General features: G+C 30.5%; 29 protein-coding genes, 1 non-coding gene and 1 pseudogene across 32 annotated transcripts in view; 16 read left to right on the top strand and 15 right to left on the bottom strand.

The window, feature by feature from the left end:
- The first annotated feature begins 32102 nt into the window (after positions 1-32102).
- Positions 32103-34036, top strand: LOC124936066 (signal peptidase complex subunit 1-like). The gene is made up of 2 exons (XM_047476522.1): positions 32103-32235; positions 33554-34036. The coding sequence occupies exon 2, from the start codon at positions 33560-33562 to the stop codon at positions 33839-33841; it is 282 nt and encodes a 93-aa protein (XP_047332478.1). The 5' UTR covers positions 32103-32235; positions 33554-33559; the 3' UTR covers positions 33842-34036.
- Positions 34037-35181: 1145 nt separating this feature from the next.
- Positions 35182-41678, top strand: LOC124933977. 2 transcript variants are annotated; one of them, XM_047474431.1, is made up of 11 exons: positions 35182-35385; positions 35578-35879; positions 36052-36129; positions 36207-36751; positions 37258-37890; positions 38577-38731; positions 39028-39230; positions 39734-39867; positions 39950-40221; positions 40305-40408; positions 41174-41678. In XM_047474431.1, exons 2-11 carry the CDS (start codon positions 35600-35602, stop codon positions 41242-41244), a joined length of 2475 nt encoding a protein of 824 aa, XP_047330387.1. In that variant the 5' UTR covers positions 35182-35385; positions 35578-35599; the 3' UTR covers positions 41245-41678. The 2 variants fall into 2 exon arrangements, with proteins under 2 accessions (XP_047330387.1, XP_047330388.1); XM_047474432.1 differs by lacking the exon at positions 35182-35385 and having other exon boundaries at positions 35488-35879.
- Positions 41679-47143: 5465 nt separating this feature from the next.
- On the top strand, positions 47144-49133 carry LOC124933978 (serine/threonine-protein kinase PBL35-like). Of its 2 annotated transcripts, none has more exons than XM_047474434.1 (5): positions 47144-47516; positions 47603-48052; positions 48142-48278; positions 48356-48479; positions 48555-49133. In XM_047474434.1, the coding sequence occupies exons 1-5, from the start codon at positions 47351-47353 to the stop codon at positions 49016-49018; spliced, it is 1341 nt and encodes a 446-aa protein (XP_047330390.1). In that variant the 5' UTR covers positions 47144-47350; the 3' UTR covers positions 49019-49133. The 2 variants fall into 2 exon arrangements, with proteins under 2 accessions (XP_047330390.1, XP_047330389.1); XM_047474433.1 differs by having other exon boundaries at positions 47600-48052.
- LOC124933979 lies at positions 49035-50823 on the bottom strand. Its single transcript, XM_047474435.1, has 7 exons — positions 50521-50823; positions 50288-50437; positions 50003-50224; positions 49793-49914; positions 49551-49714; positions 49329-49483; positions 49035-49251 (listed from the first exon to the last, which is right to left on the bottom strand). Exons 1-7 carry the CDS (start codon positions 50752-50754, stop codon positions 49156-49158), a joined length of 1143 nt encoding a protein of 380 aa, XP_047330391.1. The 5' UTR covers positions 50755-50823; the 3' UTR covers positions 49035-49155.
- Positions 50824-56062: 5239 nt separating this feature from the next.
- On the top strand, positions 56063-56633 carry LOC124934693 (G patch domain-containing protein 11-like). Its single transcript, XM_047475211.1, has 3 exons — positions 56063-56073; positions 56194-56327; positions 56506-56633. Coding segments are annotated over exons 1-3 (264 nt in total). The 5' UTR covers positions 56063-56071.
- Positions 56634-64556: 7923 nt separating this feature from the next.
- On the bottom strand, positions 64557-65099 carry LOC124934692 (pectinesterase inhibitor-like). Its single transcript, XM_047475210.1, has one exon. It carries the CDS (start codon positions 65097-65099, stop codon positions 64557-64559), a length of 543 nt encoding a protein of 180 aa, XP_047331166.1.
- Positions 65100-77388: 12289 nt separating this feature from the next.
- LOC124934690 (uncharacterized mitochondrial protein AtMg00810-like) lies at positions 77389-78252 on the top strand. The gene is made up of 2 exons (XM_047475208.1): positions 77389-77848; positions 78065-78252. Exons 1-2 carry the CDS (start codon positions 77389-77391, stop codon positions 78250-78252), a joined length of 648 nt encoding a protein of 215 aa, XP_047331164.1.
- Positions 78253-96253: 18001 nt separating this feature from the next.
- Positions 96254-96333, top strand: TRNAL-UAG. Its single transcript has one exon. It is a non-coding gene; the product is annotated as a tRNA-Leu (tRNA).
- A 1906-nt stretch (positions 96334-98239) lies between these two features.
- Positions 98240-100333, top strand: LOC124936418 (SNF1-related protein kinase regulatory subunit gamma-1-like). Its single transcript, XM_047476917.1, has 6 exons — positions 98240-98357; positions 98647-98804; positions 98884-99326; positions 99399-99665; positions 99746-99918; positions 100002-100333. The coding sequence occupies exons 2-6, from the start codon at positions 98651-98653 to the stop codon at positions 100285-100287; spliced, it is 1323 nt and encodes a 440-aa protein (XP_047332873.1). The 5' UTR covers positions 98240-98357; positions 98647-98650; the 3' UTR covers positions 100288-100333.
- On the bottom strand, positions 100267-103137 carry LOC124936417 (probable LRR receptor-like serine/threonine-protein kinase At1g14390). Its single transcript, XM_047476916.1, has 6 exons — positions 101671-103137; positions 101321-101593; positions 101035-101237; positions 100900-100958; positions 100699-100810; positions 100267-100627 (listed from the first exon to the last, which is right to left on the bottom strand). Exons 1-6 carry the CDS (start codon positions 102947-102949, stop codon positions 100394-100396), a joined length of 2160 nt encoding a protein of 719 aa, XP_047332872.1. The 5' UTR covers positions 102950-103137; the 3' UTR covers positions 100267-100393.
- Positions 103138-108384: 5247 nt separating this feature from the next.
- Positions 108385-110398, top strand: LOC124934689 (polyvinylalcohol dehydrogenase-like). Its single transcript, XM_047475207.1, has 4 exons — positions 108385-108462; positions 108557-108999; positions 109087-109693; positions 109900-110398. Exons 1-4 carry the CDS (start codon positions 108385-108387, stop codon positions 110359-110361), a joined length of 1590 nt encoding a protein of 529 aa, XP_047331163.1. The 3' UTR covers positions 110362-110398.
- A 2115-nt stretch (positions 110399-112513) lies between these two features.
- LOC124934741 (protein GAMETE CELL DEFECTIVE 1, mitochondrial) lies at positions 112514-113803 on the top strand. The gene is made up of 3 exons (XM_047475252.1): positions 112514-113132; positions 113218-113407; positions 113477-113803. Exons 1-3 carry the CDS (start codon positions 112564-112566, stop codon positions 113684-113686), a joined length of 969 nt encoding a protein of 322 aa, XP_047331208.1. The 5' UTR covers positions 112514-112563; the 3' UTR covers positions 113687-113803.
- Positions 113804-114736: 933 nt separating this feature from the next.
- Positions 114737-117718, top strand: LOC124934688 (cullin-3A-like). Its single transcript, XM_047475206.1, has 2 exons — positions 114737-114900; positions 115395-117718. The coding sequence occupies exons 1-2, from the start codon at positions 114737-114739 to the stop codon at positions 117457-117459; spliced, it is 2229 nt and encodes a 742-aa protein (XP_047331162.1). The 3' UTR covers positions 117460-117718.
- An 84-nt stretch (positions 117719-117802) lies between these two features.
- Positions 117803-119419, bottom strand: LOC124934219 (haloacid dehalogenase-like hydrolase domain-containing protein 3). The gene is made up of 9 exons (XM_047474717.1): positions 119239-119419; positions 119032-119160; positions 118873-118955; positions 118727-118810; positions 118567-118642; positions 118433-118505; positions 118281-118354; positions 118118-118211; positions 117803-118045 (listed from the first exon to the last, which is right to left on the bottom strand). The coding sequence occupies exons 1-9, from the start codon at positions 119351-119353 to the stop codon at positions 117979-117981; spliced, it is 795 nt and encodes a 264-aa protein (XP_047330673.1). The 5' UTR covers positions 119354-119419; the 3' UTR covers positions 117803-117978.
- Positions 119420-119559: 140 nt separating this feature from the next.
- On the top strand, positions 119560-121332 carry LOC124934217 (origin of replication complex subunit 6). Its single transcript, XM_047474716.1, has 10 exons — positions 119560-119727; positions 119800-119846; positions 119922-120026; positions 120106-120186; positions 120260-120371; positions 120454-120516; positions 120589-120676; positions 120758-120831; positions 120899-120998; positions 121086-121332. The coding sequence occupies exons 1-10, from the start codon at positions 119608-119610 to the stop codon at positions 121139-121141; spliced, it is 846 nt and encodes a 281-aa protein (XP_047330672.1). The 5' UTR covers positions 119560-119607; the 3' UTR covers positions 121142-121332.
- Positions 121333-122267: 935 nt separating this feature from the next.
- LOC124934839 lies at positions 122268-124363 on the top strand. Its single transcript, XM_047475338.1, has 10 exons — positions 122268-122559; positions 122632-122723; positions 122795-122902; positions 122990-123072; positions 123154-123287; positions 123429-123478; positions 123615-123707; positions 123777-123868; positions 123948-124054; positions 124149-124363. Exons 1-10 carry the CDS (start codon positions 122353-122355, stop codon positions 124188-124190), a joined length of 1008 nt encoding a protein of 335 aa, XP_047331294.1. The 5' UTR covers positions 122268-122352; the 3' UTR covers positions 124191-124363.
- Positions 124364-124588: 225 nt separating this feature from the next.
- LOC124936809 lies at positions 124589-125957 on the bottom strand (annotated as a pseudogene).
- A 1091-nt stretch (positions 125958-127048) lies between these two features.
- LOC124936811 (60S ribosomal protein L34) lies at positions 127049-128450 on the bottom strand. Its single transcript, XM_047477335.1, has 4 exons — positions 128300-128450; positions 128123-128202; positions 127428-127537; positions 127049-127281 (listed from the first exon to the last, which is right to left on the bottom strand). Exons 1-4 carry the CDS (start codon positions 128376-128378, stop codon positions 127188-127190), a joined length of 363 nt encoding a protein of 120 aa, XP_047333291.1. The 5' UTR covers positions 128379-128450; the 3' UTR covers positions 127049-127187.
- A 608-nt stretch (positions 128451-129058) lies between these two features.
- LOC124936808 (protein DMP8-like) lies at positions 129059-129883 on the bottom strand. The gene has a single exon (XM_047477333.1). It carries the CDS (start codon positions 129881-129883, stop codon positions 129176-129178), a length of 708 nt encoding a protein of 235 aa, XP_047333289.1. The 3' UTR covers positions 129059-129175.
- On the bottom strand, positions 129863-131014 carry LOC124936807 (transcription termination factor MTEF1, chloroplastic). The gene is made up of 2 exons (XM_047477332.1): positions 130031-131014; positions 129863-129920 (listed from the first exon to the last, which is right to left on the bottom strand). The coding sequence occupies exon 1, from the start codon at positions 130957-130959 to the stop codon at positions 130036-130038; it is 924 nt and encodes a 307-aa protein (XP_047333288.1). The 5' UTR covers positions 130960-131014; the 3' UTR covers positions 129863-129920; positions 130031-130035.
- A 2271-nt stretch (positions 131015-133285) lies between these two features.
- LOC124936810 (50S ribosomal protein L18) lies at positions 133286-134386 on the top strand. Its single transcript, XM_047477334.1, has 3 exons — positions 133286-133622; positions 133702-133790; positions 133861-134386. Exons 1-3 carry the CDS (start codon positions 133517-133519, stop codon positions 134056-134058), a joined length of 393 nt encoding a protein of 130 aa, XP_047333290.1. The 5' UTR covers positions 133286-133516; the 3' UTR covers positions 134059-134386.
- A 46-nt stretch (positions 134387-134432) lies between these two features.
- LOC124936812 (60S ribosomal protein L34) lies at positions 134433-136061 on the bottom strand. Its single transcript, XM_047477336.1, has 4 exons — positions 135922-136061; positions 135750-135829; positions 134760-134869; positions 134433-134675 (listed from the first exon to the last, which is right to left on the bottom strand). Exons 1-4 carry the CDS (start codon positions 135998-136000, stop codon positions 134582-134584), a joined length of 363 nt encoding a protein of 120 aa, XP_047333292.1. The 5' UTR covers positions 136001-136061; the 3' UTR covers positions 134433-134581.
- An 8680-nt stretch (positions 136062-144741) lies between these two features.
- LOC124936203 (expansin-A15-like) lies at positions 144742-145979 on the bottom strand. Its single transcript, XM_047476683.1, has 3 exons — positions 145799-145979; positions 145411-145723; positions 144742-145291 (listed from the first exon to the last, which is right to left on the bottom strand). Exons 1-3 carry the CDS (start codon positions 145926-145928, stop codon positions 144985-144987), a joined length of 750 nt encoding a protein of 249 aa, XP_047332639.1. The 5' UTR covers positions 145929-145979; the 3' UTR covers positions 144742-144984.
- Positions 145980-160614: 14635 nt separating this feature from the next.
- On the bottom strand, positions 160615-162740 carry LOC124935888 (cytochrome P450 704B1). The gene is made up of 5 exons (XM_047476321.1): positions 162450-162740; positions 162148-162363; positions 161768-162073; positions 161161-161532; positions 160615-161092 (listed from the first exon to the last, which is right to left on the bottom strand). The coding sequence occupies exons 1-5, from the start codon at positions 162738-162740 to the stop codon at positions 160712-160714; spliced, it is 1566 nt and encodes a 521-aa protein (XP_047332277.1). The 3' UTR covers positions 160615-160711.
- A 457-nt stretch (positions 162741-163197) lies between these two features.
- LOC124935887 (galactoside 2-alpha-L-fucosyltransferase-like) lies at positions 163198-165487 on the bottom strand. Its single transcript, XM_047476320.1, has 2 exons — positions 165091-165487; positions 163198-164999 (listed from the first exon to the last, which is right to left on the bottom strand). Exons 1-2 carry the CDS (start codon positions 165251-165253, stop codon positions 163498-163500), a joined length of 1665 nt encoding a protein of 554 aa, XP_047332276.1. The 5' UTR covers positions 165254-165487; the 3' UTR covers positions 163198-163497.
- A 4951-nt stretch (positions 165488-170438) lies between these two features.
- On the bottom strand, positions 170439-170726 carry LOC124934687 (keratin-associated protein 6-2-like). The gene has a single exon (XM_047475205.1). It carries the CDS (start codon positions 170724-170726, stop codon positions 170439-170441), a length of 288 nt encoding a protein of 95 aa, XP_047331161.1.
- Positions 170727-177405: 6679 nt separating this feature from the next.
- LOC124937049 lies at positions 177406-178482 on the top strand. Its single transcript, XM_047477561.1, has 2 exons — positions 177406-177754; positions 178050-178482. Exons 1-2 carry the CDS (start codon positions 177449-177451, stop codon positions 178074-178076), a joined length of 333 nt encoding a protein of 110 aa, XP_047333517.1. The 5' UTR covers positions 177406-177448; the 3' UTR covers positions 178077-178482.
- Positions 178483-178562: 80 nt separating this feature from the next.
- Positions 178563-179420, top strand: LOC124934686. The gene has a single exon (XM_047475204.1). It carries the CDS (start codon positions 178563-178565, stop codon positions 179418-179420), a length of 858 nt encoding a protein of 285 aa, XP_047331160.1.
- Positions 179421-215718: 36298 nt separating this feature from the next.
- On the top strand, positions 215719-217012 carry LOC124936500. Its single transcript, XM_047477003.1, has 3 exons — positions 215719-216022; positions 216612-216685; positions 216764-217012. The coding sequence occupies exons 1-3, from the start codon at positions 215768-215770 to the stop codon at positions 216837-216839; spliced, it is 405 nt and encodes a 134-aa protein (XP_047332959.1). The 5' UTR covers positions 215719-215767; the 3' UTR covers positions 216840-217012.
- A 412-nt stretch (positions 217013-217424) lies between these two features.
- On the bottom strand, positions 217425-218890 carry LOC124934404. Its single transcript, XM_047474931.1, has 5 exons — positions 218400-218890; positions 218175-218274; positions 217979-218105; positions 217817-217909; positions 217425-217714 (listed from the first exon to the last, which is right to left on the bottom strand). The coding sequence occupies exons 1-5, from the start codon at positions 218749-218751 to the stop codon at positions 217583-217585; spliced, it is 804 nt and encodes a 267-aa protein (XP_047330887.1). The 5' UTR covers positions 218752-218890; the 3' UTR covers positions 217425-217582.
- A 43227-nt stretch (positions 218891-262117) lies between these two features.
- Positions 262118-263341, bottom strand: part of LOC124933574 — a 5363-nt gene continuing 4139 nt past the window's right edge. Inside the window, exons 3-4 of the mRNA XM_047473995.1 lie at positions 263053-263262; positions 262118-262375 (exon numbers count right to left, since the gene is read on the bottom strand). Coding sequence (XP_047329951.1) covers positions 262157-262375; positions 263053-263262 — 429 coding nt within the window. The 3' untranslated portion in view covers positions 262118-262156. The remainder of the gene's footprint in view (positions 262376-263052; positions 263263-263341) is intronic.

Below are 263341 nucleotides of genomic sequence, written 5' to 3'. Positions count from 1 at the left end.
ATATATGTGAGAGTAAATGGATACTTTGATCGGATTATGGGTTGACCCGCCCATAAACTTAAAACGGTTAAAAATTAAATTAAAAATTAAATTAAAAATGTTATAGGTATGGTTTGAACTTGTAACCTAACAAAACAAGTACAACCTTTTAACCAACTAGGCTAATAACAATTTATATCTTAAATTCAATCCAGAATTTGATAAACGCGTGACATTTTAACAATATAAGTTCAACTTTTTAACTAACTAACAATATAAGTTCAACTTTTTAACTAACTAATCTATATATATAATGATGCTTAATTTTTAAAGTGCCCGGATTGCCAGGTTGAGAGCTGTGGTTAATTTGGATATATGTGAGAGTAAATGAATACTTGGGTCGGATTGTGGGTTGACCCGCCCATAAACTTAAAACGGTTAAAAATAAAATTAAAAATGCTATAGGTATAGTTCTAACTTGCAACCTAACAAAACAAGTACAACCTTTTAACCAACTAGGCTAATAACACTTTATATTTTAAATTCAACCCAAAATTTGATAAACGCGTGACATTTTAACAATATAAGTTCAACTTTTTAACTAACTAATCTATATATATATAATGATGCTTAATTTTTAAAGTGTCCGGATTGCCGGGTCGAGAACTGTGGTTAATTTGGATATATGTGAGAGTAAATGGATTCTTTGATCGGATTGTGGGTTGATCCGCCCATAATTTAAAACGGTTAAAAATTAAATTAAAAATGTTATAAGTATGGTTTAAACTTGCAACCTAACAAAACAAATACAACTTTTAACCAACTAGGCTAATAACACTTTATATTTTAAATTCAACCCAAAATTTGATAAACGCGTGACATTTTAACAATATAAGTTCAACTTTTTAACTAACTAATATATATATATATAATGATGCTTAATTTTTAAAGTGTTCGGATTGCCGGGTCGAGAAATGTGGTTAATTTGAATATATGTGAGAGTAAATGGATACTTTGGTTGGATTGTAGGTTAACCCGCCCATAAAATTTTACCGTAATATTTTTTCATGATTTTTATATTATTATTCGTGCAAATGCATGAGATACATACTAGTTATAATAATATGGTAAATAAAAACTTTTTCACATAACACATCTCATCTAAAATTGGTTTAAAGATTATTATGATTTCAATTTTACTAAAAAAAAGTAAAAAAAAAAATAAAATAATAAACTTAAACAAGTTAGTTTGATTGTGAGAGAATAATGTGAGATTTATTTACACAATTGAATTTATATAGGCTATAATAGTTTAAACAATTTAAAATTTTATTTATCAATTCAACCTATCCCTTTATTATCTGAATCTACAGCAGCGAATGACCCGGTCCGAGCCCAACGATCTTTCCGGCGATAACCACCATTTCAGAACATCTATATCTATAACTATTTTTAAATTTATTATCATATAACTATTATTTAAATAATTCCAATATAATTAAATATAATTTAATTCCCTTAATATATATATATATATATATATATTTAAAAATGACTTACGCCATTAATTAAAAAGACCCGATAAAGGTAAAAGAAGTACAAGAGTTAAAATTGAGTCATTAAATCATAGTACAAAAGTGAATAAGAAATGAAACTAACAATCAATCAACTAAAACAAGACGATAGAGGTTGATTTCCTCATCGTCTCTCTTGTTTTTGCAATTGTTCTTTCTTTCTTTCTTGTCACTCTTATGTCTTTTGGGAATATATTTCCGGATAGAGTTCCAACTTCTTCGTCTTTGTTAGCTTCTCTTGTCACTTTTTTTTCTTTTGGGCTTGAGTTTGGAGTTCAGCGTATGAGTTGTTTCCCTTAAGGTGGTTTCTTTAACAACGTTGCGACTTTCTTTGGTTTCGAAGCTCATGTTTTTTGAGATGTTTTGGCTTTCGCTATCATCCACGTCGACGTCGGGCTTTTCGAACCTAATTAGTGGGAAAAGGGCCTCGATTTCAGGCTCAGTGGGATCGTGACCAGTTTGGTTCTCGTTCACGTGTTCGTTGTGGTTTTCATTTTCTTTGAGGATTTCGATATAAGATTTCTTAACCACCTTGAGATTCTCTTGTTCGGGGGTGGCCACGAGTTTCTTTTGTTTTTCTCCGTCCTCTTTTTCCGGCTGCTCGTACATGATCTTAATGACAACCATGTTTTCATTTCGGCATCTTAACTCGAATTTTTCCGATTTTGTACTCGTTGAATCGATCTCAATGCAAACACGAGCAAACGTGACTCGTTCAAACGAGTCAAAATTGGGATCGACCTTAAGCGACTTTCCAACAAATACTAAAAAAAACATTATTTTAAATTATTATTTTGTATTTGAGTTTTCTACGGATAATCAATACTTAATTACTTCAATTTATTCACTAAATATATATATATATATATATATATATATATATATATTTAATTTATTTATTTTCAATAATTTAGTTACTAAAATAAGATTAGTGTAAAAACTTAATCAATAAAACATAAGTTTGGAATAAATGTGGATTGGGTGCTAAAAAAAGATGATTAACTACCAACTAGATTTTACCTTGTATTAAAGATGATATTTATCAAGAAAGAAAATTGCCTTAGTTTGATTTGAATTATTTTAGAGTGAAATTTGGTAGCGGTTGAAGTGAACATAACTTATTTGAGTGAACAACTATAAATATGTGTTATTCGTTTTTACATATCGTTTCAAGTAGTTCAGATTTAAGAAATCTAAATCATAACACTAGTTTTATTACTACATGATTGATTGCAGATATGGAGTTCAAACATTTAATCATTTCTTACATATACCCGCAAATCTTTCATAACTCAGTCGATCCCAAGTGCGAGATTTGCACTTAGAAACTGCAATCAGATATTTCGCCCATCAAAATGAAGGACCATAAAAGAGGAGAAGTCTTGTAAGAATATCAATAATAAATACTAAAATAGACTAGGAAAGAGACCATGGATGCTAAATTATTTAGATAAAAAAGTAATATAAATATATAATAAAAAAAGTTAAATATATATATATATATATATATATATATAAATATTTGATTATTTTAAATTAATAATTAAACTTGAAAATTAATAATATTTGTTAAGTTAAAATAGAAAGTTGGATAAAACAATAGTTGGACAATCACAAAGATCACCATAAATATAATTTTAACTTTCAATAATATCATTACCAATCCACATCAATAACTTAAATTAATTTTAATACCATCTAATTCAAATAAGAAACAACTGAACAATCTAAGATTTTGAAATAATAATAAAAAATTGATATATTATATATTATGGTCTATTCAAATAACCAAATCAATATCATTCAAAATATATTAATTAAAATAAAATTTTCAGATATTTACTTGATTTTTTCTTTGTTCTTTATTTAATTTAAATTTTACAAATAAAATTTTCAGATATATACTTGATTTTGTTCTTGTTCTTTATTTAATTTAAATAATTATTATATTGTTTTTATAATTATAACAATATAGTAAAATACAAACTTTCTAACATAACAAATTTCTTTCCTGCTTGGGTAAAATTGGTTAAAATTAATATGGATTTAAATTTTATCAAAAGCAATCACCTTAAACAACTAGTTTAATTGTGTGAGACAATAATGAGAGGTTTATTTATACATATGTGAAGGCATTTAGATTCAATATACTATATTAGTTTAAAATTATTTAAATAAGTAGTTTTATATATTAAGTTTAATCAGCCGTGTAGATGAATAATTAATATACAATAAGAGAGTGTGATAATATATCAATAAAGGAATAAGAAGATAATATAATTTAAGAAAAATTATTATACTTTTTTTTAATTATTATAACTTGAGTTAGTACATTGTGTCAAGACAGAATAAAAAATTTCAAAACAATCACTCAATCACTCATAAGATTTATTCTCGTCTATCTACATGTGCCACAAGCCACATTGCATGTGCAGACGTGAGTGTTTCCACCACTAGGTTGACATGGCTTACAACCTTGTGTCATCGCCCTAGCTCCGCATGCACCATTCATGTCAAAAAAGCAACCCGAAAAAGAACCAGCAGTTCCGCTCCCACACGGACCATTAAATTTCTTGGTCACCGAACATAGTTTTTGGCTGAAAAATCACTTTTAATTAGATATTAAAAAAAAATATAACATCTATTTTAAAGATTAATTGATTAAATATATTATATACCTATCGCCAAATGAACTGGATAAAAGAACCAAGCAAAACAAAGAAATGAGAAGTTGTAACTTTGCCATGATAATGTTAAGGATAATAATATAAGGTTTTTTTAAGTTTGATGAAATCAATAAGTGATAGGTAAGGATGATTTAACATGTATTTATACACTTTTAACAAAGAAAAAAAAATGTAAAATCAATAATATACAATGTATTTACTAAAAAGTAAGATTTTAAAATCAATTAATGATAACTTTTTAAAATTGTGAAACTACATTTATTAATGAAATTTATTTAGTATGTAAATGAATAAAATTACATGAATATATTATATTAAACTAATAAGAAAAAAAATGAATAAATTTTTATATTGATAATAGTTTGACAAATCTAAATACAACTATCCATCAACAATATTTCAAAACAAAATACTATTCCCTATTTGTTACCCACATAAAAATTGTTAAATTAATTTCAATATTATAATTACATGAACACCAATATTTAATATATTTTTAGTCAAATTTTAAAAAAAAATCTTCATAATTTAGTTGAAATTAACAGATTTTTATTTGTGATTCTAAGAATATACATAAAATACTTAAGTTGTATTTTACTCAAAAAGATGATTATATGCATTCAACAAATAATTATATATATTATATTTTATCTATAATAATGTCATTACTTTGTTATTTATCATACAAAGTATATATTATATTATATTTTATATAGTGAAATAAATTACTAAAATCTGTGAATGATAAGAATATGTCAAAAATATAATTTATTTTGGATTACAAAAATTTGTAATGATTATTAAACTTAAATTTTTTAATATCTTAACTATCATAATAATTATAATATATATTTTTATATGATATTAACATAATTTTATTTAAGATTGTAAAAATAAATATACATAGTTGAGGTTTCTTTGCACTAATCCTTGATTTTTTAATTGAATAAATAATCCATATTGTTTTAGTTAATATCTATAATTATATTATTTTAAAAAAAAAATTATCACACAGTAAATATATGAGAAACAAGTGAAGAAAATAAAAATACTAAAATATTTCTATATATAGTATTAAAATTAATTGTTGAACTTGTCACGATAAATTAGGTTTAGACACAAACATGAAAAAATATATTAGAAAGAAATGGGAAAAGAGAGTTTGATAATGAGAATGGATGATTACTAATAAGCTTGTTTTGATAAAAAAAAAAATTATTAATTTATTTTTTATAAATTATTTCTATTATATTACTATTATTTTAATCATAAAATATTTATTTTATTAATTAAAATATTTTTATTTTTGTTAGTTTTAAATAATGAAACATTAAGGTATATTTTTATTAGTGAAATTGAAATTGTGGAATTGATTTTAAAATATATATATATTTAAGTATAATTAATTATTATGTTTGGAAAAATTATAAAATTATAATTTGATGATAATTTTTATGTTTGTAAACAGAATAAGATAAAAATAATTTGAATATATATTATATTTAAGATATTATTTTATAGAGAATTAGTTAAATAAATTTAATAAAGAACCAAGCATTCCTAATAGTGGCTTAATAATGTCTCTCTTCACACCATTATTGATTTCATAAACGTTTTAAGTAATAATCTTATTAATCATTATGAAATTTAATCGGAATAACTCTTTCTTAGCTTCAAGACACGTTTTCACTCTTATAATATATAACCTTGCGATAAATTATTTAGTTTCTTCCGTTGACAATGTTGGTACTTGTTCTATGAAGAATAGTTTGGGTGAGAAGTTTACGGAAGTGGTGAGATCTTGCGCAAATTGTGCCACACTTTAGTCTCTAAATGAAAGAAGAAAAGGGGTTACATAAACATGATTCATTGAGACGAAAAAAAATGTTAGATTGAATTTTTTTTAAAGAATTAAAACTAAAGTTATTAGATTGAAAATTGATAACTTATAAAGGAAAGAGCTCTATATAGAGCTTTAAAATTTTAAGAAAGTAAACATATCTTAAAAACTCTATTTACTAACCAAAACATTTATGTCCAGAATCAATACATAATTTGATTTTTTTTTTCCTAATAATATACATTTATGTCCAGAATCAAAAAGTTTTTGGCGCTTGATTTTATTTATTTAATTTATAATTGAGATGTGAATTAAATTTATTTTTTTTTCTTCAAATATAAATAACAATATATATATATTTTACTTTTACACTGATGTAATAAATATAATGTTTGTTATGTATGAATAATTTAATATTTCATATAATGTTAATTATATTAAATGTAATTTTTTGATTTATGAGCGGAAGATTGAGCGTTTATTTCTATAAATTTTTGGTTTCGATAATAAAACACACCAAGATCAAACAACACCTAATTTTTGTTTCTACTTTTTCATTAACAATATATAAATTATGAATGATGTTTCCTGTCAAAAATACTGAAGACTGGTCCGATTCGATATTTAATGATTACTTTAAGATATGATATACCGTACAAAAACATTTCAGTAATGAATTATAAATAAAAATGAAATGTGATTTAAGGGATAAAAATTTAAAAATAGTTTTTAGCGAAGATTTATTCGCTGCGTGTCTTTTCCTCCAACATTCCTTAATAATTTTGGTCTTCACATACATGCGTTGGTGTACTTATATCAAGGGTAAAAGGTCTTCTCATGTAAGGGTTGAGGGTTTCACATGTACGTCAGCTTAGAATTCATTGAAGCGAAGATTTATTCGCTTCATATAAGCCTCTCATAAATTACAATTTTCATTGAACACGGATATATGTTCGCTGTTTTTCATCTATAATTAGATGAATTCATGTGTAAAAAAAGTGAAGAAAAAATTACTGTTAATTTTGGCATTTACATACAAGGGTTAGTGTGTTTCCATGAAAATAATGAAGCGAACATTTATTCGCATTCCGACCCACACACCGTACAGAAAGCATGTTTGAAAAAATCAAAATGTTAATATGTTTACGAAGATTTATTCGCTGCATGTCATTTCCAAGTCTTTTATTAAATTGTTCTGACGCTATAATTGAATTATATGAATTTCTTTAATTAATAATATTTTAAATCTAAATTATATTCGATATTATTTTGTTCATATAGAAATAATAGTATATATAATAAAAATTTATACTTATTTCCTAACATAATTTTATCTATATAGAAGTAATATATTATTTAATATAATGTTAATTACACTATTGTAACAATACTTTATCAATAATGAAATATAATTTATGTGATGTGACAAAAAGACTGCACACTGTTCCGATTTGACATATGATCACGGGCTTATTACTTTTTCTGAATCCATAGATATGAAATGATTTCTTTATAGGGTTTTATACAAAAACACACTACTTTTTCAATGATGAAATATAATTTATTAATGATGTGACAAAACAAAGGACTGCCTACTGTTTCGCCAAGTCATTTGAGCAAATATTTGTTCGCTGCATGTCAATTTTAATAATTTACTATAATATTTAATAAACGGAAATTTAAAATACATTTAATTTTGGTCTTCACATACACGGGTTAGTGTATTTCCATGACAGACAAGCGGGCTTCTCATGGTTGTGTTGGGGGGTGTACACGGGGGACAGGTGAAAAACAAATGAGACGAAGAAATCTTCGCTTATGAACGACTCCCCGTAAATAATGATTTTTGAAAAAATTAAAACATAACCATGAAGTTATTTTAGCTAAGATCTCTTCGCTGTTCGAAATAATTTTTTTAGCAGATACACGGAACTTCAAAATTCATGTTAATTTTGGTAATTTGTGGGATATTAAAATGTTTTCACGCTTCAATTGAATGTTTTCAATAAAATATATTTTAATTCTTATTTATATTCAATATAATTTTCTTCATATAGCAATAATATTATATTGAATATAATTTTATAATTATTTATGAAAATATTTTTATTAATATAGAAATAATTTATTAATTAATATAATGTTAATGACAATATTGAATTATTTGTTTTATTTAATATAAGTGTTATTACTTTTTCGTTAATGAAATTACATTTTCATGATGTGACCAAAGGACTGCAAACTGTTCCGATTTGATATTTGATCACGGGAAAATTACTTTTTTTGAATCAATAGATATAAAGATTTTATTAAGAAAACAGATTTTCTGTTTGCTATAAATGTAGGGATTACATAAACAATCTTCGTCGGCAACATGAAATATTTCGTGAGCGTTGTTGTTGAGAGTGTGTGTTTTTTTCAGATAGTTTGTTGGGATGTATCATTTGGGAGATTTTATGTGATGGAAAACTTCTACAATGAAGATCAACTGGTGGAAAACATCTTCAGTTACCACGAATGCTTGATACCTCAAGTAGAAACTACCGATCAAATGAAGATCATTCGTGTCCACCGCTAGTGGGAAGAGCCAATTGTAAGAGATTCTCTGGGATGGAAAACATCTAAAGAGATATCTCAACAGGTGTATGACCACAGTTATGCGTGAGAGATCCGCTGTGGTCGCTTCAATGGAGATGCATTGAAGCTGGAGATGCAGATGATTATTGTTAAAATGTACAAATGTTTATGAAACGTAGAAATGTTTATGAAACTTGTAATGAAATTTTGTACATCGAATTATAATAATTATTTGTTATTTATATTTTCATGCACATGTCATTAAACATTTATAAAATAACGAATTTATTATAAATAATAAAGTATTATAATATCTACTCTTCTGACTAAGTATACGTTTCCCATAAGTGAAATCATTGCCATAATTGTAATCTGACGTGACATGTAATGTAAAATGTTTTGGCGCTTCTTCAATCATTTAACCCTTGATTGGATTAAATATACAAGCGAATCCATATTCGTTCAATGTTCTCGAACTCAAATATCACTATCAAGCGAATTGATTTTCGTTTCGTAACACTGGTGGGTTTAATATAGAAACTAACAAGCGAATGATTCTTCGTTTTCAGATCCATTAGAGTATTACATGAAAGTGGCACAAATACAAAATTATGTAAATGCGACATCATCTTCGTTTTCATTCACATGGTTAAAAGTAATACACTAACAAACAAACGAAGAAATGTCCGTTCGATTTACTGATTAGATACTGTGTTATGAAGCGAACAACCAATCGATGGATCAATGTAAGGGGTTTACATGAACACATCAGTTGTTTTACATTATACGTTGAATTGATAATGACATCGAACTTGCAATCAAACAATCAAACATAACGAAAATGATCAGATTTATGTAACTCCAGAATACACAAACTACATCATGTAAAATGTAACTTCAGAATATAATCAAAAATAACTTCAGAATATTATTGAATACACAAAAACAATTCATAATCCGTTTACATAAGTACTGCAAAGATTAACCAACAAAATAGCGGTTCAAAAAGACAAATGAAGCTTAGTCTGATTGATCAGAGGATGACTCGTCAATCGGTCTTGTCATCGACACGATCTCATGTTCGATGACGGGTGGAATGTACAGCTGAATGGCTTCGTTCACAGCAGTGATCCATCGATTGGGGAATGAAACTGTAAATGAATTTTCTATTATTGATGCGTACTCTAGGTAAAGATGGTGAGGAGTAAGCATCAAGTCCTCCGGAGGATTGAGTCCATTCGAAGGTAGGGGATTCCGTAGGCCAAATTGTCTATATATGACACTTGTGCAGTACGAGATAGTTCCCTCAAGACCCAACACAATGATGAATGGAGAACCCCTCATCTCGTACATCATTACCCTAAAGAGATACCACGGAACAATGAACTGAATTGGGTGAATATCCGAAATAGTAGTCTGAGGCACGATTCCAGCGACCCTTTGCACTTGCAGATTGGCAAAGGAAGGGTAGGGAATTGAAGGACGGGGAAACCAATGCAACTTGTCTAACAACCAGAGGTAGAGAACCAAAGGTGATCCACGGCGGGAATAGTTATTTTCCTCTGGAACAAATTCGTTAAGACCAAGTAGTGTCTCAGCAAGTACAAGGCTAGCCATGTTTGGGGCGTTTCCCATCAGTGCAGGAATTACCTGCAGGATCCTATCCGAAGGCCGTCGTCCTGCAGCCGGACATAAAAAAATGAGCCAGAACCACAAGCATGATCAGTTTGCTTTGTGTGTGGTTGATGGTCCTCTCAGCTCCCTGGACACGCCAAATGTACTCGTCTATGTTTGTCATATTGAGAAATCCATGTTGGAGGGTAAACAAAAGAGCATCAAACATTGTACATCCATAGAAGCTGTTGCAAATGTCGAAGGCTCTATGAGGATCTTGATTGACAGGCAAAATCATGAGTGCAAGACTACCACACCTAAGGATTGAAGCAAAGTCCTCTATCGTCGGGCATATGTGCATTTCCCCAATAACAAAAGAACGAGAGTCCGTATTCCATCTGCTTTGCATGTGGGCCATCAGTCCGTCGTGAACGTTTATTCGTAAAAGAGGTAGAATCTCATCTACATGATAGACACTAAAAGGGACAGGGTCATCGTTGATCAGACTTAAGTATCGCTCCAGCTGTTGCTGCGATAAAACCAGCATGTCTGGGTCCATCTCTACATCCATCTTATGAGTTTTACACTAAATGACTGAAGGAAAGACACCGGTAGATAGAGATTTGGGAAGGAAAGAGTTAAAACAGAGAGAGAGAGGTGAGAGTGAGAGTGGAGTGTGAGAGTGAGAGTGAGGGTATGAGAGTGATGATGTTGATACAGCAGTAGTTGAAGTAATAAATGAGTTTTCATTCTTGAATTGACATCAATACATAACTCCGGTAGGGGCATTACATGTTGCGAAGATATTTTCGTATTATAATTTTTAGTTCATGTAGTTACGAATATATATTCGTCTAGGAATTTAAAAACATATATTGAAGAAGATATCTTCGTCTCTTATTTTCAAAATATGGATTACACCAAAAAAGAACATAAGAAGATATCTTAATTCGTTTAGGAATTTGAAAATTTATAGTTAAGAGGATATCTTCGTTTAGGAATTTGCAAACATATATTGAAGAAGATATCTTCGTCTCTTATTTTCAAAATATGGATTACACCAAAAAAGAACATAAGAAGATATCTTCGTTTAGGAATTTGAAAATTTATAGTTAAGAGGATATCTTCGTTTAGGAATTTGCAAACATATAGTGAAGAAGATATAGTCGTCTCTTATTTTCAAAATATGGATTGCACCAAAAACAAACATAAGAAGATATCTTCGTTTAGGAATTTGAAAATATATAGTTAAGAATAGGGGCACAAGAAGGCATAAGAATATATCTTCGTTTATGGTTTTAGAAATATTGGCACAAGAAGACATAAGAATATATCTTCGTTTATAAACTTGAAAACATGTAGTTAAGAATATATCTTCGTTTAAGAATTTTAAAACATACACTTACAAAATTAACCTCGTTTATGATTTTAAAAGTATGGGTACAAGAAGACATATCAAACATCAATACATTATAAGTTATAATTACATATCAAACATCCATACATTAAAAATATCTCAATTGACCTGTGTAAATATAAGAATTACTGTACAAGTATAATTCCGTATAACACATACAAATCTCTAATATCTTGATCTAATTGCAGTCTTTAACTTAAACCTATTGACATTGTGCTCCGATATAAGAATTCTGTATAAATATTTTATTCTCAATGTACTCAAAGCTTCTTCGGCCTTCAAAAGAACAAGAGAAAGTATAAGAACATTTCAAATTGTTAAATGTCATAGAATAACATATGGTATAACACTTACATTATTATCGTTGATGTCAATAGCCCAACCCTTCATCACTCCTCTATATGTTTCCATATGTCTCATTAAATATACCCCACAGTCTGTCTTGTTTGTTTGGTCTTGCCAAGGCAGTTTTGGGGCCGTTATCATGTATTTCTTAACCTTTTCCGCAATTCTTTGTATGCCTTGCATTTCCAAGAAAGTCGAAAAACTATCTAGTTGTTTCCTCAAATGTACATACTTGTCCAAAATTTTCATTCGATGCGGACGATCGGAGTTGTCTAGTACATTGATTTGGGAGTCTTTGATATTCACACACACAAGAAAGAAATGTCGGGAAATGACGACAGGTAGGAATATCTGCAAAAAGAACATAAATATTTATTATTTTATGGCATTCTCGTTACTTGGAATTAAGGGATATGTACATACCAGGTCAGCGAAGATGAGGTCTTCTTTTATGACATGGTAGTTTCTCATGTCTTCTTCAAGGGATTAACAAAATAAGGTGCAATCATACTGCAGATTAACCTGCAAAATAAGGGTGGAGACTCAAAGTCATGAACATTGAAGGATACATAGCACAAAACAAGAGAAGCACTTACATGTGAAATTGATGAGAAACAAATTATTCGTGGTTCATGCCTTGGCAACCTACGGAATTTGAAGTGCACAATTATGGACCAAGCGTCCACCACTTCGCTCGCAATTTCTTGACCCATTTTCATTGATTGAAATAGACGACGGGTGATATTACCCGGTGCACCTTCGTACAGAACGTCACTGCAAAATACATTCATTTAGAAGACCATAACTAACTAATTTCATATTTCAAATTTCTAAAAGCATGCGAAGTAACTTACAATGGAGGCAGGTCTTCATCAAACACAAAATCGGCGAATCTCTGTTCCTTGTTGGTTATTTTGTGGTCCAACATATCCGCAACCTCTTGCATGTAAGGGAATCGAAGGTGCACGAGAATTTTCGTGATCTTCCTCTTAGGATAGTCTCTAATGTTGATGCGTCCCCCCCTCATCTTGATCTTCATCTTCAGAAGATTCAACGGCCTTAGAAGCCTCAACCTGTTCCTTGCCTTCACCCTGATCATTTGGTGCAATAGACTGAGCTTGGGGTTCCGCAACATGTTCCTTCCCTTCACCCTGATCATTTGGTTCAACATGGTGAGCTTTGGGTTCCTCAACCTGTTCCTTCCCTTCACCCTGATCATCGTCTTCAACAGTGGGTGTCTGCACTTTGTCTACCTCATCTGGTTCCTTCCCTTCACCATGATGATCAGTTGGTTCAACAATGGGTGAGTCATCTTTGTTGGGCAGAACTGCATCCTCAGGTTCGTCTTGTTGAGCAGGGGGTGACTTGGCTTCAATGTGCTGAAATGCAGCGTCTACATCTTCCTGTTCAACAAGGAGTGATTCATCTTCAATGTCCTGACCTACATCCTCAAGATCTTTCGGTTGAACAGGGAGTGACTGAGCTTCATTGGGCAGAACGGCATCATCGAGATCATTCGGTTCAACCAGTGCTGGTGGATTGTCTGCATTGTCCTCCACTGCAGTCTCACAGGTGTATTCAACCGGGGGACTATTGATTTTCAAGCCCGCACACTATAAAGTGTCCCCAAGTGCCTCACTTGGAGGATCTTCCACACCTACACGAACCTCACCATCGTTCACCACCTTCAAGTGTTTCATGAACCCTTCAGACTCTCTTAGGTTCAGGAAACCGGCCTCAAAAAAAGGCTTCGGATCGATGTTGCGTTTCTCCAACTCCCCTGATAGGTAATTCAGCTGTTGGGCTGTATCTTTAAAAGTTTGCAGGATTTTGGATGTCAACATCTATACATTATGAAAAACAGATTTCATTAATCTTGAAAACAGGATAATAAAGAACAATGGGAGTCAATTTCTTGTTTCCACATACCTCATTATCGTCTTCTTTTACTTCAACCGAGTCAACTGGATTCTCGGGTTGTTTACCTGCTAGGCGCGCCCTTGCCCTGCCCAGCCCAAAATCACCGGCACGAACTTGTAAGTTGGTGAACTCTAACACTGTGACGTCATCCCAACAAGAGATTATTGGAAATTTTCTTTCGTAGGGCAGACGTTCACCTTCCACAAAAACACCATCTAAGTAGCAAATCTGGAGTAAAGGAATGGGAAACATGTTTGAAAATATTTGATATCTATAAATCATATACAAGAGAGGCAACATTACTTACCAATAAAAGGGTTATAGGTCCATCGAAATATAGATTTTTATCTTTACTTGCTTTTTCTTTCCAACTTCTTACACTGTCAAGCAATCGTTGAAGTGTGAAGTGGCACCAGTTCAGTTCCTTTATGTTATCAACATCCATTAAGGATTTGAGAATTTTGAACCTGAAATGAAAAAAATACATGTGTCAGTATTCACAAATACAATTAGATATATAATAGGTTTGAATACATGTTTACCTGGCTCGTGAATTTTGAACTGGACATAAAAAACTTGAGACAACAAAGACAACGAAGTCGATTTTGAAATCGTTGTCTGCACTTGTGTTACTTAATATCTTGGGGATCATAGAAAGTGTTTCAGGAGCTTTTGAGTCTTCCCCGGTCCATCTGGTCTTCCAATCCCTCAAGAAATTAAAAAAATCAGGGTCCTTAGTCTTGTCCCCCCCCAACGGACTCGACTACGTTCATTGCCCCTCTAGGGAGGTTCATCACGAGTTGTACGAGATCTTCATCGATAAGGATCTCCTCACCATTGGCCAATACCAGAGAACTCTTATCCGGGTCAAAACATTGAATTACGTGTCTGGAAAAATGCGTCGGGCACTTGGAGACCCCCATTGTAAGAAGAGAACCAAAGCCGATTTGCTTCACGGCTTCCCTCTGTTCTACGCTCAATTTAGGAATCAGTTGAGCGAGGCCATGAGGTGATGATCTTGTTAGAAATGTCAGTTTACGTTTCTTGATGCTTTTGGTTTTTTGGGGAGATGGTGGTAACTCTTCATCGAATGGTGTAGTACACGGAGAAATATTAGTGGTTTCTGGGGGTGGTTCTGGTAACTCTTCATCGACTGTTGGAGTGGAGGTAGGAATAACATTGGGTTTTTTTTAGGGGGAAAAGGTGGTGGTAAAATGTCATCAAAATGGGTAGTACCTTCAGCAACATCAGTAGCTTCGACAACAACTGTGGAAACTGATTCAGCAGTCGATGACGACTTCATATTCATCTTCGTATTTCTCTTCCTCTTCCTTTCATATGTAACCAAGTTATTAAACCTCGAAGTCATTATTTTTGGTGGGATAGCATAAATCAGTATTCAACTAAATAAATGGAATAAACATGTGTAAAATTAGTATAAAATATATAAACACAATAAGATTAACCTACCTCTCTGGTTTATTGCGGGGATTGACGTTGGATGCAGGAGTGGGGGCAGTTTCGTTTTCGTTTATGCTCCTACAGACTTGCAAGACGACCTCTCGGGAGTCGATGATATCCACTTCCATGTTGTTGTCTTGGTTCTCTGACATCTTCAGAAGAAATCCTTGTAGAATAAAAGAAATATCTAGGGTTTCGACGTTGATTGTTTGGATGATCGCCGGGAGATAGAGAGAGAAGAATATGAACAGTTGCTTATGAAAATGAAAATGTTGGAGAGTGGGATTGTAGCGGGAATTGGAAATTATATCAACAAGTAATTGAAGCGAATAAATATTCGTTCTATATCGTAACTTCTTAAAACAAATTCATAAAATAAATTGAAAATAAAAACTCTTATTCGAAGCGAAGATTTATTCGCGGGATGTAAATGCACGGGTAAGTGAATTTACATGACAGGCAAGTGGTCTTCTCATGGGAGGGGAGGGGGTTTTACATGAACGTCAGGCTAAAAATAATTGAAACGAAGAAATCTTCGCTTTCAATCTTCTCCTCGAAAAAAAAATGTAGAGGAGTGAAGTAATTAAAGCGAATATTTGGTCGTTTCCTGCATGTCATTTTAAATTAATTGAATTGACATTTATTAATAAACGGAAATATAAAATTAATAAAAAAAAATTGAATGAATTAATAGAAGCGAAAATTATATCGCTGCATGTGATCTTCAATAAATTAAATTAATATTTAATAAACGGAAATATAAAATCCATGTAATTTTGGTCTTTACATGCACGGGTAAGTGTATTCACATGGCAGGCAAACGGTCTTCTCATGGGTGGGTTGGGGGGTTTACATGATGTTTTTATTAAAATTAATTGAAGCAAATATATCTTCGCTCCTGAGGGTCTCAAGGCCAAAAAAATTAAATAAAAAAAACAACAAAAATCTGAATGAATTAATTGAAGCGAATATTATATCGCTGCATTCGATTCTCAATAAATTAAATTAATATTTAATAAACGAAAATATAAAATCCATGTCATTTTGGTCTTTACATAGACGGGTAAGTGTATTTTCATGAAAAGCAAGCGGTCTTCTCATGGTTGGGTATGGGGTGTTTACATGAGGGTCAGGGAAACGGGCGTGGAAATCTTCGCTCCCATCGCATCTGACCCTTCCCTCTGACACGGTGCCTTGAGCGAAGATATCTTATTTGGGTATCATATGATTATTATATTATTTCCTGGCGTTAACAGGCGCTGCCGTTAACGGCGTCTTGTGTGAACCCGGGATGAAACCCGGATTCCGGATTCTCCCTCCCTCCGTCTCCTACCCAGATTGATTTATTATTAAAATAATAATGCTGCAATCTGATTGGTCCGCCACAGGGGAAAACGGCAATCGGTAGCAGAAGATTTGAATTCCTCCCCGACAAAGTTTCAAAAAATCCATATCTATAGTTATTTTTAAATTTATTATATTAATCATTATATTTCTTAATCATATATCAATTATTTAAATTATTCTAATATCATTTAATTCTCTTAATATATTATCCAAATACTAAAATATTTTTTATTATAAATTATTTAGTTTATTCACTAAATATATATATATATATACTTAATTTATTTATTTATAGGAATATGGAAATCTAATTTTACACTCTAAATAAATAAACTCTAGAGAAGTTGAAATGGTAAAAAAAATTCCACTCAAATAGTTTTTTTTTTTAATATTGGAGGGTGTTTTGTTTTTCTTTTCGTCACTTAAATTTGAGTTGATGTTACATTTAATTCGGTTTAACATTATGTTAATTGGGTTAAGCTTTTTCGTCTCGGTCGGGTCACAAGTGTAGGGGAGAGTTCGATTTTCTCGATCGGAAATCGAATCCAAGTTGAGCCCTTTGTCGGACGTCAAGAATATCAAACTGCAGGTTTGATGTTTTTTATTGAGGTCATCGTCATTTAATCCAAAGGCATGGAAAATTTCGTCTGGTCCCTAGGATCATTTATATTAACATCATCCCGATATAACATCGTCTAGTCCCTAGGCATTTGAATGATGTTCCATCTAAATCAAACAATTTTGAAAAACAAAAATATTTTCAATTTTTAAGGTTTATTAAGTTTTTAGATTTGTTACAACAGAAAACTTATAAATAATCTTAGAATCGTTTTAAATCAAGAAATTGAACGATTAAGAAATATATAAAATTGGTCGAACTGAAATATAAAAATTTGAATTTATAAATTGAATTACAATATGATTGGAAGTTTACTATAAGTTAGAAAACACTCCTGAACTCTTTTAGAAACTTCGTAAATGTTCAGATCCGAGCTTTACAAGACTTATACAAAGTTTTAAGAATTTCAAGAAAAATTTGAAAATTTTAATGTCGGATTTCTCTTGAAATGGATTGAGGGCTTGAGATTGTGTTCTTTACTTTCAATTTTCCTAGAGGGAGCTATTTATAGCCTAACAAGGTCGGTTGATCGACCAAGTGAACCGAATTTCAAACAAAACATCATTAATGACTTTTGTCTGTTCTTCATCAAGTTGATCAATATAAGCGATGATGAAGCCTATGATCTTAGGTTAAATGATCACCATGTTATGGTGATCATTTCAATTTTTGAATCAGCCGTTTTGGTTGAGTATCAGCCGAGTTTCACTTTTGAAAAACCAAAAGTTTCGGTCGATGATGATGGTTGTTCGTCGTGAGGAAGAAGACAAACAAGAGGGGAAATGACGTTGTTTGCTTTTCCGCGTTTGGGCACTGAGGGAGTCTTAAACAGCGTGGTTTCTGGTCAAAGCGCGGACGCTTGGGCATTCTGTCTACATTAAACGTTTCGTTCATGTCTGGGCTAACGACATTGACGGATGCTCGTACATGATCTCAATGACAACCATGTTTCCATTCCGGCATCTTAACTCGATTTTTTCCGATTTTATACTCGTTGAATCGATCTCAATGCAAACACGAGCAAACGTGACTCGTTCAAATAAGTCAAAATTGGGAACGACCTTAAGGGGTTTTCCAACCAATACTAAAAAAACATTATTTTAAATTATTATTTTGTATTTGAGTTTTCTACTTATAATCAATACTTAATTACTTCAATTTATTATAAATTATTCAATTTATTCATTAAATATATATATATTTAATTTATTTATTTATTTTCAATAATTTATTTACTAAAATAATATTAGTGTAAAAACTTAATGAATAAAACATAAGTTCGGAATAAATGGGGATTGGGTGCTAAAAAAAAGATGATTAACTACCGACTAGATTCTACATGGTATTAAAGATGATATTTGTCAGGAAAGAAAATTGTCTTAGTTTTGATTTAAATTATTTTATAGTGCAGCGGTTGAAGTGAACATAACTTATATGGTATTATTCGTTTTTATATATCGTTTCAAGTAGTCAGATTTGAGAAATCTAAATCCTAACCCTAGTTTTATTACTACGTGATTGATTGCATGCAGATATGGAGTTCAAACATTTAATCATGTCTTACATATACCAGCAAATCTTTCATAACTGCAATCAGATATTTCGCCCATCAGAATGAAGGACCAAAAAAGAGGAGAAGCCTTGTAAGAATATCAATAATAAATACTAAAAGAGACTAGAAAAGAGACAATGGATGCTAAATTATTTAGATAAAAAAGTAATATAAATATATAATAAAAAAAAAGTTAAAAAACTATATATATATATATATATATATATATATATATATATATATTTGATTATTTTAAATTAATAATTAAACCTGAAAATTAATAATATTTGTTAAGTTAAAATAGAAAGTTGGATAAAACAATAGTTGGACAATCACAAGAGATCACCATAAATATTATTTTAACTTTCAATAATATCATTACCAATCCACATCAATAATTTAAATTAATTTTAATACCATCTAATTCAAATAAGAAACAACTGAACAATCTAAGATTTTGAAATAATAATAAAAAATTGATATATTATATATTATGGTCTATTCAAATAACCAAATCAATATCATTCAAAATATATTAATTAAAATAAAATTTTCAGATATTTACTTGATTTTTTCTTTGTTCTTTATTTAATTTAAATTTTACAAATAAAATTTTCAGATATATACTTGATTTTGTTCTTGTTCTTTATTTAATTTAAATAATTATTATATTGTTTTTATAATTATAACAATATAGTAAAATACAAACTTTCTAACATAACAAATTTCTTTCCTGCTTGGGTAAAATTGGTTAAAATTAATATGGATTTAAATTTTATCAAAAGCAATCACCTTAAACAACTAGTTTAATTGTGTGAGACAATAATGAGAGGTTTATTTATACATATGTGAAGGCATTTAGATTCAATATACTATATTAGTTTAAAATTATTTAAATAAGTAGTTTTATATATTAAGTTTAATCAGCCGTGTAGATGAATAATTAATATACAATAAGAGAGTGTGATAATATATCAATAAAGGAATAAGAAGATAATATAATTTAAGAAAAATTATTATACTTTTTTTTAATTATTATAACTTGAGTTAGTACATTGTGTCAAGACAGAATAAAAAATTTCAAAACAATCACTCAATCACTCATAAGATTTATTCTCGTCTATCTACATGTGCCACAAGCCACATTGCATGTGCAGACGTGAGTGTTTCCACCACTAGGTTGACATGGCTTACAACCCTGTGTCATCGCCCTAGCTCCGCATGCAGCATTCATGTCAGAAAAGCAACCCGAAAAAGAACCAGCAGTTCCGCTCCCACAGGGACCATTAAATTTCTTGGTCACCGAACATAGTTTTTGGCTGAAAAATCACTTTTAATTAGATATTAAAAAAAAATATAACATCTATTTTAAAAATTAATTGATTAAATATATTATATACCTATCGCCAAATGAACTGGATAGAAGAACCAAGCAAAACAAAGAAATGAGAAGTTGTAACTTTGCCATGATAATGTTAAGGATAATAATATAAGGTTTTTTTTAAGTTTGATGAAATCAATAAGTGATAGGTAAGGATGATTTAACATGTATTTATACACTTTTAACAAAGAAAAAAAAAATGTAAAATCAATAATATACAATGTATTTACTAAAAAGTAAGATTTTAAAATCAATTAATGATAACTTTTTTAAATTGTGAAACTAATAAGTATGTAAATGAATAAAATTACATGAATATATTATATTAAATGAATAAAATTACATGAATATATTATATTAAACTAATAAGAAAAAAAAATGAATAAATTTTTATATTGATAATAGTTTGACAAATCTAAATACAACTATCCATCAACAATATTTCAAAACAAAATACTATTCCCTATTTGTTACCCACATAAAAATTGTTAAATTAATTTCAATATTATAATTACATGAACACAAATATTTAATATATTTTTAGTAAAATTAACAAAATTCTTCATAATTTAGTTGAAATTAACATAATTTTATCTGTGATTCTAAGAATATACATAAAATACTTTAAAGTTGAATTTAGTCAAAAATATTATTATATGCATTCAACAAATAATTTATATATATATATATATATATATTATATTTTATCTATAATAATGTCATTACTTTGTTATTTATCATACAAAGTATATATTATATTATATTTTATATAGTGAAATAAATTACTAAAATCTGTGAATGATAAGAATATGTCAAAAATATAATTTATTTTGGATTACAAAAATTTGTAATGATTATTAAACTTAAATTTTTTAATATCTTAACTATCATAATAATTATAATATATATTTTTATATGATTAACATAATTTTATTTAAGATTGTAAAAATAAATATACATAGTTGAGGTTTCTTTGCACTAATCCTTGATTTTTTAATTGAATAAATAATCCATATTGTTTTAGTTAATATCTATAATTATATTATTTTTAAAAAAAAATTTATCACACATTAAATATATGAAAAACACGTGAAGAAAATAAAAATACTAAAACATTTCTATATATAGTATTAAAATTAATTGTTGAACTTGTCACGATAAATTAGGTTTTGACACAAACATGAAAAAATATATTAGAAAGAAATGGGAAAAGAGAGTTTGATAATAAGAATGGATGATTACTAATAAGCTTGTTTTGATAAATTTATTTTTTATAAATTATTTCTATTATATTACTATTATTTTAATCATAAAATATTTATTTTATTAATTAAAATATTTTTATTTTTGTTAGTTTTAAATAATAAAACATTAAGGTATATTTTTATTAGTGAAATTGAAATTATGGAATTGATTGTAAAATATATATATATTTAAGTATAATTAATTATTATGTTTGGAAAAATTATAAAATTATAATTTTTATGTTTGAAAACAGAATAAGATAAAAATAATTTGAATATATATTATATTTAAGATATTATTTTATAAAGAATTAGTTAAATAAATTTAATAAAGAAATGTCAAACTTTATGAATTAGAGATTTTTTTAACGAGTACAAAGATATAGTTTTAAAACTTTTCCAGAATGTAATTAATCGAACTTAATAAAATATCTAAACATAAAACTCGTACATGAATATTTTATTTATTTAAATTTAAAATAATTGAGGAATCTATAATCATATAATCAAGTTTATTTTTAAAATTCAACTAAAAGAGAAAGACTTTCTTTAACAAAAAAAATTCAAATACATTTTAACTTAACTTTTAAATAAATTTTTTAACTTTCCACACAGGTGCGATTAAATATTCATTTAACTTATTTGTTTTTCAAAATAATTTTGAACAAAATCCTTTAAATAACCAACATTAAACAAGCTCTAAACCAGAAAATTTATTTTTGAAGAAAAAATGGAACTTCCATTATCAAAAGTGTTGAGGAAACAAATATATTTTACTAATTATATAACTCCATTAATATTTGAGGTTGAGGTCGAACTGTATTGTTACATATGAGCTCCAAATTATCATAATTTGGCTATGTAATGTTTTTTTAAGAAGGAAAGAATGCTTCATCTTTTTACTTCAACATAGTATTTTTCTTTTTTTAATTAATTTATTAAAATTATAAAAACAAAATAATAATTTTTTATTTTTTCAATAATTTTCACACATTACACATTTTTTAAATTATTCAAATCATATTTGACAATTTTAAATGCATATATTACGAAAAATATTCAATTTAAAATATGAATACGTCCAATTTGATAGATCGTACACAATGTTATATCATTATAATTTTTTTTGAAAAATAAAAAGATTATTTTTATTCAAATTTTCTCAAATATTTCTTAAATTACACAACTTTGACAAATTAAAATGCATAAATTTCAAATATAAAACTTATTTTTTAAATGATACTTATAAAACGTATAAAAATATCATTTCATTTAAAAATATGACAAATTAATTAGAAAAACGAAAATAATATGTTAAAATAATATGACGAAACGTTTTGTCGATTTAAAAAAAACTTCAAATAACTAAAATTTTGATAATTTCGAGCATCATTTGGTGAAAACGATCTTAGTTGGAACTTTAAATAACAATTGAGTCATTTATATAATTATATATATAACATTATTTTCCTTTATTTAAGTGCGAGTAAATTAAAATTAGGCAGACAAATATATTTTATTTTTGAATTATTATTTTATTTTTGTTTTTAAAAAATATTCCATTTATATTAAAAAAGAATAATATTATAAACCCAACGAAAAAATATGAAATGATAAAATAAATTAAATAAAAGAAGTCAAAAAATTGAAATAAGAAAAGAATACAAACATGTTACCCATTATCGAGCTCATAAATCCTTAAAAAGAACGAATAATTTTTCCGACCTACAATACCGACTTTTTTCAGAATGAATGTCAGAAATTGTTATAATAATATTATTGCAAAAGAATTGAACGACTACGATCATTAAAGTTTCGATCATTAAAGTTTCGACGATTTCTCTAAACTATATAGTCCATCAAAAAATAATTAGGATGGTAATCCAAATATGTATTCATGTCATATCAGCCGCTTTAATCCAAACTTTACATCAACTACCTAAAGTCAATTTCAATCATACTCCACAAAAACTCTAGATAATAGCCACCATCGATAATATAAAAATAAGTGAGTCGCCGGTTTCAATTCATTATTACGTACACATACGACAACGACTTAGACTTAGCATAATGCAATTTTTTTCATAATACCATAAATATCTCACGAGACGTCCCTATATAATCAAAAGGCTCTCAAGCCACACACAGTCAATTATATAGATTTCTTACAATCCACTAATCAATCTTTCGAATTTTAGTCTTACTAAAACAATATATGTCACAACCAAGCATTCCTAATAGTGACTTAATATTGTCTCTCTTCACACCATTATTGATTTCATAAACGTTTTAACTTTAAGTAATAATCTTATTAATCATTGATGAAATTTAATCAGAATAACTCTTTCTTTACTTCAAGACACGTTTTCACTCTTATAATATATATAACATTGCGCTAAATTATTTAGTTTCTTTCGTTGACAATGTTGGTACTTGTTCTATGAAGAATAGTTTGGGTGAGAAGTTTACGGAAGTGGTGAGATCTTGCGCAAATTGTGTCACACTTTTAGTCTCTAAATGAAAGAAGAAAAAGGGTTACATGAACATGATTCATTGAGACGGAAAAAAAAATGTTAGATTGAATTTTTTTTTAAAGAACTAAAACTAAAGTTATTAGATTGAAATTTGATAACTTATAAAGGAAAGAGCTTTATATAGAGTGGTTGTTGTCTACACTTATTATTAATAAGAAGAAAACTGATCATTTAAGTGTTCTTTTTACAACTCAAGAATGTATAAGGTTTAAAATTTTAAGAAAGTAAACATATCTTAAAAACTCTATTTACTAAACAAAACATTTATGTCCAGAATCAATACATATTTTGAATTTTTTTTGGGTCCTAAATCAATACATAAAAACAAGAAGAATATACATTTTGATGTCTCTAGATCTCAATCCAAACTACCATTCAACAACCTAACCTAACATGTAGTTTAGGATTCAAATTGTACATAGTCTAGCTTCTTAGCAAAATATGTATATTCCCCACATAAAAATCTACAGGTTCTTCTAAAAACTTGGTGTCTATCATATCTTATATTCATAATAGTATAGAATTAATTGTCTTCTTCTTCCTCTTCTCCAAATTGCCTGCTTCATAGGAACCATCATCGTCCATCTTCATTTCTGCGAGTCAAGATTAAAACTAAATAACAAAGTAATTACAAGCCTAACATGTTAGTCAAGTCCCACCACTTTTAATTATTTTAAATTAATAATTAAACCTGCAAATTAATAATATTAGTTAAGTTAAAATAGAAAGATAGATATAACAATAAGTTGGACAATCCACACTATCAACAAGAGAGATCACCACAAATATTATTTTACCTTTAAATAATATCATTACCAATCCACGTGAATAATTTAAATTAATTTTAATACCATCTAATTCAAATAATAAACAACTGAACCATCTAAGATTTTTGAAAAAAAATAAAATTGATCTATTATATATGATGGTTTATTAATAACCATCCATATCATTCAAAATATATGAATTAAAATTAAATTTTACAAATTAAATTTTCAGATATATACTTGATTTTTCTTGTTCCTTATTTAATTTAAATGATTATTATATTGTTTTTATAATTAACTAGTTTATTATAACAATATAGTAAATACAAACTTTCTAACATAACATACCCCTTATTCATGTTTGGGTAAAATTGGTTAAGATTAATATGGATTTAAATTTTACCAAAAACAATCATCTTAAACAACTATTTTAATTGTGTGAGACAATAATGTGACGTTTATTTATACATATGTGAAGGCATTTAGATTCAATATGCTATATTAGTTTTAAATTAATTAAATAAGTAGTTTACTACATTAATTTAATCAGCAGTGTAAATTAATTATACATTTTAAAAATTATTTATCAAAAATATAGTGTATGTTGGATCTTTGAAACAGTTCAGATCATTTTTATAATAAAAATTTTGATATGTTTTACCGATATCGTTCGAATCCAATTATAGTCTTGTAATAGGAAAAAAAAATTAAAATTTTTTTATTCTATTGATTGATTGGAACTCAGTTCATAAAAAGAAAATGTATATAAGAAATACATTCTAAAAAATACATATTTTATAATATTTATATTTTTTTAATAAATATTATAGATTCTTCAATTTTCAATTCTTCCCTTTAAAAAAAAATTGTAGACACATAAATAAATGAAGGGTAATTAATAAATAACATGGATTCCGTGTAAATACATTAATGATATAAATATTATTTATATATAAATATTTTCATTAATAATATTATTCAAATCTTTGAATTGATTTAATTGATAAAAAATAAGTTTAATCCAAATTTAATATTTACTTGTATACTTTTAAATTTATCGAGTATATAATGTTTGAAAAACATTAAAAAGAAATATATAATGTAGGCAGACCAATCATATAAATTGACAACATTAATTAGATTAGAAAAAAAATACTTTAAAAAAAAATTACAAATATTAAATTTTAAATCAAATTATTAATCAAATTATATAAAATTTAAATAGGGTCTAATATTTTATATTATTATATACTTATTTGAAAAATAAAAATATTAAAAAATATCAAACCAATTCATTTACGTTTTATATATTTTGTATATGTATAATAATTTTAATTATTTAATAATCAAACATAATAAGAATTAAAAAAATAATATAATTAATTATTTAATTATTTAAAAATAATAAATTAATAGAATAGATAACTAGACAAATATAAAAATATATTTAAAATTAATATATATACATATTGTAACGCCAAAAATCGATCATTCTCGAGAAAGGGTTTTCGTTACTCGATGGTCGAGCCCCATAACGCACCTTTCTCTCGAGTTTCGAGTGAGTCGAGGAACCAAAATGGTAAATTCACTAGAGTACATTTAAAAACATTGATTTAGACTAGATTTGACATTTTTATAGTCGTCACCTAATTTATTACTCGATAAATTATGAAAGCAAAATATTTTTGCGTATTTAAATGCGATTTAGAGATTATGTTCTTGGTTTTGTGCATTGTTACACGTGAGAAATGGCTCCCGTGCTATGTCTCGTGTGCCTATCATATTACAGTCTCTACTTTAAACTTTTAGGCATTTAAAATATTATTATTTTACACCTTATTTATTTATCCAATCTTATGGTATTGATATCTACTAAATGTAAATGCAAATAATTAGCCGCTGGTAAAGTTAATATTAACCTAATTGTGACAGTCTTTGCAACTGGTATAAAATTGTCGGTATAATCAATATCTTCCCTCTAGTTATATCATTACGCTACAAATCTAACTTTTAGTTTATCAATTGAACCACGTGTTTTCTTGGTTTATATTTATCTATTCTTTATCTTGATTAGTCTCATATTCATATCTTATTTTTTTAATAATTAGTATCAGAGTCTTGAGTTTTTTTTATTCTGAGACTACAGTCAAACCTCAATAAATTAATAATCTCGATTAATTAATTAATTTTTATAGTCCCAACTCGGGACCATTAAGATAAATTAATAATTCGCTAAATTTATAAGATAATATATTTTTATTAATGCATATAAGTCTCATATAATATATAAATTAATATTCCATATTACATCAAAATTATAGATATTTATTCTAAAATGTACTTTTATAATAAGACTTTAATGTAATTTTCTTTCTTTTGAAGTTGATGTCTTCTTGTACTTAATCTTGAATCCTTCTTAATGTATTATGGAGCTGTGGTGTACTATGTTCATATTGCAAGAGAAAATTACGCAATGTAATTGTTGCTTGAAGGACATTCTTTCGCGAGACCGGCTCCAACTATGTACTGTCATCTTCTGCTTCATCTTCTTTCTCATTTTCCATAACACTGCTAATGATTTGTTCATCATTCAAAAATTCTGCAACGACTTCAATTTCACCAGGATAGTCAATAATCTTTTCAGCATCCATTGCATCACGATAATTCAATTCTTTAATGAGAAGACTTAAATGTTGGACATATTTAGACAACTAGTCTACATCTTCTAAATTGTAGTTGTATTCACGTGCCTTAGCTTACAGTGTTGAAAACAATTTGCAATTGTCTTTGGTTGAACATCTATCGACCACGCTGCAATTGCAAAATTCATTGCATCTAAAATGTTTATCTTCTCTGAATTTGGAGTCCCAGTTTCAAATCCCTCCAAAATATTATGAAAAAATCTCCGACGATAATGAAACTTGAAATTTCTTATGATACCAGCATCACAAGGTTGAATCTTTGATACAGTGTTGGGTGGTAAGAAAAATAATTCAATATTTGTGAGTCCTTTAATAACTTCTGAATCATACTCATTACAACAAATAATAACTATAATTTTTTCTTTGTCTTGTTTTTTACCTTCAAGTTGTTTTGTTGCAAGAGAATGATCAGGTTGTAGCCTATAAAATAATCATGTTTCATTCATGTTGAACACATCTTTCATAAAAAATTGATCAAGTTTCTCTTTTATAGTTTGTAGATTGCTTTCCAAATTTTCCATATTAACTGATCCACTTTCTCCAAAATGACGATATGACTTGATGTCATGCCTTGATTTGAATCTCTCGAGCCAACCTTGAGAAAAACTTATTTATGGGTATCTGTGGGAAACATCTTTTTCAATAACACTTTTGCTTTTTCAATGATTAGTTCGTCAGACATATTTATACGATCTTAATATTGAATGAATCACTCATAAAGAACTACTCATAACTCTGGAAATTTTGCACATTTGTGTCTTTTTGTATCACCTCTTTCCATATTAGTCGATAGATAATATGTTGACTTCTTAATTGTGTTTGATATTGTTGTTTGACTTACTTGTAGATTAAAATTTTCAGCCACCCATTGTTATAGTTGTTTTTGAGTGCAAGATGGATTATCTCTAGAATGCTCACATAATGTCTTCCGCATCTCATCTGTCATGGTTGATATTTTAACACTTTTGAGATGAGACGCCATAATATTACAGTATACAACACAGGTGGATATTGCTATATTTTTTGGCTTCTACTTATTCAATATTATATACAGTATACAGTACTACAACTATGTACATGTACATGAATGTGTTTATTTAATTATTATTTATATTAATGAACTTAGTTTATATTCATGAATGAATTAGGTTTAGTAATATTCATGAATATATTTAATTTATTTAAATTCATACATCTATAATTTATTTAAATTCATGCATCTATGATTTAATTACATTCAAGAATTTATTTAATTTACTAAAATTCATGAATATATCTCGATAAATTAATAAATTATTCATTTATCGATTAATTATTAAATTATTAATTTATCGATTAATTAATATTTCGATTGATTAATAATTTTTCCCGATCCCAAGGGTATTAATTTATCGATGTTTTACTGTATATCTATTTTTGGAGATGTTAAGTATGAAGTACGACATTTCATTATTGGATCACAACACTGAATTTTCTTTATGACAGATAAAGATGTGAGGTTTGCTCAATCATATGGATTTGGACGAAACTCTACTAGAGTTTTATAAGATGCATAGTTCGTGGACAACATAAGAGAAAAAGAGAAAGGGTCATAAGGCATTGTCTCATACACATCTACATCTATCAAACAGTATTCTACAAGATATTATGAAGGAGATGAGTGTTAATGGGTATGGCTGAAGCTAGAACAACTATGTATGACAAAAAGTCTTACTAGTAAGCTACATCTGAAGTAGAGAATATATTTTCATCGCATGTTAGAAGGTACGCCTCTACAAGAGCATATATCAGCATTTAAAGAAATTGTTGTTGATTTGGAAGCCTTGGAAGTCAAGTATGACGATGAAGATTTAGTCTTGATTCTTCTGTGTTCGTTTCCCCCACCATATATCACTTTTAGGATACTATTTTATTTAGTCGTGATGTAGTCACTACTACTGATGTTTATGATGCATTATTCTCTAATGAGAAGAATAAACATCTTGTTAGTCATTTCGATGGTCTGGTAGAAGGTCTTACTGCTCGAGGAAGAACCCAAGAAAATGTTCAAAAAGTAATTAGAGAGATAGATCGAAGTCAAGAAAACCTTGAAAGACTTGCAATTACTGCAAAAAAAAAGACCACATAAAATCTGAGTGTTGGAAGCTACAAAATAAAGGTAAGAGTTAGAGGTTAGTAATTCGACTGAAAAGTAGGTTGAAAATTTTGGTGAATCTAGTATTGCCAAAGCGATGACAGTGAACTCCTCATCGCTTATGTTTGTGACGCGAGATCACAAGATGAATGAATACATGATTCTGGTTGTACGTATCATATGTGTCCCAATCGGGACTAGTTTTCAACATATGATATAGTTTTTAAAGGTGTTGTATTAATGGGAAACAATTTATCATGTAAGGTCGTGGGTATATATGAACAATCAAAATCAAGATGTTTAATGGAGCTACATGGACACTTGGTGATGTAAGACATGTTCCTAATTTGAAGAGAAATATAATTTCTCTTAGTACTCTTAATTTAAAAGGGTACCAGTACACTTCTGAAGATGGAGTGATGAAGATTGGTAAAGGTGTCTTGTTGTGATGAAGGGTGAAAGAAAATCTAATTTGTTATATGTTTTGAAATGCTATACTATTTTAGGTGATGTTGTTGTCGTCACATCTTCCTTATCTGATGATGATGTCACAAAGGTTTGACATATGCTATTTAGTCATATGAGTGAAAATGGCATGTAGAAAAGAGTCAAATTCTCTATAGGCATCCACAATACTGAAGGAACACTTGATTATATCCACAATACTGAAGGAACACTTGATTATATCCACTTTGATCTATGAGGACCGTCTAGGGTGCCTTTTATAGGAGGTTCTTATTATATGATGACGATTATCGATGATTTCTCTAGAAAAAAGTTTGGATTTTCTTCTTGAAGCAAGAGAGTAGTGTGTTCTCTAAGTTTAAGGAGTGAAAGACTATGATTGAGAAACAGACAGGGAAACCAATAAAACATTTACGCACTGATAATGGTTTAGAGTTTTGTTCTGAAGAATTTAATGCTCTAGCAGAACTGAAGGACTCGTAAGGCACCACACAGTGCCTAAGAATCCACAACAAAATGATCTAAACAAAAATATATTTTTTAATCTTCTTTTTTTTAATTTCAATTTAATATAATATATTTTTGAATTATTTTCGCATCATTTAGTCAACAATTTTTTTTTATATATATATTTTTTTAGATTCCATTTTTTTAATTATAATGTTAAATTTTAATAAAAATAATAAAAGTAATCAAAATTAAGTAATTAAATAAGAAAATATTAAATGAGATTATCTTTAGGTGAGCATTGGCGGATTAATCCGAACCAAATCCGAATTACAAAATTTAATTTACTATTTTGGTTTGATTTAAATTCGGATTGAATTAAATTTAAATTTAGTTTAATTATGATTAAATTTGAATAATCTAATTAATCCAAAATAATTTGAATTAAAATATATAATATACTTAATTCATTTTTTCATTTTTTTAATTAAATACAAATATAATAAATGAATTAGTTATAAAAAAATATTATTATTAAATAATTTCAAGTTTACATTTAAAAAAAACAATAAAAATAATATATATATATATATATATATATTAGTTTGGATTGTCCAAACCTTTTCAATTAAATCCATATCCAAAATCCGTATTAATTAGTAAAATAGTTTGAATTACGGATTGAACTAATTTAGTTTGGATTTAATTTGGATCGGACAAAATAGATCGATTTTACCCGTTTACTTACCCCTAGTGGAAAGTATACGGAAGTTGTGAGATTACGCGCACATTATGCCACATTTTAGTCTCTAAAAAAGGAACTCCTTTAAGTGATTTGTTTTAATTCAATGTCATGTTGAGAATTCCATTAAGATGTTCTCGTTCACATCATAATCTATTAATTTTATTAACTGTTTTACTTTTGAATTATTGTTGTGTAATTTTTATTTTTTAGTTTTTTTTAGAATTTGTTTTTCTACAAATTCCAAGTATCAGGATAAGGAAATAAAATATATAAAAATATTAGTATTTTTTAGTATAAAAGAGAAAAATAAATTAAGATAATATATATATATATATATATATATATATATAATATTAATATTAAGATTAAGAGATTAAAAGTATTTATAAAATCTAGAAATAAAACATTTATATAAAGATTAAAGAGAAATAAAGAAAAAGAAAAGAAATTTTTACTTTTTAATATATATTTATACTGATAAAGAAATAATTGAAAATAAACAAAGATTATAAATATTTGTAGTCTATTTCCTCACCGTAATAATACCTGAGTTCAGGGCGTTACGTGTGGTATCATAGTCGATCCGATGGTAGAAACAAAGTGTCTCGAGGAATAACTCTTGAATTCCGCATAAAAAAATATCATGTAATCACTTCAATAGTCTTAAAAATAAATATTTTTTAGAAAATTTACAACTTTTTCTATTACCAGATTAGCACAATTATTACATAAATCTGATAGGGCTAATTGATCTTTAAGCCCAACCCACATCTTATTTGAAAAAGACAAGAGTCAAGAATACATTCACCATTCTCTCTCTCCGCCGAATTCGACGGCGATCGCATTCCGTCAGTCTTGAGATCCTACCAGGTTGAAGCCACAAGGTTTGTCATCTCCTATTCTCCTTATCGGATTCAAATCTCATCTATTTCAATTAAGATCCAAGATTTTGTCTGTTGATCGTCACTTTCCTAGTGTTTTTGCACCTTTCGAATTTCTATGGATGCCGTTATCTCCATTCTCCACTCCAGTTGCTGAAATTGACTGTATTCTTTTTGTCATTTACTAATTTCTCTCTTGTTTCTCTTATAATTTTGCTCATCTCTATCGATTTTGTACCGTACATTTGGTAGATCTAATATAATCCGTATCATTTCTCTCAATGTAAACATCTTTTGTGTCTTAATTCTGTTTTTTCAGTTCTACTGTAGTTTGTTTATGCTGTCATATTGATTGCTACATCGTAAATTTATTGTTTCTTCATATCTATAATTCTGCATAGCCGAGATGGAGCACATGATTCAAACTAGTGGCTAATTTGCTAGGATAGATATTTTGCAAGTTTTTTTGTTGTGTCTCGGTTGGTTAACTGATCAATTGAGGGGGTAGGGGGCCTAGGGTTAGGGGTACTTATATACATAAGTGGTATATTGTGGTGTCCTGATCTGAAAGGAAGGTACCAACTGGACTAGATCTTGATATTGACTAGGGGAGAATTGAAGAAGCAGAGAAGGAAGAGATAGTTTTTTTTTTTTGTTTTGTTTAAAGGAAGAGATATGATTCAGACTAAGGGGGGAGGAAGAAGAATGAGGGCTAAAGCCATGTATTCAATTGGATGAAACAGAATTTGATTACACCAATATAGCCTACTTTCTAATAGGACTTGGGTGAGTAATATAGCCTCAAGCCCTCAACCCATCCTCTTTGTAACTGCCTTATTTTAGAATCATCTCTTAGTTAAGATCACTGCCCAAAAGATATGTTAACCTATACTCTATTTTTTGTTCGAGAAAAGGATGATCCTTCTAACATTTCTCAAATAAAGCGAAAAACACACTAAACCCTAAACTCATGCAACATTTTTTAACAGCTTTGTTCCATATTCCACTTTGAGTAATTGCGCATTCTTGTCTAGGTTTGAAACTTAAAACTCTTGCATTTTTCTCATTCCAGATTTCATTTTGATTATGTTTACCTTATACTTGTGCACTACCATGTCATCATATACCCCATATAAGGGTAACTAAATACCTAGCTAGCTGATGATTACAATTATTCATGATATAGATTCCCACACCAGGTTGTGAAGACACTTGGCTAATATGCTTCCAGTTTAGCTTGAATGCCATTACTATGTTCTTAGAAATAGCTAAAATAGTCCATGGAACTCCTTTAACATGTTTTCTTGGTCTACTTGAATAGAACTAGATGGATTGGCAAGGACAGAAGTTAGCAGAGCTGCTGATGCAGGTTCTGTTGGTGGGTTTTGCAGTGGTGGCATTTGCAGTTGGTTACTTTCAGGGTTCGTTTAAGACAATGTTGGTGACATATGCTTATGGTGTGGGATTTACCACTTTATTGACTGTTCCTAGCTGGCCTTTCTATAATCGTCATCCTTTAAAATGGTTGGATCCTAGTGAAGCCGAGAAGCATCCGAAACCAGTCATTGGTAATTCTGTTCCTAAGAAGAAAGCTTCAGCCAAGAAGTAAGGTAAGGCAGGTGGCTAACTTAAGTTTTAGAGTTAAAAACAGTCAGTTTTGAGTTTCCCAAATGTAAGGACTTATTGTTTAGCAGAAATTTGGATTCATTTTGATTGGTTTCTGGGAAAATCAAAGCATGGAGGATATTTTTGTGTCGATTTATCAAAACAATTATGATAATCATATATAGTTATTATTTTGTTAGTTTTTAATTTTTATTATCAAAACTATACATATATTTCAATTTATATTTTGTTTTTGTGTTTCAACAAAATTGTGATTTAACTAAATTTGTAGCTTCTTTGTTTTGTTTATTAGATAAATTGTGATTTAACTCTATTTAGTTGTACATGAGTAACATGACCCTATTTGGTTTGCCTAGCGATTTATTTTTTAATTTACTTAAAAATTATGTTTTTCTACAATTTCTAATAATGATAATTTAAATGAAATAATGTTGTGAAATATTTTAATAATGTTTATTTATTCAGTTCCAAACGTTTTTAAAATGGGTCATTTTAGTTTTTTTATTAATTAATTTATTATTTCAATTATTAGATAAATTTTGTTTTTTAACATTTTGTTTTGTTTTATACTACTCTCAAAGTACGTGGAGTAAAAATTAACCCATCACACGGTATTAAAAAGAAATTATCTCTCTTCAGACCTAGCACAAACAAAGAGAAGAATAATTCAAGATTTTTGAAATCTTAAGTTTTAGCCCATCGACAAATTTTGCTTATCTAGTTAAGTGTGTTTGCGGACTACATATTTAACTTTCGAAGATTAGTCGCAATTTGCAAACTACGTGTTTAACTTGCGAAAATTAGTCGCAATTTGCAGACTACGTGTTTAACTTGCGAAGATTAGTCGCAATTAGGAGAAAAAAAAATCCAAATTAGCTAAATATCGTTTCCTCTATTCTTATCCCTTATCAATTGCATTAATTAAATATAAAAATATTTTAAATTATTATTTTATATTTTATTATATATTAATATTTTTTTTAGTCTTTTTAAAGTAAAAATAAAAATACAAATAATAATAATAATTTATCAACTTCTCAACATAAAAAAAAAAAAAAAATTATTTCTATTTTTTTTAAATCACAATGGTCGGTGATTAAAAGTGTAATTTTTTTTTATATCAAGTGAATCTAAATAATACACCTTAATTTGAGAAAAAAATAATATTTTTAAATCTAAACTTCAATATTTTTTCAATAAGTTTGAAATGTATGATTGTGACAAGACAATCAATAGTTTTCAAATGAGTTCCTTTAATTAATGTCTTGATCATATAACAGAGTTGTTAAAATAAAAATCATTAACATAGTGAACTTGTTTTTCATCATAAACAAAAACAAATAGATTTTTATTTTTGGGAAATCGAAGAAAAGAATATTACAGGTACCAGATGTTGATCTGCGTCTGAACTCTGAATCAAGACGCAGAAGCAGATCTAATCGTCAGTTTAGGGCTATTTTCTACCCAATTTCCGATCATTTCCGGCCATGATTCTTTGAATTTCTGCAGTTCTCTTTTCCAAATTCGGTAATGCATCCATTTCTCACTCCCTTTTAGCATGATTTACTATTTTTGGTTATACATTATTGTTTGTTTGAATCAATTTATGTTCTTTTCTGCTTCCCGCAAAAGGAAGAAGAAGAAGAACAGTGTGGCCGATCCGTGTGAATTGAGATTTCAATTATAGGTTGTGCCATTTGTTTCATGATGATTTCGCAGAATTATTACCTTTGGTGGGACGATGAGTTTCCTGCTGCGGTCATCTCAGACGGCCGCAGTAGCATCAGCGGAGTATCGTGCCACTGATGCAACACACACTAGGGGGAATACTCTTGAGGGTCTTATTGGTCCAGATTCGATTTTACTCAATTCAATTGCTGAAGATCAGGTTGCTGAATCAGAAGAGGTCGATAGTCAAGAGGGTATTATGGAGAAACATAACCCTGCTAAGGATTCCGCTCCTATTGTTCAAAATCACATTGATGTTACCGCAGATGAAGGATATATAACTATTCCATACAGTAAGCTCTTGTGATTGTGATTTCTGATCAGATCATTTTGTTGGGTCCTTGTCAATTTCATTTCTTTTAGTAGTAGTTTCATGAAGTGGCTAATATGATCCAAAGTTTTTCTTTCTTTCCAATTTTCTCTCATTCATATGATTAGTGCTTAAAACGTGGCATGTTTTTCTAGAGGAACTCCCTGATGATTGGATGGAGGCACCGGATATACATTCCTTTCACACATTAGATCGGGGTTTTGTTTTTCCTGGTAAATTTTCTTCATGTTCTTTCGGATACAAATTCAAAAGTTTCGGATTTGTTATTTTTTGAACTATATTGTCCCAGGTGAACAAGTCCACATTTTGGCATGCTTGTCGACTTGCAAGCAGGATATGGAAATTATAACACCTTTTAAAGTTGCTGCTGTTATGAGTAAAAATGGTATTGGGCAAGGGACCAAGAAAGAAAATGAAGATGCTGGATCTGAAAGTGAACTTGTTCATGATAGTGAGGAAACGAGTCCATCTGGTCAAGAAGTTGATCAGAGTGGCGACAATGTGTCGAAAGAGCAGATTGATAGACAAAAGAATGTCTCTGATGGTGAAATGCTTCTTAGAAGGGAAGTCCAGAGAAGGCAGACGGAGACTTTGTTGCAAAAGATTGAAAATTCACATTTCTTTGTCCGTATTGTAGATTCTGATGAACCACTTTGGGAAAAGAGAGAAACATCAAAAACTCCGGTATCCGGTGGTACAGAAAATAGAACTGCTCCAAAAAATATAGCATCTATAAATTCAATTATTGAAAGAGGGAGCTTTGATGCTAGTGTTTCTGGTGGATTGGCTAGAAGTTCTCGCAAGTGTTGCTCACTGTCTAATGGAGATATAGTGGTATGCTTTCTGAAATCTTGAATGCGTTGGAAAGTTGTCTTTTATCTGTTTTTCTCACTAGGTCAGCTTAAATAGGTGACTTCTTTAGTTTACATGTATTAGGACCTAATTCTTCCTGGTTTACCATGTTTCAATCTTGGTATATATTTGACTTTTTTGTTATTGTTGTTTGGAAGAATGCTAAATAGTAGATGATATGTTATTGTTTTAAAATCAATCTATTGTAGAAATATCTCATTCACTACCTCATTTGGAAACACTTTTGTTTTTGTATATGAAAACGATTCCACATACAAAATCGTTTGAAAATGAAATTGAGAGACAGAAACAAAAATTGTATCTGGAAACGTTTCTAAATACAGAAACATAAACAAAAGTGTTTCCGTAGGTTAATGTTTGGTGTTGATTTTGTCAAAGATCCTTTTTTTTTCCTGAAAAATTACTAATTGATCTGTCAATCCTTAGTAGAAATATCTCATTGTTTATCATTTTTGGGAAGAATGCAGGTGCTTTTACTGGTTAATATTGGTGTTGAGTTTGTCAAAGATCCTTTTCTGGAAATTTACCAGTTTGAGAAATTTAAGGACAAAGGTTTGAAAAGTGAGGATCATTCAAGTTTCTCATCTGTAAATGAAGACCCTTGTGGAGATCTATTAAAATGGTTGCTTCCTGTGGATAACTCTATTCACCTTCCTGCTCCATCTTTGCCCCCGATTCCAGCCCCAAGTTCCAATTCATCCATACGCAGCATTTCTACTAGATCCAATTTTTCCTCCGCATCAAGCTCTCAGCTATTTTCTTTTAATCATTTTAGAAGTTATTCCATGTCTGCAATGCCCCCAACTGCTGTACAACAACCTCCTGCCAGTCCTAGTACTAGGCCAGATGTTGACCTACAAGATTGGGATCAGTTCCCTTCATTTAAGTTGCCAAAGAGTACAGAACGTGGATTTGCAAATATTCTCTCTTTTCGGGGTGTGACATTAGAACCAGAAAGATTTTCTGTTCGGTGTGGCTTGGAAGGAATTTTCACCCCTGGAAGAAGATGGAGGAGGAAAATTGAAGTTATTCAACCCATAGAGATCCACTCTTTTGCTGCTGATTGCAATACAGATGATCTTCTATGCATACAGATAAAGGTGAGCTTTAACATCTTGGTAAAGTATACCATGCTTTACTTTGAATGTTCTTCTATACTTTACTAGTGTGTTTCATGACCTAGGCATGTTTTGATGAAGGAGTGTCTTAAGTTTTCTGTTTGACAAGACAACTTATCACTTAATCTAAGTGCTTATACGAATTAAGTTCATTTGATACATGTTATTTAAAATCACCTGGATTCAACTCAAATTAAGCTAAAAATAATCTACTTAATTCGTTAAGCAATGAATGACTTAACTCAATAATCTAATCAGAGCGTTCAATAGAAAACCTTACCCTGAAAATTAATCGAATTACGCCATAAGGGTAAACTAGGTTTTTAAGTACTTTCTCGACATTAGTTTCACATTTTATCGAATCAACTTAGATATCAAGTACTTAAAGTTTAGATATTTTCATTTGATTTATTCATTGTATATTTTTTGGACTTAAAATTCAGTACACTTAATAAGTAGAAAAAAGAAGTGAAGTTTTTATAAAGGAAAGCAAGGGAATAGGTATTCTAGCCCTTTCTATGTGTGTGCATTCATATACTAATAGTTTAGTCATATTTTTGACTAATTGAAACTTCTGGTTTGTAAATATTTCAAGTATTTATTATTCAACACTTAATTCTCAGCTTTATCAAATGCAATGGAGTAATTTATATTTTATTTTTTGGCAGAATGTAGCTCCTGCACATTTGGCGGATATTGTGGTATATCTAGATGCCATATCGGTTGTCTATGAAGAGGCACCAAAAGGCGGACCTCCGGTCTCATTACCAATTGCATGTATCGAAGCAGGGGATGGGCATAATCTGCCAAACCTTACCCTCAGGTTTTAATATCTGAATATGTTTGTCTAATCACAAGAGTTTTTTAGAAGTATTTTACTTGTATATTATATTTTACACATGACCATACACATTAGGATTTTGTATTTATAAGAAAAACGAAGCATTTCCCAATTATCTTTCAATCTTAAAACTTGGAACTTGATTGTGCAAAGTTGAATGATCAATCACCACAAATTGTTTCACTGTATCAAGGCAGCAAATGTTTGTCTGCTTGATTTTTGTATATGATGAATCTCACTAGTGTTGTCCTGTTTCCGATTCATCATCCTTCTGACAGGAGAGGTGAAGAACACTCTTTTATTCTCAAACCAGTAACCTCAGTGGGGAAGACAGCCAAGGCTAACATTCAAAAGAATTCTCAGTTATCACTCTTAAAGACAGGATCAATTTCCCGATCTTCAAAGAGGCTTGAAGTAAAAGAAAATGCTTCTGTCTCAGATCAGTTTGCTGTTCTAGTCTCATGTCGGTGCAACTACACTGGTAAGATTGCTTTTATTCTCTTCCCACCCTGGGAAATTATATAAAACATTTATGCACATATGATCACACACTTCTGGCTAAAACCAGCCTTAACTGGCTTGAACTTCATTTGGTTAAGTTAAAACTCTTGTAAAAATTTCCAAATCAAGATTAAAATGTTTAGGAGGTGTTGATTTTAATTTATTATCAATTTTATATCGCTATTAAGGCCTTGTTTGATCTTGGTTATGAAAAATCAGGTTATTATGAATAAATAGATATATTTTAAATGGAGGGTATTGGATTTTCATTGATGATTTGAATGATGTGATTGATGAGTAGATTGTTGTTTGGATGGTGGGTTATATGGAAATATCTCAAATAACCCACATCAAACAAGGCCTTAAACTTATAGTGCAAATAGGGGCAACTGTTCATGCAAAACAAAGTTGTAGACTTTATTTGAATCTCTCTTGCAATTTTAAGTTTTCATTTGTAGCCTCATTGTACAATCATCAATGCAGAGTCAAGGTTATTTTTTAAGCAGTCAACGAATTGGCGACCACGAGTCTCTAGAGATCTTATGATATCGGTTGCATCGGAGATGTCAAGAAAAAATCTAGTTTCTGATGGAATTGTTCCTCAGCTTCCTGTCCAGGTCTCAAACGAAGTAGTCTTAGAATACTTATATACCTTCACTTAATAATAATAGGGCTTGACTGAAATTTTTGTATTCTCAGGTTTTAACTCTTCATGCTTCAAATCTGACATCTGAAGACGTAACAATGACTGTTCATGCTCCAGCTTCTTTTACATCGCCTCCTACAGTTGTTTCCATAAATTCATGTCCATCTACACCCATGAGCCCATTTGTTGGTCATTTTGATCCTTTGGGAAGAGCGAAACAGAACGGAGAGAGTGATCCTCATACGGTGGCGTTAAATGAAAATGACATACCTGGCACCGAATCCAGCTGTACACATTTGTGGTTGCATAGTAGAGTCCCATTGGGGTAAAATGCAATTTTATCTCCCTTCTGTGTCAATATTTTGTTGAATTTGGATGTCCATAACAAACTTTATTATGATTTTGAAGATGTGTTCCTGCTAAATCCATGGCTACAATAAAGTTGGAATTACTTCCTTTAACGGATGGGATCATCACGCTGGATTCTTTGCAGATTCATGTTAAGGAGAGAGGTATTTACCGCTTTTATTATTAATTCTTGTTGAAATTAAGTGCCTATAATTGTAAATGAGCCTTGATGCATTTGGCAAAAAAAAAAGCATTTGGCCAAAAAGTGTAATCCCAAAAGTTGTGTAGCACAGTATTGTTTTTTACAAGTTTGCACTAAATGAAGTTTAATCACACTTTTCATACCAAATGCCAAAATTTCATTTTCACTTTTTACTTTGGCGATTTTCAAATGTGTGATGGAGATTGTGACAAAAGACCACTCACCAAAATGGGAATTTTTCTTTTGTTCCTGTATAAAAGCCAGTGAGGAATTTGTGGTAGGACATAATTATTAACTGGCCACTTCGATAAGAGCAATGGAAAACCAAAGACATGGAGCTTGTTTCATGTAGTTTTGTTTTCCCTAAAATAATCCGTTTTTTTTTGTAAAAAAACATATTGTTTGATGAAAATATGGACTATTTTATTTGGTTAAATGACTAAAATATAAGCTAATTTGGTCGATAATTTGAATGATTTGATCGATATGCTCTAGCCAATGATGTGGATAAGTATTTGGATTAAATATAAATAACCCTTCATCAAACAAGAACTTGGTTTCCGTTTGGTCTGGTTTATCTTTATTTTGGTTGGAAGCTACTAACTGTTTTTCTCTATTGGGACATCCTCGGGTTGCATTGTTCTTGGAGAAGAGGCAACAATTACTCGTATATAAATATTTTGTTTCCTTTAGTTATGATTATGATATGTTGAGATTGAAACTGCAGGATTGACATATGTGCCAGAGCACTCTTTAAAGATAAACGCAACTTCCAGCATCGCTACTGGTATCATGTGAGATCGGTTAGCTGGCTGTTTCTATGTTTCATAACCTCACTTTACAAATGGTCTGTCAAAAAGATTTGATTGCAGCAATTATGAGGGTCGGTCCTGCTGTTCCCTTCTTTGTTGTATAGGCGAAAGAGATTTTATTATGCCTAAATCATTCAAGCCAGAAAGAAAAAGGTTAATTTTCTGGTTAAAGAACCATTCACTCATGTTATGATGTTATTTTTTATATGCCCATTCACACTTGAAAAGAGGCGATTAGCCGATTATTATAGTATATTACTGCAGAATCTATTATGCAGATGAACCCTTTTTGTAAATTTGGATCCTAAGGGAGAGTTTGTTAAAGTTGCTTTTGTTTTAAGGGGATTTCAGTTACTTAGGCTTTAAAGGCTCTTTGGAGTCCCTGATGGCATTATAGAATTGCACATTCTGTTTTGTTTCTTTTTTGTTATTTAATTTTTACTTGGATGCAAATTACACGAAATGAAAGTTGGTCTGTTATTGTTAGTTTTACTAGACTCTAAATTTGTGATTATATCACAGTTGATTGTCAATGATTTTGTGTTTTAGATTTTGAGTGGTTAGACATTTTTTATAAATAGAAAAAGTAAAAAATTACCCATCAATGGTAATTAATCTTGAGGTCTCATATTTGATTCTCATAAAAAACAGCTGAATTGAAGATTATTAAGACTTATAAAAGTGGTTAGACTTTATCTTAACCTACCCTAAGTTGAGGAGTTTTTTTTATTATTTGGCTTTTGAAATTTATTTTTTATAAAATATAAGTCAAACAAAGAATTGTTAATTGATTTACAGGGACCACTCTAGTGGAACAAACACCCTTCTTCAGTCAACTTTCTTATCACTAATTCTTATATGATTTTAAATTTTAAGAGATTAGAATCTTATTTTGTTTCTAAGTCCCACAATATTTTTTTTTTCTTTTACAAATTAAAATAAAAATCAGGAAAATAATTATTATTATATTTTTATTGACTACATACAATAATAGTACTATTCTTGTATGTATTAGGTATGTCATTTCTTACACATTATAATATATGTTGTGTCGAGTATAATAATACTCGTTAAAAATTTACAAAAAAACAAAACACGGGCAAGGCCAACTTATAACCTATTGAATTTGTTAATAGCTCATATCTAAAGATAATTATTAATAATTCTTCAATAACACATGATTTTGTCATTTAATTTCTTATTTTAGTTATTTTCTTGAACATAGCTAGTCAAACATCTAATAATATGCAATTTCAGTTCTAAAAAAATTAAAAACTAAAAAATCAACACAAAAAAATGAAAAATGTTTATTTATCTTATAAGAAAATTTTGTTATTTTTGATATTTAGAAAACAAATTAAGATTCTTAAATATTAAATAAAATTATTTTAAAATAACTAAATTACTACATTCACTATGAAAACAAAAACTACCCATTAACACTTTTTGTTTGAATCAATATGGTGTTAAAATTTATTGATAATTATATCTAACAATATTTTTAGTAAGAAGAATATCTTTAGTGAATTTGGTAAGGATTACTATATTTTTTCTAGATTCGTAAAAAAAAAAAAATGTGGAGTAAAATATAATTATGTGCAAAATAAGTTAAATAGTATAAATAATTGATCAATACCCTCACCCATATTATTTTGACAATGTAATAAGTGGTCAAGTTATTATGTTTTGAAGTTAATATAAATAAAAATAATAATAAATGCACAAAATTTAACACACAAGAAATTAAGAAAAAGATAGTTTAGGGTTTACTAATTAGATTATTATTTTTAAAAATATTAAATGCCAAACAGATTTGCTTAAGTCTCAGTATTGGGATAAACACGATAAGGCACAATTTTGATTAAATAAGCAGTTAATTCGCGTAACAATATTATCGGACATAATGTTTTTGTAATTAACACGTTTGTGGATCGTTTATATGCGAGTAAATCACGACATATATAGTTATTTTTATTTTTTACTTTTTGTCAAGAGCCACTATTATATATTTTTGTTAGTATACTTTTATAACTATGAATTTCTTAATAAGGTTGTAAATATATATATATTAATTGTTTGTCATAAATAGTTCAAAATTTTATTTAATTTACATTATTTCAAATCTTCAAACTTTTTTATATAATCTTAAATCTTAAAAAAAGTTCATTTAAAATACCCAATTGTTTATATAAAAAAAGTTCTTAGAAAATATAATAATTAAATTTTCAACCATTATTTTTCTAAAACAAAGACACTGATATCAACATACATATTATGTCATGCTGTTTGATGATTTTCTGATTTACCAAAAATAGAAATGGTATAGACACACAACTAGGATTATGTCTTGCTTAGACAGGACACACCACTGCAAAAGCAAAAAAACTTGTACCATTTTCTCATAAATTATAACCTATTTGGAGCAGGCATAATTTAATGATTAAATATTACTTTAATATAAATAATATTATGAATTAAACTTTAATATTTTAAATTATTATTTATATATTCAAATATGCAAAATATTAATTTAAAAAAATTATTCAGTTGAATTATTAATCATGCAGTTATACTATTTAAATAATTCATTGTGGGATAATGTATTATAAAACTTTGACCAATGTAGATAGCTCTTATTTATTTTGGAATATCATTTTTTCAGAAAGATGCCTTAATTTATCAAGAAGATATAAAACAGTCAATTCTTTAAAAAATTAGAAAAAATACATATACATATTTATATTTAAGATAATTATGTATTACAACATAGAATTACATTCAGAATGTGATATGATTAAAAAGAATGAACCAAATATTAAGAATTTAAATAAAATTTCATATATATATATATATATATATATATATATATATATATATATATATATATATATATATATATATATATATATATATATAAGAAAATGACCAATAGTCTTACTCCAATTAATCACCACTTGCCAGAAATTTATTAGTTCCCTCTCACTAAGAATTTTACATAATTATAACAAATTCAAAATTTGACTATTGTATTAATAAAAAAAATTAATACATAACAAAAATGATGGTTTAAACAAATACAAATTAATAATATTTTATAAACAAAAAAAATGAAAAATAAAATTTAATAAAGAAATAATATTAACAAAATTTCAATTTAAATATTTCTTTGCAATTCAAAAAAAAAAAAATTATAACGTTGAATCCTTTTATTAAACAATATCACACAACACAAAATCATTATAGACATAAAGGTGATTTTTACAAATCAATATTACTCAATATCTAGAATGTCATAAGAAAATATCATATATTTAAGGCCTTGTTCTTGTTAGAATTTTATTTTAATCTCCATCAAAACACTTTTCAAATCAATCACTTCTTATTTTTTCTATCATTAAAAATAATTTCTAAAAGATTAAAATACTCTTTTAATTTAAAAAAAAGAGAAGAAAAACTGTATAATTAATAAATGTGAGAAGGATGTGAAAGAAAGAGAGTAATATTGAAAAATACAGAATTTATTATTTTAATATTAAATTAGTACCTGTTTGTAATAATTGCTTTTAGGTTATTTTAAAAACCTGAATCCGAACTACATCTAAGTCTTAACTTATTTCAAGCAAACATAATTTAATTATTAATAATAACTTATAAGTATTAATATATATATCACACTATTTACCGTTTGAAATTGCCATTGATATTTCAAATATTCAAAATGTCAATTTAATGAATTGATGGTTCAGTTGAATCATTAAGTGTAGTTTTTTCTTTTTGGTATAATTTATTCATCTTCTTCTAATTATTCTTCTCATTTCAATTTAATAATTGGCTAATAAATTGTTTTTAATTATATGGTCAAACTATTAGTTTATAGGAAAAACAAAAATATATTCAGAAATTTAAATATCTTAATTTAAGTCCTGATAAACCATTTACAATATTATTAACAAGAAATTTGTAATTAAATATCTTAATTGTAACAACATAATTTATTTATAATATTACTAATAGTAAATTTATATTTGTAATTACAGAATTCCATTAATTTTTATCTTATAATTTTGTTGATTTGTTAATTTAAAATTAAATGTGAATCTTATTAAATATATTTAAGTTCTTCTCTAACATTAATAGGATAATTTGTTTGTATTCTTTTATTAATTTTTTATTTTTTAATATCAAACTTTGTTTTTTTACTTAAATAATTTTTATTATTTTTTAAATATATATGGACTATTTAAAAAAAACTCAAAATTAAGTTTCAACAGTGTATTCAACCTTTTTTTATTTTATTATTATTATTATTTAAAAAAAAAAGTATATAAAATTGTGATTGCAGTTTTATTTGGAAACATCCAAATCTTAATCTACAAAAATAAAAGGTTTTATCAATTTATTTGAAAATATCTTTTGCCAAGTATCTAATTGTTTTACTACATTTATTTTTCAACCAAACTACATTTATTAATTTAAAACAAAAATAAAAGTGAAAGGGGACAAATAGAATATCTCATATAAGTTTAGGGATCAAATCTACTTTATCGTTGAATGAGAAAACTTGTTAGTTGGTGGTATAAAGGTCCTACCACTATCCTGCCCTGCCCGCACTTTGCAACTTCCACTGCCCGACAACTCTCTCTCACACATATGTTTCCAAAATTGCCCCTCTCCTTCACACATTATTATTATTGTATAGATTTGTTTCTTTTATAAAAATTTAGAAAGACTTTTATTAAGATAATATTTCTAAAAATGGGTATTTTATAATAATACTTATTACCAATCATATCTATTTTTCTATAAATTATTAAAGTACAAAATAAAATAGATTTTGTTTATGTATGGTTAAACTTTTATAATGTAACACATATAAAAACAAAATAATAATAACTCAATTACTATTTAAAATTTGAACTTGAGTCATTTTATCGAATAAAACTCACAATTTTAACCATTTAAAGTTTTCTCAAACAAACACATATGCCTCACTTTGATATAGTATTTTTTTAATTAATTTATTATATTTTGTAAAAACAAAATAATAATTCTCTTCTTTTTTTTATTTTTTTTCCAATAATTTTAACACATTACATAATTTGTAAGACATCCAAACGATATTCGACAATTTCAAACGCATACATCTCGAAAGAGTACTCAATTTAAAACAAAATATGTTCAAATTATTAGATTATACACAAAATTATGTCATTGTGTTAAAAATAAATACAAAATCTTTTTTTTTTCAATTTTTCTTAAATTATTCTTTAAAATACACGTTTTTTTAGTCACCCAAACTAACTTCGACAAATTAAAATGCGTAAATCTCGAAAAAATAATCAATCTAAAAAATTACGTCCAAAACATTTTTTATTTACAAATGTGATAAACTAATTAAAAAATGATACGTTAAAATAAGAAGACAAATATTTTATCAATTTAAAAAAAAAATCTTAAATGACTAAAATTTGATAACTCCAGCAACATATAATATAGTTCAAAGTTCGAATCTTATTATAATTTCGAGTTTAAAACAATAATGAACAAATCAAAAGTTATACAAATTTTAAATTAGGTTATAATTTTTTTTTTTAGATTTAAGCTTTACTATGTTTCCAAAATTGCCCAAGCTCCTCTCCTCAAATGTGGTACAATAAAAAAGACAATGGGATTTTGTGCTGGCCATATTTTAACAATAATAATGACATTTTTTTTTATTATTTAATAAAAAAAAAGTATAATTAAATTTAAGAAAAATATATAAAAAAATTGTCACTTTATTACCAAAGGAGTCAATAATACCCTTCCATAGATATACATTTGTAGGAGTATAAGTTTGAAACGGGCAGCTTCTTTCAACAAGCAATGAGCAGACATATCTGGGTGGGATTTGAATTTCGATTAGTCTAATTAATTAATGCTCCAAATGTATATAGAAAGAGAAAGATAGATATATAGAGAGAGAAGAGTCATCTTCTTTCTTCAGCTCTCTTCCTTTACCCCCATTTTCATCATCTATCTGATCCTCCAAACAATTTCTGGATTGGGTTTTTGGTTGATTTCAATTGGGTATGATTCTTTGTTTCTAAAATATGAAATTAGTACCAGATGGCGTAAGGTGCGATGAGACAAGGAAGAAGAAGAAGAAGAAGGGTTGGTTGAAGTTTATAATTAATTGCTGTTTCTCATCATCATCATCATCAAGATCTAAAGTGGACAGATCGTTAATTAATAGTTTAAGCAGTATTAATCACTCTGGTAATCAAATCCCCTTTCTTTCTGAATTCCAATCATTATGATCGATCTTTGTTCATATTTGTGTTCAAATTAATTGATAACAGAGAAGAAGAAGAAGAAGAAGTCTGTTAATGGGGAAATTGATAATGAGGAGAGTAATAATTCATCATCAACATCATCATTAAAAGAGGAAGTGAAAGTGAAGGTTTCTTGTGATGTTAGAAAATTCATGTTTATGGATCTGAAAATGGCAACTAGAAACTTCAGGCCGGAGAGTTTACTTGGGGAAGGTGGTTTTGGTTGTGTATTCAAAGGTTGGATTGAAGAGAATGGAACTGCTCCTGTTAAACCTGGAACTGGTTTAACTGTTGCAGTTAAGACCCTTAATCATGATGGACCACAGGGTCATCAAGAATGGTTGGCTGAAGTCAATTTTCTAGGCAATCTTGTTCATCCAAATTTGGTTAAATTGATTGGTTATTGTATTGAAGATGATCAAAGGTTGCTTGTTTATGAGTTTATGCCTCGTGGTAGTTTGGAGAATCATCTTTTTAGGAGTATGTATTTCATTTTACAAATGGGTTTTTTTGAAAAATGTTACTCTGTTCTTCTTAAGTGTCCTGATATAATATGATGGTTGATGCAGGAGCTCTTCCACTTCCATGGTCGATTCGAATGAAAATTGCTCTTGGTGCGGCTAAGGGTCTTGCTTTTCTTCACGAAGATGCTGAAAATCCAGTCATTTATCGCGATTTCAAAACCTCCAACATCCTATTGGACTCGGTATCTATCTATATGTCTATCAAATCAAATAATTCTAAAAACTGGAATGTTTACTTTGTTGATGTTGTTCATCTTAGGATTATAACTCTAAGCTTTCGGATTTTGGTCTCGCGAAAGATGGTCCTCAAGGGGATAAGACCCATGTTTCTACTCGTGTAATGGGTACTTACGGTTATGCTGCCCCTGAATACGTAATGACAGGTAAATATAGAGACCAAATGTCTCAAATTTGATCAATTCCAGGTTTGTCCTGTTTTTGATTCTCTTTTTTGGCAGGGCATCTTACTTTGAAGAGTGATGTATATAGTTTTGGGGTAGTCTTGCTCGAAATGGTGACGGGTAAGAGATCAATGGATAAGAGCCGACCAAACGGGGAACATAACTTGGTGGAGTGGGCTAGGCCACATTTGGTCGACAAGAAGAGGTTCTATAGACTTGTAGATAATCGGCTTCAAGGCCACTTCTCAATAAAAGGCGCACAACGAGCCACACAACTAGCAGCCCGGTGCCTCAGCCGCGACTCGAAAGCTAGGCCACTAATGAGTGAAGTTGTTGAAGCCTTGAAACCTATACAAAACCTTAAAGATATGGCTAGCTCCACTTGTTACTACCAGAAAACACCTCGATCTGATCAGGGTCGAAATGGGCTTCCAACTCGAGCTGGTTCAATGCCCAGAAATGCGTTCCAGCGTTCCCCATATAATCATCAACATTCCCCTAAACCAAACGGTAAAACATAACACTGACTAATGAAAATCGGGTAAACTATCATCAACTTATTTGTAATTTGGGAGACAACCCGAAAGTCTTTTTTCAGAAAATAAATACAAGAAATCAGAAACTGATTCTGTTTGCAAGCTTGCAATTGCGTTTGTTTTTACTTCTTCCTGGTAAGCTGATCCATGGATGTGCTCTCAAAGATCTTATCCGCGTTTCCAACTTCGAACCCATCTCTCCTATGGAATTCTCCAACCTATGCGAAAATTCAAATGATAACACTCAAAATTCAATAACTTTTGATAACCGAACCAAACCAAAACCAAAACCAACCTTGATTGCTGGAATGTTCCTGTACTGCGGAAGGATAAGTCGCTCTGCAAATTCAATGTAAGAACAAGGAACTGTTTCCTCGACACCATCGGAGAATTGGACAGTTATTGAATCTGCAACAGTCGAGCTTTGCAACAAAAGACCATCCGGGCTCACTGAAAAATCGCATCCCAGCATTAACATATAGTCTTTTCCAACCTATTTGGAATCAAAATCACTTACCCTTAAGAATACCACCTTCCGAATTCAATTTGAAACCATTATCCTCGACAAACTTATTAAGATTCGCGATCTCCCGCAATCCAGAGCTCAACCGATGAGTCGAAATAGTGACATGATTAACTGCATAACCATTGACAAGAGTCCATGCAGCATATTCACTTTCCCTAACAGATTCATCCATTCAATCAACAATCAAATATCGCAAAAACAGCTGCAGACAAATGGGTTTTTTCTTAACTCACCGAGCCAACAGTTTGAACTCCGAATGCGAAGGTTTCTCCCACGTTAAAGAACCGATTGCACTCGCCAGAACTCCATGTTTGTTCCCAACAACAGGGTTTTTAGTGTACTTCCCAATTATTTCCTTTCATTAAACATCATTCTAAGTCCAATGTATTGTTCTTGTTTATACTAATAATAATAACATAAGAAGAATAAGTAGATTATAAAACCTGAGCCTGTAAACTCATCTGATCAACAAGAAGTTCAGATATAAATATCCTGGGCAATGGACCATAAACGCCACCGCCACCGCCGCTGTCTCCGGTAGAAGATTCCGGCGGAGAAAACCAGTAAGCTTTCAGCTTCTTTGCCGGAAACCTCAATTCATCTCTTTGGGTATAACCAAAATCCTTAAAGAAATTAGCCATAGAACCAATTCCATACCCATTCACCTAAAAACAACAGAGATTAATCAAACAATCGAATTTGAAATCTCCCAAATGTTTTATACATACCCCAAATGTTCTAAACGCGATATGATCATAACAAATCCGATCATTATCAGTAGACCGAACTAGCTTCAAAACCGCCTTTGCAGTTGGATTTCTGTCTAGATAAACTGATTCCATCCTCGATAACACATCCCTAAAGAACGATTCTCCTTCCTGAGAAAAACCCAATTGAAATTTGAAACGATTCATCGTTAATAACAGGGAAACAGTAAACAGAAGAAGTAAGATAACATTACTTGAATCGATGAAACTCCATCGCCTGATCCAGAACTGGAAAGAACGGAGAAGTTTCGGTTCAATTCGTTTGAGATTGATCTATTGGGTAGCGAAACAGAGTCCATTGATTTGCTGTGGAGAGGGAAAAACGTAGAAGATGAAAAGGGGAGAGAGTGAGGAATCGAAGGAAGACGAGGATGAGAATATCTAATGGGGGAAACGGAGGAAAATTTCAAAGCTTCCATTAATTTCATCAAGAGGACTGAAACAGGGTAGGTAGGGATGATGATCAAGGGAAATTGGATGCTTTTGGCTAATTCTATGAAGATTTTTTAAGGTTTCTAGATCCTTTCATTATCTATTATCATGCATATATATATATATATATATATATATATATATATATATATATATATATTAAATTAGTTTAATTAATTAATTAAAAATATTGAAGTTTAATAAATGATTTTTTGAAATGATAAACTCAAATGACACATCATGATGAGGAAGAGACGTGTGTGCTTAGTTAGTAGCATTTATCACTTATCCATATGATCCAATTTGATTTTAAAAAACATTTAATTTATTAAAATTTTGAATAAACTCTTAAAATTTTACAAACTTATTATTTAATAAAGTTAATAAGTAAGATAAAATTCAATTTTTATCATAAAATTCATACATCACATCATAATTTAATTAATTTATTTATCTTTTAAAATATTAAAATTATCTTTTACTTATTTTTAATATAAATTAATTATTACATCAAAATTTAGAGAGATAAAAAGTAATTTAATAAAAAAATAAATAAAAATTAATTTTTTTCTACTTTTAATTAAACACATTTTTTTTTGAAAAAATTCAAACAAAATAAAAAAAAATCTAGAGATAGATTTGTAAAAGTTAATGGACTTAACATTTTATATTATTTGATATAAATAAAGGCAAATTATATTTATAAATGTAAAATAATTTATTAATTATTTTTATTAATTTTACTACATTTGACTTCTCACTTTTAGTTATTTTTTTTATTAATTTAATATAATTTATTTGTTTTAAAATAGTGTGTTCATATGAAAAATTAATAATCGTTTAAACCTGAATGGTGTAGGTATACAAAATCGACAATTTTCAATAATGTTTTACTTGATGGTCAATGCTTCATACATTATCTTCCTCTCGAATCTCGGAAACCATGGATGAGGAATCAAATGATAAACTTGAATCGAATGCATTTGAAAACAGTTTTGTTGATTATTTTATTAAATTTCGTGACTTAACTTTCTCTCGAATCTTGTAAAACAAGGTAAAAAAACAACTCACTTGGGATTTGTCTCGCCTAAGCATAAGATGAAAAATTGAACGTAGAATTTAATAAATAGAATCTTTGTCATTGTTTAGAGTCGACACCTAATTTTTTTCATTAAAAATGAGGAAAAGATTTTTTAGAAATTCTATTTAGGGCTTAGTGTTTTGGTTACATGTGAGGAAATGTCTCAACGTCCACTCAAATAAACGGTCTCTACAACAAAATAATTGACATTTTCAAGAATATGACATTTATACTTTTATTCATAAATATTTTAAATCATAAAATGTATAAGTCTTTCCAAACCTAGATAAGGGGGCAAGCTCATTTCTTCTTAGAAATGCAACTAGGTTGTTCATTAGTTCGATCCAAAACTTGAGATAATGGGTGTAAACCGAAAAAAGATTTATATGTAGTTGTCAATGGAGTTGAAGTTACCAAATTCTGAGGAGTCGGGATCAATTTATGCCGAATTGTCCCACATATAGTTACTCGAACCACATTTTCTAAACGAATGAGAGCCAATCCAAATTGATCTTGTAAAAGATCCGCTACAGAACGAATACGTTTATTTTTCAAATGATTCATATCGTCAAGTGTACCCATTCCAAATTTCATTCCAATCAAATAATCGGCTACTTCTTCTTCCAAGTGCAGGATAACCCTAAGGGGCCCTCCCTTCCCCACCCCCATGGGGATGGTCTACAAGGTTCATAACTACTCTTGTAAAATGAAATGGTTGAATAATTGAAAAATGAGATTATTGAGGAATACACATTGAATGCTGAGATTACGCATTGAATTTATAGTAGTAGATCCATAATCAAAAAAGTGTTTGTGATTGTTCCAGAAGAAATAAAACAAAAGATAGGATAAAGCTAGGACGGTTATTGTATGAGGTCTACCCAATGCTAGATGCAGCATATTGCAAGCTAGGAAAAATGCACCAATATAAAGTAACATACCCATAGAATGAGGGGTAGAATTGGTCAAAACAAATGTAAACAAATATGTCCCAAGAATAGTCAGATCATGTATTTGACCCTAACAGAGTGTAGGTGGCCAAATAGTAATATTATATTAGGACTATATTCTTAATCCATATAGATAGTTTACCTATTATATTAAATTTGTTAAACTATAGGTTTTGATCTATTCACTCTAAAAACACATAAGGTTTATATATAGTGGGTTGAAATACTTAAATCTCACCCACTATAAACATTATGCTCTAGGTCTAAATTTAGATTCAGAACTAGGAGATTCAAGACTAAAGAAAGTTTTGAATGACGAATTCATTAATCGTTTTCATTACATATTCAAATATGTTTATATATCTACAATTTATCTCAATTTATCGACATCGAGTATTAAGATTATAGATTTAAAGACTAAAGATCTAGATTAAATATTTTAACAAATCAATGATTTTAGTCTAGCCTAGCATCCAACCATAGCTTCAGTGCCCATAATTGAGTCCAACTAGCTGGTCTAACGATCTATTTGATTTGACGTTTTTAATTCTTTTACAATTTAGCTACTTTTATTTAAAAAATAACAAATATCATCATATCTGTTGTGTGAATAATTTGTGTTTTGGGCTCCAAAACTTACACGAAAAATATGTGGATGATATTTACATAAAGTTTGGCCATTTTATGTATTAACTTAAATTTTTAGAATTATTTTAGATTTTACTCATTTATGCACTATCGTCATACATGTACATTACCTTTCTAAAAGTGTCTTGTTTTACATTGCAATATGATTAGCATGGATGCATGTCTAGGAATAGATGAGAATCCCCTAAAATCTAGGTTATGGTAATGTAGATATTTTAGACACATGTGATTATGATATAAGTTCTTTCATTATGAAATGTGTAAAATATCAATTTTCTAAAAGGTTAAAGGATTCGTAGTAGAGACCGATAATTTAAATGGGCGTGTGAGACACGACGCCAATACATTTCCCCCATATAACCAATCACGAAACTCTAAATAGAATTTCCGAAATATTTTTCTTTTCTAATTTCTAAGATCCTATATTTGGTTTCTCATCAAGTACTTAGGTGAGATAGTGTGAGGGAGATAAGTTGTTCAATAGGTTGTCCCCTCCATGTGCCATTTAAAAAAAAAAAAAGGATGTTTAAAAAGTATAATAAAGATAAATATTTAATTATATAACTACTTCATTTTAAACATATTTTTCAAATGGGACAGGGGGAGAGACCGTCTATGGGACAGGTGAGTAGTTTTTTCACCTCGTAAACGAGATTCGAGATGATTTATGTTATATTTTTTTTATTAGTTATATATTTATAAATAATAATAATATAAAATTTTAAAATAAATTCTCAAATTTATAGGTGTATGAGAAATCAATAATATATTATGTCTAATTAAATTTGTTAAATCGAGAGTTGTGATTAATTTGTATATATATATATTTGAGAATAAATGAATATTTGAATCGGATCGTGATTGATCCATCCATAAACTTAAAACGGTTAAAAATAAAAAATATTATATATTTCAAACTTGCAAGTAAAATCCTTTAACTAACTAAGTTAATAAAACTTTATATTTTAAATTCTATACAAAATTTAATAAATAAATACATAATTAATTTTCTAATTAATTCATTTTTCATTTTATCACTCATTTTATTTATAATATATATATATATATATATATATAACTTTTATCCTCATAAATCATTTTTCTCTCTTATTGTATTATAATTAACTTTATAGATATATTTTATCTCTTTATAATATATATATATATATATATATATATATATATATATATCACACAAATCATATAAAATATATATTTTATTATCAATAACTTCTATATACATACATATACATATAAATATTTTTTTAAATATATATATTATACATAAACTTTTATACCTCTTAAATAATTTTTTTCTCTTGTTATATTATACTTAACTTTACTTATTATATATATTTATTCTTACTAATCATATAAAATATATTTTTTATTAATAATTTATATTTATATATATAATATTACATATTTATTTATTTATTTATTTATTTATTTATATATATAATAATACTATAATATATATATATAAACAAATTCTTATAAAATTCTTAAATTTATAAAATAAATAATAATAATTAAATTTTCTTTTTTATTTTCATTTTTATTTTTCCATCATATATAGATATATTATATGTAATTTTCTATTTTTTCTAATTAATTTATTTCTCTTTTATATATATATATATATATATATAAATAGTTATATTAAATAATTAATAATTTAAGAGTTGAATATCTATAATTTATATGAGAAATGATATAGTCAAATTTGGAATAGGAAGGGAAGGGAAGGGAAGGGAAGGGAAGGGAAGGGAGGGAAATTTGATGAAATGGCCCTCATAAGAGGTCTAATTCCAAAAAAGGCCCACGGTTGATAAAGTTGGCAAAAAGGGCCTTTTTGTCCTATAAAAAGTCTGAAATACCCATCGCGCGCCTGTTTTACCGCTCAATTACGAGAAATGTATTTCTCGCATTTGGTGCTCAATTACGAGAAATGTATTTCTCGCATTTGGTGCTCAATTACGAGAAATGTATTTCTCGCATTTGGTATTTCTCGCATTTGGTATTTCTCGCCTTTGGTATTTCTCGCCTTTGGTATTTCTCGCATTTGGTATATATATATATTGAGATTCAGACATTTGTAAAATATATGAAAATGGTTAGGGTTTCGAATCGATCTACAATAAACTACGAAAAACAATCTTCAATGGAGGACGCGATCACGGTGCATTCATCTTTAGATATCAGATTAACACGCATACATGACGACGACTCAAGATAAGAACGCCTTATCATCGGAAGCTCCACTTGCCCCGTCACCGTCGAACGCAATGTTCGCTCCGACCTCGACACCAAACTTCCAAAGCCTTGTATGTATTCTCTAGTTAGATCTTGTTTTTCAAATTATTAAATCTTTGAGATTGAGTTTTTCATCAAATATGCAGACTTGGCTAGATAGGTCAACTGGGTTTGAAGGAAATGGTTGGTATTATATGAGATTAGAAATTTGAATCTCTAAAGTTGGATCTTTTCTCTCTGTGATTAATTGGGTTTTTTTCGTTTCTTCTTTAGTTCTAAGGGTTTTCGTCTTATGTATACAGGATAAAATGAATCACCAAAGATGCTATAACAGCAGACAAGGAACGAATCCGAGAGATACACTGCCGGAAAAGGTGGATGTAAGTATCGAGATGTTTCTTAGGTTGCTGGTTGTTGGATTTCTACAAAAGTAAATTTGATTGTCTTACATATACTTCAGATATTCATACTCTTGTGTTTTATCTGTCAATTAATCACAGGCCTACTGAAAATGTTGATCTTGATAATGTAAAACAAGCTTCATTGAATACACAATTGTCATATTCTAATATTGGATTTAGATTTCTCCAAAAGATGGGTTGGAAAGGAAAAAGTCTTGGGAAGGATGAACAAGGTAAATAAACATCAATTCTCCTATTGAAGTATATTGATTATAATATGTTATAGCAATGTTTTATGGGTGAACTAGCTCTCAACATAGACACGAGAATTGAACATTTCTTCATGAACTTCATTGTTTGTGCATCTGTTAAATAATTGGGTAGTAAATTATTTTTTCGGTTTATATTAAGGAATAATTGAGCCAATAAGGTCTGGTATGCGGGATGCAAAATTGGGAGTTGGAAAACAAAAAGAGGATGATTTTTATACTGCTGAAGAAAATATCCAAAGGAAGAAACTTGACGTGGAGTTAGAGTAGACAAAGGAGATTGCTAAGAAACGACAGGTATGCTTTTTGCAGTTTGTATGTGTGCATACCCGGATAATTGGAGCTTGATGCTTGCTTCTTCTTTTTTTACAAAACCAACATTTATTAGCAGAAGACAGCACATATTTCTTTTATATGTGTGTCTTTTGAGGGGAATTGATATCATCAAGTTTGGAAGGTCTTGAGAATTTCGTACAGTTTTTATTACCTGGTTGCTTGCTTCTACTGCCAAGGTCCAAGAATCTGCAAAACAAGCTAAGCCAAAAAGGGAGGCAATTGTTTTTCCTTGTTACTTCTGTTTGGACTCTTGTCATTTTTGTTTCCTAATTAGGCAGTTTCTTATGTTGGCCAGATTTCAAATAGTAGCTCGACAAAGAAGAAGGCAAAGATTGCAATAGCTTCAGTTTTCGGGAATGATAATGACGAAGAACAGTGAAATATGTTTGTTGGGTTGAACCCGAATCTGTTTAAGTTTGTAAACTATTACTGTCTTTATGTCTCTCTTTTGCATCATCTTTAAGCAAACACTATGTCAATTACAGTTTATTTATGGAGTTTTTACAGTCAGATTGTTGAGTGAAAATTACAGTTTATTTGTGGAGTTTTACAGTCAGTTTCTATCCAAATGTTTATTATTTTTTTGCTAAACCCATTATGTTATTAAGACCGCAGGCTGAAAAATACCTGTTTTGAAATACTTTTATGAATATGAAAACCGAAATCAGATGATAATTGACAAATCGTTGTCTGGTTTCATTTTACGAGTACAAATTTATAAGCATTTTTCATCATAAAACATGCACAATCTCTTAAAGTGATAGCTAAAATATCCTTTATAAAAGATACATAATTTTCTTTATTTCATGTCAATCCGACAGACTCATGCTTCAACAACTATAATCTTAATGGAATCATGTCAATAAGAGGCTAACTATGGAGAAATTAAGAGTCTAACTATGGGCCTTGATAAGAACACAAAAACTCCTTGCAACTTTTGATTTGTCCTGTAAGAATTGTTGACATTATATATGTTGGTATTAGATATAAACCTTTTAACCATCTGCTTTATTTATTTCACATTTTCTTGACTAAATGTTTTACATATTTGAATAGCATGTTTGGTATGACCCAAAATTGAAAGCACTCACATACATCAACATTCATAAATATGTTATGCGTATCACAAGAATTGAAAGGGTATATGATTCTAATCTCAGTTGTGAATCAAAAAACAAAATTGAAAAGTTTTTTAAAAGCAAAAGAGTCCCCCGGCTTTATCAGACAATAACATTGGCAGCACTTGCAATTCTGGGCCATAAATCAGCACATTCCTTCCCAATTGGATCAGTAATGGCAGAACCTGGTTTTTTTACCATCAAACAAATAATGGTGAGTGAATGAATGAGGCCTAAAAGTGATATAGTAATTTAACACATTTTGAGACATTTTTTACCTTTCATTTCTCCATTAAGATTCACTATCACACCAGCATTATCTACATAGTAACAACATATTTATCAACCAAGATATTTACATATTACAATCAACAAATTTCATATATATAAAAAATTGTGTTGTGATTGTTCAAAATGGAGAAGACCAAGAAGTAGGTAAGACTTTGAACGCAAATAAGTGAGTATAGTGTTTCTAAATACATCATTCATCATACCATAAACTCTATTCATTATCCCTAATACTCTTTCTTTAATATCTTAGTGGGTATATACAATACCCAAATACCCTTGAAAACCAATACTAAAGAAAAAGTATTTCTAAATCCTCAACATTGAGAGTTTGTCATACAAAAGTGAATTGCAGTGAAGAAGGGGGTTAAAGGCATTATGATGATGAAGTGAGACATGACAATCAATCAAAAAGTCAAATTGTACACTAACTAAATGACACTTTGATTGTCAAAACAGATATCTGATTATGATGAGCTTTGTTTGGTTAAGTTGTTTACTTGTGGAAATGTGCATGCTTTTCAAATTGTTTGATTTGCCCTAGTTGCAATCAAATAAGGGATTGTATCAATCAGATCGTGAAAAGAGTGGGTTCTTCAGTCTAACTGTTCTAGTAAAGAATAACAAAGAATTGGTTAAACAAGTAACAAGTTATAACACAAAACAAAATCAGAATCTACTAAATCATCTTCAAAATACATGAACACTCCATCCTTTCGGCGTCAGGGCTTGTGTTGTCTAACAATGACAGCAGGCATGACCTTCTTTCTCAAATCAGGTTTCCCTTTCTTCACCGTCGCCATAACCATATCTCTTACACATGCAGACGACAATCGATTAAAAAAACCCTTGATCCCTTCACTGATATGATGTAGAGATTCTTCGTGCCGATATTGTCGGCACAGTTGACCGTAGCCGCCACAGGAAGACCTAAAACACGTTGTTTTTCAACATTGAATTACTATCTAGTTAACAAAGAATTGTATAGAAGATGAAAACACTAACCTTGCTTCGACATTTTGGAAGCTTCAGAATACAAGGACAATGTGAAATTAGGGTTTTAGAGTATTTATATGAGAACCCTAAATTTAGGGTTCATGGCCGAAGAATATTTACCAAATGCGAGAAATACCAAAGGCGAGAAATACCAAATGCGAGAAATACCAAATGCGAGAAATACATTTCTCGTACTTGAGCACCAAATGCGAGAAATACCAAATGCGAGAAATACATTTCTCGTAATTGAGCACCAAATGCGAGAAATACCAAATGCGAGAAATACATTTCTCGTAGTTGAGCAGTAAAACAGGTGCGCGAAGGGTATTACAGACTTTTCACAGGGCAAAAAGGCCTTTTTTGCCAACTTTATCAATCGTGGGCCTTTTTTGGAATTAGACTACTTATGAGGGCCATTTCATCAAATTTCCCGGAAGGGAAGGGAAGGGAAGGGAAGGAGGCGACTTAGTAAAAAAAGAAAATAAACTAATTTATCCTATCATTCCTCAATTTATATTTATTAAGGTATAGTTTAATTAATTATGAAAAGAACTTCTCATATTAACTTATTTTTTTTATATTTTATTTTAATAATAAATATAAATAAATGAAATTAATAAAACTTTTTATATTTCTTTCTTTTATTTATCTCTCTAACTAATAAATAAAACATATAGTTAAATTTAACATAGAAAGAATTAATAAATTTTAAAAATAAAAAACTAATTTAATTATATTAAAATAATAGGTATTTATTATATATTTAAAAATATAAATACTTATATTTATATAATTAACAATATAAGAAATTAAATATTAACTTATATTTATTAAGAGGAAGTTTAACTATTTAGGAAAGGAATTAAACTTCTTTTATATTAATTTATTTTTTATTTTAATAATAAATATAAATAAAAATAATATTTCCAAATTTATTTAGAATATATATATATTAGTATTAATAATACAATAATAATTTATTCACATATTATATATTAATATAATCAACCAAAAAATTAATAAATTTTAAAAATTCTCTCTATATATATATAATAACTTAAGAGAAGATTTGGTAGTTTTAGTAAACGTGACAATTATCCTAACTCTCTTAAAAATCTTATTACAATAATTATAACTAATTTCTATTTTCATAACTATATTTAAAAATACAAATATATATTATTTTAATATATATATATATATTTATATAAAATGAAATAAATATTATATTTATAATTTTTATATTTATATATAATATAATATTTTTCTATGAGTATAAATAATTTTTTGATTAATATAAAAATTAATTATTTATAATAAATATTAAATATAATATAGATATATAAATTATAAATTATAAAATATAAAATTATTTCAACAATGTGAAGTGCTCTAATAGTTAAAATATTCATATATCATGTTTAAGACCATAGTTCAAATCCCAATAAATACAAATTTAAAAAAGAGTATTATGAGAAGTGAGATTTGTGGTTGATTTGTTGGAATAAGAGGTCGAGTAATAAATGAGATATTGGTAGTTAAAAATGTATATGAATGAGATATCGATGACCCACTAAGATAAACTAGTGGTAAAAGTCGAATTAAAAGACCAAAAGATCATGAGTACAATTACATTTGGAAGCTTTGTGTTGGAGCAGGGGATATGACTTGTGTTGAAGCGGGGATCATGACTATAGATGTCATGCTAGTTCTCCTTAATTAAAAAAAAGACTAGGGTTTTAATCCAAAAAAAATGTGAATATTAGATGTTGATTGACTAAGATTGGTAGATGATTTAAAAGATAAAGAGAAATATCAAAAAGTGTGAGTCACAAGATGATGGTCGATTGAGTGGTTGGTTTGAAGAGGGATAATTAATCTATATATATATATATATATATATATAATGGTGCTTAATTTTTAAAGTGTCCGAATTGTTGGGTCGAGAGCTGTGGTTAATTTGGATATATATGTGAGAATAAATGTATACTTGGGACGGATTGTGGGTTGACACGCCCATAAACTTAAAACGGTTAAAAATAAAATTAAGAATGTTATAGGTATGGTTCAAACTTGTAACCTAACAAAACAAGTACAACCCTTTAACCAACTATGCTAATAACACTTTATATTTTAAATTCAATACCAAATTTGATGAACACGTGACATTTTAACAATATAAGTTCAACTTTTTAACTAATTAATATATATATATATATATATATAATGATGATTAATTTTTAAAGTGTCCAGATTGTCGGGTTAAGAACTGTGGTTAATTTGGATATATATATGAAAATAAATGGATACTTGGGGTCAGATTGTGGGTTGACCCGCCCATAAACTTAAAATGGTTAAAAATTAAATTAAAAATGATATAAGTATGGTTCGAATTGCAACATAACAAAACAAGTACAACCCTTTAACCAACTAGGCCAATAACACTTTATATTTTAAATTCAACACCAAATTTGATGAACGCGATGGTTCATCAAATGTTTTTAATCGGTCATAATTCTCTTTTGACTTTGTGCTATAGATTTCACTATTATTAGTGAGCAATAATGAAAGAACTCCGTCTTATTTATAGAGATAGGTGACATAATTCATATGAATATAGTAAGTCTCGCATGAGCTATTTTAATGGTAGTCTTTACATTTTCCCTTTCACTCGTAGTATGAGGAAGAAGTGGACTCTAGAGATCAAACTAATTAAGTTGAAAAATCAAATTGTATCAATTATTTTAGAGATCGTTCTGCAATATGAGAGTAAATTGATACTTGAGTCGGATTGTGGATTGACCCATCCATAAACTTAAAACGGTTAAAAATAAAATTAAAAATGCTATCACATTTTTACCGTAATATTTTTTTCACGGTTTTTTATATTATTACTCGTGCAAATGCACGGAATACATGTTAGTTTTATATAAATTTATTTATCTTTTACTAGGCATTTATTTGGGAAACCACAAGGAAGTTAAGAATATAGCCTACAAACACACTTAACTATTTAATTAGGCGCAGAACTTGGCGTGTCTGATATGCTCAAACCTAGGACCTCTTAAGGAGGACGGGGATATTCACATCTTATTGCCGCTAGGCTAGAAGAATGAATTTTACCATACATTTATTATCTCATAATATATATATATATTCTTATTTTTATATATAGATAATATTATTTTGTATGAGTATGAATAATTTGTTGATTAATATAAAGATTAACTAATTGATAATAAATATTAAATACAATATATATATATACACAAAATTATAAAATTATTTTAATAATTTCGAGTGGTCTAATAGTTAATTAAGTGTTCACATTTCTTACTTAAAGAGCAGAGTTCGAATCCCAAAAAACACAAATTTAAAATTGAGTATTATGAGAGGTGGGATGTGTGGTTTATTTGTTGGGATAAGAGGTCGGGTAATAAATGAGATATTGGTGATTAAAAATATATATGACTGAGATGTTAGTTGACTGAAGTTTAAAAGTGTGTGAGGTCACACGATTAATGTTTGACTAAGATTGGTGGGTGTTTTATCGAGGAATTAACGAGCCATATAAGAAAGTGTGAGTCATAAAATAAGGGTCAATTGTGGGGATTGGTGATTGGTTTGACGAGGGATAAGAGGTGTGTGATCGATTGATTGTATTTGTTGACGTTGAGGTAAAAGATGTCGATTAAGATTGGTGGGTTATTTGTCGAGGAGATAAAGAGGAATATGATGTGAGTCACAAGATGATGGTCGATTGAGGGTTGGTAGTTGGTTTGACGAGGGATAATTAATTTTATATAAATACATTTTTATCTTTTACCATACATTTTTTATCTCATATATATATATTCTTATTTTTTATTTATATATATATATATATATATATATATATATATATAATATAATATTATTTTCTATGAGTATGAATAATTTGTTAGTTAATATAAAGATTAAAAATGTTAATAAATATTAAATACAAAAAATATATACATACATCAAATTATAAAATTATTTCAACAATTTCAAGTGGTCTAATAGTTAAAATATTCACATTTCATGCTTAAGACCATAGTTTGAATTCCAAAAAATACAAATTTAAAAGTGAGTATAATGAGAGGTTGAACTCGTGGTTGATTTGTTGGGATAAGAGGCTGGGTAATAAATGAGATATTGGTGGTTAAAAATATATTTGACTGAGATGTTGATTGATTGAAGTGTAAAAGTGTGTAAGGTCACACGATTAAAAGTTAAAGAAGATTAGTGAGTGATTTTCCAAAGGGATAAAGAGGCATATAAAAAAGGTGTGAGTCACAAGATGATGGTAAATTGTCGAGATTGGTGGTTAGTTTGCCGGAATTGGGATAAAATTTAAGAGATTGGTAACAAATGAGATATTATTAGTTAACAATATATGAGTGAGATATTGATTGACCAAAATGTAAAAGTGTATGAGGTCACAAATGAGATATTATTAGTTAAAAATATATGAATGACATATGAAAAAGTGTGAGTCACAAGATGAGAGATCGATTGGGAGATTAGTGTTGGTTTGATGGGGGATAAAAGTGTGTAAAAATGTGTGAAGTCATGAGATGAGATGTCGATTATTGGGTTGTCGAAGTGGGGGTAAAAAGTGGCCGCAATAATATAATAGGACGGTAACAAATGAGATATTAGCAGTTAAAAATATATGATGATATGTTGATTGACCGAAATGTAAAAATGTGCGATGTCATGAGATTAGAGGTCAATTGAGATTGATGGGTGATTTGTTGAGAGAATAAGGAAACATATGAAAAAGTGTAAATCACAAGATGAGAAGTCACTTTAGGGGATTAGTGGTTGGTTGACGAGTGATAATAGGTGTGTGAAAGTGTGTGAGGTCACAAGTATTATTATTATTTTTTTAATATCGAAAACTAGCATTACATCACTTATGTCATGATCTCCTTACATATATTATTATTATTATTTAGAGTCCATAGAGGAGGTGCGATACTATAGAGATAATGAACTTTAGTTAGTTGACCGCAACCAACATAATTTGAGTTATTTTCTAAATTTTATGAACCAAACTAGTTTCTTACAAAGCAAAGCTTGTTGTTATGCAAGATTTCATATCAATTCTTGGTTCAATTTGTTGATGCCTCGTGTATATAGTTAATTATATGTTATGACCGATGGTCTTCAATGGGTTGAAACTTAAAGGCATCGATGTTTTATCTCCTCTTCTTTAATATTCCAAATTCTCATTCTTGCTTTTATAAATAAGAATGACTACAAAATATTAATGTTGGATTTTCCTATAACTTGAATTGAATTTATAATGTTTCAAATGTAATTGACAATCCAAATTAACTTAATTCTTAAAATCAATGCAATAAAACATGAGTGAGACAAAATATATTCGAGATGTATATTATTATTATAATAACATTTGTGTTTTCTTTCACAAAAGTTTACTAATTTTGAAAATAATGTAAGCAATGTCCTCAAAGTCTTTGTTAGCTTGTTCAAGCTTAGGAGGAATGACCGGTGGACCGTCGTATACATCGTCACATGACTCAGCTCCATCTATAACAGACATTAGATAACTATTTATATCTCTATTACCGGACTTTAGAGCTACATTCGCCTTATTGAGATTGTTCATTGCACTTTTGTAAGACATATCACACAAATGCAGTTGATCTTTAGTCTCCGTGTTGTTTGCATTTTTGTAAAGAGACGCGATCACAGTTAAGGCAAGATTCCCCCTAGCATATGTCTTATCGATGAGTATTTGGACCAGGCCTTTCAGATCGGCATGAGCACTTCGAGTATCAGAATTCAATATATCATTGCAAAGGGTGAGGTTTTGAGTTTTTGAGCAAACATTTTGGATCAAAGTTGTTGATGACTTGATTTTTAGACCTCTGGTTGCGGAAGAAGTGGCGATGAGAACATAATAGACGAAGAGAAAGACTAGTAATTGTCTACCAGAGAATGACATAGTTAATATATATTTTTGTTCTTTGATCTATTAGGTGATTATGGACAGAAAATTATCTTACATTTATACATCATGAATTCGTCAGCATGTTAATTCTTTCTTTTTAATATTTTGTATATGTTACTTTTTTAATATGTTAGATTAAACGTGTGTCAGGCTGCTAATGAGTAGTTTGATTAAAAAATCGAACTTTATATTTGTTAGTGTTTGAATACCTCGTTATATATTTTTATATATTATATTATATTATATTATATTATATAATATATAATAATAATATATTATATATTATATATTATATTATATATTATATTATATTATATATTATATTATATATATATTATTATATTATAATATATAAATTATATATATAATTATAATATATATATATATATATTATATTATATAAAAATAAAAAAACCCATGACTTTCACTCTCAAACCATCAATCTATTTCCTACTTTCATTCACAAACAGTCAAACTTATCTCTATTTTCTCCTTCCATTCCCAAACAGTCAAACTCATCTCTCTATCTCTTCTTTTTCCATTTCCAAATGGTTAAACTCCTCTCTCTCTTCTCATTCCATTTTCAAACGTTCAAATCCATCTATTTCTTCTCATTCGTCCATCTTTCAGATTCTTTCTCTATCAAAAAATCTTGAAGCATCTATTTTTTTTGTATAATACTTTTAACGAAGCAGCTTATTCATTGTTTTCACTATTTTATATTTTGAATCTTGTAAAATTTGAAGATTACTATATGACCAATGTATCATATTGTCAAACTTGTAATATTTGTAATGAATTTGTAATTTTTAAATGAAATGTGTGTGTTTGAATGATTATCTTTAAATTATGTAATGATATTTATATTTCTTATTCTTAAATAATGTTGTAATTATATATGTGTAGTTTGTGAAATATATATTATATAATGTTTGATATATTATTTAGTGATAAAATATAATTTTAATTAATAAAATATAAGTTCGAGTAGCTCGAATTGTAATTCAGCCGACTTCGAATATTTACAATGCAATTTGAGTTGAGTTCGAGTGTATGATACTCGACTCGATGTTTACCTCCCTAGGCTAGATAATGACTAATTAATTATGGTGGTTGAATTATGAGATAAGTATCCATTTAATGTAAAGAAATATATTGCATTGATATATACACTTTAGACTCTTTTTTTTTTAATAAAAGAGAACTAGTATGATACCCAACAATATTCATGACCCTCACTTCAACTTAAAGCGTTTCCAGTTGAAATTGAATCTGTGATCTTTTGTTATCTTAAATCGACTCTTATAACTGAGCTACCTTGGTGGGTTATAAAATTTTCACTAATTGCTAAAACTAATTAAGAGTAACTATATATATAATAATGCTTAATTTGAATTTCTCGGGTAGAGAACTGTGGTTAATTTAAATATATATGTAAGAGTAAATGAATATTTGGGTAGGATCGTGGGTTGACCCACCCATAAACTTGAAACGGTTAAAATTAAAATTAAAAATACTATATGTATGTTTTGAACTTGCAACATAACAAAACAAGTAAAACCTTAAGCCAACCAAGCCAATAAGACTTTATATTTTAAATTCTACACAAAATTTGATGAACGCACGACATTCATAACAATAATATATATATATATATATATAATATGCTTAATTTGAATTTTCCGAGTTGAAAACTGTGATTTATTTATATATATATATGTGAGAGTAAATAGATATTTGGGTCGGATCGTGGGTTGATCCGCACATAAACTTGAAACGGTTAAAAATAAAATAAAAATACTATATTTATATAATATATTGAAAAAAATTAGAATATAATAATAATGTTATATATATAATTATTATTTTTGTTTAATATTAAGATAAGAGATATAATTATTTTTATTATATATTTTTTGTATGAGAATAATTTTTTTATATAATATAGTATATATAGTTAATCAAAATGTAACTTATAAAAATATATATACATATACAAAATTATTGAATTATTTCAACAATCATAAGTGATTTACTTAATACTAGAGTTTAAATCTCTCTAAAAGTAATTATTATATGTGCGTGCGCGAACATTGGTAGATTAAACAAGAACGTATGTCGAAATGTGTAATATATATAATTATTCAAAATGTAACTTACAAAAATATATATACATACACAAAATTATTTCAACAATCATAAGTGTTTTATCGGTTAAAGTGTTAATATTTCATACTTAATACTAAGGTTAAAATCTCTCTAAAAGTAATTATTATATGTGGGTGCGCGAACATTGGTAGATGAAGCAGAAACAATAATGTATGCCGAAAGGTGTAATTAAATGTTGGGAATGTCGGCTTGAGTAATACAATCATTGGTTCGTTTATGGAGGGTGATTCATGGCCTAAAATCATGCCAAAAGTTGTAATCGAATGTTGAGAATGTCGGCTTGAGTTAAACATTATAATAAATACTAGTAAATTCACATGGGATGCACACTTTAAATTTACCGGGTCGAGAGCCAACTAAGCTAATAAGATTTTATATTTTAAATTCTACACAAAATTTGATGAACGTTCAACATTCATAACAAAATATATATATATATATATATATATATATATATATATATATATATATATATAATAATGCTTAATTTGAATTTGTCGTGTTTGGAGTTATGATTAATTTGGATATATATGTAATAGTAAATAAATACTTTGGTCGGATTGTGGGTTGACCCGCCCATAAACTTGAAACGATTAAAAATAAAATTAAAAATGTTATATTTATATAATATATTGAGAAAAATTAGGATATAATAATATTGTTATATATTTATCATTATTATTTTTATTTAATATTAGGATAAGAGATATAATTATTTTTATAATATATTTGTTTGGTATAAATATGGAAAATTTATATTATATAGTTATTCAAAACATAACTTATAAAATATGTATATACATATACAAAATTATAAAATTATTTCAACAATCATAAGTTGTATAAAGGGTGATCCAGGGCTTAAGAACATGATGAAAGGTGTAATCATATGTTTAAGAATGCACCTTGAAGACCATAAAATTCTTCTATAGAGGGTGAGCAAAAGCCAAAAGGCATAGTCGAATGTTTAAGTATTGTGGGAATTGAGAATGATTAGGATTAATAATGAATCATTTAAGAGATAATTTATATGATATATATATGGGTACAAGAGATTTTAATAATGCATTTTTTTCTTTTTAGTATTAAAATTATTAATTATATATATATATATATATATATATATATATATATATATATATATATATATATATATATAATCAAATGTTTAAGAATGCACCTTAAAAATCACCAAGTTCTTCCATAGATGGTGAGCAAAAGTCAAAAGGCATAGTCGAATGCTTAAATATGTTGGGAATTGAGAATAGCTAAGATTAATAATGTATTATTTAAAAGATAACTTAGATAATATATATGGGTGTAAGAGATTTTAATAATGTATTTTTTTTAGTATTAAAATTATTAATTATATATATATACAAAAATCCATAAAATATAATAAATATTTGTTATTTAAATTTATAATGTTTCTATTGTAACGCCAAAAATTGACCCTTCCCGAAAATGAGTTTTCGTTAATCGATTAGTCGCGTCCCATAACTCACATTCCTCTCGAATTTCGAGTGAGACGGGGAACCAAAATGTTAGGCTTGACTATAGTGCATTTAAAAATATCGATTTAGATTAGTTTTAACTTTTTTAGAATCGCCACCTAATTTACAACTTAAGAAATTAGGAAAGAAAAATATTTTGTGTATTCAAACGCATGTTTGAGATCTCATTATTAGTTCGGTGTTTGGTTACAAGTAAGAATGACTCACGCGCCATATCTCACGTGCCTGTCACATTAGAGTCTCTATTTTAATTTTTTAACCATTTAAAATATATTATTTTACACCTTATTTGTTTAATCCTATGATATGCGTTTAAAGATAAATTCAGACCAAAGTATTTATTAGTTTTATATCATTTTATTTTTAAATCATGCGTCTGTGTCATTGTACTATATATATATATATAAATAAAAATAAAGTTGAAACTCAATTATGATACCTATTAATAGACATGGACTAGATAGACTAGAAAAATATTCAAAATAAAACATATTAGTCTAAATAATATATATATTTAATAATTAAAAGGCATAATAATAATAGTATACATTATCATATATTATTATTTATTTAATTTTATGATAAGAATAAATATAATAAAAAATATATATAAATGTATAGATAACTAATCTTTGCCGGTTGGAATTAAAGTTATCCATCATTCAAAGTAATAGGGTTTTACCCATTATGTATTTTAATTTGTATATATTGATTTTTGTTTTTGTTATAAATATATATATATATATTTTATTTAAAAAATGATTTTTTTCATATTTTATATCTGATTAACTTTATTATTAAGACTATGTTTGGTATGATATATACAAGACTATAACTATAGTATAGCTTACCTACTAAATTATATTAGATTTGATTTATTAATAATTATGTATACAATATTATTTTATGTATAATTTATACCTTAAAACGGTATAACATAGTATCTCGTCACAGTTATTATAAAATCGTATAAGAATTTATAAATTTTAAGATTCATTTTCTATCCTTTAATTTTGTAAAATTATTAAAATTTTAATTTCTTTATTATATTTTAAATAATAGTAATAATAATAATAATAAACTATAATAAAATATTTATTTATATTTAAATGTGTTTAATTTTATAATTTAAATAATAATAATAAATGTGCAATTACATATTTTATTTGATTTTTTAATTTATATTTTTTTTATCTCAGTAGAAAAAATTATATTATTTCAAGTATAAAAATTTTAATGTGATAATTTTACATAATTGAATATAATTATTTAAAAATACAAATAATGTTAATTAAAAATATAAGTTTATTAAAATTTTAATTTCTTTATTATAATTTAAAATATAATAATAATAAACTATAACTTAATATTATTATTATTAATTAATAAAACTTATATCTATATAATTTAGTTTTAAAATTAATTATAATTATGCATTCTAATTTCAAATATAATTTTATAAAATTATTATTATTAATATTTTATTTTATAAAAATAATTAATATTTTTTTAAATATACAAATATTTATAATAATACATAAATTTTAAAAATAATTAATTACTATTAATTAATAAATAAGTTTTATTTATATAATTATATAAATTTAATTATATATAAAAGAATGTAAACCATATAATAATATTATTTATTTTAAAAATACATTTATACATAATTAAATATTATAAATTTTTTTATTAATTTCACTCTAATTAATAATACAAATTATATAAATATAAGGGTAAAATAGTCTTTTATATTTTTTATTATTTTTTATATTACCAACCAAAAACAAAATAATAAAACCTATATAATTTATACATGTTTTATATTTCTAACAAAAACACTAATAATTTATATAATTTATACTTTTTAATACTTGTGTACTATGTACCAGAACTAGGGCTGCAAATGAGTCAAGCTACTCGTGAGCTGCTCGGTCAAAGCTCGGCTTGAACTTGACTTTGACCGAGCTCGAGCCAAGCTCGAATCGGCTCGTTTAAAATTCGAGTCGAGGTCTAATGCTTGCTCGATGACTTGTCGAGCTTTTTCGAGCCTAAGTATATAATATATAATTTTTTTATTTAATATTAAAACTTAAATAATATATTTTTTCTCTCTCTTTCTCTTTAAAGCTCATATGAAGGCCCACAATCCATAACTAAAACCCTAATTTCTAACATATCTACAATTCTTCATCTAACCTAATCTTCTTCATCTAATCCCTCTTCTTTCATTCTCATCTAACCTAATCTTCTTCATCTAATTGCCTCTTTTTTCATTCTTCCTTCATTTTCACCATTTCTTTCGCTCACTCTTCGTCGTTCTTTCACTCTTAATCTTTTCTTCATTCATTCTTCACAATTTCTTTAGCTCTTAATCTCTTATTCTTTAGTCTTTACATATTTTTCACTCTTCATCTATTCATTTTCTTCTTTTTTTCGTCTTCACATATTGATCTCATTCAAAATAGGCTTATAGGTAATTAAATTTATTTTCACTTTTATGATAACTATTGTTTTTTCTTTTTATTTAACTTTGATTTTTTTTACATCCAACAACAAAGAAAGGAAAAGATTATTTTATTTGTGAACTCAGTGTATATAAATTTATTCACATATCGATCTCATTCAAAATAGGCTTATAGGTAATTAAATTTGTTTTCACTTTTATTGTTTATATATCCTTTAAGATAAACTTAGACATCGAGTATTCTATACATAGGTTGAATGAATATATAAAATAACACTGGTTATAAAAAAAATGGTTATAAAACAAAGAGAATTTTTTTTTTAAAAATAAATTATATATAATAAAAGTATATTATATATAATATTGAAAGAGATAAAAAAGTGTTAATATATTATATATAATAAAAATAATATTAAGATATAATAATTAGTTTAGTATAAAAGGAAATAAAAATGGTTAATATTTTATTTATAATAAAATTATATTATACTTTATATTGAAAAGAGATAAAAAAATAAAAAGGTTAATATATTATATATAATAAAAATAAATATTATGGATATAATAATTAGTATATTATAATATATAATTATTTACGGATAAAAATAGTTATTATATTATATACAAAAAATATTTATTATATATAATATTGAAAGAGATAAAAAAAAATGTTAATATATTTTATATAATAAAAGTATAATATATATAATATTTAAAGAGAAAAAAAAGTTAATATATTTATTATATATAATATGGAGAGAAAAAAAAGATATATATATTATATATAATATGTTTAGAGAAAAAAATAATTTATAAGATTAATAATATATATTATAATATATAAAAAAAAAAATTATTGTTATAAGTTAGATTCTAACTATAATGTTTAAAACAATCTTGTTATACTTGTACTTAAATAATTCAAATATATATAATAATATTTAATAGTAAGAAGACTAAATAAATTTTTATTATTAAATTCTTATGTTACATATTTAATTTTATCACTTATTTAATTAACTTTTTATTTTTTCAGAAATATAAGACATATTAAGAAATTTTGTTGTTGGTATCTATTTTTTAAATTAAGTTAAATTTTAGTTATTTGTTTTAAAATTTATTTTTTATATTAATTATTGTTAAGATTAAATATTTCATATTATTAAATGCAGGTAGTTATACATGTACTATGATTGAAGAAAATGAGTTAAAAAGATTAATATATTGAATATTCAAACAATTTAATTTTGTACTTTAACTTTTGAATTTTATGTTTTAGAATTTTGATTAGTAATGGTGATTTAATGTTTTGGATTATTATATTTTAAAATTTTGAATAGTTATGATTGTTTTATATTTTAATTTTGAAATATCATGTTTTAAATTATTAATATGTATGAAAGTTTGATATTTTAATTTTATAAATAAATTTGGTTCGAGCCCGAATCAGTTCGAGTTCGAGTTTTAGCTTGAAAATTAAATTTTTGTTCAAGCTTTCGAGTTGAGCCGAGCCTGTAGGTAATATAGTCGAGTCGAACTCGAGCTTAAATTTATAAGCTCGTTCGAGCTCGAGTTCGAGTCAAGCTAATAAATACTTAATTGAGTCGAGCTCGAGCTTTAGCAAGCTTGAACTCGGCTCGGCTCATTTGCAGCCTAACCAGAACCAGAAACTACCTAAATATATATAATTTATATTTTTTAATACCCTCTTAAAACTACCTAAGTATATATAATTTATACTTTTTAATATTTTCGTAATTTGTACCAAAAAGATATATATATTATTTTTATATGAAATGTTATAAGCCTTGACGGATAGCCATTACCTAGGCTTATATTATATTATATAGTTTTATAATATATTATATACTATTATTATTATTTAAAGCTTCATACACACAGCAGGCAACCGTAGATAAGGATTATAGCATCGTGGTATAACTATAGCCATAGTAAAATTGATTAGATATTTGATTGAATAATTTTATTAGTACAGTAATTTAAAAGTTATAATTTATAGCTTAAACTAGGTATAAAATTATAATTGTCCTTACTTGTGTTACAAGTCTTCATAAAAAAATTTATTCCAATATTACCCTCACATATATATATATATATAATTTTATTATATTTATGTTTTACATACAATCCCCTTTATTCTCTGTCATTCTTCTTCATCCTTGTATCGTGCTTACATAATATTCAACAAATATATATAGATCTATATTTCTTCTTTTTACTTATTTTCAACTGTTATCATTTCCTTCTATAAATGTTTTATTTAGTTTTGTTTCTTTGTTGTTAATTTTCTATCTTTTTATATTGGTACGAAGAATGAGAAAGAGACATCATTAGACTATTATGTTTCATTTTATTGTATCGCCAATAACCTTTGATTCCATAATTTGTTTCGATTAGCCATTGAAAAATTGATGTTTTATTCGGTTTTGTTAATATGTTAATTACATTTGATATTCCTTAGTTTCTGATGGTTATGGTTACATCAACTATTGTTGTATTCAATTATGTTGATGAGTTTTGTGTTAGGTTAGATTTAGTTATGGTGTATTAAATTAGACTAAATTAGATTAGATTGGATTGAGTTAAAATAGGTGAGTTGGTCTGAATTTTTATCATAAATATATATATTTATGTTTATTTTTATAAATTTTATTTGTGCATAGTTAAAAAATTATTAGAGAATTTGTAATATTGATTGGTATATTTTGCTATAAACTTACAAACAAACGCACAATAAGGACAAATTATGGAGAGGAAGAAATTGGAACTAATTATATGTAGTAACAAAAGGTTAAAACTAATATATTTTATATTTTGTTTGTGAGTATTAATTTTTGATAAATATTTATATAATTATATAATTTAAATTATAAAAAAATATATATAAAATAATGTAAATGTTATAATAATATTATTTATTTCAAAAATCTATTTATATGATAATTATATATTATTATTATTTTTATTAATTTTAATATAATTAATAATACAAATTACCTATAAGATAAATATTAAAATAATAATTAAAAATAATTTATATAAATATAAGAGCAAAATAGTCTTTTACACTTTTTACTACTTTCTTATACCACTAATCAAATATAAAATAATAAAATCTTTATAATTTATACTCCGACCAAACACTAAAACCTATATAATTTATACCTTATAATATATCCTTATAATTTATACTTATATAACTACTTTCGCGTACCAAAACATAGCCTTCGTTGCCTTCTTTCATTGCTACGACAATTATTTCTTCTTTCTTTTTCAATACAAAGATGTAAGATAACTAATAGGCAAACAATATTAAGAACAAAGACTTAATCATGATTAAATCGGGTCTTTAATGAATCGAGACTATTCGAAGTACCAAAATTAGTTATATAAAAAAAACACGAATTTAGTATCTCAAAACTGACCGGAAAGCACATATGTCACCAGATTGGCAACCTAAACAAAGAACACTAGTCTCAAATAATTATCAGATTATTTTTGAAGTAGACAACAAATTATTTCAGCGGATTAGAGAAATTAAACTCCTCCGACCACACTCTTAAAAATAAATTAAGACAGTGAATAAGTATAAATCTCAATGAAACGGCATAAACAAGCAAAATTCGAATGAAACTTTAATTATTGAATAGAAAATCCCTTAACTAAATCTTACTCGACTGATAACATCATAGATGTTAGAATATAAGATAATATATATGTAAGATATTATCACAATATTATATAAATTGTGATAATATTATTAATATATTATATTATATCATTATTATATTATATTATTATATTAATTTTCTTATAAGTTCAATGTAATGTCTATATAATAGACATACTCTATGTAACTGAATGATATATCATTCTAATACAATTTCTCTCTTTATTCTAACATGGTATCAGATCTTAGGCTCTAAGGTCTATGGCCATTTAAGGTTTGAGTATTTATTTTTGAATATTGATGTTCACATTAATTCAATTTTAATGGAGAAGTCTACCAAGTTTACAATTCTCTATCGTTGCTGCTGTCACATGTACTTTATTAGAGAACATTTTCCCCAAATTTTCTCTTACAGACATTCAATCACTCTTACAAAAAACTTAAATCAAATCATGGTACTACATTTTCTCCATTGCCATCTTCTTCAGTATCTGTCACACCAGGTACTTCTACCTCATGGTTTTTTTATTCAGGATGTTGTAATCATATGACTTCTGAATCATCTTTTCTCACATCCACTAGAAAGCTTATTATTCTGTATGTTGTTCATACTGCTGATAAAACTACTTTGAATGTTCAAACTATTGGTACCGCTCAAACTTCTATATTGTCCTTACCTGAAACATTTTTGTTCCAAAACTTTCGTTAAATCTTATATCTGTTGGACAACTATGTGATCTCGGTTTTAACATAACTTTTTCGAGTAATGGTTGTGTTGTTCAAAATTTTCAAACAAATAAAATCATTGGAACGGGACGTAAGATTGGACGATTGTTTGAACTCACTTCTCTATCTCTTCCATCACAATATTTTGTTGGAGCTGTCACTTCTCAAATTTGGCACTCTCGATTAGGTCATCCTTCTAAAGATCGTTTGAGTTCTTTAATTTCTAGTGGTTCTTTAGGCCCTATTAAGACTGAAACTTTTGATTGTGTTTCTTGTGAGCTTCCTAAATGACACGCTTTACCTTTTTTTTCTAATGATTCTAATTCCTTAGCACCTTTTGATATGATTCACTTTGATATTTGGGGTCCTGCATCACATAATACTATGGGTGGTTTAAAATATTATGTGATATTTATTGACGATTTTTCTCGTTATACATGGATCTATTTGATGCATAATAGGTCTGAATTGTCCTCAATTTATATTCGGTTTGCTAATATGATCCAAACTCAATTTTCCTCCAAAATTAAAATCTTGTGCACTGATAATGCCATGGAATACAAAGAAACAAAATTCTTAGAGTTTCTAGCACAAGATGGCACAATTATTCAAAGATCTTGTCCTAGAACTTTTCAACAAAATGGTCGGGCAGAGCGAAAACATAGACACATTCTTAATGTTGTTCGAGCCTTTCTCATCTCGTCTTCTTGTCTCGATAACTTTTGGGGAGAAGAAGCTTTCATAGTTGTTTATACTATCAATTGCATTCCTTCTCCTGTCATAGGTAACATCTCTCCTTTTGAACGTCTTTTTAATCGAGCTCCGAATTATCAAACTCTCAAAGTTTTTGGATGTGTTTGTTTTGTTTGATTACAACCTCATGAATACAATAAATTAGAACCTCGAATTCGATTATGTTGTTTCTTAGGTTATGGAATCGAACACAAAGGATACATGTGTTGGGATCCATTGTCTCAACGTCTTTGTATCTCTCGTCATGTATCATTTTGGGAACATAAGATGTTTTCAACTATATCTAAATTTAGAATCAATGAACCTCCTACTCATTTTTTCGTGATCTTACCATACCTCTGTTTCCTGACATTTCTTGTGTAGGACCATTTAACAACTCATGCGACTCAACTTCATCTGCATTTCCTACATTGACATCTTCTCCATCTCAAAATTCGGCACATACCTCATCTGATCATATCATTCAAGAATCTTCTTGTTTTCCACCATCACCATCACCACCACCACCTCCTCGTCGTACCAATCGTGTAAGTCAACCTTCTGTTTGTCTTCGCAACTTTCATGTGTACTCAGTTATTGTCTCTCTCTATGAACCTCGTACTTTTCACGAGTCCAACTCTAACCCTTTATGGCAGCAAGCAATGACAGAAGAATTGCAAGCACTTACCAAGACAAAAACTTGGGACTTGATTTGATTGACATAAGGCAGTCGTTGGTTGTAAATGGGTTTTTAAAATTAAGACACGAGCAGATGGTTCAGTTGAACGATATAAAGCTCTCATTGTTGCTAAGGGATATACTCAAGAATATGGTATTGATTGTGAGGAAACGTTTGCTCCTGTCGCTCGATTGACCTCGGTTCGTAGCCTCATTGCAGTAGCTGCTAGCAAAAGATGGAAACTATTTCAAATGGATATAAAAAATGCATTTCTTAATGGTGAACTAACAGAATAAGTGTATATGCAACCTCCACCTGGGTATGATCATCCTCCAAATAAAGTTTGTAGACTCCGCAAAGCTCTTTATGGTCTCAAACAAGCTCCTAGGGAGTGGTTCGTCAAATTTAGCTACACCATTGGTAATCTTGGTTTCAAATCCAATTCTTATGATCATGCATTATTTTTGCGCAAAACAGATCAAGGTTGTACCTTACTTTTACTTTATGTGAATGACATGATAATTATTGATGATGACACAAATGGAATCTGTGATCTCAAAATTTTTCTACATCAACAATTTGAAATGAAAGATCTTGGACAATTAAGTTATTTCTTGGGACTTGAAATAGCTTCCGACAAATTCGGTTACTATTTATCACAAGCTAAGTACGCAATTGATCTCATATCTCGGGCTGGTATTACTGACACAAAAGTTGTTAGCACACTATTTAACTCCACAGAACATTTGGTTGCTACTAATGGTACTCCACTAAGTGATGAAACACTTTATCGATAACTAGTTGGTAGTCTTATATATCTTACTATCACTCGGCCATATATTGCATATGTTGTCCATATCGTGAGTTAATTTATGTCATCTCCTCGTACAACTCATTTCTTTGTCGTTCTTCGTATATTACGATACATTAAATGAATTTTATTTCATGGACTACATTTTGCTCACTCTTCTCCTTTAGAGTTACGAGCATACTCTGATGCTGATTGGGCAGGTGATCCAACTGATCGTCGATCCACTGCTGGTTATTGTTTCTTTCTTGGCACATCTCTCATTTCATGGAGAAGTAAGAAACAAACTGTTGTTTCTCGTTCTAGTACAGAATCTGAATATCGTGCTCTTGCAGATACTATATCTGAGCTTCTCTAGCTACAATGGTTACTTCAAGATATGGGTGTTCCTTCATCCGCTGCTATTCCACTTTTTTGTGATAATAATAGTGCAATGCATATTGCTCATAATGATGTATTTCACGAACGTACCAAACATATAGAAATAGATTGTCATCTGACACGCCATCATGTCGTTAATGGTACCATACAATTGATTCTCATTTCTTTGCAAGCTCAGATTGCTGACATTTTTAAAAAATCTCATCCTCCTCAACGTTTTCAAGATTTAGTCTACAATCTCAAGATGTTCAATGCTCTTCCACTTTGAGCTTGAAAGAGGGTGTTAGTGTATATAATATAATAATATATTATATAATATATTATTATATTATATAATATATTCTATTCTATTCTATAATATATTATATTATATTATAGTTTCCTTATATTGCTAATGTAACTCAAGTATAAATACATTTACTATATTGAATAAAGAAGCACACAATTATTCTCTTTCTAACATGGTATCAGAGCCTTATTATCGTTCTTGAGTCAATCAAGTGATAGTCTTCTGCTGCCTCCATCAATGGTTACTTTAGCCATTGATGGGGGGCTCTAATAATTCTTTATTAATTATTATTATTATCTCTTAATAATATTTTATTCTTTCAAATAATTATATTGATGTTCTTACTTTTTTCGACAATCATATTCTTTGAGTTTGTTTTCAGTTGTTGCTTTATCCCAGTAGTTAATGCCATATTTTTTTGATGTTAATCTAATCATATGTGCTTATTTACTGGTTATTTAGTTAACACACTGTCATTCTCTCGTTAGAATGAGTTTTACATGTGTTGTTTCACCCCAACATTCTATTCTCATGGGATTCTATCTTCTTCGCTGGTTTTCTTAATGCAGCACACTGTCATCCCGTTGTTGGATGGATTTCAAGACCCACGAGTAACTTCGGAGTTCATTTGGTTGTTGTTTCACCCCAACATTCTATTCCCATGGGATTCTACCTCTTCGCTAATTTATCCGTCAACACACTGTTATCCTTTAACTGGATGGAGCTCATTAGTTTTTGAAGCTTAAAGAATACAACATCAATATTTCATCATCTCGTCTTCAACATCAAGTTGTTCAAGCGTTTCCATCTTGAGTTTGAGGAGGGATGTTTGAATATAAGATAATATATATGTAAAATATTATCACAATATTATATAAAATGTGATAATATCATTAATATATTATACTATATCATTATTATATTATACTATTATATTAATTTCCTTATAAGTATATTATAATGTTTATATAATAGACACAACTTATGTAACTTAAAATATAACTTTCAATACAATTTTTCTTCTTATTTTAACAATAGACAAATATAATAAACTAACAGTAAAAAAACCACAAAGGTTGTTTAGCAAGATAATCAAAATGCATGATTTGAAGAGCACTTTAGCCAATGACAACTATTACTTTAACTGGTGGCCTTCTTCTCATTTTCTCTTTCTCCCCTTTTTCTCCTTATCTTCGGCCCTTTTATATGGCCTCGTGATTCTCTTGCTCCAGAGGACTTTTGGCTTTTTGTTTCGGATGATTCGGTCAAACGGATCGGAAATTAGGTTTTTCCAAAGGAGACCTATGTCAACCATGTTACTCTTCTTTTGGAGAGAGGATGGACATCCCTAAATGTAAACCGAATCCTCTACTACCGATTTTGGTGTTCCCCTGTTCCTGACCAATCAGAGTGTAGAGTTATTATTATAATATTAAATCAGATCCATTCATGTAAAACCAAGCTTGAGATGCAACACAAATGAAGGAAGACATTTTACATCAGTTATATCAGGAAGTCAGTGAAACTTGATTCACTTCACTCTGAAATTTGCTTAACTTCACTCTGCTTTATCACTACATTAGTTATATCAGGAAGTTAGTGAAATTTTCTTCACTTCACTCCGCTTCATCACTCTGCTTCACTACTCTACTTCACTATTGCATCAGTTACATTAGGAAGTTAGTGAAACTTGATTCTCTTCACTCCGCTCACTCTACTTCACGAGCTTTAAGATCTGGTACATAATTTGAAAAATCCAGAAGCTTAGAGCTTCAATGGCGGATTTTTGAAATCTTCTGATTAAGGTCTTGAGAGGTGATTTATTGTCTTCAGATTGATCAAGGGAGGTTATGTATAGCCTCCCAAAGTCGATTGATCATCCAAGTGAGATTGAATCAGTCAAACACTCATGATGGTGTTTTGGCTATTCTTTCGGCTAGTTGTCGTTATATGTCGTAATTACGATCCTAGATGTAGGAGAAATGATCACCGAAGTAGGGTGAACATTTCACTTTTTGAATGGAGTCAAACCATCCCAAAACGATAGAGTTTCATTTTTGAGAAATCAAAGATGGTTGTTATTCTTATTTGCCCTGCAATCGCGATGAAGACGAAGATCCTAGACGAAACGACATCGTTTCATGCACATTTTGCGAACGTTGGACGCTTTGTTGGCGTTCTGTCGTGTTTCAGCTAACGGGGCTAACGCGCACGTTAGCTAATCGTCTGCTTCACGGATGTGCGCTCCTTCTGTTGCAGCGAACAACGTCGGGCAACGCTGGAACGTTGAATGAAAATTCAGCGCATATCCGATGGCTTTGGTTCCTATTGTAGCAATTCTTCCGAATTTCAATCACACGGATTCCAGATTTTATTTTTTATTTAAAACTTTACAGGTTTATTTGAAATCTTTTACCATTTTGACTTTATTTTTAAATCTTTAAAATTATACAAAATAATTAAAATAAATATGACAATTATTTTACCAATTTATTTTACTTTTGTATATTTTTGGTTAAATAAATAATTTATTTGTGATAAAATGGATAAAACATTCATCTTAAATTATTTATTTTAATCCATTTGATTTTTCTAAAATTAATTTAAGATAAAATGGGTACAACATTTATCCCAAATTATTTTATTTATTTTCTTTTACCATTATCCTTAATTAATTAGGATTTAATTATCACAATAATTAATCTAATTAATTGTCTAATTAGGCTTTAACCTTGTATTAATTATTTTGATTTTATAAAATAATTATTTTAAAATTTATAAATTGGGTGTGTAAAATTTTAGTATTTACAATAATAGAACTAGAAACAAATCAATCATCAAACCATGATCCATAACATTAAAATTTGAAGAATAATCAACAAACCCGAGAGTTTTATCTCATGTGAAATAACGATTATTTTTCAGTTAATTGTAAAACCAAAAATATTCATACATCATATGAGGTTAGTTCTTGAACCCTTTTCGCCCAAGAACACATTACAATCAAAGTTTATTTGAAATTCAAATTTGAGGATTTTTTATTACCGATGAATGTCTTGATTCTAGATGAATACAAAGTTTTTAAATCATTCATGCAAACATAATACATAATTAATTTGATGAAAGAACAACTTTACATTTGAAGAAATTCAAATATGTCAAAAATAAAGAAAATTTGATTAAAAAAAGTAATAGGAAATAAAGGATGACAACTTCTACTAAAATATTCTATTACAAAATGTTATATATAGAGGTCTTTAGAAGTTCATCCACCCAACTATCTCTCCAGCAGCAACCTTCCGATCCGCGACTCCAACAGCAAACCCTACCTCCATCCCGCGACTCTGGCACAAGTATCTGGTCTTAGGTATACTGTTTGTTAATATTGTTTCTACCTGTTCATTGATTACTATCAATTCTCCTTTAGTAATTTATCATTGGTTTCTAGTAATGGTATCAGTAAATAAATGTGGAATGGATATATATAATCAATCTATCCGTTTTCTCATCCATGTGCTTTGGCCGTTGTTTTTTTCTTTGGCATATTTTGATACAAGATTTTTGGTGTACTTTGTATTTTTGTATGTAATGGGATACTTTTGTAATTTCAATACTAATTGAAATAGGGAAATTTGATAATATGACCATAAAAAGAAGAGAAATTTGATATTTAACCTCCATAATAACTTTTTTATTTTTTAACCATTTTTTAAAAAAAAAATCAAATTTTACCCTTAATAACCTTTTTACTTTTTACATTTTTTTTTTTTTCTTTTTTCTTTTTTCTTTTTTCTTTTCTTATTCTTTTCTTTTTCTTTTCTTTTCCTCTCTCCTAGGGGTGGCCAAACCTACGGATCGGATACGATCCGGTATTTCGGATCGGATATCCGCTTTTATTTTTTCAAAAATTGCGATCCGTATCCGATCCGGTATCCGACCACTATCCGATCCGAAAATACCGGATCGGATCGGCCAGCCGGATACCCGCTGATCCGATTTTTTTTTCATATTTTAATTTTTTTCATATGCTAGAAAATTGAAATTGTTCTATTAAGGATTTCAATTATGAATAATGACGATTTGAGAACATATCTAAAGGGAAATGGGAAGAAAAACAAATGAAAGAAACATATTTTTGTTTGGGTTTGTAAAGGAAAATGGGAGAAAACATAAGAAATAGGGAGATTTTGTATTTTTGTTTGGGTTTGTAAAGAAAAGAAAGAAAGAGATAGATTTTTGTTTAGTTTGTAATTGTTTAATAATATTTTTATTTGGGTTTGTAAAAAGAAACATGAAGGAAAATATAAGAAGAGAGAGATTTTTGATTGAGTTTGTATTTTTTTAATTATATTTTGGTTTGGGTTTGTTTATTTAATAAATTTTAAAAATGACCGGATCGGCTTCGGATATCCAAATTCGATCCATCGGATACGGATTTTTTCGGATCGGATCGACCGAATCAACGGATCGGATCTTTCGGATCGGATTTTTTGGCCACCCCTACTCTCTCCCCTCATTCACCGGTTGGTCCCCCCACCCATATGTCCCATTTCCTAAGGGAAATTTGATAATATGACCCTGAAAAGAAGGAAAATTTGATATTTAACCTCCATAATAACTTTTTTGTTTTTTAACCTTTTTTTAAAAAAAATTCCAATTTTACCCTTAATAACCTTTTTACTTTTTTTTTCTTTTTTTTTCTTCCTTTTCTTTTCTTTTCTTTTCTTCTTCCCCCGCTTTCCCTTTCCCCCGACCGTTACACTACCCTTCTTCTTCCCCCGCTTTCTCCCCATCCGGTTCCGTTTCTCCCCTGCCCAGCCCTAGACGCCAAGCTCCGCCAACCACCATCCCCGACGTTCTCCAAGAAGCCCAACACCCTTCCAGCCAGCCTCTTCGTCGATCGCCAAGCCGAACTTCCAGCCAGCATCTTCGATGATCGCCAAACCTCAGACGATTCTAGCCCGACGATCTAAGGTTAATTTAGGTTTATTGTTTAGGTAATCTATATGGATTGTAAGGAATGATGAAAATGATATAGGGTTTTAGTTTAGGTTTATTGTTTTAAATGATGAGATTGATATAGTTTGAAATGCTGAGAATGTTTGTGAATGGTTTGTGAATATTTGGTATATGTTTTGCTTATTATGAATGCTGAGAATGGTATATTTGCTTTGCAAGTGAACATTAAGGTTTTAGGGTTTTAGTTTAGGTTAAGGGCTTGGTCGTGTGGCGTGGGGGTTGGGCATGGGGCGTAGGGCTTGAACGTGGGGCGTGGGGGTTGGGCGTTGGGAGTGGGGGTTGGGCGTGGGACGTGGGGCTTGGGTGTGGGGCTTGAGCGTGGGGCGTGGGGGTTGGGCGTTGGGAGTGGGGGTTGGGCGTGGGGCGTGGGGGTTGGGCGTGGGGCGTGGGGCTTGGGCGTGGGGCTTGAGCGTGGGGCTTGGGCGTGGGGCGTGTGAGTGGTGCGTGGCTGCAATTATTAAAATGATTTTATTGTTTTTGATCAACCAAACATTGTGTATATGATTTTAATGACTGTTTTTGCAGATGGCACCAAAGGAAACCATTCTCAATGATTTTAATGGCAGTGTTTCATGGAAATCCACCGGTCCTAGCTTGGCAAAGATAAAGGAGAGGTTTACTCACCATGATCTTTTGGATAGGGCTTTGCAGACCCAATTCAAGTCTATATTCCAAGCCCCGACATTATTATTTTCAGGAACCATACTCCATCAGATGCTTATCAAAAAAAATCAGTTGAAATTCGAAGGAGATAAGGTTCTTGGTCAAAGGTAAGGAGGTCTGCTGGGGCATGAAGGATTATGCATTGGTGACAGGCCTCAACTTTGGTAGATTTCCTTTGGTGGAGGAGGTTGAAGAATGTCCACCCCTTGTCCTCAAATATTTTAAGGGTAAAAAGGATGTTAGACTGAAAGAGCTTGAAGACATTTTCGTTGGATGCTCTGATAAGGAGGATTCATGGAAGATGGGGCTCATATTTCTCATCTACTAGTATCTGTTCGCATCTGATAACAGGAGGAAGATAAGTTTGAGAATCTTTCACATGGTGGAAGACATGGAGATGTTCCTCCAATTTCCATGGGGAAAGGTGTCCTTCAGAGTTACCCTGCATGGTATTGACAAAGATATCAAATACCTCTGTGGGTTATATCTCTCGAAGAAGAAAAGCTGGAACAAGAAAGGCATATGTGATGTCGCTTATACTTTACATGGGTTCGCACTAGCATTCCAAGTGTGGACCTATGAGCTTATCGATACATTCGTCCCCAATTTTGCTGAAAAGACACTGGAAGATGATCTTACAAGCCCAAGGATAGTGCTCTATAAATCTTTTAGGAGTTATACCGGACCTGAGGTATCCACAGCCATCCAGGAGTGCATTGTTCGAAGAAAAATTCATGAGTCTGCGGAGGAGAAGCGGATGTACTCTAGGGACGACTTTGAAGATAAGACAGACAACATTTATGATGAATTCTTTGGATGTGATACGAGGAAGAGAAAGATTGAAGTTTTTGAAGAAGAAGAAAAACATGAAAGGACTCCCAAACCGCCGAACAAGAAGAGTAGACGTATTAGTCCCAATGTCCCTGAAGTTAGTGATGAAACTAGCCAAGAAAGCTCCTCTCATTCAATCCCTTCTGCGACGACTCATATTCCAACTGAAGACAAATCTACATCTTGTGCACCAAATCGAGTGTCTCAAGACTTAACTGCCAAACTTGATGTGCTGACAAATGTTGTGAATGAGATTAAAAAGGATGTGAATGAGATTAAAAGTGAAATCAAGCTCATGAAGGAGAATCAACAACTTATAATCACATTATTGGGGCAAAGAAATGAACAAAAGAATAGTGGAGGAGAAGAAAAAGAATAGGCAGGTACTGCTGCAATTGATACTGAGAAGAGGACGACAAAGAGGAAGAATAATGATCTTGCATTTGTTGAGAATAAGACGAAGAGGAAGAATGATGATGTTGATAATGAGAATAGGACGAAAAGGAAGAATGATGAGTTGATGAACTCTAAGAGGAAGAATGACGAGAAGATGAAGAAGAATGAGAGGAAGGAGAGGAAGGAGGGTGATGATGAGATTACAAGAAAGATGAATGAAAGGCGAGAGAGGCTGGCAATTTTGTCCAAGCAGAGGATTGCTGATGAGTTGGCCAAGAAGATGAATGCTGATAAGTTGGCCAAGAAGAGGAAGGCTGAGAAGAGGAATTCGAAAAAGGTACACACCCACACGCCTAAGTCTCACGCCCCACGCCCAAACCCCACGCCCCACGCCCAACCTCCACGCCCCACGCCAAAAGGCCCGCGCCCCACGCTCACGCCCACTCCCCACGCCCAAAGGCCCACGCCACACGCCTAAAGGCCCACGCCCCACGCCCAAGGCCCACGCCCACTCCCCATTCCCCACGTCCCACGCCCACTCGCCATTCCCCACGTCCCACGCCCAACCCCCACGCCCAATGACCCACGCCCCACGCCCAAGGCCCACGCCCAAAGGCCCACGCCCCACGCCCAAGGCCCACTCTCCACGCCCAACCCCCTTGAATTCCTGAACATGATGACCACTTATTGCCTTTGGGCACCTGCACATCAGATCTGTTACAACAGAAAAAAAGGCACCTGCACATATATAAAAAATGCACCTGCACATATACCACCTGGACAAAACTACCACATACATATATATATAAAACATCATGTGGAATAGTCACTGATTCAGTTGATGCAAAAACATACAATTTAAAAAAAAGATACAATTTAACCAAAAGAAATATTGTCTAGAGAATGTGGCAAAGATGAAGATTGTGAAGGTTGGGACAACTGTGACAGTTGTGAAGGTTGTGACACTTGTTGTCTTGAAGTAGATGGTGCAGGCATCACTGCTTTTCATGTTGCCCTGTTATGGACTCGACCGCCACATGAGTTGCACCGTCTCTATTCCTTACGAGGCTCAACTTGTGATGGCCTACGCTTTGTTGTTGGTCTACCCTTCTTAACCTTGATGGGGGGGTTTTAGACAAACTCGTTCATTGATATTTTCTGGAATATTCCAAGAACCTTCATCGCAAACTGGATAACATGTATCTACATATTCCATGCACCACGCTTCAGTTGTGAAAAACCTGAAAAAAAAATAATATTTAAGTTATATAAATTCAATCTTAGAATTAAACAATGCAATAATTCTCTAACCTTAAGCAGTACTCATATGGAATAGTTTTCCGAGAACAGGCAGCAGCAAGGGCATGTTTACAAGAAAGACCAGATAGATCAAATACCATACAAGTACAAGTTCGAGTTTGGAGATCAACTTGAAAATCATGTTAACCGTCATTCACATGAAACTCGAATCTGTTAAGCGGATTAACGTTGTAGAATCTGGCCTTCTCGGCTTGTTCACGTAAGAACTTTTCATAATATTGAGATAAATGTTCTGTGTGGTTAAAAGCTTTTTCTCTTCTATCATTAAACCATTCTTGTAGTGTGATTCGTAAATACTTAGCCAATGTTGATATGGGATATTTCCTAGCATTTCTGCACTGACTATTAAAGCTCTCAGCGTAATTGCTTGTCATTTGATTGTATCGAAAACCAGTAAAAAATGCACGACTCCATCTCTCCACTCATATCTCTTCCAGATAGGCAGCAATACGAGGGTCCTTGGTCTTGATCTTGTCAAAATGTTGATGAAACTTTGGCACTGTATATGCGCGTGAAGCCATATCAAACTCATCATGGCAGTTATCGGTTTTGAATTTGGCCATAATATTCATTTTGATGTGGTATGTGCATGTCGCGTGATGTGCTTCTGGAAAAACAGCGGACAAAGCATTGGCAATACTTGGGTGTCTATCAGATACGAAGACGAGATCCGTGACTAATCCAATTGCCACTCTTAATTGTTGCATAAAATATGTCCAAGAGTATTATTCTCCGAATCAACGACGCCAAAAGCAACGGGAAATAGTTGTTCATTCGCATCCAATGCAATCGCAATCAATAATTGACCTCAAATCTTGTGTTTAAGAAAACTGGCATCGACGCACAATACTGGACGACAATACCTGAAACCTCTGATTGAGCAGCCTAGGGACATGAACATATATCTAAAATGGCCATGCTCATCCGTCTGAATGTCAGTTATGGTACCTATGTTATTCTTCACCAACATGAACAGGTATGATGGCAATTTTCCATATGATTCCTCCACTGTTCCTCGCACTGCCATTAAGGCTTGTTCCCTATACCTCCAAGCCTTATTATATTTCAGGTTAAACCCATAATTTGTCTGCATGTCTTCCATTATTTTATTGGGCGTGGGCCTTGGGCGTGGGGAGTGGGCCATTGGGCGTGGGGGTTGGGCGTGGGGCGTGGGGCGTGGGGCGTGGGCGTGGGGGTTAGACGTGGGGCGTGGGGGTTGGAGATTGGGCGTGGGGCGTGGGGGTTGAGCGTGGGGGTTGGGCGTGGTGTGTGGGCCTTTGGGCGTTGGGCTTTACATATTATTACTTGAATTAATTTAAGGTTTTGTTATACATATCATTACTGGAAAATCTTAATCATTTGAATCTAACAAAGACAACAATAATTAACTAATTTTAGAATGAAATTTGAAGCAAAACAAATTAACTATTTATATTGAATTTAGATCAAGGGTCTACAATTTGATGGAATAATCTTACTGCCCATTTGTTTCTCCAAAAATTCATATTTTTAGTGACCACATTTGATATATCCAATGAGGCAATAAGGTATTCCAAATGCATAATAGTAAAAACCCCACAGTCCCCACTTTTGGTTGTCTTTAGGACTATTGGGTGTGGTATTATGGAATATGGCATCGCATCCAATTTGATCTGTGGAAATCTTTGTTTATCGCCCGTGGTGAACCCCTGTTCAAGCAAGTATGGCACCATTACACACATTGGTTTCAAGAAGTCGTCATATTCATCCTTTCGGAACATATTCTGTTTGCAGTCATATACATATATGCACCAATCTTGTAGATTAATCTTGCACAGGACCCAGTGCTTCTGCTTTAGGTTCAAGGGTACATATATCATATCAACAATATTCCAAGGATTACTTCCTTCACCAAATACGTATTCCATGAGATCATCGAATTCGTAGCCTGCAGGATTTGGGGTAAACATATCATAGCGATTATTCATCTTCTTAGAGAATTTGGAGTCAGCAATTGAGAAATTTCTTGGATATGTCTTAGGGAACTCCGCAACCCTTCGTTTCAGTAGATGACAGATTTCATCTATCTCCTACGAAAAAAATTATTGATTAAGCAAAATTATTAGGCGTAGAACGTGGGCGTGGAGGTTGAGCGTTGGGAGTGGGGGTTGAGCGTGGGGCGTGGGGGTTGGGCATGGGGGTTGAGTGTGGGGAGTGGGGTCTGGGTGTGGGGGTTGAGCGTGGGGCGTGGGGCTTGGGCGTGGGGAGTGGGCGTGGGTCTTGAGTGTGGGGCGTGGGTAATGGGCGTGGGGCGTGGGGGTTGGGCGTGGGGCGTGGGGGTTGGGCGTGGGGCGTGGGGAGTGGGCGTGGGGGTTGGGCGTGGGGCTTACAAAAATAAAGAACAAAAATACTTACCGTATTGTGTAACCATTGTTGAGGCTTGAGCAATCTGTTGAAAAAAGAACGATCTGCAGAGCAAACCGTCAACTCCTTGAAATCCTTTGTGTTAGGATCGGGGACGCCCTTGTAGGACCGGGGTGTTTCCGGTTTCAGTAAGGGTGGCCTCTTACACAACACACAACACTTTGGTGATAGTCCGGTTAGAGACTATAACCGTTCTCAGCACTTCGCAAACTGTCACAGACTCTTGAACCGGGTTCAAGGGCGGAAATGTCTATTTCAGTCTATAGCAACGTATGCGACTTAGATGATGTTTAGAAGGAGTCGGTTTTAGATGGAGTGTATGGACCGGTTTTTGGTTTAAAGAGTAAGATTGTTTTGGTTTGTGGTTAGATTAAGTGAATAAGCGGGAAATAAAGGAAATGACACGATATAAGATTTTTTATGGATGTTCGGAGCAAACCCTCCTACGTCACCCCTTCTTCTCAAGTTATGAGAAGAATCTCCACTAACTTTCAACGTTACAACAATAACACTGTCGGTCGAACCCAACTCGCTACTCGCCGGTTACACCAACTCACTCTTGATGTAATACACAATATAAACACAAATACACACAGACAAAGCTTCCGGTTTATGACACACCGGTTTTGGATCGTTCGTAGGACTTTATCTCTCTAATATTTTGTAACTTATCGCTATTGTTCACTTGTATTGAATTCGCTTTGTTTCTTGATGCATTTAATGAGGTCGTTTCATCTTCCTTTTATAGTAGATGAGATTCCAACGGTCACATTCTTCTCTCACCGTGGGATTGGTTGATCCATCGTCACGCTGGTGTAGGAAGGTTACTTGCACGTTTCACCTTCCTCAAAACTTGGCAAGCATGCAGACACCTTTGAGTGTAGGATGACGTAACCGGTTTTCAGATTCGAACACGTGTCAGGCATGCACCTCCGGTTGTCAACATCGGATCAGTAAATCATCATTGATTTCCTCGCATGCTTCCGATCGGATCTTATCTTCTTTTATCTCTTCGAGACACGTCTATTTCGTCATGTTACGTCACTCTTGTAGATTGTAGTTTCCGGTTTGTCTTTTACATAATATGATCCGGCTGGAATGTGAACTTTGTCTTTGCTAGTCGGTCTCTTGAGAGAATTAAAACTGGTTCCTCTGATCTTGACTTGATCACTTGGAACTGATTTTCTTTGAAGTATTTCAACAGCCGGTTGATGAGGCTCTAGCCGGTTCATACGGTTTGATCTGCTCATGCACATAGAAGTTAACAATTGTTTAGTTTTACTAGCCGATTCCAAAAATTAACTTTACTTAATTTTTCTTATCAATTTCTCCCTTTTTGATTATTTAGAATAAATATTCAAAACTTGTATGGCCGGTTCAAAAATTAACTTTACTTAATTTTTCTTATCAATTTCTCCCTTTTTGATTATTTAGAATAAATATTCAAAACTTGTAATGTATGGCCGGTTCAAAAATTAACTTTACTTAATTTTTCTTATCACTTTGCATCACTCTTTAACCATTTCTTCAACTCCTACATCTTTTTCTCGTCAATTCATAACAAAGGATTAACCTTAACTAGATCATTTAGTTTAAACCCTTTCCCACCAGGGTCGGTGTATTCCCCCAATTTTTTCGACTTCTTCTTTCTCCGAAAACTTTTACCAACAAATTGTGATGGAGTCAATTGTTTCACCTCCTTCTCTTTCTCCTTCTGCTTATTCTTCTCCTTCTTCTTCTTCTCCTCCTCCTTAATCTCCACAATCACCTCCTTCACAATATCTTTTTCCACCTCCTCTTTCTTCACATGGGGCAAATCTTCTTCCTGCACAATCAAAAAATTAGATTAATATACATTGTGGAATGTAGGGCGTGAGACTTGGTGCAATACTTTGTCATTCTTCTCAGCTTCCACCTCCACCTCTTTGTTCTCCTCCTCCAGCACCTCCTTCTCCTTATTCTTATCCTCATCCACATCCTCCACCTCCTTCTCCTTCTCCTTCTCCTTCTCCTTCTCCTTCTCCTTCTCCTTCTCCTTCTTCTTCTCCTTCTCCTTCTCCAACTCCAACTCCAACTCCACCTCCACCTCCACCTCCACCTCCTTCTCCTTCTCCACCTACACCTCCACCTCCTTCTTCTTCTCCACCTACACCTCCACCTCCTTATTCTCCTCTACCTCCACCTCCTTCTCCTTCTCCTTCTCCTTCTCCTTCTCCTTCTCCTTCTCCTTCTCCTTCTCCTTCTCCTTCTCCTTCTTCTTCTCCACCTCCACCTCCACCTCCTTCTCCTTCTCCTTCTCCTTCTCCTTCTCCTTCTCCTTCTCCTTCTCCTTCTCCTTCTCCTTCTCCTTCTCCTTCTCCTTCTCCTTCTCCTTCTCCTTCTCCACTTCCACCTCCTTCTCCTTCTCCACTTCCACCTCCTTCTCCTTGTTCTCCTCCACCTCCTTATTCTCCTCTACCTCCATCTCCTTCTCCTTGTTCTCCTCCACCTCCTTATTCTCCTCCTTCTCCTTGTTCTCCACCACCTCCTTGTTCTCATGCACATCATCATTCTTCTCCTCTGGGCCATCAAAACTCAATTTGCGAGAGGTTTTTGGCGTGGGGCGCGAATCATCATTCTGCACAATGAAAAAATCAGATTAATATATATACATTGTGGAACGTGGGGATTCGCACGTTCTATACCATACATTGTCATCCTCCTCAATCTCCTCTTCATTCTCCTCAGTCTCCTCGTCCTCCTCCCCAATCTCCTCTTCCTCCTCGTCCTTCTCCAAAGTCTCCTCCTCCTTAGTCTCCTCGTCCTCGTACTCGTCCTCATCCTCCTCATCGTTCTGCAAAATCAAAAATGAAATGAGATTAATATACATTTTGAGGTCTTGGGCGTGGGGGTTGGGCGTGGGGTGTGGGGGTTGGGCGTTGGGAGTGGGGGTTAGGCGTGGGGCGTGGGGGTTGAGCGTCGGCGTGATGGTTGGGCGTGGGGCGTGGGGGGTGGGCGTGGTGGTTGGGCGTGGGGCGTGGGCCTTGGGCGTGGGGCGTGGGGCGTGGGCGTGGGGCTTGGGCGTGGGGCTTGGGCGTTAGGATTGGGGCTTGGGCATGGGGCGTGGGGGTTGGGCGTGGGGCTTGGGTGTGGGGCGTGAGACTTAGGCGTGTGGGTGTGTACCTTTTTCGAATTCCTCTTCTCAGCCTTCCTCTTCTTGGCCAACTTATCAGCATTCATCTTCTTGGCCAACTCATCAGCAATCCTCTGCTTGGACAAAATCGCCAGCCTCTCTCGCCTCTCCTTCCTCTCATTCATCTTTCTTGTAATCTCATCATCACCCTCCTTCCTCTCCTTCCTCTCATTCTTCTTCATCTTCTCGTCATTCTTCCTCTTAGAGTTCATCAACTCATCATTCTTCCTCTTCGTCCTATTCTCATTATCAACATCATCATTCTTCCTCTTCGTCCTATTCTCAACAAGTGCAAAATCATTATTCTTCCTCTTTGTCGTCCTCTTCTCAGTATCAATTACAGCAGTACCTGCCTCTTCTTTTCTTCTCCTCCACCATTCTTTTGTTCATTTCCTTACCCCAATAATGTGATTATAAGTTGTTGATTCTCCTTCATGAGCTTGATTTCACTTTTAATCTCATTCACATCCTTTTTAATCTCATTCATAACATTTATCAGCACATCAAGTTTGGCAGTTAAGTCTTGAGACACTCGATTTGGTGCACAAGATGTAGATTTGTCTTCAGTTGGAATAGGAGTCGTCACAGAAGGGATTGAATGAGAGGAGCTTTCTTGGTTAGTTTCATCACTAACTTCAGGGACCTTGGGACTAATATGTCTACTCTTCTTGGTCGGCGGTTTGGGAGTCCTTTCATGTTTTTCTTCTTCTTCAAAAACTTCAATCTTTCTCTTCCTCGTATCACATCCAAAGAATTCATCATAAATGTTGTCTGTCATATCTTCAAAGTCGTCCCCAGAGTACATCCGCTTCTCCTCCGCAGACTCATGAATTTTTCTTCGAACAGTGCACTCTTGGATGGCTGTGGATACCTCAGGTCCGGTATAACTCCTAAAAGATTTATAGAGAACTATCCTTGGGCTTGTAAGATCATCTTCCGGTGTCTTTCAGCAAAATTGGGGACGAATGTATCGATAAGCTCATAGGTCCACACTTGGAATGCTAGTGCGAACCCATGTAAAGTATAAGCGACATCACATATGCCTTTTTTGTTCCAGTTTTTCTTCTTCGAGAGATATAACCCACAGAGGTATTTGATATCTTTGTCAATACCCTGTAGGGTAGCTCTGAAGGATACCTTTCCCCATGGAAATTGGAGGAACATTTCCATGTCTTCCACCATGTGAAAGATTCTCAAACTTATCTTCCTCCTGTTATCAGATGCGAACAGATACTAGTAAATGAGAAATATGAGCCCCATCTTCCATGAATCCTCCTTATCAGAGCATCCGACGAAAATGTCTTCAAGCTCTTTTAGTCTAACATCCTTTTTACCCTTAAAATATTTGAGGACAAGGGGTGGACATTCTTCAACGTCCTCCACCAAAGGAAATCTGCCAAAGTTGAGGCCTGTCACCAATGCATAATCCTTCATGCCCCAGCAGACCTCCTTACCTTTGACCAAGAACCTTATCTCCTTCGAATTTGAACTGACTTTTCTGATAAGCATCTGATGGAGTATGGTTTCTGAAAATAATAATGTCGGGGCTTGGAATATAGACTTGAATTGGGTCTGCAAAGCCATATTCAAAAGATCATGGTGAGTAAACCTCTCCTTTATCTTTGCCAAGCTGGGACCGGTGGATTTCCATGAAATACGGCCATTAAAATCATTGAGAATGATTTCCTTTGGTGCCATCTGCAAAAACAGTCATTAAAATCATATACACAATGCTTGGTAGATCAAAAACAATAAAATCATATTAATAATTGCAGCCACGCACCACTCACACGCCCCACGCCCAAGACCCACGCCCCACGCTCAAGCCCCACGCCCCACGCCCAAGCCCCACGCCCAACCCCCACTCCCAACGCCCAACCCCCACGCTCAAGCCCCACGCCCAAGCCCCACGTCCCACGCCCAACCCCCACTCCCAACGCCCAACCCCCACGCCCAGACCCCACGCTACACGCCCAACCCCCACGCCCCACGCCCAAGCCCTACGCCCCACGCCCAACCCCCACGCCCAACCCCCACGCCCCACGCCCAAGCCCAACCCCCATGCCCCACGCCCAACCCCCACGCCCCACGCCATCCCCCACGCCCAACCCCCACGCCCCACGCCGAACCCCCACGCCTCACGCCCACCTTCCACGCCTAACGCCCAACCCCCACGCTCAATCCCTACGCCCCACGCCCAACCCCCACGCCCCACGCCCAATCCCCACGCCACACGACCAAGCCCTAAACCTAAACTAAAACCCTAAAACCTTAATGTTCACCTGCAAAGCAAATATACCATTCTCAGCATTCATAATAAACAAAACATATACCAAATATTCACAAACCATTCACAAACATTCTCAGCATTTCAAACTATATCAATATCATCATTTAAAACAATAAACCTAAACTAAAACCCTATATCATTCTCATCATTCCTTACAATCCATATAGATTACCTAAACAATAAACCTAAACTAACCTTAGATCGTCGGGCTAGAATCGTCCGAGGTTTGGCGATCGTCGAAGATACTGGCTGGAAGTTCGGCTTGGCGATCGACGTAGAGGCTGGTTGGAAGGGTTGGGCTTCTTGGCGAACGTCGGGGATGGTGGTTGGCGGAGCTTGGCGTCTAGGGCTGGGCAGGGGAGAAACGGAACCGGATGGGGAGAAAGCGGGGAAGAAGAAGGGGAGTGTAACGGTCGGGGGAAAGGGAAAGCGGGGGAAGAAGAAAAGAAAAGAAAAGAAAAGGAAGAAAAAGAAAAGAAAAAAGAAAAAAAAAAGTAAAAAGGTTATTAAGGGTAAAATTGGAAAAAAAAATTAAAAAAGGTTAAAAAACAAAAAAGTTATTATGGAGGTTAAATATCAAATTTCTCTCTTTTTAAGGTCATATTATCAAATTTCCCTTGGGAAATGGGACATGTGGGTGGGGGGACCAACCGGTGAATGAGGGGAGAGAGGGAAAGGAAGGAAAGGAAAAGAAAAGAAAAAAAGAAAAGAAAAAAGAAAAATAAAGTGTAAAAAGTAAAAAAGTTATTAAGGGTAAAATTAGAAAAAAAATTAAAAAAAGGTTAAGAAACAAAAAATTTATTATGGAGGTTAAATATCAAATTTCCCTTCTTTTTAGGGTTATATTATCAAATTTTTCATTGAAATATTGACAATGAAGGTTAGTTATTATTTATAATACTTTTTTTTGGTATGTTTTTTTATTTAATTATATATATTATTTAATTTAATATAACATGTTTTTAAAATAATATGTAGTTGGAATTTTTTTTAATAAAATAGTCCACAACTTTATTAAATATTAATTAATAATGTCCTCTGCTCATTTGACTTGCCTCCTAGATTCTCTCTCACATGGGAGGGAGACAATATGGTAATAAAATAAAAGACTTTTTTCTCTTTTATTTTATTAAGATGTTGTTCATCCCATGTGTGAGAGGGAACAGGAGAACACAGTCAAATAAGGATCCTATGAGAAAATCAAGAATGTTCGTGTTTTAGTGCTTGTTTGATATTTGGTTATTGAGATAAAACTTATTTTTTATCTTAAAATTTAAATATCTTGTTAACAATTTAATTATCAATTTTATCCATTTAAATATCAAAATTACCCTTCTCTCTAAGTCACCTTATTCTTTTTCTCTCTAATCCACAATTCTCTCACATTCACCATATTTTCTCACTCAAGAGTAAATTAGTCTTAAAAATTTAAAAACCATTTTTTTTAGTTTTTATCAAACAAAAATTTTTAGGAGAAAATTCAGGTAAAACCCAAAAACCCACCTTATCAAGCCCTTAGTTAACAATCGATTGGAATCAATTATTTTTTAATATATTATATTACTTAATTAAAACAATATCAATTTAAAATATATGACAGTTTGGCCGAGCGGTCTAAGGCGCCAGATTTAGGCTCTGGTCCGAAAGGGCGTGGGTTCAAATCCCACAGCTGTCAATATTTTTTCGGTCCTTAATATTTATTATATTTTCCCATTTCTTTCTTCCGCTCTTCTCCCCCTTCTCTCTAAACAACGACACACAACAGCGAAGACAACCATGAGCGATGGAGTCTTTGGTGCTCATTTCGTAATGCAGGAAAGGAAGTCATATGTATGTTTTGTTTGCTTTGTTGAGCTTCAACATGATGTCATATGTATGTTTTGTTTGCTTTGTTGAGCTTCAACATGATATCGATCGCGTTGAAAGCAAAGAGGCGGCAATAATATCTAGAAATTAACTGAGATTATTTTGTAAGCAACATTTAAGTTTCTTCATTATTTTGTACTTTTTTGTTTTGTTAAATCTTAAATTTTCAACTCTTTATTGCTGAATCATCTATTATTAAGTTCATCTCGTCAAATTTTCAGGTAAATGAGGACATACTCCTACAAACTATGATATTTAAAAAAAATTATTATTCTTAATATATATAGAGTTTGAAAAAGCCTATTCTTATTTTTTTCATAGAAAAAATCTTTCACGAGATCCCCTCTCTTTCGCGTCACGAGATCCCCTCTTTCGCGTCACATGCAAAGAGATTCATCATGGAGAGTCGTTGTGTTCGTTTAGGGTTTAGGAGGAAGAAAGACGAACAAAAATTTAATAAACTAAACATAAATTCAATATCATATCAAAATATAATATGTATATGTTTCGCATGACACAAAAAGGTAAAGACTCAAAATATCATTTTTACAAACTTTATCAGATTTGAATCATTTCTTAAAAGCGATCATTATTAAGGTCATTTTATTAAATTTCCCGTGAGAGTTGTGTTATAATCTTGAATATTTGAGATTGAACATAAATATGATTTAATTAGTATGTTACAAATCAAATTGGTTACAAAATTAACTATATATATATATATAATACAATCAACTAAAACATGATAAATCATAAATTGACAATTTGATTTGAGTGAGCGATGTAAGACATCCTATCAAATTTAGATAGGAATTAACAAATCGCAATAAGGAATAATGTCTAAGAGATTGTGTCGCTTTCCCAAAACTTTTACAGTTTTGTGTGCTTGCGAGTGAACATAAATATTGTGTAGTTAATATGTTATAAAATTAAATTTAGTAGGTTGGTCTGTTTTATTTGTTTCAAAAATTAATAATATATAATACAATAAACTAAAACATGATAAATTAATCATTAGATTGACAATTTGAGTAAGCAGTATAAAAGTACCTTATTTAGATCAGAACTAAATAAATATTGTTTAACTAATATCTTATAAAATCATATTTAGTAAGTTGATATCTATATTTATAAAATCATAATGATACATATCTCTACTATGAAATCGTGACTCGCACAGCGAAATGACCTCGCCCTTATACAAAAGGGACCTTATAGTTATACAAAAGGGACTTCGCCGACTCAGAGTTCTCTTTGTATAACAGCGATGTCCCTTTTGTATAACAGTCAATTCCCTTTTGTATAAGGGCGAGGTCCCCTTCTCTGTGCGAGTCGCGATTCCAGAGTAGAGATATGTATTAGATAGTTGAAGCATTGTTGTAATTTTTTTTTTTTTTTGAATAAACGAGAGCTAGCACGATACCCCATAGTCATGACCCCGCTTAAACTTAAAGTGGTTTTAGATAGAATCGAACCCTTAAGTCACTCTTACCATTTAGTTACCTAGAATTATTGTAACTTACCTAGAATTATTGTAACGTAAAATAGTAAAACTATAACATTTTAAAAATAAATGGTAGTCTATTAAAATTGTAAATCATCAAATTGGACAGAAGTAAGAAGTTTGAGAGTCGAAAGAGTAAAAGTTTCTCCAAATGTCCTTAGCTGCTGACACGTTTCCACCGACAACACGTGTCAAACCGGAAAGTAAGAGAGAGGAAAAGGAAGAGAGAGAGGCGGTGGAAGAATGAAGAACATAGGAAAAAACAGAGCGCGCCAATTCCATTCATGCAAACAGGTCTCAACCATTGTTAAAGCATAGGAAATCCAAGGTATCTCTTTCTTTCTTTTGATTTTACACATATATTGGCGATTATGAAGCATTGAACATGTGAGATTTACAGGAATTTTCTGAAAAAATTGAGAAATCAAAACGCAGAATAGATTCATCAAGACATTTTATTAGGTTGATGAGGTGATTAGATGATTCCATCACAGCTATTAATGGAACCAAACGATCATATATGGAGATTTAAGCTTAGTTTAATTTGGGTTTGGAATTATGAAAAAGGGTACTCTCTATATCTCAATCTTTGTTTGGTTCATATGTTGATAGGCTCAACTCAATGGAGAATATTGAATCAAAACATAGAAACTACGATGCTTATTTTGACACCATACAAAGCAGGAAGAAATTACCACGATCCATGCAAGAAACTTTAACATCTGCATTTGCAAAGATTCCAGTTTCTTCCTTCCCAGATGTTCCTGGAGGAAAAGGTATTGGTTGAATCATAATATCAATTTCTTACAATTAGTAGTAAGTAACCTGTGAACTAACCGCTATTCAAACTCGCAGTGATCGAGATTGGAGCAGACACGCCCATAGGAGATGCAGTCAAGGTTCTCTCGGAATCAAACATCCTATCAGCTCCTGTAACTGATCCTGATTCAAAAAATCCATTAGATTGGAGGGAAAGATACTTGGGGACTATAGATTATTCTGCAATCGTTTTGTGGGTTCTAGAAGGTGCAGAAATTGCTGCAGCTGCATTATCAGCTAGTTCTGCTACGGCTGCTGGGGTTGGAGCAGGTGCGGTTGGAGCCCTCGGTGCATTAGCATTGGGCTTGACTGGTCCAGCCGCTGTTGCTGGTCTGACTGTTGCAGCTGTTGGTGCAGCTGTGGCTGGAGGAGTGGTTGTTGAAAGGGGTTTAGGTAAAGATGCTCCAACTGCTGCAGATAAATTGGGTGAAGAATTTTATAAAGTTTTACTTCAAGAAGAACCGTTTAAGTCTACCACAGTAAGTGTTAAATTACACTACGCCAGTCAAAATCTGTTTGTTTTATGTAATCTTGGATTTTTGTCTCAATAGGTAAGATCGATAATAAGATCATATCGATGGGCACCCTTTCTCCCAGTTGGAATGGACAGTTCCATGCTGACCGTCATGCTGCTTCTTTCCAAATATCGATTAAGGAACGTGCCTGTAGTTGAGCCTGGCCAGCCTTTGGTTAAGAATTTCATTACACAGTCTGCAGTTGTTCATGGCTTGGAAGGATGCCAAGGCCGTGATTGGTTTGATTGTATAACTCAATACCACATATCGGAACTTGGGCTTCCTTTTATGGCAGAAAATGAGGTAAAAGGCTGTTCATTTTTAACTATAATGTTCACTATAGTGTTTCATGAAGAAATGTTTTCTTGTTTTGTTTTGTTTAGGTTATCAGCATTGAGAGCAATAAACTGATATTGGAAGCTTTTAAGAGAATGAAAGATAACCAAATCGGCGGTCTCCCTGTCGTGGAAGGTCCAACAAACAAGATAGTTGGTAACGTTAGCATAAGAGACATCAGATTCTTGCTTCTGAAACCTCATCTTTTCTCTAGTTTCAGGTAATCTTCTATGTCAGATTTCAAACTATGATCTCACAAAGATTCACATTTATTCACCAACTTGTTCTGATTTATGGTTTCAGTCGATTAACCGTGATGGATTTCTTGAAGACAGTTGCTGAAGAAATCCCCGAATCAAGGAGGGTTCTTGCTCCGATAACCTGTAAAACTGATTCAACACTTGGAACGGTCATCCAACTTCTAGACTCAAACACAGTCCACAGAATTTACGTGGTGAGTAATGAAAAGGAAGTAATTGGTGTCATTACTCTAAGAGACGTAATCTCTTGTTTCATCGAACCACCTAACCATGTTGATAACTATCTCGGGTTCTCTGTTCAAGAGATGTTGGAATCTGTAAATCAGTAAGTTCTTCTTCTTTGTAGAACAAAGTTTTTTCAGTAATAACAAAAGAAAAACACTTGAACTTCGTATTACAATTTACATCGTGACTATGGGAAATAGTGAGTTTTCATTACATCTTTGTGCTAAGATTTCCACTACTAGTCCATCCTTCTTGTACTTGAACCGAGTACTGCATATGCCAAAGGAAATCATCGATACAAGGACGCCCATTTGGATCTTCACAAAGGCATTTAATCGATATCTCAACTGCCGTCTTCAATGAATCAAACGCGAAACTCCCCCTTATTGACGGATCAATCACTTCTTTCAATCTTGAAGGCGACTCCACCAAACTGTCTTCCATCTGTATTTGTTATTGTGACATTATTAGCTACCAAAATCTAATGATTCCTCCTCAACACATAGGATACATACCTCGGTTTTTAGGCTGTTTAACTCGGTTTCAGATCCAACTACCTTTCCAGATATCATTTGTAGTAGAATCGCACCCAACTGATAAATATCGTCCTTTTCTCCATTTTCACTTCTGGGTATCAAAAATTTCAAAGATTAGCCGAAGCAATTAGTTGGTTGGTTGGTTTAATATGTGTCGAACTAAGTTCTGTTTTATAGTACCTGGAAGGAAGGGTCAATGTGCTGAGCATATTGAGAGGGCTTTCAGAACCGGAACCAGACTAAAAGAATATATTTACGTTGTTAATAGATTCAAACACAAAAACAATATAGTTTCGCTGTTAAAGACGGGCTTACCTTAGATGACAATGATGACAATGGAATATTATAGCTACTAAGTTTCGCGGTTAGAGTATCGTCCAACACGACATTCTCAATCCTCAAATCATTCCCGAAAATTCCAGGAGCGATCCCCGAATGCAAAAACTGAACTCCCCTACCAATCCCAATCGCAATTCCCATCCTTTGAGGCCATTTCAAATTATCCCTTTTTCTCCAATCTTCAAAACAAAAACCAAAACCAAACAATCAAATATCGGGTCATTGTTCTTTTGTTTAAATCATATAATCATCTTCTTTTTACCTGATAAATGATCTTTCAAGAACCCATTTGTCATTTGTTCAAGTACGATGAAGATTGATGTTGTAGATGTATTAGGAGAAGAATTATGATGATGGTCTATACAATGACCAAGAACACTAACCAAATGTCTATGCCTTAACTTTGACACCATTCCCATTTCCTGCTGCATGTTTTGAACAGAGAATTGTTTATGTTTTATCTTCAAACATCTTACCAATACCGAAGATCCATCTCTCAACCATCCTTTATATATCTGTCCAGCCGATCCCAACCCTTAAACACAATACCATAATAGTGTTATTTTACGAGATATTATTCTAATCATATAATACGAAAACAACATTTAATACCTTCACCAACTAAGTTCGATTCGTCGAAATTGTTCGTGGCATCTTCCATTTCCTCGTTCGTAAACACATGATAAGGAGGCAATAGCGACGTTAACAACCTAGTTGCACTTGGGACATTAGTTTTCTCCATAACTGATTTCTCATTGCTAAAAACATCAGTTTTCTTCCTTTCGGAAACTCTAAGAACAAGAAGAATCGATGCCATAATCACGACAGCAGTCCCAACAACTCCGCCAATGATTCCTAGGATCAAACCTAGTTTGATAGTTGACTTCGCTTCTCTCCTCCGGATAACCGGGGGATCGACAGCTAATGCTTGCTTATTACAATAGCTAATCGGATGCTGCTGATCTTTTGATGAATTTGTTCTCAAACAATTCCAAGAACTTATGACTATGTTGTTCGAGGAATTCGATAAGCAAACTGGTAGTTTCCCAATAAAGAGATTCTTAGAGATGTCGACATAACTCAGATTCGAATTGCATGACATGTTCGACGGAAGAGCGCCGGTTAACTGATTATTAGCGACGTTTAGATATCGAATAGATGGAATTGAGAAGATGGAAGATGGTAAAGGGCCGAGAAGTTTATTTGATGATAAATCAAACAAACGAAGAAGATTAAAGTTTTTGATTTCTTCTGGTATCGATGATCTCATAGAATTATTACTCAATGTGATATTAACAAGATTAAACGGCAACAATGGAAAGATAGGACCAAAACGATTATTACCAAGATTAATAACTTCAAGAACCTGCAAATGATTCAAATTTGGTATATTCCCATTAAACAAATTATCATTTAAAACAAGAATCTTTAAAGTTATCATACTCCCAATTGACTCCGGCAACACTCCATCGATTAAATTTGAACTCAAATCAAGCAATTCAAGACTCTTCAACCTGCTAATCTTCGCCGGAAGTGTTCCCCACAAGCGTAAACCGACAAGTTTCAGCAGTTTCAAATTGGGGAGTTTTGTGATGACAGTAAAGAGTGAATCAATTGAGAATTGAGTCGAGAGTGGTTTTGAATCACTGACTGGGACTGATAATGTAAATTCGGTGACATGGGTGTTGGTGCAAATGATTGTTAATGATTGGGTTGGATTAAGATTACAGAAATTTGTTGAATTAGACCAGGTTGATAAAGGTTTTGGATATTGAAGAATATGTTGGATTTTGAAAAGGGTTTTTGTTTCAGAAGAAGATAATTGGGATTTGGAAGTAGGAAAGAAGAAGGAAAGAGAGATGAACATAAGAGAAATCCATAAAGCTTCCATTTTTAATTTTGAAAGTATGAAGAAAATTTACAGAGAAATGAATGAAGAAGAAGAAGTTAGTTCATTTAGTTGGGGCCATGTGAAATGGAGATCGAGATCGGGTGTTACGCGGGACCACAATATTAAATTGGTAATGAAGATGCCGCCGCCGTTGATCTTCCGCTAAGTATTGGTCAAAAGTCAACGATTATAATTAATTTCGAGGCGGGATCTTGGGCTTGACCGTTATTTTTAATGGCGAGAAATAACGAATATCGAAGCTATGCCACGTGGAATTTACGTCGACTTTGGTTCCGTACTATTTTCTAAATTTTCAGAGATTCTCGCAAAGTTATAAATAAAATAATATAATTTATTTTTAATTTAGGGAAAAAAAATTATTGTATTTTTTATTAATTCTAACATTGCTTTATTGGTAATTGTTTAGGTGTATTTCCGTTAAATTTTCGTATGATTAATTTTAACAATGTTACTAAATCAGTTTTTTTTAGGGTCTTTTATTTATCATTTCTAATCATAACTATGAGTTATGATTAGGTTAGTTTTAAATTTTTTTATTTTTGATTCTCTCATTTTTTGAATTTTAATAAAATGGTTTTAACTGTTTTCAAAAAAATATATATATATATATTAAATAGTTGTTACAATAAAGACAAGATAAAAATTTGGCTGAATTGGTAAATGAATAATAATGAGATGAGCTTTAATTATGGATTGCCTAACATCTATAATATTGGTCTAATTGTGCTCCTTCAAATTTATTTCAAACTTTGTCATTTTCTTATTATTAAAATTATAAAAAAAATAATATTTTAGCATAAAGGTTTTAAATACAGTTAATTTATTATCCATCTACATATAAATAAATAAAATATTTATATTAATTAAAAAAAATTGACTACATATTCTAATATATTCATTAGTCAAAACTATTAATTCGTTAAAATTATGTAATTAATCAATGTCACGTAGATAATAAATTAATACAGACAAAACGTTTTTGTATAATTTTAATAATAAAAAATCTCAAATTATAATATTTATAAAAAGATGTTCGAAATCTTAGTTTACCCAATAAATAGCCTCAATTTGATAGTTCAACTAAACAGATTAAAAGAATAATTGAATGGATATGTCATTGTTTTGTTGGAATTTTTAAAATAATTTTAATTTAATCAAAAAGTTATTTTACTTCCTAGATTATTACTATTTTAATGATTTTTTTAGTTTAAAAACTTATATCAAATAAAATAATTAAAATAATTTATAAATGATTTAAACATACATAAAATGTTATTTTCTTGTTTCTTACTTATGAATGGATACTCAAAGTCAAACTACTTTAAATAACTTTTTTGTATTTGTATATGTAAATATAGGACACACTTTTCAACTAATCTGACACAATATTATTGTAAAATTGAATGAAATAACTCAGTGAAAATGTTTTATAAGATTGATTTTATTAAAATCATCTTAAATTAAAATGTAAAATTAATACTAGTAGGGATTTGATTAGTTTACTCTATAAAATAAATTATGATTTCTAAAAAAAAAAAAAAAAAAAAATTAAGACTTTTGAGACACAAAAAGTGTCAAATTCTCAAACTTGTTTTTAGGATTTCTTTTAACTCAATAATCTTTTATATATATATATATATATATATCCAAGATCATAGTCACATATCCAAGATCATTAAATATAAATAATTTGAACATAAAACTTAAATTACTGTATAAATGTCAATAAAAAGTAAAAACAATAAAAGTGTAGAAAAATGAATATATATGTAAATTTATAAGGTATTTCTTTTTAAGTTAAACTCATTAACGAGATAAATAAATAACTAAAACGTATAAATAAGTCGTAATATATCAATCATCGTATCCTTCTAAACATATTAATTTTTTAAATTTGAATCAAACTTGTTAATTCAAAATACATGTAAGTTGTATGTATCAATTATTATCGCATCTTCATATTCCTAAACATATTAATTTATAAATTTGAATCTTACTTATTAATCCAAATGAATTATTGTATGTGACTATGATATTTGACTCTATAGCTACATCAAGTTGTTATAGTCTTTTTCTTTAGAAAATGACTAATGAACAAATTAAATTGAAAATAAAATATAATAAATAGATCTTTTATATTTAATGTTAAAGGTTTATAATTAATCATGGTTAGGTATGGTTTGACATGGAACCCGACTAGAGGACAGAAAAATTATTTTCTCCAAGAAAATATTATTTGAAGCATTTTTTAAGGATAAAATCAATTAAATTTTCAAATTCTTGTCTAAATAAAGAAAAATTACGAATAAAATATTTTAAAGAAGGGATTAAGTGCAAAATATGATATAAATATAAAATAATCGTACAGTTTAAAGAAAAAAACGCAAAAGATTAATCTTAATAAGTAGAAATTGAGCTCTATATTTAATTAATTATGCCTCAAATTAAAGGAGATTAATATGCATTTGATTGTGATATTTGACCCTAAATCAATAATTATGTATTTTATTTTAATGATTAAAAAATATAATTAAAAATAAGTGTTTTTCTTAAGGGTTATTTAAGATTGTTTTTAAATCTTTCACTAATCACTATCCAATCAATGAATCTCATCGTATTAATTATCAATTAAACTACTAAAATATATATTTTATTTTTAAGATATTTATTTTAAAATATTAAATAGAATAATATTAATTTAATATTTTTCATCTAATCATCTTTTATTTTACATCTAATCATCTTTTATTTTAAATATAATTCAAATAACTCTAGAGACTAGACGTAAATAAACTCTTATATTATTCAGAAAAAAAATAAAAATTAACTCAAATTTGAAATACACTAAAAATACTTTATAATATTTAAATAGGACCATTATTCAATAATTATCTTATTTGAATTTATTTTTCCTATATAATTTTCCAACAGATTTAATTCATACAAGTAAAAATTTAGAATTAAAATTAAAATTGGGATTTAATTTCAATTCTTATATTTATTAGATTATTTAAAATTAAGAATTATAATAAAATTAATAATTTTATTTGAACTAAAATTAATTTAATTTTATAATTCTCAATTTCAAAATTATTACTAAGAATTAACAATTCCAATTTTTTTATTCAAATAAAACATAGTAGTGTTTATAATTTACAATTTCGGACAAAAAAAATACATACATAAAAATAATAATAATTGTCACTTAAGTTATGTTCCTAATATTTTGTTACATAATAATATTAATTGATCAACTTGTGTTTATTATATTTTTATATAATTATAATTCTAGTCATCCAAACATGATAAATCATTTTAATTAATATGTAATGAATATATATTATTTATAACTCAGTACACTGTTTTATTAATTTTAAAATCAATTATACAATTAGTTATATATACACAGAAAAAGATGTTAGCTTTAGTCTTTTAATTGTCAACCATCTCTATAATTAGTTTATTAATTTTATTATTGTTATCATTGGGTGCATGAGGTTACCGATTTATGAAATATTTTTTAAAAGAATATTATTATTTTTTTATAAGATTGAAGGCCGAGACAAGTACAAGAAAATAAATACGTCTTGTCAATTAAATTAAAATAAAGCCACCCTTCAATATTATAAATAAAAAATAAAATTAAAGCCATTCTAATTTCTTATAATTCATTACTTTAAATTAAATTAATAAATAAATAATAATTATTAATTTTTTTCTTTAAAAAAAACAGACTAACTTAAAAATGATAAATTTTGTTGGATTAAAAGTGAGATTAGATTAATTTAATTAAAATTAAAATTTTCAGTAACTTTAAAATAAAATAATTTAGTATTACTATTTTTGTATAAATAAGAATTATTAAAATAATAAAAAAAATAATAATAATGAACCTAACTAGCTAATAAAGTGAGTTGTGTTGTCACTCTTGAAAATAATGACTTAAATAGCGCCACCTAAATACCATACCATACCCCTTAGCTGGCTACCACTAATTCATAATATTTAATTAAGTAGGTGGTAGATCAAAAATAAATATTTATTTATAGCTATTACACGTTTTCAACAAATTAAATGTATTTTATTCAGCTCTTATATCATGCATTCCTAAATTTTGTAGTAATAACACATATTTTTTATATCTTTATTTTATTATAATCAGTAATATCAACATATATGATTTTTTATGAATTTGACTAGATAATGTTAATATATATAAAGGATAGAAAAGCCATTAAAAAAAAATAGTATTTATTAGCTATCCTCTATTCGAAAAAATGAATAAAATTAAAATTTTAATTATTTATTTAGAAAAATATTTATTTTAAATTTTTAATAAAAATAAATAATAAATAGAAAAATAGGCTCGAAAAAGCTCAACAAGCTTTTGAGTAAATATTTATATGAATTCGAGTTTAACTCTTAAATGAGTCGGCTCAACTCGAACTTTAACCTTCGAGTAAGTATTTATATGAGCTCGAGATCGATTCGAATATTAAACGAGTCGATCGTCTCGAGCTTAACTCGAACTTTGTCAAAATTAAACTCAAGTCAAGCTTTGATCGAACGGTTCACGAGCAACTAGACTTATTTGTAACCCTAAATTGGGGTAGGTCGGGGAGTTATTCGTTCTTTTAAGAATTTATAAGCTCAATAATTTATTAGGTAATTTGTTTGTATTATTTTTTTTTATATTATTTTTTTGTTATTGTGTTTAAATAATTTTTTTATTTTTAATATATATATATATATATATATATATATATATATATATATATAACTTAAATGTTAAGAGTATGTCGTTAAAGAAATAAAATATTTGAATTTTTATTTTTAATTAAAACGTTTTAAATTGAAGTAATGTTATTAATATATAAATAATCATGATAAAATTTTAAATTAAAAAATATAGTTAAGTCAAAATAGTAGAGTATGAAGTATTTTTTTTAGGGTTTATTCACTATTTCTTATACTATTTTTTTAAAATTATGAATTAAAACCACAATTTTATCCATTCACAGAAATATTAATATAATATTTTAAAATTTTAACAACTTAAATGTTGGTTAAGATACGTTAAAATTTGCTGACATGTTCATGTAATATATTAATGAAAAATTGAAATAGGTTTCAATAAATGATTTATTTATTAAAACCGATCCATATCATTTAGTTATGAGAAGAAAATATTTTATAACTTCAGCAATATTTATAATATATGGACTAAATTTTTGTTGACACATAAATTAAATATACTTGTTTTAGTCAGCTACACAAAATTCCATCATTATTCTGTCACAAAGGATAAATTATTATACTATTATTCATTACAATCATTTAAATTGCAAATATATATCCCCATATATTATAAATACCCTTATCATATCCTTTGATCACTTCATATTCTTTAAATCATGGGTTTCATCCATATTCCACACAATCTTCTTGTCACCTTCATAATATTGGTGTTATCTTTCAACTCGGCCGCAGAAGTAAGCAATCTTGTTCGTAAATTTGTTAGAAACTTAAGATGTTCTTGGTGCGATTGTTTTAATATTGTTTAATTACTTTCAATTCAATTATCAGTGGTTAAACCATGGAGGTGACTTATCGAATAGAAGATACGCGAGGGATGAATTTCACATCGATCCTAAGACGGTAAAACAACTTCGTCTCAAATGGAAATTCTTCGCGGGTAAAGACATATCAGCCACGCCCGCAGTGGCTGATGGGATTGTTTACTTCCCCTCATGGAATGGATACATATATGCGGTCCATGCCTTAGATGGTAAGCTCAAATGGAAACAAAATCTCGGGCAGCTCACTGGGCTGCCCGGGACAGGCGTTTATTTCAATTATTCGGTTGCTAGAGCTACCCCAAGTGTGGTTGGACCATTGTTAATTGTTGGGATTTATGGACCGGCTATTGTCATTGCTGTTCGACGTTCAACAGGAAGCCTTGTTTGGTTAACTCGACTCGATTCCAATCCCCTCGCTTTGATTACATCATCCGGGACTAGTTTCTTGGAGTAAGTATATACTATATAGTTTGGTTTTGAATTTTTTTTGGTTGGTTTCGGTTTTCAATAATCAATTTGTCATGCTATAATCTATAGTGGCTACTATGTTGGGGTATCTTCTTTAGAAGAAACCTTACCAGCCGGCCAATGTTGCATCTTTCGGGGTAGTATGGTAAAGCTTAACATTCTAACGGGTGCGATTTTGTGGCAAACGTATACCCTTCCTGATAATGGAGGAAAGCTCGATGGATATTCGGGTGCAGCCATATGGGGGAGCAGCCCGGCTATAGACATTAACCGGAGGCTAGTATATGTAGCCACGGGAAACCTTTATAACGCCCCACCCGATGTTTTAGCATGCCAAGAACGTCAAAATAACCAAACATCGCCACCAAATGAGCCCGATCAATGTATCGGGCCAGGTATAAATTTTAACTCGGTCTTGGCGTTTAGCATGAGCACCGGGAGGTTAAGATGGGCTAAACAACTTGGGGGATATGATGTTTTCTATATAATATGTAGTCAGCCTAATAATCCCGATTGCCCACCCGGGCCTAATGTGGACGCCGATTTTGGGGAGGCTCCAATGTTGCTCACTATAAATGCGAATGGAACTAGGAGGCGTGATGTTGTTGTGGCGGTTCAAAAGAGTGGTTTTGTTTGGGCGTTAGATCGTGATAATGGAACCATAATTTGGTCTAAGGTAACTTAAAATTACATGCACTAGCTACAAAGTAAAAATAAAATCTAGTTACTATATGGTTGCAAATTGCATGTGTTCACAAAAAGTGTCACTAATTTGCATCATTCTATTTTGTAATATGTTATAGTTATATTTTTTAAAAGAGTGTTACCAAGTTATATTGCATTTTTTTCCGACTTGTGTTCATAATATGCGAGTTTATCTAGTTGGCAGGTCCGGGTGGATTTGAAGGTGGAGGAATGTGGGGTGCGGCGACAGATGGAGTAAGGGTGTATACAAACATCGCAAATAGCAACAGGATAAACTTCACATTGGCCCCATCCAATGCGACAACAAGGGATGGGGTGTGGGTTGCCCTGGATGTAAACACGGGGAAAATCCTATGGACCACGGCTAACCCTAGTCACGATACGACCCAAGGACCAGTCACGGTCACGGCTAAAGGGGTGGTCTTTGCAGGATCCGTGGCATCTAATGGCCCATTTTATGCAATGGATGCCTCGACTGGACAAATATTATGGTCAAATAATACCGGTGCCACTATCTATGGTGGTGCTTCGGTGAGCCATGGATGTGTGTACCTTGGAAATGGGTACACGGTCGGTCTCGCAAAGTTTCATCCAACTTGGACCCCAGGAGATTCACTATATGCTTATTGCTTGTTCTAAAAACATAATAGAAATGTTTTTTCTTATGTTACTAAATAAAAATATTAGAGCATCCCCACTTTATGTTTTGTTTCATTCTAATTCTATCACTTTATTTTGAAGAAAATTAGACATCTATGCAATATTAATAAATAAATAAATCTCCCTCATTTTCACCGAAAGGTTTCTAATTTATTTGATTATTGTACACTAAGCTAAAGTAACAAGTCAAATTGGCAACTCTATGACCCATATACAAATTGATTTTATGATATACCATTTTCATTATCAATTTATTGAGATCAAAACTCTATAGAAAACGATACAATTTATCAGTCAATTAGGGATTTGTCACTAAGAAAACTTACGATATTAATGAACCAATAATTAAAAACGAAAAAATTATAAATTTTTGATGAATTTAAAGAAATGTTTGACGGTAGAAGTGATTAAAAAAAACTAAATCTCATGAAATAAAACAGAATTTATAACAACATTTTTTTCGCTTTTATAAAAAAAATATTAGAATTTTGGAATTCAAACTCAAACGTTCGTTTAGGAAGGAAAATGAAAAAAATGATATACTATATTTTGTGCAACTTAAATATATGAGTTAGATTTGTACTAACAAATATTATTAAATTTGTTAATATATACCTAATTAAAATGAGATTCGGGAAGAATGTCAATTTTACACACTAAGTTGTAAGAAGGTGTCAAATTTACTCATTAAGTATCAAAATTCTATTTATATATATTAACTTGTCAAAAAGTGTCAAATTTATTTAAAATAACAAAAAAGTTAAACGGAGTTAAAATTTTTGCTACATTTAATATCCACCTATTTTTTATTTGTTTTTAATTTTGATTACTTTAATTCTTTTTTCATTCAAACAAAATATTCAAAATTTTTCTTAGGTTAATCTTTATCTTTAATATAAATAATTATTATGAAATAAAAGGCTAAAATTCATAGCAGGTGGGATCCGATTAATACCATAGAAGAATGTAAACCCACTATTAATCATATTCGATGAAGAACTGCCGAAATCTTTGGAATCAACTCATTTCATTTACCTGTTTTCCGACGGTCGCTGTCGATCGGATACACTACGTACGGAGGGCTCCACCTTTTGTTCAGTACCTTTTACAAGTCTTGCAGAAATACCTCGACTGTGCGAGGCTGTAGTTGTTGTAGTAACATAATTTCGTGTTCATAGAATCGCATCTCGATCACTTCATCGGCTGTTCCGCCACCTTCACCGTCGTCACAGTTTTTCGGCCACCTGGTTGTTCTTACGTCACAATATTATTATTTGACGTCGACATATCTAGTTCTTTAATTTTCTGGAAAAAGTTGAGAAAGAAAAGATTTTTATAGATGATTAGTTCATTATTTCATAATTTAATCTTCATTGCAGTAACTCATACTTTATCACATCAATTTTAATTTCAGTTATAACCTAAATAAGAATAGACAATCAGAGCTATAGAAATGGTATTTGTGAACATTATAAAGATTTCAGAAAAAATATATTACTCATATTAGAGATGAAGATATGAAAAGGAACAGTGAAAAGAGAGAGGAAAAAAATGGATAAGAAAAATTTTTGAGGTTTGTTTGAATGGAAAAAGAATTAAAGTAATGTAAATTAAAAACAAATAAAAAATGTGTAGATATTAAATGTGACAAAAAATTAACTCAGTTTAACTTTTCTATTATTTTAAATAAATTTGACACTTTATGACAAGTTAATATATATAAATAGAATTTTGATACTTAATGAGTAAATTTGACACTTTCTTACAACTTGGTGTGTAAAATTGGTATTCTTCCCTAATTAAAATATATTTTGAAACATTATTTTATCTAAATCAATATTTTAATAAAATATTATTAAATAATAATTCTTAAGTAATTATTTTATTATTTATGTTAGTAAATTTTTTTAATACATTTTTGTTAGTATTCTTTACCAACTAAGAACCATTCTGTTATATATATATATATATATTGAAAATAAATAAATAAAAAATACTGCAACGTGCGACCAAACAGAACATAGCCTATATCCACGCCCGTGGGTCGTTTGTTCGACCCATTCGCCTGACCCGCGCACAAAACCCTAAAACCCTTTTCCCTTTCCTTTTCCTTTCTTCCTCCCATCTCCAATTCTCGTTCATCTTCTTCTTCATCTCCGACAAAGACCAAACAGCAGTAACATGAATCAATTACGAGGAATTTTTTCAATAACAAGAAAACCCACAATAAACCTCACTACAACAATCACTAATCTCCGTCGTTTCTCCTCTAAATTCACCGATGTCCGTAGCGGTTCCAAGAACGGTGACAACGATTGGAACGACGCCTGGGAATCCGCTTGGCTCCCTGACGATCTCTCCGGCAAGAACAGAGCTCCATGGGAGGCAGACGTTAACTATTCACTAACCAACCAAATCAATAACTCCGACGACCTAGTTTTACAACCCGATGTAGATTCCGATACAAAAGCATTCGTTGAGGACATGACAGATAATTGGGATCAACGAAGGGGAACTTCTAAGGAGAAAAGAGAAAAAGTGGAGATAAAACAGCAACAGGAGATGGTGAAAGGAGTTGGAGATAAAGGAATGTATAGTTTGGAGAATCTTAAGAAGGATTATAGAGTTAAGAAACAGAAGATTCATGCGGGTTTGTGGGTGAAGGAGATTGAGAAACAGGAAGAAGCTAAATTGGGTGATTTTGGAGTTGGTGGTGATGATATTGACAGATTGCTTGATAGTTGCTCTGAGTAAGTAACCCTTAACCCTTGTTTAATTTCTTTCAAAGATGCTTAATTTCATTACCCATTTGAAACAATTTGATGTAAAATGCAGGATCTTTGATTCCAATAACAATGATTTGCAAAACACAAAAATCCCAGCTTTTTCGGAGTTGAAAAACAAGCCAGATGGTTGGGAAACGACATCCAAAGCTCCAGATGGGAATGTGTGGGAGATGTCACAAAGAGAAGAAGACATCCTTGTTCAAGAATTCGAAAGGAGAATTGCTTTCTGCAAATATCAGGTTTGACATATATGTTTCTTGCTAAAAACCTATCATATCCTTATTGACATTAAGAACAAAACAATGCAGATAGCAAGTTTCATAAAGACACATATTTTCAGTCGGAGGAGGCCTATTGATGGGTGGAAATACATGATAGAAGAGATAGGACCTAATGCCAAAAGAGGGAAGGGCAATGTCTTGAGAATACCTAGTCTGTTAGATGGATCTACTCAACCATTTAAGGAAGAGAGGAGATTTGTGGCAAATGATACTACTCCATTTCGAAAGAATAAGTGAATTTGTGTAATCTTTCTTGTATATCTGAAAGAAAATTATTGGGTTTTTTGTTAGTTGTATGAGATTGTCAAGTAATCACAATCTCTTATATTACTTAAATGTTAAGAGACTTATTGAAGGAGTGATCTATTATTGTATTTGACAGAAAAAGAAAAAAAAATTGAAGGAGAAGTACCCTATTGAATGCTTGAGGTTCTCATTTTGATGTTCATGTCACAAAGAAGTACAAGGTTAGAATGGTTGAGGTTCTCATTTTGACGTTCATGTCTAAGGATGACAATGAAACAGGTAGTAATAAAAAATCAAAGATAATGCATTCTACGTCCCGATTAACTATCGAAAAAACTGCCTCATAATGGGTTAAATTAGAAAAGATTATAATTGTTATCCTTATTCATGTCTTAAACATCGAAAATACCATGTTCAAGTTACAATATTAATCAATGAAAATGACATTTGACCATTTTTTCATTGTGTCAAAAATTAAAATTAGTAAAGTTTAGTTAAATTAAATTGTAGCATGTTTAAAAAATTTATCAACAACAATTTTTCACTTAAACAATTTTTAAATGTAATTGTGGTTGTGATGGCAATAAAAATAATTCTAATTTTTAAATAATTTGAAAGTAAATAATTTAATAAAAATTCAATCATTTTGATAAATTATTTAGTTGAAATATGAATTGAGTTTGATAAATATATATGAAACAATATAACACAAATAATAATAATAATAATTCAATTTTAAAATATATATATATAAAGTTTAGGATCTTAATTAACAAATTGAAGTTAATGGGGGGAAAGATCTGTGTTCAGATAAAAAGTTGAGGACTAATTATCTATATCAGCACAAAACGGTTACCCGCCTTCATCTTCTTCCCTGAGCTCTCTATGAACATCTCTCTCAAACTCTCTCTCTAAACATAATTCATCCATTTTTTGTATTCACACCAGTTCTTGAATCTTCTTGCCAGAATAATATATACACTGTGTTATGCTGAAGGTAGCTGCTGAAGCGAAATGAATTTGACCGTTTGATAGTGGAAGATGAGTGATAATCAGAAGGAAACGAAATTTCCTTTACAGCAATTCAAGCACAACGTTGTGGTGAATTCAAAGAACGCCGAGCCGACATGGAAGATACTAGAGAGTGCAATTGACGAGATTTATAATCAGAACTCCATTTCCCTTACCTTCAATGATCTATATACGTTAGTTTGTTTACATCTTCAAGTTTTCCTTTGATTCTCGTTTTATGTCTTCGATTCTTTGATGATTAGTACCTAGAGATTGCTAGTTCGGTTTATCAGATGTCAACTGATCAGATAGACATGAATTGCTTGCTTGTTAGGCCTATAAATTTGAATGAAGCATTAGAACATTACTCCTATATTCTTCATTATTGAGCGTAATAGTCTCTTTGATTTGACATAGTCTATCTAAATCTGTCTTAATCAACAACTTATTTTCTGGCTTGTCTTCTCTAGAATGTTCTTGAACAGAATTTGTGGAAATGAGTATCTAGGGATTGCTAGTTCGACATGAATTGCTTGTTAGGCCGAATTAGTTTATAAATTTGAAGCACTAAAGATGACTCTATATTCTTCATTATTGAGTCGTAATAGTCTCTTCTTCGATTTGACATAGTTCTAAATCTGTCTTAATCGACAACTTATTTTCGCTATAATTTGTGGTTTGAATGCAGGCATGCTCACAACATGATTTTGTTCAAGTATGGTGAGATGATATACTCAGGGATTGTGGAAAGCATGACTTTCCATATAGATAAGATGTTAACAGTCATTGAGTCAGCTCAAGGTGGTTTGTTTCTTGAGGAGGTAAACAGAAAATGGCAAGCCCATACTATTGCAGTATCGCGGATTAGAGAAATATTTATGTACATGGAAAGAACCTTTATTGTAAGAGAGAAAAAAATCCCGATACAAGAGCTTGGTCTGAACCTCTGGAGGGACATTATTGTACATTCTCACAGTATCCGAACGAGGCTTCAATCTGCACTTCTTGAACGAATCTATAGAGAACGAACTGGTGAGGTCATAGACCGGTGTCTCATGAAGAATATTATTAACATGCTGATAGATTTGGGTCATTCGGTATATGAGGAAGATTTTGAGATTCATTTTCTTGAAGATTCAGCTGATTTCTACAAAGCCGAGGCCCAGAAATTGATAGAGTGTTGCGAATGTATAGAATATCTGATGAAAGTTGGGAGATACTTGGATGATGAAAAAGAGAGAGTTTATCGTTACTTGGATGACAGAAGTGAAAGCAAGATACAGAAGGTTGTGGAGGTGGAGATGATTAAAGAACACATGCTAAGGTTAGTTCATATGGAGAATTCGGGTTTTGCGAGTATGCTTCTCAATGTTAAGATTGGTTCAGGGGCTAAGGTTGAGCCATGCGAACAATTGGGAATAATCTACAATATGATCAGTAGAGTTCCCAGTGGAATTGAAACGATGATAAATGTCGTGGCCTCTCACATCAAGAAAACAGGCAAGAAAATCGTTACCCATCCAGACAGATTGAAAGATCCTATTAAGTTCGTGCAGTGCATCTTGAATGAGAAAGAGAAGTGTGATGCAATCATAAGTGTGTCATTTAACAATCAAAAAGAATTCATCAAAGCATTGAACTCCTCCTTCGAGTATTTCATTAATCTGAGTCCACGCTCTCCCGAGTTCATTTCATTGTTTTTGGATGACAAGCTCCGGAAGGGTTTGGAGGATATCGAGATAGTTTTGGATAAGGTGATTGATATTTTCCGATTCTTGCACAATAAAGACAAATTCGAGAAGTATTATAAGCAACATCTGTCTAAACGTCTCCTGTATGATAAAACAGTCTCGGATGAATCAGAGAGAAGTTTGATAGGTAAGCTGAAGTCAGAGTGCGGATTTCATTACACATCAAAATTGGAAGGCATGTTTAAAGACATAGAAAGTTCTAGAGAAAAAATGGATTATTTCCTTCTAAATTATGTCAACTCAACAGATGATCGAATCATAGCTATCAAGGTTTTAACAACTGGTTATTGGCCCATTCAACCAATCCCCGAGTGCAATTTACCTTCTGAAGTTTGTTATTTGACCAATAGATTCAAAATCTATTATCTTGGGATCCATTCGGGTAGAAGACTTTCATGGCAAACTAATATGGGCAATGCCTATCTAAGAGCAATTTTTGGCAAAACCCGGACAACCAAGTATAGGCTGTATGTGTCAATTTACCAGATGTGTGTACTCATGTTGTTTAACGATGCCACACGCCTTAGCTATAAGGAGATTGAGCAGGCAACCAAAATCCCTTCTACAGATTTGAACAAATGCTTAATATCTCTGGCACACACCGGAAATGGAGGAAGAAATGTTCTCAGGAAAAAACCTAAAACCAAAGTTATAGGAGAGGATGACATGTTTAAGGTGAATGACATGTTCAGGAGCAAGTGTTACAAGGTGATGCTAGGAGGAAGGGGCAACTCAAAGCAGGTATCAGAGGCAGAAAGCCAGAAGAATCAAGAAAGACTTGAGGTGGACAGAAAGCCTCAGATTGAGGCTGCGATTGTGAGGATAATGAAAACAAGGAGAGTACTTACACATAACAATGTCATTGCTGAGGTAACAAGTTATCTTCAACCTTATTTCTTGGTTCGCCTCCCAGAAATAAAGAATCGAATAGAGAGTCTTATCGATCGGGAGTTCTTGAAAAGGGACGACAAAGACAGAAGCTTGTACCATTACCTTGCATGAAGAATCAGGTTAGTTTTAGTTTGATTAACATACATTACAAAATTTTACCTTGTATAGTTTTTAGTTTTGCTAAGATAACACTTCTTTCTTTCATTAATGCAAAATTGCCCCAAAGGGGTTTAATCGATGCTCACAAATTTTTCCTCTAGTTTCATCCTTTATTCTCCTATGCCCTTTCAATTACTTCATCAAGTTGGATAAACCAAACTTAGGCTCATTTGAAAACAATCTTTCAGCCAAATTTCTCATACAGGCGTGAATCCAAATGGGTTCCCATTTGGAAACTTGGTGTATTTGAACATAGGACTGCAAACGAGCTCTATTGTCAAGCTTTGACACGAGATGAAGAAATATCATAATAACATTTACATTTCCAGAAAGTATATATCTTTTCCCATTACACAGAAGGGACTTCCCCAGCTACTTATATATCTTTTGAGGAAAACACGATTCGCAAGTCAGCACAAAAGATAAAAGAAACATGTAAATACCATATCAGGTTAGTACAAAGCATCCATGTTAAGGCTCTGAAAGGAGGATTTGGTCTTTTAAATATGAGAATGATTTCAAATCTGTTCCCCATAACCTGTTAAGAAAGCATTCACAGATTTCAATAAAAGGCTTGAAACTCTTTAATTTATAGGCTTTAGCTTTTTACCAGCAGTCTATTCCAGCTGAATTGGCACCTTCTTTATCTGCCTTTAAGTCATCTCCAACATGGATAGCCCTTCTAGCCTCCACATTCATTTGATCTCCAAACAATAGCCAATTCATGTTAATTGTTTATTTATAACATCTTTTAGAATGATGTAGATACATACCTAAAGCAGCTTTAAAAATCTGTGTGTCGGGTTTTTCATATCCAACTTCAGAAGATATAATAACAGCATCAAACCTAATCGTAGCAGCCATAAATGGATCATTTCATTCAAAAACTTGTTTGTGAAAGATGGATGAAGATTTCTACACTCACAAATCAATTATATTGAGATCCTTCAATAGCTTTCTCAACCTGTTGTCGAAATTGGATACGACAGCTAACTTAACTGCATCAACCACCACAAGATGTGAGTTTTGAAAAGATACAGTTGGGAATCTTGAACTAACCTCCAGCGTTTTTCAAGATTGACATTGTATCATAGGCCCCGTTTGGCAGATGCCAAGCATCCCCGTTTGCGTAATACTGGAAAATCAATTAGTTGGGAATTGATTAGGAGTTAAGTCATTGGTTTTTAACATTTTGAGAACCATACAATTGTAGTTATACCTGATAGACTTCTTCAAAGTATTTACTGTCATCACATCCTGTGGCTTTAGAGACAACTAGTTTCCAGAATGGCCTTCCATCTCCCTACCAATATGTTCATCTGTTAGCATATTGAACCCATCAATAAAAAGCTAAATGTAAGCCACCTGGTAGCGAAGCTTCTCAGGCCATGGAGCAGAGAATGCTCTTTTGAATCCTTGTTTTACCTCAGCTGGAGTCAGACTCAAACCTATTGAGATCAATGCTCTTGCAGTTAGAAATGGAAAGAATGAGAAGAATGAATGAATCATGGCTGGCTGACTGACCATATTTCTTTCCAAACGCGGCATAGGTTTCTTCGACGGGATTTGTCAGCTGCAGGAGAGTGCCACCGGCATCCAACAATAACGCATCGTATGCTTTCTTCACCGTCTTTCTTCTTTCTCCTTCGCAGGCTACAAACAAATTTGATGTAAAACTAAGCCCTAACTATTGATCAATCAAGAAGACGATGATGGGGGAGAGAAACTAACTGGTGCTGAACGTCGCGATGATGCGAGATGAGTATCGAAGTGATGATGATGAAGATGGCCGTCGTAGCTTCAGATTGAACGGCTTTAGAGTTCTCAGAAGGTGGCAAGACTCCATTTTAGCGATGATCCTCACAAATTGATTTTGCCCAGAAGTTTGGAACTTGGGAATCAACGACCCTTAATAAAAAGATTGTGTTTTTTTATATAATAAAATAAAGTTTGTAACTTTAGTTTGAATCTTTATCGTAAGTTCATGGGTGAGTAAGAACTTTTGCCGCTTTGCCGCCAAAAGTTCCCGGGTAAATTGATCCCAAAATGGAGTTCGCCATAAATACTCTCTATCTCGATCTCTCTCTAACTAACTAAGATATGGACATCGCCGATATAGGTAAGAAACTTGGTCTCGCAGATTCGAAACAGGTGATACGAAAGGCTGGTGAATTTCGCCGTCTATGTGACCTCCAATTTGACTCTTCCACAATCGGAGTGGTAAGCTTCTAAGGGAAATCTTTCAAGGTTTCTGAATTGGGGTTATATATGAAAGGTTTTCTTGTTTTACAGGGGGAGATTTGCAAGGCGATTATTTGCTTAGAGATGGCCGCTTTGAGGTATTGACTGAAATTATAACTTATGAATCGAATAGAATGGAATAGTTTTCAATTGTCTTTGGTGGTAAATCGCAGGTTTGACGTTATATTTGATCGTGAGAATGCTGTTAAGCTGAGTGGGATGTCTGATAAGGCATATACTAGATCATTTAATTCTATACAGAATGGTCTTGGAATCAAGTTGGTTCTCTCTTCATGATTCATGACCCCTCTTCTTTCATATACCCTTTCTCCCTCACAATGCTTATTCATATCGCAGGAGTAAACTTGATGTCAGAGAATTAGCTGTTCGGTTTGGATGTGTTAGGCTAATTCCTATCGTCCTCAGAGGTTTATCTCAGTAAGATAACAACAGTCAGTTTTAGTTCAACAAAATGGGCATGTGATCTTATTAATAATATCATTGTTTCTAGGTACAAAGACAGGTTTATTGCATCATTGCCTCTTTCTCGTAGGGCAAGTGCTGATTTCACTCGCTCTGTATTTACTGCAGTTGGATTCTACTTGTGTGCCAAGAAGCATAAGGTATGGGAAGCATTTTTAACAAATCCTCCATTGTGGTTCATGAAGTTTGATTTTAATCCTTCATCCTTGTTTTTGTTTACAGCTGAAGTTAGACAAGATTAAGTTGATTGAGCTATGTGGCACATCAGAATCAGAATTTTCTAATGTAAGAGTGAAGAAGATTTGTTAATGAGATTATCATGATTGATATATTTGCTAATGAAGGTTAAGAATTTAGGTATCTACATCAATGAAGGAGCTTTGTTTTGATATATTTGGTATATCGAAAGATAAGAAAGACCCGAAAGAAATAAAGGGGAATAGAGGTAATTCAATTTAAAATGATTAGTGTTTATTTATGGGTAGGTACCATTATTATTCCATTAACAATAATAACCTTGTGACAGACCTGTTAGATGCATTACCGGAAAAAAGAAGGGTGGAGGATGGTGGTTATTCATCTGATGATGGAGAAGAAGAGGTTAGGAATTTGAGTCTAGACGAGAAACTGTTAATAAATCCTTGAATCTTTTTGTAATGATTTGCAGAGTTCGTGTTATAAGAAGCAGAAACTTATGGAGAAACACGAGTACAACGAGTGGAAATCTAATGTCATGAAATCAAATCAACAGAACAAGGAGGGAAAAGGTAGTTTTTTTTTTGTGTCTCAAATTTGTCAAATGATGAATTTTGTGACCATACAAGTGATTGTGCATTGTTTTCGATAATCTTCAGATCCTGCAAAGCGCACAAAGCAAGCCCGACTCAACTTTTTCAAGAAAACGCCTTAATATGTATATTTCAATTTATCGTCTACTCCAATTTATTGTTTACAAATTCAAATAGATGGGCAGTTAGTTCATTGAAAGAGGAGGATATGCATATGGGCTTAAATTTGTTGTTTAGGATATCTGTCATGGTTTGGACTGGTTTTGGATAAGAGGAAGGACTCAAATATTCTTTTAAACTAGAGTTTATTTTCGGCCAATACAAGAATTAAAAAGAAATAGACTTTCTGTTTGATTTGTTATGAATGAAGTAATTTAACTCTGGTAATGAAATATACAAAGAATTGATATCGGCATCATTTGAAACTCAATAGTATGAGAGATTTGGAGATTGAATACAATATGTAAGATATAATCTATTTACTTTACATTGTCATTGTCACGTTATTATTGCAAATATATGGAATCTTCTTTTGTGGTATTTGATTAGAATATAATGAGTTTGGCCGGAAATAGGAGATGGATTAGAGCGACTAAAAATGCGAGACTTAGAAGATGAGTCTTTATACCTATAATTTTTTGGTAGACTATCTAGTTGAAAAAAATTGGAGAACTTTTAACAACGAAAGTATGTCGTTAAGGATTATTCATAATATCATTATCATGATAATGTCGGAGATTAGATTCGAAAAACTTGTAATTCAGGTGGAGATTTTATTGTACCTTATTTAATATTTTCGTGTCAATTAATTATATAATTTTTTTTCTTTCATATTATATTTTTATTGTTGTGATTAAATAATTTTTTATTATATTAACATTTAAAATAAAATAAAATCTTAATATCATATAAATTTAATTAGTTTATAAGTTTATCAAGAAGTAATAGATTTTTTTATAATCTTAAAATTAAAATATTTTAAAAATTGAATACAGATTTTAACTTATTTAATTTGGATAATATTTTTAAAATTTATTTATAAATTAACTCAATTCTTATTTAAGTAAAATTAAGGTAATTTTATCAAATTAGATTTGAAATTTTGAATTGTGTTATTGGAAGTTTATTTATGTTTTGAACATAATTTTTTTTTTTTAAATTTGGATGATTAAAATAAAAATTAATGTGAAAAAGATTTAAATTAATATTCATTTTTCACAAAAGAGAAACTATTCATTGCTTTCTTCTCCTTATCCAACCAAGCACACGAGTTTCAATCTAGAGGCTCTAAGGCATACTTTGCTTCACTTGAGTTGGAGAAGATCGATCAACAATGGCAACGATGATTTCTTCATCTTTCGCACTATCTTCCCTCTCCAATCATGTTATCTCTTCGAAGCTACCATTCGCATCCTCCAGTAATTACTTTATCCTCAAATCAAATACCCAGTTTAGACTTCGGAAATGCACACCCATTTCACTTTCCTCAATGAAACTCCGAATTCAATGTCTCAGGGATACAAGGGAAGAAGATCCAAAGGTACCCACATCGATTCTATTCAATTCTACCGGTTTATTCTACTGATTATGCTTTATTCTTTATTCTTTTCAGTCTAAAGGATTAGAATGGCCTATCTTACGTCGATGGGATGTGCCTTGGAAATGGCAGACTGTTTCTCTAACCTCACTTGCATGTGGACTAAGGTATGTTGAAGTCTTTCTAGTTTAGTTTAACCCAATGAATGATCTAAAAAAACTAATAATTATCCAGGCAGTTTTGTTTTGACAGGTTTGATTGAATCAGCAGCTATTCCTTATCTTGGGATTCAAGTTGATGAACTTAGTTTAGATCAGAAAGCTCAAATACTGTTTCTTGATCAATCGTATGAAATCTTTCTCTTCCATTAACAAATGTTATGTTTGTATTACCTGAAATCACTCTCATTAACAAATGTTATGTTTGTATTCAGAATTGTGACTGCAGTTGTGCTAGGAGTTATATTTACTCTTACAAAGTCATCGGAAACGGACTCTAATGAAATATTTCGCTACGGTATGAAAAGGCTAGGTCTTTTTCAATCATGGGAATGTCATCGTACTTATGGTTTATCGAAACATGTGTGATTTGTTGCAGATTTTAAGGAACCATTCAATCTACAAAAGGGTTGGCTTTTGTGGGCGGGCATTGGACTTGCTGGTGGTGCACTAACGATTGTGTTAACAGGAGTTGTGATGTCATTCTTTAGTAGCGAAGCACCTCAACGAGATGTTAGAAACTACAATTTGATTAAGATTTTACGTGGTTTTATGCTATTAATTGTGTTTCTATATCTGGAAATGGTTTCAAATACAAAACAGAAACATAAGTGTTTTCTTCTTCTTTATTTAGTATGATGACTTTGTTTTCAGGCTGATGCTCTTGTTCGATTGCTTCCATTAATTGGATCCTCAAACATCAGGTACCATGATCTAATCTTCATTTGTGAAGTTGTTCCGACTCTGTTTCCACATTCTACTCCGAATCAGTACATTTGAGTAGATTTTGTTTCCTTATCTATTCTTAACGAGTCAAAATCTTTTCATATTCATTTGCAGCACTGCTTGTTTGTTAGGCATTACGGGTGTTCTAGCTCCTGTGCTGGAGGAAACTGTTTTTCGAGGATTCTTTATGGTTTCCCTCACCCAATGGTATTATGTCATTTCCCCACTTGAAAATTTTACCCTTTTTAACATTTTTATTTTTGACTAAATGTTCAGGTTGCCCACACCATTAGCTGTCTTTATTAGTGCTGGAGTATTTGCAATAGCACATCTAGCTCCTGGAGAATTCCCGCAACTCTTCTCTTTAGGTAGTACTAAGGCAAAGTGGTAATTTTGTTTGATAAGGAATATATAACAGATTATTAGCTTATATGGTTTTTTAAACAGGAGTTGCTTTGGGATTTTCGTATGCACAAACCCGAAATCTTCTAACTCCTATCATGATACATTCTCTATGGAATTCGGGTGTCATTCTGTTTCTCACATTTCTTCAGGTTAACTGCCTACATAAATTTGTATTCTTTTGGGTTGTGAATTCTTCATTTTTTGGTAAAAACTAAATTATTATTTTTGTGTCTGATTCTGTAGCTACAAGGTTACGACATCAAGGAATTGCTGCAGGGATCGTGAGTGTTTAGCGAAAAAACATAAGAATGTAACTAGAGAGTCCTTTAAGTGTCATATATATATGGCTATAACTTTGCTTCAATGAATGAAGGATTCTATACATTTTGTGGGAGATTGAAATGAAATTGTTAAGGATCATTCTTGATAAATTAAGTTTTAGTGTACTAAATTTTGCAGATAATGCCCTAAAACTTTATTATTAATAAAACATATTTCAAAATAAACTTGCATTGGAGGTATTACAAAAAATATATATATAACTAGAGAAAATTACTACCATTTCTGAGAGTTATAAAAATCTACAATCCTTAAAGAGTTGCCATAGTCTGATTCTTTGATCAAAAGGTAACTAAAATAGATAAGATATCCATGATGAATTTAGAAAACATAACAAACTTAGAGATTCAAGAAAAAACATAATGTAATGAAGGATAACACTGTTTAAAAACAAGTAATAAATAAGTCTTCTTAACAAAACAAGTGAACAAAAATGAAATTTGGACAAGGTTAGATAGAACAAACAACCTAACCCAACCAAACCCCAGTTTTACTAATAACAAAATCTCTTCAGTTCTTGGCAGCAACTTTTTCCTTGGCCTTCTGAATCTTCAAAACCTTCTTGACAATCTTTTGTTCTTCCACCAAAAAGGCTCTTACAATTCTACATATGTCAGGCAGCAGCAAAGTTCAGAAGAAGAAGAAGATATATCATGATAATTGAGAATTTCTTGCAAATTATTGGCTTACCTTTCCCTAACAGCCCCTCCAGATAGCACGCCTCCATAAGCACGGTTTACTGTCCTCCTGTTCCTAGACAGCCTTGACCTCTTATACTCTGTAGGTCTAAGATGAGGAATCTACATTGAAGAATAAGAAGAAGAACCCACAAGTTAAAATCTTTAAAAAATAAACAAATAATAAATCTTCAATTATTGAGGTCTAAGATGAGGGATCAACAATGAAGAAAGAGAAGAATACACAAGTTAAAATCTCTACAACAGAAACAAAGATTAAATATTCAAGTACTAAGGTCTAAGGCAAGGAACCTAAAATGAAGAAGAACCCACAAGTTAAAAATCTTTAAAACAGAAAACAACTAAAATGAAGAAGAACCTACAATGAAGAAGAAGAATCCACAAGAAAAAAACTTTAAAACAAAACAAAGATTAAATCTTCAATTACTAAGATCTAAGACAAAAAAATCTACAATGAAGAATAGAACCCACAAGTTAAAATCTGTAAAACAAGAACAACAGATTAATTCTTCAAATACTAAGGTCATTCACAATTTCAGCACAATATTAAGAATCAATCTGATTTAAGTTTAACTAAGCAGAATATCTACATAGAACCTACGACAGTCTTATAGCTTCAAGCATAACGATTCGTGATGGTTATAACCCGAAAAAAAGATTGTTCATAAGTTATTTAAAATCCGAATACTACTTACCCCCTGAATCCTCTTTCCAGTAACAGGGCATTTCGGGCCACTCGCCCTCTTCTTTGTGGTTTGATAAACTAACTTCCCTCCTGTTCATCGCCAAACAAATTTCAGATCAATCAATCAAACATTTACACAAAACAAACCCATGACTTTCAAATGTTAAAGATCGGAAATTAGATTACCAGGAGTTCGGACGACCCTATGCTGGTTCGATTTGGTGGCATAACTGTGCCTCTTACGGTAAGTTAGCCTTTGCACCATTTTCCAATCGTCTCAACTAGCCTCGCCTCTCTTCTCTGCTCAGAAACGAAAAGACTGTATTTTTAGGTCATAAAATTATTTAATGGAAGGGGAGTGTTTTTTGACCTACATCCAACGGCTGAGATCTCATCTTGTTCTTTCTTTTCAATTCAGTCCCTGAACGTTTAGAATATATTTATTTTAATTAAGAACTTATTATAAAGATGAGTTTTGGGGGAAATGGGTGATTTTAATTTTTTTAAAACAAATTATGTTTAAAGGCTTATTTCAAGATTAAATGTACTAATTGTTTTATTTTAGTTTGATATATATATATATATATATAATGTCTCATTTTATATCAATGAAGACAGAAAAATATGCTTAATATTATTGTAATTTCAAGTAATATATAAAAGAAACATGGAATTAAATTTCATTTTATTTTTATGTTAAAAATATAACATAACCCTACCTTCTTATTTTTCAATTTATTTTTCTAAATTTTAAAAATATGCAAAATCTGTGTAATATCTTTAGTTATATGGTAATTATATGTAAATATTTTTATAATTTTAGAACTTATTTACATGAATCCTTATATATAAAATTCTTACTACATGAGTCAGAAAAAAACAATCTCTAAAACTAAGAAAAAGTAATTATATTAAGTTATTTCAATGAGGAATCATTTTCTAAACAATAATTCATTTTTATTTTTTTAATTTATCTGTTAATACTTAAATGTTACTTTCAATGCAATTTTATTTTATTTTTATATAATGTGTTTGTGTAAGGCAAAATTTTTTTGTCATTAGTAACCGAATAACTCTTGAAGGTTTTCACCAAAAATGCCCTATATACATTTTTTTTAATTAGGTAACCAAAAATCTAGAATAAAATTGAAATACATGTAAGATTGAATGCAAAATAAGTAGTAGTTATAAAGCTGGATTTATTTTAAAAATTTGAAGTTTAATGTCATTGCATTAATTTATATAAGGGTATATTGCACTATGCTAAAAACATTTTCTCAAATGAATTGAATCATTTTTTTAGCGCTAATTCTTCATTTAATATATATAACCCTTAATTTCTAAAATATGTGAACATTTCTACTGAAATAGATAGAAAACAAATTGAGTTTGCAAAGAAGAGTAAATTGAAACAAAACAGATATAAGAAGTTTCTTAAATCAACAAGGCCTGATAATGATATGATGTTCAAGAAAACATGAGTCTTTCACAAAACAAAAAATATAAACCCAAACAACATTTGGTGGTTACTTGGGATTATACTAAACCAAACACACTCATTTAGCTCTTGCCTGCAACTTTTTCCTTGGCCTTCTGAATCTTCAATACTTTCTTCACAATCTTCTGTTCTTCAACCAAAAATGCTCTAATAATCCTACATTCATTTAAGAAGAAGAAATACCATCAGATAAGAACTCTTTTTTAACCTTCTTTAGGTCTGGTTATGGATTTTTAATTGATATCAAGATTCAGACCCAAAGAGTGTTTCAAAAAATAAGGCAAGTGTATCATATTAATTACCTTTCCCTTACAGCACCTCCGGATAAGACACCTCCATAAGCTCTGTTGACAGTCCTCCTGTTCCTAGAAAGCCTTGACCTCTTGTACTCTGTAGGTCTCAGATGAGGAATCTATAACAAAATGGAAGAAACCCTTATTTCAATATCTTAGAAATTCCCAAAAAATGCATTGTATTCTACTTGTAAAATCCATCACATCAATGAATTCCTTCCAACAGACAAGAAATATAGTTATCATTGAAGACATAGATTGTTAACAAGAAAGATAATTTTGCATTGTAAGCTCTTGCTTGACATGAACAGACATCCTAATTAATCTAAGATAAATCAGCAAAAACTGGCTGGAGTCAGAAAACAGCTTCCAATTTAAAGAGATTCTACTTATGAGCATAAATGGTCAATTAGCAACAAAACAAAATTTTCAATCTCTATGGAAAACTTTCAAGCTCTTCATCTTCTAAACCCGTTATTTTTATTACATACAAAAAATCTGAACTATTACAAAGAATCAGAATGAATCTAATGTCAATTTGACAATGCATGTATAATCTATTCAATACCTATAAATGTCTAATAACCTCAAATGGGGAATGAGAACATCAAAAGACAGGGCATTTCATGATGGGTTTATAACCAAAAGTACTAATTGTTCATAACATGTTTCAAATCTAAAGATCAATCATAAGTTTTACTTACTCCTTGAATCCTCTTTCCGGTTACAGGGCATTTAGGACCACTCGCCCTCTTCTTTGTAGTTTGATAAACTAGCTTTCCTCCTATTCATTTCCAATCAAAAATGAGCTTTTAGAACAACAATCAATGACCATTGTCAAAAAATCCATAGAAATAGAGATAGAGGAAATGGGTATTTACCAGGAGTTCTTACAACCCTGTGCTGGTTCGATTTGGTGGCATAGCTATGGCGCTTACGGTATGTGAGCCTCTGCACCATCTTCTTCGCCTCTCTTTTAGTCTCTGCTCCCAAGCGGAAAGAGTATGCAAAATTAGGTTAGAGAATGATTTATAGGAAGGCTGGTGTGTTTTGCCCTAAATCCTACGGTTGAAATCGCATCTTACTCTCTCTTTACAATTCACATCTAATAAATTATCAAATTAGCCCCTTAACTTTAAATATATATTTGTTTATATAATATATTAGAGAAAAAAAAATATTTTTTTTATGGATGATTTCAGTTTCTTCTCAAAATTTTGGTTTTAAGTTTAGTGGTTTTTTTTTAAGAGAAAATTTGATTTTATTTGTTTTAAATAGTAAAAATAAATAGATAAATAGTGAAGAGATAAACGAAAAATAAATAAATTCTTAAGAGGACTATCGAATTCGTAGATTAGATAAATATAGATTCTCAAATAAATTATCGAACTAGTAGATAAACGTGATTATAACGTATTCACATTATAAATATAATAAATATAGTATTTGAAACATGGAAGTGTAGACTGACTTCTTTATATAGTCTAAATAACTTTTATAATAATTTTGTTTGTACAACACATTTATTTAATTTTAATGTTTGTTTTGGACTATAATAAAGTGCAATTTTCAAAATACTGATAATAACTGTCTTTTAATTTAAATTACAGAAAATAACACAACCAAAAACATTGAATCTAAATAGAGAATCTCAAACTTATGTTTCACATAATAAAATACAAATAGAATTTTTAGACAGATAGTTACTTCAATTCTTAAACTAAAACAAATCAAACCTAGTAACAAATCTTTGTTAATCAAGCAGCCATGAACCCTATTCCATACCTAGTATTTGGAAACACAAGAAAAATACCACTACAAACAATACCAACCATAAGTGGAAAACTCTCCATAATTTCATCCATCTCTACACTCCAACCCGGAAACAAACAACCAGTTACCCGATTATCAGAAAACGCAATCGCCATGAAAACCATAACCGACATAACAGCATGAACAAGATCCGACACACCCGCCTTATACTTCTCGTCTTTAGGAACCTCGATTCCTAACCCCGGTTTGAAAACAGCCAACCCTTTCCTTGTCACTAACCCATAATAAACCTTCCCATCAACTCCCTTGAAACTATCAGTAAAGTGGAAGAAGAAACATGACAAGGAACAGAGACATAGCAAAGCGTTAATCATGGAAGTCCCGACTTTAGAACAGTTTCCTCTACCGTAGATTGATGGAAGAACCATCTCGAACGTCAGGAGAGTTCCTGTTGGGAGGAAATTGGCGAGTAAAGAAGTTTTCGAAAGCGTTTTCTGAACTCCATTCGCCATTGCCCGTTTTGTTCGGGCGGAGACATTGGCTGCGGTTGGGGTAGATGGGTATGGACTAGATGGAATGGCTTGTGGCTGTGTATTGTAGGTTTTTAAACCGAATTCGTCTGGAAAAGTATGATCCATTGCTGCAAATTTGTTGATTTCTTGAAGAAGTATAAGAAGAATGAAAAGATGCATAATCAAATAATATATAAGGGGTTTGCAGGGCAGTTATCTACAATTTGAAAAACATTTGAAAAACAGTCAATAACTGCCTCCATTTTTTATTATATAAACCGCCATTTAAGCTATAAGAAGGACCAAAACAAACATGAATCAACATACAAAATTCAGATAAGTTCTGATGGGGGGATGACAATGAATTCATCGCTATACAAACCGCAAGGCGATTGATGAGGTTTATCAAGTAAACGCAAACGCATCTCAACAAGTCTTGCCCTGAATTCACCATCGCTAACTTTCAACATCTGAGCCAACGAAAGAGACAATCCTTTCTCCACCAGCAATCTATGGCGCGGTTTTATCTTCCCTTCCAAACTAAACGAGAAATACTGAGGAAATCTCTTAACTTCTTCCACATCCCCTTTCATTTCCTTAACCAAATACTCCATTTTCGGTTCCAAATTCTTCTCTATACTGTAAGTCAGCAAACCAGGAGATCTCAACACCATTTCATTAACATCTTCGTTTGAAATTCCCAACCCTTGTAAATACACAAGTTTGGGAACAAGGGTTCTCTCCACACTCGAAACTAACAACAGGGTAGTGTGTGAATTGATTGCATGACGACCCACGAACCCTAACTGTTCAAGAAAATGCCAAGTGGGTCTTAACTGATGTTCGACGCTGCAGATTAGGATTCTCGGACATCTGATGATGGATTTTCGTACATCAGGGAATGGGATTCTGATTTCGTCAAGTAGAAAGCTGAAGATTGGGTAAAGATCTGAATAAGGGTCGCTGGTGAGGAGTTGAGGATACATATCTAAGATACGACCTAAGGAAGCGCGCTCAATTCCCATGGATGATAGACAGTTCTCAACAGATTTGAGAGATGAAAGAGGTGCTGAACGGAAATCAGGGTTCCTTTGAAAGGCTTTGTCTGGGTTGATTTTGAGGTCGCAAAGGTATATGAGTTTTTCACGAAAACGGAGACCTGGGTCGGAGAGTGGCGGCGGCGCCGCCGCGGTGGAAGGAGTGAATTTGTTGGATAATGTTTGTAAAGGAAGAAAGGGTTGCAGTCGAAGTATCATTTCAATGCTCGTTCATGAAGAGCACTTCTCAAAAAGAGATAGAAGATAGAGAGGCTCTCATTGCTCTTGTTCATACATTTCTCTTATACCTAATATTGTATTTAAATTTCTATTTTAACCCATTTTTATTATGTGTATAATTAAAATTAAATATATTAAATTAAATATAAATTAATTAAAATAATTTATATTAAAATAATTTATTATATACATATTATTATATATTTATGTTAAAAAATAATTATTTAAATTTATCCTATGTTTGTGTAGTGCATTTATTAAGTTGTGCTGAGTTAACTCATTATATATTAAATTATTATTTTATATGTAATATATTTTATTTTAATATTTAAATTAAATTTTATATTATTTAAATTATTAATTTAGTATTTTTAATTATATATATTTTATATTATAAATATAATTTGTTTTTAATAAGAATAAAAATATGAATACAATAAAAAAAATCAATTAAAATATTAAGTATCATTTCAATTTATTTGTAATGTATGGGAATTGTTTGAGAGTGGTCAATAGAATTCAAGAAGAATGGGATGGGAAATATTAATTATTTTTAAAATTATCTTTTGAATTATAAATTAATTCAATTTATTTTTTAATAATCAATTTTTTTTTGTTATATCAATATATATAAATATATATATATATGAAAAATAATAAATATTTTATTTTTGAATAAAATAAATTGAACTTATCTTAATTAATTATAAAATTGTGTATAAATTATATAATTTAAAAAATAATAATTAATTTATAATTTATGTATTTTTACTTTTAACCCAGGTTCGATAGAACGGGATCCCGACAGAACTATCAAGCTCGAGAATAGTATTTGATTTATCATTGACCTTTCTCTTGCTGGTTGGATCTTCTGTCCAATAATTAAAAAACATAATTTTTTTATTCTCATTTTAAAATACAACTCTCTTTTTATTTATAAATATAATATATATAATTAAATTTAAATATATTAAATTAAATATTATACATTAAAATAAAATACATCCATGTATATATTAATAAAATAAAATATATTATAACTAATATATATTTATATTTAAAAAATTGTATAAAAAAACTTAATAATTTAATCAAATCAAATAAAAGACCTGTATCCTAAATTTGGGTAAAAAATCTATATTCAAAACAATTTTTATAAATATTTAATTTTATCATGTTTATGTGTTGCGTTTATGTGCCATGTTGTGTGTTATTTATAATTTACTAAGTTGTGTCTAATGGGTCATTACAATTATGGATTCTTTAAATTATTATTTTATATATAATAATTTTTGTTTGTTTTAAATTATTATTTAATATTATTTAATATTAAGTTATATTTTATTATAATTATTAAGTATGTTTAATTATATATATTTTATATTTATAAAATTAAATAAAAAATTAAACGTGATTAATTTAAAAATAAAAATAGACTTATAATGAATTAGAATATTGACTATAATTGAATAAACTCTCTCATTCATATACTAAGAGCATATGAATTGATTGAGTGCCGCCAAACGCCCACAATAACTCCAATATATTTGAAAAAAATTACATGTGAAAATATTAATTATTTTCAAATTTATCTTTTGAATTAAAAATTAATTCAGTTTATTTTTTTAATATTTATATTTTTTTATATATATACGAATAATTATAATAATAATAATAATTAATTTTTACTTTTTGAATAAATTTAACTTGTCTCAATTAGTTATAAAAATTGTTTATAAATTATATAATTCACAAAATATTTATTAATTTATAATTTAAATACAATTTAATAAAAATATTATAATTTTAAAATATTATTTTTTCTAAATTTATAAATAATAAAGAATTTAAATATATATGAAATATACAAACTTATAATTTATTTAAATTATACATTATTATTTTTAAATTATATATACAAACTTAAATATATTTATTGATGTATTTATAAAAATTGAAACATATAATTTAAATAAATTATGTATAAATTATATAATTTTGTTTTAATTTAAACACTATATTTTTTAAATGTTTAGTTTATATACATATCTTTGATTCTACATGTATTAGACTATTCATCTTTTGAATAAACTCAATACTACTCTCATTTATTATATATGTACTATTTTTATAAAAGAATAATTTTAATTGTTTTTTTATTAAACAAACATAAATCAAGTTAGTATCTTGTAAAATTAATTTGATAATTATAATTATAATTATAATTATAATTATAATTATAAGAATATAATATATATATATATATAATATGCATCTTTTAACATAAAGAAAGTAGAGAGAGAAAAAGAAACAGTCACAAATTGGTCAAAAATAAAAGAAGAAGAAGAGATAGCAGATTAAGTTGCAGATTCAAAATTGGAGCAGTTACTTTGAGAATCGAGGGTGAAGATAAAGGTAGTAATCATTGTAGAATAGAATTGGGATTTCACATAGTGCATATAAGGTGTTCGACAAAATTCCCCACTGAAAAGAAGCTTGCTTTATAGTATCTGTTAGTGGGAGTTTTAAGCTGCTTATGGCTCTTGCAATTCCACTTCCATTAACGCTTTTCAAGAATTTCAACCTCTTTAGTACTAGTTCATCATCGTCCCTCTGCACCTTCCTTCCTCTGCAAACAAGAAGTAAGTGAAAACTATAACCAACAAAACCATCTCAATTGGGCAATTTCAATCCATCTTTGTTCTTACACTTTTTCTGCAGACTTAGTTACTAAACATCTGATTGTAAAAGCAAAGGCAAATACTCGAAAGGAGAGTCCCAAAATCCGAAACAGAAGAATGCAGAAAAAGGTACTTTGCAACTTGCTTTGGCTTGTTTATTTATGGTAAATAAAATCTTTAACTTACTAAAATTTATCAGTTCAATGGCACATCCACAAAGCCAAGACTATCTGTGTTTTGTTCAGAGAAGCAACTTTATGCAATGCTGGTAGATGATCAGAATAAGAAGTGTTTATTCTATTGTAGTACCCTTCAAGCATCTATACGTGAAACAACTCCTCAGTGTAGCACCATGGTAAGCATTTCAAGAATTGTTGAGGATTTTCATCTATCTTGACGCGTTTCATGTTCAATTGGACTTTTGTAGGAATATGCCAAACGGGTTGGGGAAGAGCTTGTTAAGGCCTGCATTGAGCTTGATATAAACGAAATATCATATTATGATCGGAATGGATTTGCTCGTGGGGAGAAGATTCAGGCATTTGAGATTGCAATCTCTAACCATGGATTCTTGCCAAAGTAATAAACTTGATTGGGGATGCTCAAAGATTATTTACTTAGAATTAGCATTTATTCACTAATCTTGAACTCAATGTATTTCATCCGCTTCAATCAGTGTGGCTTTATATGAGAATATAACTCAGAGTTCAAGACTCTTACCAGTTGGTAACAATATAAAGATATACTAAGACAGCAATAAAAACTAGTTACTAAACCAATTAGGGTTGATGATTTCAATAAAAGCAACTAAAAGGAATCAAGTCTTTGACAACACAAGTGTTCAAAATAAAATCCAGACATGTTTGAACGAAAGAACCCAAATAACATTTTACTTGGAATACTAAACCAATACACACAATCTAGTTCTTGGCTGCAACTTTTTCCTTGGCCTTCTGGATCTTTAAAACCTTTTTAACAATCTTTTGTTCTTCCACCAAAAAGGCTCTTACAATTCTACATATGCAAGGCAGCAAAGATCAGAAGAAGAAGAAAGATACATCATGATAATTGAGAATTTCTTGCTAATTATTGGCCTACCTTTCCCTAACAGCCCCTCCAGATAAAACGCCTCCATAAGCACGGTTTACTGTCCTCCTGTTCCTAGACAGCCTTGACCTCTTATACTCTGTAGGTCTAAGATGAGGAATCTACAATGAAGAATAAGAAAAAGAACCCACAAGTTAAAATCTTTTAAACATAAAACAAAGAATAGATTTACAATTACTAAGGTCTAAGATGAGGAATTTATAATGAAGAATAAGAACCCACAAGTTAAAATCTTTAAAACAGTAAACAAAAGGTCTAAGACGAGGAATCTAAAGTGAAGAAGAAGAAGAACCCAAAGTTAAAATCTTTAAAACAGAAAACAAAAGGTCTAAGATGAGGAATCTACAACGAAAAAGAAGAAGAATCCACAAGTTAAAATCTTGAAATCTGTAAAACAGAAAACAAAGATAAAATCTTCAACTAATATGGTCTTAGATAAGGAATCTACAATGAAGATGAAGAAGAACCCCACAAGTTAAAATGTTTAAAACATAAAACAAAGATTATCTTCAATTACTAAAGTCTAAGATGAAGAATCTACAATGAAGAATAAGAAGAACCCACAAGTTAGAATCTGTAAAACAGAAAACAAAGATTAAATCTACAATTACTAAGGTCTAAGATGAAGAATCTACAATGAAGATTAAGATGAAGAGGAAGAAGAATCCCACAAGTTAAAATCTTTAAAACAGAAAAGAAAGATTAAATTTTCAAGATGTGGAATCTCTAATGAAGAAGAAGAACCCCACAAGTTAAAATCTTTAAAACAGAAAAGAAGAACCCCACAAGATTAAATCTTCAATCACTAAGGTCACAATATTAAGAATCAATCTGATTTCAATTTGACAAAGCAAATAATCTACTTAAAACCTACAACAGTGCTTCAAACATAACGATTCGTGATGGTTATAACTAGTAGAAAAGAATGTTCATAAGTTGTTTAAAATCCCAAGATCAAACATAGGCTTGGTTGCTACTTACCCCTTGAATCCTCTTTCCAGTAACAGGGCATTTCGGACCACTAGCCCTCTTCTTTGTGGTTTGATAAACTAGCTTCCCTCCTGTTTATTTCAAAAACAAATCAAGCAAAGTTTCAGATCAATCTATCGGCATTGTTAAAAAGAGTTAAAAGAGAGAGGAAATGGGGATTTACCTGGAGTTCTTACGACCCTGTGCTGGTTTGATTTGGTGGCATAGCTATGGCGCTTACGGTAAGTGAGCCTCTGAACCATCTTCTATGAATCGCCTTTCGTTATCTTCCTCTCTGCTCAGAAACGGAATTGCTTATTATCTTCAGACAATATTTAAAGGAAGGGTTTCTTTTTGACTTACCCTTTTTTTAATAATAATAATAATCTCAAATTAAATTTGTTATCAACATTAATATTTAATCTTTTAAAAAATAACAATTTTATAATAACATGTGCATTATTTCAAAACAGTAATTTTATTTAAAGAGATTGTATTTTATTTGAATATATTACTTTATATATTATATTATATTTTTGGTTTAATTATCATAAAACTTTTTACATAAACTCAAATTTTGAAATAATCCATATGAGGTACAAACTTTAATATATTTATTCATTCGAGTCTTCATCTCAAACAGACCAAATTTCATGGGAAATTTGATGAAATAACCTTCATAAGTATTTCCTTAATAATTAGCATGCCTTTAATAATTTTTTCATTTATAACTTTTTTGTCAAGACAAAAAATCTTTTTTTGCCCTTTAATTTAAAAAAAAATAAAAAAAATATTGAAATATCAGTGCCTTTTAGTTTCTTGTCTCCCTATTTCCCTCCTCTCCACCAACCAACGTCCTTCCTTCCTTCATCAACTTTCCCCATTTCATCAACGTTCTTCATTATCAACGTCCTTCCTTCATCATCAACGTCCTTCATCAACAAAACCAAGGAAATCGGAACGTCTTCAACATTCATGTTAGACGCTACCTTCGTCGTTTTATCGCGGAAATGGATTAATGTTTAAGGTTTCGTCGTTTAGAGTCTAGGTTGTAGGTTAGGTCATGGAAGAATGGTTTTAGAGCTTGGCTGATTGGTTTTACGGTGAATTATACATCTGACGAAGGTGACGAAGGCGACAGTGCATCTGTCGCAGGCGACGATGCATCTGTCGCAGGCGGGAAATTCATCTGTCGTAGGCGGGAAATGCATATGTCGCAGGCGAAAAATGCTTCGTCGCCTGCGACAGATGCATTTCCCGCCTGCGACAGATGCATTTTCCTCCTTGCATTTTCCGCCTGCAATTAACACTGACTGGGCACTGACATTGACTTCTGTGAATTTTTATCAATTGCAGATCACATGAATGTTGGTGTTTTTCTCCTCTTTTATGGAGACTGGAAAACTGATGATGGTGGTGTTAGTTTTTTTGTCGTGGTGTGAATGTACCCCGAAATGCTACATATGAAGAATTAGCTTCAATTGTCTATAATTCTATTGGTGTGGACAAATTAAGATATGACTTAGTGTTGAAGGTGAAGTATAATATGTTAATGATGAATTCTCCTCCTGTAACAATCATTGGAGATAGCGACGTGACGTTCCATTTACAAGAACTCTCGTCTTCACTACCCAATCATCGCGCCCCGCTATGTGTCTCTTTAGTAGAGAAGTCAATACCTTCAACTCAACAAAGTGAAAGACCAGAAAATGACATATTTGAGCAGCAAAATATCTTTTCAAGGCAGCGAGATGTATGTGAGCAGTGAGATGTATTTGAGCAGCAAGATGTATTCCCAAGTCAACAAGATGTATCTGAGCAGCAAGATGTGTTTGAGCAGCGAGATATATTTGAGCAGCAAGATGTTTTTGAGCAGAGAGATGTATGTGAAGAGAAGATATTTTTGAGCAGGAAAATGTCTTCCCAAGTCAACCAAGCACTTCCCATGTTAGGAAAACATTCAGCCATACTGAGGGAACCAAGCACTACTTCTCATATGAACCACTCGAGATCGAAACACCTGCTCCATTAATTGAAAATTCATTGGAAGTGGGTACGTTTTTTGATAACAAAAAAGAAATACAATTGAGGTTGCATAGACATGCGATGTCTAATCATTTTATCCTTAAAGTGGTGAAGTCAACAAAAAAATCTTTGGTTTGTAAAATGTATGACTGAGAACATGAAAATTGCATGCTAAGAAAGGAAAATTCTCGGAGATGTTTGAGATCAGAAAATTTGTAAAAGAACACACATGCTCAATTTTGACGAGACAAGACAATGTGAGGCAATCACCATCATGGGTAATTGCTGAGTGTATCAAACGTAAATACATGGACCATCACCATGACCGCATGCCTAAAAAAATAATGGAAGACATGCATACAAGCTATGGGTTAACTTTGACATATAATAAGGCTTGGAGGTCAAGGGAAAATGCCTTAATGGCGGTGCGAGGAACTATGGAGGATTTTTATGGTGAATTGCCATCCTACCTGTTCATGTTGCAGAAGAAGAATCCAGGTACCATAACTGACATCCAGACGGATGAGGAAGGACACTTCAGGTATATGTTCATGTCCTAAGGGGTTTCAATTAGGGGTTTCATAGGATGTTGTCGTCCTGTATTGTGCATCGATGCCAACTTCCTTAAGCACAAAGTTGGAGGTCAACTACTGGTTGCGATAGCATTGGATGCTAATGAGCAACTATATCCCGTTGCTTTTGGTGTCGTTGATTCGGAGAATAATAATTCTTGGACATATTTCATGCAACAACTAAGGTTGGCAATTGGATCAGTCCCGGATCTCGTCTTCATATCCGATAGACACTCAAGTATTTCCAACGCCTTGTCCGCGGTTTTTCCAGAAGCACATCACGGTGCATGCACATACCACATCAAAATGAATATAATGACCTAGGGGAACTGTTTGAGGAAAACTGTTTGAACCTCTGTCACTCTAACAACTGTTTTGCCACCAAAATATTTATGGACTAGGGGTGGACATTCTTCAACGTGCCAGTTTTCGATCACAGAAAATCTTCCAAAATTTAGGCCTGTCACCAAGGCATATTCCTTCATGCCCCAGTACAGCTGTTGACCATTGACTAGGAAAGTTATTCCCTTCGAATTGGAGCTGTTTTTCCTGATCAACATCTGGTGGATTATTGTTCCTGAGAAAATTATAGTCGGGGCTTTCAATATATACTGAAATTGAGTCTTCATAGCCCTTTCCATAAGACCAAAGTGATTAAACTTGTCCTTGGTCTTTAACAAGCAAGTGCAAGTAGATTTCCATGAAACACGACCAGGAAAGTTCTCAATTACCGTTTTGGTTTTGCATTTGGTTGGTGCCATCTGCAAAAAAACATTATGTCAGAATAATGAAAGTAAATACCACTTCTTTAAAGGAAATAAGACATCTGTCGCAGGAGACAAATGCACAGTCGGCTGCGAAAATGCATCGTCGCCATCGACAGCCTGCAACAGCCTTCGACAGAAGCATTTTAAACCCAAAACTATTCATTCAACCAATACACCTAAACCCATACCTAAACCTAAACAATAAACCCTAAACCATTCTTCCATTTCAGCATGCATGGAATATAAACGATAGAAAACGGGAAAAGTCGGATAGAAACGGGAAAACATGGAAGATAAACTCACTTTCATCGTTCTGGAGTTCTGATTCTCGTCGGAGGCTCTTATTTGTCGTCGGCGTTTGGGGGAGAGGACGTCGTCGATGTTTCGGGGGCTTTTCGTCGTCGTCGTCTTCGGGGTGGGGAAGTTGAAAAGAGAGAGAGTGAGGGAAAAGTGGGGAGAAGGGACGACGGGGGAGAATAGAAAATCAATTTATTTTTTAAATTAAAGGGCAAAAGACCTTTTACCTTGACAAAAGGTTATAAATGAAAAAATTATTAAGGGCATGCTATATATGGTAATAACCCTCTTATGAGGGTTATTTCATCAAATTTCCTTATTTCAGTCTATTTTTTTTTTACTTTTCTTTAACCTTTCACATAATTTAATTTACCACGTATTAAAAATAAAAACAAATAAATAAATCATAAATTGAAAACCTAAATGGTAAAATCTCTTTCACTCACTTATCTTCTTCTTCATTTGGGTTGAACGATTAAGGATGAAAATAAAGTTAAAATCGCAGTTTTGTACCTAGATAAAAAGTAAAACTCTTATGTTCCTTTTTATACTATTCTTAGAGAACTTATTTTAGGATTATTTAAAAAAAAAAAATAGAGAACTTATTTTAGTTGTTAAGTTCGGACTAATATCTACCGTTGTAAAAAAAAAAATAGAGAACTTATTTTAGTTGTTAAATAGAGAATTTACTAGTTAAGTTATCCTGCTAATATCTACCGATGTAATTCATATAATTTTGTAGTTCTTCACCTTGTACTATTAGAATGTTAAGAAATTAACATAACATATTTAAATACAAATTAACGAGAAAATTGGTTTCTTGCTCATTCAAATATAATTTTTTTTTGAAAGTTATAACCTCTATAACACAAGAGGTATATTTTGTTCATACTAACATTATTTTGTTTTTTTAAATAAATCAGATATCCTTTCAATGGTTGTTTGTTATTTGAAATACAAGATTATTTAACTAACTTAAAAAAATAATTACAAAAAGTTCAAGAATCCATCTAGTTAAATGATCATCCAATCACTCATAGAAACGACAACCTTCTCCATTCTGTAAAGAAAATATAAAAATTATATTATAGTTAACAATGAATTATAGACTCAACATATATACATTAGGAGGAAATTAATTACATTATAATGAACGACCTATAAATCTTCTACCAAAATTTGGTGTTTCTTTCACGATTAGACAAATTTCACCAAATCAACAATAAACACTAGATAAACCTATATAGAAACCTTGACAAGTAGACATAACAAAAATTTTGTAATATGAAAAAATAATAATCGTTTATATTTAAGAGTTTAAAATCGAGTATTCCTTTTTATTTAAAGTGAGGTAAAACCTACTAAGAATTGTATTCCTGTTTATTTAAATAAAATATTAAGAATATCTTCTCATTTATCTAAATCTTCCACTTTTACATCAAACTATGTTAGTCTACCAACCAATCATTCAAAATATATCAATTTAGTTAAAGAACAAAATAATATAAGTATGAGCAAAATATACCTTTTGTGTCATCGAGGTTAGAACTCTAACAAAAATTTTCACTTGAATGATCAACAAATCAATTTTTATGTAGCTTTCTTTGTAATAATAATTGACATTATTTATAGATCTTAACCTTATAGTGTGATTTAAAAAATAAAGCATAAAAAATGAAGTTATTAATTAACAATGTATTTAATTATCCAAATCATACACTTTTATATAAAATTATGTTAGTCTAAAAAAACAATCATTTAAAGGATATATGATTTATTTAAAAAAAAATAATAATGTCAGTTTAACAAAACATACCTCTCTCTTTTGTGTTACATAGGTTAAAACTCCCAAAATTCTTTCTATTTGAATAAGAAAAAAACCAGTTTTCTCGTTATTAATTAACCATGTATTTAAATATATTAAGTTATGTTTGTTCAGCAGTGGGGTCGTGTTTCATATTCTATACTCCATCATCTATTTGAACCCATGATTCTTATATTCTAAGCCTTCGTTTTTGTTGGAGGTATAGCACTGTTTATATATCATAATAATATGTACAGTACATTTAATTAGTTGTTTGGTTAAAAATTATATATCTAGGGTATGTTTGGTTAGAGGTATAGAGGGGTACTACACTATTGATATAATATAAACTATACCAATATCGTTTAATAGTATAAGGTGAAAACTACAAATTATATAAATTATAATTGTAGATATTAGTTCAAACTATGATAACTCAACTAAAATAAGTTATCTAATAAGAATAGTAATATAAAAAGGAAAATAAGAGTTTTACCCTTTACCTGTACAAAACTGAGATCTTGACTTTATTTTCATCATTAGTTTGTCGGTCAATCATACTTAGTCTTCTTCCTTAAACAGTACTCGAGATGAACTACCCAAAGATTTAAGACAAGGTTCAAAGTGAATCACAACATCAAGACGAAGAAAAACCTAAAGGAAGAAGAAGATAAGTGAGAGAAAAAAATAGTACGATTTAAATGTTTTAATTTATGATTTATTTATTTATTTTTAATACGTGGCAATTAAATTATGTGACAAGGTAAAAAAAAGTTTAAAAAAAATATGTTGCCATAAATAGACAAACGTTTGGTCCGAAACTTCAAATTGTTGAATATGTGAATGTTCGACCTAACATCATTTCAAAATTCGAGCCTCGTATGGTAAAAACGTTTAAGTTCGAGCCTCAAATAGTATTTAAACCTATTTTTTATAATTTTATTTAATCATTAATTAATTAAACTAAATAATAATTCAAATAAATTTTGACAAAATTCCTATTAAAAAAAACAAGATAAACAAGCTCTTAAACGTAATTTCTTTTAAAAATCATAAGATATGTATAAGAAGCTGAACTTTCAAAAATACATATCAACCTGTATTAGGTATATTTTTGTATAAGAATATTATTTTCTTATTTTTTTAATTTAATTATATTATAATAAAATTTGTAGAAACTAATATATTTATATAATTTATTTTTAAATTATTAATAAGTTAAAAAAAAATTAAGATTGTAATTAAAAATAATTAAAAAAACAAATATATATATTTTTAAAAATATTTTATTTGTAAATAAAAAAATTATAATAATACTTAACATTGTTTATCTAATTGTAAAAAGAAATTTAGTTTTTCAAATAAATGATAAACAGGTAAAATCAAAGAAAAATAGATGTAACTTTACCAAAGTAATGATTTTCTTTTTAAATAAACAAAATTAGCATGACACCCTATAACAATGATTGTCTCGATTTTATTCAAAACACTTTCAGTGAAGTAACGAACAAAATACTATTATCCTAATTATTTATTGACATGAGAAGAAGTGTATATGGACAACACATGATCAATTACGTGAATGTAAGCTTAACCATGTGAAAGAAAAGATGGAATAGAAGCCCAATGAGGAGTGCATTGAGAAAGAATAGATGAAAAATTCAAACTTATTTCTTGATTTTATAGAAGCCCAATGATGGTCCATATAAATAGAGAAAAAAAAAAAACTAGTCCTAGATTCCATCTCAGAGCAGGTTTGAACTCGAAAAAATTAAGTTTCTATGTTGAGCCACTAAACTACAACATATTATGTTCAAAATATTCATATATTTATTTAAATATTTATATATTTTATTAAATAAACTGCCCTCAGCAATGGGCTACCCTAGCCTTGCCAGGCTTACCTCAAGGCCCCGCCTATTCCATTTATTCCAAATCCTAAATGAATCATGAATCACTACTTATCTACTCTCAACTTTCACAGCTAGCTAGAATTTACACATTTTCTTTTAAAATATATTCTTTTATTTTAGATACTATAATATTCTAATAAATATTTCAAAGAAATTCCTTGATTCTGGATAAAGTTTATAATCACAAATTTCCTTTTGAATTAAATTCTTTTAACTCATTCACCTTAGAACTTGAACTCAATGTTGGTAATCATATATCCTTTTAATTTGTAATTGAAATCCAAATCCATTAAGGTGCTTCACTTTCAAGTTTCAACATATTATGTCTTGACATAGACTTATTCATAGCATTTAACTCTCTAAGGCTCATGCCCACAACACTATACCATTCAATTAAAGAACAAATGACTTGCAAGAATAAGAATGTAGGCTTAAATACTTGGAATAACTTGAAGACCATTTTTTTTATAAGTATATATTTATCTGCAAATCTAAATTAATATAGGATAAGAATCATGTATAACCTTAGATGGTGATCTTTTCATAGATTTTGAGCAAATTTTGTGAATAGCAATTTTTATTAAGAATCTAAGAAACCTTTAAGATCATTATAACAATATATTGGTTAAATCAATTGAAACATCTTATTGTAAACTTTTCTACTCATGATATATTAATAGCAAAAACCTCCCCCACAATTGGATCTATGAATGTACAATGCCTTTATTTTATGAAAAGATCTTGATTCTTGAGTAATAAGAGTGAACATTTTAGTATTAATTTTAATGAAATATGATGAGGTTCCATTTAGTCATATAGACTCATAGGCCCCCTTTTTAGCCCTAGGTTTTGTCTTAGTTTGTAAAGAGAACCATTTTCTGTTTTCTTTTTCTTTTTTGTGTTCTCATGTGGGCTCCCTAAAATCAAACAAGGCTTAGGTTAAGTTTGGTGGGCTGCTATAGTCTGGACCTATAACCTTAGGTTGGGGCTACGAGTAGCTTTAGGTAATTAATGTTCCATGTTAGCCTTGTTTGGCATTATTTTGGTTAATAGTGTTTTATTTTGGCCTCATTTAATTCATTATTAGTCCATTAACACTAGTTATTTGATTTATTTTCGAATTTATTTCTTACTTTATACATGTTTCCTAATATAAAAAATCCAAAAGCTAACAAAATTCTTATATTTTCTCAATTAGAAGAGAAAAATATAACCTCATAAAATTTGATTATCGAACAAGTAAAACACATTAAAATGACTAACACTAAGACATACATTACTACTAATTCCCGTGCAAATAGGGTAGCGCACAACTTTGTTGCAATGTTAACTACGTTTTGAAAAGACCCAACAAACGAATCAATAGGAAAGCCGAACTCGAGTCTCCTAGCTCACCGATATTTTGAGGCTCGTGTGATAAATAATGTTTTAGGTGCTCTAATTTTCCAATAGAAGTTTAAATTGGTGATGAATAACTTATGACAACTAATATCCTAACTTGAACTATATTATTTTTTATGATTTCTTTTGTTGTGATTTTCGTAATAACTGAATCAATGACATAAATTGTCTCGTCAACGTCAACGAAATAAAATAAAATAAAAAGTAAATGAAGAAGAAATTCACATAAGTAATAAATTGCTTGCATTTCCCCTCTAAACATTTAAGTAAAACATGTTCCAAACATTCACTCAAGGTAAAATTATATTACCTTAGGAACAAATCCTTCTTATAGAATTGAAAATGACAAAAGGGTCCATTTAAAAGTATACCCTTTTTCTATTTTCACTTCAATATACTAACTTTAATATTAATAATAATATTACGGCTTAGTGACTATATAATAGGGAGGGGGTAAATTAGACAATTTCAACGGAATTGGGCACCGGTGTAGGTCTGCCCAAATGACCAACTCGCCGGAGCAACATTATAAGACACAACACTGACGCCGTTACTGGTAGTGACCTTAAACGAAAGACTCTGACCGTTAAGATAATTATTGTTCTGCCAATTTTGCCCCCAATTCCTCGACATGGGTTGCCAATTAGTCCTCGAACCCTTAACAGCAACAGAAATAACATCTCCAGCACCACCAACGTTAGTGATGAGTACGAGGTTAAAGTAGGAATGACCGTTGATTGTAAACCTTATTCCTCCACTCCTCCTACAAGGCACCCTACAAAACAAAAAAACCCATATAATGTTTTTTTAAAATTAGATAGACAACGCAATTCAAAACCCGTAAACTTTTGGTCTCTTAAGTAAACTCTTTCAAACCAGGGTTATGTATAATACCTTGTGTATGCGACAGGGACAATTCCTGCTTTATAATGAGCAATGCGTTGGAAAATAGGTTGTGAAAGATCGAAGTGGTGAAGGGGAGGATTACACCAACCGCCGGCGTTGTTTGGTAAGGCAGAATTTGGAGGGCAGAAATTGGTTGCGGTTATAGTAATTGAACCTGGAAGACACCATTTTGAGTCACTTTGACACTTGATTTGAAAACAAGCACCACAACTTAGTCCTCCATTGAAAAGAGCTGTGCTTAAAGCAGCTGTGTTTGTTCCATAACCTTGACTGTATAAATTACCATACCCACAAGCTCCACCTATAGTAAAAATTATTTGAAAATGATGTAATGTAACTAACAATTGAATTGATTTAGATTTATTTGAAATTGTACCCATTGTTCCTGATGCATCACCACCGCCGTAGAAGGTGGCATGAGCATTGATCCATGTTCCAGTACCATACCCATTAGCCATTGAGAGTAATGGAAGAAAACCCACCATGAAAATAACAAAAAGATTCATTCTTTTTTCTTGATAGAGATAGAATGAGAGTCTTCAATGGTGAAATAAAGTGAAAGAGAAGAAGGAATAAATAGAACTTTTGGACCCTTTTTTTTTTTTGGGGGTTAGCCACTGGTTGTATTGATAAGGTGCCAACTAACTGCATGAGGGAGGAAGAAAAAAAAAAAAACTCAACTGTGGTTGGGGACCAAAAACGGCTGTGGCTTGTGGGCATTAAATATTTTATTTGTTTTTTACTAAAGTTTTTTACTATATAGTTAAATCAAAACGTTTATATTGAGGATGGAATATAATATTTTTTTTTCTCTCTTAACAATACAACACACAATAGGTTTATTGGGTTGCTTGTTGTTTTTGGTATATAGATTGAATTACATCTCAATTTGTTTTTAGCAATAAACATAAAATTTAAATAGTTTTTATTCATAATGCTTACCTAATTGAGTTTCTATTCTATATAATTTTGGTGCCCAATTATATAATTAATTTTTAAAAAATTATCTCCACTTACATTATATATATTATAGTTATGAAAAATTGTATTTAATCATAAATAAATTCCTATAAAGTATATAAACTATTAAAATAACTTATCAAACACCTCAATTTCAATTGATAAGAGTGATTTTGAAAGAGGAATTGTCAATGGTTCGATTCTAAATTAAAACGTAGTTAAATAATGATAAATTCTCCTATTTAAAAAATTGTAAGGCAAAGAGAGTCCATGACTTTAACGCGGTACAAATTTTTTTTAAACAAAAATCTGTAATTTTTAAAAAGAAAAAAATTTGTACTGGTATAAGATTTATTTTTCTTCCACACTTTCTCAAATTATTTATTTTTGTACTTTCAAACTATTCCACTCATTTCATACTTCATAACCAAATTGCATGTGAACAGTTTTTTCTCCACTGTCTTCTTTATGATCCATTTATTGACCTTTTTTTTCTCAACTAATTTTTTGAACCTTTTCAAGTATGCTAATTTTAATTAATAAGCATTTAATTAATGTTATCCATACTACTTACTAACTTGTACCTTGTGATCACCTTTATTGTACAAACCATTTTTCAACCATTAATTTTATTGTATCTATATAATTTCTAATTAAATCCCATGCCTTGGATGCTGAAAAAACAAAAATATTATGAGCCAAAACAGCCAAAGCAAAGGTGGACCGCAAAGAAACAAGGTTAAACATCAAACAAAGTAAATAAAACAAACATTGAGAAGAGAAAACACAAAAAAAGGTGTAACATGTTATCGGTATGGTCATTTCCTCTATTGAGGAATGGGTTATGACATAACTTCAAATTATAAATCTTATATAGTTAATAAATCTACACTCAAGAGATCACTCGATTCACTCTAATGACAATTGTATTAGTCTCGTTCACATTGGAGTTAAAAGCTCCAAAGAAAACGGAAAAGAGGCTCCATCTCTTTTGGTTCGAAACTCGGGTGAGTGGTGTGAGTTGTGGAATCTTAAGTTATTAGCGGGTTTAATGAAAATAAGCGACTGACCATGATTTCTTGCTAAGATTGTTGTGCAATTTAAAGTTGTTCTTAATGAAGTAATAAATGTGAAATACTCTTGAATCATATATATGACACATAACATATTGTTAACAAATTGATATTTTTTCTCTTAAAGTTGTCCTTGGTCAAAATTACATTACAAAATTTCTCAATTGAAAGAGCCACTTAATTGTGACCAACCTAAGGGTCACTCGGTCTCAATCTCCTCTAATATCCTCCCACATAAGCCTCCTTGTGAAACAAATATTCGGGTGGAAATCCCTAAACTCGACTAGATATTTATTTTATCGAGTCAATCTAACGTATGTTAAAAACTGTTTTGATCAATTTTATTGGTTCTAAAAAGAGTTGTTAAATAATAAAACTCTGCTTCAACAAAATAATAACTGCACAAAATAATATTGTTATTTGAGTTATATATTGTTTACAAGTTGAATTTTTTTTTAACTTGAGTGGTAGGGGTAGCAACTTTGAATTAAACTACCTATTATTATCCCCACGTATTATAAAATTCCAATTATTTCCCTCATGTGTGACACATATTTTCTGAAAGGATAAATCATTTTATTAATTTGTTTTATGGGAGATGCAAAATTGAGGATGATATGCATATTAAAAAAATAAATCATTTTATAAGAAAAATAAATCAAAATTGAGAGAATCTCAGACTTTATTTTTAAAGGTGAAAACAAATTTTGTTTGTAAAAATGCTGAAAAAATAGTGAAAAAACTCATATAAAAATAATATAATTCAAATTATAACATATTTTATTATAAATATTATTCATAATATAAAAAATAAAAATAAACCATCATATAAATCACAAATTATAATAGCTCAAAATTGAGGTATCATATGTAATTTAAGCAACTTGATGGTCAATAATAATGAACTATCGAAACATGAGTGAATCTAATGTTAAGACTGATGTCGCTCAAGCACACCAAAAAAGAAAAATAATAAAGACATAATTCCCTAATTCTTTTATTTAGTTCACTATTTATTCTATAATTTTTTTAAAATAGTTAAACAAATTTACCCAATTCATTTTTTTTTTAAAAAAAAATTTAAAACTTTTGTATAAGATATAATTAAATAAAGAGGAGTGCTAGAAAAAGGAAAAAATATAAAAAGAGAATAAAGAGAGAAAACTTATTATTTTTTCGGACATTCATTCTGACATATCATTCCTTACCCATTTTATCTTTCAAATTCACTCCCCAATCATTTATTTTAAATAAATTCAAGTAAATCAAGGTTAATAGTTTATAGAGAATAATATAACATGTTTGATGTGAGGATAAGTAAATTTAAAATTTGAATGTATGGCTTCAAATTTATAGATTTTAATAAACAATACATAGAATATACTTCCAAATCCAATAAATAATTGTGAAAATTAACTTAAGTACGAAACCGCGTGCTTTTTGTAGTTTACTGAGATCGACCATATCCTAGTAGGGTCTATTGGTCTCTTCCTCCGCCCATTTTATTTTTATAAAAATATTAATATATGATGATTTTGTTTAATATTTTACAATACTTTATATTTTAATAGAATAAAAATAATTTAATTTTTAAAATATATAAATATTGAAATGAATCAATATTAAAATTATGTTTGAGTTTGGGTTGTTTAAAAGAATTGGATTTTGAGATTAAAAATACTCATAAATTTTACAAGTTAATTAATATTAGCTTTTTTTTTTTTGGTTTTGTTTAACAAACTAAAATTTGAAATGAAATAAAATTATTTGATTAAATCTATTTTAAAAACTCAAAACGTTTAGAAAGAAAGAACCCGAAGAAAAAAAATAATTGAAACAACAGATTCTTGCACATGGGGAGAGATATTTTGGGCTGCCTCCATAACTAATTTATTGCCCCTTAATCAATAATAATAATAATAATAATATTATTATTCAATATTTTGATTTCAACTATACATATTCAATAATATTACTCTCAACAATAATAATAATAATAATAATAATAATATATATCCACGTGAACTATGCAAAATATATATATATATATATACTTTACATCTTATCTTATTTTTATTATATTTATTAGGATCAAATTGATTTTTAAATTCTTACAACGTTTTTTTAGTACAAATCAAACCCATACAATTCTTCGTTTAAACTATTTTAATCAATTTAAAATAAAATTATATATATTTAATTATTTTTTACATTATATATACAATTTGGGTTTGAAAAAAATTTATTTTATAAATTTGTTTAAAATATATATTTTTTAAAATGTTTTATTCAAAATATTAATTTAGTCGTTGTCGTAGGTGTTACAAGTAAATTGAATCGTTATTCACTTACTTTTGCATTGTCGATGGATGGTTAGTAACTGAGGTCTTTTGTAGAGTATTATTGTGATAAATTTGGTATTACTCAAGTCATTATGCAGTTGCTGAGAAGCTTAGATCGATGTGTCTTATATGACCGACCTACATATTTGGGTTATCATCCCAATTATTTTTTAGTGCACTATTTGATTGGAGAGAAATCGTCGAACTTTCACTGATCGTAGTCGTCTAATGTGTATCATTCATAGTATTATCATTATGACGTTTTCTGAGATTTGTTCCGAAAAGATAGTAGAGTCTTTCGAGTGAGTTAATCGTATTTCTTAAGAACTTACGGACTTGCCTATTGAGTAACGTTTTTTTATGTCATATTTTATCGTTTTGCTTAAACCATATTTATCATTTTTAATATATTGATCTTTTTAAAAAAAAACTTTAAAAATTCTTATATATATTAACACATTTAATATCGTTTTCAATTCAATCAAAATTCTATTCCAATATTTTCAAACAAAATCAATCTCAAATTTAAACTATAATACAAGTTATTGACAAATAAAAAAATAATCAATTCAAATGTATTCCATGTGCATTAATTGTTTTAATTTTTTAAGTAATGAAATAAGATTTGATTGAAACAAATTTATAGTAAAACTAACTCTATAATAACTAAGTTATATTTAGAGCTTTAAGTAGGTTCATAATGCATTACGAATTTCAGTAAAAACATATAATAAAGAAAATAAGCTAATTTTATTTTTTAAACATTCTTGGAAAAGCTTGTTTTTTCTTTTAATTTGTAATAAGTTGGCTTTCACTTAGTAAACATTTTAATAAAAGAAAAGAAAAACATATAATTAATATATAATAAAGGAAATAAATTCATTTTTGTTTGAAAATTCCATAAAAAAATTGTTATCTTCTTAGTATGTGAAAATTTTCATTTTACTCTTAAATTAAAAAATTTATTCAATTTATTAATTATAATCATACTGTTTTAATGATACACTTTAAATAAATAACAACATATCAATAAAAAAATAGAGATAAATAGAGATTTAATTTTTTTCAAAGAAAACATAAATTCAAATTCGATTTGCAATAATAAAATATTACTGTAAAGTTTCAAAGAAAACATAAATTCAAATTCGATTTGCAATAATAAAATATTACTTTAAAGTTGAATTATGTTCCTTTATCCTCATTTTGGTTCATCATTGTCATGAAAGTTATTTCATGAATGTTGATTTTTGTCGAGCATGTTAGCCTCATTAGAGGAGTGAATGGGGTGATGAGGTCTTCATTTGTCATTTGTTTTTCACGGACGACACTTTATGCATTATTCAAGCCACTCACATAAACTTCAAGCATCTTCGAGATATTATGTAGTTGTTTGGAGTCTGTTCTGGATTGCGGGTTAACCTCGATAAGTCTGAGATCTTTTTCTCAAATTTTGTATCCAACAGAAGGAAGATGACACTTGCGAGCATCTCGGGCTTCGGTATGGGATCATTTCCGTCTACTTATCTTGGGATGTCTTTAGGTGCTAAAGCCCGTCTCAAAGCTTTTGGGGATCCGATCATCGCCAAAATGGAAAGAAAGTTATCGATCTAGAAGAGTAAGATGATTTCAAAAGGTGGACGTTTAGTTCTCATCAAAAGTTCTAAGACATCTATGCTCACTTACACGATGTCTCTGGTTCTTATACCTAAAAGTGTGTCTGTGAAGATTGAAAGAATTATTTATAGGTTTCTGTTACGACTTGTTTCGTAAGGTGTGTTTTGGGTTCAAGAATCAAGTTCTTAATCTCTAAGGCCGGTGGAAATTCTACAATCAAAGGGTAGCGAAATGTTTTCAATAGAGAATTTGGGGGTGAGGGGATAAAAGAACTAAGGGTGCGAAGAGAAATACTGTTGGTCTATACCAAACAGTCCATAATAATAATAATAGACGAATAGGGACGAAGTCACATCTTCATCATTCTATTCATGGGTCATTGGGGAAGAAAGACCAGCCTTATATAGGTGATGTCTTCCCCAGAATATTCGGTTACAACAAATACTAGAAAATAACAGAATTCGGTTTGTAAAATAGAAAAGGAAAGCAAAACAAAATATTAATACAACAAAACAGAAATCTGGCCCATGTGCACACTTAGGACCGAGACCGGGTGCCGAGAAAGGTTGCTGTAATTTATTCTAGGGCCGATGCCTTGATTTTAGACCGTAACAGTTTCATTGGGGGTTCTCTGAGTCATCCTTCTGTCATTTGGTTGATGAGATGAAGCGAAGAAGTTAAAGGACCAAGGAGGATTGGGTATACGAGATTTGACTTCGTTTAACAAAACCCTTTTATCAAAATGGTGTTGTCAATATATCTCGTAGCCTACCTCCTTATGGGTTACTATGATCAGATGTAAGTATGTGCACGATTTAAGGCAGTGGGGTGATATTTGGAGTGACATCTCAATATTGTGGAAGTCTTTTTGTGGACAATGCAAATTTTTGGTTGGCGATGACTCTTCGATCAGTTTTTGGGATGACATATAGTGTAGTGTCATAAGTCTTTTCTCATCGTTCCCAACTCTTGCCTCGATCGCTATATGTAAGGATGATATAGTCAATGACATGTTTGACGTGAGTTCTAATGGTTTTGCAATGAGAATCATGTATAGAAGAAGACCAAATGCTGAAGAGTTAACTTCACATGATAAAATATTGAACCTGGTGGGGGAGGAAAGAAGTGAATCCTTCTTTGTGTGATATTTTGCGTTGGCAATATATTAATAATTTTAAGGTTATTCATTTTTAATCTTTAATTGCGAAGAATGTTCCTTATGATCTCATATGAGAGAAGTTGTGGAACTCTAAGTTCCCATCGAAGATCTCAGATGTAGTGTAATGCATTGAGGGATTTTGATGGATGATAGATACATAAAAAATGATGTATTTATGGCGAGTCGTTGTAGAATGTGTCAGAAAGAGGCGGAGTGATCGCCTCACTTGCTCTTATACTAAGATGGAGTGATTGTGATTTGTAGTTTATTGTGAAACATGACTGGTATTTAGTGGGTTATGCCGCAATCAATCGTTAACTATTGAGAAATGTGAATAGAGGCATCGAACTCGGTTGGTCTAAGCCGTTGGGACCCTATCCCGCTTATATTCTGATGAACCATTTGGTTTAAAAGAAACCCTAGAATGTTGTCGACCAATTCGTTTAATATATAATTATATTATTATGACAATCAGAGAAGTTTATTGGGTAAACCGGTTGAGGCGGTCAGGAAACTCATCGTTCTTCTCGAGAACTTTCGTGTTCGTGTTCGTGAAATTTGTTATTATTATTTTTATTTATTCTATCACAATTGATGAACCTTTTTGTGTTATGTTTTATTAAATATTTTTTCTTCAATTTTGTTTTGTAATATTTTTGTTGAACTATTCTTATTTATATATTTTGACTGAAAGTTTTCAAAAGTTGAAATATGTGAGAATTTTAATTAAATAAATAAACAATGTAAATCTGAATTCTCATATGTTTAATAATCCAATTATTTATATTACAGCTAATGTGATTGATCTTAATCTATATATATATATAATGATGCTTAATTTTTAAAGTGTCTGGATTGCCGGGTCGAGAGTTGTGGTTAATTTGGATACTTGGGTCGGATTGTGGGTTGACCCATTTTTTAATTTAAAACGGTTAAAAATAAAATTAAAAATGCTAGAGGTATGTTTCGAACTTGCAACCTATCAAAACAAGTACGACTCTTTAACCAACTAGGCTACAAAGATTTTATATTTTAAATTCAACACCAAATTTGATAAACGCGGGACGTTTTAATATTAATATAAGTTCAACTTTTTAACTAACTAATCTATATATATATAATGATGCTTAATTTTTAAAATGTCCGGATTGCCGGGTCGAGAGCTGTGGTTAATTTGGATACTTGGGTCGGATTGTGGGTTGACCCGTTTTTAAATTTAAAACGGTTAAAAATAAAATTAAAAATGCTAGAGGTATGTTTCGAACTTGGAACCTATCAAAACAAGTACAACTCTTTAACCAACTAGGCTACAAAGATTTTATATTTTAAATTCAACACCAAATTTGATAAACGCGGGTCGTTTTAATATTAATATAAGTTCAACTTTTTAATTAACTAATCTATATATATATAATGATGCTTAATTTTTAAAGTGTCCGGATTGCCGGGTCGAGAGCTGTGGTTAATTTGGATACTTGGGTCGGATTGTGGGTTGACCCGTTTTTAAATTTAAAACGGTTAAAAATAAAATTAAAAATGCTAGAGGTATGTTTCGAACTTGCAACCTATCAAAACAAGTACAACTCTTTAACCAACTAGGCTACACAGATTTTATATTTTAAATTCAACACCAAATTTGATAAACGCGGAACGTTTTAATATTAATATAAGTTCAACTTTTTAACTAACTAATCTATATATATATAATGATGCTTAATTTTTAAAGTGTCCGGATTGCCGGGTCGAGAGCTGTGGTTAATTTGGATACTTGGGTCGGATTGTGGGTTGACCCGTTTTTAAATTTAAAACGGTTAAAAATAAAATTAAAAATGCTAGAAGTATGTTTCGAACTTGCAACCTAACAAAAACAAGTACAACTCTTTAACTTTATATTTTAAATTCAACACCAAATTTGATAAATGCGGGACGTTTTAATATTAATATAAGTTTAACTTTTTAACTAACTAATATATAATGATGTTGAATAAATGAATACTTGGGTCGGATTGTGGGTTGACCCACCCATAAATTTAAAACGGTTAAAAATAAAATTAAAAATGTTATCCGTAATTTTTTTTTACGTTTTTATATAAAATTACTCGTGCAAATGCACGGGCTAAATGCTAATGTGATTGATCTTAATTATAATAGAAACATAAATATGTACTACTGTTCCAAGTGTTGAATATTATTAATTATTGCGTGAATAATAATATTCAGAAGGAAAAACATATGCCAAGTGGCTTCAACAATCAATATAATTAAAGAATCTAAATTTGCAGCTCATAATTAAATATGATTTGAGATTAAATCAAGAAAATTTTCAAGTTGAGCTGCTTTAATTAATTAAATTAATTCACACAAATTATATCTTTAATGACTTTTCAAATAATTGTATGAGGGGTTCATTATTGCATATATATATATTTTCCACAATCAATGTACGTATGGATAACAAATTAATATCTTAGTGCGCAATGCTCATGTTCTTTGAGACTCATGAGTTTGACTATACCAAGTTTTGAATAAAATATACTAACTAATATTGATTTCTTGGTTTGGGGAGTTATCGATGATAAGATATTTGAACAAATCTCTCTTTTTTAGGGAAGAAAATTTGGCTTGGAAGTGATTTATTATAGTTAACTGTTGTTGTATGAATCGACTGCTAATTAATTTATTTTGGTACATTTGCATGTTACTATGCATGGTTGTACTAATTTGATATATATATATATATTGGTAGATGTTGGAATCATGAATTGTGATGGCTAAATTGGTGGGTTTTTCAAAGGAATGAGCTTTCAATAAATTATTTAGTTATAACTTTTAAAAACTATAGTTCATATTATATTGATCATTCAGAGTATACTTATGATTTTTAGATATTACAATCATACATGTTTAGCGGTTTCTATTTGAATTGTCCCGTTTTGGGCGATTCTTCTTCTATTTTACCTGTAATTGACCGGATATTATATTTGTTTCCTGCTCGATATCCCTTCAATTATAAGTCGGTCACTAATAAATACAATAATTATATATATATATATAATCAATTTATTTATTTTTTATATTTTATAAGAGTTTAAATTTATTTGTTTATAATAATATAAAATTTTAATATATTAAAAAAAATATATATATATAATTAAAAACGTTTATATAATTTTATCAAAGAATTTTTAATATTATTTTAAAAAATATAACGTAAAATTCCCCAAAATCAAACGGAACAGAGATATGATATTAATATATATATTTGAATTAGAATGAAATGAGAATAGTAAACGCAATCCTATCCCAATCGACGCTGTTATTTCCGTCGCTACTTGATGTACACATTTTTCTTTTATACCTTAGAAGTTAGAACTGGTTTATTTTGTCTTCTCAATATTGTTAACTTTTCTTTTGTTACTGCCTTTTCCTTTCTAGTTTTTATATATTCTTTTTCTTCTAAAATATTTTTATCATTTCATTTCCTGAACTTGAAGAAGTTAAATTATTATTTTATTTTTGTTTGAACTTTTATGTAGGTAGAATCACAAAACAACTCCAATAATATTTTACTATTATTGATAAAAAAAAAATTGTTTTTGTTTTTCTAATTATAATGTAACATCTTATTATATATATGGGACTTATTCTTTGATATTTCTTTTTAACTATCAAATTTTATTCTTTAGACAAGTTAATACTGTCTTGGTTATCAAAGCTTTTAAATTGAAATAATATTCTTATTTGTATAAATCAAAGCAAAACTTTTGATCATTTTTCTTTTATTTCAAACATTGAAATACCTTAACTTATTTTTATAAACAATGAAAGTTTTATTATAATTAGATCTCGTACAAGTATCCTAAGTGATCTTAATATAAATAGTATAACGAATAATAAATATATATGTATATATATATATAAAAATTAATTTAGAAAATTAGAACAACTCCGATACAAACTTATCCGTGATTCCACAAAAGATTCTTTTATGCACGGCTCTATCATAGTAGATTAATAATAAGACAACAAATTGAAAAACCTAAACTCAATTTCTAAATTTGGCCCATTCAATAATTTAATTGATATAGGGATGTAGGTTTTTTATTGTCAATGAAAGTTGATTTCTATAGGAAATAAGATCTATGATAAATTTTTTTTTTTATGTATGATATATTGTGTATATTATTATTATTATTTAAAATTATAATTTATTCCTTAAGAGAGTTAGCTCAACCTCCCCTTGAAATATTTATTTTATATTATTATTCAAGAATAAAAGACTATTTTGATCTTCATTATATTTTTTTTTGAAATAAAAAGTGAATAATCAAAATATATTTGAAGTAATAGTAAATATGTAGATTACAAAATAAATAAATTAATATGTAGATAAGATTTAAGATTATTTGAATAAAAAAAATATAATTTATCCAAAATCAAAAATCTTATTCTCAATCAATGAGGAATAAATGAGATCAGTGTACATTAAGATAAAGAAATAATAAAAAGTGAATAAAAGTCAATTAATTAGTGGATGCCAGTGAGAAATTTGATGTGCTCAATTATATCATTTATGTGACATTTCATTTATATATATAACTACTAACAGTAGATTTCCATTACTCTAATAAAGGAATGTTTATTTAAAACTATATTACATTTTGATCAAATTCCTAAATAAAAAAGAGGGAATACTTGTATGTAGAATAAAACAGCTCTAAGATAGCAATATGGATTCATGAATGGTTAACATGTCACATGTGTTATATTATTATCTTGTATCTTTATTATTAACAAATGAATTCATTTGTTATAAACAATTTTAATTAGTTGATATTAACCGTTTAAAAAATGGCTAGTTAATATTATACGTAAAACATAACTGAACACAATCTTATCGAGAATTTTAGAATTTAATATATAATACTTCTATGCGGGTTTCTTGTTATAGGTTTGTTTCATATTTGTAAGTTATTATCTTACTCAAAAGTAAAAAACTTTCTAAACTAAAATGAGAAGTTATGATTCTAGAGGGTCTGTGTTAGTTTGGTAAATTAAAAAAAGATGAAACAAATAGGACTGTTCAATTAAAATGATTGAGAAACAAAATAAGCTAAGCCTAAGAGTTTTAAAAAGAAGCTCCATCTAAAGAATTAGGGTTAGTTATTTAAGTAAAATTAAATTATGATCAATACTTCTAAATGATATAAAGACATAAATTTGCAAATAAGAATACAATATTTATAAAATGCTAAGTATAGCTTAATTTGATATTTAGCATTACTTTCACTTATATTAATTATTATTAATTTTATCATCATATTTAGTTCTAGAATAAATGAATGGATCACACAAAGACATAGTTATAATACATTCAGATGAGAACCTAGTCAAATTAAATCAAATGAGACAATTTGTTTCTTCAAAAGATTTAATAGGAGAGTCGGTCTCTACTTTTTCGGTTCATTAGTATTTTGAGCATTTTGTGTATCAATTAATTGTTTACATACCCTTGGAGTTGTTATTCTTATTCACGTTGGTTGGTAATTTTCTTTTTGATAAATGTTTGATTTGATTATGAATAACTTTGAATTAAATTAATTTTTGATTTTTTTATTATTTAATTGTGATCTTTACAATTAATTGGATTAATGAAATAAGTTGCATTTATATATATATATATAAATAAATAATGAATCGTAGGAATTTGAAAAGCGAATAATTTAGATAACAGTAGAAGGAAAATTCTCAAAATGATAAGATTAATTGTCTAAGTGATTTTAAGTGGAGAAAAATTGTAATCACCTCATTATAACTTTGAATTATGACTCATAATCAATGATTATATTTCATACTAGTAGGTTCCCATATTTAAGAAAAAAAGTTATTTCTTATATACAATGCAATTGTTTGGAGAGCATTAGTAAAATGTTCATTCATCCTTTTCTAAAAAACATAAAAATTCTTATTAGATAAAGTTGAAGACAAAGTTGTTGGATGCAAGTTAGCTAAAAGTCTACCATGAATGAATAAAATGATAGATGATTAATGTTTGTTTCTAATTCAATATGTAACATTAGATTTGTTATTGTTTCAACAAGATATAATAAAATGACATTTTATTGAAAAATCAATATCATCTAACTATAATGTTGGTTATCTAACTAAGTGGTCAAACAATATGCCAATATCATGTTTCATTTATTTAAGAGGCATATCCTCTTGAAATACCATGTTCGATTCCAATTAAGACGCGCACACCAAAATTAGAGTAAAAGTCACGGTAATTTAATGAGGATAAATAATTGTGCCCACTTTCAAGTAACTATCAACGAGAATATTTTTTATTCAAATAGACATTTAAAAATCAAAATAGAGTTTTGTTCATTAGAAATTAAAAGTTCTTAAATTTAACATAAGGTTGGCAATGGTACAAAAGGCACATGGTTTGTGTAGGGGCTCAATTGAGAAAGAAAGGAACAATTGTACAATTGGTAACTATAGTTGTTGGCCCCTTTTAATTTGGATAATTATTATTGGTAAAGAATCACTGTCTATGATCAAATATATTATTAAATGATATTATTATGACACAAAAATCTATTGGAAATTAGTAATTTAGGTACAAATTGTTAGAGTGTGTACTTATTAAGCGAAAAATCACAAATTTAATTTTTCAGCACGTTTTACATTTTAAAAAAAAAAGTAATTTAATAGTGTTTTGGAAACATTATTATTTTTTTTCCAAAATCCCACATGAAACAACTTCTTAAACTAATTAAATGTAACTACTAGCATCCTATCACATGGAATCACATGTCTAGCTACTATGTTAAGCTTAGCCACACCCTACTTTTACCAAAATAATGTGTTTTGACAAGTAAGTTGGTCTAATCTATAGAATATTAATTAGCTCAAAATATCATCTTTCAAAGTGGTGGGTTTTTTTTTCTCAATTCCAAAATTTAAATTAATACATTTTCTTAACATATCATATTCCAATTAAAATAATTAACATTATAATATAAGTTAAAGTGATACTTAAAAAAAAAAACTATTTTCAAATACCATTAAACTCAAAATATTATATTTCAAATTGAGTTTGATTTTAAACTCAATAGATAAACTTAAGTGTGAAAAGTCTTACATAACAAATTAAATGTCTAATGTTTTATTATGAACTATATGACTTTAGAATGTTGTGCTAACTTTACAAAATTCAATTTTTAATTTTATTTAATAAAAAGCATGCATATAATGTTGTAAATTGATCTAATATCTAACAAAAATAAAAATTATGTTTCATGAAAGTTTTCTAAAATCAAAAGATTATTGTGAAAAAATGCCTACACTTGGAAAACATGGGTAAGAAAGAGTATTATATTTTTCTTACAACCTTGTCTCATTGAAAATTTGGGCACGGGTGATGAAAGGTATTGTAATTAAAACCCTTTTTGGCATGTTCTAAATGGGACCATTAACAAAAATAAATAAATTTTGAAAGTGATTGTGGAAAACATTAAGCACCCCATGAGAGGATCCCCAAGTTGGCACAATGTTGCAAATGTGCATTTGTCTTTGCCTTTTGCCCTAAACAATCCACATGAATGTTTGAAAATCTTGGTCCCCCACTCTCCACCCCTTTATCTTGAACTTTTCCCAAAGATTGTTTTGGAATTGTAAAGTATGTATTTTTTATTATTTAAAAAAGTTCAAATTGATTTTGCATCTTATTTTAAGATAAGGTTGAATATTTGGTTTTCAATAGCCTAATTACTTATTGTCAAAACTATTCACTAGATACCACTAGAATCTTATCTAAGATATTAAAGCTTTCAAATTCGATAAGAACAGAAAAAATTGAAGATTCATTTCAAACCAAATGATGTATAATATTGGATACTTTGAGCCTATTAGTTAAAAAAAGAAAGAATGAAAAATGTTTTAACCATTTTTCATAATGTTTGTTATGGGGATGTGAGAAGAGAAATTAACTAAAAAGGATGGTTACAAATTCAAATTGAGAAATATGAGATAAACTTTGTAACTGATATTACTTCTTCTTCACCTATCCCAATTCTTTTCATAATCATAGTTCAAGTTAGGACAAACTAATCCGCATTTCATTACTTCTACGAACATTAGAAACGACTATTAACCGCGACTTTCAACCCATGTGCCATCGACAGAATCGTCATCATTCTATACTTAACCGGATGCTCAGGCACCAAATCGAATTCGAAAAACCTACACAGAATCGCCAAAGCCATCTTCATCTGCAAATATGCCGAGTCCTTCCCAAGACATATTCTCGGTCCAGCCTGAAATGCTGTGAACTTGAAAGGAGAAGCATTATGAAACATTCCATCTTTCAACCATCTTTCAGGCTTAAACGAAGCAGCATCAGCCCCCCAATTGTACTCCATCCTTCCCATTGAATAAGGAACGTATGTCACCATCCCTCCCGCCTTCACTTCAGTCCCGTCTGGCAAAACATCATCCTCCAAGATCCCTTTCGGGTCCTATACGATAAAACAATACATATTTGAGAATTTTTCAATCATTTATTCGTTCTTTTGTTCATTATTACCTGAGGGACAGCGGGATAGAGCCTGAGAGTCTCGGTGAGCACTGCGTGCAAGTAATACAGTTTTCCTAAGGATTCGTATGTTAGAAGCTCGCTGAATTTCTTCACTCTTTGATTGAACTTGTCATGATCATCAACTTCTTGTTCTTGTTCCTGTTCTTGTTCTAAAGACTTGAGCTCCAAATACAACTTCTCTGCTACATGTTTGTGGGTCATGATCATGTATATCGCCCAAGACAAAGTTGTGGCTGTTGTGTCGCGACCAGCGATGACGAAATTCAGAACAATATCTCTGAGGTTTTTGTCTGTCATTTCTTCATCCAACGAGTCCTTTCCGAGCTCCATAAATCTCGATAATATGTCTTGCTTCTTCCCCTGTCAATTAAATTACTTCACTGTTTTAGGAAAGAAAGAAAACCCGGGATTTATTTGGAGTAAAATTAAAGATTCAAGAATATGCTATCGCGCAAAGCGTGTTATTTTCGTGCTTTACTTCTTCTACTTTGTCATAGATTTATAACATATTTTTAAAGGAAGCTACTTCTTCTACTTTGTCATACATTTATAACATATTTTAAAAGGAAGCTAGAGAGGTTTCCAATATTTTTACCTTATCATAATTGTCTCCATTTTCTCCTATATCTGCAGCTTTCATTTCGGCTTTTCTTCTGCGAATGACATTGTAGGTGAAGTCGTCAACAATCTTGATGCTCTGGTCTAGGATTGCTTCCGAACCCACATTGAGAAACTTCTTAATCTTCCAAAGAGGATCAATGAACCGAAGAGTGACCACTATGTTTGCAGTGTCAAATGCCTTTGCAAACTGATTATCAGGTAAATTGGCAGCCAATGTTCCCACTTCTACGCCAAACCCCACTTTACATATCGAGTCCAATGTCATCCTCATGAACAATTCCTAACAAAAATATACCAAATTCAGAAGTTTTAAATTTTCGGAATAATAATTATTGTTTGTGTAAATCATTTTACCTGCATATCTACTTCTTTACTGCAGAAAGATGCTTCACTTAGAATTTCAGATAGCTTAAGGCTGTACTCCTTGAACACAACCGCACTAAAATCTCGTAAATTCTTGGACGCGAATTCAAAGCTGGCCGTCTTCCTCTGTTTCCTCCATAGCTCACCGTCTACATTGAATATGCCATCTCCGAGTAAAACCTCCATATACGAATGATATACTTCTCCCTTCAATCCAATCCAACACAAAAAATTTTAAGATTGGTATAAATAATGTTTACTTTATATTGTGTCGTTGAATTAACTTTATTTACCTTTGGGTAATTAGCGAAATTGGTTTTGAGAACATGTTCTACATTGGCGGGATCAGCAATATATGTATAGGTTGTGAAGGGCATTTTAACCACCACAGTTTTGGACTTTGACAGGTACTCTACAAGCCAGTCGTGCATCCTGTCGTAATTCACTAACTGCTCGATAGCTGCTCCGACGAGAGGCCATGTTTTTGGCCCTTTCGTCCTGTGCTGGATCCATAAACGAACCATGATCCAAGAGATTGTCATGCAGATTACCAAAGATCCAATGGTGTAATACTCATCTCCCATTTTGAAGGAAGTATGAATATATGATTGATGAATGTGATTTGAGGTTTGATGCAAGTCTATAAAAGGTGATTTTGTTATTACTACTACTATTAGTCTTGTAAGAAGGGAAAAGAAGTGGTTGAAATCTTGGTTGTAAATGAATTATGTTTGTCTTGCCAACAATCTTTGTGTGGGTTTATGGGATTTAAAAATGTGTCATTTACTCAACCCCCAAACTTAATCTACCCATAATGAAGCTAACCATTATTACTCAAAAGGGCCAAAGAGTGTGAATCTTACCCAATTTCAACTCGAGCTCTTGATGGAAACATTGCTGATCCAAATTGAATTCCCGAGATATGATGAGGATGATATTTACATGTTCTGTCCTGAATCTGCGTGTATGTTATCAACTAAAATAAAGAAAACTCGTAAGTAACACAAAATATACGTGGAAACTGAAAGATAGAAAAAACCATGATCAGAAGATAAAACTTTCACTATGTGTCAAAAAAGTATGTTACAATTGAAATTAGAGAAGAACTTCAAGAAACTCTAACTAATTGCTAAGACCATATAATGTCCTAAATAAATCAGTTTTTCTTTGTAGTCAGGTCATCAAAACTCTAATGTTTCTGAATCTAATGGTCGTGAAAATGACAAAGATACAAAATTTTCCACGACACAATCTTTGACCCCACTACTTTGGAAGAATGTGGGATTTGTAAAATTAATCAACACAATTCTCTATAAAAATCACACTAATAATGGTTCCAAGCTAGAGTGGAGGATCTTGGTGTTCAACCAGCTTAAGCCCCCATTTCAAGTCCTCGCAGTGTCGTACATAGCCTACTTTGGAACCGTAGTCAGTTCCACGCTTTGTCCCGCAATCAAAATATGGAGGCAAATGGAAACAAGGCTCAATAGACATGGTTCGAAAGCATGAATCCTCAGAGGGTTCGATCTCCCTATGGGGACAGTTTATGATCCACGATCTTAATCCTCCTAGGCCCTGAGCCACGTAACCGAATGTCGAGAATGGGCTAGTGACCAACACATCCATCATACTAAGCAAATATATCTCAGCCCACGCCTTCATATTATGCGTCAACTTCTCGTTATGTTCGTTCTCTTCATGGCTAGGTTGGTATATCTTGATCGAATCTTTCAAATGGTACAATTCGCTTATGTTGTTGTAGTATCGCGAACTCAAAGATGTCAGCAAGACAGCGATCTGTTTCGGATTTTGATCGAAAATGACTACTTTGGGCAAACACGACACGATTCGATCCATCATGTGTTTGTCTGAGGTTGTCACGTTGCAGATGTCGGTGATCTGCCGACGGTTCGATTCATCGTTTGCAAATGGGAGATAACGGTTGAATATACGATCCTTAATCCAATTGAAGCCCATTGGGGTTGTCTTAAAGTCGCGTATTTGGAATCCAATTCTCTCATCAGCAGAGGCTAGGTTTGTCCAGTAGTATTTCTTAACGATTCCCCAAACAACGTTAGAAGGGTTGAAAAGGAATCGTCCCAAGTGGTGGAAAACAGTTTCCTTTTCGGGAAACAGGTTTCGTAGCTCTAGTTCAAATTTGGGCATCAAGAACAGCGACGGGACAAAGTACTGGTCTGATCTCAATACTAGCCATGGAACTTTCTGGAGCGGGATTTGATATTCGTCGCAGAAGAAGAGCATGTCGTTATAATTATAGTCGAAGGTCAAATGGAGATAAGTTAAAGCTGGTATTGGATAGTTAATCATGGTCCTGTTCTTGAAGATGATGTTTCCATAAGAACTGGGGTGAGCCTGGCAAAAGTGTTGAAACTGGTTCTTGAATGGGAAATCTGAGGGGAGTAGCCATGTTGTATTCTCAAAGGGCTCGCAGAAGAGACTGTTCATGTTAGATGGCTGATGAATAAGTAAGATTCTGTCTGTGAGAATTGCGTAGAGAAAAGATGAGACTATACTTAATAATCGATTAGCTAAGCCATTGATAGGAAGCCAAATGAGGTATTTACAGTCATGGTTAGTAATGTTTGGGTTTGGATTAAAGAGCAGGTTCAAGGCTTGGTTATAGTTATGGGTTTTAGGACCACAGTTTCTATGTAAAGATTGGTACTTTTGCAATCTGGAGAGAAGATAAGCAGAGGGTGGTTTATGCTGTGGTTTGTTTCGTCGATATAAGAGGGATTCATGTTTACTTAAGCAAAAACTTTCATCATCTTGATTCAATACCACTACTGATCTCCTGAAGAACTCTTTGATCAAATTAGCACCTGCCCATGTATTCAAATAGTAATTAAAACATTAGGCATTGTTTTGTTTTAAGGAATAATCAAAATCATGATAAAGTTAAATGATAGAAACCATTTTGAGAAGACGTTGTTGCAAGAAGCACCATTGTTGAAAGTCCTGATCTATAGTCCAGAATAGCTGTACCGTAAACGAGAATGAAAACAGTGAAGAGAGATGCTGCTAATCCTGATCTCCATCTCCATCTCCATCTTAATCTCAATGTTTTAACACCCATTTAACTGAATTTTGAATCTAAATCTGTATATATACAAACAGAACAAGTATAGTAAGAGTTGATGATCTTAGCTGCAAGACGAACGAGTACTTTTGGCGGTCGACTTTCTAACTAACTATATATATTGAATGATCAGAAGAAGCCTTCAATTCACCCTCTCTTTCAGCGTCGCCAGCGATCGGCCGTCGGATCCCTTTATCTCGCCGTCGCCGGAAGAAGCGCTGAATGCCGTTGAGTTTAGGGTTCTGGAAGGGAAGGTAGAGTGATAACCCAAACCGCCTTTATTATATTGAATAAAAAAACTGAAAATAAAAATTATTAAATCCGAAACAAAACAGTAAAAGTATTCAAAATAAAAATAAAATATATTTAATTAAGGATAATATTAATTTTAAAAATGAATAATATAGGGAGGGAATTGAGGAGGGAACGATGTTTTGAAAAAGAAGAGAAATCAATTTTGTTATTTTTCAGTAGTCACGCCACATTTTATTTAAAATTTTCTCTCCCAATAATTTCTCATATATATATAATAACATTTAATTTAAGATTTTATATGCGTACTCATGTTCATTTGATTTTTTTTTCTTAATTAATTAATTTATTATTTTCAATTCTTATAATATATATTATATTATATTATAAGGAGTGATAGGGGAGGTGGAAAAATGATAAATATGAGAATAGAGAATTTTTTTTATTAATTTTTCAAAAATTTTAACCAATTAATTCACTCACCCCAATCATTTCTCATCTATTATATAATTTTTTACTTTTCTTCTTTAATTTTCATCAATACTTTTATAAAAATATATTTTATCTTTTCATATTTTTCTAAAATTTCCTAAGTAATTTTTTTTCTTATATTCATTTAATTTTATATAAATATATTTTATTATATATATATATATTTTCACTAATCATATAAAATATATTTTCTCATCAATAATTTTTATATTTATATATATAATATTACAATATATATATATATATATATTAATTTAAAATTTTAGAGGTTTATAACACGCACTCTCAATAATCATTTATAATAATTCATTATACTTTCTCTTTCCTACTTAATTTATTTATTATTTTCTCTCTCTTATAATATATATTATATAATTTTTTTCTCTCTTTTATTTAATTTTCATCAATAATTTTATAAAAAATTATTTTATTTGAAGTGGTGTAAAAAAGAGATTGACTAAGATTTGTGAGTGATTTATCGAGAGGATAAAAGACATGAAAAAGTGTAAGTCACAAGAGGTCGACAAAATTGATAGGTGTTTGCTGAAAGATTAAAATGAATATAAAAAGTGTGAGTTACAAGATAATTGTCGATTGGGGGATTGATGGTTGATTTGACATGAATAAGAGGTGTGAAAGTTTGTGAGGTCACAAGATGAGATTCAATTGAGATTTGATGGATGGTTTGCCGAAATGAGAGTAAATATAAAAGGTCTTTATTAAATTAAATATTAGTGGTTAAAAGTATATGATTTTGATGTTGATTGACCGAAGTGGTCGATTGAGATTGATTGTTGATTTATTGAAGTGGAGGTAAAATATGTCGATTAAGATTGGTGTGTGGTTGTTGATGAGATAAAGAAGTATATGAAAAAGTGAGTCACAAAATGTTGATAAGATTGGTGAGTGGTTTGCTAAGGGGATAAAGAGGTATATGTAAAAATATGAGTCACAAGAATATGGTCGATTGTGGGGATGGTTGGTTTGACGGGGGGATAAGAGGTGTGTGAAAGTGTGTAAGGTCACAAAATGAAATGTCGATGAGATTTGGTGGTTAGTTTGTCGAAGTGAGGATAAATATAAGAGGTCATTAACAAATTAGATATTAGTGGTTAAAAATATATGAATGAGATGTTGATTGACCGAAGTGATCGATTGAGAGTTTGGTTGTTGATTTGTTGAAGTTAGTGTAAAATAAGTCGCGATAAGAGTAAATATGATGATATGCGAGTTGAGGATTTGTGGTTGATTTTCAGGATAAATGTCCGGTAATAAAAGGAGATATCGACGGTTAAAAGTTGAAATTAGGATCGGTGAGTGGTTTTTTGAGGGGATAAAGAGGCATATGAAAAATTATGAGTCATAAAATGAGAGGTCGATTAGGGGAATTGATGATTGGTTTGATGTGGGATAAGATTTATGTGAAAGTGTGTGTAAGGTCATGATGAAATGATATGTCGATTGAGATTTGGTGGTTGGTTTGCCAAAAGTGGGGAATAATTTAAGATGTCGGTAAAAAAAGAGTTATTAGTGGTTAAAAATATATGAATGAGATGTTGATTGACCGAAATGTACAAGTGTGTGAAGTCGCGAGATTATAGGTCGATTGTGATTGGTAGATTGTTTGTCGAGGGTAAAAAAAATGAAAAAGTGTGAATCACAAGATGAGAGGTCGATTGAGGGATTGATGGTTGGTTTGACAATGATAAGAGGTGTGGAAAAGTGTGAGGTCACGAGATGAGATGTCGATTGAGATTTGGTGGTTGGTTTACCAAAGTGAGGGTATAAGAGGTCACAATAATATAAAAAAGGATGGTAACAAATGATATATTAACTATTAAAATCTATGAATAAGATGTTGATTAATCGAAGTGTAAAAGTGTGTGAGGTCACGAGATTAAAGATCGATTGAGATTTGTGGGTGATTTTCTAAGTGAATAAAGAGGAATATAAAAAAGTGTCACAAGATAATATGTCGATTAGTGAGATTGGTGGTAAAAGAGGTCGCGGTAAGGGTAAAAATGATGAGATGAGAGGTGAGATTTATGAGGATAATAGACCGATAATAAAGGAGATATCGTTGGATAAAAATAATCTGAAGGAAATTTTGATTGATCAAAGTGTGAAAATGTGTGAGCTCACGATATTAGAGGTCGATTAAGATTGGTGGTTGGTTTGTCGAGAGTGATAAGAGACATATAAAAAAGTGTGAGGTCACGATATGAGAGGTCGATTGAGATTGATGGTTGATTTAACGAGAAATAATAGGTGTATGAAAAGTGTGTGATGTCACAACATGAGATGTGGATTGTATGATTGATTGTTGGTTTGTCGAAGTGATTGTAAGAAACAGTCGCGGTAATGGATAAGAGATCAGTAATAATGTAAAGCATATCTAACATTATTTTATATAAGAATAAAATGTATGACACAATTTTAAATAAAATTTTCGGATCGATAAATCGTAATTTACAAGATAAATGGTGTAATTGATTGATTCTTACTAAGAAGAAATTTATATATTTTTGTAAGTATTTTCAAACTCATAATTTTTATTTTATTTTAGATATTTGATATATTTAAAAATATATGCAAACATTAAATTTTAGATTGAATTTAATTTTTATAATTTAAAATTAATTTAAAATTATTAAGATTTGAATAATATTGATTTTATCTAAAATATTTGTAAATAAATAATTTTTTGTTTATATTTTTACCCGTACAAAATAACATGATTTTACTTTCTAAAACTTATTAATTAAGTATACAATCTTACTAATTAATTAATTAATTCATAGATTCATGATATACACTTTAAAATTACGCAAAGTACCAAAATAATTTATCATTATCCTATATATTTTATTTGTGAATTAAATTAAAATTATATTTATATAATAAATAAATATATATTTTATAATTTCTTTTTTAGCAAACTTAAGAAATAAACTTTCAAATATGTATATACTTTTTTAAATGTGAAAATAAATAAATGGTTTTCTAATTATAGATGGAAATGATTGAAACCAAATATATAAATGACCAAATATAATTATTATTATTTGAGTTACCATATTAATATTATTATTATTATCACTATAAATAACTTACATTGACTCTTAACTATAATAATATTGTCACAAAAAAAGACTAACATAAAATCAACCCAACAAATACATGAAATTATTTTCACTTACCCTACATTGTATAATTACAACTCTATGTTTATAAGGTTTTTAAATGGTAGAATTTCAACATGAACTAGATTGACCATCTTTATTGGTTGATTGTCAAAGTTTTATGTCGTTTGTAGTGCTTATTTGTTAGCCATTTTGATGTTTTGATTATCTAGTTGAGTTTTGAATATTTTTTGAGTTGTAGTTAATAGAATTTACGATAAATTATGTCATAACTTGATCAAAACTATTTTTAAGTGTATTTTTACAGTCCATTTGCGACATTTCAAACAAAATAGGTTAATGAAAAAGTTTTATCCTTTAACAAAAAAATCTAGCATGAACTCTATAAAATGTTAGTTTGCATTGTTGTCATACTAAAGTCTAAACGATGTGAAGCTCTAATGTGTGTAACAAGTTAATATAGTGTTGTTTTGCTTAATTTTTTAAAAGAAATTTAATATTATAGTAAAAAACAACAAACATATAGAAAACATCAAATAATATGGCAAATATGAAATGAAATTATTGACAATAAAGGTTGAAACTTTTCAATATTATGGATATAGTATTTTTGAAACCACACTAAACCCATTAATGTTGATAGCTTTTTAGGTAATCTAATCTTTGTTACAATAACATTATGATCACTTCTTTTTATCCATTGGTAATGTTAAAAAAAACAAGTGTTTGGTAACTTGTATTTGGTATTGGAATTGAAATTGAGTCTAATTCTAATTTTGATAAACCATATAATTGAAATTAAAATTGCATTGTAATTCAATCTAGTGTAATTTTATACTTCTTAATTTTATTTTTTTTAATTCGAAAATGTAATTCAATTTTTTTTTATATTTTTTCAAACAAAATAATTTATTATTTTATCATTTAAAACACGATAATTATTTTTTGAATTTAGGGTATTAAAATATCGAACTAATTTTTTTTTTAAATTTAAAGAGTTAACACGTTGAACAAATATTTTGTTTTTGAATTTTGGAAGTTAAAATGTTGAAACAATATTTTTTTGAATCCATCAAGTTAACATATTGAACCGTTTTTTTTTTAAATTGAAACTTAAAAGAATATTTGACACATAAACCAACCAAATTGATTGTGTCAAACTAATATTTTAATAAAATAAATAATATATATTAAAATTATTAACTTTATATTATTTTGTTCAAATATAAGAATTATGATTGAATTAAAATTTATAATTTTCGCATAGGAATTGAATTGTAATTCAATACCAATTTTTATGCACATCCACATCCACATCCACATCCACGTCCACGTCCACGTCCACGTCCACGTCCACGTCCACGTCCACGTCCACGTCCACGTCCACGTCCACGTCCACGTCCACGTCCACGTCCACGTCCACGTCCACGTCCACGTCCACGTCCACGTCCACGTCCACGTCCACGTCCACGTCCACGTCCACGTCCACGTCCACGTCCACGTCCACGTCCACGTCCACGTCCACGTCCACGTCCACGTCCACGTCCACATGCAAATGCAAATCCAAATCCAAATCCAAACATAGCCTAAGACTAATTACATTAAGGGAACTAATGAATGAACGTGATCATAAAAATGGAATGATTGAGAATATGTATGAGAGACTACATAGTAGAGAGAAATATAGATGGATGATATTACCATGGTAATGTAAAACAGACATGTTCGATTCCGTCTCAAACTACAGTTGAATGCAATAGTTCATGCTAATTTCCTACATTAGACTACGTTTTAGGCTATGTTTGGTATTATACAATATTGTAGATAAAATATAAGTATAATTACAGGAAATTGTAATATTGTTTGGTTGATTTATATTCATATCTACTTATTATTTAAGTATAATAAGTACTATTAAATTAAGTTAATAAAGAAAAAAAAATTAATTAAAAAAAGAAATAATTAATTAAGAAAAAATGTTTTAATAAGTTTAAGTGAATAAGTTTAAATTAATACGACATAGTTAACATAGTTTTAATGATGTGGTTAGAACAAAACTAAGTTGTGTAAATTGTCGTTGCGTAGATACAGTTCAAAAGACGTATGTCTTCAGATGCAGTCTGAAGCAAACGCGACTGAGCTTCTACAGACGGGTAGTCTGAAGAAGTGCGCGAGCAGACGAAGTCTGAGCTTCTACAAACGGCTATTCTGAAGAAGTGCGCGAGCAGACGAAGTCTGAACTTCTACAGACGGGTAGTCTGAAGAAGTGCGAGCAGACAAAGTATGAACTTCTACAGACGGGTAGTCTGAAGAAGTGCGCGAACAGAAGAAGTCTGAACTTTTATAGACAGGTAGTCTGAAGAAGTGCGCGAGCAGACATCTTGCTTCAGCAACCGTTTGAAGAAGCGTATTATGCATTGCTTCAGTTGCCGTCTGAAGAAGCATCTAATTATCTACTCAGCTCATTAACTTGACAATTAGTAGTTTCATCATCAGCCGTCAGCTTAACACACTATAACTACTTGTATTCCACGTATATAAATATTCCTCCAACCCTGTCCCGTACACCACATTCTTCTGAATATTCTGTAGTACGATCTGACACGCCACAATCAAACACATATACTCTGATGTACGATCTCGTACTCTTGGCGTGCATCCAATGGATAACTAACACGTGTCCAAAAGAAGATTCGACCGTTGATACACTTCATTATATAAAAGGTGATCCAAGGACAACGACGAACCTCTCAAACTAACTCTCTCAACCTCACAAAGTTGCAATCTCTGTCTCTCTTACGAATACTTTGCATGAATTAAGAATTACTAAGCGCTGTGTTTACTCTCGCTCCAAGAACATTATGTAATTCATCTACTGTTCTTTCTGTGTGAAATTTCAGTATTGTAAGTTGAACAAGGCCTGTCTATTCAATAGAGTGTTAGCTAGAAGTTTAGAAACAGACAATTGTTAAGTCATGTGTGTCTGACTGGGTTTATGTAGTGTCTATACAAATCAAAGTCTTTTAGTAAATATCCTTCTGGAAACAGAAGAAGGGGTGACGTAAGAGTTTTATCTCCGAACATTCATAAAACTCCGTGTGTAATTTATTTTCCGCATCGTTCAATCATTTATCTACCACTTCAAATCAAGCAAGCATTTCCGCATTTGAAGTCGTTCAAGAGCTTGCGAAGATTTGTGAAGAATAGAAACAGATTCTTAATCTCTAACAGGATTAAAATCGAATTGAAAGTATTAATTTATCAACTATATTCAGGCCCCCTCTTTATAGTCGACACCAATTCTAACACATACCTTCAAAAGAGTATAATATTATACCTACTTATATTTGTTACAAGAATATATAACTTTTATAAAATTTAATATTCCAATTTTATTAAAGTATTAAAATTTTAATATCTATATTATATTTTAAAATATAATAAATTATAACTAAATATTTATTTATATTAAGTGTGTTTAATTTTTTAATTTAATTTAAATAAAATAATAATAATTTAAATACTTATTTTTATTTAATTTTATATATATATATATATATATATATATATATATATATATTATCAAGCAAAAACTATATTATTTTAAGAATAAATTTGTAATTGTGATAGTTTTATATACAATTAAATATAATAATTATTTTAAAAAACTAATAAATATTAATTATAAAATAATGGTCATATATAAAATTAATTTATAAAATAAAATTGTACTTCATTATTAATAAACAATATTTATAATTAATTATATAAATAAGTGATATTATTATTATTATTATTATTAATTAATACAACTCATATATATAATTTATTTCAGAAATTAATTTATAATCATGTCATTCTAGTTTAAAACATGATTTTATTAAAATTATTAATTTTAATATTTTATTTTATGCAAACAATTAAAATATTATTTTAATATAAATATTTATAATAATACATCAATTTTAATTAATATATATTATATAATTATATAAGTTAAATTATTATTTATTTTTTATTAATTTTAATATAATTAATAATATAAATTACATCTAAAATAAATATTAAAATAATAATTTATTTAAACATATAAGAATAAAATGTCTTTTATACTTCTTATACCCCTCAACCAAACACAAACCAAACACAAGTAATAAAACTTATATAATTTATACATAATTTATATTCTCAACCAAATACAAAAAATTATATAATTTATACTATCCTTACAACTTTTTTATATATATATATATATATGATTTGAGGCTCAGTACCAAAATGCATGTTATAGACTTCGAAATTAGGCATATGATTTTGAGATTTAAATTGGTGTGTCTCAATGTTAGGTGTAAAAAGGGGAAGGAAGATATATGCGATTATTTGTTGGATTAAAAAATGCATGAAATCACGTATTGATGAAAATGTTAATTAAATCGTATTATTATGAAAATATCTACTAAATCGTCACAAAATTATATATCACAGTGAAGATGTCAAATATATCACATGATCTTTACCCTAATTATAAATTATATATATATATATATATATATATATATATATATATCACTAAAAAAAAGCTCAATTAACAGCGATTAATTACTGACGTATAAATATCGTCGGAAATATGCGACAGATTTTGCGACGGTTTAATCCATGATTAATCTAAACTATCGCAAATATAAATAAATGAAGAAAACTTCGTTGCAATGAATAAAGATATTTACCTATGGTCAATTATCACCGCCAGAGACGGATCTATGTAGGGGCTCGGGTGGGCTAAAGCCCACCCATTATAAAATATAATAATAAAATATATTTTTTTACCGTTAAAATGTGACATTACTCCATAATTTTTTTTTTAAAAAAAATTAATAGAATTCATTATTTTATTTATTTAATTATTAAAAAATGGTAAAACTTACCTTTATTTACCTATTTTATCTAAAAAAGTTTTTTTTTATTTTAGCCCACCCTAATTTTTTTTAAGCCCACCCCACCACCGAATCCTAGGTTCGTCCCTGAATTTGCCGCTAAACTAAAAGGTAAATTTTCGTGGCAAAATCCGTAAATTAATTCATACTATATTTTGTATGAAATTTTCGACGAAAAATATATAGCGTCGAATTTATATAGTTAATCGAAAAAATCGTAAAATTTCTAGTATGGAAAATACATCACAAATTTTCGACGTTATGTTCCACTTTTCCATCGTCATAACTTTTATAACCATAACTTTTATAACCGTAGTAAATTTTTTAGAAAATTCTCTCTCTATATAAAATTTAATCTCACTTAAATAATAAAATAAATAAAAAATAATTATTTTTAACTAATTTTTTATATAGGCTAATTAATTTAATAAATTATGTATATAAAATTAATTTATAAACAAATTAGTAAAAGATTTAATATTATCATCAATATAATCCGTGGATAATATATAACATAATTATAAATTAAATATATAACTAATTAGATTATTTTTTTTGGAAAACGGTTAAAACTATTTCATTAAAATCCCAAAAGTGGGAGGGTCAAGAATCAAAGCTAGATAAATTTTAGCCATGATTAAATGATGACAATCAAACGACCCTAAAGAACCTGATTAGTAGCGATCAAACATACAAGAAATAGAGATTACAAACAAAGATTATAAACTGTATCAAATCCTAATTATCTCAATCAAGATTTTTATTTACATACTAACCTGATGTTTCAACATGTTGTCTTCCTCTTTCCTTTGTCCTTCCTCTTCCCCTTCCCCTCTTCCTCTTGCAATGAAATGGGGATGAACTGAAGAGGTTGATGAATACTGCATATTTTCATTTTGATTTCTTTCTTTATATGAACTCGTTCTGATTTGATAGAAATAATCATTATTTTAGAATTTCTGGACTCTTCACCTTGTTGTTCTCAACTTGATTTTTGAGATCATTGTTTTTATTTCTTTCAACTTTATCTTTGGAATCCTCAGCAACTTTGGACTCCTTTGTATCAATCTTGGAATTCTCTTCTTTCTCATGATTAACCTGAGTATCTTCCTCTCTATTTTCATCAGCAACCACTTAAACTTGATTTAATTGAGAATCCTCAACTATCTCTTTAACATGATTAGGCTGAGATTTCAGCTCCTTCTTCGTACTGTTTTCTTCTTGTACAAAATTTTCTTTATCTCATGTTTCCTATTTTTTAACCACATTTGCTCTTTGAAAATAGACACATTTGTTTCATTTTCCTGCATCTTTACTTTCTGGCCTTTATGAATTTTATGATCTTCTTCCTTACCCAAATCACATTTTGGGATTGCATTTTGGAATGTATTGTAAAAAGAGCATCTGTCTGGCCTCCACTCATAAGTGAGTTCCATGACAGTAGGTTTTTCTTTTTTTTGTCTACTACAGTCATACTTTCGACAGTGTGCTTCTAGAATGCACTTTAATGCTAATTCTAGCAAATGATAGGTGTTATACTCCTTCAGTAATTGGATCCATGTATAATGGTCTATCCAATAAACCTGCAAAATGACTATGTACTTCAGAATTATACATATGTACATGTATATTCTAGAGCTTGAACCATATTTGTGCAGTTTCTTTTGGCTTACTCAATAGGTTCAAGTCTTCAGACTATTTTTTCAATTTCATATAGTTGGATCCTATATATCTATGCTCATTTTTCTAGAATTTCCTCCATATTAGATTCCTTCTTGAATTTAAGGAAATATAAATCATGGACATTTGCTGAAATTTTCTCCAGCCCTTTTCCTTCCTATTACTTCAATAGTGCATCTTTAGTAATTGGGAAGGATACTATGTTTTTCCCTATATAATTTCCCACAAGTACATTTTTCCATTCATTTATATAGTTTTCATTTACTTTAGTAGGCAATTTAAATTCAAATTGAGAATTCAATATCTCCACTTTTGTCTATGTATTGCCCAAGTACATTTTCCCTTTATATGCATGATCTTCTGACTTTTTTGCATTGTTGTTTTTCCAGACTTCGTTAATTTTCCATGTCGAGTTGCTCCTGATAGTATATGACTTAGATTTGGGAGCCTTCATCAGCTCCTTCATTGTAGCAACTGACAATTGAACAATTTCTTCATATTCTTCTTTTTTCAGCAGATTCCAGTCTTGAAGATAGTGGATGTTGAGTTGAATTGTAATATGTTGTGCTTTCTCTTTATTGATGGACAATTTCTCCCCTTTTGGCATGCATAAAGAGTTTTGTAATCTGAATCTTGAGACCAAACAGATTAGCTCTTTCATTATAGCGTATTTTTCAAATTCCTTCATTATCCCCCTGTTGTTCTGCATCATTTTCAACAGAAATTTTCCCAGTAGCAGTTGGAGCAGATTACTTACTTGTGTTGGTATCTAGCTGTTCTTTGATAACTTCTTTAGCAATTCTTTCAATATCTTTGACGACTGCTTCCTTGATTCCTTCCAGCACAAAATCTCTAACTTCCTTAGATTTATTACTTTTGTTCTTTCCCTTCCCCATGATGGAAGAAACGGAAAAAAGAACAGAGTAATTGCAGGAATCTTATGACGCAAGACAATATCGTGTCGTCCATGCTGATCGGATTGTGCCGCCTGTGCCGATCGTACCACCCATGCCGATCGCGCTTCCTTTGATAAATTGTGATTTCGGTGCCGATTTGATGACTTCTGACTCAAGACAATATCGTATCACCTATGACGATTGTGTCGTATGTGCCTATCGTGCCGCCGTGCCGATCGTGTCGTGATGTGCCGCTTGCCGATCGCGCTTCCTTAAAATTCTCAAGAGTTTTTTTCTCTCTTTCTAGGGTTTGATTTTTGGAAATTTCATATACTTGTAATTAGATTATTTATATATATAAATAAGATAAAATTTTACTTAAATATTAAAGCAAATGAAATGAAATTATTTTTTTATATATATGGTTAACTCTAATTAATTTAATAGGTAAATATAAAAATTAATTTGTAAATAATATAAAGTAAAATAATATATTTAATATCGGATAATATTTAATATAGAAAATTAATTTATAAATAAAATAAAGAAATATATTTAATATTGCGTTGCAAAACACGTGAATAATATTGGGCAGGGCGTAAAAAAAATCCGTAGATAATATCTATAGATAATACGGCCTGTCAAAAAATCTGTAAATAATATAGGCCTTGAAAAATCCGTAGATAATATAAACGGTAACAAAATTCATAGATAAATACGGATATTACGGAGCGTCGAAACATTTGTGTATAATATACACTGTCGAGAAATATGTAGAACCTGAATAATATTCTAATGTTTCTTAACTTTCATTTGCGCCTTGTTTTACCTTGTGATTTCTTCTCTCACACAGTGGATGGAGACGATGTATTTGAGGTACCCGTTTCAGATTTCTTCTTAAATCAACAGACCTGTTGCTTGTTTCTGTCAAAGTTGGCCTCGTTCTCTTCATTTTCTACTACGAAAATCTCTACAAGCCTTAGGAAATCCTCAATTGCGATGGCGATTGATAAGGGGAAGAAGAAATTCGATTTTCGTAGCTTCGTCTCCAAACCAGATGAAGCTGTCGATTTCTTTCTCGAAGTTGTTTTGCTCAAGGAGGTGAGTTACCATCAAAACCTAATGATTATGAGCCAAACTTGTGTGAATTTCAGTGCTAGTGATTTCATCTATTAATATTTGCTTTAACTTGTTGATAATATGTTTGGATTCTACCTTTTGAGATGAAGTTATGTTTGGTTTAACATTATAGAAGTTCAGGAAGATGAATAATTCTCCCTAAATTCACAACTGATGATGAAAGTCAGACCAATGTCTTTTGAATATGCTTTAATCAATAATCTTATTACCTTTTGCATACTTTTATTAAAATGGATTGATTAATCATGATTTGTAGGAGAACTCTTTAACAACTGAATCTTGAGCTGGAAAGTGATCTTGGACTGAAGAGGAGTAAGCAATGTCTTCTTCTCAATTGTTAATTACAGTAATATTTGAATTCAAATTGTTTAATCTATTGATATGTAGTGAGACACTATGAATTTGTATACTTGATTCATGAAGATCACAATGAAGAGGTGGAGAATGTAAATGTTAAAAATAATAAATAATTAATAATCTTGGAAAACATTTAATGTGATGGTGAAGCTCAATTGTTGAAGATGAAGCGTGAAGGAAGATGAAGCTCAAGAGATGCATTATTTAGTGTCATAAATTGTATTTATTTTGAGTTCTAGATTGTTCCATCTTTTCCTTTAAATTGAGAGTCTCTCATTAGTTTTTCATATATAAAAATTAAGTGAGCTGTAGCTACTTAAGAATTCTATCAATAAAATCCTATTTTCCTAGTTATAATATTTTCCGCACCAACAAATTTGGTATCAGAGCAAGGTTACGTTTCAATCTTGAAATGACATCTACTCTATTCTCATACTCTCCAAGTCAAGTTCCTATCTTTGAAGGCGAATTCTATGAATTCTGGAGCAGCCAAATGGAAACATTTTTCATATCCCTAGGTCTTTGGGATATGATAGATGAAGAAGAACTCGATGTGCCCGATGAAGACGACGAAGGATATGCGAAATTTGAAAAGGATCTCAAAAAACGAGATGCATTAGCTTTGCGCTATATTCAACAAGGAGTTGGGAAAACCATATTCCCTCGTATTTTTGGAGTAAAAAAGGCTCAAGATGCTTGGGTGATATTTAAACAGGAATTTCAAGGTACGGAGAAAACGATCGCATTAAAACTCCAAACCCTATGGAAAGATTTTGACAATCTAAAGATGGAGGATCGAGAAAAGGTACAAGATTTTTCTTCTCGTGTTTCTACTATTGTCAATCAAATAAAAAGCAGCGAAGATGAAATCAAAGACAAAAAAGTTGTTGAAAAGGTTCTTCGAAGCCTTCCTCAAAAATTCGATCATGTTGCTGCTGCGATTGAAGAATCAAAAGATTTGTCCAAGATGACAATATATGAGTTGACTGGATCTCTTCTAGCACATGAGCAAAGAATTAATCGCTCTTGTACTCCATCAACTGATCAAGCCTTCAAATCCAAGCAAGTACCAGAAGCGTTTTCAAGAAGCCATCACAACAAATTTGGTAAGAAAAATGAAAAGACATTCGGTTGGAAAGGCAAAGCACCACAACAATCTGGTGATTCTTATTCCTGTATTATTTGCAAGAAAACAAATCATGAGTCAAAAGATTGTTATTTCAAATGCAAAAGATGCAAAATCCCTAATCATTCTCAAAGGGATTGTTGATTTCAAAATCAGGAGAAGAAAGAAGATGATGCAAAATTTGTGAAAGAAGATTATGACGTTATGTTTGTTTCTCTAAATGGTGAAGAGAAGTCAAAAAGTTGATGGTATCTTGATAGCGGTGCTAGCAACCATATGACCAGCAATAAAGATATGTTTGTGGATCTCAACTCAGACATTACTTCAACCGTTATTCTTGGAGATGGTTCTTATCAAGATGCGAAAGGAAAAGGAACCATTGTTGTTCCAACTTTGGGAGGTAATAAAAATCTTATCACGGATGTTCTTTATGTCCCTAATATTTCATATAATCTTCTTAGTATTGGACAACTTATTAAGAAGGACTTCTCGATATATTTTGATGATGGAAGATGCAAAATATTTGACAAAAAGAAGAATGTGGTTGTGGCAACTATCGAAATGAAAGATAAGACTTTTTCTCTCACGTTTCCATTGAAAAATGATTGTGCATTAAAAGTGGAAAATGAAGATTTGTCTAAGCTTTGGCATCTTCGATATGGTCATCTAAATCAACGGGGACTTCAGCTGCTAAAAGAGAAAAATATGGTGGTTGGACTTCCTTCTATTCAAGTGATGAATGATATATGTGAAAGTTGTATTTATGGAAAGATGCACAAGCTCCCATTTCCCAAAACTACATGGCGAGCAAAAGCACCACTTGAACTTGTCCATTCTGATATATGTGGCCCGATGCAAACTCCTACTCCTGGAGATAAGAGGTATTTCATTCTCTTTGTTGATGACTATACAAGAATGATGTGGATTTATTTCCTTAATCAAAAGTCCGAAGCATTTTCTATTTTCTTACGATTCAAGTCTCTAGTTGAAAATGAAAGTGGTCATATAATGAAGTGCTTGAGAACTGATAGTGGAGGAGAATATCTCTCAAATTCCTTTACGGAATATTGCAAAGAAAATGGTATCAAAAGACAATTAACCGTTAGTAGATCTCCACAACAAAACGGCGTAGCTGAACGAAAAAACCGTACGATTGTAGAGATGGCGAGAAGCATGCTGAAAGGAAAGGGAATTCCAAATCTATATTGGGCCGAAGCTGTTCACACAGCTATATATATTCTCAATCGATCACCAACCAAAGCGGTCAGAAATAAGACTCCATTTGAAGCTTGGTATGATAAAAAACCCGTCATTGATCATTTTAAAATATTTGGGAGTATTGCTTATGCTCTAATCCCATCTCAAAGTCGGGAGAAGTTTGAAGAGAAAGGCCAAAAACTTGTGTTCATTGGCTACAGTGATGAATCCAAGGGTTATCGATTGATGAATCCATTGACCAACAAAATTACTGTATCTCGAGATGTTGTTTTCGATGAAAAAGCTACTTGGAATTGGAAAGGGAAAGAAGTTGAAGACTTGGGATCACAACCATTTACTGATCCAATTGCATCCGAAGCTAGTACATCCCAAGCTAGTACATCCCAAGCTAGTACATCCCAAGCTAGCTCATCTCAACCTTCTGCACAAGACTCAGAACCTGATTCAGATAGTCCTCCAAGAAAGACCCGAATGGTTCAAGACATTTATGATGAAATTGAGTTTGGATTATTTTCTTGTGAGCCACAGTCATTCTAAGAAGCTTCTCAAAAAGAATATTGGCAAAAAGCAATGAAGGACGAGTTATCTACAATTGAGAAAAATTCAACATGGGAACTCGTGGACTTGCCAGATGGAAAGAAAACTATTGGTTTAAAATGGGTCTACAAAGTAAAGTACAGTGAGGATGGTTTGATTCAAAAACATAAAGCTCGACTTGTCGCAAAGGGTTATTCTCAACAACCAAGAGTTGACTTCTCAGAAACTTATGCTCCTGTTGCAAGAATGGAGACAATCCGTACTTGTGTAGCCATTGCAGCTCAGTTGGAGGTAAATATATTTCAACTTGATGTAAAATCAGCTTTTCTAAATGGAGAAATTCAAGAAGAGGTGTATGTTGAGCAGCCCGAAGGTTTTGAGATCAAAGAAAAAGAGAAGAAAGTTTATCGACTAAAAAAGGCATTGTATGGGTTAAAGCAGGCACCCCGAGCGTGGAACAGCAAAATCAATAGCTATTTCATCAAGAAATGATTTAATCGAAGTACAATTGAATCATCTCTCTATGTGAAGATTGTTGACAAAGATTTCTTGATTGTATGTTTATATGTAGATGATCTCATATATTTTGGAACAAACAAAGCTATGGTGGCAGACTTCAAGAATCAAATGATGAAAGAATTTGAGATGACAGACTTGGGACTCATGAAATATTTTCTTGGCATACAAGTTAAGCAAAGTCCAGGAAGAATTTTTCTATCTCAAGAAAAATATATTGAAGATCTGCTCAAGAAATTCAGTATGAGTAAATGCAAGCCCCTCTCCACTCCTATGGCGTTGAATGAAAAATTTCAAGTTAACGACAATGGTGTGAAAGCTGACTCAACTAGTTATAGAAAGTTGATTGGTTCCTTAATCTATCTCAACACAAGACCGAATATCACACATTCGGTAAGCTTTCTTTCTAGATTTTTGAATGAGCCAAGTCAAATTCATTTTGCAGTCGCAAAAAGAATCCTCAGATATCTTAAAGGCACAAAAACTCAAGGCATTGAATTCAAAAAGGAAAGTGAATGTAAGCTGGTTGGTTATACAGATAGTGATTGGGCAGGCTCGATTGATGATCGAAAAAGTACCTCCGGTTATATCTTTTGTTTTGGATCAAATGTAATATCATGGAGCTCAAGAAAGCAGAAATCTGTGGCATTGTCATCAGCCGAATCAGAGTATATAGCATGTACTGATGCACCTTGTGAAGCTGTTTGGCTTCAAAGAATTTTAAAGGACATGAAGTTTGAGCAATGTGAGCCGACAATTATTCATTGTGACAATATGTCAGCTATTGCAATGACAAAGAATCCTGTTTTTCATGCTCGGTCCAAACATATTGAACTACGACATCATTTTATTCGAGATTTGGTTACTCAAGAAGTAATTTCCATGAAGTTTATCAAGACGGAGGATCAGCCAGCAGATATCATGACCAAAGCCGTCACGATTGACAAGTTCGACAAATTCAAGAAGAAAAACTCAAGATTACTAATTAAGAGGGGGTGTTAAAAATAATAAATAATTAATAATCTTGGAAAACATTTAATGTGATGGTGAAGCTCAATTGTTGAAGATAAAGCGTGAAGGAAGATGAAGCTCAAGAGATGCATTATTTAGTGTCATAAATTGTATTTATTTTGAGTTCTAGATTGTTCCATCTTTTCCTTTAAATTGAGAGTCTCTCATTAGTTTTTCATATATAAAACTTAAGTGAGCTGTAGCTACTTAAGAATTCTATCAATAAAATCCTATTTTCCTAGTTATAATATTTTTTGCACCAACAGTGAACTCCAAAGTTAGAGGTGAATCTTCTATCCCATTATGCCTCTCTACTTATTCAGTTTAAAGAAATTGATTAAATTTGTGATCAGATTTCTTGAAAGAAAAACAAGGAAGGTTATGGAGGTTCAATGATTGGGGTCTTCGAAGACTGGCTTATAAGATAAAGAAAGCAAAGAGGGCTTATTATATTCTAATGAACTTTGAAATAGATGCAATAAAATTCGATCTCAACTCCATCCATGAAGATGAGCCGTCACCGTTTGAAATAGATAATTATTGTTTTGACACTGATTTATTATTTTTGCAAGCATCATTTGATGAAAACTCGTAGTTCATGATAACCATATTAAGGTAAATTCTTGTACTGTTTGTATGGTGATGTTCAAAATTCCTTATGAAATTAAGTGTCTTGTTTTTCTCTTTGTTTTCTTATTCTTATTCACATGTTTACGGCAATAGGAAATGCAGATTAGAACAATCATTTTTCTACTGGATGAGTTTGACTTGTTTACACATGTATAATAGTGTGATACCAATACTCTTATATTATGTTAATATTTGTTATCTCTTTAGGGTAAACAAAAATTGCTTTATAGCTTGTTGGACGTGTTGCAATCTATATCATCACAAGTTGTAGTTATCGGTCTAAGTTGTCTTACTGGTATGTGATGCTAAAATGTTTTTTTTTCCAGTTTCCAATGATTTCTTTTTCTAATTTGGTTAAGTATTTTTTTTGAAATTTCTTTTTATGAATTGTTTTTACTAGCAACAACAAAAACTTTTAGATAGTTGTTGATCAATTTGGAATTTATTTGCATGATGCTGATCAGCTCTTAGAGAAGATGGTAACATCTCGTTTCTCATTGAAACTAGTTATTCTTTCTCCTCGAATGAAGACTCTTTAAGGTAGACTTTATCATTGCATTTTCTTGTTCAATTATAGTTAGACAAACTCTATTCCGTCTTGTTCTTCTTGCTTCATGTTGATGATGGTGGTTGTGCAGATTAGTGGACCATGTTCTTTTACTTCTCAAGGACTCAAGTTTGTCTTCCCACTATGTAGAACAACTTAATATCAAGCTTTGAGTTTTGAAAATTAATACATAATCTTGTCTGATGGCTATTGTCACGGGCTAAAATTAGATCCGTGTGGCACTAAGTTAGATCAAAGAGATTCTAACTTAGTAAGCCTTTTTGAAACAAGAAAACTCAATGCAAGAATACTAAGAGAGAGAAACAAAGCTTGAGAATAAGATTATATTCAACATCAACTCTTTACAAGGTGTGACTACATGTATTTAAAGAAGATTGTGTAAATTACAAGTAAGCATTAAATGCATTAATGATGGGTAGGTTGAGTGTGGGCAAGGAGATAGATTGAGTATGGTTTTGGTAATAGAGAGAGTGTGGACAAGAAATTAAGATTGAGTGTGGTTTTGGTTAAGTCTTGCTTGGTTGTTCTTCCATTTTTCTCCCTTCTTGGATTGAGCCATGACTTTGATGGACCTCTTGATGGACCTCTACTCCTCTTGATTGGGCCCTCCCACAAATGGACTGTGACATACTCTCCCACCTAAGTCGTGGCCGCCTTCGGCTCGACCTTGGACCAGTATTCTTCGATCTTCTACTTGAATTTCCACAAATGGTCTTCTTTTTCCCAGCTATTCTCAACATCGGGAAGGTCCTTCCATCGTACAAAGTATTCGACGTAAGGGGGAACACTCCTTCTTCTAATCACTCTATGAGATATAATTTCCGTGATATCCTTGTCGAAGGATATCGTGACGGCCGTTGCCGCTTGATTGGATTGTCCCCTCTCTACATTCTCCGTATCCTCGTGAAATAGTTTAAGTTTACTTACGTGGAATACCAGATGGATCTTTAGTTTGGACGGCAACTCCAATCTATATGCGACCTTTCCCACGCGCTCCTCGATTGTAAATGGTCCTTCGTATTTACGTACAAGCCCCTTATGCACAGATCGTAGAAACTTAAATTGTTGTGAAAGTAACTTCACCATTACTTTGTCCCCCACCTCGAATTAGACTGCACGCCTTTTTAGGTCCGCTCACTTCTTCATCTTCTTGGCGGCCTTATCTAAGGACACTCGAGTAAGATATGCCTCCTCTCCTAAGGATTTGGCAAATGTATAGGCGGACGGGCTTTGACCTGCATAACCGGTCGCTAAACTTTGCGGAGTCACTGGTTGCCTCCCTGTCGCTAGTTCGAACGGACTACGCCCAGTTGATTTGCTTTTTTGCAAATTATATGAGAATTGTGCCGCATCCAGAAGTCTGCTCTAGTCCTTTTGGTTGACGCTCACGTAATGTCTCAGATATAATTCTAGCAAGGCATTGACCCTTTCTATCTGTCCATCGGTTTGTGGATGGAAGCTGGTTGAGAATGCTAAATGGGTGCCCATTAACTTGAACAACTCCGACCAAAATTTCCCATTAAAGCGAGGATCTATATCGTTGACGATCGTCTTTGGTACTCCCCAATGCTTCACGATGTGTTTCAAGAACAACTTGGCTGTATCGACAACCGTGACGTCGGATGGTGCCGAAATAAAAGTTCCAAACTTGGAAAAACGATCAACCACCATTATGATTGACCCGACCCACCGAACTTGGGTAGTGTTGTGATGTAATCCATTGAGATGCTTTAGAATAGATGTTCCAACACTAGTAATGGTTGGAGCAAACCGCCTAGTTGATGTTGTTCGATCTTGTCTTGTTGGCAAATAAGACAAGTCCGTACATAAGCTTCCACATCATCCCGCATTTTGGGCCAGTAATATGATTCCTCTATCAGTGTCATGGTGCGGTGCATTCCTGGGTGACCCACCCATTTTGAATCATGACTCTCCTTCAAGACGTCGTGACACAAACTTCCCCACTTGGGTACGAACACACGGTTTCCTTTAGTTAGGAGTAATCCATCGTCGACCCAAAATCTTCGAGTCTTGCCGCTTTGAGCAAACTCCATGAGTCTCAGCGCATTGGGGTCCTTCTCTAGGCCCTCTCATATGCATTCCCATATGTTGGTCTCCAGTTGACTAATGGCGGCCAACTCTGCCTTGCGTCTTAAAATGTTGGCTACACGATTGGTAACTCCCGGCTTGTACTCAAATGTGTAATCGAACTCGACTAGAAATTCCTGCCACCTAGCTTGCTTAGGAGTTAACTTCTTTTGCGTTTGGAAGTAGCTAATGGATACGTTGTCGGTCCGTACCATGAATCTGCTTCCAAGCAAATAGTGCCTCCATGTACGTAAGCAATGCACAACTACCGTCATCTCTTTCTCATGGACCGTGTATCGCCGCTCAGTATCGTTTAACTTTCGGCTTTCATAAGCAATAGAGTGCCCCTCTTGCATCCACACACCTCCAATGGCAAAGTCAGATGCATCGGTCTGCACCTCGTACTCTTTGGTATGATCCGGTAGTGCTAACACCGGTTGTTTAGTGACTTTGTCCTTGAGTCCCTCGAAGGCTTCCACACACTTTTCATCCCACCTCCATGATCAATCTTTCTTCAAAAGGTCGGTCAAGGGATCAACTATTTTTGAGTACCCCATGATGAACTTGCAGTAGTAATTCACTAAACCAAGGAATGAACGAAGTTGAGGTACGGTTTTAGGTGCTTCCCATTTTTGAATGGCTTTGACCTTGACCTCATCCATCATAATACACCCTGACTTCACTCGATGGCCAAGAAACATCACTTGATCTTGGGCAAACGAGCACTTCTCCCATTTGGCGTATAACTCATTCTCTCGCAAGGCCTGGAGAACCAATCTCAAATGCTCCACATGCTCATGCAAGGTGGACGAGTATACGATAATATCGTCAAGGTAAACTACCACAAACTTATCTAAGTAAGGGTGGAAGACCTTGTTCAAAAGGGTGCAGAATGTGGCTGGTGCATTTGTAAGACCAAAAGGCATGACAAGAAATTCATAAGATCCATACCTCGTAACCATGGTGGTCTTCGTCTCATCCCCTTTTGCAATCCTCACTTGCCAATATCCGGACTGTAAGTCGATCTTTGAGAACCACTTGGCTCCTCCAAGTTGATCGAATAACTCACCAACAATCGGGATCAGATACTTGTTTCGAACGGTCAACTTGTTCAATGCCCGATAATCTACACACATTCTCAATGACCCATCGTGCTTCTTTTGGAATAGCACCGGAGCATCGTAGGGCGATTTGGATGGCTAGCTCATTCCCGCATCAAGCAACTCTTTCAATTTCTTATACAACTCCTTTAGCTCGGGAGGTGCCATTCTATAGGGCGTGCGAGATGGTGGCAATGCGTCTGTCACTAACTCGATTTTATGGTCCACGTCCCTTTTTGGCGGTAATTTCCTTGGGAGTTCGTTAGGTATTGTATCTTTGAACTCCTCCAACACTTCTTGGACTTCTTTGGGCAATTCTACACCCACCTTGCAATCGTCTTCATCTTCTATCGCTGGAGGCCTCGGCTAAATTGTATAGCCGATAACATTCCCATTCCGTCTACTTCCCTTCTCACCGGTATGACACTAGTTTTCTCATTGTCCAAGATGACCAACGAATCAGAATAGGGAATTATACATGCACGTACCTGATCGAACCATCGTAGTCCTAGTGCTACGTCGTAATCGTCAAGGGGGATTACTGAAAATGAAACCTTTCCGCTCTAGTCTCCGATTTGGATTTTCACTTCCTTAGCTTCACCGGCCATCGGCTTGGCTTTCGTGTTCACGGACTTGATGGTCCCCCTTGATTGGTTGATGTGGAGACCAAGCGCCTTAGCCACTCCTTCACGCATGAAGCTGTGGGTTGCCCTAGTGTCGACAAAGGCTTTCACACGCTTTCCTTCGATCACCGCCTCAACAAACATTGAACCCCTCTTCGTTCCTTTAATTGGCTCAACAATGCTAGCCTTAACAGCATTGAGAAACCTTAAAGATCCCAGTTGAGCTCCTTGGACTGCCGCAACTTTCTTCCCTTTGAAAGGACACATGAACTTGAGGTGGTTGGTGGCACCACAAATATGACAAGTTCTAAGCTTACCCGTTTCGTCGGCTTGCCTTCCAGGATTGTTGTTTGGTTGCCACTTCTTGGGTTGGAGGTCTCCCTCACCTTTCTCCTTGTTGTTCTTATTGAACTTTGGTCTATCCATAAACGTTTTAAGCTCAATAAGTCTTTCAGCAATCGCAATTGCCTCCGAGACGTTCTGTACTTTCGCCCTTTGTAGTTCTAATTGCGCCCATATCTTTAGGCCGTTAACAAAGGTGAACAAGTCCTCTTGTTCGGTGAGACTAGGTAGCTTTAGCATCAACTCTTAGAACTCTCTCACATACTCCTTTAAGGATTGGGAGTGTGTAAGTTGGCTTAAATGCTTTCGAGCTTTGAAATCAGCGTTTTCGGGGAAGAATTGACGTTTGAACTCGGTCTTGAAATCCACCCATATTTCCATTTGTAACGTACCTCGTTCGATGTCGGCTTCACGTCTCCTCCACCACAACAACGCCATATCTATCAAGAAATATGGTGTCATTTGCAACTTAATGCGATCGTCAAGTATGTTGGATGCCTTAAAACACCTCTCCATATTCCATAGGAAGTCATCCACTTCCTTTGCGCTCCTTGAGCCCTTGAATGAAGTTGGTTTGGGAACATCAATTCGATGAGGTGCCGCACCTCGAAGTTCCCCTCCTCCATTCCACCCAATCCGCCCCTCCAAGCCTTCGATCCTTCCCATCATTTCCCTTCGGAAGGCATCGATCGTGCCTTGGACTTCTCCCTGGATTGCTTCAAGTACCTCATTCCGGATATCATCAACATTCACTCGAACCATCCCAAGCACTTCGTCTCGAATGCTATGCTTCGAATTGTTGATGATTTCTATGATTTCATTCTCAAGTTTTTCACCTTTCTCATCAAGTACCTTCACTCTATCGGCCACCGTGCTAAACACTTCGAGAGTTTCTTGGTGCTCTCTCATGCCTTCCTTAAGCCGAGTCACCCGAGCTTCTATGGCAACACTTCTCTCGACGGACTTGCCCTTCCTAGATACTTTGTCCACTTGTTCTACGATCGGAACCTTCGTGACATTGGCACTCGAATCCATCTCTTGCAACTTGAATGCGGAAGCACAACCTTGCTCTAATACCACTTGTCACGGGCTAAAATTAGATTCGTGTGACACTAAGTTAGATCGAAGAGATTCTAACTTAGTAAGCCTTTTTGAAACAAGAAAATTCAATGCAAGAATACTTAAAGAGAGAGAAACAAAGCTTGAGAATAAGATTATATTCAACATCAACTCTTTACAAGGTGTGACTACATGTATTTAAAGGAGATTGTGTAAATTACAAGTAAATCATTAAATGCATTAATAATGGGTAGGTTGAGTGTGGGCAAGGAGATAGATTGAGTGTGGTTTTGGTAATAGATGGAGTGTGGACAAGACATTAAGATTGAGTGTGGTTTTAGTTAAGTCTTGTTTGGTTATTCCTCCATTCTTCTCCTTTCTTGGATTGGGCCATGACTTTGATTGACCTCTTAATGGACCTCTACTCCTCTTGATTGGGCCCTCCCACAAATGGGCCGTGACACTATGCTCGAAATGGAGGTGCCTCATTTTGAAATATGCTTATTTAATTGATGAATAAATGAAGTGATGCTCATTACAAAATTTTGTTTTGTTTTGCAGGTAAGGTGAGACAACAGGGACATATTATAACTTCGAGTGTAGTTCTTTCGTCGTTGATATGTGCTTGAAGGATCAAAGTTTTGATGAGTCGCGTTGATATATTTTGTGTCAAAAGAATTAATGTGTTTATGAATTATGGTAGTATTATAATTAATAATTTTAAAAATATCATACTTATTATAAATATGTTTTAGTTTTAATGACTTTGGATTTTAATGATTTTGGATTTACAGTTTAATTTGAATGTATTTAGTGTTAATGAATTATTGATAATATTATTTTGTGATAATGAATGATTAATTATGTTATGTTATTTTATTTTATATTTAAATTTATTTTAATTTATTTGTGAATAATATAATTTTTTTGGTAAAAAAATAAAATATTTTAAATTTAAATATGTGCTAAAAATAATAAAAATTAATTATTTTGTAGAAAATTTTCGTCATAAATAATGTCGTAAATATTGTCGTCAATATTTACCGACTAAACAAAATGGAATGGAAAAAATGTTGAAAAATTATGTATTGTAAAAAAGCGTCGCAAAAACTTTTCGACTAAATATCCATTCGTCGAAGTATTAGCGACACACATATTTGCAAAATAATTATTTAGAGGGAAAAACGTCACAAATTATATATTCGTTAAAAGTTCCGTCGCAAATCCACTATTTTCTTGTAGTGTATATATTATAAACGAGAAGAGTGAGTGAAACTAAAACCTAGAACAAACAAAGAGAGTTAGAATTTGTAATCTCAATTATTGAATCAATTATCTGAAAGTAAAACATATAACATTATTTGTCACACCCAAAATTTCATTTTAGACCGAGTAACTTCGGTCCTGGCCAAAAACCAAGGACCCAAGACAAATTTGTGTCGGGGCCGAGGGAAAATCTATGTCACGACCGAAGGGTCCGACCGAGGGAGTTTAACCGAGGGAGTCCGACAAAGGGAGTCCAACCGTGGGGGTCCGATTGATTATATTTTCCAACACATACTTATGCAACCTCATTCTTATGCCATATCATGCTTCCAACTCATACTTATGTCACCTCATGCTTATGCCACCTCACGTTTCTAACCCATACTTATGTCACCTCATGCTTCCAACCCATACTTATTCAACCAACTGATGACAAGCAGGTGACCAACCATTTTATTAAACTATTATTTAAACCCATCTGATGACAAGCATGTGACCAACCCTTTTTGTTAACACATATCTATGACAAGAAGGTGACCAACCCTCTTTTGTTAACCCATGCCTATGACAAGCAGGTGACCCAACCCTTTTTTATTATTCTATCATTTAACTCAGGTGATGATAAGCAGGTGACCAATCCTTTTTATTATTTTATCATTTAACCCAGCTGATGACAAGCAGGTGACCAACCCTTTTTCTTAAACCCATGCCTATGACAAACTGATGACCAGCCCCCTTCATCATTTACTTAGCCATCCCATGCTTATGACCAGCTGGTGATTAGCCTTATTAAGTACTATATATATTGCACCCCTTCATTTACTTTATCCTTTTCCTCCTCATCTCTACTAAGAAAACTGAAGGCACACTTTAGGAGCAAAATCATAACACACTTTAGAAGCAAGATCATAACATAAAAGCAAGATCATCTAAGGTAAGCTCTTTTCTCAACTCATCTTTAGAAACCCACACTTGTTTATATAATCTGTTTTTGCAAAGTATGATCTATTTTTAATGGTATGATCTGTTTTCAAAGGTAAGATATGTATTTCAAAGGTATGATACGTTTTGTGAACAATGATATATGGACTGGACGGATCTGGGAAAAAGGCTAGCCAGGTTGAGCTCTGGTAGTCTGATTCCAAAAATATGTGCTGAGGTTCTATTGGGACTAGACTTCTGGGACGAGCTCCAGAAGATCCTACCCACACAGACAAGTGTCTAACCAGGTTGTGGACTTTAGAGATAGACTCCGAAGAGTGCCTTTCCAACTATGTGCTCAAACCGGATTCTAACTTTCAGGATCAACCCTGAAATGTAAAGGGTCATTATGTGCTCAAGATGTTTCTGTTCCAACACTTTGATAAATTGTTTTTATAAATCGGCACATCAATACAAAACAGCTTTTACATGTCTTTTATATACTCTTTTAAATTGTTTGTTGGGTCTTTAGACTCACTATGCTTGTGTGGTGTAGATACATAGCCATAGCTTTATGTTGACATAATGTAGGGAGACTTAGAGAGTGGACAGGGTGCAGGGGAGGTGTGTGTGGGAGGAGAGACAAATGAAGTTCAATCACTTTTTAGGGTCTGGCACTTAAAAGACCACCGTTTTTGTAATAATGAACCATCTTTTAATTGTTTTTGATGTAAAGGACTGGGTCTGCTTTTAAAAGACCGAATTTTGTAAAGCCACTTATATATATATATAACTCTTCCGCGAATGTTTCTGTTTTTCCGTTTATGTATGTAACGTTTTAAAAACATCCAGCACTTGGTCTAATAAATTTAGGAGTCAGAGTTGTTACATTATTGGTCCGAACTTGAGTAAGATTTTTGTGTCGTTATTTCATTTTTTCCACTTTTACGCTATTGTTATGCATTCCACTATAGTTGTTATTATTGCGTTTTCATCCTCAATTTGATAGTTCTAATTGGGTTCCAAGAGTAATTTAACATTATGGTGTAAGCATCTATGGAAAAATAATTTTTATCCAACTATTTCTCAAATTTTAGCAACTGTTTTTATGTTTAGTATAAGGACCTGCATCTTATTAGTCTTAAAATGCCTTGTTCAAATGTAGCTAAGATGAAGCTAATCATGCCTAAAAATATGTTCTTGTTCAAATGTAGCTAAGATGAAGCTAATCATGCCTAAATATATGTTGTCGTTATTGTTGTTTCTTGTAAAACTCATGTACTAACATTTATGTACTGAAGCTCTGGATTGTGTCTCTTCAATATCAGATTCATCAATTGCAGCTCATGAACCTTCAATTTGTATTGGTTTATCATTTTTACAGAGTCATTCTTACCAGGTAGACTGCAAAGACACAAGTATATAGTGTCCACGCCAACTAGTGTGGGCATGTAAAATTGCTGATGTACCTTATTTTTTTGAAGGGTGAATCTATTTTCACTAATTCCTCGCAAAAGTCGTAGGTTGATAGTTGATGTACTTGTTCATCACTTTTGGTAGAATTTCAGATAAGAAAAATGTACCTAATTAATTAGCCTAAATTCATTTTCTTCAAGAGATAAATGATTTAATTGATAACTTATTCTGCAGGGACATGCTGATGCATCTATATATATATATATATATATATATATATATATATATATATATATATATATATATATATATATATATATATATATATATATATATGGATCCCTTCTTTTACTAGGTAAACTGTCTTAGGAATTGATAAGAAAAAGAATTGACAAGGAGAAGAATAAGTTACTATCGTCTACAGAATAACAATAGACTTGTTTGGTGATTATTCACTTGGTCATAGCTTTGTTATGAATATAGTATTTTTGATAGAGTGTGATTATGATTTGGTTTAAGCAAATTCAGACTAGTTATCAAATATAATAAATATTTTGACTATATTTAAATGATATATATAATATATAGAAATATATTTACTAATGTTGTATGTATAGATGAAGATCCTTAAAAATGTGATCGAAGATAGAGTCATACATGAAGATAAGAACAATATCTAGTTATATTCCATATATATAAATGATATATATATAGAGTATAGAAATATATTTACCTTAATATTATAAGAAATATATTGAAAAACTTGATGTTATTGATAAAAATGAAGATCCTTTAAAAAAAAATATTAATAAAAGAAAGAGGGATAAATATAACTTATAGATGAATTGAAAAAAATAAATACACAAGTATATGGTAGTTCAAAATAATAAATATTTTGTTAAAGCTAAAATTGTTACTAGTTGAATTAGTTTTAACGTTAAATAGAGATCCATTAAATTTTGCAACATTTGAGATTTACACAATTACAAACATTACTGTAATTTGATGATTAACATTAACTAAAGCAACATGTATTGCACTATAAAATAGAGGATTTTTACGTGAGAATTGAAAAATATTTACTAAATATGTCATTTGATCAGCAATAGGTATCACAATAATACATATTATCGATATTGTAAACATTAATGCAATTTAGCGATGAACATCAACTAATGCAAAATGTATTGCACACTAAAACAAAAGATTTTTATTCGAAAGATGAAAAATATTTACTAAATATGTCATTTAATCCGAAATAGGTTTCGCAACAATATATTTTATCGATATTGTAAACATTACTACAATTTGCCAATTAACTCTTGCAAAATGTATTGCACTGAAAAATAGAGAATTTCTACTTAAGAGTTGAAAAATATTTACCAAATATGTTATTTGATCTGCAATAGGTTTTGCAATAATACATATTATCGATATTGCAAACATTTCTTCAATTTGGCAATAAACATCAATTTATGCAAAATATATTGCATTCTTATACATAAGATTTCTACACGAGAGTTAAAAAATATTCACCAAATATGTCATTCGATCCGCAATAGGTTTCACAACAATACATATTATTGATATTGCAAATATTATAATAATTTGACGATGAATATCAACTAATGCAAAAAATATTGCTAATAGATTACTAAAATTTCAAACAATATTTTCAAAACTATTAAATATTACTGCAATATAGTTTGCAATAATATGATATCACAAAATTAGTTGTGAAAAAATTATTTATTATTGTTAATGCAAAACGTTTTGTTAATATAATACGAATATTTTGAACGATATTTTAAAAACTATTAAATATAATTGTATTTTAGTTTATAATAATACTAATGGTAGAATTAGTTACGAATATATTATTTATTTGTGTCTTTATGTAATATTTATTACCACTTTCATTATCAAAACTAACCCCAATTACTTAAATACTTTATTTAGCAATATTCACAAGATTATTTATAAAATATGTGATACAGTATTTAATGGAAATATAAAAACTAATCCAATTACTTAAATACTTTATTTAGCAATATTCACAAGATTATTTATAAAATATTGACGTTAATAAATCTGAGTGATAGTATTAATATCTTTCTTTCGTTTTTTTTGTTACTAGATTAGTTGCAACAATATATTTATATTAATTTAGAAAAATTATTCTATTTTTATATTTTTAGTGAAATATTTTGCAAATATATATTTTCTAGATTATATTTTACGTAAAAAATTATTTTGGTTGAAAATATAGTTGGAAGATGTGCAATATTTCGTTATTGCAACGTAGATTGCAGTTTTCAAAATTTTGCATTAATTTTTTTCGTTATATATATATGTTTGCGATTGGACGATTTTTTTTAGTGGTGTTACACTAAATATGAGCAGTTCCTTTTATCTATTTACTAAATTTTCAAACACTATTAAGGTGTGTTTAGAGACATTGGAATTGACATTAGAATTAGAGATTAAAATTAAAGGATCCAATTCCAATTCTTATATTTGATAGACCTTTAGTATTAAGAATTAGAATTCTAATTCTAATGGAATTCAATCTAGTGGAATTTTATAATTATTTTTAGGTCGAAATTGTAATTTAAAATTTTATTTTTTTTAATGTTTTTTCAAACAAAATAACTTATTGTTTTATCAATTAAAACACAATTAAAGTTTTCCATAGATAATTTTTTTTTTTAATTTAGGATGTTAAAATATCGAATCATTGTCTTTTTTTATAAATAATTTAGTAAGTTAACATTTTGAACTAATATATATATATATATATATATATATATATATATATATATATATATATATATATATATATATATATATATATATATAATCGATATTTTATTTTTGAATTTATGAGTTAAAGGTAGAACCGATATGTTTTTTAATATATGAAGTTAACATGTTGAGTCGATATATATTTTTTTAATAAAAATTGAAACTTAAGAAAAATCTCTTGACCCTTGAAATATTATAATTGGTTGTGTCAAACTAATATTTTAATAAAATATATTATATTAAAATTACTTTTATTATATTATTTTTTACTATAATAGAATTAGGATTGAATTATAATTTTATAGTTTTTCTAAATATATAAATTAAATTATAATTTAATGTCATTTTTTATGAAATTGTTGTTATAAAATTTCAATTTACAATTCCACTTTCAATCCTCCAGACTTATCTTCAAATTAACATGAAGGTTTTAAGGGTAGTTATGAATATTGATCATCTTGATCAGGATGATTGAGAACATGTGAATGAGATAAATAGAAATAGATGATATTATCATGGTAATGTACAAAGGTTGGTTTTTTTGTTTGTTTGTTGTTTGTGTTATGTTTAAATATTAGGTTAATGTTCTATTCCATGTTAAGAGTTTTAAATTGAAGTATATCGTGAGCATGGAATAATAATAGTATAATGGAATTAGACTCTTCTTGGCTTTATTGTCTGAGAATTTTGGTTTGAAGGGATGAATATAGAATTGTGACCAAAATTTATTAAAAACAAAATTGATGGATGAAAATGATAAAAAAAAAAAAATTGTTTATCAAACAATTATTTATTTAATTTTCAGTATACTAAATAAAAAAATTCACCTATTATTAAATACATATTAACATAATCTACACATAAAATAAATAAATAATAATAATAATAATAATAATAAAATATTTCGATTACTTTTCACTTTTTATTTAAAATGTTTGGTGTTACATCATTTATTAATTTTTTTTTCTTTAACACTTATCAAACAATTTAAATATTATTATATTTAATTATTCTTCTAACACCATGACAATCACTTATAATTACTAAATAAAAATGTTTAATTTGGTATAAAATGGTACTGAATTAAATAAAACTTTGTAGGTAAAAAATAAATAAAAAATAATTTTTGATAAAATTTTAAATTAAGCAATTAAATTTTTTTTAACAACTTTTTATATAAAATATAATTAGTACTTTTGCTTTTTGACCAAATAAATAAATTCTTATAACAAAAAAATAAAAAAATTCCATTATTTTGATAAAGTTTGTGAAATATTATTCTTTCCTAATAAACTACTATTAATTAAAGTAGTTGCATTTCAAATTATCTAAATTTGATTTTTAAAAAAATTTCACTATATATTGTACCTTAGTTAGAGTCAATACAACACATACAAAAATTTGTACAAGTGAATTTAGGGGGCATCATAAAAAAGTGTAACATGAAAGAGAGTGTTTCAAAAATGATGTTCTTGCTCTATGTTATTCTATCAGGTTAATCTCTATCACCATATCATAATCTATTATGTTTATTAGTTATTTTATATTATATATTTTAATATATTTTATTTACAGTTATGATCACATTATCACAAGCAGCAGATCAACCAAGAGGTACATGTCAATCGAATTATATGTGTTCTTTAAGTTGTCATGATCCTGAAGCAAAATGTATTGGTGGATTATGTTATTGTTTCGGAGATCGTCCGCCAATGAAATGTGAGATTGATTATATATGTAAATGGGGTTGTGCAAATATTAAAGCAAAATGTGTTAATGGATGGTGCGTGTGTAAATGAATGCATCACAATTTCACATTCAAAAATTGTTTAGTCAATTGTTGGTATAATAAGAATAAGCTTTGAGAAAATCATGTAACTTTGAAAGTCATAATATCAAATTTGTTATCTTCTAATTATTATTATTAGCTATCATTCACTCTTAACTCTAAATAATGTCAAACAATTTTGATATGAACTTTGAAAGTATTATTTTTATGTTATCATTATATTTGTTAAGTTTTGAGTGTTTATTTTAAGTTATAATTAGTAGAATTTGTACCAAATTATGTTATAACTTGATCTGAAGTTTAAGTACATTGTGTGTAACTTTGGTCAATTTATCGAAAAATTTAAAAATAACCCAATAGATTTTTTTTTTTAATTTTAAACGCGGCAGATAATTTAGAGACACGACTTAGGAAAAACGAGAATCTATATTAAAACACATTATAGTTTGAGGAGTCGTGTATTTATGCCCAAATTAAATTAAAACGCTTATTAAATGCTTAAGGGAAGTTTGTAGAAGAAAACTAGATCAATATTCAAAGAATTTACTTGGATTCTTCAATATGTTTCGTAGTTTTTCAACATCTACAATGATCGGCGTCTGAAATGTTCTGAATGAAAGTTGTTCCTCTCGTTGATCATTACAAACCTTCCAAATGGTTTGGCTCGACTCCTTGAAAGTTGATCCGCGTTCTTCATATTTTTCTCCTGTTTTGATTGCTTTAGATGTTGCCTTGTCTAATGGTGTCAACCAAGGAAGTGTTCTAAATGATTAAGAATAGAACATCTCCCAATGTCAACTCCTTTAGTGCAATATTGACTCACTTTGTCTTTTGAAGTTTAAAAAAAAACTTCAATTTTCAGACAAGACTTTGATTTCAAGTTCAAAGGAAACTCACGAACTAATTCACTTAAGCTATCCTAATTTTTTAATGAAAAAAATTGATGGATGAAAATGATATTAACCAATTTGCTTAACAAATGAATTATTTATTTAATTGTTTTAGTATACTAAATACAAAATTCACTTATTATTTTAAAAATATATTAACATAATTTACAAATTAAAAAATTGTTAACATAATCTACAAATTACAAAAATAATTAACATAATCTACAAATTACAAAAATATATATTTCTTTCAATTATTTTTCACTTTGATTTTAAAACTGGTCACTGGTAAAAAAAAGGACCTTTACCGACAGTTTTTCCCGAAAGTTTTGTAAACCTCTCCTAAATACTCCCGAGAGGAACAAATCTTTCGCTATTAAAAATAGATTCCGAGAGGGGTGTAAAACCTTCGGGTTTATTCATTATTACCGAAAGTTCTACAAAGAACTTTCGGTTTTTACCTTCACAAAAAACCCAAAAAAATTCTAAGTGTTGGATGTGGGTTAATTGCGAAGGTTTTTGTAAAAACCTTCGGTTTTGAAATCCCTTGGTTTTTTAATTACGAAGGTTATTCAAAGAACCTTCGGTTTTGCCTTTTTTGAAAATTTCATTTCCGAAAGTTTTACAAAGAACCTTTGGTTTTGCTCAATAAAAAAAATTCTAATTTTTGAAATTGTTTTTTCCGAAGGTTTTTTAATAAACCCTCGGTTTTGACTAATATCAAAACCAAAAGTTTTTTGAAAACCTTCGGCATCAACCTCTATAAATACATACCCTAACCCTTCTCTTTTTCATTCCGCTCATTTCTCTTTTCTCTCTCTTCCGCCGCCGCCGCCTGCCTCCTCCAAGCCGCGGGTTCTTCTCCTCTCTTCAGGTAATTTGTTTCATTTGGTTTTTTGTTTTGTTTATTATAAGATTTAGATTTCTTAAGTTTATATATATATATATATTATAGATCTAGATTTATGTTAGTTTACGTTATTTTGTTTGATTAATATATATATACATATATCTGAAATGCATTTAGGATATGGGTGATTCGACATGGAATAGACTTCGGCGTACACCGGAGAAACTGCCTCTGTGTTACCAGAATCTGATAGCACAATCAGAAATTGCGGCACGTGAGGAAGATGTAAGAAAGATGACGCTGGAAATGGAACAAATCCGATTAAGGGATGCGGAAAGAGGTCGTTTGCTCAGTGAAATCAAAGCGGACCAGGCCGAAATGTCTCAGAGATTAGAGAATCTCGAACAAGAACTTGTATTGTTGAGGAGTCGACTGAATCAACCACCCCCTCCTTCCACCCCATCTAATAATTAATTTCTAGATTTATTATGGATTTATTATGGGTTTATGACAATTAATATTTTTATGCGTTATGTTTTAATATTTATGAATTATTGTTATTATGTTTGGTTTGGTTTGGTTTAATATTTTGTTAAATAATTATGTTTGATTGACTTTTCAATTTTTTTTTAAAAAAAAACGCATTGCCAAACCCGAAGGTTTAATTGAAAACCTTCGGTTTTGACCCATTTTTTAAAAATCTTTGGGTAAAAACCGAAGGTTTTCAAATAAACCTTCGGGTTTGACCGCTGTTTAAAAAAAATGGGGAAGGGTAAAAAACGAAGGTTTTCAAATAAACCTTCGGTTTTACCCATGTGTTGAAAAAATCTATTTTTTTTTCTAAGTATGGGGAAGGATAAAAACCGAAGGTTTTCAAATAAACCTTCGGTTTTACCCATGTGTTGAAAAAATCTATTTTTTTTCTAAGTATGGGGAAGGGTAAAAACCGAAGGTTTTCAAATAAACCTTCGGTTTTACCCATGTGTTGAAAAAATCTATTTTTTTCTAAGTATGGGGAAGGGTAAAAACCGAAGGTTTTCAAATAAACCTTCGGTTTTACCCATGTGTTGAAAAAATCTATTTTTTTTCTAAGTATGGGGAAGGGTAAAAACCGAAGGTTTTCAAATAAACCTTCGATTTTACCCATGTGTTGAAAAAATCTATTTTTTTTCTAAGTATGGGGAAGTGTAAAACCGAAGGTTTTCAAATAAACCGTCGGTTTTACCCATGTGTTGAAAAAATCTATTTTTTTCTAAGTATGGGGAAGGGTAAAAACCGAAGGTTTTCAAATAAACCTTCGGTTTTACCCATGTGTTGAAAAAATCTGTTTTTTTCTAAGTATGGGGAAGGCTAAAAACCGAAGGTTTTCAAATAAACCTTCGGTTTTAAGAATTCCCAAAAAACTTCTGATCAAGGTCAAGACCGAGAGGTATATTTAAAACCTTCGCAAATACACATCAAAATCGAAAGTTAATTTTATAACTTTCGGTTTTAACACTAACTAGTTTGTTATATTATTTTGTTTTTAACCCACTAATCTTAACTTCTAACTAATATAATCAATTTTGTGTTGTATTTTAAAAATTTATATTGTGTTTCATGTTCAAATATTTATGATTGTGTTTGATTATTATAGAGAAGTCTATATGAATGTTCATGTTTGATTATCTTATGAATGTATGTAATGTTTGATCATATGGATTGTGCAATATTTTAAAGACATCAAATGTGTTAAATTAATGTTGTCAAAGGTCATTAGAAGGTGAAAAACCAAAGAATTTAACAATTTGTCAAGTGCTAATTCCGAAAGTTATATAAATCACTTTCGGAAATAACCATCAAAACCGAAAGTTTTATATAAGCTTTCGGTTTTGACATTTCTCAAGAACGAGGGTTTTATATAAACCCTTCGGTTTTTATGGATATTTCCGAGAGTTAATTATATAACCTTCGGAATTATCATTTCACAAAATTGTTAAATTAATTGGTTTTCTACCTTCCAATCTAGACTCCTAAGTAATATAATCAAGTGTGTGTTTTAATTTAAAAAATTTAGATTGTCTTTAATGTTAAAATGTTTATGAATGTGTTTGATTATATATAGAAGTGTATATATATGAATGTTTATGTTTGATTATCATATGTATTTGTGTAATGTTTGATCATATGGATTGGGAAATGTTTTAAGGATATCAAATGTGTTAAATTAATGTTCTTCAACGTTATTAGAAAGTGATAAACCAAATAATTTAATCATTTGTGATGTTGTAAAACCGAGAGTTTAATATATAACTTTCGGAAATATGCATATAAAACGAGGGATTTACCAAAATCTCTCGGTTTTTATAAAATTCAATTTAATTATAAAAATATAAAATCGAGAGTTTAATATACAACTCTCGGTTTTGGGCAATTAAATTTAAATATAGAAAATAAAAACCGAGAGTTTAATATACAACTCTCGGTTTTGGGCATTTAAATTTAATTGTAAATAACAAAAAAAAAATATAAAACCGAGAGTTTTAGTATAAACTCTCGGAATTCAACAATCAAAAACCGAGAGTTTTCAATTAACTCTCGGAATTTAATTCAATAAAAACCGAGAGGTTTTGTTATAACCCTCGGGAATCACCTTTAAATTAATAAAACCCTTCTTTTCTTCTTCGTTTTCTTTTCTCTCTCCCCGCTCTCATCTATCCTCTTCTTCCTCCACGCCGTCCCTCCCGTCCCTCCCACGCCGTCCCTATTCCGCGCCGATTGAAGACCTCCGAAGACGAAGACGACGATGATCCCGCTCTCCGCCGTTTGAAGACGCCGCTGTTCAAAGACCGCCGCGCGCTCTCCGCCGCACTTTGAAGACCGCCGCTTTCCGCCGCACTTTGAAGACCGCCGCCGGAGACTGTCGCTATTAGAAGGTTAGTTATTGAAGTTATATATATATATTTTAGTTTCGATTTAGGTTAGATTGGATTTTAGGTTAGATTAGTTAGATTTTAGGATTGAATCTATTAGATTTTAGATTAGGTCAGATTGGATTTGAGTTAAATTATTTTAATTGAAATTATGTTAGATATTTGATTTAGAATTGAATTGGATTTGATTTTAGAAATTTGTATGATTTCGATTGAATTTAGAATTTGATTTTTTGGGAATTTGTTAGAATTGGAATGAAATTAGAATTGAATTGGATTTGATTGGAATTGGTATGAATTGGATTGAATTTAGAATTGAATTGGATTTTATTTTAGAAATTTGTATGTTTTGGATTGAATTTAGAATTGGATTTTTTGTGAATTTGTATGAATTGGATTATGTTAGATTATGTTTGGTTGATTTTTGTTGGATTTTAGGTTTGATTTTGGTTCATTTAATGAATATTTGGTTAGGTTGATGAATGTTGGATTTTAGGTTTGATTTAGGTTAATTTAATGAATATTTGGTTAGGTTGATTTATGTTAGATTATGTTTGGTTGATTTTTGTTGGATTTTAGGTTTGATTTAGGTTAATTTAATGAATATTTGGTTAGGTTGATTTATGTTAGATTATGTTTGGTTGATTTTTGTTGGATTTTAGGTTTGATTTAGGTTAATTTAATGAATATTTGGTTATGTTAGATTAGGTTTGATTTAGGTTGATGAATGTTGGATTTTAGGTTTGATTTAGGTTAATTTAATGAATATTTGATTACGTTGATTTATGTTAGGTTTTATTATTGTTTGTTTAGGTGGAATTTTGGTTGGATAATGTTAGATTAGGTGGAATTTTAGTTGATTATGTTGATTTATGTAGAGATTATGTTACAATTATGTAAGCCTAATTAATTTAGACAAATTTAAGTAAATAATTAAGGGTTTTTTTTCCATTTTATTAGAAAGATGGAAGTACCCGATAAAAGATGGATGACCTTACGTCGAGATCATCCAGATTACGAGGAAGGTGTTGACAAATTCCTCGAGTTTGCTGTTAGGAGTACATCCCGACAAAAAGTGAAATGTCCTTGCGTGAAATGCTTGAACACGTCGTTTATGGAAATAGACGAAGTGAAGACTCACCTCATCATTTATGGAATAAATGTGCATTATGAGTACTGGTATTGTCATGGAGAAAAAAGACGTACTACTACAGTGGTTAATGAAGATGTCGATGAAGATGCCGATGACTACGATGATGATGATGATGATCAGTCAGAGGATGCCGTACCAGAATTCAACGATCCGAGAACGGAGACGAATAATACAGTTAACGAAGAGGTCAATGAAGAACGTTATATGCACAATTTCATAAACGATATGTTCTCCAACGTTAATGATGTTCCGAACAACCATGAACCAATCGAAGATGCGCAGAGATTTTATAAATTGCTTGATGATTCCAAACGGCCATTGTATGAAGGTGCTCGAATAACGAAATCATCGGCACTATTGAAACTACTTCACATAAAGAATGTCTGTCAATGGACAAATTCTTCGTTCGATATGTTGTTGCGTCTACTTAAAGACTACATATTACCGATTGACGCTCAATTGCCAAACTCCTACTACGAAAGTAAAAAATTCATTACTGATATCGGGCTTAAGTATGATAAGATAGACGCATGTAGGAACAACTGTATGCTATTTTGGAAAGATGACATAAATGAAGATTCTTGTAGAGTTTGTGGTCTTTCAAGATGGAAAGTCGACCAAACAAGTGGGACAGTTCGAGAGAAGCAAAATGGGAAATTCATTCCAAAGAAGGTGTTGAGATATTTCCCTCTAATACCAAAACTGCAAAGACTATACATGTCCTCAAAAACGGCTCCAATGATGAGATGGCATAAAGAAGGAAGAGTTGATAGTGATACGTTGAGACATCCCGCTGATTCTTTAACCTAGAAAACGTTCGATGAAAATTATAAAGATTTTGCGTCTGAATCTCGAAACGTAAGACTAGGTTTATCAAGCGATGGGTTTCAACCATTTGCAAATGGAAAAAATTCATATAGTGTTTGGCCGGTTATTCTCGTTCCTTATAATGTGTCACCCTCTACTTGCATGGATTCTAGCAATTTTATTTTATCTATGTTAATTCCGGGTCCAAAGAGTCCGGGAGATGCGATTGACATATTTCTCCAGCCATTGATCGACGAGTTGACTGAACTGTGGCAAACTGGTGTGAGAACGTTTGATGCACACACCTCGCAATACTTTAACATGCGAGCGGCGTTGTTGTGGACCATTAATGACTTTCCCGCATACACGAATTTATCGGGCTGGAGTACGAAAGGTAAATTTGCTTGTCCTTGTTGTAACAACGACACGGTATCTCTTCGATTGGTTCATGGTTCCAAACAATGTTACATGGGTCATAGACGCTTCCTTCCACCGAAGCACAAATACAGAAGGGATAAAGAGTCGTTTGATGGTCGAACTGATTATGGAGAGCTCCTTAGATTGTTAACGGGTCAAGAAAGTTCCGAGCAAGCACGAGACCTAGAAGACATAATTCTTAGTACGGATCTAAGCAAGAAAACCAAGATATATCATGAAACGCGGGGAGACAAATTGGAACAAATTGAGCATTTTCTTCCGCTTGCCTTATTGAAAATCATTATTATTGAGACATAATTTGGATGTGATGCATATTGAGAAAAATATTTGTGATAGCGTGTTGGGAACAATAATGAATGTGAAAGAGAAGACGAAGGATGGTCCTAAAGCGCGTAAAGACTTACAACTATTAGGCATAAAGTCATGGTTACATCCTATAAATGATGAAGGAGTGGTTCATTATCCAGAAGCGCCTTTCACTTTGACATCCGATAATAAAAAACGTTTTTGGAAATTCTTGAAAGATCTCAAGTTGCCTGATGGTTTTTGCTCAAATATCAGTGGTTGTGTAAATTTGGAAGAGAAAAAGATTTCGGGATTAAAGAGTCATGATTGTCACATTTTGTTGGAATATCTTATTCCTTTAGCAACCCGTGGATTACTTCCAGATAATGTGTATGATGCGTTAGTAAATTTGTCTCGGTTCTTTCGGTTGTTGTGTTTCAAAGAGTTGATTCAAGCGGACCTCGAACAATTGTACATGGATATTACATTGACACTCTACAAATTTGAAATGATTTTTCCGCCGTCAATTTTCGACATCATGATGCATCTCCCGGTTCACTTGTCATTTGAGGCTTTGCTTGGGGGACCTGTTCAGTATCGATGGATGTATCCGTTTGAACATTACATGGGTACAATGAAAAGATATTTGCGGAATAATAACCACCCAGAAGCCTCTATAAGCGAGAGCTATCTTGTAAATGAGAGTATTAGTTTATATGCAAGGTATATGGAGGAAGAAGAGCAAGAAAATGCACAAACTGAAATCTCGGGCATTTCTATATTTTCATCTTTGGAAGACCTTTCTAACGGAAAAATATACAACTTGGATTATATCGATCGAGTGACAGCTCATTCATACATTTTGAAAAATTGCCCCAAAGCTGAACCTTTTTACATGTAAGATTCTATGTTGCTGTTATTAATTAGCATTAAAAAGTATGCTATTTAATATTCGATCTATTTGCAGAGATTACATGCAGTATTGCAATAACAACGAGTCTCGTGGAGAAACGGTTGCCGCATATTTCAAACATAGAGTGAGTTCATTATAAACCTTATATTCTAACTCTTTATATTTATTTTAACAACTACATGTCAGGTAAATGTATGTATAGGTTGCTCAATTAACCGAATTTAACGACATATCAAGAGACCTCAAGATCTTAGGAGAAGGTCCAAGTATGTACTCGTCTATGTATGTTTGGTGTAAAGTAAACGGATACAAATTCTGTACAGAAAAACACGACGAAGGTTTGACAACTCAAAATAGTGGGGTGGTTGTTGAAAGGTTCAATGGGTTTGAAACTATGTCATACTACAGAGTTTTAACAGATATAATCGAAGTGCAATACTTTTCTCACAAACGAGTTGTTTTATTCAAGTGTAAGTGGTTTGATACACACTCGGGGGAACTAGGAGTGAAAGTGGATAAATATGGCTTCGTAAGTATAAATATAAACCGATTTTTAAAAACCCAAAGTCAAGACCCGTATATATTGGCGAGTCAAGCAAAACAAGTCTTCTACGCCCTTGATATGTCAGCCCGACCCGGTTGGAAGATTGTGACAAAATAAAACCGCGGTTTACAAATATATAGATCAGATTAATTAGGTAGATTATATGTTTTTTACTTTATATTATTTCTTATTACTACTTTATTTCAATTAGTCGCTCATTTATTAATGGTATGCATTAAGAATGTCTAAAGGTAGTAAAGAACCTTGGTGGAGTATGAGGAAAACACCCAGCAAACTCTTAAAGCCGTACCAGAACCTCATTGCACAATCAGAAAACTTAAGGCTCCGAGAATCGTCTACTAGAGATGCACCACCTATTGCTGTAGTCCCGATAGCTACTGCTCCCCCAGCAGACGAGGATGTTGAGGCTGCTGAAGCAGAAGAGTTTGTAGAGAGTACGTTTGCTAATGTGGGGGATGAGGACGATGAGGCTGACGACGAGGGTCACGAGGACCCTCAGGACGTAGATGAAGAGGAGGAGCATGGATCGACTCCCGACCCATCATCGACAGGTAACTTGTTTACAATTAGTTATAGTTTGAATTGATTCACATATCTGATTATGAATTTGATCTATTTTGAAGAATCTTGTGCCCGCAAGAGACGAGGGAAAAACAAGAATATTGCGTTATCCAAGAGACCAGCGGGGACAAGGATTTCTCTCACTTTTAGAGAGGTAGATGGGAGGCCGGGCGGTGTTGACGTTGGAAGAACAAGGTGGTCTAGACATGTGGGGTCGGTTGTGCGGGATCCCTCAGCCGTCTCGCACCGTCTTTTGAAGTGGAAGGCATTAAGTGCTGACCAATTGGATTACATTTGGAATGCTGTGAAGGTAAAGATTAATTAATTATACATTGATCATTCAATAATTATTTTAAAACATTTGAATGTTTTTATTTTCAGGATTCGTTCGAGGCTACTAATGGTCCTATTGATTCTTTTCGAAAGACCGCAATGGGACACGTCAGACAGATATGGGATAGATGGCGCTCGGATTTGCATAAGGAATATATCCGCATCCATAAAGGAGACGAGGCCGCGGTACTTGCCAATCCTCCACCAGACTACGATCGAGATGATTGGGAGTTTGTGTGTCGCAACCATTTCTTTACGGAGAAATTTAAGGTACGGTTTCATAATTCAAATAAAATATGATATTAGTTATTCTAACTTCAAATTTTTTTTTGATTTTCAGAAAAATAGTAGCACAAATATAGCTAACAGAAAGCAGCTGAAATTCCCGCATCATACGGGAAGTAGACCGTTTGCTCAAATTGAAGAAGAGTTGGTAAGATTGTTATGAGTTATATAATAACTTAATATAAAGATTGTTATGAGTTATATAATTTTTTTTTTCAACAGGCGATTGAAATGGGACGGGCTCCATCTGTCGTTGAAGTGTTCAAGAGGACCCGTACCCCAAAACCGACAAAAAAAAACCCAACTCCCGTCCCGGACGACCGCGTTCAAGAGAAAATTGTAAGTGAATTGAATTTAATTAAATTACTTATAACTAGTTTATAAATTATTATATAATTGACAAATTATTTCAAATTTGCAGGTTGAGATGGAGGAAGTTCTAAGTAACGAACCGGAAATATCAGACTTTGAGTTGACGGAGAGAGTATTCGGACGCCAAAAACATGGGGGAGTATTCGGTATGGGATCAGGCGTCCGACCCACACACTTTCGTCAGGATCTACGAAGTTCTAACAATTCTCAACGAGCCACTAATCGATTGTTTGAGGAGAATCAAAGAATGGCGATGGAACTTGAGGAATTGAAGAAAAGGGATGAAGAAAAAACTCAAACGATTAATCAAATCCAAGCGGAAAAGGTAGAATTGATTTCAAGAATGGATAGGGAAAGTGCAAAACAGGAGAAGGAAAGGTTAGAATTGAATGCAAGATTAGAGAGTTTTGAAATGTTTATGCGGCAATATCAACCACCCCCTCCCCCCACCAGCTAGTTCTAAGACGTTTCGACTATATGAATTGATTGAATATGTTTAATGGTTTAATGTAAAACATGTTGTTGGGATGATTGATTGGAGAATTTTGGAATTATGATTTTGTTTGATGAATTGATTGGTTTGGCTGAACAGGTTTAGGTTTCGGTATGGGGTTTCGGTTGAGCACAAAACAATAGGGCTATTTTGTAAATTTTTAAGAGAAAACCCGAAAGTTAAATGGAAGCTTTCGGTTTTTCTTTAAAGGGAAAAACCGAAGGTTAAGCTAATAACTCTCGGTTTTTCTTTAAAGGGAAAAACCGAAGGTTAAGCTAATAACTCTCGGTTTTTCTTTAAAGGGAAAAACCGAAGATTAAGCTAATAACTCTCGGTTTTTCTTTAAAGGGAAAAACCGAAGGTTAACCTAATAACTCTCGGTTTTTCTTTAAAGGGAAAAACCAAAGGTTAAGCTAATAACTCTCGGTTTTTCTTAAAAGGAAAAAACCAAAGGTTAAGCTAATAACTCTCGGTTTTTCTTCAAAGGAAAAACCGAAGGTTAAGCTAATAACTCTCGGTTTTTCTTCAAAGGAAAAACCGAAGGTTAATTCAATAACTCTCGGTTTTTCTTTCAAGGGAAAAACCGAAGGTTAAGCTAATAACTCTCGGTTTTTCTCATTTGAAGAAAACCCGAGAACTAGAGGATATCTTTCGGTAAATACACAATTATTTTTAACGACGGAGTCAATACCGAGGGATGGCGACAATTACCTTAACTCTCGGATTTTGGTCTATACCGAAAGTTATAGGGTCAAAACCGAGAGTTTTCACTCTCGATTTTGACCATTTTTTTACCAGTGGGTGTTACATTCATTTATTACTTTTTTTTTAAGATTATCAGACAATTTAAATAATATTATATTTAATTTTACTTTAAACACTATCACAATCACTTTTGGTAATTACTATATTTAAAAGTAAAAATAGTTTTATCTTTATTTCCCATAAAAAAATGTGATTAAATTAAATAAAACTTTTTAAGTGAAAAAGTGAATAAAAAAATATAATTAATTTGCTTTTTTGACCAAATAAATTAATTAGATTTTCTTTTTGACCAAACAAATAAATTATTATAACAAAAAACTAATAAATTCTATAAATTTGATTTTCATAATTAATTAAAGTAATTGCATTTCAAATTATCTAAATTTGATTATTAAAAAATGTCACTATATATATTGCACAATAGCTAGAGCCAATACAACACAAACAAAATTTTGTACTATTGAGTTTAATTAAGTTGCTTCATTCAAAAGTGTAACATGGAAAAAAGCTCTTCAAAAATCATTTTTTTGCTCTATGTTATTCTTTTAGGTTAATCACTCTCACCATATTATTATGATTTATTATGTTTATCAGTTGCTTTTATTATATTTTTAATATATATATTTTTCTCTTATAGTTATCACAATATCAAAGGCAGATCAAACATATTCCTCATTACTTCCAGCACAAATAAAAGAATGTGAAGGTGATTATAAGTGTACAAGAATTTGTCTTAATCCAAATGCAAAATGTATTGCTGGAATATGTCATTGTGAGCATCCACCAATAAGATGTGAGGTTGATTATTTTTGTAAATGGGGTTGTGAAAATCTTAAAGCAAAATGTGTTAATGGACATTGTAAGTGTGATTTGTGAAATTCATTGAACTCTTCACAATGAATGCTTTCATAATTGGAGTAATTGCACACTCAAATATTGTTTAGTCAATTGTTGGTATAATAAGAATAAGTCTTGAGAAAATCATGTCACTTTGAAGGTCATGATATCAAATTTGTTATCTTCTAATTATTATTATTATTATTATTATTATTATTATTATTATAATAACATTCACTCTTAACTATAAATAATGTCAAACAATTTTGATCAGAACTTTGAAAGTCATAATTTTTTATATTATGATTGTGTTTGTTGAGTTTTGAATGTTTCTTTAAGTTATAATTTTTAGAATTTGTGACAAATTTTGTTATACATTTATCTAAAGTTTAAATAAGTTGTGTATAATTTCAGACTAATTTATCCAAAAAATAGTTTAAAATTAAAATAACCCAACATAATTTTTTATTTTATTTTAAAGACGCGGAAAGCTTAGAAACACGCTTAGGAAAAATGGAAATCTATTTAAAAACGTCCAATAGTCGAGGAGACGTGTATTTATGCCGGTTTAAATTTAATAGTTTAAGGGAAAATTTTAAAACAATTAAAAATGAAGAACAATATATGAATATTCAAATAATTTACTTGGTTCTTCAATATGTTTTGTGATTTTTCGAAATGTTCTGAATGAAAGTTGATCTCCTCGTCGATCATCACAAACCTACCTAATGGTTTGGCTCGTGATTTGATCGCTTTAGAAGTTTCCTAGTGCGATGGTGTTAACTAAGAAAGTGTTATAAATTATCAAAAGTATAACATCTCCAAATGTCTCCTTTAGTGCAATATTGACTCACTTCTTGTTTTGATGTCTTAAAAAAAGTTAAATTTTTGGACAAGACATTCATTTGAGTTGAAAGGTGAATGAAACTCACGCGATCGAGTTTAGTCAACTTCTTGGGTCCTTTATCCTCTCTAGAACGTGTTTTCTTCTCTTGAAAAAAATGCTAAATTTTATCTTTTGATATGATTTTCCCAATTTAGAATTTTGTGGATTGTGGTAAATTGACTCCACAAGTTTCTAATTGTTCCCAATTAAAAATTGAATTAGATTTCTAGGAGTATTTTTTTATAATGTTTTGGTTCAATTCTAGAAGAATTGATGTTTAATGAGTATTTAAGATTTATTAATTAAGTATTTAAAATTTGTAATGTCTAAAAATTGATTTTTCAGAATTTTTTTAATTTCAACTCGATTAGTCTCCGCACACAACTCAATTCCTCTCGATCTCGATTGAGATAGGAAACGCAAATGGCATGCATGATTAAAAATTTAAAATACACTTAAATAATAAATTTAGACTTTTTTTAGAGTCGATACATAACATTTAAATGTTCTTCAAGTGTGACTTAGGGCTCGTGATTAATCGCTTTAGTGGTTGCCTCGTATAATATGATGTTAACTAAGAAAGTGTTCTAAATGATCTAGAATATCTCCAAATTTCATCTCATTTGGTGCAATAATGACTTAATTCGTTTTTTGAAATTTTTAAAAACACATAAACTTTCTGCCAAGACTTGATTTCAGTTGATGAAGGGTGAATGAAACGCTAAATTGACACAATTAAGTTATCTGATAAGACATGTTTTTTTTCTCCCTTTTAAAAACACCCAATTTCACGTTAGCACTTTTCATTTCTGAATTGAGAATCGTGGGTAGTTGTAGATGCTAGAAAATTGACTAAAGAAATTTCTGAATTGAATTCTTTTCAAATTGGGATCATAATTGATCCCAATTAAATCGGTATTAGATTTGGGGTGTAATATTTTTGGGCTTTAAAAATCGGGTCATTACAAAACTGAGCATGTAGGTTTTAATATTCTTTTTAAAACAATAAAAATATTCAAATTAAAAATAAAAATATATTTAATTAACTACAATGTTAACTTTAAAAGTTAATAAATCTATATATTTAAATTTATTAGTTAAGTATTTAAATTATCATGTTTTTATCATAATTATATATTTTTTAAAATTCATATTTATAATTTTAGGTTGGTAAAAATAATTTTACATATTTCAATTAAACTGTTTTAGTTATTTTTCAATTTATTTTTTATAATTTTATATAAATTATAATTTATTTTAAAAAAAACATTTATACAAATAATAATTTTAAAATAACTAATATATATTATTATATATTATAATATATCTAATATTTACAAAAATAACTAATATAAATTATAAAATATAATTAAATTATTACCAACTTAACGGATAAAAAAAATATTTAATTAGAACCGGCTGATTAAGTAAAGAATAATGATTTAGGGGCCGAAAGTGGGGCTCCGATCGTAGAGCGAATCTACGTGGCATTGACACGCTGTAATGCTATGTTGTAATTTTTCAATTACAAAATAAAAATTAAATTCAAACAAGCCTGCATTAATACTCTTAGACTGCCCCTTTCTCTCACTAGCATTAATGCGCGACTCTTCGCCTGCCTTAGACTTAATCCCAATCAATCACTAACTACGTTGTCTCTCTCTCACTACTCTCTCTTCTCGCTCCTGTCTAAAACCCTAGTCCTCGTCGTGAGTTCTTCTCTGTCTCGCCGTAGAAGTGCTCAACTCAAATCTCTTCTTATCGTTAGTTGTTCTCTGTCTCGCTATGGATGCCCTTCGCTGTCTATTCTTTCTCCCGCCTCGCCTCCTATTGTATTCACGCCGTACGTATTCTCCAATATCAAATCTCTTCTTGTTGTCTATTCTCTCGCCGCCTAACATCAACATCAATGGATTCTCCCACTGACAACATCCCCTCTATCGTCCCCCCTTCCAACATTGTTCTATTCGATGGAAACCTCGACACCAACGTTGTAATGATTCCGAACGCACGAAAGAGGAAGACCAAGCGGTGTTGACGATCAAGATTTTGGAAGGTAAGTTATCATTTGCGTGTTAGTAGTTATATTTCGTAATAAGTAGTTATATTGAGCGTAAAATGTAGTTATATGAAGTATAATATGTAGTTATATGGAGCATAATAGGTAGATATATGGAGCTTAATAAATAGTTATATGGAGCGTTCACCTTTGTCATTTTTTCAGTTCGAAGTTTTCAAAGAAAAGATTGCCGAAAAAAACGATTTCAACTTATACAATAAGCTCCGACCGAGAAAGTGATCCACTCTCCGGTTAGAGTGAGGGCTCGAGGTAGGCCACCCACGAAATGAAAATTATCTACCGTAGAAAAAGTAATTAACAAGTTCAAACATTCAACAAATGTTAGTTTTGTCTCATTGACTCGTTATATGTGCTAGTTGCTTCGTTATATTGAGTTCATTGCCTTGTTATATAGAACTCGTTGCCTAGTTACATTAAGTGTATTATTTTATTATATTTAGCTAATTGACTCGTTATATTATGCTTATTGCTTCGTTATATTGAGTATTGCCTCGTTATATAAAGCTCATTGTCTAGTTATATTGAGTGTATTACCTCGTTATATTAAGCTAATTGTCTCGTTAAATTTTGTTATAGAAAAAATGTGGAATGAACCAACAGATGCGCACCAATTCAATGACCTAGCTATTATACCACACAAACAATCATCTCTACTAAAATAAATGATTCGACTATGATACCATAAACAATAGTCTCCACTCAATTCTCTTTTACCACATTATTGTAGTTATTTTATCATGTGTTTATGTTATAGTAGTTATATTGAGTTTATTTCAGCGTTATATTGAGCTTAATACACGGTTATATTGGATAAATACATGGTTATAAACATTCTAAATATTGAATAAATATTATAATTAAATGTATAAATATTTTAAACAAATGGATAAACATTCTAAATACTTTAACTAGAACTTGGAAGATATAAATTCAAAATGGCTCGTTCATTGCCGTGGGTGTTTAAGGGGGGATTTTAACAATTTGGCGCTGTAATGAATCCTCAACCAATGCATATTATTGACGACATCTTTTGGATTCGCCCATAAATTCCAATCTTTCAATTCGCCATTGTAAGTCTTCATGTGTCTCATGGTAAAAATTCCACAATCAATTGCGTTTATAATATCCTGCCACTTTAATTTCAACAATGCAAGCTTTAGCGAAGAAAGTGGACAAACCGCTCGATAATGTTGGCAATGGTACACCCCTTTGAACGAAGAAAGTGGACAAACTGCTCGATAATGATGTTAAGTTTTTCGTACCTATCTTCAAATTTTATACCTTTTGGGAGACCCCGTTTGTCTATGACATCCACTTTGTATTTATATTTCCTATTACCTCGAATGAGGTTGAAAACAATGACGTAAAAATGGTGATGTCTATCAATCGGAAGAAAAATCTGCACGCAAACAAAAAAAATATAACTAAGTAATACACTCAAGATAAACATCATATATCTATCACTTAAGCTCCATATAACTAAGTTATACGCTCCATATATCTACCAATTACACTCCATATAACTAAGTAATACACTCAATATATCTCCCACTCATTCTTTATATATCTACCAATTACGCTACATATATCTAGTATTTAAACTCTATATATCTACCACTTAAATATATAACTACCAATTACTTATCCATATAAATATAAAATAATAGGTCAAGATAACTCACCAATTCAGCTTGATCGATGTCTTCACTTGTTATGCCGAATAACCTCCATTCATTTTCTATTGATTGGTTGTAAATTTTATGATCATTTTCGTGTATTGAGCTCAATATATTTGTGTATTAAGATCAATAAAAAGTGTATTGAGCTCAATATAACTGTGTATTTAGTTTAATATATTCGTGTATTGAGCTCAATATATCTGTGTATTGAGCTAAATATAAATGTGCATTGAGCTCAATATAAATGTGTATTGAGCTTAATATATCCTTGTATTGAGCTCAATATATTCGTGTATTGAACTCAATATATCTGTGTTTTGAGCTCAATATTTAGCTCAAAATACTTGTGTATTGACCTCAATATAATAGTGTATTTAACTCAATATATATAAAGTTGTATTGATCTGAAGATAAAGTGAGGATAACGATTAAAGATAACGATGAAAAAACACAATATCAAAACATAGTAGTCATATGGAGTTACCTGAATAATGTCAATATAAAGTTGTATTAATCTGAAGATAAAGTGAGGATAACGATTAAAGATAACGATGAAAAAACACAGTATCAAAACATAGTAGTCATATGGAGTTACCCGACCATCGTCGATATGGTTCTCCGGAGCAGCCACCGTCGAAATGTATTTATATCGAGTTATATCCTGGTCGTCGTCGATAAGGTTCTCCGGAAGAACCGAATCTATTCTAGGGTTTACAAGTAATATTTGTCTGGGAGAGGATAGAGAAAAGAGAGAAAAAAGAAGATACAGCCTGGCAAGAGAGAGAAAAGAGAGAAAGTGGTTTCGTGCGCTTACATTTCTTTTTTATATAATTTTTTTTACAGCCTGGCAAAGCACACATGGCAGCCACGGAGGATTCGATGTATGGTCGAAGGCCCAACATCGGCCTCCCTATCACTGCTCTTAAGTAAATTATCAGTTATCTATTTTTCAAATTTTTTCAACAATTCAATCATATCTAAGTAATGAAAGCATAAAAAAAAAATATAATTTAGTATGTTAAAACATAATTTATTATAAGTTATTAGTATAAAAAAAATTCACAAACAATTATGATAAAAATAAATAAACTAATAAATACACTAATTTCATTCAAACAAATAAAAATTCAAAATTGTGATCATCTAAAACTTAAACCAATATCACTTTTTCTATTTATCCCCCTCAAATTAAAAATAATTTATCAAATAAATTATAAATCTTACTATCATTATTTTTTAAAACTATTTAACTTACGCTGTTTTATTTAACTTTTTTAGATAATAAATTATGTTCCAATTTTTTTTCAAATAAAATCTTAGAATTTGAAGATTCCCTTATTTCAATTTTTGTGTCTAAAAAAACCTAGTCCCTACTGGACAGTAAGGCCCAACTAATGGTTCTATGATATACAACGACGTCGTTTACAGTCCAAAATATATCACTCCTCTTCCATTTCTAGCCGTAACCCATCCCTTTGGTTAAGCAGCTGTAGCGAAAATGGCTTTCAGATTGGCGATGATTAGAGCCGCCGGCGAGAAGCTCGGCAGTGCCGTTACCGGCCGACGGTACGCCCATATCTCCGCAATTCCCGGACCTCTAGACTGTTCAATGACTTACCGGAGCGAGCCAATGCAATTGATCTTGCCGGAATCTGATTACGAGTTTGATTCCAAAGATAACATTGGATTTGAGTTTCCAAGCTTCCATTCTGGCGATGGTTCAATGGACCTCATGGCCGTACCAAAGAAGAAGGTGCATTTCGATCCCTTTCATCTATCAATATTAATTAGGGTTTAGTTGGAATTTTGTTGATTTGCATAAAAGTTTAGGTTTTTGATGATTTCCAACATGATGTTGCTGTGAACAAACATACCCAAAAGATAAGAACAGTGTTCACAATCATCTTTATTTTTATCAAGATTACAACTGTCCAAGTGCAAAACCTGGGTCTCTGTAGAATTGTTCTAATCTAATCTAGGTCATGATGATTTGGAATTTTTTTATCGAATCAACCTAATTGATCAATCAGTATTCGATTTCAGTTGGTTTGGGTCATGTTTAGGTTTTTGATAATTTCCAACATGACTTTGCTGTAAACAATTGCACCCAAAGACAAGAACAGTCTTCACAATCATCTTCATTATTATCAAGATTTCAACTGTTCAAGTGTAAAACAGGGGTCTTAATTTCTGTAGGAACTGTTCAAATCCAATCTAGGTCATGATGATTTTGATTTTTTTTTTTATCAAATCAACTTAATTGATCAATCTGTATTCGGTTTGATATGGTTTGGGTCGTGTTTAGTTTGGAACCTTTACTATGCTCTATGTTGATTGTTCAGATTAGTAAAAGTAGAAGAGGCATGAGAAATGGACCAAAAGCTCTGTCCCCGATTCCATTGATCATTCGTTGCAAGTAAATGATTCTTCTCCTTTAGCTTTGGCATTTTTGTTGTGATATTATTAGTTTTTAAGTCAAATATGCATTGCGCAGGGCCTGTGGTCGAGCCAAGTTGCCACATTTCTTCTGCTGTAGTGGAGAAAGGCCAAATATGGGCAATAGTAGTTGAAATGCTTGATCAAGAATTTTCTATTGCTTACCCTTTTTGAATCTGGATTGCAGCTTTTATACGGTTTAAACTCCATTGTTATTCAGTTTCTTTTTCTGGTTTCGAAACTTTGGTTTTGACATTGATGCTCGAAATAAGCTTTCAATGCATACATAGTATGAATGCAGTCAAAACCACTCTTATTTGTAACTTGCTTAATTGTCTACATTAGCTCATTTTGTTTAATTTTTGGAAGATCATAAATTTCTGATAAACAAACTCTAACTTACTAATCCATTTTGTTTTACTTCCTAAAGTTTTCACCATTTGTTCATTCTTCTTACTCCAAGCTATCAATAAAATAGATGAACTGTAAAGACCTCCCTTGATGTAAGTGATAATTCCCATTGAGCAGATTGAAATTATCACTTTTTACATTATAACACAATTTGAAAACACTTTTTAGTATTTAGAAAGTGGTTGAGTTCAACAGTTGAAAAATTATGGTTTAACCGATCAACCATCACTAAACTGAACAACCCTTAGAACTCGAGGTTTCATAAAATGAAAAATATTAACTGTTGTGACAAGATAATTGTTGAGGAATCCTAAATGAACATAACATGGACTGTGACACCAATCCACCCATTGTCAATCCAATCACAATCACAAGATTTAGTAGTGTTCATTTACAATGTTATGAGAGTTATATAAATCTGATTAATGAATATAACTGTTTCTTCTTGCTGCGGTATTAATGGTAGTTAATCTTGATCATCCTCGAGGGAGCGCTTTCGAGCCCTTAAATTCAACTTGAGGCTTTCTGGTAGAGGTGGAGTTCTTCCTCTCCGAAATAGAACAGCAAGAGCCTTCATTTTCTGGCATAGATCAAATACCTATTATAATCATATGCAAAACCATTGTTAGAATTGATATCATTCCCTAACAATTAGGGTTTACAATAAAGAAGGGATCGATAAATCAGATAAAGGGTTTACAGATGCGGCTTCAATCTCCGCCACGCCTTCACAGCCTCCTCCTCCCTGTAGTAAATCACAATATCTTGCAGCATCCATTTCATCTTCAAATACCTGCAGAAAACACCAGAAATAATGAAAGAGAAGAATGGATTATGATTGTGATTATGATCAAACTCTTACTAGCACCCCTTCTGTTACATCTTCAACAAGCATCTGAAAGTCTGTTCTTCCTCCTGCTCTTGATTGCTTTCCAGATCTCAATTCTCCACCTTTCGAAAACAATAAACCTAGTTCTCTTTCGACTTCACTGTGAAATGAATACTCATCATCATCAAAATCCCCATCTCTTTTCTTTACCAACATAACATTACATTACCTTCGGTTTCTTCGTGTTTTCATTGTGCACAATTGATTTTCCTTCTGCGTAAGGATATACACAGCTTTACCACTGTCCATCCATGGATTCGTCTCCAATACTGTAAACAAACCATGATCATCATCTCTATTTGTTTGTACTAACCAGAATCAAGCATTACAATAATCAATTGAGTTACAACAACTTCTGCTAATTCATCAATTCAATAGAGATCATCAGAAATACCGTCATAACTACTGCTATCAAACGTCTGTTGAAACCGTCGGCGCAGATCGTAAGCGTGAGAAGAGACTCGTTTTACAAACTCGTCTGAAGTTCCAGGAATAGTACCGTCCATACTGAGCGCCTTTTCAATCTCATCTTCCTCACGATGATGATCCTCATGTCCGTCCGTTTCTCCAGATCCGGTTCTACACGATACCTCCACGAACCTCCTCCTCCTACTCGTATAGATCCGATGATGGAGCTTTCGGTTGGAAGAAAGAGAAACTAAACGTAATCGTCGTAGAGGTTGTTGGAAGTGATGATTGCCGGTTGGGAGTAGAATTGAAGGTGCGATAAATGATAGAACATCCATGGAGATTCAAGTTCAAGTACAATTACCTATCGACGAGTATATAAGATTATGAACTGTATGTATATATATTCTTGTATGTACAGTTGTATGATTCTATATACATGTATAGAGATACAGAATTTGATGGAAAAGAGCCGTAAGAAAGATGAAGATGGTGAAGATGATGAAGAAGAAAATGATATTTTTCTTAGGTGGGCCTTTATTTTTGTAGATTCTGAATCTAAACTCACGAGTCTAATATGAGTTTGACCCGGAACAAAATCTACTCCATTTTTTTTAATTTATATGGTTCTTAAAAATTTAGATGAATATTAATTTGAAAAAATGAATAATTTGGAAAATGAATATTAATTTTGGTAAGAATAAAATTTTAATTTTTTTAATATTTTAGTAGAGAGCAATTTTAAATAAAAAGAAATGTAACAAGAGTTAATTTTGATAATTTATTGTTTTAACTACTCATTATAAGTGAGTTAAGCACTTATCTTCTTCATTGGAAATTCTCAAAAATCACATTAGCTCAAACTCAATAGGTATCTCAGGTTCATTTTATCCTTTATCTTACGAATAATATTTTTCTATTGTAGTCAATCAAGGTAAGAAATAAGAGATCAATCATAATCATAAACAACATTAGATTTAAGTGAAAAAACTTTTTCAACTTGGAGGGTCAAAAACTACGGGACCAACTGACAAATATCACTATATCAAGAAAAAACATAAACAAATATTTTTCTCAACTTTAAACCTATCCTCACACACAGTAATAGAGGAAAAACCTACAAGTAACATTTTGGAACTATCTTCGTAAAATGTCTAACGGGTTCTTATCCATATGGATTTTCTTTAGCTTCATTTGCTTGCTGATTTCTATTACATCTCTTAACTAATGAAATCTCACATTAATATGCTTAGTTTTGGATTGATATGTAGCATTTTTGCTCAACTCTATAGCATTTTGGCTATCACATAAAACAATTGAATCTTCTTGTTGCATACCAAGCTCCAGAAAAATTTAACCACCATAATAGCGCTTCTTATCAACTTCAGTTGTTGTAATGTATTATATTTCTGTTGTTGACAAAGTTTAATATTTCTGTAATTTGGACTGACATTACATGGCTCCCTCTGTAAAATTAACATATAACCCGAAGTGGATTTTCTTTGATCTAAATCTCTAGTCATATTAGCACATGTGTAAACTTTTAACATATGTTCATCATTTCCAAAACTCAAACACAAATTGGAAGTGACTCTTAGATATCTAAAAATTTACTTCACTACTTCCCAATGTTATTTTTTTAGATTAGAGAGGAATCTACTTATCACACCGACTACATGAGCTATAACTAACCTAGTGCAAACCATTGCATATATCCAACTCCATACAGCTGAGGAGTATAATACACTTGACATTTCATCATTTTTTCTCTATTAATGAACATAGTTTTTTGCTCAATTTCAAATGGCTAGGAAGTGAACAACTTACTTCCTTTTCTCCTTGCATGTTGATTTTTTCAAACACTCTTTCAATGTATTTCTTTTGGTTTTTCTGTCACGAGTAATATGTATAATATCTGACATGCTTGACTCATGTCCTTAATGTCAAATGTCTTAGACATCTCATTTTTCAACATAGCTATTATCTAAGCATCATATCTTGCAATCAACATATCATCAACATAAAGTAAATGATTAGAAACTTTCATTAATTTTTTTTTGAAGTAACACACGGATCTGCCTTGGTTCTCTAGTACCCATGACTCCTCATTAAAGAGTCAAATTTCTTTTACCACTATCTAAGAGCTTGTTTGAAACTGTATAAACTCTTTTCAAATTGCTAACCATGTTCTCTTTTTATTTCACTTCAAGTTGCACCATGTAGATATATCTTCTTCCAAATTATCATTAAGGAATGCAATTTTACATCAAGTTCTCTCAAGATCTAAGACAACTACTAGACCTAACATTACACGAATGGAAGTCATGTTCATCAGTGGTGAGAAATATCCTCAAAGTCGATGCATTGTTTCTATCCAAAACCCAACTAGTCGAGTTTTGTACTTCATAATTTCTTCATTTTTATCTCTCTTTAGCTTGAACACTTATTTGTTTCTCAATGTCTTTCGGTCCTTAGGAAGCTCCACCAGCTCATATGTGTCATTTTGTTGCAATCACTTCATCTCGTCTTTCTTTTACATCATATTACTTAACTTTATCTTTATTAATTTGTGCCTCTTGAAAAAATTGTGACTCTCCTTCTTCTATCAATAGAATATACTCTGAAGAAAAGTATCTCTTATAAGGTTGGTGCTCTCTTTTAGACCTTCTTACTTAGAGGTCTTCTGACTCCTCTTGATGATATTTCTTATCCTGCTCAAGAGCATCATAAACAATGTCATAGTCATTACTACCATTAATGTTAGAGGCTTCCTCAGTGACTTTTTTATTATGTTCATCTTCATTTGCTACTTTTGACTGTACATGTAAATGAATTGATATGAGTTCTATGGACTTATCAACTCTCTCTAACTTCTCGTTAATTTCTGGATTTTTTCTGTCCGACTCTCGAAGAACACAACATCTCTGCACCTGACAATTCTTTTCTTTTATGGGTCACATAATCTGTACCTAAATTCCTAATTTCCATATCCAAGGAAGTACATGGAGTTGTTTTATCATCCAACTTGGATCTTTGTTACTTTGGAATATGTACATATTCTTTGCCTCCAAACACCTTAGATGCGAGTATGAAACATTCTTCTTAGCACATATGGCCTGTTTATGAGATAACAAGTTGTGTAGATTGCTTCTCCTCAAAAAAAATTTGGCAACTTTGTCATCTTCAGTATGCATCTCACCTTTTCTGCAATGATGCGATTCATTCTCTCAGTCACACCATTATGCTGTGGAGTTTCATATATTATATTCTTATGTCGAATTCCATATTTTTCATAATATGTTTTAAACTCCTTGGAGATATTTTCTCTCCTCTTATCAGAACGAAGAAATTTCAACTTATTGTCTGTCTTTTTTTCTACAATGACATGGAATTCTTGAAAATAATTAAATACCTGATCTTTTGTTCTCATAAAATAAACCCACATCTTTTTAGATGCATCATCAATAAATGTTAGAAAATATAGATTGTCACCCAATGACTCCACCTCAAAAGAACCACACACATCGGAATAAACCAAGTCTAACACATCATGTTTCCTTTTTTATGTTTAACTAAAAGAGACTCGATGTTGTTTACCAAATTGGCAGTAGTTGCATAGATCCAAAACCTCATCTTTGGTTGAAGGGATGTGAAGCTTCCTCACCATAATTCGTAACCCTTTCTCACTCATTTAGCTGAGGCGTTGATGTCTTAGATTTAGAGAGTTTTCAGCTTGTACTGCATTCAGACAATTCTTGAGTATCTTCACATGGGTTCTATATAGGGAGTGCTACGACTTCCCTTTTTCTACAATCATTGATCACTTGTTGAACTATCATTCTCCACCACCAATGTAATACTTGAATCTATTTTTGTCCAATGCATCACCTGATATCAAATTTAGACACAACTTAGGAATATATCACACATCTTTCAATGTTAATCGATGTCCCAGTTCCGTACCAAGATTTCCAGCTTTGTAAGTCTTGAAAAAATCTTTATTTGGTGTAGCATGATATCAAATACCTGTATCAACTATCCACTCAATTCCTTGGTGATCATTTGTAGTACCGTGGCTGCGATATTTCTATTCTCATCATATTTTTTCTTATTTTTGCCTTCATTCTGTAGTTTTTTCCAGACTCTACAATTTTTTTCATGTGACCTTTTTCTTCCCTTCGATTTTGATCCACCTCTAGACTTGCTATGGCCTCTTGATTGTTGTCGATATTCAGTTCTTCTCATTTTCTTTGTGACTAGGGCTTATGCACTATTTGTATTAGTTGACTTTTTCTTGTCTCCTCATTGAACAAACTATTAGTAACTATTCTCATAATAAGCACACCATTCAGAGTTGCATTACTGACTGTCACAACTAGTGTCTCCCAACTATCAAGAAATAATTTCAAGAGCAATAAGTCTTGTAGCTCATTTTAAAAAGTCATCTCTATCATTGACAATTGATTAATCAAGCTCTGAAACTCGTTTAAATGCTCACTAACACTTATACCTTCTCTGAATTTCAGATTTACTAACTTTCGAATATAAACGATTTGTTACCTACTATTTTCTCCTCATACAATGACTCGAACTTCTTACAAAACTCATGTGCACTCTTCTCACTTGTTACATGGTGGTGCACTATCATCAAGCCACTTTCTGATTGTGCCGACCGCTTTTCAATTCAATTTTGTCCAATCAGCGTAAACCATATCGTTTGGATTCGCACTATCTCCTTTAACCGGCTCAGGCAAATATTTACAATAAAGAATATCCTCTATTTTGGATTTTCAAATATGTTAGTTATTATTTGTCAACCTGATCATTGTGTTACTACCTTCAATCTCAACCTATAAAAACACTCTTCAATATAAAAGAAATCTAACAATTTTGATACCACTTGTTGGAATTTCAAAATGAAGAATATTTTTCTATTGTAATCAACCAATTTGATGGTAAATGCACAAGTCATCTAAATCCAAAATATTAGATCAAGTACAATCATAAACAACATCAAATTTATGTGGAACTAGAGGGTAAAAAACCACGGGATCAACCGACAAATATCACTATATCAAAAAAACAAAAAAAAAAAACAAAAAAAAAAAACAAAAAAAATATACATAAGGAGAAAAAAAGGAAAAGAACATGAGGGTGATAAAGACATAAAGATTATTATTTATGTTTTTATTATTCTCCTTTTTTCTTCTTCCTCCCTTTCTTCTTTCTTTGGTCTAGCTCTTAGTAAAAACCCTGATCACATACACAGCATACTTTAAAGTTGGCTTGTTTCATTATGTGCCTAATTGAGTTGACTCCAATGTCCAACACATCTCATCATTCCCGACCGTGAATACCCGAAGTTGGAGTTTAAATAAGACAAGATCCATTGATCTAAGTGGTGAAGTCAATAACGACTTGTCATCTATATAGATTAAGATGAAGGAATATAGACTAAAACTCTTAGATAATTAAGAAGAAATATTATAAACTACGTACGTTCAAACAAATCTGATCAAGTCAAGATCTTTGCTTCTATTATCCACCTATTGATTGAAGGTTTATAAAATGGGTTCTTAAATTCACAATTGAAAAACTCAACAACAATTAATAATTTATATATATCTTAAATATAAAATTATTTAAAGTTGGTTTTGGGTATCATGCATGGACGGACGGGTTTCACCCACTCGCCAACTTCGATTCCGAACCCGGCTAGTATCTCTTATCTCCCCATATTCAATCCAACCCAAACCAAATTTAAAATATTTGAACCTGTCAATCGGGTATCTCGAGTATCGGACTTATGGGTACTATTAACATTCCTAGGTGAGATTGGTTGCCAAGGGGTATCATAAGAAACCCGGGGTTGACTTTTCATGATAATTTATCTCACAATTAAGATTCTACTTACTTGTTGTATCGACGAATAAATGGTTTAGAGTTTAGGGTTTAAGACGAATAAATGGTTTAGAGTTTAGGGTTTAAGATTCTAATTATTGTGCATAAGCAACCAAGAATAAATGGTTTAGTTTATCTCCTTTGACCGTTAACAATGTTTCCACAAAGATGTGTATATGTGAATGATATGGAGAAAATCACAAGAATTAAAGAAAATCTAAAAATAATTCATCATCAAATACTACTTGAAAGATAGAAAGTACTCATTGGTTTAACTAACATAATATCATATTTAATTTATTGTGACATACCGAACATACACAACGGTCTTTTTAAACCTTTTCATTTCAGCATTATAAATTTTAATGCAACCATTGTTTCAAGAACATGGAGGAGATGATCAAGTGCAATAGCATGCTAGCCCATCGCAAAATGAATGCTTGAAATATTTTAAACAACTCGAATTATTGCTACAAGTAGTGACTGGCCGACAAATTTGAGCCGAAGGTGGAGGACTAGTTCGATGAAGTTCAGCCACAGGTGCCGCCTCGGACATTGTTACACTACCTAAACATACATATATAAATATTAAAATCAATCAAAATTATAATAAAAATAAATAACAAACATAATAGATAATAAATATATATACAAACATAATAGAAACAAGCATATTGTTATCTTAAGAAACCCGTCCATATTAAGCTTTTGAATGTCACACTTTCAAACTATTAGTGCCAAAATTTGTTTGAATATATAGTGCAATATATAAATATATAAATATATAAATAAATGTACTTTTGCTTTTTAAAGAATATATTTACAAAATCCAATAAATATGCTCTAAATTTTAAGAGATTCATGCTATCTTTTCTTTTTCCAATTAAATATTCATTTAATAAAAGTGAATCAATTATTTTCATCTTATCTTAGGAAGAATACACATTTATTTTCTTATTAATAAATTATTTTTTATTAATATTTTTTACATTAATTATTTAGTATTGATAAAAATATAAATATATTTAATTTTAATATGTTTAAAAAAAATGAGTAATATTTTTATTTAATTCGAATAATTAATTTAATTCTACATTCAATCAATTCTATAAATTCTATAAAATAATAAATGAGTTAAATACTAAATTTATTTATGAGGTTTAGACGAGATTTCAAATTTATTTATGATCTTAAACTATTGTTATCAAGCAGGTTACTTGAAATTAATCCAATTATTTACACAAATAATGTGATAATACTTGAATAAAATTAGTTTGTTTTTATTATTTAATTAATTTGTATCTAATTAAATTTAAAAGAAGTGTGCCAAATCAATAATTAAAACTCAAGTACTAAGGCTACTTGAAATTATTAACAAGCAAGATTATTACATATAATCAAATTTGTTTAATCATTATTCACTTCAAATTTGATGTCATCATTAATACTAGAACATGACCCGTAAAGATAAATATATTGATTAAGCATCTATTTATTAAAGATCAATAATGAAATTAAGAAGGAATAATGTCATATGTCAAAAAGTTTATAACAAGATAAAATTATATTTAATTTTATTTAAGAAAGTGTTATATATATATATATATATATATATATTTATTTCGATAGGATTAAGAATATTAAATATTGTGATAATATTATTATTATATTTAATTTTTTATATTAATAATATAATACCTATATATTAGACATTAAATATTAAAGATAGGAAGGCTATTAAAGATAAGATGCCCTTTTACATTCCAAGGAAACTAGAAAATATAAAGTCTCATTCATTCCAATTATATATCATTAGTGTTGTTATTTATTCTTTTAATCTTTCAATGAATGTAATGTATATAAATAGTGTTGATGTAATATCTATGTATATAGAAAATATAATTTCCCTTCTATCATTATTCTATCTTTTCTAACTTAGTATCAGAGCAATCAACAGGGAAACCCCTCTTACATCGATCCCCTTCTCAAATGACTCAAAATAATGCCTACTCTCTTCAACATACATCTATTATCAAACTCGACCAAAATAACTTTGTTCTCTGGCATTCTCAAGTTGTACCTTCTCTCAAAGGGTACGGATTCTTTGGATTTGTCAATGGAGATCTCCCAGCTCCTATTAAAACCGCAGAAGCATCGACTTCCACTGAGCTTCAGGCTTGGGAACAACAAGATCAACGTTTGTTAAGTTGGATCCTCGGAACACTATCTGAATCAGTGTTTGCACAGGTCGCAGGTGAAAACTGTATTTCATCTCAATACCTCTGGGAAACACTTGAGCGACGTTTCGCTACTCAATCCAAAGCTAGACTAATGTAGCTCCGTCTTCAACTTCAAACTATCAAAAAAGGAGAATCATCAATGGAGTCTTATCTCCAAGCTATCAAGGTCATAACTGATAACCTTGCGGCTGTTGGACAGAAAGTTGCAAACGAAGATCTTATTCTCTACGTTCTTGGCGGCCTTGGACCCGAGTATGAATCCCTTCTAGTCGCAGTTACTACACGTCCATATTCTATTAATGTCGACGATCTTTCTAGATTACTTCTCACACATGAAATCAGACTTGAGTCTCTCTATGCCAACTCGCCAACTGCTAATGTTGTATATAGCCGTCGCGGAACTTCAGCGACTACAAATCATAAGGATAAAGGTGTATTTTCTCCCCTTTTGGATCTGCTACTCGTCCATCGACACCAGGTGGCTCTTTTCACTCACAACAGAATGCCTCTACTACATCTTCTATTTTAGGCCAGCCATCAAATTTCTTTAATTCAAGGACTGACCCATCTCATCCTCATCGTCCATATCGTGGTCCTCAAAATCAAAATAGGCCTAAATGTCAAACATGTGGTCGTTTTGGACATCTCTCTAATATGTGTCGTTCTGGTTTAATTTGTCAACTTTGTAATATTCCAGGACATTCTGTAGGAACTTGTCGACGCAGATTCGACCAGAATTTTTGTTCATCTTCCTCATCGACAGCTATGATGGCAACTCCATCTATTGTATCTAACTCAGCTTGGTACCCTGATTCTGGAGCAACTGATCATTTGACCGCTAACTTGGACAATCTCTCCATTCATTCTCCTTACAATGGTGAGCAACAAATTCTAGTTGGGAATGGAAATGGGCTAAATATTTCTAATATTGGACATTCGTCATTTACTGGTACGCACAGATCTATGCATCTTAAAAATATTTTGCATGTTCCCATGATTACGAAGAACTTGCTTAGTGTGGCTCGATTTACAGCCGACAATAATGTATTATTTGAATTTTATCCAACCTTTTGTGTTGTGAAGTATCAGGTCGCGAAGAAGGAAATTCTTCGAGGAACCTTGCATAATGGATTATATCGACTACTCAGTCCAAAGAGTGCACCCAAACAAGCTTTATTAGTTCTCGATCAACTGCATCAGTTTGGCACTCTCGATTGGGTCATCCGTCTCCTGCAACTTCTACTTATGTTATGTCTCATTTTAAGTTACCTTTATTGGGTAATATGCATACTGAATTTTGTTATGCTTGTCAATTTGGGAAAGCTCATAAACTTACTTTTGTATCATCCAAAACGTGCTCTTCTGCACCTTTAGAGCTTATTCACTCAGATGTTTGGGGACCTGCTCCAATTTTTTCCTCTAATGGTTTTCGGTACTCTGTTATTTTTATTTATGATTATAGTCGATTTACTTGGCTCTATCCGCTCAAATGCAAATCTAATGTGTTGATAGTATTTATTCAATTTAAAGCATTAGTTGAAAACCAGTTCAGTAAAATGATAAAAACTCTACAAACTGATCGGGGTGGCGAATATCGTACTTTTGGACATATTACCTCTCTTAATGGTATACATCATAGACTCTCATGCCCACATACAAGCGAGCAAAATGGGGTAGCCGAGCGGAAAATTCGTCATCTTAGTAAAACATCTCTTACTCTATTTGCTCATGCATTTATGCCCCTTTATTTTTGGGATGAAGCCTTTTCCACAGGTACACCTATCTTATCAATCGATTACCTACTACTGTCTTGGGTAATCGATCTCCCTATGAAGTATTATTCAATCAAACTCCCAATTACAACTTTTTGCGCACTTTTGGATGCCATTGTTATCCTCTTATTCGAGCTTACAACAAGCACAAACTTGACTTTCGATCCCAAAAGTGCTTATTTTTGGGCTATAGTCTCTCACATAAAGGCTATCGATGTTTTCACATCCCCACGGGACGCATGTTTATTTCACGCCATGTCATTTTTGATGAAACCACATTTCCTTATAACTCATCCTCTCCCCCACAAAACCCACAGCATATATATACATCACCAACAACAAATCCTCATTCTTTATTACATATCACATCTATTATCCCTAGTCCACCTGAACACACTAGTCCACCTGAAACCACATCACCCTCTTCATCACCTCACCTTCACCTAACCCACGCAATTCACCTTCTTCATCACCTCCACCTTCACCTAACTCAAGCGGTTCACCCTCTTCATCACCTCCACCTTCACCTAACCCAAGCAGTTCACCCTCTACTTCAAATGTTTCATCACCCACTCAATATTCTTCACCACCTACTACCCCCTCACCCATCATTAATCAACGTCATACTCCAATTCTCAAAGCCCCTGCTTGCTCCAATCATCATATGCGCACTTGTGCCAAGTCCCGTCTCCCTTTTTCTTCCGCCCTTCTCACAACCATCACCCCTGAGCCGACATACTTCTCCTCTGCCAATAAAGATCCCTCTTGGCATTCAGCCATGACCTCCGAATATAATGCTCTTATTCAGAATCAGACATGGTCTCTAGTTCCTCCTAACTCTGGACAAAATATTGTGGGTTGCAAATGAGTTTACAAACTCAAACGAAAAGCAGATGGCTCAATTGAGCGTCATAAAGCTCGTCTTGTGGCGAAAGGCTTTCATCAACAACTTGGTGTTGACTATGTTGAGACTTTTAGTCCATTTATTAAGCCAACAACCATAAGGATCATTCTTGCACTTGCTGTGTCCTAAAATTGGCCTATTCACCAACTTGATGTTAGCAACGCATTTATTCATGGAAAATTACACAATGAGGTATATATGACTCAACCTCCTGGTTTTGTTCATCCTGAATTCCCTAATCACGTGTGTTAGCTCCATAAAGTCATATATGGTCTAAAACAAGCACCTCGTGAATGGTACTCTACGCTACGATCCTCACTCTTGTCGCTTGGATTCTTTGAAGCTAAGTCTGACTCCTCCTTATTCCTCTATCATACATCTACAATCACTACATATATCTTTGTGTACGTAGATGACGTTATCTTTACGGGAAACTCGGCCTCACATCTGTTTACAATCATTTCTCGCCTACAAGACAGCTTCCCACTTAAAGACCTTGGACAACTCCATTATTTTCTCGGTGTTGAAGCTTCTCGCTCATCTGATGGGCTCTTTCTGAGTTAGTCACAATATATTCAGGACCTTCTTATTAGGGCTGACATGCAATATTCCAAACCACTTAATTCTCCCGTCTCTACTAGTTCTTCACTTTCTAGATATGATGGTAATCCTCTTTCTGATCCCTTCTTATACAGAAGTATTGTGAGAGCTCTACAATATTTAACTCTCACTCGTCCAGAATTAGCATTTGTGGTCAATCGTGCTTGTCAATTCATGCACACTCCAACATCCACCCATTGGGTTGCGGTCAAACGTATATTACGATATCTTCGTCATACTCCACACCATGGGCTTGTCTTTCGTCCATCGGCATCCCTCACCCTTGAGGCCTATTCTAATGTTGATTGGGCAGGTTGTCCTAATGATTGTCGATCCACTACAGGATATTGTATCTTTCTTGGTAATAACCTCGTCTCGTAGAACTTCAAAAAGCAGCATGTTGTTGCTCGATCAAGTACTGAATCTGAATTTCGAGCCTCAGCTCATGCCTCTACCGAACTTTGCTGCCTTCAATCTCTTTTGAGTGAATTACGTATTTCATCAATCCATCCACCGACTTTGTGGTGTGATAATATCGGCGCAACATTTCTCTCTGTAAATCTAGTATTTCACGTTCGTACAAAACATATTGAGATTGATTTCCACTTTGTTAGGGAGAAAGTGGCTCAAAAATCTTTATTTATTCAGTATGTCCCGACTCATGATCAAATTGCTGACATATTTACAAAAGGATTGTCATCACCTCGATTCATTTTTCTCCGTGACAAGCTCACGGTGTGTTCCTCCCCGTTTCTCTTGCGGGAGGATATTAAAGATATGGAGGCTATTAAAGATAAGGATGCCCTTTTACATTCCAAAGATACTAGAAAACATAAAGACTCATTCATTCCCAAGGAAACGTCAACACCTACCAAGGGTCTGCCAATTATATATCATTAGTGTTGTCATTTATTCTTTTAATCTTTCAATGAATGTAATGTATATAAATAGTGTTGATGTAATATCTACGTATATAGAAAATATAATTTCCCTTCTATCATTATTCTATCTTTTCTAACTTTAAATATATAATTTTATATAACATTCAATAAAATAATTTGGTTAATTTTAACATAAATTAAACCGATTTATTAATTAATTTTAATTCAACAAATCTAATATTTATTACTAAATTAAAATAACAATTACAATATTAAAAAGAGTAGCAATAGAGAGTGGAGATTTTGTGTCATGAATGATGTCGAGAATATTGTGACAACACGTGATTGAATTTGAAAAATGAAAATTCACTCTTTTACTAAATTTAAGTCCATTAACGTATTATCACATTATTTTTAACACCATCAATGACACCAAGTTCTCGTTTTTTATCATTACTCTATCGAAAAATAGTTATGAGTCGTGACAATTATATTTATAGATATATCTAAAAATCAATAAAAATGTATAAAATGAGTTAACACTAGTAAAAATAGTTCTTTTACCGAAAGTATAATCTCTCGATAAAAACCCTATATCTGTCGGTAAAGGCATTTCCCCAACAGCTCGTAAGACTGTCGGCATCTGTCGGTATTGCACTTGTCGGTAAAGGTATAGAGACCTAAGCCTACAAATTTCATATCTTTCGGCATATCCTTGTCTGAAAGATATTATTAGATCTATCGGCATTAATTTTAAAAATAACATTTCAACATAGATCGTATTTCTTCTAATTGGGCTGACAACAACTTGGATATATAAAAACCCAATAGGCTATTTAATCTTTATTCAGGTAAATACCGAAAGATTTATTGAAATCTTTCAGAAATGCTTTACTGCATTTACCGAAAGATATAGTGAAATCTTTCGGAAATGCTCTACTGCATTTACCGAAAGATATAGTGAAATCTTTTGGAAATGCTCTACTGTCTTTACCAAAAGATATAGTGAAATCTTTCGGAAATTCTCTATTGCCTTTACCGAAAGATATAGTGAAATCTTTCAGAAATGCTCTACTGCCTTTACCAAAAGATTTATACATATCTTTCGGCTTTGCTTTACTGCCTTTATCGAAAGATCTATGCATATCTTTTGACTTTGCTTTACTACCTTTATCGAAAGATCTATGCATATCTTTTGACTTTGCTTTACTGCCTTTACCGAAAGATCTATGCATATCTTTCGGTATTTCCTCTTTACAAATTTTTAATATTTTGTTTGTTTTTTACATAATCTTAACATGTTAATTATCAATCAAACCAAAGAAATACAATAATAAAAAAAATTCATTACATTTTTCAAAATTCTAAATCAATACGTATTACAAACACGTATTACAAACACGTGTACTAATCCAAAAACATAATTCAACATACTTGTTCCAAACACGATAAACTAATCCAAAAACTACATAATAAACGTACTAACTCGGAGGTGGTGGTTGATTCTGTAACCTTGCTAATATTTATGCAATTTGTTGTTGCGTTCTTTCGTTATTAACTTGAACTGGCTCTTCTAGTTCATTGACCCGCGCCCGGAGCTGTTCGTTCTCTTTTCTTAACGACGACCCTCCACGTTGAGAATTGCCGCTCCTCCACCGTAGTGTCGGACCTGAGATTTCGAGGCCTAAGGCGAACACAAAACTTGGTGCCCTCAAAGCTTAATATTCATACATATATTTTTTATCGATTTAAATATAATAGTATTTGTAACATGAATTCTATAAATAAAATATCATCAAAACAATATATCATAAGTAATACTAAAAAAACAAAGAAGATCCAAACAAAATATAAAATTCATGTTCCGAACTAGTACATAGTCACTTGAATATTACTCGTCTTGCATTTTTTGAAGCGGAAGTATTGATCAAGTTTGCATAATCAACTTTCTCAATCTCCTCGAAGTGCCAAGTTATTTTTCGCAATTCTTTGCACAAATGCAATTATTCTCTTCAATACTTGTTTCCAATGTTCTCTCTCTTTGTTAATTACTACTTGCACACTTTCATCAATTGTCTTTTTCTTTTGAAGTCTTCTTTCTAATTCAATCCAACTAGTCATACAATTAATATGATCTTTACTAGTTTCATGAAGATTGAGGCATTGACTGATATTCTTCCAATCTTTGTATCTTTCGTCAGCTATATAACCAAGTTTCGCCATAGTTCTCTGAGTTTTGAATAACTTGCAACAAAAACAGAAGATTTTGGCCATAGAAATAGAGTACACTAACCATCTTATGTCACTTTTCTCACCATTTGTCAATTGTCTCTTATAATGTGATGGATTGAAATGTCTTCCAGTGTTATCAGGAGGAAACAAAATATCATCATATCTTTTAGGACATCTTTCAACCAAAAAGTCCCTAATATTTTACATTTTGTCCAAATTTCCTGGATCATCAACATTTAAAGGAAACAAAATCTTTTGATTTATATCTCCATCAGTGTCACTTTTAGGCATACTTACATCGTTCTCATTTTCAGACTGTTTTGGGTCTTCGCGAAGTTCATTCAATTCACCATGTTTCTGATCATTCAACTTATCATCGATGTCATTCTGGTTCACTTGCTCTACTATTTGATCGCTTGTGAAATACTTATTAAGGCTTCCTACTTGTCTTTGAATTAAAGTATCTTCCTTTTGTTTTTTCTTTCTTTTTTCTGCCTCAGACAATTGTTTTCTTATAGGAGGCATGTTTGATAAAACTCTAAATGCTAATCTGCATTAAAAATTTATAAATTAGCCAGCATTCTATGAATCTATGATTAAGCACAATGTTGCACTTCCGCTATGCAATAATGCAAGATACATATTGTGAATCCACCATTCTACCAAACAAGTCCTCAACAACCAAAAATAATCAAGTAAATCGAACCAAAATCTCACCGAAATCGGAGGAAGAACTCTAGTGGGCAGTGGCGCAGTGCCGAGAAACAAGACTAGAACGAGCGAAAAAGGCCCAAGAGCTCGGGGAAAGAGACGATCGAGTTTTCTACTCCGATTCCGGCAAGCTGGAGGATCGACGACGGGCTTGGGGTTTGGGGGAAGTGTTTCATTTTCTTTTTCTAGAATGCTTGTTCTTATTTTTTTTTCTTTTTCCTTTATTTTGTTGATAAATGAGAATCGTGCGATTCTTTTCTCCAAGTAATATAGTGTTTTTTATTTTTATTTTTATTTTTTTGGATACAAATTAAGTTAGGGCTTATCATTGATAGGTTATCAATTATTATTTATGAGCTTTTTAAAAATAAGCCCATGAAGATATCATTATAATTTTTTTTTAAGATTTTGGTGCCCCAAAAATATTTGGGCCTAAGGCAATTGCCTCACTTATTACACAGCAGGTCCGGGCCTGCTCCGCCGATCACCGTGAAAGCGATGACCAAACGCCTGACCCTATACCCATTACCGTCCCGTGTAGTTGGGGCCCGGAGACTCTTTCGTTATAAGTAAGTTTATGAAAATTGAATCTTTGTGAACAATATCAATAGAAATGGACAAAAGGTATTCAATGATAAGTCAATTATATGTTGAAAAGATAACTAATGAGAAATTAAAAAAGTTAGCTTATAAATTACAAATATCTTTGAAATATATCAGAAAATAAATTATAAGATAACTTAATCTAAATCTATAAAGAGATTACAAAGACAAAATATTACAAAAATATTACAATAATAATTAAATTTTCTGTAGATTTCTCTTAAATATAAAATAGATACAATAAATAACATTTGTACCTATATATATATATATATATGTATTGTATACCTCCCTAGACCAAATAGAAACCAAAATAACTAGTACCAATATAGTTTGCTGCCATGAAAGAAAATTTTCTAATGATTATCTTCTTGATTCAAATTATTCTCTCGGGTAATTAATCTTTCACATCATAGATATTATTTTGCTTTTTTTTAATTATATTTCTCATTCATTTTATATATTTAGGTATGATTACAAATTCGAACGCAATAGTTGATTATCCAAGTTGTAAACCAATAACTAATTGTACACATAATTCTGATTGTGGAAGATTCCCAAACTCGTTTTGTTTTGGAGTATGTTATTGCAGAGTAAGATTGTTCAAATTGAGTGAACTCTCTAATGGAATATCGTCGTATTGTTCTAATAATAATGATTGTATCACAAAGTGTAGGGATTGCAAATTTAAACTGTGTTTAGAAAACCGTTGTATATGTGCAGATGTTAAAAAAAAGTATGTTTGCGAATAAAAAAAAATCATATGTAAGCTCATGTGTTGTATTGACATGAGAATATAATTAAATAATATAATTAAATCAACGATGAATTTACATATTTAAGTTATTATTTTGGTAATGCATTGATCGAGTTATATTATAAGGTTATAATATCATCTTATATTTGGCTAGAAAAAATAAAATAATTTGAAACTCAAATTCATTTATTTTTTTAAACAAAAGATAAAAATAAAATTCATCAAATAATTTAATGCAAAAGTGAAATATAAATAAAATAATAATAATTTATTTATTTAGATTTGTCATATTAAATATTTGTTTCCTCTTTGGAAGATAAGCATTTTATTTTACAATTTTTTTTTTGGAGCAAAGTAATATTTATAATTAATTATTATATATTTTTCTCTCTTACTAATACATATAATTATTTAAATAATAAAAATTAAAAACTTATTTTCACTTCATTATTTAAAATTATATATAACCCTTCTTTTCATTAAATTTACTTACTCCCACTCTCTTGTAAAATTATTAAACATATTTTTAAAATTATTTATTCACATATTTAATTACTATCATCTCTAATTTTTCTATCAATTTCTCATTAATATTATAATTTTACTTCGAGCATTTTGAACTCAATCATCTCATTATTATTAACTTGTTACTTTCGTTAGTTATTTAATTCACATATTTAACCATCAATATATTTTATTATCCAATCGATCTCTCTTTACTCACTTCTTCTATTCAATATCTCGTTCAAATATTTAACCACCATTACTCATTTTTATAAATTTTTATAATTGCTTCAAATTTGTATTAACTAAATTCGAACATCATCTTTATTATTTATTATTTATTATTTATCATGAACACTTAAATCATTACCGCATTTAAGATTGTTAATTTAAATTATATATGACTAACCATTCAAAATAAACTACTTAATTATATTATAAAAAAAATTCATCCTCTATTATTACAAAAAAAATATATATATAAGAAATTAATAAAAAGTAAATAATGTCATATATTCATTGTATTTTATAGAAGTATTTGATTGAATTTAAAATTTAAATGTTAAGTAACTTAATTGATTCAAGTTTTTGTAAATATAATGTATAAGTTTGAAGTTCAATAAAATATATATTTATTTTTAATCTTATTTATTTTAATTAACTATCCCAAATTTTTAGTATGATGAACTCATTTATTCTAATTGAGGACTACTAATATAAAGTACATTAAGCATAATATTATTATTATATAAATTTATTTAAGGATTAGAAATCAAATAAATAAGTACAAAAAATGATAATAATCCATCAAAGAGATATTTCATGTGACACAAGTTCTACCTAATTATTTTTAAATTTGGGGGGTAAATTGGTTCAAATAAGAAAATGAGGGTAGAAATGAGATTAATAGAAAGTTCTACCTAATTATTTTTAAATTTTTGGAGAAATCGGTTCAAATAAGAAAATGAGGGTAAAAATGAGATTAATAGAAATATGGAATGACAATAAGTATAATTGATAAATCGATAATATTTGAATATTTTCATTCTTATTGATAATGTTTGAATTTATTAGAGAGAAATTATTAATATTATTTTGTAAATGAAATTAATATTAATATTTTTATTTTATTTTTTATTATATTATATTTAATTTAATTAAAAATACAAAATATTATTTTTTTATATTATAATTGTTTAAAATATATAAAATATTGAAGTTTGTCATAATTTAATAAAATATAAAAATCTAATATCTTATCGTACTAATTATATATTTAAAAAATAAATTCTTATAAAAAAATAATTAAATAATTCAATTTTTTTTAATTATAAATAAAAATTTATCTAACCAACATAAATAATATAAGACAAGATCTTTAATATTATATATTAATAAGTCTCCTTAATAACATATATTATAGCATGTTATAATTTTTTAATAATATTTTTTATTAAAATATTAATATTTAACTTTTTTAATATTTTTTATATAAAATTGTTATTTTATTTTTAATTTTTTTATATTTTATATTTTATTTAATTTTTTATAATTTTATTATTAATATATAATATTTAAAATTAATTATATAAAATATTATATTATTATTAGTTATTGTTATTATTATTAAAATTTTATTTTATTAATTATATTTTGTTTTAAATAATTCTTGATATTATTTAAATAATATTTTAATATTATTTAAATAATTAAAATAATTCCTTTCAATAAATAACGTAAAACAATTATTATTATTTTAATTATAAAATAATATTTAATATAATTCATCACGAAAAATGTATATTCATTCCTCCTAATTTAGAGAGAAATATATAATTAAACTCATAAACCAAACAACACAACTCAGTTTATTCTATTTTCGCATTAGAAAAACAACAATATGAAGCATCTTTAAGATTCCAAAGTCTAGATTAGGCCTTATTCTTTTTGGGTTATTTAAAAAATTCACACAAAATCTATTTTTCAATCAATCATATCACTCATATCATTAACCAAAAATACAAAAATATCATCTATTTTAATTATTATTATTTTTTTTATTTATATATATCAATACACTTTAAGTATTTTTACCAAAAATAATCATTACGTTCTCAAAATCATCATCCATCATCTAATTTTTCTCTCTCTGAACTTTTTTAAAAATCCACAACCGAACAAGGCCTTACAATAATTATTTGTTTTATTTATTTAAGACTAGATCCTAAAGTACATATTATCCAATAAAAAATGATTGAGATATTTTTTTTGCTGGTGACATAAAATTTAATTATAAAAAAATAAATTATTATAGCTATCATTTAACTATTTTTTAATATTTTATTATATATTAATTTAGATAAAATAATGAGAATATATATATATATATATTATATATTATATATATATATTAATTACAACGTATTAATAAATTTAACAACATTTTTTTTTTCAAATTAACTTAATTTCAGTTATAGGTGTTTCATTACAATAGTTCAAAGAAATCAACAAATTGTATTAAATATTTTAAAACAAAAAAATCTCTTAAAAATCTACACACGAACAAAAAAAAATAAAAAAGTAAAATTAAATTAAATTGTTGACTCTAAATATTTAAGTTTGTACTTTGAATTCACTTATTTAGTCATACATTTCTTGAAATATTTGAACTCTCCTGTTGTAATTATTTTGCATTGTTACAATTCTTTATTAATATATATATATATATATATATATATAAAATATGATGCTTAATTTTTAAAGTGTTCGGATTGTTGGGTCGATAACTCTGATTAATTTGAATATATATATGTGAGGTAATGGATACTTGAGTCGGATTGTGGGTTAATTCGCCCATAAAAACTTAAAACGATTAAAAATAAAATGAAAAATGTTATTGATATATTTCGAACTTGCAACCTAACAAAACGAGTACAACCTTTAACCAAGTGTGAACTGAAATGAATAAAATGTGGAATAAGAACGTTCTATTTTTTATTTTAATATATTATTCGTGATTTATTAAAAAATTAAACATTGAATACATTTTTATTAAATTTATTTTATTTATATTTGTATCCGTGTGTATCACACAAAGATTTTATCTAATAACTATATTTTTTTTAATTATATTTGTATTATCATTAATGAAATTAAATTATTTAGTGGACAGTGTTCTTTCTCATTGGGTTCAATATGTCTTTAATTTTAAATTTCATTTAGAAAATAAATGTGTGTTTTTCACAATTCATTAATTTTAGATTTCATAATACAGCTAGAATGGGGTGTAAACTCCACTAGATTTTGATAAGGATAAGATTAAAAATCTTTATAATTATTAGTTTATATTTACTTAAAAATAAAGAATGAAATTAAGATATAATGGCATTCTTCGCAAAAAGATTATAAAATCATAAGCTAATACAAGAAATGTATATTACAGAAAAAAATGTAAAGTAATTTTTATTAAATAAATGAATGGAATGATAATGTTATAGTTTAATTTTATTTAAATAAATAATTATGTTAACCAAATTCAAACTTAAACTAAATAATCCCTTAATTTTAATCTAACAAATACAAAATATTTATTACTAAATCAAAATTGAAACAACTCAAATATAGAAAGTCATTACAATTATCTTTATAATATATCTATAAATAATTGTTTTGTATATAATCATGTGTTAGATATTTATAATTTTTTTTTAAAATTTTTAAATTCACATAATCTATTATAAGATTCAATACAATCTTCGTTAACAATTTAAAAAAAAATTGTATGTATATAACAGTTTAAATTCACACAATATATATATATATATATATATATATATATATATATAAAATATAAAATGTATTATTTTATAGAAATGATTAACATAATACTAGATAATTAATGGGAAAATATTAATAAATTATTCGATAAAGTAAATAAATTGAATTAAAGTGTTAAAATTGAATTTATTTGCATTTTAATTAAATAAAATTAATACTCGATAAAGTGTTAAAATTGAATTTATTTGCATTTTAGTCGATACTAGATAATTAATGGGAAAATATTAATAAAATATTCATTTAATAATAAAAGTAAAGAAATGTGCTTCATCCATAAGATGATATGGCTTGGATTAACTTTTATAAAAAGAATATTGAATTGCAAAAAGAAGATATACATACATCTATTAAAATTTAATGTCTGTTATTGTGAAGATTTTGTGAATCTAAATCTAAAAAAAAAGATTACAATTAAAGATATAAATATGATTATAAAAACAAAATGCATTATATATTACATTATATATTACATTATATATTGCACTATTTAGTCAATTTGCAACATCAAAAGTGTATCATGGAGAAAGGTTTTTTAAAGATGACATTCTTGCTTTCTACTATTGTTATGTTAGGTTATCCTCTCAAACTATACATATTTATTATCAATTATATATGTTTTGTAATTTAATTTTATTATAATTTTGAATGTTTAGGTATGGTAACGATGTTAGAGGCAACATACATTATTCAAGATATTCCTCGTCTTGCTCCAAAACCTTTAATCGTTTTTGCCAGCCATCACTTATTGTAGGAATAATGTGGGTTGTTCAAAATTCAAGAATTCATCTTGTAGTGGAGTATGTTTTTGTATTTGATCATTACTGATGTTTAATAACAATAATTACATCAAAATTTGATGTTAATTTAAATGTTTCTTTATATTTTCAATTTATATAAACCATTTTATAAACTACTAACATCAATACTTGTAATGAATGCAAAAATTAAAAAATTGTTTAGATTAGGAGCAGATTAATGTTAGGCCTCGACCCATCTGAATTATTTATTTATTTATTTTACGATAAAAATATGTTTTAAGTCCTTAATTTTTTTTAATTTAATTAATTATTTGTTGTCTAATTATTATAAAATTGGATAAAAACTCATTTTTATTTTTTCGTTTTATTTATAATTTTCTAAAACTTATTCCAAATTTATTGTAAGATTATACAAACTCAAATTCATGAATTTGTCCCTTATAATATGCATAAAAGAATAAATTAGTTGATGAGTTTAATATATAGGGACAAATAATGTGCTGGGCCTTTATTTTTAAATGGATCTAGGTCATAAAGCGTTTAGAGCAATTATTTGGGTTTGGGCTTGTATTTATAAACTTTGGACAAGGTTTAGAAAAGCCCAAATCACTTTGTAAGCGCTGTCCAGAGTCTCCAGACTCTAGAATAAAAATGAGCATATTATATTGGAATTAAGTTTGTAAAAAATTATTTTATAAAAATATTATTATTATTTATATATATAATTAATTAATTTTATACCACATCATTTAAAAAAAAATAAAAATAAATTATAATAGTAAATAATGCTGTAACAAATATTTTTATTAAATTAGTTCCACTAACTTATTTAAATAATAAATTGGTTTAAAAAATATTAATACTTTTCTGATTTTTATGTAAAATCGAAATTATTATAAACTCGTAAAATTTTATTATTATAAATTTATATTTGTAAAAGTTGCTTAGTTTAAAAACTTACTTTAATCTTACTCGTAATCTTTTTCTATATCGTAAAAGTCAAACATAATATTTTAATTAGCTTAATTGAATTAATACTAAAATAGATTGATCTTCTACAGTGATAAGAGAGCTTAATGGTTGATCTTTTAAAAAGAAAAGAAAAGTCACATAAAAGCATTATTTTTCATTAAGAATTATAGTTTGTGAAAGGCATTCAAGAATAATTTTTGATGTGTAAATTAAGTCACAATAATTACTATTAAAGTAAAATTCATTATACCTCAAAAATAAATTTAATAAAATAACGCTCTACGTGTTAATTAGGTTTTATTTGAAATCATTCTAAACTTGTTTTGATCCTAACATTTTCGTTTCAACTCCAATTATGAAATTCTTAAATTGTTATATTGATAATTCAAAATCTACAGTCTCATATTTTTCTTCTTCAGAATTTTGATATATCATCTAGAATTTTAATTTTGTACAAAACAGTTTCCAACTCTCAAGAGATCAACTCTAAAAATTCATTTTTAATTACTCGGTTATTGTAAAGAAAATAGTGTTTACACAAACATTGTCATAAATCATCATAATTATCACTCAAATAACGTACAAAAATTATAAATAATTTGTGATCACCGCTAAATAATATATTGATGTTCAAAATTTTAAAGACTCGAACGAGTCGTCGTTTGTTGACTCGTTTTAAAATTTATAAGCTTTAAAATTTCTAAATTTTTCTCTAAATGCGCAATTTTCTGACTTTCTTCCTCGTATCATAAATCTTTCACATCTTTTTGATACGTTTTATTTACCCTTTAAAATTTGTTAAACATAATGATTATATATATATCTTTATAATTACTAGCATATTCCTTTGTATTTTGCAAAATTAATCAAATAATTATAATTTTAATGCGAAATTTCAATTGTTCCATTTTGTTTCTTGTTCCAAAATAGAAAATCAAGATAAACCAGGCAACGAAATGATCTTATTTTGTTTCTCGATTGAAAATAGATGTTTTGAGCAATCGGAGAAGCACTATAAATAGATTTTATCTAGGCTCCTGGTGTTGGCTGTAACCGTGGGAGGTGGGTGTCCGGAGTCCGATCAGATCAACCAACGACCATTTTACGAAACAAGGAGTGAAGTAAGGGCCAAATTAGTCCATGTCAAGCTTATAAACAACAGCTAAACTATCAAGACTAAATCATCGTTACTAGAAAACTTCAACACTTTTACTACAACAAAAGCCGCGAGGTCTAATACTTTTTCTTTCTCAAGCTATTTGAAGCAATAGTTTGAAACTACACTTTATTTTATAATTTGAAAAGATATATCTTCGATTTAAAATTAATAATAAAAAAATATATTAAAAAAATTATTTAATAAATATTTAATTAAATTAATAAATATTATATGGTCAAATAAATAATATTAAAAAATCACATAATTGTATAATTATCTAAAAAGAAAAAAATACAAATAAATTAAGATTATATTATTTACTGGAGACTATAAATATACAAAGTTTATAGTACATAATAAATATTTTATCTATTTTGGATACATTTATAATATTAATTCTCTAATCTTCTAATTGATCATGTAAAATTAACATGCAAAAATCTTGAAAAACAATGATAGTAAAATAGACATAAAAATGATAGTCAAATGAAACTTATATTGTAATATTGACAAGTTAAGAAGGTCACTTGTAAACATGTATTTTACCTAATTTTTTTTTTTCTAGTCAAATATTTTTATTAACATTTTCAAATTATAAAACATATTTGTCCAACTAATATAGTAAAATAGACATAAAATGTTATAATAAAATACATATATTTTTTCAAAAATGACATTAAAAATCACCATTCATCTATCCCTCTAATTCAAATTCATATATGTCATTCTATTTTATCCTTCAAAGATTCATTATTAACACCATCATTCATTTTAAAATATTAACCATTTAACTCATGGACTACTTGTGATTGTTAAATTCAATTTATAATTTTATGCATGCATATATATTTAATCATTATTAAAGAATAATGAATAAAAAATTAATTATATAAATAATAGATATGTATAAAATATATAAAAATTATATTAATTTTATTAAATACATTATAAATTTAATTATTTATATTTTATATATTTAAATTATTATTTTATATAATAATATAATAAATGTTACCATCAATTAATATTTTTACAAATATTATTCCATACTAATTAATTTAAAATATTTTAAGAATTATAATATAATAACTTAACAAAAAATAATTATAATTATCTTATTTTAAAATTCCTTGATATCTTAATGAATATATAATTGATAATATCTCATATGAAATTTTGTCTATACTTAAAAAAAGTTATGTTTTCTCAAATGACTCGACATTACCGATCTTATTTTAAAAGGAAATTATGTCTAACCCATTTCACATTATTGATCATCACCTACTCTTACTTTGAATATTAAACACAACCTACAAGTCATATCAATAATCTCATATCCTTCCTTTGAATATTTTGTTCCATACGCGACTCGTCATATTATCGACCACATTCTACCCTTACATGGTGCATTTTACCATTTGACTCGTCATTATCGACCAACACCTATCCTCACTTTGAACATTATACACTAACTAACCCATCATTATCGATCACATTACATCCTCATTTTAGGCATTTTGATCCAATTCAAACCATCATTCTAAATTCGTATCAGTTAGGACTCGAACCCTGGTATCAAATTTAAAATTTGAAATTTGAACACTTTAATTAGTACATTATTTGTGAATCACTACATCATTTGTGATTGAATTTAATTTATAATTATATATATATATATATTGTGTATAAACTCATAAAAAGGAGACAAATAATCAAAGAAATTTATTTGTGACTCGTCATATTATCGACCACCTTCTACCCGCACATTAAACAACCTTCTACCCTCACATTGAGCATTTTGCTCCATCCGATTCATCATTGTCAATCACACTACATACCAGTTAGGACTCGAACATTTGTCTCAAGTTTGAAATGTGAATACTTTAACCACTACACCACTTGTGATTGTTGAATTTAATTTATAATTTTATGTATGTATATATATTTTGTATATAAACTCATAAAAGACAGAAACATAATAAAAAATTACTTTTTTTTCATTTAAATATATCACGAATTAATAAATAGGTTTTACAAAATTTACAAGAAATTAATACAAAATTTTAAAATTATATAAACGCAATTACGTCCATTTATCAACTTTAAATTGAATTTAATATAAATCATTATTAACTTAATTAGTTCCATTTATCAAACTTTATATAAATTTAAATATAAATTATTATTAACTTAGTTAGTTAAAATGTTGAACTTATTTTTAGTAATGTAATACGTTAATCAAATATAAAAGAGGAAAACACTTTAGTGCCATTTTATTATAAAAACTTAAAAGAGGAAAAAAAATATAAAAGTTTAAGATCAGATATAGACAAAATCTAGATTTGACAGTGAAATAAGAACTGAATTACATACATCAACAATAACAACAATCAATTAACGCCTATAGCATTTTTTTACTTTGATTCTACTTGTGAATTTTTCTCAAACGAAATATCCCATATCTGACATAATTTTTTATTCTCTTCAATTCTTTCGATTCCTCTCCAGAATTGAATGAGCGCATTTTCATTTGAAGTTATATCTCCCCAAATATCTTCAGCAGTTTTACTTCTTCCACTGTGAGTTTTTGAATTTCTTTCTTTCCATATATTGTAGATTACTACTCTAAAGTAGCATTTAAGCATATTTACATAGAAGGATCTTCCTTTTGCTTTATTCTTCATCCACTCTTGAATTTATTCTCATATTCCTGGAAAGTTGATGATGTTCATGTTTGCAGCATACCTCCTCTAGATTTGTATTACAAAAGAGCATTCCCCAAATACATGGTTTGTGCTTTCTTCAACTCCCGAACATAGGACATAGTTGATATCAATATTTATGTATTTTCGAATTCTGTCTTTTGTTGTCAACATTTTCCTATATACCATCTAGAGAATAAATTGGTGACGAAGAATAATCTTCGGAGACCATACCACATTATGTCAATCTACCTCCTATCCTCTTGTTCTAACCATTTCCCATGCCTTTCCTATAATGAACTTCTCGTTGCTTTCTGTTTTCTAGTATATTTCATCATTTCTTTCATTGAGTTTCTTCTGCCTCATTAGGTTTAAGATTCTATCACCTTCTGGAATATGCCTCAAAGTGAATCAAATTTACCTTCATAAACGTCTCTAAATGAGTACATGATGCATTCTCTTCTAACTCTGCTTTCTTGCATTTCTTCTTTGAACATAATGGGGATATTATTCAGCCAATGATCATGCCATAATAGTACCCCTCTTCCATTTCTAATTGTGGTTTGCATCATATGAAAGTCATCTTTTCTTGTTTTTAGGATATTCTTCAATGACCATGTCATTCTTTCATTGATGTTTTGTGTCTATATACTCTGCTCTTCTTTCATAAATCTTGTACGCACCCATTTGACTCACAAGGAGTTCGCTTTCTGCTCCAACGTCCATAAGTTCCTAATGGTGAGGGCTTTGTTTCATTCAACACAACTTTCAAACTTATATATAACATTGTAAGTATTAAAATTTGACCTACTATAATTTAAAATTAATATTATTATTTATAATAATATTAAAATAATATTTTGGATTTTTAAATTCAAAATAAACCTAAAAGAGATTAAAAATCAAATTAGGGTTAATTATTGTGATAATTAAACTCTAAACTAGAAAAATTAAATAAAACTCCAAAAATAATATGAGATTAAAATATTGTATTTATTTTACCCAAAATAAATCCAAGAAGGGGTTGAAATTATTTAATTATGATTTAAAACATAAATTATGTATAACTTATGGTTTAAAACAATTAAATAAATATCCCAAAATACTCAAAAATAAAATTAATGAACATAATTTTTATTATGTTTCCAAAAATATTTTTTATGGAATTTTTGGTGAAAAAAATGCAAGAAAATGATTAAAATTCTATTTCAAATAACCTTTTAATAAAAAATAAAACTGACAATCATGTGTTGTTGAAATTATGTGTAATTGATGCAGCGGGATTTTGGACCATCGGATTAGCAATGGATTTTCATCCAACGCCCATGAATCATCCACGCATGTCCGCTGTAACGGAACACGCACGCACCCGGTCCACACAGAAGCAACTAACGGGACGTCACGCCCGTTAGCCCAACTGCCTAGACACAAACGGAATGCCACAGAATGCCAACAGCGTGTTTTGGAAAGATCAAAACGGCGTCGTTTTGATCGTCTACTTTGCGGATTCTTGTAGGCCGCGATGAACTATGGCGATCTTCCAAAAGCTCTAGCTTCTTCATTAGTTTATCTTATCCACTAATTTTTTCACCCACTTGCTAGCCTTATCCTCTCCTTCAATAACCCTATACCTAGGATGGTCACCTTAACCTAGAACTAGGCTACCACAAATATGATAAAATTAGGGATAAGAACTTCGATCATCAAATTGAAGTTGAATTCCTCCTCCTCAACCTACTTAAGCCTACTATAAATAGTCTTTAGGTGATCCTCTATCAATCCATTAAACAATCAACACATATTATATACAAAATCGAAGAATTCAAATTCTGGCTAAGAACAATTTTCTGTAAAAACTTCTCCGATGATCACAACTTCAATCCAGGCTTCTAGAAAGCTTTCAACACATTCTTGGAGTGTTCTCCAATCATTTGTAAGCATCCAGATCCTTTGTAATTCAATTTGTGTTTGAAAATTAGATTTTTTCTAAGTTTGATCAATTTAATCTGTTCTAGGGTTCAATTGTATGATTTCTTTGTTTAGATTCAATTTCTAGATGTTATGTGAACTTTTTTGTTGAATTTTTTTTGATAAAATCAAACTTAAACCAAAAAAAGAAAAATTGGATTAAAATTCTAGATTTTTTGAAATTCATGTTCTTGAGCTTTAATCCTGAACTTTTGATTCAAATAACTGTTAAACATGTTTATAAACATGTTAGGATGATTTCCATATTGTAACATCATCCCGATCATGTTTGATTAAACTGAAATTTTTAAAAAAAATTAATTTGAATTTTGATTTCAAAAGTTATTATAGTGATTCTATGATGTTCTTGTTTTGGTTGTGTTCAACTATGTTCATTATTTCAAAGCTAATAGACAAAAAAAACAGACCTTGAAATGGTCTAACTCAAATATCCCAAATTTTGACCTAAAAATGGTTTTAAAAATTGATCTTTGTAAAGATCGATTGACCGTGATTAGGGTTAGGGCTTTTGTTCCCCATAATCATATGGATCATTTGCAACTTACAGATCATTATTTCATGATATGTATCAAAGTTATATCTTTTGCAATTCTTGACCAAATCAATAACACTCGGTCCCCGACGACCGAGTCCTATAAGACCGGGATCGAGAAATAGGACCGAAAATCTTCGGTCCGGATCGAGAGCAAGGACCGATGTTCTTGAGTTAGGACCGAGGACCGGTGTTCTTGTGTTAGGGTCGAGATTCAAGACCGATGTTCTTGATCAAGGACCGAGGAATCCGACTGATGTTTCTAACCTTGAACCGAGAAGTCTGACCTAGGACCGAGCCTCACAGGTCCACGATCGAAGAAACTTAGACCTGGGACTAAGTCTCCCAAACCTAGGACTGAGCCCTCCGGTCCCTCGACCGAGCAGTACGAGTTTGAGACCGAGTCTCACGAATCCCGGACTGAGCCTTCCGGTCCCTTGACCCATGCTCCCGAGCCCTAGTCTAGACCACCCTAGTTTAGACCGAGCCCGTCCGAGCCCAGATTGGTTAAAACTGAACTCAGACCCTAGGACTCCGGTCATTAGGTCTGTTTGGTTCCATTTTTTAAAATTCAAAATTATTTTTGTAATTTTGGAACCCCGGTCAATTTTCAAATAATTCTAAAAGGTCAGAAAATGATATTTAAATATTTTTAAAGTATTTCCTAAACAAATATTTGGCTAAGGCCCTGTTTGGAATGTATTTTTAAATTTTAACATTTTTATGATATTTTTAAGGGTTTTTACTCAGATTTATATTAATGCAATCGAATGTACGTCATTTTAAATAATTTTATACAGTTATTTACGCAATCTAAACATATCCTTGTTTAGGACCCCAAATTACTAATTAAAAAAAAATCTTATACTAACCCATTTTGTTTAATATAAATTTAAAATCGTACTTGACTTCGCATAAATATCCAAATTAATTGAGGACAATTTAAAATTAAGCATTTTTCATATTTTTTTTATCTAAGATAAAGAATGAAATTAAGAAATATTAAGATAATGCCATCTGTCTCTTGAGATTGTAGTCGTCAACATCAATGACAAAATATGGTGTATAATAGAGAAAATAGATTAAAGAAAAAAAAAATCATAAATAGTAAATTAATTTATTAAATAAATTGAAAGGCAATATTAAAATATAACTTCATATAAATAGAATCATGTTAACTTAAATAAAAACTAAACAACTCAAATATATATATAAAAAAACATGATAATTAAACAATTGAATTTTTTTTTTTTATCTAATCATCTATTATTAGATCTTTGTAATCTTTTGTAAATATGTGATTCACACAATATTCATAATAAATATATGTTATATATATAAAATCTTTAGATTCACATAATCTTCATAATAAATATATGTTATATATAAACACTTTAGATTCACACAATCTTCATAACAAATATATATTATTCACCAAATAACTAATGTGAAAATATTAATAAAAGTTTCATTTAATAATAAAAAAATAAATATGTTTTCCCATAAGATTCATAAAATGCTAATGGATGATTCACTTTTATAAAATTAATATTAAATTTAAAAAGTATACTCTCTTCAAATTTAAAGCATACTTTTTAGTAAGATTTTGTGAATCTAAATCTTTAAACAAGATTACAATTAGAGATGAAAAGATGATTATAAAATATAATATTATATATATACACACATTTTTCACTATATACAAACACATTTTAATTTAGTATTAGTAATTTAAGAATGCAGCATCAAAAGTGTAACATGGAGAAGGGTTTTATAAGGATGACTTTCTTGCTTTCTATTATAATTATGTTAGGTTATTTTCTCCCACTATAAATTTTTATTATATACTATGTTCGATAATTATTTTTATTATAATTTTGATTGATTTTGAATATTTATGTATGTTTAGGTATGATAACAGTGTTAGAGGCTGCAACTATTGCTCCACCTAGTCTTGTTGGGCGTTTTTTTTCCACCTTATACCCTACCTTGTAAACCTCTCACTTATTGTAAGAATCATTCTGATTGTTCAACAAAATTTCGTCCCTCATTTTGTTACAGGACATGTTATTGCCCTTGATCATCTCCTCGATATTCTAGTAATAATGATTACTTCAAAAATTTGTACTGAAAGCTCTTGATGGTAAAATAAATAATATTCATGCTTAAGTAATATTATGTTGTAGGATAATAAGATTAAATCAAGACGGTTAAAATTTTGAGTTGACTCTTAAAATATTAAGATTTTACGATTTCATATAAGGTTAACGAATTTGATTTTACTTAAACTCTTAAATAGGTGAACTCTTACGATTTTAAATTTACGATAATAAGATTTTACGATTTTACGAGTTTATAAATAATTTCGATTTTACAATTCTATACGATTTTACTTTTATAAAAACAAAATTATATTTAAAAATTAAAAAATTAAAAAATTAAAAAATTAAAATTTAAAAAAATTAAAAAATTAAAAAATAAATAACTAAATAAATAAATTAATATAATTAATTTTGTAAGTAATTTTTTATAATGTTATTTACTTATTATTATTATTTTTTAATTAATATTATATTAAATATATAATTTCTTAAAATTGGTTAAGTATATAAAATACTTAATTATATATATAAATAATAATAATATATAACTATTATTTTTTTAAATTAAATTCATACAATTTCTTTTTGTAAATTCTAAATTTTACGAGTTTATAACTAGTTAATGATTTTACGTAAACTCTCGATTTTGACAGCCTTGGATTAAACCAATGATTCTTATGATTTCCTCCATCTCGGGATTGTTGTTAATTTTTTTTAGGACGAAAATGAGACAACAAATTAAATATGTAGCCCGCAAACACATTTAACCATTAAATCAGGCGCAGAACTTGCCGTTTGACGAGCTCGAACCTAGGAGTCCTTAGAGTGAGTATCCATCTCTTATTGTCGTCTAACGGACTAGAAGGTTAAGTGTGGGTTCGAGCCCGTTAGGCAGCAATAAGAAGTGGATACTAACTCTAAGTTACTAGGTTCGAGCTCATTAGACAATAAGTTCTGTGCATGGTTAAATGGTTAAGTGTGTTTGCGAGTTACATACTTAATTTGTTGTCTCATTTTATCCCCTCTTCTAGTCTAGCAGCAATAAGAGGTGAATACTAAGCCTAAGGTCCTGGTTCGAACCCGTTAGACGACAAGTTAAATGGTTAAGTGTGTTGGCGGGTTACATACTTAATTTATTGTCCCATTGTTGTTAATTTTTATATATCATTAGTTTGTCAATTTATTTTTCTCAATTTTACATTTACAAAATCATTGAGTTTTAGATTAGACAATTTATAAACTAGATCTTCATTAAAACAATATTCCATTCAAGAAAATGTGGACCAACCAATTAATAACGTTTTTTTCTCTCTAAGATGCTAATTATGAATTATTTATTTGAAAAAACAAAAAATTGGCATGTATACATCTCTTAAAATTTAAGGCATATATTTATTGTGAAGATTTGTGAATCTAATCTTTAAAAAATATTACAATTATAGATCTAAGGAGATTATAAAAACAAAATACATTTATGTAACTAAATTTCATATTTGTCTTAAATATTTTATTGTTTATAAAATTTATCGTGATATTAAATAAAATTAATTTATCAATTTAATAAAATTAGCACTCATTTATATAGAAATCAAAGTAGATAATGACTAAGCTATTAGTTTATTTGTTGATAAAATTAGTAATTAATTAAAAAATATTAATTGAAGATACTAAATAAATAATGAAGAAATAAATTAATAGCTTAATTTAATAATAAGAAAATAAACATATATTTGTTCATACTTCTTCATATAAATTTTCATAATCCATCCGGACTAATTATGGTGTAAAGGTAGTCAAAGTTTATTATAGATCAAATATTTGTAATTAATAGTCTATTTTTTTTAATTTTTGTAAATGGTACATGTATTTTATAACCAAAACAAATGATAAAAATCATTAAGCACGATTATATATAATATAATGAGAAAAAAAAATACAAATGAGAACAAAATCAGCAAAAACGTCGCCCATTAAATTATCTAACTCTCAATAAATTATCTAGTTCATAGATTTTTGATAAAATGATTAACTCTTAGACCGAATTCATCAATTTTTTCAAACAATTATCAAAAAAAAAAATGTCATAGTAATTGTATTATGATTAAAAATATTTTAAAAAACAATTATAAAACAAGTTGAAATAGTTAGAAAAAAAGTGTATAAGTAAATAATGGACTTGCATAATGAAATAGGTGGACTCAATCATATTATATCTATTTTCTTAAGATTAGATTTGTTTGTTTAAATTTTTTTTATACATTTTGTTGATCTAAATTTTATGTCAGCAGAAAAATAATCTCAAATCTTTTTATTTTTATTTTATGATAATATGTATTTTAGGATTGAGCATTTCAATACCCCACCAGAGTAATTTAGTTGGAAAAGTCGATCTAAGAGATCAAAATGTTACGAGTTCGAATCCCACCTTTTGAATGAAAGTGGAAAGTCATGACCGTAGAATGTTATGATAATTCTTCTTAATTAAAAAAAAAGCCTTCAAATAAAAACATTGTCTAAAGTTACACTTTGGAATCTTACCCATTCAAATGAGTTTAAAGTCATAAATTTTGTAGAACTTGTCATATGAAATCTCTTTGTGATTGATTACCATCTTGTTTTGTTATTTACTTATTTATTTGGTTTCCAATCTTTTATTAAGGTTGACTTATTTATTAACTATATATATATATATAATAATTATGCTTAATGTTAAATAACCAGGTTCTTAGTAAATGAGTAAGGTGTTATTAACAATTATATATTCGTAAATAAAATTATAAATTTAAATTAATAATTTTATGTGTTTAAATAATTAAAGTGTTCATAATACACAATAAAATTAAATAATTATAAAAATTGTATACAAAAGAATAATAGTAGTTAAATATTTAAATTAGATGATTGATTAGTGGGTAAAAGACCAATAATGATTATATAGTTGAGTGTGTCAAAAGAATGGTTGTAAAATATTTGAATGAGATGATTAGTCAAAATAAGGGTAAGAGGACGATAATAATGTTATGGTTGAGTATGTCATGATATTAGTGGTTCATTATGTGAATGTGTGAATGAGATGGTTGATTGACGAAAATAGAATGCGAGAATGCGAGATAATGATCCAATAATAATGATTATATATGTGAATGATACAATTGATTGGGAGAAGTATGAAAAAAAATAGTCAATATTTAATGTAAGAGAGTGGATGTAATAAATTAACGTGGTTAGTGAATAATAATAATAAGAATGGTGACCTACAATTTAAAATAATTATGAGAAATAAATTTTCATTATTTATGTATTAATAATATATATAAAAAAATATAATGATTTATTAAAAATATTACTTTATTAAAAAAATAAATTTAAAATACATTTATTTTTAAATTTTATTAGTATATCTAAAATTATTTAGTTGTGATTTATATATAAAAAAAATACAACAACTCTTTTTTTTTAGTTTTATCAAAATTATTTTATTTATATCTTCACTTTCCATTAAATTGGTTGGTAAATTTTATTTTATTTTATTTTTTTTAAATATTAAAAATTTAAATTTCATATTGTCTTGTTTTTTCAAGATTAATATAATATGGTTTTTTAAATATGAAACTCTTACAAGGCATGATCTAAATTATAGTTATATTAATAACTCTAATATATAAAGTTCACCACTGATTTAACCTTATTCTCATATGAACACAATACATGAACTTATACATAAATTTTTATTAGCGATCATATCTTCTAACATTCAACATTAGCAACCATGCTTCAATTTGCAACCATTGCAGTTTGTGACGCAATCATTATAGCTAGAATAGTGTGACCATTATAAATATATACAATGAAAGTTGTTATTTTATTATCATACTTTTTTATTATATGATGTTATTGTTAAAGTTTAACTAAAATATATTAAATTAACTTAGTATATGAGTTGCACTATGAAAAAATCTGTTGTTTTTCCCAATTTATCATGTTATTTAAATAAGAATGTTAGAAAATAGATAATTGTATTACAGACATTACATTAAGTTTATAAGGAAACTAATACAATAATATAAAATTAATATTATCACAATTTATTATATTGTGATAATATTTTACAAATATATTATTTTATATTCTAACATTCCTATTCAAACTCAAAATAAAAAACGCTTGAACAACTTAAGGTTGAAGACGATCGAGATGTTGAAATGCTAATAATGTATTCTTCAATATTCATAAACTCGTGAGCTCCATTTAATTATAGGATGTCAATGTGTTGACTGATAAACCAGCAAAGACGTCGAATCCCATGGTGAAACAACAACTAAATAACTCCGAAGTTACTTGTGAGTCTCAAAATCCATCCAATGACGAGAATGTCCGTGTGTTGCATAAAATAAAACCAACAAAGAGGCCAAATCCTATGGGCATAAAATGCTTGGCTGAAGCAACAACTAAAATCAAAATTCAGAGAATATGATTGCCAAAGAATATTAAACATCAACCGAAATATCTAAAAAGAAAATACATTATTAAAAATATAAAAATAAAATATTAGAGCTCTCCGTCAATGGTTATCTTAACTATTGATGGATGCACCGGAAGATTATCACTTGATTGACTCAAGAACGATAACAAAGCTCTGATACAATGTCAGAATATAGAAAAAGATTGTATTAAAATAATATATCAAATTACATGAGTTATGTCTATTATATAGACATTAGATATTATATAGACATTAGATCGAACTTATAATTAAATTAATATAATATTAATATTATCACAATTTATCATATTGTGATAATATCTTACAAATATATTATTTTATATTCTAACAAAGAAGATTTGAAAATAGTTATTTAAATAAGAAGAATTGGAAATAGTTTAAGTGAAAAAATGGGGAAGAGAATTTGTTGTATCATAAAAAGATGAGTTTTAGCTTCGGAAAGACTTGTAAATACCCGAAGGAGAACCCTGACAGGGAACTCAGATTAGCCACAATATGTATCACTATGCCCTTCAAATCCGTTGTTTCAAATTTGGTACTCTACCTTGCACTACCTTCACAATATATGTTGACTTTTTATTCTCTCTTCATTAATTTTAACTTAGTCTATAAAATGATCAATTTTTGTGAATGTGGTGCAGGGAGCACCAAATCTGGAATAGTGAATTTGAACAATCACTCACTCTAAATTGACTCTTGATTGTGGTGTGAAAATATGAAGGTGGACCCATATAAGAATTCAAAATAAACCCACAGTTTGAATAGAGGTACATATTGTGCTTTTTTCGATCATGACTACTAGGCCTTAGTTGTTGACCTAACCATCACCTTGTTCTCCTTTGATCCCTTCACAAGCCCTTCCAACCCGGGTCTACCTTCTATCAAATCATCCGCGACAATCAGTGATCTTGTCGGATTAACATCCAACATCTTCAATAGGTTGGTGTAGTTATCGGCTTTACAATCCACAAGAGAGAAATCGATGTTCTCGTGTCTTGACTATAGGGCTTTGGGGTCTTCAATTCTGAACTCAACCAAATTGTCTAAGTCCAATAGATGGATTGCTTTATGGGATCCTTGGCTTGGGAAGTATGCATTGTTGGACTATTTATGCCCACCACAGTGCTAATATGAACTCTTTAGTATTGGCGTAGTTGAAATGCACAACATTTAGGATGACGACGAATCGAAAAGTAGTGATGAATGGTTGTAACATAACGTTCTCAATTCCTTATGAGTAAGGATTTATTGTTAAAAATGTCCACTAAGTAGTAGGATTAAACAAAATAAATGCCAAAATAAAATAAATTAATCTAATCAAAATAACATAAATATTATTTCACCATTCATGTGCTCTAATCCACGGTCAATCCTACCATTATAGTTGACGATTGAATCTCATTTTTTCAATCATATTCGTCATTGTGCGAAAGCCTAAATATCAAATAATTGTTTCAATTACTTAACTCCATCTATGAATAGATTGTATTTTGCATATTCGAACGACCCTTTTTTATAGACAAATAAGGTCATACACATAAATTTTATTTGTTGAACAAAACACATTATTTTATAATATTTTTCATCCAAAATTAATTTTTAAAGAATAATACTTTGATAGTTGAGACGAATATTATAGCAATCAAAATCTTTTTTAGAGTTTTCTTTTTAAAAGTTAATAAAAATTATATGTTATTCTTGTAAAATGTACCACTTTGATCTCTTATTAAATAAAACTGGTGATATTCAAGAATCTCGATTTTTTTGAGGTATCATGATTATTAAATAAGAAATGTTTAATAATCAAATTTTTAAAAATAAAAATTAAGTGCAAAATTAAGTGCAAAATGAGAATTAATTAGAGCGGTCATACGGGCCAACTCATTGCGGGGCCGACCTACCCACCAAAACTCATCGTTTGACGGATCGATGATGGGTTGGCCCGCCATCCCGGAGGACTGAAAATCTCCAACCCAACCCAATCCAAGGTGGGTTGCGGGTTAGGCAGGTCAGCCCGCGGGTTGTCTCACTACAAATTCTTAACATATTTTTATATTTTTGGCACGTTTAACACGTTTAACACGTTTTTGGTACGTTTAATATGTTTTTTTACACATTTAACACGTTTTTCATGTCTTTGACACGTTTAACACGATTTTCACGTTTTTGACACATTTAACACATTTTTGACACATTTAACACGCTTTTTCACATTTTGACACATTTTACACGTTTTGACATGTTTAACAAATTTTTCACATATTTGGCACGTTTAACATGTTTTGACACGTTTAACACGTTTTTAACACATTAAACACGTTTATCATGTTTTGGGCACGTTTAACACGTTTTTTTTACATTTTTGACATGTTTACCATATTTTTGACACGTTTAACACGTTTTTCACGTTTTTGCACGTTTAACAAGTTTTTCACATATTTGGCATGTTTAACAAATTTTTCACATATTTGGCACGTTTAACACATTTTCATGTTTTTAACACGTTTAAAACATTTTAACACATTAAACACGTTTTTCATGTTTTTGGCACATTTTACACGTTGACACGTTTCACATGTTTTTTTACGTTTTTGACACGTTTAACACATTTTTAACACATTTAACACGTTTTTGACACGTTTAACACATTTTTCACATGTTTAACACATTTTGGCACGTTTAACAAAATTTTCACTTATTTGGCACGTTTAACACATTTTTGATACGTTTAACACGTTTTCACGTTTTTAACACGTTAAACACGTTTATCATGTTTTTGGCACGTTAAACACGTTTTGACATGTTTTACATGTTTTTGGCACGTTTAACACGTTTTGGTATGTTTAACACATTTTTGGCACGTTTAACACGTTTGATAAATTTTGGCACACTTACCACATTTTGACATGTTTAATAAATTTTTGCCCGTTTAACACACTTGTGACATGTTTAAAATGTGTTAATTATGCCAAAAATGTGTTAAACATGCCAAAAATGTGAAAACGTGTTAAACATGTCAAAAATATGTTAAACTTGTCAAAACGTGTTAAACATACCAAAAACGTGTTAAACATGTTAAGCATGTTAAAAATGTGTTAAATGTGCCAAAAATGTGTAAAATGTGCCAAAATGTGTTAAACATGTTAAACGTGTAAAAAACATGTTAAACGTGTTAAATATGTCAAAATGTGTTAAACGTGATACACTTATCAAAACGTATCAAAAACATGTTAAACGTATTAAAAATGTTAAACACATGTTAAATGTGCCAAAAACGTGAAAATGTATTTTAAGTATGAAAACGTGTTAAACATGTCAAAAGCGTGTTTAAACGTGCCAAAAACGTGTGAAATGTGTACAAACGTGTTGAACGTGTTAAACATATCAAAAGTGTGTTAAACATGTCAAAAAGTTGTTAAACATGCCAAAAACGTGTTCGAATGTAATGAAAATCAACGTACTAAAAACATGTTAAATGTCCCGTTAAACATGTCAAAAACGTGTTAAATGTGTCGTTAAACATGTCAAAACTTGTTAAACGTGCCAAAACGTGTTAAATATGTCAAAATGTGTTAAACGTGCCAAAAATGTGTTAAAACTTGTCAAATATATTAAACGTGCCAAAAACGTGAAAATGTGATAAACGTGCCAAAATATGAAAATGTGTTAAACATACCAAAAATGTGTAAAACGTGTAAAAACGTGTTAGAGATGTCAAAAACGTGTTAAACGTGCCAAAAACGTGAAAACATGTTATATGTGTGAAAAACATGTTAAACGTGTGAAAAACGTGTTAAACGTGTTAAACATGCCAAAAACTTGAAAAACATGTTACAGTTGTTAAAACGTGTGAAAAACATATTAAACGTATTAAAAATGTAAAAAAAAACGTGTTAAACATACCAAAAACGTGAAAAACATGTTAAATGTGTGAATGTATTTTAAGTGTGAAAATGTGTTAAACATGTCAAAAACGTGTTTAAACGTGCAAAAAACGTGTTAAACGTGTTAAATATGTTAAAAATGTCAAAAACGTGAAAACATATTTAAGAAGTTAACATTTTAAACCGATATTTTATTTTACAAACATAGGAATTGTAATTGAATTACAATTATATCATTTTCCCAAACACAGGAATTGGAATTGAATTACAATTCTATAATTTTCCCAAACATGGGAATTGAATTGTAATTCAATACCAATTCTCATGAAATTGGAATTATAATTTCAATTTCAATTCCAATTACAATCCCCCTCATCAAACACACCCTAATAGTTCTAGAAAACAAGAGTTCAAGAACATGATCAAATAGTCATAATACACACCAAACAAGAGTCTTATCTATCGTTACACATTAATTGACCAAATAATTCAACAAAGTTAGGGGTGGGTCAATACGGTATACATTAATGTTTTATCCATACCTTACCAAAAATTTCGGTATACAAAAAAAATATACTTTTATCTTACCTTGATTTCAGTATACCTTTATTTCGGTATACAAAAAATTAATACATTTACCTTACTTTAATTTCGGTATGATATCGGTATTATACATTTGATACCTGAAAAACATATTAAATTAAAAAAATCTCATATATTTAATAATATTTTAGAATAATTATATTTTGATATTATTAAAAAAGAAATTATATTTCTATAATTAAATTAATATCAAATCTATTTAATTATTTTCATATAATTATTATATATATTTTAATTTATAAATACTATTTCGGTATATCACGATATACCAAAATTTTTAAAATCTTATACATTTATCGTACTAATAATTTCGGTATTGGTACCATACTTTATCTTTTTCGGTATACCTTAAAAATCGATATTTTCGATATATTACGGGTATTTTCGATATACTTATAATATCGGTAATTTTTTCCACTATAAACAAAGTAACTAAAATTTGAAAAATTCATAAAATAGAAAAAAAAAAAAAAAACAAAAAAACTAAGGTTGTGCGGCATATGTCTATAAAGCTATAAATCAGATTAGATTTTTTTTTTCAACCCGCGGAACAACCCAAGTCCGACCCACCTAGGCCCGCGATCCGAGTGGACCCGTATAGGCCTATTTCTAAATGGGTTGCTAATATTTCAACACAACCGTCTAAATTATTTGACGGGACAGGCCAACCCAACTAACCCAGCCCAAATTGAAAGCTCTAATCATAATAAAAATATTTGATATCTCTTTTATTAGATTTATTGAGGTAATATCACTTAACTTTTGATATCAAAAAAATATTAGTCAAAATCCCATTGTTTTTCAACAACATGATGTTTAAATATATTTTATGCTTTATCAACAAAACAAAACTACATAAGTATTTATCTTAAACTTTTTTCACAATGGGGTATTTTTTTTAACAATTTTAAGTATAACTTTATCAATTTTTAAAAAAAAATGATCAGTTCAAGAAAATTCAACCATTAGTTCTTAAAATGTTAACTAACAAACAGTTATACTTGAAATCTTCAAACGCAAACAATTTTTTTCATTAGATTAAGAATTTATCACATTATTATCAATATTGCTTGAAGGTTTAATCTAAGTTTCATATAAATACAAAATTCATACGTTTATTTTTTTTTCAATTGTCAAATCATCATCCTCCATTGACTAACGTCAGATATTTTAGATAAATTAACATTCCAAAAAAAATTATTACCATATTTAACATGAACACTCCAATAAATGAAATTTTTGTAAATATTTTTATATTAAACCAACTATTATGACTTCCAAATTTTGTAACTGAATACTCTAACATATCTAGCTGATAAGATTACGTTTTTAAATATAAACGTTTTATTTTATTTTGTATATTAACATAATATTCATATATTTTTTTTTTCTTGAATTACGTTCTATAAATAGAGGGTGAATGTTCATCGTTGTTAAAGGAAGAAATTAAAAAAAATAGGATACTAAAATTGGAAGCTCTTAAAATCTTTTAATTTCTTCCCTTAACAACAACGATCATTTACAAACTATTTTGAAAGAAATTCAAGAAAAAGAAAACATATATGTGAATATTATGTTAATATACAAAATGAGGGATCTTATCAACCAAATATGTTAGAGTATCCATATACAAAATTTAAAAGTGACCATTGTCATTCCAATTAAAAAAAATTGTTAAAATTTCTTTTATTTATTAGAGTGTTTGTCTTCATAAATATTTTTACTTTTTTTATAACTCTTAATGATGTTAATTCATCTAATATCTCAACATTGGTCAATGGAAGATTTGACAATTGAAAAAAGGTAAACCAAAATAGTACCTCCATATTATGTGGGAGAGAAACCTGAAAATTTGAGCCCAAAAAAGAGAAAATTGATTATGTTTAAGAACCTTAATTATAATTGTCTTTACTTTATAAATTGGAAGAATTAAAAAATGATGAAATAAATGGATTTTACATATTATCGTAATGAAGTTAGAAATAATATTCTTGTTGATTAAGCACGAGATATATCTAAACGTGAACAAATTCTCATTATTTTAAGGTTTAAGAATAATCGTGAAATTTTGACAGAAATATTTTCAAAAGTGTTGTTACTACTTCATTAAATCTGACAAAGAGATCAAATTGTTTATGTTTATCACGACATACAAGTTAAGAAAATCAGATGTTAATGATATGATGATGCAATTAATATGTGTATGAAATAGAATATATACATTCAGACATTATTTATTAGAGATTGGCCTAATACATACTACAATAATTAGTTTGCAGTTATTTGAGAATGTTTTTCTCATTTGCACAATATTGTCACTTTTTCTATTAAGCACAATGTTGAGTTACACATTGTACAAAGAAATAAATTTGAGAATATGTTAATGTGGTTCCGAAAGTAGTATAAGCTAGTAGTTGGAGGTTCTTAGTATGACTCAGTATGTATACTCCTACTTTTGCAATTTTTTTGAAACTTTTAGTGACGATTCTCTAAATAGTCTTTGTCAACTTCTTCAAAGAAAATCTAAAGATTTGTCTCTATTATCAAAATGATGAGATGCATAATTTACATATTTCTACGATGAGTTGTGTCAACAAATTGACTGAGAATGGACGGTCAAATACTTATTTTATGTTGACTATATTGATTCATTTACATGTTTCTACCACTATTACTTAGTGAACATTTTCAGCAATGAAGCACCTGAAGTCGCATAAGTTATGACTTACTAATCTCAATCCATTAGATGGTAACTTAAGTGGAGGGTTTTTTTTCTTAAGATAATATTAGGAATGTTCTTTTCTTCCTTTGTACAATTATTCATTCTTTCCTACTATCTCCTTTCTTGCTCTAATTACATATGTCTAATTACATATGAAAGCAAGAAAATATAGGAAAGCCTCTAAAACAACAAAACAGGTTAGGAATCTGTTTTACCATTTATATCCTTTTGTGGTTCAGAAAGCATAACATAAATTGATCCATCCTTGTTAATTAATCCATCTTCATCACCAATTTCCAGGAAAATGCCTAAGGCAGGTTGGTTACTTAGTTCAAAGATTGATTTATTATTATAATGGAGAATAAATTAATGAAAATCTCCATGAAAGTTGATTGGCTGGCTAGCTTCAAGTAAAACTAAAGCAAGATACATTAATCTAGGTGATGCCATGTTCCTAAATTTTCGTTTTACATGATTCCCTTTCTACCTTGGAAAAATGGGATACAGAAAAAATAACTTAACTGGAAAATGAAATATGCACACCATCATCTAGTTCCCCTAGTAGTCTCCACCATTGTCACCTGCTCCAATATTAACTTGAATTAGTTGACCATTTCCATGTATTTTGAAGGCCAAGACATTAAAAGGCAATAATACCTGAAGTTGAATAAACAATTGTAGCATAGCAGGAAGATTCAGCGTCTTCTAGGTTTCCCAAGTGCCCCCTTTGCCCTTCTCCGTCTGGAAAAGTGAAAAGGAATCAAGATTAAATAAAACAGCATGCTTTAGAATCATAGTGTGATATTAACCAGCAGTAACCACCTTTAAGTTAGTTTTTTTTCAGTTATGAAAACACACTATTTATTGAAGAAGTTTACCTTTTAGCAGATTTACTGACTCCAAATACGCCTTTCATGAGCCCATTTATATCTACAGACCTTTCCTTTGTGATGCTATCATGATATATCTTGCTCCCAATCTCAATGATTTGTTCTTCTACCTCTTCCAGAGTCAGATCTACATTTAGCTGCATCTCCCCTTTCTTGATGACGGTTATACTAAAACCCTTTTCTTTTGCATCCCGAAAAGTATCCTGCATAAGAAAGAGACAGAGAGTAAACAGAAGCCAAACCAAATTATATTGAGCCCATTGGAAATGGTTGAATACAAAGTATGGTGCCGCTGAAGAATACACTTGCATGTAAGTATTATTTAATTTGAATATCAAAAGCAAAAGAGGGATGTTTTTGGAGCTCAAGTTCTAAACATCCAATGCTTCCAAGGAAGTAACAAGTTTGAGCCATCCATTGTATTCAAGAAGTTCACGAGAAATGGTGCCAATCTATTTAGTGTAGAACAGGTACCCTCTTTCATCTTTTCCTCCATACATGTTAACTTGTCACCTTCCTCAACGAGCCAAGCAACCAAACAAAGAGAGTGTAGAGGCTTCAGAAAGAAAGCCAAAAAGTGGGTTAGTCTGTCTCGGCAGCCAGACCAAATTGAAAGTGAAAAGCTTATACTCAAAGTAAAATTGAAGGAAAAGAGGGGAAATGAAATATTAGATTGATACAGAGGTTTGGAGGCTAATTGTACTACTACTACTAATACTACATTTGATAGGAAATATAGTTCGATTATGCAAATGACTTTTAGACCACATTTAGGTCTTCCAAACATGCTAAATATTTGAAGCTGGCCCAGAGTTGTGTTTAAGAGGTTAGAACATATTAGAAACATAACACATTCAGACAGAAATAAGATAATTCTGACCTTAGGTGGACGCGCAACAACAAAAGCACTCCCATTTCCAAGCATTTCCATTTGAGCCTGTACAATATAACAAAGATTCTTGCAATCACCAGGGTCCTCAAACGCAATCACATGAAACGGCTTTGGATCCAATTCAAGATCTTCTGCCATCTCTAATGAATAAAATCCAACCTTCTCCTCCCCATCCTCAATAGTGTACAATTCTAGGCACTGGTGCATAGAAAGTTGATAAATAAGTAAAAACAAATACATTCACAAAACATCAATCAAAGAAAGCTGGACTAAGATG

Source organism: Impatiens glandulifera, chromosome 4, assembly GCF_907164915.1.
Source record: "Impatiens glandulifera chromosome 4, dImpGla2.1, whole genome shotgun sequence".
Lineage (NCBI taxonomy): Eukaryota > Viridiplantae > Streptophyta > Magnoliopsida > Ericales > Balsaminaceae > Impatiens > Impatiens glandulifera.
This window is presented reverse-complemented; position numbering and strand designations above follow the sequence as displayed.

Excerpts from the sequence above, each read along its gene's own strand:
- LOC124936066 (XM_047476522.1), top strand. The coding sequence starts at position 33,560 with ATGGATTGGCAAGGACAGAAGTTAGCAGAGCTGCTGATGCAGGTTCTG.
- LOC124933977 (XM_047474431.1), top strand. The coding sequence starts at position 35,600 with ATGAGTTTCCTGCTGCGGTCATCTCAGACGGCCGCAGTAGCATCAGCG. Across the intron at positions 36,130-36,206 it reads TCGGGGTTTTGTTTTTCCTG|GTGAACAAGTCCACATTTTG; the intron begins GTAAATTTTCTT and ends ATATTGTCCCAG. Across the intron at positions 37,891-38,576 it reads TTCTATGCATACAGATAAAG|AATGTAGCTCCTGCACATTT; the intron begins GTGAGCTTTAAC and ends ATTTTTTGGCAG.
- LOC124933978 (XM_047474433.1), top strand. The coding sequence starts at position 47,351 with ATGAAATTAGTACCAGATGGCGTAAGGTGCGATGAGACAAGGAAGAAG. Across the intron at positions 47,517-47,599 it reads AAGCAGTATTAATCACTCTG|AGAAGAAGAAGAAGAAGAAG; the intron begins GTAATCAAATCC and ends AATTGATAACAG. Across the intron at positions 48,279-48,355 it reads CCAACATCCTATTGGACTCG|GATTATAACTCTAAGCTTTC; the intron begins GTATCTATCTAT and ends TGTTCATCTTAG.
- LOC124933979 (XM_047474435.1), bottom strand. The coding sequence starts at position 50,754 with ATGAAATTAATGGAAGCTTTGAAATTTTCCTCCGTTTCCCCCATTAGA. Across the intron at positions 50,438-50,520 it reads ATGGAGTTTCATCGATTCAA|GAAGGAGAATCGTTCTTTAG; the intron begins GTAATGTTATCT and ends GGTTTTTCTCAG. Across the intron at positions 49,715-49,792 it reads GAGTTCAAACTGTTGGCTCG|GGAAAGTGAATATGCTGCAT; the intron begins GTGAGTTAAGAA and ends TGAATCTGTTAG.
- LOC124934693 (XM_047475211.1), top strand. Across the intron at positions 56,328-56,505 it reads TCTTGGGAAGGATGAACAAG|GAATAATTGAGCCAATAAGG; the intron begins GTAAATAAACAT and ends GTTTATATTAAG.
- LOC124934692 (XM_047475210.1), bottom strand. The coding sequence starts at position 65,099 with ATGTCATTCTCTGGTAGACAATTACTAGTCTTTCTCTTCGTCTATTAT.
- LOC124934690 (XM_047475208.1), top strand. The coding sequence starts at position 77,389 with ATGCAACCTCCACCTGGGTATGATCATCCTCCAAATAAAGTTTGTAGA. Across the intron at positions 77,849-78,064 it reads ACATTTGGTTGCTACTAATG|AGTTACGAGCATACTCTGAT; the intron begins GTACTCCACTAA and ends CTTCTCCTTTAG.
- LOC124936418 (XM_047476917.1), top strand. The coding sequence starts at position 98,651 with ATGGAGAATATTGAATCAAAACATAGAAACTACGATGCTTATTTTGAC. Across the intron at positions 99,666-99,745 it reads CTTTTATGGCAGAAAATGAG|GTTATCAGCATTGAGAGCAA; the intron begins GTAAAAGGCTGT and ends TGTTTTGTTTAG. Across the intron at positions 99,919-100,001 it reads CATCTTTTCTCTAGTTTCAG|TCGATTAACCGTGATGGATT; the intron begins GTAATCTTCTAT and ends TTATGGTTTCAG.
- LOC124936417 (XM_047476916.1), bottom strand. The coding sequence starts at position 102,949 with ATGGAAGCTTTATGGATTTCTCTTATGTTCATCTCTCTTTCCTTCTTC. Across the intron at positions 101,238-101,320 it reads CTTGAAAGATCATTTATCAG|ATTGGAGAAAAAGGGATAAT; the intron begins GTAAAAAGAAGA and ends TTTGTTTTGAAG. Across the intron at positions 100,628-100,698 it reads TAAACAGCCTAAAAACCGAG|ATGGAAGACAGTTTGGTGGA; the intron begins GTATGTATCCTA and ends TAACAAATACAG.
- LOC124934689 (XM_047475207.1), top strand. The coding sequence starts at position 108,385 with ATGGGTTTCATCCATATTCCACACAATCTTCTTGTCACCTTCATAATA. Across the intron at positions 108,463-108,556 it reads CTTTCAACTCGGCCGCAGAA|TGGTTAAACCATGGAGGTGA; the intron begins GTAAGCAATCTT and ends TTCAATTATCAG. Across the intron at positions 109,000-109,086 it reads TCCGGGACTAGTTTCTTGGA|TGGCTACTATGTTGGGGTAT; the intron begins GTAAGTATATAC and ends TATAATCTATAG.
- LOC124934741 (XM_047475252.1), top strand. The coding sequence starts at position 112,564 with ATGAATCAATTACGAGGAATTTTTTCAATAACAAGAAAACCCACAATA. Across the intron at positions 113,133-113,217 it reads TTGCTTGATAGTTGCTCTGA|GATCTTTGATTCCAATAACA; the intron begins GTAAGTAACCCT and ends TGTAAAATGCAG. Across the intron at positions 113,408-113,476 it reads TTGCTTTCTGCAAATATCAG|ATAGCAAGTTTCATAAAGAC; the intron begins GTTTGACATATA and ends AAAACAATGCAG.
- LOC124934688 (XM_047475206.1), top strand. The coding sequence starts at position 114,737 with ATGAGTGATAATCAGAAGGAAACGAAATTTCCTTTACAGCAATTCAAG. Across the intron at positions 114,901-115,394 it reads ACCTTCAATGATCTATATAC|GCATGCTCACAACATGATTT; the intron begins GTTAGTTTGTTT and ends GTTTGAATGCAG.
- LOC124934219 (XM_047474717.1), bottom strand. The coding sequence starts at position 119,353 with ATGGAGTCTTGCCACCTTCTGAGAACTCTAAAGCCGTTCAATCTGAAG. Across the intron at positions 118,643-118,726 it reads ACTTTGAAGAAGTCTATCAG|TATTACGCAAACGGGGATGC; the intron begins GTATAACTACAA and ends TTGATTTTCCAG. Across the intron at positions 118,212-118,280 it reads GATTTTTAAAGCTGCTTTAG|ATCAAATGAATGTGGAGGCT; the intron begins GTATGTATCTAC and ends TATTGTTTGGAG.
- LOC124934217 (XM_047474716.1), top strand. The coding sequence starts at position 119,608 with ATGGACATCGCCGATATAGGTAAGAAACTTGGTCTCGCAGATTCGAAA. Across the intron at positions 120,187-120,259 it reads GTCCTCAGAGGTTTATCTCA|GTACAAAGACAGGTTTATTG; the intron begins GTAAGATAACAA and ends CATTGTTTCTAG. Across the intron at positions 120,999-121,085 it reads ACAGAACAAGGAGGGAAAAG|ATCCTGCAAAGCGCACAAAG; the intron begins GTAGTTTTTTTT and ends GATAATCTTCAG.
- LOC124934839 (XM_047475338.1), top strand. The coding sequence starts at position 122,353 with ATGGCAACGATGATTTCTTCATCTTTCGCACTATCTTCCCTCTCCAAT. Across the intron at positions 122,724-122,794 it reads TCACTTGCATGTGGACTAAG|TTTTGTTTTGACAGGTTTGA; the intron begins GTATGTTGAAGT and ends TTATCCAGGCAG. Across the intron at positions 123,869-123,947 it reads CCCGCAACTCTTCTCTTTAG|GAGTTGCTTTGGGATTTTCG; the intron begins GTAGTACTAAGG and ends TTTTTTAAACAG.
- LOC124936811 (XM_047477335.1), bottom strand. The coding sequence starts at position 128,378 with ATGGTGCAGAGGCTCACATACCGTAAGCGCCATAGCTATGCCACCAAA. Across the intron at positions 128,203-128,299 it reads CAGGGTTGTAAGAACTCCTG|GAGGAAAGCTAGTTTATCAA; the intron begins GTAAATACCCAT and ends GGAAATGAATAG. Across the intron at positions 127,282-127,427 it reads GGAGGTGCTGTAAGGGAAAG|GATTATTAGAGCATTTTTGG; the intron begins GTAATTAATATG and ends AAATGAATGTAG.
- LOC124936808 (XM_047477333.1), bottom strand. The coding sequence starts at position 129,883 with ATGCATCTTTTCATTCTTCTTATACTTCTTCAAGAAATCAACAAATTT.
- LOC124936807 (XM_047477332.1), bottom strand. The coding sequence starts at position 130,959 with ATGATACTTCGACTGCAACCCTTTCTTCCTTTACAAACATTATCCAAC.
- LOC124936810 (XM_047477334.1), top strand. The coding sequence starts at position 133,517 with ATGGCTCTTGCAATTCCACTTCCATTAACGCTTTTCAAGAATTTCAAC. Across the intron at positions 133,623-133,701 it reads CCTTCCTCTGCAAACAAGAA|ACTTAGTTACTAAACATCTG; the intron begins GTAAGTGAAAAC and ends CTTTTTCTGCAG. Across the intron at positions 133,791-133,860 it reads ACAGAAGAATGCAGAAAAAG|TTCAATGGCACATCCACAAA; the intron begins GTACTTTGCAAC and ends AAAATTTATCAG.
- LOC124936812 (XM_047477336.1), bottom strand. The coding sequence starts at position 136,000 with ATGGTTCAGAGGCTCACTTACCGTAAGCGCCATAGCTATGCCACCAAA. Across the intron at positions 135,830-135,921 it reads CAGGGTCGTAAGAACTCCAG|GAGGGAAGCTAGTTTATCAA; the intron begins GTAAATCCCCAT and ends TGAAATAAACAG. Across the intron at positions 134,676-134,759 it reads GGAGGGGCTGTTAGGGAAAG|AATTGTAAGAGCCTTTTTGG; the intron begins GTAGGCCAATAA and ends TTGCATATGTAG.
- LOC124936203 (XM_047476683.1), bottom strand. The coding sequence starts at position 145,928 with ATGAATCTTTTTGTTATTTTCATGGTGGGTTTTCTTCCATTACTCTCA. Across the intron at positions 145,724-145,798 it reads TGATGCATCAGGAACAATGG|GTGGAGCTTGTGGGTATGGT; the intron begins GTACAATTTCAA and ends TTTTTACTATAG. Across the intron at positions 145,292-145,410 it reads GTCCCTGTCGCATACACAAG|GGTGCCTTGTAGGAGGAGTG; the intron begins GTATTATACATA and ends TTTGTTTTGTAG.
- LOC124935888 (XM_047476321.1), bottom strand. The coding sequence starts at position 162,740 with ATGGGAGATGAGTATTACACCATTGGATCTTTGGTAATCTGCATGACA. Across the intron at positions 161,533-161,767 it reads ATGGAGACAATTATGATAAG|GGGAAGAAGCAAGACATATT; the intron begins GTAAAAATATTG and ends TTTAATTGACAG. Across the intron at positions 161,093-161,160 it reads TCTATCCCGCTGTCCCTCAG|GACCCGAAAGGGATCTTGGA; the intron begins GTAATAATGAAC and ends TTTATCGTATAG.
- LOC124935887 (XM_047476320.1), bottom strand. The coding sequence starts at position 165,253 with ATGGGTGTTAAAACATTGAGATTAAGATGGAGATGGAGATGGAGATCA. Across the intron at positions 165,000-165,090 it reads AACAACGTCTTCTCAAAATG|GTGCTAATTTGATCAAAGAG; the intron begins GTTTCTATCATT and ends ATACATGGGCAG.
- LOC124934687 (XM_047475205.1), bottom strand. The coding sequence starts at position 170,726 with ATGTTTGGATTTGGATTTGGATTTGCATTTGCATGTGGACGTGGACGT.
- LOC124937049 (XM_047477561.1), top strand. The coding sequence starts at position 177,449 with ATGTTTCTTAACTTTCATTTGCGCCTTGTTTTACCTTGTGATTTCTTC. Across the intron at positions 177,755-178,049 it reads AAGTTGTTTTGCTCAAGGAG|GAGAACTCTTTAACAACTGA; the intron begins GTGAGTTACCAT and ends CATGATTTGTAG.
- LOC124934686 (XM_047475204.1), top strand. The coding sequence starts at position 178,563 with ATGACATCTACTCTATTCTCATACTCTCCAAGTCAAGTTCCTATCTTT.
- LOC124936500 (XM_047477003.1), top strand. The coding sequence starts at position 215,768 with ATGGCTTTCAGATTGGCGATGATTAGAGCCGCCGGCGAGAAGCTCGGC. Across the intron at positions 216,023-216,611 it reads TGGCCGTACCAAAGAAGAAG|ATTAGTAAAAGTAGAAGAGG; the intron begins GTGCATTTCGAT and ends TTGATTGTTCAG. Across the intron at positions 216,686-216,763 it reads CCATTGATCATTCGTTGCAA|GGCCTGTGGTCGAGCCAAGT; the intron begins GTAAATGATTCT and ends TGCATTGCGCAG.
- LOC124934404 (XM_047474931.1), bottom strand. The coding sequence starts at position 218,751 with ATGGATGTTCTATCATTTATCGCACCTTCAATTCTACTCCCAACCGGC. Across the intron at positions 218,275-218,399 it reads TGATAGCAGTAGTTATGACG|TATTGGAGACGAATCCATGG; the intron begins GTATTTCTGATG and ends GTTTGTTTACAG. Across the intron at positions 217,910-217,978 it reads ATGTAACAGAAGGGGTGCTA|GTATTTGAAGATGAAATGGA; the intron begins GTAAGAGTTTGA and ends TGTTTTCTGCAG.